Source organism: Anguilla rostrata, chromosome 2 (genome assembly GCF_018555375.3).
Source record: "Anguilla rostrata isolate EN2019 chromosome 2, ASM1855537v3, whole genome shotgun sequence".
In the NCBI taxonomy this organism is placed as follows: domain Eukaryota; kingdom Metazoa; phylum Chordata; class Actinopteri; order Anguilliformes; family Anguillidae; genus Anguilla; species Anguilla rostrata.
Window position 1 is genome coordinate 35,207,704 of NC_057934.1, and position 255,864 is coordinate 35,463,567.

The 255,864-nt window shown below is 43.0% G+C and overlaps 5 protein-coding genes across 16 annotated transcripts; all 5 read left to right on the plus strand.

Annotated features, from left to right (window-relative positions):
* Nucleotides 1–1,540: 1,540 nt before the first annotated feature.
* cavin1a (caveolae associated protein 1a) lies at nucleotides 1,541–26,380 on the plus strand. Its single transcript, XM_064321806.1, has 2 exons — nucleotides 1,541–2,327; nucleotides 21,735–26,380. The coding sequence occupies exons 1-2, from the start codon at nucleotides 1,860–1,862 to the stop codon at nucleotides 22,512–22,514; spliced, it is 1,248 nt and encodes a 415-aa protein (XP_064177876.1). The 5' UTR covers nucleotides 1,541–1,859; the 3' UTR covers nucleotides 22,515–26,380.
* Nucleotides 26,381–30,028: 3,648 nt separating this feature from the next.
* On the plus strand, nucleotides 30,029–59,372 carry stat3 (signal transducer and activator of transcription 3 (acute-phase response factor)). 9 transcript variants are annotated; one of them, XM_064321810.1, is made up of 24 exons: nucleotides 30,029–30,340; nucleotides 36,511–36,660; nucleotides 39,891–40,134; nucleotides 40,640–40,732; nucleotides 41,028–41,109; nucleotides 41,305–41,402; nucleotides 41,833–41,984; nucleotides 43,141–43,299; nucleotides 46,297–46,389; nucleotides 46,554–46,613; nucleotides 46,828–46,851; nucleotides 46,977–47,070; nucleotides 47,624–47,671; nucleotides 48,006–48,089; nucleotides 49,324–49,422; nucleotides 49,741–49,876; nucleotides 51,185–51,237; nucleotides 51,340–51,434; nucleotides 53,295–53,434; nucleotides 53,941–54,153; nucleotides 54,344–54,389; nucleotides 54,951–55,004; nucleotides 56,668–56,768; nucleotides 57,700–59,372. In XM_064321810.1, the coding sequence occupies exons 2-24, from the start codon at nucleotides 36,533–36,535 to the stop codon at nucleotides 57,753–57,755; spliced, it is 2,352 nt and encodes a 783-aa protein (XP_064177880.1). In that variant the 5' UTR covers nucleotides 30,029–30,340; nucleotides 36,511–36,532; the 3' UTR covers nucleotides 57,756–59,372. The 9 variants fall into 9 exon arrangements, with proteins under 9 accessions (XP_064177880.1, XP_064177881.1, XP_064177882.1 ...); XM_064321811.1 differs by having other exon boundaries at nucleotides 54,347–54,389; XM_064321812.1 differs by having other exon boundaries at nucleotides 53,941–54,150.
* A 4,392-nt stretch (nucleotides 59,373–63,764) lies between these two features.
* Nucleotides 63,765–138,647, plus strand: stat5a (signal transducer and activator of transcription 5a). 2 transcript variants are annotated; one of them, XM_064321808.1, is made up of 20 exons: nucleotides 63,765–63,919; nucleotides 110,729–110,791; nucleotides 115,234–115,371; nucleotides 116,982–117,138; nucleotides 117,850–117,939; nucleotides 118,471–118,645; nucleotides 119,754–119,884; nucleotides 120,439–120,590; nucleotides 120,848–121,003; nucleotides 124,591–124,770; nucleotides 126,412–126,499; nucleotides 127,365–127,487; nucleotides 127,785–127,877; nucleotides 128,320–128,526; nucleotides 130,401–130,495; nucleotides 131,053–131,195; nucleotides 132,758–132,913; nucleotides 133,191–133,242; nucleotides 136,071–136,178; nucleotides 136,311–138,647. In XM_064321808.1, exons 3-20 carry the CDS (start codon nucleotides 115,244–115,246, stop codon nucleotides 136,432–136,434), a joined length of 2,358 nt encoding a protein of 785 aa, XP_064177878.1. In that variant the 5' UTR covers nucleotides 63,765–63,919; nucleotides 110,729–110,791; nucleotides 115,234–115,243; the 3' UTR covers nucleotides 136,435–138,647. The 2 variants fall into 2 exon arrangements, with proteins under 2 accessions (XP_064177878.1, XP_064177879.1); XM_064321809.1 differs by lacking the exon at nucleotides 110,729–110,791 and having other exon boundaries at nucleotides 63,766–63,919.
* A 1,235-nt stretch (nucleotides 138,648–139,882) lies between these two features.
* Nucleotides 139,883–150,185, plus strand: ghdc (GH3 domain containing). 3 transcript variants are annotated; one of them, XM_064321821.1, is made up of 10 exons: nucleotides 139,883–140,038; nucleotides 141,163–141,462; nucleotides 141,929–142,125; nucleotides 142,867–143,181; nucleotides 143,558–143,855; nucleotides 144,964–145,153; nucleotides 146,248–146,319; nucleotides 146,444–146,577; nucleotides 147,298–147,386; nucleotides 149,038–150,185. In XM_064321821.1, exons 2-10 carry the CDS (start codon nucleotides 141,222–141,224, stop codon nucleotides 149,257–149,259), a joined length of 1,758 nt encoding a protein of 585 aa, XP_064177891.1. In that variant the 5' UTR covers nucleotides 139,883–140,038; nucleotides 141,163–141,221; the 3' UTR covers nucleotides 149,260–150,185. The 3 variants fall into 3 exon arrangements, with proteins under 3 accessions (XP_064177891.1, XP_064177890.1, XP_064177892.1); XM_064321820.1 differs by having other exon boundaries at nucleotides 139,891–140,383; XM_064321822.1 differs by having other exon boundaries at nucleotides 139,892–140,026.
* Nucleotides 150,186–160,423: 10,238 nt separating this feature from the next.
* On the plus strand, nucleotides 160,424–241,490 carry plcl5 (phospholipase C like 5). The gene is made up of 7 exons (XM_064321807.1): nucleotides 160,424–160,618; nucleotides 160,947–161,281; nucleotides 212,532–215,018; nucleotides 220,091–220,294; nucleotides 223,255–223,330; nucleotides 235,377–235,486; nucleotides 239,529–241,490. The coding sequence occupies exons 2-7, from the start codon at nucleotides 160,961–160,963 to the stop codon at nucleotides 239,718–239,720; spliced, it is 3,390 nt and encodes a 1,129-aa protein (XP_064177877.1). The 5' UTR covers nucleotides 160,424–160,618; nucleotides 160,947–160,960; the 3' UTR covers nucleotides 239,721–241,490.
* The last annotated feature ends 14,374 nt before the right edge of the window (nucleotides 241,491–255,864 follow it).

Consider the following 255,864-nt stretch of genomic DNA (forward strand, 5'->3'; position numbering starts at 1 on the left):
GCTTCTTTCTCAGTTTTTTTTTTTTGAGAGATCCAAAGATGTCACAATAGGCATTTCTGTGGAGGTGTCATAAATTTAAAGGCCTGAAGGACTGAGGTGAAACCATTTGCAGGGAAGTGGGCAACAGTCGAGAATTTCTCACCGACATTGTAATTAACTGTAGGTATATTTAGTATCAGGCTATACATGAAAGGCGAAAGTGAACAACATACCAAAACACTGAACTGGTGTGTGAGCTGCCTTGCAGTTATGAGGCTCTGGTCACTTAAAGCCACGTTTTTGCAGGGTTTTATTTGTCAGGCTTGGATTAGAAAATGTTCCCTCTGCTGGAGGCATGAGGGATAGCAGAAAATAAATTCTCCAGGCTTATTTACACAGCCTGTAACTAAGGCTATTTACAGTGAGCGCCACAATATTTATGCCTTGAAATGGGCGGACTATGTATAAAAAGTGCTGTAATTTCTACATGGTGAAACCAAAAATGTATAAACATACCCTTTAATAAAAGCTAAGAATCTGCACTTCAGCCACATGTTGATTACAAATCTAGAAGAGAGGAGTACCACAAGCCAAATCAAGAAAAAAAAGTCTTTGTCCCAAACATTATGGAGCACGCTGCACATGGCATTACAGATTTCTGTTTGAGACAAATGCACTGGGGAGCTGAGGCCAACATTTGACCTCAGTGTTGTCTTTGTCTCGATGCTGTAGTACAGTTTGTTCAGACAACAATGGAAAAAGTGGGTACAATATTCATCAAAAACTGTCTGACAGCAGTTTTTGATAAATATATATTTTGTGTGATTTTTGTAGATTTAGAGAACTCGTTGCTCACTATGAGTTGTATTCCAGTTATTTGTAGGCTGACCTGTGTGTGAGTATATATGTCAGGGTGGGTCACCCAGGATAAGTCTTTATTAATCTGTGCTTGTTGACCAGATGCCAGGATGCCTCTGAAAATAATCCTTTCCTTTGTTCTTGCAAAACAATGGAGTGGGGGGGGGTGTTACTGGACAACATCCAAACAATTCAGCTCTACCTAGTCTCTCTTTCTATCCTTCTCTCTCTTCCTCCCTCTCTCCCTCTATGTGATTTGCCCATCCCAGTACTTTGATGAAACCATTTTTTTTTTTAGTCACAGTCAAAATCAGTTCTGTCTTTGCCACATCTACATTAGCATTTCAGTTAACCACTGGCCAGTGTTATAACAGAAACAGTTAACTTCCCTGCAACCTCTCCCTTGCTTTAATTTAAAATGTCCTGAAAGGATGGGGGGGGGGGAAACTTTGGAAAAAATGATTGGAGCTCTGGCTTTACATTCCTCTCCTAGCTGTGCCTGTGCTTGCATGTGAAGACCGCTCCACAGCTCTACTCTAACTATTCCAACCATTCTGCTGAGGGGGCTGGCCCTCCAGGACCAGCCAGGGAGGTGGCTAGGGCCAGGGCCTTTTATACTGGTGGGCGGACACAACCTCAGGCTGGGAGGGGAAAGGGAGGAGCAGTGTGAAGGGGTGTGGAAAGGAAGAGCAGCAGGCTAGTTTGACTGGACGGTTTCACGGGGAGCTGTGGCATTTGAGTCCAGGCGTGCAGTCTATTGCTGTCAGAGGTGTCCACTCCTGTCCGCTGGCCAGCTACCCAGGGCTGAAGAAGAAAGAGAAGGAGAGTGCAAGAGAAGGAGAGAAAGAAGAGGGGAGAAAAATAAAGAAGGCTCGAAGGGAGAAAAGAGAGGGAATTGGGTGAGAAGGCAGAGAAAAAGTTCTTTGAGGGAAAAAACAGAAGTTGGATTTGGACCTCGTGTGCCCTTAAGTGCTGTCTTGTGTGATTATTATTTCCCAATTTTCAACAAGCCATTGACAGCCATGGAAGATTCAAGCTTGCAGATGGAGCCGGTGGCCTTGGCCGAGGTGTCAGACAACGAGGAGGTGGCGCTAGCACCGTCGGACGATGAAGACGAGGCGACAGGGGCGGGAGAGGAGAAGGAGGAGAAGAGCGACGGGCAGGTGAACGGGGTGATGGTGCTGGCCCTGCTGGACAAGATCATCGGCGCCGTGGACCAAATCCGGCAGACCCAGACCGGGTTGGAGACGAGGCAGCAGGACATGGAGCGCTCGGTGACGGGCATCCAGAGCGAGCTGACCAAGCTCTCCAAGAGCCACACCACCACCTCCAACTCCGTCAACAAGATGCTGGAGAAGGTGCGCAAGGTCAGCGTCAACGTCAAGACGGTCCGCACCAACTTGGAGAAGCAGGCTGGCCAGATCAAGAAGCTGGAGAGCAACGAGAACGAGCTTCTCAAGAGGCGTAACTTCAAAGTCATGATATACCAGGTCAGGAGAATGGCTGTTTGGGTGGGGTGCGGGGTTTAAGGTGTGGCTTGTGGGAGGTGGGCGGGGGCTGGCGGGGGGGTTCAATGTGACTGCCATTTCACTATGGTCTATTGAATTTTTTTTCCTGCATTTGGCATTGTGAATCAGTTTTTAGAGGGCTTCAGATAGGGACATCTTGGTTCCTCTGTTCTGTGCTCTGCAGTGTCCTGTGCAGTCTGTAGTGATGGAATGTCACTCCACACTTGAGTTACTCTGCGTTGCTGATGTGGACAGCAGGACTGACACATGTATCCATGTGGCAGCGTCTGACGCCCCTCACAGCTCCCACTGGGATAGAGCTCTGCACAGTGTACACATCGTCAAGCGTCTCAGTTGATTTGTTTAAACTCTCCATTGTTCATTTGCATGTCAAAGAACAAGCTCTTATGTGTTTGATGGTGAAGCTGAAATTGCAGGTGTTCATTGATAATGAGGCATTTCTTATGTGAAAATGTTGTGTGTAAATAGCTATCAGTGGTTTATACGGGTGTGTGGATGTGGCAGGGTTCAGTCTGGCAGAGGAAATCAGGGACCACTGAGTCCTGCCACAGTAGATTAATAGAGAAACCAGTATCCCTGGCCATTCACATCAGTGCTGTGTAAAACCAATGGTTTAAATAAGGCACAGCTCAATAACTGATCATGAAGCCGTGATGACAACCATATGATATATACTATCACTATGCCATCAGTAATGAAGCCAGAAACAAATTATTTCAGTGACGGTAGACATGCTCACAAGATTGGGCAAGGAACGGACAATTCCTAGGGGTCCAATCCCTCAAACAGCTTGCCGTTAATGTTCATAATGAAGCTCATGCTCACTGACACCCATTCTAAGAAATCCTAATTTTCAGTTCAAATTATGATTTAAATCAAATGATTTGATTTATTTTATATCATGGATAATGGTGTTGATTCCAAGGCTTTGGAGTAATTTCTTCTTTAATGAATTCCATAACTCACATGATCTGTCTCTCTTTAAGGCTGACATTTTTTGAGTGTTCTGTCTGCCTGCATTTGACGCTGTTAAACTTCATTGGCTCGGATCTATTATGGAAGAGGGGCGTCATATTTAGGGTGTGTGAGCTGCTCATTGTGGTGAATGAATTGAAAGCTAACGCCAGATCTCTGTACATGTGGCTCAGTGAATGCCATAAGGAATCCATTTGTGAGTCAGTCTTGGAAAATGGTGGAAAATACCATGAGAATGGCAGATTGCTTCTTTAAAAGTGGGTTCAGGTGGGGTTGGCGGTGGCACAGAGAGCAGGAGGGGGGAAAGAAACGGCAGACGTTTGGTTTGAAAAGACGCTCTGTAGTTATGGCTCCAGAGCCTGTGCTTTTTTTAGCACTGCATGCTGTAATGTCTAATAGCTTGCAGCTTGTGCGGTGGTGGGAGACATTCAGAGTTTCCACCCTGGCTCACAGGAAAGTTTTCTGCAGTCCTCCAACATCCATCCATGCCTGCAGCCAGGACAGGCATGGGGCGGCGGGAGGGGGGCTGTGCAGGCGGTCCAGCCACTGTCTTCCAGAAGCTCCACACTCACACTCAGGCTCATCTCCACTCTAATGCCCTCCGAGATAAGCTGGCAGCCCATGGCTGTTCATGCCTAGCAGATGAAACCTTTGAAAGGGGAAGAAAGAATGCAGTGTTCTTCTGAGTTTCCTTAAATAATTTTTCTCTCACTTAACTTCAAAGTCAATAAAAACAGTTCAGCCCGGCTGAATATATCGACAGCACAGTTCTTTTCTGATTCTCTGGCGTTCTGTTTTCCTACTGAGAGTTTGGCAGGACACTGAATTTCTGCTGGTGTGTTCTGGGACCAACATGCTTATGCAAGCTCATATGCATGGCTTCTCTGGAACGTCAATAAGGGCTCATAGATTACACCGGGGCATTTCACAGAAATCCAACCCGAACCAAGCTTTTCTCAATGCTATCCCTGAATTACCAAGGGCAAGCAAGATTTCGCCTTTTCTTTTGTGCGCCATCTTCATTACTACAGAGGAGCTATGCCATGGTGTGTCTATGGTGTGCACTTTCCCGGGAATCCAAGGCCGAATTCTAACAAAATCGCTGCCGGCGAGCGAGGAGTTCCATTTACATTGTGCGGATTGTGTAACTGCCGTTCTGTGAGCTGCTTCAGTTAATCATGCCTCATGCAGCGCTGCTACATGATGAGTGGATGTTTTAAGTAGCTCGGAGGCTTTTCAGAGCTCCTGCCTCCATGTAACCCAACCACAGAGCCTTAATCCTAATCAAAAAAGGGAACAGCCCTCGGAGGGCTGTCACGGCACGCAGAGAAGGGCTGACATTCTTTGCTCAGATGAGCTTATTTATTTATGAAATGTGTGGCGCTGCTACGCTGGTTAGATCTTTATGAAAATTCATTTAGGTGTATCTTTAGACTTTTTGTCATGTACACGTTGGCCTGCTCAGCGCCTCTCTAATGCGGCATGGGTGTTGATTCCCACCCGACACATTCATGCAGCACGTGAACCAAGTGAAAGTTGCAGTTTCAGCCTGGTAAACCAAACTGCCACCTCCACTCTGCAGGGCCCACAGACCCATTCTATTTTTGTCCCATGCCCGCATGGTGTCAGGTTAAATTACACTGGAGGAGTGAGTGTGGATCACAGTGGCTCAGAGTCAGGTTTCGATTGTCCGTGTGGTGAGATAGGGTGGGGCAGAGCAGGGCGGGGCAGGGCGGGGCAGGGATGGACGTGGTTCACTCTGTCTGCAACTGCGGGGATGACCCTGTCTGTGACATGGGTCGGGGGAAGAAGTGAAGAGCCAATTGGGGTGAAGCATGACAGCCAGGGAGTTGGGGTTAGGGTTGCTCTGCATGTGCCAGCATTTTCCACAGGCGTCTACGCTATGCTGTTTACGACATAATGCTCCAGAACAGCAACCCGCTTCCAACTCGCAAATTCACAGAAGGGAACGTTTTGCAACTGAACACGCAGAGCAAAGATGGCTCCACGCAGCGACTCAGCGAGACACCCAAATGCAGGCAAACCCCCCCCCCCCCTCTCCCGGAGCAGCTGGATTGCCCTCCCCAGAGGAGATCAAAAGCGTGACTCACAAAGGAGAACCGTGGCCGTCTCTGTGGCATGCCTTCTTGGTTGAGACCAAAAGAATGAGTCACAGCGGAGAGCTGCATTGTGTTTCCATGTCGTCCCGTCCCTCAGCACGTACTGTATGGACCGTTCAGCTGGGGGGGGGGAGTTGCTTTTCAGTAGGCCGTGGTCACAGCTGGTGGGCTTTGTAATAGAGCAAGCACAGCCTGTTTGTCTTCGCCCGCAAGTGGCTGTTGACCTGACGTTCACCGCTCCCTGTCCTCCGGAGCCCCAGGCCGCAACAGGTGTGGTCCATCCCCCTTTCCCCTCTCCTCCTCTGGGGAAAGTAAAAATGAAAGCCTCCCTCGTGCTGGGCTCCTCCTCAGTCAAAGGTCACGTGCATTTTCCGCTGCTGAAACGGGAGCGGCTGTGCCCTCCCCTTCCCATGTCAGTCTCAGAAGTGGCAGATTTTCCCAGCTGGCATGACATCGGAGCGAGCCGCGCCCTCCGGCTGGGGCCACCGGTCTGCTCGGTCACGGCCGCCGGCCCGGGCCTCGACTCTGACCTAGGTGGCACGCGCCCATGGCCGTACCCACGGCACCCGCCTGAGCCTTTGCTCGCAGTCACTCATCTCCCAGTCCAGTCGCTCAGGAATGTCCGCGTGCTGCGGGGAGCTCGTTTGGGGAAAGCAGAGACCGTCCTCCTTGCACAGAGCGCCCCGGGGAAGCGGGCGTTTTTGATAAACGGCTGTGCCAAGTTAGCGGGCTGATTCATCCCCTTGGCATCTCCGCCCTGCACTCCCACCCCTGTCCAAATCTCAGCCTCATTCCCCTTTGGTCCCCCCCCCTGCACTTGGACCAGGCACTGGACAGCAATGTCTAAACAGGTTAAACATTTCATCATTGCACGTCAGCATGGTTGCCAAGGGGCTTAGGAAAGCAAGGGGCCCAGGGTAATTACTTTCACCTTATCGCTTTACTTACTAAAATAAATTACCAGAATCGCATTAACTCCATGAGTTTCCATGATAGATTCTTAGCCATAACTATAATTTCAGAAGCATCTACATGCAGCTGGGGCTTGCAACAATCTCCAAATAAGGGCATTGTAAGAATGTTGCTCTTTAAGGGAGGGGCATGTACTCTGGTGCCATTTTCTTCACTAAAATATGTGGGCATAAGATCCCCTTCCTAAATAACTGGTAGTCTTATTCTTGCACGTCATTCATCACTGCCAGATGTGATTGTTTTAGTGTTCTTCATCATATCCAGTATTTTCTTTCTGCAAGACCATATAGGGCAGGAGTTGCTGAAACTCTTTTTTTTCACTCAAAAATCCTTTTTATAGCCGATTTGCGTAACCCCCATTACTCAAGTTACTCAAGTGGACATGTCGGGGTTTCTCTCCTGGCAAGCATGTGAAATCAGCTCAAGGGCCTCACACCACATATCCAGGGAGGGCTTGTCAGAGAAATGGGAAGAAAAAAAAACAACTGGGCTTGCACCAAAGAGGGGAAAAGGGAACATGAACTCTAAAAATAGGAAGTCCCAAATACTTGCTTGATTTTGCAACGGAAAAGCTCTGGGAGTCATTTTTTCCTGATTGGTTCCTCTCATTTGATGAGGCCCTCTCCCAAAATCAGTGAGTGTTTTCAGCTTACAGTCACTCAGTAATGTGTTGCTGTGTGGTGACCATGTTTGGAGCCAGTCGCCATAACAAGCACTGTCTTCTTGCGTCAAGCGTAGCAGTAACATATCCTATCTTATTTTGATGGTGATCTGCGACTTTTCAAGTTAAACTGAGCAATGTTCTTCAATATTTGCTTTCTCGTTTTTGGTAAGTCAGAAAAGTTCAATACACACAGTGACACAATGTGCAGTTCTGTCTGGCAAACACAGCACACATCAAAACATTGTATCTGTGAATTGTGTATTCAACATGGCAAATTTGCTTAGTGAAATTATACATTTCCTATGGGAATATTTTTATTGACCTTTTTAGCACTCGCAGAAGCTGATTCTACTTTATTTCAACTCAAAACACATCAGAGTAGAATCAGGCAGCAAATCTGTCCAACCATCACAGTCACCTCAGTATGTGTGTGTGTGTGTGTGTGTGTGTGCATGTGTGTGTTTGCACGTGTATATATATATTTATACTGCTATGTGTGCGTGTGCGCGCACGTGTGTGTATCTATCTCTTTGCAGAGCCATAAATAATTCTGTGTCCTCGCTGCAAAAGGGTTTTTTTTCACTCCCTCCTGTCAGTCCCTGCCAGAGGTCCCCACGGGAGGGAAAAACAGAACATCGACTCCAGAACAGTGAGGACCTAGTCGTGTCTCACAAGGGGGCCACTTTCGGAGATAAAGGGAGGGATGAAATGATATCCTGTAAGCCTTTCCATCGTGCACAGGGATCTGAAGGTACCTACTAATAGCTTTTATTACAAGCTGGAAGTTATGAGATCACTGCTCTCCACAGTGTTTCTTATTACATACTTCAGGTTGGTTCTGGCAGGGTGAATTTCCGCCGGTTGTTGTGCAGACAGGGCTCTGTAAATTGTGTGTTGAGGCACGTCTTCTCAGGCCTTCCTTGAAAAACAGCACCCGCTCCTCGTGCCGTTTTGCACGCTCGCACATTATAGCCCTCCGTGCCCGTTAGCTGATCCTTCTCATCTCTCCCTGCTGTCGTGTGCTGCAAGTGCACCAGCCCACCTTGTTTTCTTCTCCTCGGGCTTGCAGAGTCAATGGCCACAAGCAGAGAGAGGACGGCGTGATTTATAAAGGCCAAGATAAACCCAAGTGTGCTGTGCCTTATGATGCTGTCAGCCAGGCTTGCCATTGGGGGAACAACAGGCATGCATTCACATTCCACTGAAAGAACGTGCAAACACAGGCTTTCTCTCTCTCTCAGTTTCTCTGTGTTTCACTGTGGGCACCCACAGTCAGGGGGCCACGCCCAACCTGTGCATAAGGTCCTAAAAACTAGAACTGTCCACTGGTTGTAAATAGTGGGTCTGACGTGAAGTCTAGGGTGGCTGCTGTATTCCATAGCAGCCAGAGGGGCTGAATTTAAACATCCAATTGTAGCTTGACTTGCAACAAGACTTCGCATGTGCAGGGTGTATGTTTGCGTCTATAAAACAAATTGCAGTTCCAGGTATCTGCAGAGCCAGTGGCATTTTAACTGGGTCTGCCACAGGAACTTGATGTACTTGGTATGGTTTAATGAGTTCTAACTTGCTTGTGTGATGCAGACAGAGGAAGCAGGTTTCAGACATGATAAATTCATCTGTACAGAATGCAATTTATACACAGTCGCACAGATGTTCAATCAAAATACTACCTGGTGAGTGGGTAGGTTCAGTCAGATCACAAGCGATGAATATGGATGAAACCCACTCCAACCTATCAAGCGGATGAAAAACCTGCAGCTGAGCCAGCGATTGGAGACCATATGTGGCATGACTGTGAAAATAATTAAGAAGAATTATTAATGTTTGTTTGATGGGAAAGTGGATATTAATAGACGGTGATGATGTGTTGCGAATGCGGTGTCAGGGAAGAAGGATCGCCAATATGAAATAACATGTGGGTGGTCAATGGGTGCTTCTGATTAAAAATTCTCAACAAAATACTGGGGGGTGGGGGGGGGGGGGGCTGGCATGCTACCTTCTTACCCAGGTGTAAGCGATCTAGGAGCTGCTGTTGGCCAGCTTTGCTGTACACCCTGACATGCCAGGGATGAGGTGTACTTTGAAAAAGGAGAATGGAGGAGTGTTTTGAGCATGAAGCACATCCCCAGGTCTAAAGACCGTACAAAAACAGAGAACAATAGAGGCACAGTGCCTCAATATTTCCATTCAGACATCGCCTGGGGCCACAGAGAAAAGGTGCCTGTTACACAACAGGAACGTCGGTCAAACACAAAACTGTATAAACAAAGATAGATGGCTTTGATACGTTCAGTCCTTCCAGCAGCTATTATTTAGTGTTTTGTGGAAGACTGTAAATCATTTTGGAGCACAGTGATGTTCAGTATCATTTTCAGATGGATGAATTAATCAGTGCATAAAATATTATTTTTTAACCATCCGCCAATATCGAATTATTTAGAACTGCTGGAATGTGAAGTCTCATCATCTCTACTAACGTGGACTTTTTGAACAGCTGGAATTCCCTCGGTGTCCAGTAAACTGGTGAATGAAAAGCCACTGAGCGGAGTTATAGAAAAGGCTATCCCAGCATAGTCTGAGGCTATAAATCTGCATGCAAAAGCTACAGAACTCCCTCTTATTTTTGGAAAGAGCACAACCACAATGCCATAGCAACTAGGAATGCATTCCAAACAAACATGTAAACTATCGGTCCTGACTGTACATCCTGTACTCGGTATGCTAAGAGTAAACTTTTTGCTTAATGCTTTTTTATTACAACTCCCACATAACCAACATCAGTGGGACCAGATTACAGCGGATTCATAATCAAGGTCAAACAAACCTGTAAAAATTGAAATAAGCATGGCAGCTAATGTAATTTTAAAATGTGAATATGCAAAAATGAATTCATTCAACAATTTTGAAAATACTTTTTTTATGACCAAAATATTAGATTTCACTAGTTTCAATAGTATGAAATATCAATTTTCAATATAAATAATTCCATAACATGAACACTGGACAGCAACAAATACATTTTTTTAAAGATTAAGAATGAAGTGTTAAATTCATCTAAAGCAATTTCTCAGAATGCATTTAATAAGCAACAGATTGTAGGTTGTCATGTTATAGTTATAGTATATGGGGAGAATTAGTGTTAAGAACTCAGGCACATTGGGATGCAGCTGCAGTCAGATTGTCAAGCTGGGGTGTGGAGAAGTTGTGCAGAAGTTTATACCTCACATTGATAGATTGAAACTGTATGGAGTTTTTCATAAATCAGTCTCTCATTTCAACCAGCTGTGTCTAACTGGCATGGCTGGGCATAATCCTAATTGTCTTACAAGGTATGCATTATACCTGGGAAGAAATGCGGGTAAGTGTATACATTTATTTAGTGACATCATTTTCAGAAATGCATCCATCTCCCGTCTACAAAAACAAGCAAGTTTTCACAGTGACAAGCTCTGTCTTGTAGCACCAGACAGAGTGAACTATAAACCAGATTAAACTTGGAATGATGTGTTGAAATAGAGATGAACCCGCAGTCTGGGTGGGTCGTCCATTTGCCGCAATCTGTTAAGAGTCCCGTCTCCCTGTGGCAGCAGCAGCTCGGGTCGAGGCGAAGTATCTCTCTGACATCATCATGTTGTCCCCAGAGCCTGGCATGGGGTTCGAAGGCGAAGGTCGAATGAGGTGTCCAAACAACAGGGCCGTGGGTTGTGGGAGAGGGGGAAGCACTCCCCTGAGGTGGCCCCGGCATCCCGTAACTTAAAACAGCGCTTTCTCCCAGACCCATGATTACAGGGAAAAAAAGAGCAGCTGGCCCCATGGAGTCATTAGCACGCCCCTCTCAAAGTATTTCCCATGCTTCTTGCTCGGGAGCTCCAGTTCTGCACTCCGTGTACTGTGTTTGTCCCCTCACCCCACTGTAGCTGAGAGACGCCATTTTTTCAGGGAGGGGCTGAGCATGGCATTCTGTGGGTACCAAGCTCAGAGCCTATACATTTCTATCCGGTTCTGGTCTGTTGACAAAGCGCCAGGGTGTGTTTAATAGCCAAGCTCAGTGCTAGAACACATGAAGGTTTCTCATTTTGCTCTCGCTCAATTCTGCTCTTTTCCGCACATGGCACAGCTGAGTCCACTTTGTTTGGCCTTTCCTCCTGTGTCATGTGGATGCCACCCTTTGCTTGTGGACTGTGTCCACACAGAAGCACCAGCCTGGCTTTGAGAGGGCCATTATTTTACAAACGTTTTGTCTGAAACGAAATGGAGGTCAGGCTAGGAGAACGACGAAAATAAAAGTTAAACACAATAGTGCTTGTTTACGTTTCCATGCCTCGCTCTCTGCCAGTATCAAATGATAAGTCATGAGGATTCCCTGTGTAATTTTTAGTGGAAAACCCCCCCTTTTCAGGCTCCAGCATGGATATTGTGTAACCACAGGGTGGGGCCTTGCAGAGGAACAGGGAGACAGTGTTCTCGGGGATTCCTCAGTACGCAGACAGCTGTGAATGAGCTCCACACATGAGACTAATGAGGAGGTTTGCTGAAGCTCAGTGGAAATCTTCCATGGCGTGTTTCAGGGGAACCCCAGGCTCTGTTCCCTCACCACGTCAAACACTACCACCTTATGTCCTACGCCAGTCTGACGTTGTGGGTGTCCCGTGATGCACTGCTTAGCTTAGCAACCGGAAATTTCCATGGATAACCCACTGAAATCTGTGGACACCAAAATCTACAAGCTCAAAAGTGTTCTAGGGTTCCATAAAAACAAATTTATTGTGTGAGTGCTTTTGAAGAGTCACACATGAAAGAAATTTTTCTCCTCACATTTTGTAACCATAAAGAAAAATATGACAAGTTTCCACCATAGGTCAAAAGAGTTTATATTAAATCTCCAGTGCCACCATTGCTAGCAGCCACTAACCATTAATTGCATAATTGCAATATTCACATTGAAAGCTTGTAATAACAACAATAATCCTAATGATGTAATGAATACCAGTTGGATATTTGCATGGGTGACAGAGAAACATCACATGTCCATTGAAAATGCTTGGCAAAGTTTTGCTGACCGCACAGTGCACAGGCCAGCTGAAAGCAGCTGCTAGCCCCTGGTCTGAGCGGCCAAATTCCTAAAGAATACAATGACAGGGACCCAACAATGTCCCGCCACACTGGGTAAATGTTCTTAGTGAATGGGTCTGTCCTGCACAGTAAAATGTTCAGGGATGATTGAACTCTTATGGAGTCCAATAGGGACCATATGTACACTGTAAGAGTTGATTTAACACTAACCATTTCACTGTGCGCTCTAAGTGAGCTCCAAGTTACTCATCACAATGTCCCACCACACTGGGTGAATGTCCTTAGTGAATGGATCTGTCCTGCACAGTGACATGTTCTGGGTTGAGTCCAATAGGGACCATATGTACACTGTAAGTGTTGATTTAACACTAACCATTTCACTGTGCACTCTAAGTGAGCTCCAAGTTACTCATCACGGCTGAATACTTTCTAACTGGGCAGCAGAGGGGTGAAACACAGCCAGTGTCCTGTGGCCAGTCCCACTCTCAGATGACCAAGCTTTCTCCATTGTTTTTGGCTCACCAGCAGCACCAGCTTTGGATAGAATTGGCTGTTGTATAGTCCACACAGTGGCGCAGTAGTCAACACAATAGTACCAGTTCTCTGTACACTCTTGCTTTGGTGTTTTGGTGTTTTGGCTCTGGGCCTCAGTTAGAGCAAAACATGTTAGCTCACATGACATAAGTCACATTACCTACGCTCTGACGAAGGAGTTTATTTCCGAATCGCGGGGTTCAATAAATATTTTTAAAAGGGCGTTGCTGTCTGAACACTCATTTGTTCTAAAGAAGTCACATTAGACTGGAGTGTGTCATCAAAAACAGCACTCTTTTATGATGGCCAGGTGTTATAGCCACACGAAAAAAATCCTGGCTTGCAAGACTACTACTGACCAGTACCTTAATTCCTGCAATTAAGTTGTAGCTACAATATCCTCACCCACTAATTTGGGAGAGGATGTTGTAATTAGAATAACTGGGAAGCATGTATCATGATGTCTGTCAGTTCATGCAACCATATTCTCATTTGACGGGCTCCTGTTGGAGCCCGTTTCTGAAACTTTCTTACTTTCTATCCTACTGTTGTTGCAAGTCTGTGAACCAGTATGTTGTTATCATTATATAGAAGAAGGCATTTTAGATTAATTACTGGTAGTTCAAATTGTTAAAGCTACTCAGTAAAGTGTTGAATCTACAGTGATTGAATGCATTTGATCCCTTATGAATGTATATAAACACTATTAAAGTTGGATTAACAGTCTGACCTTTTCACTGTGCCAAAGCTGACCAGATGGGCTTGATTACAATATGTCATGGGACACAAGTTACTGTCCCAAGATGTGCTTAGTGTAACAAATTGTTTGGGCAAAAGGAGGCATTATATGACTGTTACTTAGTTTCTCAAAAAATATTGGAAGGAGTGTCTATTATAAAGTAATGTGGGATTCTGAAAGATTTTGATTGGGAAAGAGAGAGTTGCTTCAGTTGGTTGGCTTAGGAGTGGGAGTGCACGATGAGGGAGGGGGGATCTAGTTTGTCTTAGCAACAGTGTACTCGTTTAGAATAATCCACTGCCAATGTCTGTGTGGAGGAATGAGACCAAAAAGCAACCAAAGCCACAATTTCTTGATTAAAAAGGCTCCATAAAAAGCAAAGCACTGCAGTACTGGATTTAGAGTGGTTGTGGTGGATACTTTTTCTCTTACTCATCTAGCCTTGAGAAGGCTGAACTGGCAACCACACTCTACTCTCTTAACAATTTCATTTTTACCCTGCCTTTTTCAAATACAGTGAAATATATAGACCTGTTTATTTGGAGTAAAGCTTGTTGGGATTTGTCCTGAGTAACTGGAACTATAAACTATCAACATGCTTGCATTAAATCATTGGTTTATCTGGAAATGTTTTTTTTATTGTAGATAATGTTTGACTTAGCCATCCAATAATTCACATCTTAATAACTACCATCTTAATAATATGCTGTTACACTCTTACCTATCATTGTATACATTAATACTAACTATACTAGACTGAGTATAGTTATAATTAAGTATAGTACAGTGTATAGCAGTCTATTTCAGATTTTTGTGTAATATAATACATGAGTATTCATTATTATGATGTAATAACGTGGCTGTGTTTGATTCTTTAAACACTATCGGCATTTTCCTTCATATATTCCCTTATTTGGTGCTTTCCAGTGGTGTCTCAGTGGTGTGCTGTTCTGACAGAAACTGGCTGGCCTCAGTACTGTACACACACACAGATACACATAGTGAGGGGCTGTGTTCAGATACAGTAACCATGCACTGTAAACACCACACAAGTCGCCAGTTCGTTCTGCGAGCCGTGGTTCCAAACTCAAGCTCCTCTCTCTGTGACAGAGGTAGGAGTGAAAGAGAGAGGAACCCGAAAACAGGCACATGGCAGCCATCTCCCAACACCAAAACCCACCTTTTCCACTGGCACAGCGGAGAAACCCTGCAGATTCCTCTCATTTGGTCATCTGTCATTGTCTGTTAATCTGTTAACATGGCACGGATAGGTGACAGTTCTGTGGCATCGTTTCCTCCCAGTGGTAATGCGATCAGCAGGGCAGTGAGGATACAGGCTCTCAGGATGAGCGGGGTGTATCCTGTGCTGATTGCAGCTCCCGTTTCTTTATTTGCCTTCCCTCTGTCTGCCCCAGAGTGCGCTGCACGGCGGCGGAGTTTCCACCGGCCAGCCAGGCGCTTTCCCTCCTCACGCTTGTATTTGTCATTTACATAATGGTCTTTTGAGCGCAGATTAAAAACACGGCGAGTGGGCAGACGTGTCTCCCGAGCAAACAATAGCGGCGGACCTGGGGGTTTCCGCATGGCAGCTGGAGAAGCGGCAGCAGGATTCGATATCAGTGATTTACACAACTGGCTGTTCTGTTTTTTCACTCGGGGCGCTGATGAAGAACATGCTCTGTAGGTTTTGGCCCCCTTTTCTTGAGGAAAATGTTCACACCGTTACAGAGCAGTAATTTATAACATTGTTAATGGGTTGAGCAAACTTGGCTTTCATTGTTTTAAACAGTTCGTTTTATTCCGGGTGATAAATTTTGCCTGGTGCGCCATGTTTGACACAGTTAAGGACCGGAAGGGGTCATTCCAGATATGCTGCAGAGAGGGGCTGCGCTGGTTAGAAGTGGCATGCTTCGGAGGTCAGTAGCCATGCCTCCCTGTAACCCTCACCAATATGATGACATCGAGGAGGAAATTGAGGCTACTCCTGGAAGTGGTGGCCAATGAACATATGACATGTGGCAGTGATGTGGAATCATTCAACAGACTCCCTTTGGCTTAGATAGATCACCCACCATAAACCTTTCTCTCTCCCTGTGTGTGATGAGTGTGCTGGCTCAAAATTGTGGAGTGTGCAAATGACTGAAAATCTGCTTGAGTCGATGAATGGAAGGCAAAGGCTGTATAAATGCACTCCATTGTTGTGCGAGTAGATCGGAGCTCAGTTTCAGGACTGTCCTTCTCATCTGATGTACTATTCATTCATGGGACGTAGTGCGTGGGAAACTGCCGTCATGTGCGTGGGAACTTGCCGCCAGACGAGCTGAATTCTCCCGTGTGAGAAACAAGAGGAGGCGGCAGTGCTAACATGGCTGCTGCCCTTGCCTCATTCCGCCTGGTGCTTTTTTAATACCTTAGTTGTTACCAAGGGCAACCACGAGCTGTGTGTACAGTATCTGTTGCCGAAGGGGAGAGCGGAATGTGATGGTGGAAGGTGGCCAGGGAAGTGTGGATGGAATTTGGACTGGAGGAGGGAAGGCGGACCCGAAATAAACAGACACTGTGACCCCCACAGGCCCGAACGACACAAAGCACCAGATAAGGAAAGGCAGCCCTTTTTTACTGTGACTTCCACAGGGCTGCAGAATGCCTGGAGGCAGAACAAGCCTCTGCTTCTTGAAAGGGATGATTTAGCTCCTGGAGAGGAATGATTTAATGCTCCGCATTCATTTATGCTACCATGTATGCTCAAGTTGCAAAACAGTAGACTCACAGCAAGAACCTCTATTCATGTTTTGGTGTGGTGCTATACACAGTGCGGTCCAAAGTATCTGGACAGCGACACAATTTTTGTCGTTTTGGCTCTGTACTCCAGAACATTGGATTTGAAATGAAACTATGAATATGAGATTAACTGTCAGCTGTCAGCCGCTCTTAAACCGCAGTAATTTGCATGTGTTTACATCCATATCAACTTGTGTAGGAATTACAGCCCTTTTTATACATAGTCTCAGTAATACATTATGTGGATATTGTATTTGTTTATATTAAGCGGTACTGTAGTGCTCCAAAATGTAATAAAATTATAACAAACTTCGAACGTACAGCAGTACAGCCAGCTTTGCAGAGTGGTGTAACAGAACTTATCATAAAAATATTTATGTTGCCTGTTTGGAACCCTGAAGTGGAAATCTGTTAGTACAAATGTACATGGTTTAAGGAAGGGTATTTTAGTTCAAGTCTTGTCTATGGTTCAGAGCTAGTGTGACACTAGGAGGCGTGACACTCTGTTTGACTCCATGCAAGCTGTTGAAACTGACCTTCATCACAGCTGTATCAAAGGATTTCCCTCTTTACAAGTACCTGCACTGTAGCCACTCGACTACAGAAAGAGCGGAAGTTGGATTTGTTGTCCACCGGGGCATTTCCTGTCTCTGGCTGCCTGGCTTCCCTTCTCCGAGACCTTCCCTGCCTACAGCGCTAATATCTTTGTCGTCCACTCAGGAGTTCCCTTTCCGGCCCACCCTTCGCCTCCACAAACAATGACTGCAACAGTAGCGAGGGGGGAAAGGATCCCAGCCGGTTAAGCAGCGGTGAACATGCCGAACATGTAATATCCTGCGGGATTCCATTCCGTGCCCGGTCTTTTCCATTTTCCTGCCTCTGCAGCCATTTGAGTTATATAACTGCAGCACTCTTCTCACTCAGGCCCAAAGCAACTGTGTAGAGTAATGTTTAGATAAATTCTGTCATAGCATTTCAGGCTGGGACCCCAGGTGGAACTTTGCTGTGGCACCCAAGGGCTAGGAAACAGCAATAAATATGCGCTAAACTGCCTCAGTAAATATTTATCTATAGAAATGCATAGTGAATAATGACTTCTGCTGAAGAAATATTTTTTTAAAAGTACTCTTTAACTGAAGTGGGCTGGATGGAGTTGTATAAAGCTAGATTGATATCCGCCAACACAACCCCCCCCCCCCCCCCCTCTGTAAAACCTCTGATTTCTTCCTGTGAGAGATTTTGTGAGTCATTGAGATGATCACTGATTTTTGGTCTTCGATATCAATCCTACTTCATCAAAATAAATGCTCATCTCCCTTGTGTCCCCGGTCAATATAATAATATTACAATATATTACAATATAATGTTAAAAATTCTCCAAGATCAGTATTCATTGTAATTTGCGAGGACAGTGAAGACAGTGTAATCATAAACAGTCAGTCATAGGGCTCACCCCATTCCAGCGCCTCTCCCAGTTAGCGCTATCTCCTACTAGCGCTACCCCTGTTGTGCTTGCTCCCTACCTTCAAGTTGATAGAGAATAGGTCCCATGCTGCACATTTATTATCAGATGAAAAAGAATAACAGAGTTCTCCTTCCCGCACTGCGGGAGTTCTGTGCTGCGTGACCAGCTCAGTGCATGAGTGATGTTTGGGCAGCTGCAGTATGAGGAAATTGTTTGAGCTGGATTTGTGTGAAAAGCCCAGTCAGATCTCTCAAGGCAGAGTTTACACAACCCCCTGCCCCCACCTTTGATAACACACACAGAACACACACATACGTGTAAAAGCGTGCACACAGAAACACACACACACACACACAAGCATACACACTCTTTCGCACCTACGTGCAAACACGCACCCGCATAATCACACTCACACTGATATACATGCATATGTACACGTACACACACACACATATGCACACACATACATGCACAGGCTCATATGCACACCAATGCGCACACACTGTGGAGGGTCATTTGGTTCTTCTCTCCTTCCCTGTGAACTTGCTTTTTTTCAATTTATTCTCAAAGGAGTGGAAACAGATTGTTTTCAACGATTAAAGGTGCTACCTTTGTAAAAATGACAATGGAAAACAGCTAGCCAATTCAACGCGTACCCCGGACTCGTATCCCCATTTGCTGCCTTTTTTGGTTTAATTATGCATTTGGGTGTTCCTGTTTTCTTGGGGAACAATGCATAATATGGGCTTGGGACTCGGGGAGGGGGGGGGGTGGATACGGAGGAACGGTGACTCAGTGTCTCAGGATGGTGGAAAAAATGTGTCGTTTCCACAAACAAGCAAGCGCATTGTGTACAGCCGCCCTCGGCAGGCACGGGACAGAACGGGGCTTCCACTCCTGGAATGCACGGAACGGGGGACGGGGCCGCGGGAGGAAAGGGCGGGGCCCGGGATACGATAACAAAACGCAAGTTTTCCGTGCGGCGCTCCCGTGGAGTCCGATAAGAATTGGCAGGGAGCGCACTACCTGCACGACCAGCCAGCTGAGAGATGCAAGGTGTGGGTTTCCTCGTGTCAGCCCCGGGGCATTCACGGAGTTCCTGCCCAGGGCGAGCGCCTGTCAGTCAAAGGGTCCATGGGCTTCCCCGCTCCTGCACGCCGGGCAGAGGGCAGGGGGGATGAAGTGCATGATGGGCGTTGTTATCAGGAGCAGAAACGCTGAACAATGGAGCCATTAAGGCAGTATAAATAGAGGCCTTTGATTGTTTTTGGCAAACCAGAGGAGACCTGGGATCCATTAAGGAGCCTGGACGGTAAAAGTTAGCTAATTTCTTGGCAAGGGGAGGTGGGAGGGTGGAAAAAGTAACGACCTGAGAGGAGGAAGGAGGGGGATGGAGAAATGGAGGGACAGGGCCATGGAAGGTTGGGCTGACCCAAGAGAAGAGGCAAGCTGTCCAAGGGCATAGCGTGGGCATCAGGATGCTTTGGGTGGCCTAGGCACACTTTGGAGATGAGATGAGTTGACAGCATTACATTCAAATTTACAGACATTTTTCCTACGTATGGGCGAGGTCTACTGATAGCACTGGGTTAAACTGGGGGATTGACAAGCCTTTTCACTTGGGAAAGGAAGAACTGAACAGGTTTTATTAATGTGTTTTTCATTCAGATATTTTTGGGTGTGTGCACCACATTATATCAAATTTGCATCCCAAAAAATTATTTTCTGTCACTTGAGAAAAGAGCAATGCATGTAAATGCCTCACTATGGAAGTAAAGATAATGTATTAGGTCTGGTGCTGATCTCAGTAATCCACCCAGTTAAATTCAGTACGTAAATGACACAATCAAAAACAATTAATGACATTAACACCAGTAATGATGCCCTGCTGGGAGCTGCTAAGTGGCTTACTGGGTTAAGGCACCACACTGTGGTCTCCATGGAACTGAGGCTGCCAGTGCTGACTGTGGCCAGTAGCTCCATAGTGTGGCGTGCAATTGGTAATTGTGTCGCCCAGGGCGTGGGAGGATTTATTCAGTTTCGGGTTCACATTTCATTGCTTTCTAGCGACCCCTGCTGGTCGATCATAGCTATAATCTGCAGTTTGAAAAGAAGCAGGCTGGCAACACTACGTTTCGGAGCAGAACACCGGCTGTCCACACTGTCCCAAGTGGGGTGCGAGCATGAACGTGGCTGCAATTTCCGGCACTTAGAAATTCCAAATTAGGTTGGGATTTGGACATGCTCCAGGTTGGGTGCTCCAGGTTTTTTTTTTTTAAATAAATAAATGCAAAAAAATTATTCCCAGCTGATGAGAATGGGAATGAATAGTATTCTGTGAGAAAATGTTGCATGTTCTTTGTGAGAGAGACTATGCAGTCTTCTGGTGTTTATAACACTGGAGCCTTGCAAAGCTGATAATAATTATGGATCCCTTGTTGTCACTGGAAAACTTGTGTATATATCAGTTTTAACTACTGATGGTGCACGAACACACCGAATTGCCTGCAAAGTAGTCTATTTGTGCCATAAATTCAGTTCTTGGATCAAAATGCACATTTACCGCCTTTTATATGAATTATATAGCATATCAGAATTCCAAATGAGCAATGAGATAACTTTTAAAATAACTGTATTTGTCCATGATGAAAGCGAAAATGGAAACAGCAATGATCAGCTTTATCTATGTGCTGCGCAACAATAGCTGACTAGCTGAAACATAAGATGGCCAGACATGGTTCATGGTACTGCAGCTTATACACACTCAATCATATTTTCAATTGATCATAAAACACATTTTTTTATCTGTTACTAATTTGACCCTCTTCTGAAGACACACAGTGATGATCCATCCCATCCCAGACTGCCTAATGCTGATTTCAGGGCCTTTCATGATAATTTTACAAGACATCAATCTCGCACACACACATGCACACACACATATACACACACACACACACACGTACAAATCAATGGCACTTTATTACACATTAATGCTAGCTCAGTGAGCAAAAGCCAGATGTATAGAGGCAGAAATCTAAGCTGAGACAATGACATAAATAGACGAGGTCAACTCCGATTGCTCAGGTTTACCCAGATGTAGACTGGCTCTGCCTTGTTGGCTAGAAAACTTTCATTTTTAAACCAAATGTAACCACAAAAACATTCCCAGGGAGCTGTCTGTCATTCTTTCATGCTGTCGAACCCATGTGAGATAGAGCTTCCTAGTCCAACAGGTCCAAGGCTCCAGCACAATAGTACATTCAAGTCAGCATAACAGTATTGACTTTTGTACGCTAATGCTGTGTTTGTTTTGCAAAAAAGTTCTTGTTCTTGCATTGTATGCTCTATCAGTTCATTCATCATAATGACACTTTGGGCAGGTTTAGAAAGAGAAATGTCAACTGCACCATATATGTTTGATCCAAACCACAATGAAGATTGTGTCCACTAATTAATAATGCAGATAAATAGTTCAATGCATATTGTGATGTAGCAGATAAATCCTTCAGATATGGTTTTGTATGCATGAAAGTTATCTTGATTCTGAAAACAATTCTTGTGTAAGGAACATTGTTTTCAACTGCAAATACTGTAGACATACAGTTATTTATTGTAATAATTTCAATAAACAAAATGGATTATCTTCCCTTTCAAGACAGTCCTTGAGTGTAATTGTGTGGAAGTGTCCACAAGAGGGCGCCTTCCACTGACGATATGCATGACATTCTTTACAAGTGTAGCAAGGTCTAAATAAAGGAAAGCCAGAAGGAGAACTCCTTCTTCCATGTAAATTATTAATCATAGTCCTCAGCATATGAATATTTTTTTTTCTTTTGGCAAGGTATTCATTTCCATGAGTATTTTCTAATAATGAAATTATTCTGAAATAACACATACACATAGTACACACACACACAAATACCTCTGGTATTTACTAAAGACCTCAGAAATTGTTGCTGGGCTTGATAATGAATAGTAGATCAACTTTAATTTAACTTGATCATAACGGCATCTGTTTTTCTCTCTTTTGTGTCTATAGGACGAAGTGAAGCTTCCCTCAAAGGTGTCTGTGTCCAAGTCCATGAAGGTCTCAGAGGCTGTGGAGGGTGAGGGGGAACCGGAGCTGAAGGAGGAGGATGAGGAGGATACAGAGAAGGCCAACATTAACCTCTCCTCTGATGAGGAGGTGGACATCGAGGAGACCATCGAGCCATCGAGGGCCGAGCGCATTGAACACTTCAAACGCAGCAGCATGCAGCGAGTGGACAACATCAAGAAGGCCTTTTCCAAGGAGAAGATGGAAAAGACCAAACAGAAGACCAAAGAGAACCTGGAAAAGACCCGACAAAAGACCAAGGAGAACCTAGAGAAGACGCGGCAGAAGACCAAGGAGAATCTGGAGAAGACCAAGCTGAAGACTAAAGAGAACCTGGAGAAGACCCGGCTAAACATTGAGAAGAAAATGGGCAAGCTGGGCACCCGCATGTCTGTCAACCCAGAACGCAGAGAAAAGCTCAAGTCCTCCAGGGACAAGGTGAAAAAGTCCTTCACCCCTGACCACACCGTCTACGCCCGCTCCAAGACAGCCGTCTACAAAGTGCCACCCTTCACCTTCCACGTGAAGAAGATCCGGGATGGGGAGGTGGAGGTGCAGGGCACAGAAATGGTGGAGGTGGCTGGGGAGGAGGAGGTAGAGGAGGCCGGGGAGTCAGCAGAGATGCTGACGGAGGACAGCCCAGAGATGCAGGCCTTGCTGGAGATGGCCGAGGACTCTGAGCTGGTGCTGGTCGAGCAGGACCACGACAGAGACAGCGACTAGTGCAGCCCGGGAGGGGTTAGAGGTGCGGGGGAGGGGGCATGTGCATGGGTAAGATAGGAGGGATGTCACGCAACATCATAAATACGAACAAAGGACAGATTCAGGTTGGGGCGAGGCTTCTTTTCACAGTCAGTAGAGTGAAAACTCTTTTTCTCCATTTATGTTGTAACAGTCTATGAATATGAATCCTAAGTTCAGTTCAAACTGAGTCCCACAGAGGATCAAAGAAAAATACACTCCCAAATTATTATTCTCTCTGTTGATTTTATCTCTTCTTTTAAGCTTCTTTTTTCAAAGACATTAAACACTCTTATGGTTTATTGCAGGGATACTCAAATCTGGCCCTTGAGGCCAGTAGTACCGCTCGTTTTCTTTTCTACCCAATAGTTAATTGATGGCAAGAGATTTAACTCACCTGGTGTCCCAGTTTTAGAGGGGAAGAATGAAAACCAGCAGTACAAATGGCCTCAAGGGCCAGATTTGAGTATCCCTGGTTAATTGTTTTTATACATCAGTCTTTCTTTTTCCTTTTTGGGATCAGATTACCCCGGTTGTGAAGGTATCATATTTTTTTTTTTTTTTTTTTGGCAATTACATAATTATGTGAGGGCTATATCTCTAAGCATGACATAACTTCAAAATGCTTGAAGTAAACCTCTGACTGGGAGTCTTAATTGCATATAGAATCCCAGCCAGCTAAATGAAAATGAATAAATACGAGCAGAGAATTTGGAACATATGCAGTTGGAAACATAAAGACACAATGGATGATATAGATGACAGATATATTTTCTCTTCATAAAAAACAAAAAGATCCAGCATAACTACAAATTGAATTTTTAAGCCAGAATCCAATGTGATCCAACCTTGGTGCCACTCTGTACACACAAAAAAGCAATTTGTGCTGGTTTTGGTTTTGTTCAGTTTCAGAGAAACTGATTTATAAGGGATCACAAGAATGACTTCACAATCTTCGAGATTTCAAAAGTTCAAATGTACATTACATACATATAAGCTTCCAGAAAGATAATCAATGGTCATATGTATGTCTATGCAGTGTTTCTCACTAAAAAAATAACAACTAAACAAATGAATGTACACTTTTAAAAAATGAAGGATCAATGACAAAGCTAATGAACCAATCACAGCGATGCATTCCCAATGGTGTGCATTAACTGAATGCTGGACATGCTATAAAGTGTAATCAGACTGATACCACAACTGTTTAGAATAATAACCATGAGACATTTTGGGAATTGAAATCTCCTGGAAAGATTCTTTCTTTAATGTTAAAACATTTGTGAGTCATAAATGGCAGTTTGAGAAAGAATATCAGTCTGAATTTACGAAAAACACAAAGTTATTGAGGCTGTTGTCAGTTAATATCTTTTTTCTTAAGACATTGCTAAGATTTATTGAAAAAGACAGAAATTAGATTTGTGATTTCTCACTTGTTTTGTTGTAAATATATGCATGCGTCTGCACAGTTTCAAAGCCTCATCTGTTTCACAGTTTAGAAGATCTGAACGTACACACACACGCTTATACGTGCACACGCACGCAATCCCAAACACACACACATGCGCACACACACACAGACACACACAGTTCACATTATATATAATGTTTCCACTTTTCTACTGCCAGAAGTGAATTCTTCCAGATCAGTTGGTTACTGTGTACTTTTGATATCTTAAGGGCATGACAATAGAAGGTCTCACGAATGGTCATCTTTATAAAAACAGCATGATGGTTATGACTCAATACCTCTGCTTTCAGCCTTGGCTTTTCTGGTGTAATTGCATATTGGAAAGACGTTTATAATACCGTATGTATAGGGCGACCGTTAAACACATTATTTGATGTTCAACACACAATGCCACAGAGAAGAATATAATGATTGTGCAGTCTAATATTGTGCGTTTGAGTTGCGGGAAACTGCCAAAGATTACGTCATGGCATCACTCGATATGAAAAAGGTGTTTCTTGGCCTGTCAAACAAGGTGTGTTGGTTCGTTGAAGCAGGTTTGGGCTGTGCAGAGCAGCTCCATTTACATCACACAGGAGGCACGTTGGAGCTGTATAGAATGAATCATTGCATTTATATAGCACTTTTCTGAACGCTCAAAGTGCTTTACAGTAATGAGTGGGAACTCACCTCAGCCACAACCAATGTGTAGCTCCCACCTGGGTGATGCACAGCAGCCATTTTGCGCCAGAACACTCACCACACATTAGTTAATGTGGAGAGGGAGAGAACATTTTTGGCCAATTAAATCAGGGGATGATTAGGTGGCAAGTTTGAGAGTACCAGGTTGGGAATTTAGCCAGGACACTGGGGAAACCCCCTACTTTTTGCGAAAAGACTCATGGGGTCTTTAATGACCGCAGTGCGTCAGGACCTTGGTTTAATGTCTGATTGGAAAGAAGGCATCTCCAACAGCACAGTGTCCCCCAAACAAGGGCTTCCAGAAGAAGGACAGTCACAAACAAATAGTGTGAAGCTTATATACAGCATGAGGACCATTTCACTCAGCTCACATTTTACAGAGAGAAAGAGTGGACGATCCAGCTCCCCTCCCAAGCTGTGGTCAGTGCCAAAGAGGAAGTTGGTCATGCAAGTTTCACACCTTGTGGGAAAAACAACAAATACATGGTGAGAGGAATGAGGGTTATCTAAGTTTCTCCCTAACTCCCATGTTAGCCCTAGATAAGTTGTTGGGTAGAAAGATACGTTTATGGGGTGTGATCCAGTTAAAGTGATGTAATATTGTCAGCAAGGCAGAGAGACTGAAGATCTAAAGGGATTGCTGCAGATTCTGGAGGAAGCAGAGAGGGCTTGTGAGGGCAGAAGTATATCGATGCCTCCAAAAAGCAAAGAGGCAAAGGCTTTGCGTATTACTGAAGTTACCGCAAATAAAATGCTATCACAATAGAACGGCAAATCACTTTGTTGCATTTTTTTATCGTTTAAATTTTTAGGCATACACTTGTATGTGTACTTGTGAATCACTGCTATATATAGCAATGCAGCATCAATTCACTTTAATAACAGCAAAAGCTTTTTTCACTGCTTTTACAGTAGAACAATAGTAGCAACGTAGAGTTTTACAGTACACAATCTGCTCAAGATTGATGTAAATATGTAAAGATTAATATGTTCCTTGTCTATCCACCATTCATGGAAGACCTGGCAACATGAAACCATAATATGTGACTGAATCTTCAACCTGAATAAACCTCCATATTTACAGACACATAGAGAACACTCCAGGTAAGTGGAAATGTAAGCTTTATTTTATTTTTTAGTGAACTTCCCCTTTAAAGCTTGACCAATCCAACAAATATAGGGGTGCATCTCTGAGGATGAAAACTTTATTGACTTTTTTTTTGAGCCTGGTTGTATTATCTCAAAAAACAACCATCTTTGTTATAATAGCCTTATTTGAGTTAATATTGACATAGTAACTGCACATAATCTGGTTTATGATGCCTCCCTTCAGCTGTACATGGTAAGAGAAGGGTTCTTGCTGTGATTGGGACATAGCTCATTCCCTTTGTCCTGTCTGTTCAATGCTGTTGATTTCACAACAGTGGGCTATTCCATTTTTGTTTGTGCACATTTCTTTATATAAACTATCTGCAGCCACAACAAACAAAAAGGAAATGTCATATATTTGTGATTCATAGAGCCCTTTGGGGAAATACAGAGGGTGTACAAAATCCATCCACACTGACCACATATTTTAAGTGTTATGTGCTTATACTGTATGTAATGTAGCCCAAACAATGCCATTTGCTTTCTGTATCATATAATGCCACATTGCCTAACCACTAATATCTCAATAAAAGCAACCTGATTCACATTCAGCCTTTCGGCCTATCTCTATAAATCATCTTCTGTGACATTTTAAGATGACAGGAATTTTCGTGTTGTTGGATGTGACAGAGGGGAAAACATGACATCGGCAGATACTCCACGAGCCATATGTCTGTAACACGAGTTGTCATATTTGCAGAGCCAATATTTAAATATGCAACCATTTACAGGACAGTAGGCTTTAAAATTTTAGCAGAAGTTAAAGTTCTTGTAAATGTACAGTAGTTAGACAACACAGATAGGGGTTTGAATATAAAAGATTCAAAGATTGAAGCGATAGACAAAATGAGTCTTTTAAGGAATCGTTAACCTGCAATCAATTAATTTTAAATTCTCCCTACAGTACACATTGATTTTATCCTTATACTGCCTTTGCAACTACTGTGGAAGATTTCACACCTCTTTCTAAACTGTTCTATGTATCAATGAAATAAACACAGACTCTCAACCGCAAATTACATGGGGGACAATAGACCTCTTTTTTGTCTCTTCTGTTATTCTGTTATGTTGTAAAGCCTTCATCGGCCAATTAAAGGAGTTTACATCACAGTTACCTCACCTCACCTGGGTCTGAATTGGTTGTTGATTTTTATGTGAAAACAAAAACCAGCAGGCCCAGTGGCTCTCCAGGACCACAGTTTTGAGACATATGCATTTGTAGATAGATGAGGGTGTAAACACCGTATGATGTCTTACTCAGTGGAAGCTCCTGAACTTGGAAAAGAGGAGGCTCTAATCATGAATTTAAAGGGCTAGATGACGTTCTGGCTCTTCTATTAATCGAATCAAGCCTACGAACTATAAGGTCGCTACCGTTAACCTCATCTCCCCAATTTACTTGCTGTCTGGCTATTTACTTGCTGCCTGGCTATTGATAATTTTGCTAATGTAGCAATGAGCTGTACTTATCTTGTGTAAATATAACTAACGTTAGCTGGCGAGTATAACGTTTCTTAATTCTTAACTCCAGATGTTATAACGTTACTGCGCGCAAAAAAACCAATCGATAATGTTATGCGCTAACGTAGGTTATCCTATAACGTTAGGGTCCTATATTGTAGGCTGTAAGTGATGGGCTCATGCATATACGGCTCAATATTTCTAATGCTGTTATTGCTGTATTCGTCATCTATTATTACGGTCGTATGATAACTAGCTGACAACTGACGTTACGTGGAGTGAGCGCTGATCCTGGTCAGTGGGAGTGAGCGGCCGGGCTGTCAATCAAAAGTGAATGCATAAATAATTAGGACAGAACTGACACGCCTAGCCAGTCTTCAGTCTGCTATACTAATTCAGGTTTTACATCAAAGCAGATTTTTTATCTTTTCAAAGTCTAATGAGTAGAAAAAATACATATATATTGTAATTTAGTAACTAAGGGAACAATTTAAATATAAGAAAAGGGACGCTGCACAGGGACTTTAAAATAATCACCGGTCTCAACTGGTTGTTATTTAGTTGTTTGATGAACAAGGATGGCAATGAATTTGAATAATCCATGGCCATTGGCATTTTCTTAAATGTGCCAAATGTGGCAGTGTTTTCATTTAGGACAGAGCTCAGTTGAATAAAATTTGTTGTATCAGTAATACTAACATACATTGAAATTAAAAGGTTTAAAATACAAAGTTAATTTTTACGAGCCAGCCACATTTTTATTTAATTTAACCTTTATCTAACATTGAGATAAAACTACCTTTTGCAAAGGGTGCCTGACATAAAACACAATGTTACAAAGTCAAACAAGACAGTAGACAAGCAAGCTACAAACTTCAAATGGGTAAAGAGACCGCAGTGTAACAGTAATTAAAAAGTAGAGCAGAGGTTAACAACAAGAGCATATTTCAGACACAGCTCTAACAATTACATGTTTTAAGTTAGCAATTGAAAGTAATTTCTCAAATTTCTTGAGGGACTTTAAAGAGTATCACATCACTAGAGCGGAGGTGATGGCTATGTGTATTTCTAATTAGTAGACAGCTGAGGTATGAAGGAAGTAAACCAATTATTGTTTTGTAAATGTTTTGTAATATATACCAGATGTAATGAGGTCATCTCAGACAATTTATATAGCAGACAATGATGGGTTAATGATTTAGCACCTGAAATGAAGCACAAATAACTATGGTAAACTGTGTCCAAGGCATGTAAAGTACAGGAGGAAGCGTGCATGTAAAGTATGTCTCCACAGTCTAAAATGGGTAATAATAATAATAATTTAAAAAGTAGCGAAAATGAGTTTCCTCTTGATTTAACTTAAATATTATTCCTGAAATAGAAACCTAACTTTGTCCTCAGTTTTTAAAATAATTTACCTGTATGAAATTTAAAACCAAGATTATCATCAAGCCAGGTATTTATAGCAAGATACTCTTTCATTGCACTTGTCATCTAAAGTGGTGATTTTCATTTCATCTATGGATAAGAATGAGACATTGCACCAGGTAATGAACAAACTCAAAAATCTATGCTTTCATTTATTTGAATCCATGAGTATCCTTTTTTCCCTCCCATTTTGGAATGACCAGTCATGAACATTTGCTTTACACAGAATTCAGCAGACCACAGACAAGTATGCACTATGACCCAAAGCACATGCCGTCTGCATAGTGTCCTTGTTAGAAACAAACAACTAAAAGGTACATTTGCTGGCAAATTTTACTTACAATAAGGAATAGACTGTGGCTATATTGAGTAGAATGCATATTTTTGAGGCTGACATATGTATTGATGCCAAGTGATGTAGTTCATCTGCCTGTCTAACAACCTGCAAACAGCCTTTGTTTTACTTTGACATGGTGGAAAATGTTCAGTGCCCTGCTAGCAACTCTAAGAGCATTAAAGCCTTTGCCATTCACTTCATTGATCTGTTGGTATGAAAATGAATGCAGTAAAATTCTGAGTCTTAATGTAAGTATATATTTTGGGAAAGCAATATTGTAATAATTGTAAAGCCTTCACTTAGAAAAATTTCTACACATCTGTCATAAAACAAGTAAAAATAATCTTGAAAACATGTCTTAAAATTTGATCATATACGAAAGTAATGAGAAAAAGAAAAGACTTTCTGTATGTATAAGAGTATTTTAAGCAGTATTTAGGTTACCTATTTATCACATTATCACACATCAAGCTAAGTGATACATTAAACTACACTGAAATGACCAGCTCCAAAGTTCACTACCTCTGTGGTGTTTTCAGGAAAGCGCTCATGGGCTATGATATGCGCTCTACTGTTTTTCAAATTGGGGGAATTTCAAGAGCTTTCGAAGTCCAACTTTAAAGCTCAACGTTATCTATTCAGTTGAATGGACCTCGATCTGCTCGTCCGTATTTTGCTTATTATTCCTGGAAATCGGTGCGTTCGGACGCAGTCAAGAACATCGCCACAGTTTACATTTCTCTTATTAAAAACTGCTGGTGACGTAATCTCTGCCGGTAATTCAGATGACTTCCAGCCTTGCTATTCTAAAAGAAAATACCCCTCCCTCTGTATAATCGCATTATCAAGGGCAGATTTCATTTTAAGAAGAGGGAGTAGTATTTTCTCGGAACAGCGACGGGGGCGTAATCAGTAAACAGTGCACAAGACACACCTCTTTTTCTCTCAAACCATACCTTTCTGGTTTGTTTCAATCACCGATTGGCTTACCTCTCAAGTAATGAGTAATGATTTATTTATTAGACAGGGTCCGTTCTGTAAAACCATTGCGTTGTCGAGCTGTCTATGATTTTTTCAGTATTCGTTCGGTTGTTCCGTGTGCTTGCGACAGTGAGGGTGTCGTAAAGTCATATTTTTCGAAGAGGTTCTAGATGTAGGCCTATTAATTGACAGAAGTTATATAGTCTCATTTAATCAGACCGTATATTCACGTCTCCTGGTTTTGGAGGTACTGTAGAATAAGAGCTACCGTTCATCAGACGGGAATTTCAAGAGAGAACGGTAAGTTTATTTCTGGCAATTAGTTTGTAGTTTGCTAGCTACAGTCTGACAATGTAGGCTAGTTACTATTGCGAAATGTGTTTAATGGGGATTGTAGTTGTTGTTTAATGTTGTTACATTAAATTAACACCTTGCTAATGTGATTAGTTTAATCTCACATGCTGCCAAATACTAGATTGTTTGTGTCAAGTAAAGATGTAGCCTAACATATGCTAGCTGGCTATATTGCAACGATACTTTCCTAACAGTTTATCTTTTGCTAGCTCTTGTACTGCTTTAGTTGTTACCGACTTGATACCTATTTGCAAAGCCAAAACAATCTATTTCCACTATACTGTCATATTGTGAATGGATGAGAGCTGTCATAGCGATGCACTTAGTTTACATATGAAATAATACCTCACTGGGAATATCGTCTAATGTTGTGATCAGTTATAATAGAATTTCAGTTGAATATTTTGAAGACCAAGAAAAAAACGTTTACCTATACACTGGAGAAATTGTCTCTACTGCGACTCACGTGAAAGATGATAATGACTCGAGGAGAACGGAATTTCTGATAGTACTCTTAAAACTATAGGCTGTACTCATCTCGAAAGGCCAGCTCTGTGGAAAATGACTGGCTCTGAAATGTTCAAAATGCGGGAGGCAACCTAACTCTCTTTTTGAATTTCTCTTTGAAGTGGGATGTCTGGTTTGTACCAACAGATAGGTAACAGCTCTGAGACTTAGGCCAGTACCTGTGTTGATTTCTGAGTATATGCACGTGTGTGGTCTAGGGAAATTCCTGCTTCCGAATCAGTGATACCGTAGCTTACAAACATCATGTTGACTTTTCAAAGATCATGAGAGACCGATAACAGTGTCATTAATTTATATATAAAACTGTAATACGAAGGGTACTATGCATTATCTGGAACCGTAAGCCTTGTGAAGCTGAGCTGCCGTGAGTTGTAGAGTTTGTAATGCACATTTCAGTTCATTTTCATTGACTAGAACAGAATTAGTTCTCCACTGATTCACGGTCAATAGTTTTAGACTTAACTCTACTCCTTTGTGCACAGTCATTTCATCCTGCAACATTGCTTCATCTGTTGATATGGAGCGAGCCCCATGGAAATCCTTGCTGTACTTCCGAGAATATTTATTTTTATTTTATTTATTTATTTAGTTTATTTAAGAAGGGACAGTGCATATTAACCAACAACAAATGTAAATATGCCAGATTTAGCCAAAAGGCTCATTTTCATCTGTAGTCCCTGGCCAAAGTGTTATAAAAAGGCTTCCTTAAAAGATAAAGGTAAACAGTAAAACATACAGAGCAAAGAAAAAGAAAAAAAAACACACAGTTATTTAAAAAAGGTGGTCAACACAAGCAACAACAGATGTTAGAGGGTTAGAGGGTACACAGACATACTGACATGACACAGAAGCATAGGACATGTAACATTTCAGTGCTGACAGGTTTGTATTTTAATCATCCATAGTTTTAAGTGATGTCTAAAAGACCTGAAGGTATTGAGTTCTTTGAGGTTAGTTGGAATTGAGTTCCACTCTCCTAACCCTCTAACTGACCAGGCAGGCTTTTCCTCATTGGCATAATGCAGTCCGCTCTAGTAACCTCTCTCGTGATGCGAGATGTACCCGTTCGATGGCTAACGAATGCTTTGAGTGGAGGTGGAGCCAAGATTGTGCTCTTATCTTTACAGTTTGTGGACATTAAGTTTACAGTATTTACAGAGTGTAGACATTTGGTAAATCCACGTTTCTCTTGTCTTCTTACATTGTAGTTTCAAACGTATGTTGTGGGTGTCCTCTGGCCTTGTGTTTGATGTGGAGGCAGTCCGCCTATGCGCTACTTTTGTCGTCTTGTCAGTGCTTAAAACTGAAACCAACTTGTCTCTCACATAAACTGCAGTATTTTTCAGATGCGTCACCAAAATGAAACGATGTATTATTTATGCAAATGGATAGTAAATGTTTTATTTGGCAGGTGACAAAGACCACTAAAATATAATGCCAGCGGCTTGCATTATAAGGAAATCACTGACATAACTTTATTTCTGGCTTACGCCACTTTCTCTACCCATATCTTGTTTTGTTTAATCACATTTCGTGAGATGTAGCTCATATCTAAGGCAGCTTAGAAGTATGCAGTATTAGACCAGCTATGGGCTGATGGGCTGATGGCATTATCGTCACCCAGCATAAGTATTGGCAAAGTGTAATTCTGAGAATCTGCTTGAACTGAAATTGAGATTTGTGTGAACTTGTGTGCATGTGTGTATCATGCAGACATTTATGATGTGTACGAGGATGCTGGAGGATGCTTGTTTATCCAATGGAGGCAATTAGTTACAACGTACACAGAAAATATACTGAAAAGTATTTGCCTAACATGATTCTGTTCTCAAAATTCTTCCATTTCTAAAAGATAAACAAAGCATGCAGGGTAAGCTTGAAGTGACTGAACTTCTGGTTGCTTTTGATCTTTTGCAGTTTGATCTTTTGCTGAACGTGCGTATCCTGAACAATTATAAAAATATCTTCAGCATGACTAAAGCAGGAAGGATTATTTATTTTTTTGTATTCATTGTTACCCTACCTGAATGGCCAGGTATGCTTCTTTGAGGAAGTAGGTTAAGGCAAAGGGTGGGTCCTGATCACTGCAGGCTGGCAGCTGTCATGCTGTATAAAAGGCAAGCAGTCTGTGTCTTAACTATATACAGTATTTTCAAAACATACAGTTGCCTAATGTTTGTTTTTTTCACATTGCGTGAAGAATGACATATAGACACATCACTGCCCTCCTGCTATAGTTTAAGAGACAATGAAGGCCTATTCCATGGCCACCATACAGACCCATTCTAAAAAAATGAGTTCCTTGTTTTCAAAGTATTGTGTATCATGTTATTGGAAATGGAGGTGTGATATGGGTGTATTGTTGCATAGTGAATTAGTCCTAAGTACATCAGATGATAAAGAGTGCATAGTCAATACTCTTTGATGTATTCAGGTCATCCAGGAAGAAGGAAGTTTTAAGAATATAGCTGGTGACTTGATTGTTCTCATTCTTGACATATTCCCGTAGGTCAAAACTTCCTGTTAGACTAGAATGGCATGGAATATAGGAACCACCATTATGAGAAGATCACACAGTCAGAAATTGATTGCTAATCTTCGGTACAGCTTTGGGTGTTTCATGGAATATGTCTTGAATATTGATCCAGAAGACGGTGTACCAGGGGTTAGAAGTGTTATCACAAAAAGAGAAGCTTTAATTTGTTCCCTTTGTTAACATCGCATAAGCATAAACTGTAAGCATTTGAGCTCCCAAGTGCTCATTCCCTACTCATGCCTTCTTTGTAATAGAGGATAAAATACAAGCAGATGATATCTGACCATTCTTAATATGGCATGCTATGTGTCTCTAGAATTTGTATTTTGCATTACATTTTTTTTTTACATTTTTCAACACCAATGTGCATATGGTTTGAAACACCGTAGACCCATGACATTGCTTCAGGATTATCCCTGGTGCGCCCGAGGACTGCACGGGTGCTAGGTTAGCAAGACAGATGTGGAGGCAACTATCCATTCAGTTTACAAGATGGGGTTTTATTGTGATCTCTTACTGTAACTGAACAGGAATGGGAAAAAAAACCGAGAGGGTAGACACTGAGCTAGCTCGCTTGCTCATTAACCTCTGAAGAAGATGCTTGTCACATTGACACTTTGGTCTGGCTCTTCTATTAAATTAAATTTTTACATGAAACTATGTTTTGAGCACTCCAGTTTTTACTCAGCTAGTCTCACTCTGGAGAACTTGCCTGGTCATGGAAATTTGTTATTGATCACAGACCTAGTTGGTGGTTTTAAACGCCTTCTCCCTGCCTAACCCCTTCAGTAGCTGAGCTGATTCACATGGGCTTTCCTGTCCTCTGTGTTTTTCTCTGTTTATGATTCATAACACCAGAGACTAGTCTGACTGGAAGAATAAGAGTGGGTGATTGGGCAAATGTCCACTTTTAGCTAATGTTACTGTTCCTAACAGCTCCAAACCCAAAAGAGGAAATGGCTTCACCCTGCGATGACACTTGGCAGAATCTGTGCACTTCCAACAGAGAGAATTCAGGATGTACTAAATCTGCAATCCACCTAACAAGGGTTGCCATAATATTACTGTTTCCTACCCGAATGTGCTATTGTCTTTACCATTGATTTTAGCTCGAGCCATCTGTATTGCAAATTCATTGTTTTTTGGGTGATAGCTAGTTATGTTAGTGGTGAGCAATTTAGTGTTTACAGAGAACATGTTTCTACTGGCAAATGCATGAACTGGACATGAGTACACAAAACTATTTATGCCAAAAATATGGTAGATAGCCAGTTATGCACTCCTGGCCACAGTTGCTGTTGGCATGGACTGGAATTGATATTGGCTGTATGGTTTGCCCCTGAACTTTGGTAAAGCTCCTCCGCTGGGTAGATGCTCATGGGTTGCTATTCTTCTAAAGCAAGATTCCAGACCAGAGCACAGCTTACAGTTTTCAGTATTCTCAACCCTACTGAAAAATACATTGCCCAGGACTAAATATTTAATGGCTAACTTTCTCAGGCAAATGTCTGTGAAGAACATCAGACTAAACCTATTGCTCTTAACCTGGAGCTGTGCTGTTGTGTAGGGAAATATTTGTCCATTCATAGAGTCTCTTTGAGGGCCTTAGCAGGCATGTTATGTTGTATTCCTCATTTTCTGGTATTCAGGGCAGGTCAGGTGTTCTTACTCTCAATTTCTTTGCATGAAAGTTTTCTTCCCCTCACACCTTCAGGATATGAAGGATCCAAAGCTATCACCACATCTGTGTTAGCCGTGCATAAACACATTCTGTCACCACATGTTCTGATGGGGCCGTAGAGCACATAGGCTGCCAGAAGGTGATAAGTCTTGCCTTCTTGTCATGGACATCAGACACAGAACCCCTTTTCTGGACTGAAACACTGAAGATGAGGCCTGGATGCCTGGTACTGTTTGAGTAATGAAAACAGTGCTAGCAAGACCAGAGCTTTGTGAGTGTATCTGTCAGTCATAAAATCTGCACTATGTTTTCGTTCATATTTCCAAAGCCTTTGACATGCAGTATAATTCAAAATAGCTGTAGGGTGTAATGCATATTGTAGTGCAGATATCTTGATGGCAAATAACATATTTTGGAGGGAGAAATCAGCTAACCAGTAGCATCCATCCATCGATCCACTTTATGACTCACTGACTGCTCTATCCAGTAGCACACACATTTAATGTGTTATCTTTTGTTAAGGTGGATTTATCAAACCTTTTCCTTCATTTGATGCTTATAGTCGGGCACATCTCAGATCTCAATGTTGCATAAACACACTTGTGGACTCTTGCTTGCCATGTCATTGAGAAACCTTATACAATGGGTTGGCCATCTCCTTACAAAGTCCTGTGAAGTCACACTTCTGTATCCATGTCTTGATTGAGCTTTTGTTTTAATTAAAGAGGACGTTCCTGTGCTACATGGTAGACTGGGTGGGGTATCATTTATCTGTCAATGCTGGCTCACACTGTTGGTCTTGCCCATTCACAATGTGTACACTGGACATAGTGCTCAGAATATGGTGTGTGGGTTGAGTCTGCACAGTCTCTCTCTCTCTCTCTCTCTCTCAGTGCTTCAGTGCTTCTTTAAACTTCTTTAGAACTGTCTTCTATTATAAATGTTTTGGATCTTCTAATAAAATAGTGTTGTTTCATGTGTCTTTTCTTATACAAAGAATTTGATCAAAAGTTAGTTTATCACCCTTTTGACTAACTCTTGTGTTGTAGTTCTTCCTCTTGCAAGTGTTTTGCATTTATATATACTGTAAGTTAGGAAAATGGGGCATAGGATATATCCATATTTGAGTAGTTAGCTAGTATCACAACAACAATATGAACATACGGATTCTCCCTAATGTATAAATATATTCCAACCAATAAATATAATTATACTGTCATTTTTCAACCTTCATTTTTTTTGCTGAGATGGGACAGTCCAAAACAACAGTTTCCCAAACATTTTTTGGCCCGTCCCATCTCTGCAGTGTCCCCCATGCATTGTAAGTACTGTTTTTCTGAGACCTCCGTGTCTTCCTGTGTTTCTGTACAGGGTTCAGAAGGTGCCAGTCAGGATGGCCCAGTGGAATCAGTTGCAGCAGCTGGACACCAGGTACCTTGAGCAGCTGTACCACCTGTACAGCGACAGCTTCCCCATGGAGTTGCGGCAGTTCCTTGCCCCCTGGATTGAGAGCCAAGACTGGTAGGTACAGTGAAAGGTCTGGGTTCATATCGTGCTGCCGCTATAGATATTCTACTTACTAGCAAGTCACCTTAGTATGTGCTTCACTGAAAAAGTTGGATAGCTGAACTGAGGAAAGGTCTACACTCTTCTATCTCTGTGTATGTGCGCATAGGGCCCGATAATAATTTTGGTAATTTCAGGGCATTTTCAGTCTGCTCCATCTTGGAGTTTGTCCTTTTCACGGTGCATTTTGTGAAAACACAATCGCCCTCTGTTCTGAACCCTGAAATCTGGACTGAACTGGGGCTAAAGTCCAGGTTGTTTTGGCTCAGTTTGCAATCGTGCCCTGGATACAACCAGTATGAACAACTGAGTCCAGGAAAAAAAATTCCGAAATGAGGGATTTGTTCATTGTTTTGTTGAAACTTCACATGCAATTCATGTGGATTACCTATTCTCTGCTTCGTGTTACTTAAAGGCGTCAGAGATACTGCATGTGTATTCTCATTTGAGATATGCACCTGTGTAACTCGGTAATAGGTGGTTCATCTTCAGTTTCACTGCGTATGAGCTGGCCACGAACAGCTGTTACTTACGTGGGCAGGGTACGTATTTCAAAAACTTCCAATTTAAAGGGGAATTTCGCTTTACAACACTTCTGCTTCTCATGACTGATATTGTCCTTCTAATGAATGTGTCGCCCTTCATTTCGATTAGTTAATTCATTATGTTAATATTTTACGCTGTTTTGTTGTTTTCCTTGTAGGAAGTAGACCCAGGCAGTTTAGTGTCGAACTGAGGATGCATATCATTGCGCGACATCTGATGTGGGCGTACCTGCAGACAATAACATTAGGTTGGTCATAGAAATAGTGCTGTATGACTACTAGCTAACGAAACCAAAAATGTCTGAGGACAAAGGAGATTTTGTTTTTGATCATGGGATTGTTGTGCCCTATCGATTCGAGCCGGAATACACAGAAGAAGAGCTTTTATTTTATTTATTTCACCTTTATTTCACCAGGCAAGTCATTAAGAACAAATTCTTATTTACAATGGCGGCCTGACAAGAAAAAAAAGCCACTTAAGGGAAGGGGAGGTGGGCTAGAAGATAAAAGCACAAAATACATCAATAATAACAAACTAAACATAGGCACATGAAAACACAGGCAGGCAAGCAACAGTCAACAAACGAGAGCTGGCTAATTTGCAGGCTGATCGTGCAAATCACAATGACATAAGACCATGAAATGTAAAACATTATATGATACATTAGATGTATATCTTCAAAGAGTCATTTTAATACAAATAAATAAATAATTTAAAGCTAAATGAAAAAGATGAGTCTTTAGCTGGTGCATAAAAGTATCCAATGAATTTGCCCCACTAACAGCCCTGGGGTGTTCCACAGCCTGGGGGTATAATTTAAGAAGGTGGATGCCCCAATCTTTTTCTTCGTGCTGTGGTATCGAGAGGCCAACAAGCCAGCATCAGATGACTGCACAGAGGGCTCGTGCAGGATCATAAGGAGCCATGGAATCTGTGATAAACGTTGGGCCTGAGCCATTGAGTGCTTTGTAGACATGCAGGAGGAATCTATCCTGGATGCCACTGGGAGCCTGTGTAGGGAAGCTAAAACTGGAGTGATATGCTCCCATTGCTTTGCTTTGCTGAGAAGACCAGCAGCGCCATTCTGTATGAGCCGTTAACTATTAATAGATCTTTTGGGCAGCCCAGAAAAAATGGCATTGCGTTAGATACATTTTAAGTTTTTCACCATCACGCCTCCTGAAAAAGATTGTACCTCAGCAATGTGTTTGAGATGACAGAAAGCTGTCTTTGTCACCTTATTTATGGAATAAGTCTGGACCAAGTAAAAGAATTTCAGTATTTCAGTTACTCCCCACTCCCAATTATTGATGGCAGATATGCCAGAAAATAAAGAACTTTGTGTATTTGTGTCATTCAACAGAGAGATATAATTGTGTGTCATTAGCGTAGCTATGGAAATAAACAATTTACTCTCTGATGACCCCACCTAGCGAAAGCATGTAAATGGACAGCTTACATGTGAAAAAACAAAGGGTATATTGTACCTATCTGACACAGGTTAACAAATTTCCTCCCAGTAATATATGAACAAAACCAATTTAGAATATAATCTTAGCAGCCAGCCCAGTTCTCTAGATGATCAATGAGGCTATTGTGGTCAATTGTATCAATTGCTGCACTGATTCTGTATCTAAAAAGAATGTTTGCATCACTACTAAGTCTTAGATGATTGACTGTTTTGGTCTGAGCAGACTCTGTGATATGGTTGGCTCTGGGAACTGACTGAAATTCCTCTAGGGTATTGTTTTTATTCAGAAAGTTGCTGATTTGGTTAAAAACTTCTTTCTCTTACATATAAAAGGCAGATTTGATATGCATCTGAAGTTACTCAGTACCACACTGTTTCAGTTAGATTTCTTTAGTAGAGGCTTCACGACTGCAGTTTTGAAAGCCTCAGGGACAATTCCTGTCTCGGGGGATGTATTTATTATTTTGAAGACAGACCTGGAGATATTATTAATAATATTCTAAAGAAATGTAACACAGATTCTGCTATATATTGTAGTAAATAATGTCTTATCTGCAAAGTTAGGATCACTGTCTACGTTTAGAATATGTTACTCACTCTACTGTTTGGCCAATTTGTTCTGCTCTTGTGAAGCTTTCTTTCAATCAAGCTTGACTTCAATGGACATTGTTACATATTCCACAATGTACATTTTATCTCTATCTTTTCTTATTCAGTATTTTAATGAAGATTTTGTTTCTGGGAAGTTCATGTTATAGGCCAATATTATGTTTGTCATGAAATCAAAGACTGAAAGTTGTTTGTGTAAAAGAATTTAAGTTTTTCCAGTTCTGTGTTATCCCCAACTTCAAATTGTTATACCAACCTTCTCATTCATGCAACTCAGGTACCTTTGGATAGAGAAGTGGTTCTCAGACTCAGTCCTGGGGGACCCCTGTGTATGCTGGTTTTCATTCCAACCTCAACAGCAATCCCAGAATTTTAACAAGCATACACGGGGGTCCCCCAGGACTGAATTTGAGATCCACTGGGATAGAGAGTGCTGTACATAACAACTTAGAATTTAACAGGAATTTTGAAGACCACTTGGTTCTTTCACTTCCACTTGCAAAAGAGAAGTTCAAAAACTTCATGCCATCACTGTAATGTCTTTTCCCCCTATGTTCAGGGCCTACGCAGCTAACCAAGAGTCCCATGCCACGCTGGTGTTCCACAACCTCCTGGGGGAGATCGACCAGCAGTACAGCCGCTTCCTGCAGGAGAACAACGTGCTGTACCAGCACAACCTGCGGCGCATCAAGCAGCACCTGCAGAGCAAGTACCTGGAGAAGCCCATGGAGATCGCCCGCATTGTGGCCCGCTGCCTGTGGGAGGAGCAGAGGCTGCTGCAGTCGGCCACCTCCACCTCGCAGGTACTGGGCCTAGCTTTCAGTTCATTGTAATCGTTTGGTTATGTCAGTTTAAATCAGGCTGGTCCCAGCAATACTCCCAGTGCAGAAATTGGTTATTCAAATGACAGATAAAGCCACTGGTTGACCTTGAAGCTGGCTGAGTTACCCAAACAATGAGAGAAGCCCCCCCATTTTATCCAAGACAGAGCTTTTTTTCAGACCGTATGCAGTGCCATTGCTCAAGAAGGGATACTTTTCTCGATGTAGCTAGGCCAGAAGCTCAGCAGCGTACAAAAAGTTTAGTCTCTAAGCTGCCTGTTAGCTTTCTGCAGTGCACAGAATGCCATTTCGTCATACTAATTTCGCCACGCTAATTTCATTCATGTGTTGCGAAATTCACTTATGAAACGACCCTGTCGACAGCACATTAAAGCACACACATGAAAAAGAGCGCATTCAGTGTTAGGGAACGTCTCTAAATTTACATCCTTAAGACTAGCTATAATCCTCCATTCCCCCCCTGCAGGACGGGCAGGTGACCCACCCATCAGGGGCAGTGGTGACAGAGAAGCAGCAGATGCTGGAGCACAACCTGCAGGACGTGAGGAAGAGAGTGCAGGTGAGGATTCCCTGGGTGTGAGGGCTGACCCGCCTGCACTTGCGTCTGAGCGCGCTCGCCTCAGGCTCATTTACCCGTGTGTCTTTCCACAGCAGTGGCACAGGCACTCACATTTCCAAGGTGGGCGAGCTTCCTCTTTGTAGCTGTCAAGGGCCTTGGTGGTTTTTAGTGCTGATAGATACACTCTGTTCTGGCATTAGCTGAATGTATTTCTGTACCTTTTGGACTGTTGGCTGTCCTGTCATATCTGCTGTTGACAGGAAACACACTGTGCTGTTTCTGTCACTCTCCTCAGGACATGGAACAGAAGATGAAAATGCTAGAGAACCTACAGGATGACTTTGACTTCAACTACAAGACTCTGAAAAGCCAAGGAGGTAAGGTCATACTGTAGGCCATTCAAGACATCCTAATACTCCTACTGTATACCCTCATTATAAATTGCATAACTGTCTCATTGCTGTAATGAGATGAATGAGACTCTCTCAGCGACGGTTGGCCTCTATGCTTGCTGAGCGCATTTAGAGAGCAGATACTTGCATCCACAAAGTGAATCTGTTCCTATTATGCAGAGGTGCCGCAGGAACTGAACGGGAACAACCAGGCAGCCACCAGGCAGAAGATGGCCCAGCTAGAACAGATGCTCACTGCCCTGGACCAGCTCAGAAGGGTAGGTCATTCGCAAATACTACTAATTTCACATAAAGCTTTAGTGTACCTTTTTTCCTCAGATCTGTAAAAGAATGTATACTTGTATTTATATTTGTTATATATCATTTTCATTCTACTTCATTGTCCACCATTCCCTTTTTTTTGCAATGTTCTGCATAAAGCATCATTATTTAGGGAAGATTTGTACATCAGAAATGTCTTTTTATCAGCACCGCTTGTTTAAGTTCAAGCCCTTCCCATTGTGAACAAAGGAACACATAGGGTCCTGCTATCTTCTTTTGCTCCTTTGATACCTGCTGTTACTTTGCTTGCAAGACTCTGATCTTCCAGCATGTGCAGCTGAACTAATAGAAGTTCCCCCATCTGTAAAAATATGTGGAGTATGGAAACCCAGATGCAAACAGGCACTGACTGCGCTCTCTCGGCAGCAAATTGTGACAGAGATGGCGGGACTGCTGTCGGCCATGGAGTTTGTGCAGAAGAACCTGACTGAGGAGGAGCTGGCCGATTGGAAAAGGAGGCAGCAGATAGCCTGCATCGGAGGAACACCCAACACCTGCTTGGACCGTCTGGAGACCTGGTACTGTACGATCACCTTTCCCCTAAATCAGAATTCTCATTTTTGATGTAGCTAATAAGTCGCTCTGTGTAAACCAAGGCAGAATGTGATGTATGCACATTCACTCACAGGTGGAAAACTGTTGTTTCTTTATTATGTATGAACACAAGATTATTTGACACACAGGGTTTTTTTCAAATAACTGTTGTTTGTTCAGACATTTAAGAAACAGTGGCTTGCAAAAGCATTCAGACATTTTTTCACAATTTATTTCCTCAGTGCCTTATAAAATGACATTTTTAAAGAGGAACTAATATTTCTGATCTACTCCAGCTACTTCGCAATGTCACTTCACAGTACTGGCCTGCCAGTGTATGCATCAGATATAATGCTTTTGCATGGCAATTAAATTTTCGTCTCATCTCAGCATATACAATGAGCTCCATAATGTTTGGGACAAAGACATATATTTTCTCGATTTTACTCTACTCCACTATTTTAGACTTGTATGATAATTCACATATGGTTAAAGAGCAGATTCTCAGCTTTTATTTAAGGGTATTATACAGTTAGGTTCCACCATGTAGAAATTAGAGCACTTTGTATACATAAGGTTTGGGACATATTAATGTTACGCAGTTGAAATTTGTCATGTTTAGTACTTTGTTGCATATCCTTTGCATGCAATGACTGCTTTAAGTTTGTAACCCATAGACATCACCTGATGCTATGTTTCTTCTCTGGTGGTGCTCTGCCAGGCCTGCACAGCCAATTAGATGCCTCTGTACACTTCAGAATTCATTCTGCAGCTGCTATCAGCACTTACATCATCACAGAACACACATGAGGCAAAATCTGTGGCAGCCATACATGTTTCACCACCATGTTTCACAGATGAGGTGGGGTGCTTTGGACCTTGGGCAGTTCCCTTTGGCCTCCACACTTTGCTCTTGAAATCACTCTGATACAAGTCTCATCTGTCCACAAGAGCTTTTTCCAGAGCATATACGGTGCACATGTATGCATCGTATATTGTAAGAGTCATTGCAAGAATCATAGTTAATTACTGTTATATCCAGTGCACTTCATTATGACCCTGTTTCTAACAGCCAGATAGCAATAGCTTTGTTCGCCTGTGCTTTGGTTGGACTAAAGCCCTGACCTTGTCCCCTCCCAGGATAACATCCTTGGCAGAGTCCCAGCTGCAAATCCGGCAGCAGATAAAGAAGCTGGAGGAGCTGCAGCAGAAAGTGTCCTACAAGGGGGACCCCATCATCCAGCACCGGCCCGCCCTGGAGGAAAAGATCGTCGACATCTTCAGGAACCTCATGAAGAGGTGGGCGTCCCACTCGCCTCCCCATCCACATGCAGTGTATAACCACCCACCCATTACCAGATCGTTATCCACTTCCCTATTATGCTGAAACACTGTCAGTTCCAGTTCTTTGTTTTGGCCACTTGAATCTAGACGACACCGGGTTCCCGGAACTTCTGAGAATCTCTCGGGTTTGCACGTACATGCAGAGATGCTTGCAAATGATAAGTTCTCCCGGAAGTAAAAAATAGAAAAATGAACCTCAATCTGTTTCTGAAATCATGCTAGAAATGATATGTGTATGCGCACGTTTTTGGAAACAAGCCATCAACATTTTTCCCCACTCGTCCTTTCATGTGACTTGCATGGACATAACCCAATAAATTTTATTTTTATAAATCGCGTTTTACGCCAAGGTGTCCCAAAGTACTGAATATTTTAAAGAATACGAAGCCTGTACATGAAGATTTCTTGAAAGCACAATCAAAGACAAGTGCCTTTATTTGGCCATGGACAAACCAGCTATTGTGTCTTGCAAACTTGTCTTGCAAGCTTATAATGTCAACCTAATTGGGATGGCAGGTTTGCCACGCAGGGCCACATTTATCATACCTATACAGCACTGAGAGTTCGGCACTTTTCAAAGTTTCCTACAAAAATAACCACAATGACCACATACTCTCAGCCCTTTTTCTCATTAATTTCTGTTTCTTCTGACATCATGTCAACAGACAGAATTCACAAGCAACTTCACTAGAAGTGAAGAAAATAAAGCCCCAAACTTAGGGGATTTTGCATTTTTTCCTTCTTCTACTTTCTTCTCCTGCTGATTACATCATTACAAATGCTCCAGGCCCACAACGTATACATTTCCCCATTGGACATTTAGCTACGTCAGCCAAACATCGAATAGACTTGGCCCTGTGTTTTTTCATCTTACCGTCTGAAGACAATGCGGTCATTCAAACTTCAAACTACTGATGAATACTTATACTCCAGCCAGGATATGTTTATACTTGGTTGTAAAGTTTTACATTTTACAAAATGTACAGTACAAGTTCTTGTATATTTGCAACTTAAAATAAATAGTGATTGTAAAATAAATACTGTTCATACATTCATATATGCATACATGCCGATAAAAATGAAAAATATTGAGGCCTATTAAATTAATATTGAATCTTACAATCCAGACATAGGTTGCCATTTTTGTATGTGGAAAACATGTTTTTCTTCAGTTACCCATACAGTCCCCTCCAAAAGTATTGGAACAGCAAGGTCAATTCCTTTGTTTTTGCTATACACTGAAGACAATTGATTTTGAGGTCAAAAGATGTACATGAGATGACAGATCCGAATTTCAGCTTTTATTTCCTGGTATTTTTATCTAGATTTGATTTAGAACATATCACCTTTTGTATCAGACAACCCAATTTTTAGGTGAGCAAAAGTATTGGAACATGTGACTGACAGGTGTTTCTTGTTGCCCAGATGTGTCCTGTTAGATTGATTGGTTAAACAATAAATAGTTCTGAATGTCTACTCTTGGTTTTAGCCTTGGGTTTTGCCTGTGAAAACTGCATTTGTGTTATAAAAGATAAACTAACATGAAGACCAGAGAGCTGTCTTTGGGAGAAAAGCAAGCTTAGAAAAGAGGGGAAATCGATCAGAGCCATTGCACAAGCATTGGGGATAGCTTGTACGACAACCTGGAATGTCCTGAAAAAGAAAGAAACCGCTGGCGTACTGAGCAACAGATATCGAACAGGTCGACCAAGGAAAACAACAGCAGTTGATGACAGAAACATTGTGAAAGCTGTGAAGAAAAACCTCAAAACATCAGTCAGTGACATCACAAACAATCTCCACAGGACAGGGGTGAAGGTAGAAGAAGACTTAGAGAGCAGCAATATAGAGGCTATACCACAAGATGCAAACCACTCATCAGTAGCAAGAATCGGAAGACGAGATTACAATTTGCAAAGAAGTACAGAGATGAGCCACAAAAGTTCTGGAACAAAGTTTTATGGACTGATGAGACCAAGATTAACCTCTACCAAAGTGATGGAAAGGCCAATGTGTGGAGAAAGAAGGGATCTGCTCATGATCCAAAACATATAAGCTCATCTGTGAAGCACGGTGGAGGAAGTGTCATGGCTTGGGCTTGCATGGCTGCTTCTGGAGTGGGCTCACTAATCTTTATTGATGATGTAACTCATGATGGTAGCAGCAGGATGAATTCAGAAGTCTACAAAAACATTCTGTCTGCCAACTTACGGAGAAATGCGTCCAAACTAATTTGGAGGAACTTCATCATGCAGCAAGACAATGACCCAAAACACACTGCCAACACAACAAAGGATTTCATTAGGGAGAAAAAGTGGAAGGTTTTAGACTGGCCAAGTCAATCACCAGGCCTTAACCCAATTGAGCATGCATTTCACCTCCTGAAGAGGAGATTGAAGGGAAAAAACCCCCGAAACAAACAACAACTGAAAGAGGCTGCAGTAAAAGCCTGGAAAAGCATCACAAAAGAAGAATGCAACAGTTTGGTGATGTCAATGGGTCGCAGGCTTGATGCAGTTATTGCAAGCAAGAGATATGCTATCAAATATTAAGTGTTATTTGCTTTCATTTACTTAAATACTCTCTGTTCCAATACTTCTGCTCACCTAAAAATTGGGTGGTCTGATACCAAAGGTGCTATGTGCTAAGTAGTTTAACACATCTAGGTGTAAATACCAGGAAATAAAAGCTGAAATTCTGAACTCTTGTCTCATGTTCATCTTTTTATCTCAACCCCAAATGTATTCAGTGTATTGCAAAAACAAAGGAATTGGCCTTGCTGTTCCAATACTTTTGGAGCGGACTGTATACTGTATCTTGGATCGCAACTATTCTTTGCAGTAACCAAGCTTTTTGTGTTTATACATTGTTAAAAGGTGTTCATTGACCATACAGTACGTTTAGCGTGATGTGTATCAGTGTGTTACATGGCCCGTGTATTTGGCATTGCAGTGCCTTCGTGGTGGAGCGCCAGCCCTGTATGCCCATGCACCCAGACAGGCCTCTGGTCATCAAGACTGGCGTGCAGTTCACCAACAAAGTCAGGTGAGCAAGTCACACCACCGCAGGACATTTAACCTGTCTGGACCTTCATTGGTCAGACAGCAGAAGGCATTAGTGCGTGAATGGTTGCAGTTTTGTGGATTTTTTCTATAGGGTCATATATTGATTTTGTTCTGAACTGGATTCTTTGTTTCTCTTGTTTTCAGGTTACTAGTAAAATTTCCAGAACTGAATTACCAGCTGAAAATCAAAGTGTGCATTGACAAGTGAGTTTCAAATGTGTTTATTTTTAAGTCACTTTCAAAGGACCAGGAAGTTCTGTATGAAAGAGCTGAAAGCTTTCATTGCTCAGACTCATGTCCCCTTTGAGCATTATCTGAGCACAGTCTGTAAGAACTGACAGACTAAGGAACAGAAGCCTGTTTGTTCTGCCTTGAAATCATGAGCCTGTCAACTAATTGGACGTAATTGTTTTTGCAGAGAATCGGGGGATTCGCTGCGGGGGTAAGTGAGTTCCCTGTCCTGGATCCTGACTGAGGATTTGGTTTGGATGTGATAAATCCTGACAAAGGTGAAAGAAGGTTTTCTTGATTTTTTTAAATTCCTTTTTAATACCATTGATGTTCTAGGTCCCGCAAATTTAACATCCTGGGAACCAACACCAAGGTGATGAACATGGAGGAGTCTAACAATGGCAGTTTGTCTGCAGAGTTCAAACACTTGGTGAGTGCTAATAACAGGCCTCTGTGGTCAGTACTGCTGTTAGTGCTGTGGATGCCACAGCATTACTAACAGCAGGCCTCTGTGGTCAGTACTGCTGTTAGTATTGTTGATGCAACACTTGCTAAAAACAGGCCTCTGTGGTCAGTACTGTTGTAAGTGTTGATTCTACAGCTCTTCTAATAACAGGCCTCTGTGGTCAGTACTGCTGTAAGTGTTGTTGATGCTACAGCTCTGGTAATAATGGGCCTCTGTGGTCAGTACTGCTGTGGTTTCTGTGGTCAGTACTGTGGTAAGTGTTGTTGATGCTACAGCTCTGGTAATAATGGGCCTCTGTGGTCAGTACTGCTGTAAGTGTTGTTGTTGCTACAGTGCTGCTAATAACAGGTTTCTGTGGTCAGTACTGTGGTAAGTGTTGTTGATGCTACAGCTCTGGTAATAATGGGCCTCTGTGGTCAGTACTGCTGTAAGTGTTGATGCCACCGCTCTGCTAATAACAGGCCTCTGTGGTCAGTACTGCTGTTATTTTTGCTGATGGTCTATTTGTCCACTGCAGACCCTGAGGGAGCAGAGGTGTGGGAGTGGAGGCAGGACCAACAGTGACGTGAGTATTTACTGTAAAAATACAAGTTTACAAGTCCAGCGTGCAGGTTCTGTCATTAGTATCTTTAATGCAGTTTGTTCATATTGTGTTTAAAATATAAATATTGAGTCTTTGATTCTAGGGTAGTACAACTGCTATTGTACCCTTGGGCAAGGTACACAAATATGGAAAAATGTTAAAGAGTCACTTTGGAAAGGAGCGTCTGCTAAATCCCTGTGATGTTGTGCCAGTCTCTTTTAATTCTTACCGGCTGTCAGTCAAGAAGCCGGATTTGTGAATAATGTGAATTGGTGTGACCACTGGCTCTGACCCCTGACTCTCTCCCGATTCCTAGGCCTCGCTGATTGTGACAGAAGAGCTCCACCTCATCACCTTTGAGACAGAGGTCTACCACCAAGGCCTGAAGATCGACCTGGAGGTACGCCAGAGGCAGGCTCTACCAGTTTCTAAAAGTGGAACAGTTCACCGAGCACTTGAATACCTCTGTCAAAACACTCCAGATGATGAGTTTGTTTTCAACATAGCATTGAACGTGCTGTTACTCAATGCGCCACCTGAATAGCAATTACCCCAAGCGTATGCAGTCCCACATTCAGGCAACAGTGAGGGGATTTCACGGCCACATTCAAATTTGCATGCAGTTGAGTGTTATTAGAGAATTAGAGGCACACAGGTTGTTTTAAGAGGCCATTTTCTCATTATGGGTTCCTCCAGAGATGTCCTAATGCCACTCGAGGGTGTTCTTTTCTCTGATCAACTGCACTAATCCACATTAGTTTGTCCTCCTCACCTCTGGCATGTTCCTTCAGTGCCGTCGGGAATCAACTTCCCTCTGGCGTGGGAGGGATTAAATGAATTAAGAGGTGTGAAATTAAATGTGCTCGGCGAAACATTGCTCTTTTCCTTATCAACACAGCTGCATGGAAATCCAATCAATTATCGCACAAAGGAAAATGAGCCCATCAATTACACTCTTTGCTGATTCTTTATCACCATCAAATTCCTTAACTAAATATTGCTGTTATTTCTTATCATATAACAGCGATGTTTCTGAGGGCTAAGCTTTGGTCTTTTCTTTAAAGATATATTATTCCAGAGTTTGAGTCCCTACCATTACAAAATTTTCCTCATATATATTCTGTGGAGCACATGCTTTCTGCAAATTTAGAATGGCCAAATTTCGTCTCACCACCGCCATTAATTCTGGAGAGTGCAGACGAGACACGCATGTCCCCCCAGGCACGTGTAGCCTGCTGGCTCTTCTTTTTTTACGCTGTCGTTAACCAGCTGAGCTGCCCTTTAGGCTGGCACAGGTAGAATGAGTGCTGCTATCCAGAGGAGTTGTGTAATGAGCCAGGAATACCCTGCCACTTGAATCTCTCTCTCCCTCCTCGAGTGGCTCCATGGCCAATACACGCACAGCTTTGGGGTGCTGCCCACCAGGCAACAACACAGTCAGGATTCCCAATTGTGTGGAGTCCTTTAGCAGATCATGCCAGGCCCTCTCCCCCCCCCACCCATATTTGAAATATGGCTGCCATCTATTTGTGTTCTGTGTACATGTATTTTCTGTCACTGCATTGAGTGTCCTTGTTTGGAGATTGACAGCACAAGAGTAAGGATTGGCAGTGAATGTGTATTCCCTTCTCTAGGCACACTCCCTCCCTGTGGTTGTGATCTCCAACATTTGTCAGATGCCAAATGCCTGGGCCTCTATCCTGTGGTACAACATGCTCACCAACCATCCCAAGGTAACATACCGCCCCCTGGTGGCTATCTTCAAATAGTAATGTTGAATTTCCCTTCTAATGTGCTGTGTAATGTGGATAGTGAATCATAAAATGTTTGAATATGAATTACATCCGGTCATAATTTATCAGAACATGATGTTTTCTTCCATAGAGCAAAGGTGTTTCAATTAAAGGTGTTATATATTGTATAGCTGTTACAAGAAGTGCATAGTGGGTAATGTTAATGGTCTCTAACAGGTTTCTAGTGGAAATTTAATGAAATGGTTGGCGCTGAACATTTGGTGTTCAATTCTACCCCCCCCCCCCCCCTTCAATTAGAACATCAACTTTTTCACTAAGCCACCAGTGGCTACTTGGGACCAGGTGGCTGAGGTTCTGACCTGGCAGTTCTCCTCCACCACCAAGAGAGGCCTGACCCTGGAACAGCTGACTACTCTGGCCGAGAAGCTGCTGGGTGAGGAGGGATGGCGCCTCTGCGTTCACCCCACAATCTGCGACTGTGCTCCTACACTGTGACTGCGACTGTGCTCCTACACTGTGACTGCGGTTGTGCTCCTACACTGTGACTGCGACTGTGCTCCTACACTGACTGCGACTGTGCTCCTACACTGTGACTGCGACTGTGCTCTTATATTGTGACTGCGATTGTGCTCCTACACTGTGACTGCGGTTGTGCTCCTACACTGTGACTGCAACTGTGCTCTTATACTGTGACTGCGACTGTGCTCCTACACTGTGACTGCGGTTGTGCTCCTACACTATGACTGCAACTGTGCACTTATACTGTGACTGCGACTGTGCTCCTACACTGTGAACTGTGACTGTGCTCCTACACTCTCACTGTGACTGTGCTCTTATACTGTGACTGTGACTGTGCTCCTACACTGTGACTGCGGTTGTGCTCCTACACTATGACTGCAACTGTGCACTTATACTGTGACTGCGACTGTGCTCCTACACTGTGAACTGTGACTGTGCTCCTACACTCTCACTGTGACTGTGCTCCTACACTGTGACTGCGACTGTGCTCCTACGCTGTGACTGCGATTGTGCTCCTACACTCTCACTGTGACTGTGGTCCTACACTGTGAACTGTGACTGTGCTCCTACACTGTGACTGCGACTGCGCTCTTATACTGTGACTGCGACTGTGCTCCTACACTGCGACTGTGCTCGTGCACTGTTGACTGTGCTCGTGCACTGTTGACTGTGCTCCTACGCTGTGACTGCGATTGTGCTCCTACACTCTCACTGTGACTGTGGTCCTACACTGTGAACTGTGACTGTGCTCCTACACTGTGACTGCGACTGTGCTCCTACACTGTGACTGTGCTCCAATACTGTGACTGCGATTGTGCTCGTGCACTGTGACTGTGCTCCTACACTGTGACTGCGACTGTGCTCCTACACTGTGACTGCGACTGTGCTCCTACACTCTCTCTGTGACTGTGCTCCTACACTGTGAACTGTGAGTGTGCTCCTACACTGTGACTGCGACTGTACTCTTACACTGTGACTGCGACTGTGCAGCTACACTGTGACTGTGCTCCCACACTGTGACTGCGACTCTGCTCTTACACTGTGAACTGTGACTGTGCTGCTACACTGTGACTGCAGCTGTGTTCTTATACTGTAACTGCCACTCTCCCTTGTTCACTTATAGAGTGGAGCCACAAATTGCATGTCACCTATTTGTGGCTCCACTCTCACTGTACAACACAAAGACTCATTTTTTAATTCCCTGTTGCTAACATCTCCACAGGTCCATGTGTGAACTACTCTGGATGCCAAATCACTTGGGCCAAGTTCTGCAAAGTATGTGTTTGTAACGATCATAGCAATCTGCATTATTATTCTGGACTTCATATTTCCTCTAGATGTTAACATACTGTGCGATTTCTCTTATCGCCAATCCAGGAAAACATGGCTGGAAAAGGCTTCTCTTTCTGGGTGTGGCTAGACAACATCATTGACCTGGTGAAGAAGTATATCCTGGCACTCTGGAACGAAGGGTGAGTAGTTGGCAAATACTAGCACTAGATCAAAAAGAGGTCTGCCTGAATCAGAATTTTGCATTTTAACAAACAAATGCAGGTCATGTGGCCCACAGCACAGCTTAAGTGTCTAACGGGTCAAAGGTGAGTCAAAGCTTTGACCTTGCACTGGCCATTCAGGAATTTTTTCACGTTCATGTTATGGCACTGTCGTAGTGCATGGGCGGGGCACGTGGTCTGGTATTCAATGCAGATCATGCAAGTGCTGGGTACAGTGTCTCTTTCACTCACTAGCAACCCAAGCTGGTCCATCAAGTGCCTGCAGTTCCATCTGTTGAGCTGCAAGTGTAGTATCTTCCTCTGACTCTGTGTCTGTGTGAACCCATCTTGCGAATTGGTATGTGATAAGATGTGATTTCGCATGGTTTGGAGGAGAGCATAGGCTTGTCTGTGCTCTCCCAAATTGGCAGAAGAGGTTGCAACAATGAGCTCTGATATATATAGTTTGGAATTCTAAAATGGGGAGATTGTGTCTGTTTAAATCAGGTTGCATTTTTTTAGCATTAAAATCAAGTAGGCTGTCCAATTCAGTGACCTTGAAATGTTGATATATAATTTAATATTTGTTTCCGTCTACTACTGCAGTGATACTGCAGCATAAAAATGCTCTTTTTTCCTTAGTTATCTTCATATGAACAAACCAGAAAGTACTGTGTGTAGCTTCATCTACTGAAAGAAAATATTTTTGCAGCTAATAGATGCCAACTACCGCAGCTGGAAAAATGTACCATGTGTAACAAATTAGCTGTCCATATACAGGAAATAAAATTAATTCAATCTCTTCTTCTGGTCATTAATAAATTATCTTCTTGGCAGGAGTAAAATAAACCAATTTAAAAAACCATGCAAGTTGCCACAATGGAATCCAGATACTAATCACTCCAAAATAACGAACTAACTGCATTTGCGATTGCGTCGGCTTTCTGTGCCATTAAATAGGGCCCGTAATGTACAGTAAAAGCAATTTCAATTGAAAATGAAAGGAGTAATTCCTTGAATTCTGAGAATGATCGTTTATGATCTAAAGGTTGTGTGCTGTAGATGCGAGGGGGTTAATGCATTTAGATTATACGACTTTACTTTCAGCATCATCAAGAAATGCTTTAAGTATTTCCCGACTTAGGATATTGCTCGCCAATCTTATTTGTGCATGCATTAGCCTGGAGCGTCTCAAATGTCTTACTCTCCGACAGGCATTTTTTGCTCGCTTTTAAAAAATAGACTCATCCCATTATAGGCGACAGTGTCTACGACCCCCAGTATCCCCTCAAAATGGTTTCCGCTCCTCACAATCGCCTTGCTTGATGAGTTATTCCTTCCGGCAGTTTATACGCTGCCAGAGTAGGAATCCATTAGAAGTCTCACAGACAACATCACACAGCTTCCACAAAATTGAAAGTTTTTTTGTGCGCACGCGATAAGTAAAAGAAATGGCGAAGCGTACAACTACATTTACATTAACCAATTAGCTAGCATTGACTATTAGGCTACATTTTGGCAGGTTTATGCTTGCATATTTTGGCTCCTCTATAACCAGCTTCAACGTGCTTTGGTTGCCTCATAAGAATCCAGCTGTTAAAATTGCCCAAAGAACATGTGGGCCATGAACACGAGTCATTGTGTATACATGGCATATGCAAATTTCATGTGCGTAATTGTGAATTTGTGAATCTACTGCTCGTAATTTGCTAATTGTATTACGGTCTGTGTGAAACTCTGTGTAAGAAGTGGAAGCCAGTTGGGGAAATAGAGATTTATTGTGCTCTGGAGGCTGTCTGAGAGGCGGAATGACGTGGTGTGTTAATGTGTGTCGGGCAGGTACATCACGGGCTTCATCAGTAAGGAGAGGGAAAGGGCCATCCTCAGCACCAAGCCGCCCGGGACCTTCCTGCTGCGCTTCAGCGAGAGCAGCAAGGAGGGGGGCATCACCTTCACCTGGGTGGAGAAGGACATCAGCGGTGAGAGCAGCCGAGGCCCACGAGGGCCGCTCGCGGTTGTTTTCCCCCAAAGCAGCGGCCATTAGAACGGGAATGTTCTCGCTGAAGAAGGGCTGGTGGCTTGTGTACCTTGCGGGGGAAAGCCCGTTCGTGATGATACTCTAAAAGAATTAAGTAGCGTGTACTTCTTTTCACGAATTGAATTTTAGTTGAAGCCCTGCTTGGGCATGGTTCTGTGAATCCAGGTATTTTCAAATCTAGCGCACATACAGTAGGTTTGCATCTGTCACAGCGTTGGTTTTGGTAACTTCTTTCCAACCACACCCACCTCATGCCTTTCTTTCTTTTACTCCTTGTTTTTCCTCACACTTTATCTCCTTTCCAACATCTCTCCATCTCTTCCCTTTCTCCCATTCTCCTCTCCCTATTCACTCTTCTTCCTCTCCTTCTTTCACACCTATCCTCCTCTCTGTCGTGTCTCCTCTTCTCCTTCCCTCCATCACTCTTCGTCTCCCCGCTCTCTCCAGGTAAGACCCAGATCCAGTCGGTGGAGCCCTACACCAAACAGCAACTCAGCAGCATGTCATTCGCTGAGATTATCATGGGTTACAAGATCATGGATGCCACCAACATCCTGGTCTCGCCTCTGGGCTGCCTCTTCCCGGATATCCCCAAGGAAGAGGCCTTTGGGAAGTACTGCCGAAGCGAAGCCATCGAGCCTGACTTCACTGACCTAGGTAGTTGTTGATTTTCCTCCCTGCCAGAGGTGGTTACTCAAGGAGAGGCAGTCTGTTCATTTTATCTGCAAAGTATCAGCAAATACAGTTACACCCTCAATGCTCTACAGTACATCAGCCACATGTTAATGTTAATTGTAATTCTTCATTTTGATGACGCTTTCAAGGTGACAATTAGTCTTATTGTGTTTAGTAGGTACTGCACCATACTTGAAGACAAGGTTCATCTGCGTTACGTCGTAAGTATTTTTGTACAATTTTATTTTCAGCTATTTTATGTAGTGAAACATATTCCTCTGTACAAATTGTTCTGTACAAGCCTGGGAATTAGACACAGATTACAGTATCTAGTATTTTTTAATCACTGCCATGGTCTTCAACACATTACTGTTATAAGCTCCTGTTTTTTCACATGGGAGATGAGGGAAAACCTCTGGCTATTTAGCTGCATCTTGCATATGTTGCTTAAGTCAGGTTATATAAAAATAACACCTGTTTCAGTTTGGGGCTGAGGGCTTTTTGGGCAACATATAAGCGAAGTTAAGCCATGCCTGTTCCTGAAGATGAAAATTCCAAAAAGTCCAAAATAAATGTCTCCATTTTTCACGCCTGTAAACAAATAAACAAATTGCACCTAGTTTGAATTTCACCTCTGTGCAGTCATTAGCCTCTGCCGATAAAGGTGACGGGTAATGACGGGGCTACCCATTTCACAGGAGAGTAGAAAGAGAGAACTGCTAAAATGAGGAAGTGCATGTGTGTGGAGTCCTGCGGAGTGAGAAACTGGCCTTTCTCCTTAGGTTTCCCCCCTTGTTCTCGGACTTGCCGGAGCTGCTGGTGAATGGATTTCCAGGGTAGGACAGTGCAGGGCTGGGGCATGGAGAGTGGCGTGCTTGCCTGTCGGTGGGGTGGCGGACAATGGTTCTGAAACACACCATTGTTGTTCCTTTAATATTTCATTGGTTTAACGTTGGTTAATGATTTCAGAGACAGATGTAGTACAGTAGTCGGCAAAATAGGGGACATTCAAAGGATCCTTTTGATAAATAATATATTTATAGATTTCATTTCACACTTTATTCATGTGTTTATTCAATGTTAATTACTACTGTAGTATATTATACTTAGAAAAATAGTTTCTGTAATGTTTAAGTTGGAGCCCATACGCACTAAACTGACATATAGTTTAAACCCTTAGAATGTCATCTCCATCCAGTCTGATTTCAGACTATCCATTGTACTCAAGCTTGTTTTCATACCCAGTTTATAACAGTGTGTACTGGTGATTGTAGTGGTACCACTGTTCAGCATCTGGAAACCACCATTTTAAAACATGTGCTGTGTTCCATAGAACAACTGCTGGTGGAATTGCAACACTCCTAAGCTGTCTTGTTCTGTTGTCCTTGTGAATGATAACAGACATAGCAACTGGAGTATGTGATAAACAGTATACAGTGTAACGTGTAAGAGTGCAACAACTTATAGGAACATCTCTGGGGACAATACAGGCAGATAAACATGAGGCGCAGTCTTACGAAATTTGGAAAACCCAGAACTTGTAAAATAGAGACAACACTGGTGAACTGGAAAGGGAAGTGACTGCATTCTCAAATGTCATGCTGAGCCATGACTGCTTTGCATTTTGCATGTTTCAGTTTGGTTCTTTATGCATAAGCTATGATAAAATTGTTCAGCTGTACTTCGGGGCATAGGCAAGCTTTGTGGCTTAATACAAGTTTAAAGGTTAGTCATCTGGACTTTTTCCATACAGAGACCCCTGCTTTTTGTCACCAAATTTAGCCCTTAACCACTGTTCCTGTGCTTTTCTAGTCCATTAACTTGAGTCTTATTATTAAAGAGGATCCGTGGTTAAAATCAATGGTTGGACCAGAAACCTTTGTGTGGAGTAAGGGTTGGGTGGTCAGATATCAGACCAAGAGAGTGACTGACCGAAAGCTATGCAGAGCGTGCTAAATGGCCCAGTGTTTGCAAGCTGTATAGGAAGAGCAAGTGCTGTGTTTTTTCTGGCAGACATGGAGTGACTTTATACATAGCTATACAGATTGTGTATATGTCAACATTTGAAACAAACGGGATTTGCGCCAGTTTTCCTTCAGATCTCCCGTGGACACTAGGGAAGCACAGTTTCAGGCGTGAAAGAGAGGGGTCGTACTTCTTTGTGCTTTATTTACATTTTTCATGTATTATCTGTGACGTCTTCCTTTTGATTTGGATGATCAGCAGTCTGGATTTTTGCATGCAATTTATTTTCAGCAAGCCTACAGGAAAGACCCAAAACTTTGTTATCTTACAGAAGACAAAGCATGATATCAACATACTAGTTTGGATATCACTGAAAATGCCATATCTCTGGGCATCGCATTGCCTTTTTTTGGCAGTACAGTGTTTTGCAGAAGCAAAGGTTTGTGTTGAAGTTGATCACGTTGTTGTGAAAGCAGGTCTTGCCATAAATGGTGAGTGCCCGTATGTCTCATGGCTGCTCTCTGCCTTTTCCAGCACCAACTCTGGCAACACCAGCGACCCGTTCCCCCTGGAGTCTCACATACTGGACTCTCTGTTTAACAATGACAGGGCAGACGCCAGCCCCGGCCAGTTGGGTAAGACTGCTCTTTTCTAACCCTGATTAGAAAAGTTTAAACACAAAATGTGGGCAAGAGCAAGGTCCAGGGCAAGGTTTATGCGCAGCACGTGTTTAGTTAAAAGTGTATAGTTCAAAGTACTTCTATGCTCAATTGCTTTATTTTCAAAGTCTAAAATTATTGCGGTGGCATAGTCGGTTGTCAAATATAGATTCTTTTTACATTTTGTTGTGCAATATTATACATAGCACTCTTAAGAATTCCTAACAAAATTTGTAACAAAAAGACTGCTTGGCCAGTCTGATTGGTGTGTTCCCAAAAGCTTCCCAGCATTGCATAACTTTTTTTTTCTTTTTTTCCTTTAAGGACAACTGAAATAATTTTGTTTGCTCTTCACCTGCAGTCATTTCCATGAATGAATTGTACTCCTAGGTTGTTAAGTGTCCTCTTGAGGACTGGCAACCTTTTCATTTGATGACAACACAGTTATTCAAAGGGGTTTATCAGGAGTTCTTGTGTGACCAGATGCTCTTTGTGTAGTGGTGCGCCCTGTGGCCCAGAATTATAATTCTGAATATGCCCCTGTGGGCTGTGATGCGTGGTCCCACGGGCAAGCGCGCAATTGGCCGTCGCATCACCAGGGAGCCGCCCCTGGTCAGTCTGCATCAGCGGTGTGAGACCCGTGGTCCTGCGGCCTTTGGGCCACGCAGCTCAGTTGGCAGACTGCTGGGCGACAAGAGGTGGCAGCGTGCGACAAACGTGCCAAAGGGAGGGCAGGCTTGTCTGCCTCTTCCTGTGTAAGAAACTGCCAACTTCATTCTATAAAAGTGTCCATTTCAGTTCAAAGGCCCTAATCTTTACAGAAAGGGGCACCCAGCAGATGTTTGTTCCTTCCACGACTGACTTTATATCTCATTCCCTGTGTGCCTTTGGGTTTTTCTCTTCTCAGAATCCCTCACTTCGAAAATGGACTACAGTTCATCCGACATGGCGTCACCCAACTGAAGAGTCTTGGGCCCAGGAGGGAAAGACCAGCATATGTATCCCTCTGCCCTTCACATCATACTTTGCGGTGTCGTCTGAGATGGTACTTTTCATCCCACCACTCACCAGATCCCAAACGGAAGCCCGGGGACAATGGAAGACCACCGCTACATCAAAGGAACCGCCGCGTTAACTTCTCTGACAAATACTGACAGTCTGGAACCTGATCACTTATTGTTGACAGTGGCTAATTTCTCTGATCACACGCTGTATTTACCCGCTGTCCTTAACGCTCGAGTCAGTGAAAAGAAAACCTATCAAAGAATCAAGCATAGTCTCATCAAGGAAATGTGTTGGCCTTCGTTCCATTGAATGTTTTGTCTCTGCTGTGTTTGTTCTGTGGTATTTTACTTTATTCTGTGTCTTTCTTTTCCCAGGCACTTTGTTTATAATGGTGTAATGTTTGCCACTGAATACAACATGCAGTCATGTATAGATTCAGTAAATGAGGGATCTTTGCTTTTCATGGTCATGGGTGTTCTCACCGTGAAGCCATGACGAGTGGTCAGCTTAGTCCGGTTTGTGATGGTTGAGTAACTGATTTGCAAGCATAATGTTTACACAAATACCAGCTGAAAATAATGAAGTGGAAATATAATTTTTGCTTACTGCAGTAGATTGATCGTGTATATATATATATATGTATATATATATATATATATATATATATAATAGTCCAATGTAGTATATTCTTTTTTTAATGATTGAATAATTGAACGAACATTGTGACTGCGATGTGTTCCACAGTAAAAACTTTGCTTTGCTACGGGTCATTTACACTCGTACATTGGTGATTTAAAGTGTAAGTCCATGTGTGTCTATTGATTGTGTTCCTGTTTAAAAATGGTTCTAAAAGTAGAGCAAGTCATAGAAAGTCTGTTTCTAGTTAATTATCATTCTGTATTGCAAGATATTAAAAGTGATGCCTACAGTGAAATTCTATCACGGTAATGTAGCTTATGTTATTGCTTTTAAAAATAGATCACACATATTTTCTGACTGACCAAGTGATCATTTGATCTATGACAAATGGGATTGTATTGGTGACTATGTTACCTGCTGTTTAATCTTCTCTGATCATTCAGTTCAAGTTTCTGATGGATCCCTGGACTTCATCCATTAAATCTCTGTTGAAGCTTGCATAAGGAGTACTGGCAAAACTGGCACACAGATGCTTTTGTTAATTATCAAGCCAGACACGACCTAGAGTCACAACATGCTTACCCCAGGCTTGTGGTAAACCATGCACATGATGAGACCTCAAAGTAAGCTAATGTAATGAGGGGTACTATTATGTGTGTGGTTATCAGGGACTAGTTTTTTTTCCTCAAACTTGCCATAGGAAGTCTGAGTCCAGGCATTCACTTCCAAGTCTTGTATTTCTTTACTGGGGAGGGCTATGTTTTACGCTTTTTCTGTAAATGGAATTTAGATTTTGAGTTTTTCTGTAAATTATGCTCAAACTAATGGCTTATTAATTTTTATAAAATGTATGACACATCTTAAATGTTCTGGTCTGCTCTGAACTGGTGGGTACACGGTTTTAATGAGTAAGAATAAATGGATGTGTTAAAATGACTTGGTTGGGATTCATTAATGAAGTGTGACAATTCTGTAAATTCTGTAAGTGTACAAGCTTTGTTTGATGTTGCTAATCCATATATGGTACAGTATGTTTATTTTGTTAATATTGATGGTAGTGCACCAGTTCATCACTTGGTTGAATCCTCCTAAAATGAAAGTGTAGCTATCTTGCATTTACGGATATTTAAACTGCAAAGGTCATTCCATGACTCTCCATATATAGTGACGGAAATACTTCTTTAAGCTAACTTTATTGGCCTTGGCTCAGATCATGTGTGTTCACCCAGTGTGGATGTCACGGTAGACTTGATTTAATCATTTGCATTAAGAAGAATATTGTATTCGCTCCAGGGTGGTCAGCAAAGTTAAAAGGTCAGATCTGGGTACCCAAACTTGGAGACTTGCCAGGGAACTGTTAAAGTAATAGGTTCTTATGGTTACTTTTATGTCCTCCTCTGGATAAGGAAAATGACTTAAACATGGTCTTGAAGTGGCATGTTGTCTCATGAAGCTTATGTTTGACTGAAAAAACCACTGCAGATATGTTGTGTTGACAAGCAGTCAGAAAATTGAAGTAATGTTTTTATTTTGCATCTAAAATCCCACCAATTTGATTCATTTGAAGTTGCTATTAAAATTAACAGCAGTAAGGTTTGTCAAAGGAAGGTTTGTATGTTTTGTGTAATAATGTTGTAAATTCTGCTTTGAGGGAAATGAAGAAGGAAAAAGTTCACTTTTGATGAATGTGAGCAGCCATATCACAGCCCTACTAGTAACTGTCCTTGCATGCTTTGCATGCTCACAAACAAATAAGCTGTGCATGGTGAAGATGAGCTGCCTAATGTACTGCCATTAGTTTTCCAAGGCCTCAGACTTGGACATGCAAAGTTTCAGTGTGCTATCCATCCCTAGCTGTGTGTATCAGCTTTCATTAAATTGACATCCACGTTCTGCAGAGAACAGGTAATCTTTCCAACAGCTTAAAAGCCAGTCTCCACCACTTTACATTACTCATGAGAAATTATCGTTTGCACCATCATGATGTAGTCATTGTTCTGAGCTTAATAACAGTTATTTTTATGTGCCTGTGCTCCTCATGTGAAGTCAATGGGAGATTTGCATGCTTGAAGTGATTCACCTTTAAGACTTGCTTGTGTGTAGAAAGGTCAGCAGGGACAGAGGCAGCCCGAATCACCTTGGCAACCACACACACTTTGCCTCTCTACCATTTCTCCCTAGTGGAGTTGTTTTGTTCTTTCTGGCTGCCTCAAGCTCTCTGATTTGATTGGTCCATTAAATTTAGTTGTTGGCTTTCTGTTCCTCTCCTACTGCCTCATTATGTCTTCTCAGAGACAGCTAAATCCATTCCCATTTTTTCCACATGATAACAGTAGGTATGGAAATATATGTACACATAGATCAACATTTACATGTTCAAAGGTTTTCTGCAATAGTTGTGCAGTTGTTTTGTTTAAGTTTGTTTCCACGTGAATCCGACTGAGTTGTGTTGGATCACTATGTGAGCAAAGCTTCTCTGTAATTATCCTAAATTGCAACAGAATTCCACTACCTCTGTAGCACCTGAGATCGGATTCTCCGATCCTGGTCTTGAAGAACTGCAGGAACTGATCCTTTTTGTTTTCATCTTAAGGTTAACAACCAGGTGAGTTAACAGTTTGATCATCTGCTTTAGTTGATAAATTAAATATGTGTGAGTGACAATAAAAATCAGAAAGCCCTGCAGCCTTCCAGTACTAGGGTTGGGATGTCCTTATCTAAGATACTTGACCATAAAGCCTACCTGTATTACTTTATGACTGAGTATAGCCGAGATCCCTGCTTTCCAAACGTGTCAGTTTGCCAGTTGACCATCAGGTGTCGCCATTTTCTATTTTGAAACAGTTGTTTCATTAAACATGATGTATTTACTTCATGTGTTTGAGCAAATGCCCTTTTTACTGTAGCTTTCGTCGTGCTGCTGGATATTTAGGCTACTGAAGTAATTTAGGTCAGGGAGCATATTAAAGAGTTGTATGGGCTTATCTTTTGGTTATAAGCATGCAAGTATCCAGTTTTTTAATGACAGGACGACTCTGCTAGCCTTTTAATTAACATCACATCTACTGATATGGAGAAAATGTGGCAGATCTGAGGTTTGAGTTATTAGAGGGGAAAGGCTGAGTATATTCCACTATACATACGTATTAAGTTATCTTAGGCTCATGGAACGACTAACACACATTTTGCATTTCAAAAGCAGTGATGGAAAGTCCAGGGGTCAGAAAGTATTATTAATTACATTTATGTAGCACTTTTCCAAATGCTCGAAGTGCTTTACAGTGAAGGGGAACTCACCTCACCCACCACCAATGTGTAGCACCCACCTGGGTGATGCACGGCAGCCAATTTGCACCAGAACGCTCACCACACAGTAAATTATTACACAAAGTAAAAGTCCTGCCATATGTTTCTTCCATCCATGAACTCAGCCAGTTGATTTCACTAATTAGTTATACCTCCTGGCTGAAGACCTGTACCTAATTAGCAAATCCAGGTGATTGGAACAAAATACTGGGGAGGATTTTTACTTTCTGAACTTGGATTTTCCACCTTTTGTCAAATGGGAGAAAAAACAATCTTAACATTCTGTAGCTTCCCCTCATCATTCATTCATTCAGCTTTTTTATTTTAGACTCATCTAAAAAGGTCTATAGCAGGAAAAAAGAAAAAGAAAACAAACAATGACAGGCAGGTTACAAGAAATGACAAGGCTTCATTTACATGTAAATTCACTTTAAGTTTCTGCATACAGCCTTTCGTATAAGTACACCACTGGTGAGCAGTATACAGGGGCACACAGAAAGCTCTCAACAATGAGGTGTTGACATTAACTGTCCACATAATTACGTGAAATTTACATATCAGCATGTTAGCCTGTTCATATAATCAGCGATAATGTCTATAGATACTGTATCTCTTTCATCTGTTAAATTGTCTGTGATACAATTAGCCTACCAAGGTATTTTAATCAGTATTTCCTGAATTTCCCTTAAGTGCTATTTTTGGCATTATACTGTATTTGATGTCAAAATCTTCACTGCACTGGGAACATAATAACTGTTAGAAATAAGCACTATAACATCACAAAACAACAAAATCGTCTGCATACATGAGCTGGTTATGAAGATAACAGATGGACGTTATAGAATTTAGTCCTCTATATTATTTTCCTTCAGGGCAAAAATACCATGTTTTCTTTTATAACCAAATTGATTGTCAGTGGTAAGAATGTACAATTCAAGCCTGTCCAGCAAGATATCTCTCCAATATTTTAGAAAGAATGCTGGCTAGGGCAATATCGGTCTATAATTTCCCAATCTATTTATTTTACCAGCCTTGTCTTTAAGGACAGGCACAAGTGATACGGATATAAGAATCTGGTAGGATATCGTGAACTAGAAAACCAATAATACAAAAAACAAGAAGTGGAAGAAGTTTTGACTAGCATGATTTAGATGTCCTGTAGTAATTTGATCCATTCCACATACCTTGTTGTGTTCAAGCCTCATTTCTAGTTAGGCTATAACAGGCCTATTGTTAGATAGTCAAACAAATTTATAAGGAGCAACATCTACCCTAGGCTATGACAGTGACAGTTCACTGGAAAAATAAGTCGTTTTTGGACATCCCTGCTTTTCCTCCCACAAATAGCAGGTCACAGAATTGCAGTGTGGTCGGAAAAAGTAACGCAGGACAAACGCCAAAGCCTGGGAGAAATACTGTAGAAAGCGTATGCCCTGCCTTAGTCATTTGCATGCGAGCTGCTTTTGATGAATGGCGTTGTGTTCTCAGCCATCCCTGCTTATAATTCCAACAAAACATGCAGCGAGGCGAATCGTTTGATAACTAAATCAGAAAAGTAAAGACTGCGGAAAGTGCATTTTGGGCAAACCCCCTATACAATGCTTTACATTTAAGTGTATTTGGGACAATTACATACGAATGGATTTGGGATTAAGAATTGACTCGCGCTCACATAAAGTTAATGATAACAGGTAGGCTAATACTGATTTTTACTCAATAATAATAATAATAATATTAATAGAAAATCTATGTTACTCAGTTGCTATGGTGAACTACTGCCTGTTCAACTTGTGGCTAACTATGGGGCACAGAAGGGCATTCTCTTCACAGAAACCCCTGTAAAAGTAAATTATTTGAAATTAACTAACTTAATTTAAAAAAAGACAGTGCTAGTCAGCTAGAAAAAAAAAACGAACGAGCTTGATTTAAGTCGCTCCGACTGAACTTGCTATCTAAGCAGATAAAATGAATTCAAACTGAAACGCATCTGTCACACGTTAAGAGCCGGAAGTGGGCGGCTGGATGGAGCTAGCTAGATTGCGAGAGACCGAAAGAACGAGAGAAAACTGCGTATCTGACAGGGACGTGGAGAGCTACTCTCTCTGCGTTGCATGCACGGTGTGGATATTTCCTGTACTTTCATGTTAAAAGAAAACTAAATTTTACGTTCTGACGAGGTAAGTAAAGTATGAATTGTTCACTTTGGACACACTGTGCTCTTACTGTCCTGTTTATATCGATTTTTTTTTGTAAACAAACTATGACTCGGGCTCCACGACACCGTTCAGCAGTTACTGTGAGCTCCAGTGCACACAGAACGAGAGCAGTTGTTTACATTTTGTTGGTTTAATGAAGTTTAAAGTCACTTTTAAGAATATTGTTGAATTTTTGTTTTACGGTATGTTATTGCTATATGTGGTATTTCCTGCATAAAGGGGGATTTGGGTCAAACAGGCTGTGAACGTCACAAGCAGTAGGCTAGTGTAGTGAGTGTTATTTTACCTGCTTGCTAGCTAGCTAACGAACAGCTAGCCAGCAAGCTCGCTAACGTTAGCTAACGAAACATTACCTTCTCTTTTTGCGCTGTCAAGTGAGAACGGATTCGACAGATGTTTATAAGTATTTGAATTCTGAAGTGATTTCGTTGAGTCGATTGTAGCTTGCGCCAATATATTTTATTTCATTTAACATTTGTTTACTGTAGTTTAATCATAACAATAATACAAACTTTCATATGAAATAGCTAACTACTGTCGACACGGTGCTGGAAATAATTGCCAATGCTAAGTTTCTAGCTAGCTAACCACATTATTATGCAGTTTACAAGATACAATAAATAAAATTTAACATTAAGTCAACTAAAGCCAGCAAAAGTTGAGATTCCGCTTGTTTTTTCACGCTGTGAGTTGGAATTGTTTTTATTTATTTAACGTAATTTATTTTCCTCGAAATGTCAGGAAAATGAACCTTTTTTCACAGTAAGATAGCTAGCTAGCTACTCGCAGGAGTCGCCAGGATTAGAGAAAATAAATTCTGCAGTCAGTTTCAACCTCCACAACTTCTGGTAACTGACTTACTGCTGACACATGTTTACATCATTAGTCATGTACACGTGTGACGTTTGACAGGAGCACATAGTAGATTGTGTTTGGGACCGCTACTTAATTAACGTTAGCTGGTTTAAAATTAATGCCGCATTCCGGCGACTGGTTTAAGAAATAATTTCTAGTTCTGTAAATGTTTCAGGTTTTCTTGGCTATTTGAAATGGATGGTGTCGCTCTGGTTGAAATTGTTACTTGTGCTTTAAAATTGCCCACGTTTCATCCATTTTCATCCAAACGAATTTGAGTTTTGGTGTGTAGAAGAGGGAACACAGTGCTTTTTAACAAGGAACTTGGTGCTATATTTGCATATGCAAAAGGAGCGCTATATATGTCACACAGTATTTCAGTATAATATTAAATTACTGTTGAAAATTTCGTGTTGAATTGCTTATTCAGCGAGTCTAGTTGATATGAATGTGTTCTGTAGCAACCAGATTTTACACTGCAAGCATTTATTGGTTTATTCATTAGTGATGCGTTGCCATATATTGCACATCGGTATTTGCAACAGGGAGAGGACTGCAGGAACCAGAGTAGAGCAATTCTCACAACTGAGATGCCATTGAGATACCAGAAAACAGCTTGTAATTTTTGTTATGCTTGTGGTTGTAAATTATTTTATTTTCTTTCATGTATGCAATTGTCTTTGTCTGGCCGTTCCTAGATCAGTTTGGTATTTGCAAAGTAAATACAATTTGTGTTTAGGCTTATGCATTGTTTTCAGTGTTCTGCAGTGATCAGCTAGATTATGAGTTTTAGCTGTTCTGCAATTTAGGAATCTGTGATGCTGCTTGCAACGCCTTATAATACTAGGTATGATGAATATACACGTAGGCACTGTGGTCTGAGCCAAAGCAATGTGCATATACCATTCAGGTGCTGCCATATTTCGACAAAAGATGAATCCATCAATATAAATAGTACTGTTTTAAGTACATTGCTGACATAACAGAACTGTTTTCCTGTTGTAAAGGGAAAAGTTGAGTGTGCTTTAATTAAAATGGTTCATATTTTTACTGAGAAAATGGCCTTCAATTGCATGAGTAATGACCAACTGACAGGTTAATCAATATACAGTTTGTCTCCATGTTGACTGTACATTTTCCAAGGTAAATAGAAAATCACAGACATCCAGATAAAACTGTCTGTGTTTTCTCACTGAATACAAAGAATTTTTCTCCAAGCTGGGCTTCTTTCTCTCCAAGCAGGCTTACTGTGCTAAGGCTGAATAATTCCTTACCTGAATAGCAGGAATTTAAACCAAATATAAGGAAATATATTTGCCTATCAGATTTTAAATATTAAAAGAAATGCTTCAAAAGAGTTACGTTTGAGTTTGTCAGAAAGCAGTCAGTATAGCCTTCCTATGGAGGCATAAAGCCTTCTCGACAGTATCAGAAACAGCATGTACATACTTAAGTACACTTTTGGCAGTATCATTACTAAAAGCTTCATATTGCTTTCATTGGGCTATGTCATAATGCGTATTACATCTAGAAGAGCTAATACAACTTTAGCAACCTTTGGTTACTGATTGAATCCTGGATTAAACATAAGTGTGATTATAAACAATTAGCTTGGTCTCGATAGAGATCTCTTTGATTCCTAAGGTGATTGCACTCCATCTCCCAACTATTGTATCTGTTTTAGTTATGTCATCCTGCCTCCTTATGCAGGGTGAAATGGAGAGATTAGAGGGGGGTCGGTCCTCTTTGATGTGCATGTATCCAATCATGGAAAGGCTAAGTACTGAAAACGGACCCCAGTTCAGAGTGCTGCACTGATGCAGAAATTGATGTAAAAGGCCCCTCACCACCCACAGTGGGAATTAACAGAGGTCACAGATTAGTTTGATCTTACACAGAAGGCCCTTCCTGGAGCCTCTTTGCATCCTCTCCATTTTGAGAGGGGAAAACATATCTTACTAAAATCATTTAAAGGCCCATGTGGAATTTACAGTGTTGACATGGCTTTCTACTGCTTTGACTTGTTTCCTCTCCAACTGATTGCTTGCAACAGAAATGTGCAGAGTTCAGTGGTCAAGAACACAACTGTATTACACAAAACAAATTAACAAGTGGGAATACACAAAGTCAAATCTCAAAACGAATGAGCAACTGTGAAAACATAATGACGCATGCTGTGTTGGACAGTGCAATGCAGCTTGCAAGTGCAATGACTTTACCGGAGCCAGGTTCACTTCCTATGACCCAGAGTGGCATCGTAGGCATCCAATCAGCAATGACAATGCTTGTACCTGCCTTTTCCGGTTTCACTTTTGCTGTTGTGTTTTGTGAAACGTCCTTGTGTTTCTGGTTCTGTCAGTTTGCCTTTTGAAATGTTGTGCTTTCGGAGTTGTCAGCTTGTTTTGTGAAACATTGTTTTTTTCCCTGTTTTATTCATTTGTTTTATGAACTGGCATTGTGTTTTCAGACTTCATTTGTTCTGAGATTTTTTGTGTTTCCTAATTTGTTAATTTTTTGTGTGTAATGCAGTTGTGTTTTGTACTTCTCGGGCACTGTAGTAGAGGGCCCGAGTTATGCTCATCATGTTGTATTGTCCCCTTGAGTCATTTCTCCCCTCAAGTCCCACAATCATCATTGGGTGACTTAATTTTTATCACTGAGATTAACAATTAAAATTGTGAACCTTGCTGCTCTTGCTTAACTTCAACAAAATCTTAACTCTAATGTTATCTCCTAATCTCTTTCAAAATCTGTGTTTTACACTAATTTGCTTTTGTTCTGATAAAAATAACAATTTTCATTCATAATTGTATTATGATAATTGTAACTAGTCGGATGAAATAGCGGGATTTGCAGGATGAAGTAAGATACAAATAAAGTTTAGGTATTTTTATCAAAACAGTTTTTTGCCACACGGGCTCATTTTAAAAATACCTTGGAGCAATTTCTGTTTTAATTTAGGCCTACTCATGTTGAGCAAGCTAGCTAATCTTGTTTTCAACTTTTCGTTCAAATTAAGCACTTTCTCGCAATGCTACGAATGGCTGTGTAAATATTATGATCAGTAAACGACACAAATGTCAGACCCTGAAGGAAGATTGGCTCAAATAAATAATTATTTATTTAATTATTATTTTGTTATTGTTCAAGTAATTAGTAATTATTTTGTTGTGGTTCAAGACTGGGTCATTGCCCATCGTAATCCTTAAAAAAAGACCTCGGAATATCTGCGTCAGTAGAATCCATTGTATTCTTTCCCCTGCATTTTGGCTTTTTTGTCTGTGTAAAAATGCAGAATTCTGCATTAAATGGTGTTGATGTTGTAATGGCTCTAATGGTGTTTCCTAACTCTAATGTTGTTCCTCAAATTGTTTTATGGAAAGAACCTGCTTTGCATATTATTGTCATTTTCTTTGGCAATGTGTTGTCTGATGTCAACAGACAGCCCCTCTCATGCATGAACGATGAAAGGGCACTTGGTTTGTGACTTCTGCTGTTGGAAAGTTTTTTACAATGCCCATGTATGCCTTCAAACCATGCAGCTGTCCTGAAAAAATGAAGCTCTTTATTTTTTGGTCGAAATATTAACATTTCTTAAGCCTTGCTTTGTATTGCCATCATTTATTGTAGGTTTGTTGTGGTGATATTTCTCAGTTCTGTTCACATTATCATTCTTCCATCCATCCTGCAAAATCAAATAGCGGTCTTCTTTTTTGCTGTTGTTTCCATCGCAGTACTACCTTTTGCAAAGCTCCATTTGAGTTTTTTTTTTTTGCTTTGCAGAAAGTTTATTGAGAAAGAGAGAAGTCATGCAGAAAAACTGATTGAGTAGCCTAATAGAAACTGCTTTTCTCTTCTCTGTGACAGTTAATGTTGCCAAAGAGTTCCTACAACTTTGGAATAATTTGTACTTTTGCTGCTGCGCAGAAGAGAGAACTATGAACATGTGGCTATGAGGCAGCTGGTTTGCATCGACACAGTGCCAGCTGGAATGGTTTGGATATCTCTACATATTGTGTCAACAGTGGGAGTGGGGGAAGAAGGGGATTGTGGGTGATTACTCCGGTGGGCGCTGACACCGTGAAAGACCATGTTTGAAGTGTTGGATTTCAGAGCTTGAGAGGCTGAAAATATAAAATCCCATTCAAGCCTTCTCACCTTGTATTTATTATCCTCAGGAGCGGTCCTTGTAATTGGACAGTTCCGGAGCGCACATGACACGTTCAGTTCTCTTGGAAGCCCACAAGTCCCATTCTGGGACACACTGGGGTACACTGGGTTTTTGCAAGAGGGGGATCGTTGGGAGACCGTTTAGGCTATGTGAACAGTTTTTGCATTGATTGAATTGATTTCTGACTTTTGCAAGCTCTGGCTGGAATGCAAAGCCTAGATGTGTCTGTCCTTCTCAGAAACAAGTCTTCTCAGAGACACCCTGCTTCTGTGGATTGCTTCATTAGTTTTCTTTCGCAACTAATTTTCTGGTTGAAAAGGGACATTAGGGGTGGTTATTTTCAATCTTTTCGCAGATTGAGTGATTGCTGAATGTGCTCGATTCCAAATCGGTTTCTAGCACTGGGAAGAATCTATTTTAAGAACGCATCTTGGCCAGATGGCACCACTCTTACAGAATATGCATAAACGCATAACAAAGCACGAGTGTGAGATATGATAGAAAGAATTTTATTCTCAACTCACAAATATACAAGGGCTTTGCTGAATACTCGATCCTGATTGGTTGGAACGTGTGCATTATTTTTCCATATATGCCCGGCTATGAAGTAGTGCTGGCAAAAGTTAAATCACCATTCTAAATTAATGCGTATAAACGCCTTGATAAATAAAGTTGAAATTTGTTAGAACAAGCGAGCCAACAGTTACCAAATCGTACTTACAACAGCATCAGCTTGATGTCGATGAATGACTGTATGGAGAGTAGCTAGTATAGTTATTGCTTGACTACATTTATAGTTGAGCTTCTTTTGCTATTCTTTTGAATGTAATTCAGTAGTTGGCTAGCTAGCTGTCCATGATGAGAAACATGCTGTGAGACCATTCTGACTTAAAACCAAACTGGAATTTTTATATTAGGTAAGCCGGTTGAGATGGGGGTACTCATGAAAGTTGCATTTGTGGCTAAGTGGTATGGGACAGGGTGTGGGACATTTGCTGGAATACTTAAGTTATGTTTCTATTGCAATGCAGTCCATATTTTGAAATGCGTGTTTTCATTACAATTGAAGGAGATAGTGAATTCACCTTTGGCAATTTCCCAATTTCCCTCAGTGCATTCAAACTGCATAATGCTCAGCCCCTCGGACGTTGTCCCGCAGTGGTTTACCAGCAAAAAGCATAATTGCAATCAAACAATCAAAACGTGTTTCAAAATATATATTTGCCTTGTTTTGTTCATAGTAGATGAAGAAATCTCTATTTTAATGCATTTCTTCTTTTTTTAGTTAAATTCAAAAATTGAACCAAGTTACAACACATGGTTGTACACGCATAGCCTTTATGAGAAAAAAAAAAAAGTTTGAGTAGGCACGTACAGTGTCCGACGAGCGAGTAATCGATGGATCCATTACTGGTACCCACTCCTAGTATCCATCCTGCCCCGTGTGGCTCATGCAGACTGCCAATAGAAGGCCTGCGGTTGCCTGAAGGAGGTCCTGTTTTTTAGGATTAATGTTGCAATTCGCAGATCTGCAACAACCTTTGCAGGAATCTCTGGGCGAGCTGCCAGTGCTGGCTGATTGTTATTCCCAGGGCCTGGTCCTTTTTTCACTATGTCTTAATTCAATTGTGAATCAAGGTTCAGGGACATGATGCAGTGCTGACAGGGCCCAGGATGTCTCTCTGAGCCCAGGACAAAAAGAGCCCCTTCGGGGCTGCTGGGCGGCTCATTTGGTTAAGGCGCCCCGTTATAATGTAGGGACGAGCCCCACGGTGTCAGATCGAATCTGGAACGTGCCAGTGCTGACTGCGGCCAGTAACTCCATAGGGCAACGTGCATTTGGCAGTTGCATTGCCCAGGGTATGGGATGGTTCAGTTGGTAGGAGTCTGCATATCATTGCTCTCTAGCACACTGTTTGTCAGTCAGGTACCTGCGGACTGCACATTGAAGTTGCATATAAAAGGTCTTCCTCTGACTCTTCTCTGTGTGAGCTTAGCTGTAGTCTGTGATGTGGAAAGAAGCAGCTGGTTCCACCGTGCGGAGAACAGTGGATGGAGGAGAACACTCTCCCAAATGGCCAGTGGGGTTCTCGCATGAACGCGGCTGTGGTTGCAGATAATCGGACATTCCAAATTGAGGTTGTAATTATTCATGCTCGGCCCGATTAGGTGCCAAATTAAACAAAAAAAAGAGCCCCTTCAGCTAATGACTCGGAAGTGTTCAGCAGTGAGCCCAGGCCTGCGGTTGCCTTCTGCTGTGTTTGTGCTTCTCTTTTCCATTTTTATTCATTGTTCTGTTTTTTTGACCCTGTTCTTACAAGCTTTCATTTGACAACTGTACCTGAATCAGCAATATTAAAACCAAACCCATGAGAATTTAGTGCATTAAAATACAGTACATACAATACTGTAGTTTATTAGTCTTGTGCAAACCACATGATTCCATTCAGATTTTCCGTGTGCTTATTCCTAGATGAATTATATTACTTTGCCGTATAATTATATTATATTACCGTATTGTATTTGAGAGTATGTTAGCCACCTGTGCTACCAATTGTATGTACTGCCATCCTAGGCATGACGTGAAGGGAAAAAAAAAGTCTTGTGTCACTTTCCACTTGTCACATCCACTTCAAAACCTTTTATACCCAATGAAAACACCCTAGGGAATTCATTGTGCAATATTGATCCTGTAGTTGTAGGCTAATTATAAACTTCAGCTGGTTCAGACATTCTGCTTTTACTTTATTGAGAATGGTGCATTTGATGGAAATGTTAAAAGTGTGTGTGCCTAGCCTAAAATTTTATAATTTGGCTGCTGAATGGCTCGTCTTCTCATAAAGTTCTAGTGTACGCATGGACCCCATGGTCAGCATATTTCAGAGCATTCTGTTGTGTTTCTGTTGCATGAAAAACGAAAGTTTAAGTTGCTTTTGATTTTGGAGGGGTGGTTGTGCTGCCGATCATACACACATTGATTTCTGAGAGGTTTATGAAAAAAAACATCTTAAAATTATAAACAAAAGGTTTATTCAGCTACTTATATTTACACTAATTCACAAATGTCTGTGCAACTTCAAAAAGTTGTCAGAAATTTAGTACAAAGATGATTATGTACAGTATACCTGTAATGATTTTTTTCTACAATGTGCGGTTTATGGAAACTCTAGGTGAATTCCTTCAAGACAAAAACATTTCAGCAAATGAAACTGAAAGGAAATATTTATGAAAATAGCGTTAGTTTTATGTTGTTGAAAGTAAACTAATTAATAAACATTACAGGTACAGTTTTCTGTTTGCTGTCAACTCCCATCACTTTCTCTCCTCTTTTGGAATGATAAAATCTCCTTTAAAATGGAAGAAAGTTCTGGAGGTATTTGATCAGGGACTGATCCTGTGCGGTTTTACAAATGATTACTTTCACATTGAGATTGAGCTGCAGACAGAGAAAAGACAGATGCTTCCAGACATCCGTGGGTTATCAACCTATTGGCAGTAAAATAGAGTGGGGCGGGTCCAAGTAGTGGGAAAAATACAAACTATTTATCTCTCAATTGTAGCATCACGCATGCACATTTTAGGTCGTCTGAACTCTGGAATTATGGCCTGCAATTTCTCTGTTGTTGCAGTTCGTTACAGGGCTTGAATTACACATCAGCCATACAGCCGTTGCCCTTGATGCCCTGCGTTTTGGGCTTAATGCCCTTTTAAAAATAACTACCTGCTTGGCCATTTGCGCATTGCCTTTTAATCTCTATGGCCATGGTTCCCTTTGGAGGGGAAAAAAAAAAACATTGCCAGTCCCCGCTCATGGAAGTAATTCTCTGGAGCGTTTATTCGCTGCATACTGAAGTGGTGCCATTTGGCAGCATTTTCCTATAGTATTACCGCCACCCAGACTCCTGCCTTGTGTACTTGTGCAATAGTGCACCACAATCTGGGAATATTGCATAACTAGCCAGCATTGAAATTTCTGAGAATACATTTATATTGATGATTTGTGCCTTAAATTATATTGTTATTGTTCAATTCCAAAACAATTTTCATCAGCTATTGATGAGTTTGGTTTAACAATTATTTTTTTCTGTAAATGTGACCCCCATATCCGACTACACAATGCTTAGGCCTAATGCTTTAAGTAAGACATTCACCCAGAATATGCAACCAGGAAGGTTTGAGAAGTGCATATTTTGTCATGTAATATACAGGTACGCCACCTATTCGACCTTCTATTTTGTTGTGGCTGGCCAGCCTTTAACCCTTAAAGGCAGTTTACAGGTCCCTTCATTTATGGTTTAAATCATCCATGTCGTTCGGGCATTGCCCGACCTCCTCTGCAATCTTGACCCATGTTACCGAGATGGTCCATGCTTAAAGGGATACTTCACTTTGTAACACAAGTAATTGTGTGGAGCTTACCCCATTGTATTTGCATAGCGTGAATACTAGCAACATCTGATGTCCCTGTTGACTGTTAATGGTAGTGCTGTTCCTTCCGGTTATCTGGTTCCAAGTTCCCGCCCATTCATTTTCGTGACCTCGCCAAAATTAATTAACAAACTAACTACAGAGCCTAATAGGTTGATAAATGAGAGTACTAACATCAAACAGTCCCAGGTTTTTTGAATATCTGATGTATTTTCAACATTGTATTGCCTTATAAAAGAAAAAGATGATTGAGTAATAGTTTTGTTATTTTAACCAAGCAATGTATCCATGAGCACAATAACATATTCACATGGGCGCGAATACAGTGTGGTAAGCTGCACATAGGCCTAATTACTTGTGTTATACAAAAGTAAATTATCCCTTTAAGGTACACAAGCCATATCGAATGGAGTGGTGCTTGCCTCTTGCTGCACAAGAACCTCTGGCTCTTCGCTGAAATAACCTCTGCCATATATCTTTGAACCAGTATCTACTGTTGCAGGTACTAAAGCAAAGGAAATTTGTTAGACCATTATTATCAACTGTGCAATTATTGGATTCAAATATCATGGATTGGCACATAATTGCAGCTCATCTGACAATAATCTGTTGCCCATTTCATCCATTTCTGCATTTGGAATGTAAAGTGGAAAGAGATAAACACCTTCTCCGAGGTAGCTGGCAGCTGCATTGTTAAAGGGGCAATTTGCTTCTCGTTCAGTACACAAACCTTCTGTGCTGAGAAGCAGAAGAATGTACTCTCATCTCGCTGTTCAAACAGACACAGAATATGGGCTGTAAATCAGTACATGAACTTCATAGAAAAAGTCATATTTATTTATGGTTTTGACTGATGCATGTTCATTGGACCTGAAGTTGCACAATTCACGTAGCAAATGCGCCATAAGGGTAGCATGTGAATATGCTACTCCCGCATACAGAATTGAAAAGGGCCTAGCTCACAGTCTAGAAAGCATGGTTGAATATTCAAAAGTCATCAGGCAAAATCATAGTAAACATATTACACGTATGCAATATGGATCACCATATAGCATCAAAAACGATTAACCCTGGCGAACACAGTCCAAGTCAACATTGTTCCCCGGTGTATAATTCTTCATCTTATGTTGTTTTGGATTCAGTATAGGCTTCCCTCATTTTACAAAGAGGTGAATAGCCTACATTGCTGTGTACGATGTGAAATTTATTTACATAAATAAATTTACATAAATTTACATTACATGTCTGAAATGAATAGCACAGTATTTACAGTATAATTCTGTAATGGGTGTGTGTGCAATCCATTGTTACTGTGCATTAAATAGGCAAATCAAGGAAAGCTGTGGTTGTCTTGTCATTCTCAGAATGTTGGCTATACCCTACTGAATAAATATATCGCCCACATGCATAAAAACAGACTGAGCATCTATCAGGCCAATTGAAGTTATTTTTGTATAAACACACAATGAATTGGTGTATTTAAAAAGATTTATTAAACTTTTTTGTTGAAGCCTACCTGTTCCGTATTTATTGTCAGATAAATATTACGCTTCTAATTTAAGTTTGAAATGCAGATGAAATTGGACAAAACAGAAAATTTAATTGCCTGCATTTTCTTCAGTAATCCATCTCAGTGTGTTCTCAGTGGCTTTTGTCTGCTCTGTTATGCGATAGCTAGCCTATATCCTTCACTAATAAGATTCGCCTTGACCGTCTCTGAGGGACTTTCCATAGAAAGGCAAGGGGAGATCACATGTAACACAATTAAGTGCAGAGTTGTCACTGGGCCTGTGTTTTGTGTTCATTGAAGAAATTCTGGCAGTAGCTCAGTAGCTGGCCGACATTACAATAGAGAACAGAGTTTGAATGACGAGGCAGAAGCCAGCTTGCAGCAGTTTAAAGAAGTTGCGGCCAGGACACTAACTGTGTACCGCACTCCACTGTCACCATGCAGACTTCACTTCTGTAGGAAAAAGAAAACATCCACCTCTGTTTTTTGTGGCAGGCTAATCTTTGCACAGGAAGTGCCTCGCCAACCTCAAATTGGAGATAAGGGGTCATAACGGTAAGAGCAGGCCACTGCCCAGGGTAGAGGAAGCTGGATAAACAGTTAGGCAATAATGTTATAGTATTATCAACACAAACTTCCAATCATGATGTGTAGCTATGTATCGATAATATACTGTACTTGCTTTTCAGAGTTTTCTTTTAGGAGCAAGAGCAAAAATGCCCCCATATCTTGTAAAAGACTTAGAGCTTGAGGCCTGCACCTCTCTGGATTGTTATCTGCGCCTTCTCTTGGAGCTAGGCATCGCAGCTTCCAGTGTCTGCACTGTACACAGTACAGTGTTCTTACTGTGACTCAGTCCAGCCAATTGTGAGCATGACTTTGCCACTGAGTTTCCTGTCACTGAGTTTTCATAACTTGTATTCAACAGTAAGAATTTCTGTCTGTTCAGAAATGGTAGACTCCAATATCTCATGAGCATTTGTTACTAGTTACTGTATCTCCTGCTGACTCCTCTAGTTTTTGTGTCACTCCGTTGCCCCTCACTCTCCTTGTGAATTTTCGCTGCACACATTTTCACTCAGTCCCTTAGACCTGCATTGGCATTGCTGTCTGGCGTCGGCTATTAGGTCAGCCTGGGTGCTGAGGATCAGAAACCATAATATGGGCACTCGTGTGTTTCACACTCAGGCTTAGCCAGTTAGGCCTGTTTAGCTCCTATAAACAGCTTGCCCTTTAGCCGTACGTGCAGGCACAGTCTGTTCTGCCAGAGGCTGGAGGTGAGCGCCGTCCAGCTAAATCTCTTTCCTGTGTACTGTGGTCTAGTTCCCTCAATACCTTCTCTGTGTCTCCCCTGTACCGCGGAAACAAGTGGCTAGAGAATACACTGCTATAGCAGAGCCGTTCGATAACGATGTTGTTGTCGAGGACCACTGTCCTGTAACGTCGAACCGATTGGAAGACAAAGAGATCCAAATCTGATAAGAAGACAACTTAATGGGGATCAAGTACAGAGCCTATATAGGAACTGTCAAGGCTGGGAGGGGCCGGACGGTGAAGCACTTGGAGGGACTGGGGAGCAGCCTGTACTGCGAGTGGCTCTACTCAGGCTGAGAGCAAAAAAGCTTGCTGCCCATTGAACTCAGTGAAGAAAACCAAGCTGCTTTGACAGCCAACCTCATCGGTCATTTCATTATGGCTGGGTAGCAATTTGTGAAACAATGATTTATTATTTTTTGGTCCAGAAGTTTTGGGAAAATAGAAACTTTTAATACCTTTTTATAATTGATATCCCATAGAGCCCTGTCTTCAATATGCTGTTTATGTCTGTACACCAGTGCCTCTGTTGCTCTGAGGTCAGTACTGGTCAAGTGACCCTAGCGGCCTCAGTGAAGATGATTTATTCTGGTACATAATGAATTGCATTTTATCATCAAACTCGAGGAGAATTGTTTGTGAAATAGGTCATTATATCTATTTTGCCTCCTATGTATATTTGCTTGTTTGTTGGCTAAGAACATAGGTAGACATGGCACATCAATGCTAGCTTTTAAAGTTTGCCAGTTGTGCAATAGCTAGCTTAGTCTTACTTTATGCAATGCCTACCTCAGCACCATAGCCATATCGTATCATAAACAAGAAGATATTACAGGGCACAACATTATCGGCAGGCCTGTTGTTGTTTGCTTTCAATATTTAACATGTACTCTACCTCAGATTTCAAATGGCATCCAACTGAGCTGTAATTCAAAGGCAAAAATAAGGAACATTTAAATCAAATGTAATTGATTTTCCTTGCACAAATACGATACAGTGTGCAATAAATATTTGTCTGTGCCATCTGTTGACTCATCTGTAGGCACAGACATGCCGTCAGCTTGACCAGCTCCTTTATCTTTCCTTTACGTGGGTCTGCAACCTGCACACACACACACTTCATCCAAAGTTGCTTCGCAGAGGGAACAGCCTTACATGCATATTTAAAAATGTGTGTAATTTAGGGTTGTCAGCTTTTTCAAGTCAAATGTTTGCACTCAAAAATGCGTCTGTGAAATCTCAGATCTGTCTGCTGTTCAATTCTGCTTTTTCACTGAAGGAAGTTTCTCCCTTGTTGATTTCAATTAATATTTTTTTTCCTGTATGGATTAACTACAAACTGTGCAGAATAATTGCATGGTCACTGTGCAGTGTACCAGGAGGGCACTGTTGCACCCGGTCGCACAAATCTTTTTTTTTCTGTTTAGCATCTGTTCATTTTGCATTCCTTCTTTTCCCCCTGTAGCCTATATTTTGTCAACTAATTGCCTTTATGAGGGTCACATTTGATCATTGACAGGTTGTGGCAGTACAAGCAGTTTAAAGGTCAAGCTCCATCATCCAAGTCAGCATGCAGCCCTACATTCAGCCGAGGGTAGTGATGTCTGCATTGTTTTACTCAGCCGTTTACATATAATAGGCTAAACATTGTCTGTGACTAAAGTTTGACCCTACTGTTGCCTAAAAGGTGATTTGTTTTGTCCAAGCGGCCAAAACCAGACTTCGTTTTTGAAGCTCATTTCCTGGTGTTGTAGTTCCTGGTTGCTCACTAGCGCCACTACGAATGGCTCCAGTATAGGTGTTTTCATATCCGGTTTCCATGTAAGTCTACGGTACAAATGCGATCAAAATACAAAGTCAATAATTTTTTCTCACAAGAACAAATAGTCATAATAGGTGTATTTTATTGGTCTTATGACTGTCCATGGGTCGATTTCATGATTTATTGCGTCATTTGGGCACAGTGCCAATATTTGTTCTGAACCAATGAGGTACAGCTTGCGTCATTTCCGGATTACTGCGGAGGACTACGCTACAGTAGTGGCTACAGTCTATGGTAACTGGGGTGGGCGGTGGCGCCTCTTGGCCTTGACATTGCGGCTCCGGCCACGGCCCGCCTGTGCGAAGTCTGAAAATGCAGGCATCCCATTTCGTGGTGATTTCATTATGGCATGTGCTATTTACAGCTGCACTAGACGACCATAAAATAATCCTCCTCTTAAGTTTTTCGGTACCCGAGTCATTTTTACTATTTCCTTTAGCCTACTTAACCAAATAATTACTTGGCAGAAAGCGTAATCAGCTTGCTATATTTGGTAGTCCAGTAGTAGCCTATGCTAAAACAGTTCGCAACTTCGGCTACCAAGCGATTTGACTAGCTAGCTAACCTTAACCGGCAAACATTCTGTCAGACGTGTTTGGCGGCTTGTCAGTCGTGTACATTCCGTAAATGTCTACCTGGGCCATGCTTCACGCATGTGACAAAGCTACTATAATCCCGATTTTGGGATAAACACTTTTTCAGGTTCACGAAGCGAATTAAGAGTCTCAAGGTTCATTTGCTGAATATACAACGCACGATGAAATCACACACACAGAATTTAACGAAATTAACCATCTTGGCATTTAGAAAGGAACATGTTTTTAGCATTTAAGAGACCGACAAGCTAGGCATTTAAGACAGTGGTTCTCTGAATCGGTTCTGGGGGCTCCTTGCGTATATTGGCTTTTCTCCATTGGTTTTGATGATTTACAAGAAAAAAATAATAGCCTAATAATAATTACAAATTCAACAAAGGCTGCATTATTTTTGTCTTCATGCACCAGGTGGAAAACTTGCTGTACAAAGTGCGTTGTCATATTTACACGCCTGCAGATCAGTTATTAAAATACTTGGTAGATTTGTTAATCACCGCTGAGTGTTAATTTTTATTCGGTAGAAAGTGATTTGCGAACGATCGGTCAGCTAGCGTCACCCAGCAAGTGAACACCACAAACGGCGATGGACTAGCTAGTAGCAGTTACTGGCTCATTAACTGACTGTGGCGAAAACCTAGGACGATAACTTGCTCGGTTAACAGCAGGTCTACCAGACAGTTATACGAAAATTAGCCTAGTCAAATCACCAGTAGCCTACACATCTCTGATTGATTGACCATCAGTGTAGTCGATGTTCTTCCCCTGTGGTTCATATTGCTAATACGTGAGCTAACCACGGATAGCCTCCCTAGCTCACTGGCAAGCTGATATGCTAGCTAAGCATATTCGTTTTGCTGAGAAACATAAATTGAAGATAACGGAACATAGCCTAGTTGTATTTTTAATGTCATACATATAACGTGATTACATGACACAGTACAGTCACGGATGGAAATTAAACTCCGTAAACATCTGATAATATATTTTAAAAGATAACGGCAGACGGTCAGCTAGCCTCGTTCAGGTTGATGGGCTTTTCCGCACCGGACTGTCAATCAAATTGTAAAAATCACAAGACCGCTTAACTCTATGGTTTTGGCTCCAAATCGAGAAAATGGCCGCGCCCGCCATTGAGCTTCAAAACGTGTTTTAGAGACCCACGGAGAGTCAATGGGTGACGTCACAGTAGCTTTGTCCATATTTTTTACAGTCTCTGGTTTTGTCTATGAAGATGTAATGACCATTTACATATTGTTTAACTGTACAAAAAACATCTCTTGAACAAATTGCCTTACTTGGCAAATGAATTGGCAGTTGCTGTTTGGATTGTTTTAATGACCTTGGATGTCATACTGAATTCTTGTTGGCTTACGGTGATAATAAGATCTTTCTTACAGGTCATTTACTAAAATAAAGAATAATTTAAACTCATTTTATAATCGCCGTTGTATAGGCTAAGTGAAGTAGACATGAGAAATAAATTGGCTGCACCTGCGTTCAGTCTCACAAGGCAATATGGTGAGTGTTTCATCTTTAAAAATCTGCAAATCAAATTCAAATATTTTATTTGAAAATGTCTTCAGTGGGGAAAAAAAGTTTTGCCTGATTCACATTAGCCACAGTTCTAATGGAGTGCACTGAAAAGGTTGGTGCCTTAAACAATTTAAAAAAAAATTGTTTTATTTTTTGTGTTTAGGACTATATATTTTTTTAAAACAAATTGGCAGCTGTATAAAAGGGCTGATTTAATCAAAATCCTCTTTGCCTTTGTCGTTAATGGCACAGATATCCTTTTAAATAAAAAAATTTAAAAAACCTATTACTTGACAATCTCAAAGCTGTTCTTTGGCTTCCAAATATGTCAAAGTACAGTGCATGTGTATCTATAATTATTCCTGTTACTTTAATATTCCTCCTTCTTCCATTGTGTGCTACTTCTTCTCATGGTGAAACCCCTGATCTGACCTAGCATGAACCCTTCAGTCAGCTGTCCTTGCCTTGAACCTTTTAGCCCTATAGCTGCACAACACTAATCCAAGTTGTTATGAAACAAGCAAAGTTGCGCTAACAACACTATGCACTACAGTATATCTTGCATCAAAATCACTGTACTGTACTGAACTGAATCAAAATATAATTCATTTTGCACTACAGTTAGCAATTGCATCTTTTGACTAATTAAATAATGTTTCCATGGCCCACATTTTTGACACATCTTTGTCGTACATTTGTGAAGACTGCTCTTTGAGAGCAGCTTGTTTTGAAGCGACACATATGATAACAGACTGTTAGTGGTCATAGCTGCCTGATTCCCTGCATCAGGGGCAGTTGATTAGGCTACTTTACAACCCCTCTGACACCAATTTATTGTCCTCTTGTCACATAGCTTCCCCTTCAGGAATTTCCTGCATTCCAAGTTTAATTCAGAATGTGGAAGCAAGAACTGACTGAAAAACCCACATCTATCAACACCTTGGTACCAAACAACTTTATTTTCTACAGGTCATTCAGGCTCACCAATTAAAAACCAAAATGGCTTTTCCCATTTTTGCATTTTTTGATAAGAAAAAAATAAACAAATTGTTGTCATTGAACTAATTATGAGTAATACACTATGCAGTGCTTTTAATGAGGCCTGCCTGCGTACCACTTTCACTACAGAATACAGTGTATGCTATTGAATAGGCTGATGTGTTCTTTTTATTAAAAGACCGTGTTAGCGGCTACAAGTGTTGTCAGAAATGCAAAAAAAAAAGACTAAAGTGCTTCATTTGTTTATTACAATGTTAAGCATTAATAAGCAGAATAATAAGAAATATTTTTTGTCACCTTTGCAGTAGCAGCTCAGCCAGCCTGTAATATAAATGTCTGTGATCCCTCTGCTCCTGTGCAGATTTCTCAGTCTCTGAATCTGTGTTTGTATAATTTAGTTTTTTGCCATTATGGCCTTAATACATAATGCAAATCACGTCTTAATAATTGTTTCAGCTTGTCTTAATAAAACCTCTCTGATATATGCAACTCATTAATTGGGCCTATTTTGAGTCATTCGTTTTATAGGCTATATCATAGATTTTAAGCTTATCAGATAGGCTAATCATTTATCGATTAATGGGCACCAACCACAATTGCACGAAATTTGCTTCCCTAGCATATACAGTTGCAAGAAAAAGTTTGTGAACCCTTTGGAATGACTTGGATTTCTGCATTAATTACTCATAAAGGTAGTCTGATCTTGATCTAAGTCACATTAATAGACAAACACAATCTGCGAAAAATAATGAATAAATAACCGTTTTTTCTTGTCAGTACTGAATGCATCATTTAAACATTCACAGTCTAAGTTGGAAAACGTATGTGAATCTCTAGGCTAATGACTTCTCTAAAAGCTAATTGGAGTCAGGTGTTCCAATCAATGAGATGAGATTGGAGGTGTGAGTTGGAGATGCCCGGCCCTATAAAGAAGGCACACAAAGTTTGGTTACTGACAGAGTCTGCGCTTCTCAAGAAACATCTGTTCATGTGAACCATGCCCTGATCAGATCAATTTTCAGAAGGCCTAGAAGAAGAACTGTGGGGATGCATAAAGCTGGAAAAGGCTACAAAAGTATTTCTAAAGGCCTGGGTGTTCATCAATCCACGATAAGACAAGTTGTTTACAGATAGAGGAAATACTGTACTGTTGCTACTAGGGTTTGGCAATATGGAAAAAAAAATCTTGATATTTTAAAGCTCTTTGGTATTATCTCGATGTTAATGTATTCTCTGAAATAGCTTAACAGAGTGATTTTCAATCAGAATCATATACTTAATGTAAACAGCCTATATTTAGTGCTATCCGATGCGCACAACTTGCACATAACCTCTTTTAGGAGCTGACTCAATAAAACAATAACAGTGCTCAGACATATAGTGGCATGATAGATTGTTGCCACTGGAACTAAATGCCCTCCGAGGGAGAAGGACAAGCTGACAGGGCTCGTTCAAAAACCAGAGTTAACCTTGAAACTGCTTTACCTTGATGGTGACAGAAAAACAGAGATATAAAAATGGATATAAAATATAAAATGGAGGTGAGTGGGCGGGGTTGAGAACAGAGGACACTTTGATTCTAAAAACAGGACCACAAAAAAGCTAAAAATGCTGTTGTAAATAAGGTATCCTCAGGAGAAATAGTTCTGTTCATTAAAGAGATTATTTAAAACCGTTATAAAAATTCAAGCAGTATGTGCAGTGTTAACAATAATACAGATTAACACGACTTGAAAAGTGGAACTAATGTTCAAAAAGCAGCTCAAAAAGAATCGTAGGGTAACGGCAAAGGACCTGCAGAAATCTCTTGAACTTGCTAAAGTCTCTGTTCATGTGTCCACTATACGAAAAACACTAAACAAGAATGGTAGTCCTGGGAGAACACCACAGGAAACTACTGCTCTCCCAAAAACATTGCTCCACGTCTCAAGTTTGCAAAAGTTTATGTTCCACAACTTTTCTGGGATAATGTTCTATGGATGGATGAGACAAAAGTTTTTTTGCAGAAATGCACAATGTTTTGTTTGGAGGGGAAAAGCACTGCTTACCAACTCCAGAACCTCATCCCAACTGTGAAGCATGGTGGAGGGAGCATCATGGTTTGGGTCTGCTTTGCTGCCTCAGGCTCTGAACAGCTTGCAGTCATTCAGGGAACAAAGAATTAAACATTGCATCAAGAAATATTACAGGAGAATGTCAGGGTAGTGGTTCATCACCTGAAGTTTAATATAAGTTCGGTGATGCCACAAAACAATGATTCAAAACACATGAGTAAATCAACAACAGAATGATTTAAACAGAAGAAAATGCAAAAAAATGTTCTGGAATGGCCAAGTCAGAATCCAGACCTTAACCCAAATGAGATGTTGAGGCATGACCTGAAGAGGGCTTTTAATGCAAGAAATCTAAGAAATATTAAGGAACTGAAGCAGTTTTGTGAAGGAGAATGGTCTAAAATTCCTCCTAGCTATTGTGCAAGTCTGATCGGCAGCTATTGGAAACATTTGGTGGAGGCAATTGCTACTAAGATGTCTTGCCAGTTACTCGATACAAGGGTTCACATACTTTTTTCCTGCCTGAACTGTGAATGTTTAGACCGTGTGTTCAATAAAGACATTAATAGTTCAATTGATTGTGTGCTATTCGTTTAAGCAGAATGTGTTTGTCTATCATTGTGACTTAAATAAAGACCAGACTACATTTAATGAGTAATTAATACAGAAATCCAGGTAATTCCAAATGGTTCACAACTTTTTTCTTGCAGCTATATATAAAAAGTATATATGTCTATATTGCGCTTTGTGTTTGCTTATTAGATTCCATATAATTTTGTTCAGTTGGTTTCATTATTCATTATTGTACTTTAACAACACTTGGCCTTTTTTTTCCATTTTAACGACCAACCTTACACTGATATAATTATTACTTTAGACAGAAACTGTTTACCACTCGTTTTTATTTGGCTTGAGACTCTATTGTTTGCACCGGACTGTCGACGAGGCTCTCCTCTTTTGCCCAGATAAGATGCTGATCTTACAGTTTGAGAAAGCTCCAGTGCAGAGAAAGGGGACAAGCCGCTACTGCTGCATTTCCAGCCTACTGTCACAGACCTGTAGGTTCTAGTAGCAATTAAGAGTGTATTCAAGTAGGACAGCTGCTTTGTTAATGGAGTGTTGGATTTGGCAAAGTGAGTAGTTCTACAGTCATGCAGTCTCAGACAAATGGGCTGCCATTGCCGGGGTCACGCACCAAACGCTACACTTTCCAGGATCTAAGGTTCTACAGCCCAGGTCCACATTTTTACAAACCCCTGTGCTTTTCACTGTCCTCTCCTCTCCTCCTCTGGTGTGTTTATGATGTTAATATCATCCTGTCGGTACAACAGAACCTCAATGCAAGCACCATTTATGCGGCAGGAAATGCACACATATGCCATTTAAAGAAAACTGTATAGTGAATCCTCAAGTGCTCTCAAAGCACTCACAGTGCATTAAGCAATTATTAGTCAATGGTGTGTGGTGACTTATGCATGGTGAAATTGTTAAAGTGAGCCCAGAATCTTTCCTAATGGCAATGCATAAAATCGTTTCATCTCTCCCGGCATCAGTCATGAATATCGTTTGCGAGCTCATCGCATCGCCTCGGGACAATGCCGAAGCCCCCCCCCCCCCCCCCACGCCCCACCCCGCTGTACTGCAAGGCTAAACCTGGGGATCAGATGGGAGATTGCCAAGCAGAGGGCAGCCAAGCGTCCCGCCGTGTTCAGTCAGGGGCTTATGGATCCAATTACTCCCTCAACACCCCTGTCCATTTCACTGAAGCGGCTTACTCAGCACGGCTCGGCACAGACCCCTGTGGAACCTCGTATGAAAGCTGGGCTTCGTATGAAATGTACAAATAAAGGAACGCCCTCATTAGAATTCATGTGAGGAGTTGCCTTGCTGTCTTGGGCTGTGGTGTAAGAATGTGCAGTGAGGTGCCCTGCGTTGGCATGGTCATGGGTTTGTTCTCCCTGTCTTACAGGATGGGAGTTGCTACCATCCTTGCTTTTTGCATTGTAATTATTGCATATGCTGCAATGCAGTGTTGACAAGACAGCATCTCGTAGTATATTTTACTTCAAATAAATTCAAGTAATTTTATGTTGTGTAAAGTAATAAAATACAATCTCTTGGTAACCAACTCTGTTTGCCAGAAGTGCCATGGATCATTAAAGCTTTGGCTCTCAGATGCTCATTAGAATTGAAGCTCCTCATAATTGTAAGCTTATCGAGTGTTTTTCTGGGCTCTTCTGACATTGACACTATTTCTGCTTTAACACAGTTAGTGTTGGCAGTGTTGCTCATCTGTTTTGGGAAGTTTTATGAAAGTCTGTGAGAACTGAACTTCACATAAAATGTGGGAGAATGTTCCATGTGACAATGGAGGGTCTTTAATAAAGCCTGTAAACATGGCATTAAATCACATTGAGTGCAGTCATCATGAAATCATCTCAACTGACCTTTGGCAGTGACCAAGTGTTTGGATCAGGTTGAAGTTATTTTCGTCGCTTGGATGGAAATGAGAGAATATGTTTCGTAAGAATTGAGGTGGGCTAGGCTAGTTACTTATGGGACTCTGCTCACTTAAAAACCTGAAAACAGTTGTTTGCGGCGCACGTTGCACACTGTAATACTGTAATCTGTGTTTGTCGGCTGTAACTTAGTACCTCAAATGTATGATCTTGTGCACTACCCTGTGTAAAAGTCTCACAAGTGTGCCATCGTACAGAATAGGAACAGAGCATGGAAGTGTAAAATAGATTAGGAGGGAGGGAATGGGCAGAAAAAGGGAATGGATGGGGAGGGGAAAAAACAAGTTGGTGTTCTGAACTTTCAGCATGATATTTTGAGAATCACACATTATTTTGTCAAATATTATGGAGTCCCCAGGTAGCTTGCTAGCACAATGTAGATGCTGACTTCATGAACTGTTCAGTTTGTGAGAGATTAACTTGATGCCTATGAAGGCCGCTGTCTACTTGAGCAATGAGGGTGCCTTCGAAATGGAACGCAGACACTATCAGCCCTTCCTTTATTGAAACCCTATTACAAAACTAGATGAGGGCCGTGTAGTGGTACTAAAGAATACACTGTGGTGAAGTCATTTAAATGAGATGTAGGCCTATCGTTCGGAAAGCCAGCATAGAAGAAATATTCCAAATGGATCGTCACTGGTGTACTCATTGGTTATTAACTTAAACTAAGTTTCATAGCTAACCTGTATGATGAGAGCAGCTTTTTTCTTTTTTTTCCTTTTTTTTAATAGAAAGGCTATAGAAATAGAAGTTATGGCAGCAGTATTCACATTAATATGGTGAAGTCCTGCTTCATGGTCAAAGGACACACAACAACACCTCTTACTGTGCATCTAGGTCTTTCATCTCATATAATTATTTTTCTCAATTGAGGGCACATGAATGCTTTTAAGCCAAATGGATGAAAGTAATGAGTCCAAAACCACCAATTCATGTGAATCTTTCTCTCTTTTTCTCCAAAATGGCATTCAATTCAGGCTTAAAAGCCTGGCAGTAGGAAGAGGCCACCCTTTGCAAGCAGATTAGTGCTTTTTTAGCAGATGACAGATTTGTGTCCACTCCCACATGGACTGCTTTACCTTTTTTTCCAAAGCGATGGTTTGCCCCTTGTTTTCAGTTCTAATGTAGGTTAAGCGTTAAGCTCCCTCATAGCTGATTAATTTAGAAAATAACATCCCCCCCTCCCCCACCCCCCCTCCACAGACCTAACTGCACAACATGCCTTGTTGTCATCTCTTGGTTTTGTTTTTGAAATCATCTCTGTTGACGTGGTGCCAGCTCTTCACTGCTGCCAAGCGAAAAGACGGCTACATGTAAGAGTTTAAGAGTCTATGCTCTGTGGCTGCTGGACTGGTAGGATCACAATCCACGTTCTTGCTTTCTTAGTGCTCCAGTCAGGAAATAATGGTTGTCATCTAGGAATAGTTTCACGGGATGCAGGTACGTCCCGGTGCTTAGCTGAATTAATATCTCTGCAGATGCCTTTTTTCCACTGCCTTACCTTGATGTTCACTTTCCTTTGTTGAACAATGGTGTCCTGACTGTTTCCCCTGCCTTTGCCTTTCTCTTTTGCCCTCTCATCCCATCCAGTTTCCACCCATATTGCTCATTCCCATTGCACACAACTTTTTCTGTTTCATGCTCTTCTCCCTTTCTCCTCTCTTTCTCTTTTCCCCGTCTCTTTCTCTTCTCTGTGTCTCTATCTCTTTCTCCTCTCTCACTCTCACCTGTCTCTCCCTTTTCTTTCTCTCTCTTTCCCTCTTTTTTCCCCCTCTCGCTCCCTCTCTCTCTCGGCAGAGTTTGTGTCAGGTCACAGAGGGCCTCTCGAGTGCGGCTTCCTCTGGGGTGGGGCGGAGTCTTTCACCCCGGCCCCTTGCAGCCTGTAAAGCTTGTGGGAATGCATTTTTCTTCAGAAGAGTGTGATTTGGAAGCAGGGGTATGGGGCGGGAGAGTGAGTCACCTCAAAGCGGGTCAAGCTGCCTGAGCTCTTCCAGCACTCATTCCATACATACAGCTTTGGAAAGGGTGACTGCAATGCCCTCTCACTTCCTCTGTGTTTTTCTTCCTGTATTCTCAGCCTTTCTGTTCACACCTCAGGGCTTTTGGTGCGTTCAGCCACAGAGTTATCTTAGGGTTTTTTGCATCCTCTTTTTTTCCCATTTACAGTCCGTACCGCACAAGTGCAATACAAATACCCATCCACAAATGCACTTGCGTACATAACAACCTTCTGGTGGCTCTGCACTAGAGTTTTGTCTTGGTGCTTTGTTTACATATTTTGCTGTAGAGTACCTGTTATGCAGTTGAGAGCAAAGTCTGGATGTCGATCCCAGACACAAACAGAAAATGGCAATATGTTACAATAGTTTGCTCTGCTGAAATGATCTGATTGCTTGTGTACTGTTGTTACCTTGTCCAAGAGGAGAAACAACCTTGTTTAAGTAAAGTGATATCCATATTGAAAGTTTTGCACTGGTAGGCCTGTGGTAACAATTTTGGTATTTTAGTGATCAGCATGCCTAGTGACCTGACTTTGGCTCCTGATTACCATGACCCAGGTGTGATTCGATACCAGCATTGTATAGCCCCCGGGTTATCTTTTAAATCCAAGTGTCAACCCATTTATTTGATTAGCAATGGATATTTTAAGTTGGGAACAAGCATCTAAAACCAATAAACGGCGAGGAGTTCAAACAACTTTGGCCTGGATGTCAATGTGGTATGGAATTTCCTTTCAGCTTGCTTTCGTGTTCATTTTAAACCTGGATTCTGCATTCTGTTGACAGAGAACTAAAATAACTGGAAGCGTAACTCAAAAAAACATTTTTTTCCAAATAATGGCTGTATCCAGAAGATACACACAAGTGGGTCTTGCTTTATCCCTCTACTTTTGTTCTGTTTGTTGTTTGAGCTGCTGTGCCAGATGGCCCCTGGGATATCCGCAGACACACAGGCTGAGAGGGATTTAGACTGATTGACACACACAGACACCAGCTCAATGAGGTCAGACCACTGTTCTCAGGCAAGGCGGACTTCTACAGTTAAGTCGGTTGAGTCAAATGGAGCCTTCAGGCTCTGTAGAAGATTTGTGAACCTTGATGTGCTTTCTGCCCTGTGTACATTCAAGTAAGCCAAACTTTAGGTTTAGAGGGTTCAACTTTTACCTGCAACATTGCTTCCCAAATCTATATATCGTTTGGGTATTTTTCCTGTCTAGTTACGAGACACCTCCTGGACAACTTATTATGGAGCGGGATTTAGCAGAATCAAATGGTTTAATTTGCTGACATACTGTAGGTCAAGATTAAATACACATTTTAGCTGCTTGTCATTTTTAATCTGTACATGAACCCAGATGTCTCAGACAGACCTCTTCATAAGACCCTGATACAATAGTTGTTTGTAAGATTTTTTCCCCCTCCACATGTAGCCTAACTGTTCACTTCCAGTGATTGCCTCAACATGCATCTAGTGTTACATGGCTAAACTGGAATCTCGTTCGGTGCAGCCTGTAATTGTGTGCGGGGGTCTGCAATCATCTCTGTGGCATCATTATTTAAGTACTGTACATCCGTCAACATCATGGCTGACTACTTTGTGGCTCAAAGCTTTGACTTTGTGACTCAAACGTCTAAAGGCAGAGAGAGGTACCTGCCTCCCAGGCTATCAGAGACAAGTGGGCTAGTTCAGTTTTGAAATGGAAATCTTTGGCTCTGTGTTTTTTTTGGCTCATTGTAATGACACTGTGTATAATCTCGGTGCCACACATTTGCGTCCAAAATGGCGTGGACTGTCAAGTGACGTGAATATCGCCCATCGCACATGAGTGACAATGACACAAAGACCTAGATGGGTTTTTTTTTTTAAACTCGCTTATTAATTATTAATGTTAATTGAATGATTTTCACAAGAAAGTGACAAAGATTGATGTGCCATAATGCAATGCGGGTGAGCTGGACAGTACTAGCATGTGGCATTTGAGCAGAGTATTTGTCATGGTCCTTCAAATACATTTTCAGTGAGCTCATCCATTTTGTTTTTTAAATAGCCACAGCTTCCCCTTCCCCTGGCTTGAGGCTCTTTCAGTAGCCTGAATTGATCTTTAATATTTCATGTCTGATTATACTTGCTCATTAAACTGTTGCAGTGCTTTTTATACACCAGCTCATAAAATATGGAGTTTTGCCTTATCAGCATCCTCAGATTAGTCAGATTTGTTTTGTAAGTTTATAGCTGTAAATTATTTCTGGGCTTAGTTGACTGGTTTAATAGTGGCAGAATAAAAGTTTTGTGGTTGCTTTAGTTGTTTTATGTTGAGTAAACCAGTAAGTACACAGCAGAATGACTGTGTATGAAATACACAGTATGATTTTATTAAATTCATCTTCTGCAATAAACTCCACTCAACTGCAGTATGTAGACCAGAATTCAGAAATATCATTTTCTTCTGTTTAGTGAATGTGGAGTCTCTGCTGGCCTCTGCATTCCTCTTAGCAGTTATTAGAGGGGCTAGCAACCAGATAGGCCTAAATTTGTCCTGAGCAAGAAAATACGCAAAAAACAGTTAGCTACATTTATGTTAATCTTTTACCATTATCAACACCACATATTACGATGACAGCAATGGCGAACAGTCGGTGATCAGATTCATATGTCATATGGATTGTTAAGGCATTACTCTGATTCGAAAACATGGATGGGCCTCATGGTCCAGGGTCAAATAGCGACCGTGCCTGTGGCAGTGGCAGCGGTAACCCCCCACAGGGCGATGCCTAATTGGTGGTTACGGTGCCCTGAGTGAGGGAGGGTTCAATCAGCAGGGATCCATATCTCATTGGTCTATAGCTACTGCCGGTCGATAGGACCACCCATCTAGCTGCATGTGATGTGTCTTCTTCCAACTCATCTCTGTGCAAGCCCGACCTGCCAGCTGCGACAAACACCCAGCCTTAGTTCTAACCTATAAATTGGATGTTTTGTTAACGATTAATGTTAAGGAAAACGATTAAATAAATTCCTTAAATGTTTCATCCCTAATCATGCCCGTTCTGTTAGGTCTATGCCTAAATTGGTGTTATTGTTTGTTTTTTTAGACTAGCATTTTAGTTCTATGTAGGCCTCTCAGCAGTACTATAAGCTATTGGCTAGTGTAGGCATTATTTTGATTTGTTTCTTTTGCCCAGCCCAGTCGTTGCATTCTCTTGCCAGTCTTTCATTGCAAGTCTTGCCAGTCTTTCATATTGCTAATGTGAGGATAGGATATAGCCTAGGTGTATCCAGGATTTATTTACCTGTATGCTGTCACTAACTTTTAAATATGGGTATCAGTCATCTTAATTAGGTAACTGAATTCATCAGCTAAGGTGAAATTGGGGAGGAAAAGGGTTCAAAGTTCAAAAGGGAGGAAATCCTCATTGAAATGCTGTGCAGCACAGACTGTAGGCTACTGTGTTGTAGATTAATAGGAACAACTGGGCTTCCAGTGAATGTCGATGGATAAAAGGCAGAATAAGTTCTACCTACAAGGCATTTAAAAAACAATGATTTAGGATTAATCTATGTAGGCTATTATGCATTAACAAATTATAAAAAGTAAAAATGACTGCATTTCTCATGCTGAGAAATAATTAGTTATACTCATTTACATCTACTCCAGACCGTAGTGGGACACTATTAGCCTAGTAGTTAGCAGTGTCCCCTTTAAAGGTTCTGGAAACTGAAATCTGTGAATTCTTTGTTGATGTAATACCATTGTAATGCCAAGAAATTATTCTTGAAATTACTTTTGAAAAAAAAAAAAACAATAGGCTACTTACCAAAAAAATGACTAAACGTACCAGAAAAATTCTTCTGAGGATGTCAAAATCTGAAATATCAAAAAAGTTTCTTTGGAACGTCTTCTGTGGTCACAGGAACATCTCACCCATGTGCATTCCTAATTCCATATCAGCAAATCTGATTGGTTTAAAATAAAATCTGGCATAAATGTATCAAGTAGCTTCATTTGAAGAAACATTAGAAAACACATTTGAAAGTGGGCTTATATGGTACGTGGGCTAAATATGGAAAAATCCTTCATCACGCTCAAAAACTGTCTGGTCCAATCTAAAACAAGCTGAAACTGCAGTAATATGATAATGTATATGACCTTACTTGAAAGCTGGCATGACTTGCTTTTTCTGTCATGTGAGTAAGTTTTCTGTATCCAGCTATTCTAGTAGAGTAAGGCACTTGCCCACAAGCCTCAAACTTCTCTTTGTACCTTAAAGTTGAATTTCCTTAGTAAACATCCAGTGTTTCAGTTCAGCTCACTGAAACTGGCCATTTTCCCACTGATTATTTGGCAGTCAGCCTGCCTAGTTTGTTGCGTCTACCATTCATTGATAGCCAACTACGAGAAATGAGACTCAGTTCTGCATTCCTCCCTATATGGTCACCAGAATTGCTTGTCCAATTGCTTTACAGTATAATCTTCATTGGACAGGGAGTGCAAGGAGTTATTGTGCAAGGAGGTGGGTGCATGGAGAGGACGCGGGACATGGGCGATTTCTGCATTGAGGTTTGCCTTCACCATTTAACTGATTGTTTGTGAAGGGCTGGACAGTGGTGCAGCCTGTTTGCGTTCAGGATCAGCAAAGGTTTCTGTTAGTTTCAGCGGTTTTGGCTGGACATGCCCTGACCCTCAGATTCCACTGCTGGATTCATGATCCCAGCAGCCACATCCAAGGTTTGTTCTTTGGGACGATATTGTGCAAGAGCTCTCAGAGTTCACTTTGTTCAGCTCTGGACACAAGCCGCATCCAGAGCGGTCGCCGTGCATTTATAGTTGGAGCTGACCAATGGTCGCCCTTTTTACTTTCCAAATCGACCTCCCTCACACCTTTCACCTCACTGCTTTAAATAGCTTGGCTTCTCCCCATGAGCTTGCAAAACTTCTCCTGACCACTGAGTTGTTGTGCCTGCAGCAGTGACTTTATTGTGCGCGTCAGTAAATTTCTGTCAGTTAGTATTTGCCAAATTCTTTTGAATACTAGACATTTGTATTTTAAGATTTAGCTGAATACAGCTCCTTACAATCCAACATAGTAGTTTTACTCCTTCACAAAAAGTACAGCGTTTTTACAAGGACGTTTAATAAGCAGGAACATAGCCCTCAGGTTTTGAAGCAGGGGTTTGACTGGCTAGTGCTTCTGCGCTTTGTGCCCTTGTTTGTTTCCCAAGGCTATAGGCCAGAAATATGCTGGACGGAAGTCAGGGTATTTACAGGAACGTCTGAAACAGGATGGAGGAAGTTGAGCAACCTCTTACCGGAGCTGTTGGCCGCGAGGAGGCCTGCGAAGTGTTGCGCGAGTCACGCACAGACTGGGACCCGGGGTGGCGTTTTTTGCGGCGTGGGTCACGTTGTGGAGAAACCGACACTGCTGTTAGGGCTCAGGGTTTTGATCCGAGTCGAGAAAAGTGCCTCGGATGCCCCCCCCCCCATCCCCCGAAGATACGGCCAATTACAGCGTGACAAGCCAAAGAATACGGTGCTCTGCTTGTCTAAATGCAGAGACTCCCTGTCCCTGCTGGGGCACTGCGAATGCCATCAGTCTGTTTCCATACTCGAAAAGGGACAGCTTCTATGTGCTTTTCAGCGGAGGTCCCTTATTGTGAATTCCTAATATCCACTATATCTTTAAATAAAATTAAATAAATAAGGAGTCTCTTTGCACTGCTTTTTGTTCTGAATAACCAGAGCCAGTTGTGCCAGGATGAACTGTCTTCGACTCAACTGAAGGTCTGCGTTATTTACCATCTGAAATGTCTGTTTTAGACTCGATTTTTAGCTTCCCACTCTCATTTTCACATCGCATATGCTTCATTTGTGGGTACATCCTCTCTGATATTACCGGCTCATTTTCGTGATCAGTTCGGTCCATGTTAATTCTGATAATTTTGCATTGCTCATCTGTCTGCCTGTAGATGGGTTGTAGTAGCCTACTTGTTGCATGAAAATGCAAAAAAGGGAATTAGTGTGACTAAGGTTTAAAATGTTGACTGCTATGGTAAATTTTGTAAAACAATTCACCTTAAGATGGTCTGTCATGTCCTGGTCAACCAGTTTGCTAGTAAATCCAGTATGGGTGTGTGGAAGTGCAACTATTCTGGGGTTTCACCGTTTCCTTTTTTTTTTAACCTGTGCTACATTCAGAGACAGTTTTTCATCTGTGCGTCTCATGTTATTGCATCATCACCATCTCTGCAGTGGTTCCTTTTGGAAAGCTGGCTGACTTTATTTCATCACATAGAATCATGATAATAGCATGATATAGCATCACAAACATTATCTTCTATATTCTGAAGTACTCTTCAGGTTACCCATTCACAGCAATGGCTATCAGATGCATTCTCTGCAGTTCCTCTGTTTGTGTGCTGTCCAATGTGTTCTATGATGTTTGTGCTCCTCTTTTGGACAATAAGGGTTAATGTAGCCTATCTGCTGCTCTGGTCATTATGCGGACAGCAATCGCGCCAAACCTGCATGTTCTGTGTTGCATCTGTGATCTTAGCAAACTGCACCGTGGCTATGACATTAGAAATGGAACGGAACCCAGCGTCAGTGATAATTGGCAGGGCAGCCTAAGCCATAGTCCTGCGGCGCCGCAGTGGAGCTCAGCGGTTTCTCCGTTCTGAGACGGGTCTGCTTTATGTCCGTTCACTGCCCCCTTTTCAGGCCAGCGCTAATGGAAGGCCAGAGCTAGCAGCCCTCAGCGCTTGGCTCTCACAGGCCTTAAAACCAGAGAGCAGCTCCTCACTACAGATAGCCACGGCCTTGGTTTCTCAGAAGCCTAAGTGCTCCGGTATGGGACCCCTTTGTGATTAAATGCCTTCGCTTTGAAGGTGGTAAGGGCCAAACCTTGCTATCACATAAAAGTTAGAGCGTGTTTGGCTGTGCTCATAGACGCTGTCAGTCATTTGGAACTTGAGTCCAGCCATACTCCTCTAGTTTACTGAGGACACTAACTGAAGCAACTAAAGTCCTGAGGTCAGATATATATGGCGAATAGAATGCTTCTCCTCACCAAAATCATGAACACACAAACCCCATCGTCATGGAAATGTAGAATCTTGACATGTAGGATAACAGCAATAGCGTTGTGTGTGTTTGTGTGTGTGTATGGTGCATGCATGTGCGTGCGTGCGTGCGCATGTAATTTCATATATGCTCATAGACCTCTGAGTATCATGTCCCCGCAAGTCGATTGAGTCAACACCCTCTCTTTTACACCTTTTCTTGTGTCCTTTATCGATGTTCCTTTCTGCTTGTACAGCCTGCTTGTGAAAGGACAGGGTGCATTGAAAGTATTTTTCTGTCCAGTGCTGTTGTTGTCTTTGAACATCCTGCTCTTCACCAACAACAGTTGTATGTATAAAGACACAAATAGTACAATTCCCACAACAGCAGGGAGGGAAATTGCTTTCACTGAATACCCGTTGAACTTCAAGAATATTGGGATTCACAGCAATAGCAGTGTGACAGTAATGACAGTCTGATGCTTTTATCCATTAGGCTACTGCTGAGTAGCATCGAAATGGGTAGCCTTTTGCAGCTTACAAATGGTCATCAAATAGCAAATGGCCTTACTGCACTCTCCCTGGCAACGTTGGGTTTCAGCTTTGGCAGGCAGGGGGGGCAGATTCAATCTAACCATATTGAAGTAGGTTGTTACTATAAAAAAGTAGAGTGTTCTATACATGCAGCATACATTCAGCTGAGACTAAGCACAAATAGGCTACTTGTAATTTATACACTTTTGTTCATTTTCTTCCATGAAAATCTTTTAGCCTATATAGCTGAGTGTTGTATTCTCTAAACAGTTATTTAAACGGTAAGATCTTTGATGTCTAATATCATGCACCCTACAGTAATGGCTTATATTTTCATACTATATAGAGTAAAATGGTGTTCCCAGAAAATAAATATGCCTTTATGGATAATGCATTGGAACCTATTAGCTATTTTAGTAGTGCGGTTCCTAATTAGTGAGCTGGGTTTGTATCTTTGAGGTTGTATGTTTGGTTCCCAAGTGGGACACTGCTGTTTTGTACCCCTGAGGAAGGTTCTTGACCTGAATTGCTCAAATGTCTTTTATATTCATATCGTTTTCTCAAAGTTCTGTTTCTGTTAACTTGATACCCCTTCCTTACTTGACTGTGCAGTGCAGTCTTTGCTGATTCGCTTCAAGTTTCACGTTCTCATCGCAGTCTGCCATAGCGCAGACGAATACCCCTTCTTCTGGAAAATTCTAATGGAAAATAGTCTGGAACATGAGTAAAAGAAACATCCTTTAGAATGTCTGGGTATCACATTGAATCAGCTCAATCTTTCACAGGCATGGATCTAATTAAGCTGGCTTAGTTGTCAAACCCTAGTTCCATTTAAAGGCTGTTAACCATGTTAACCATGTTCAGTCATATCTTCAATGCACTGAAGTGGTCTCTGTTTTTGTGCAGATTTGCCAAATCTGTTCTCTTTTGGCTGTATTTCTTTTTCTAAAATGTGTTTGGGACGTTTCTGGGCTTTTCTGTGTGGAGACGGAAGGTTGTGGATACAGAGCCTGGGGTGGGATTGGGTTTGCAAATAGCTACTGCAATGGCAGAGGTGAAGCAGCACAAGTACAGCAAAGCATAATGACAATCCAACAGGGCTCATTCAAAAAACAGAATTTGGAATTGCTATTCCTCAATGGCGACAGTTGAAGTTTACCAAGGGGATGAAAAGCGATGCAGAGTTGGCATGTTTTCTTTTGAAACTGCAAGTTACATTCTCACTACCTATCCAGCTAGCTACATTCAGTAGCAACTGTAGATGGCCAAAGTCATATGCTCTGGGTGAGTGGGCGGAGTTGAAGACAGAGGACGAGACTTCTTGGGTTGTAAACACAGGACAACAGCAAGGCAAAAAAAAATCCTGCATAGCATACCTTTAAACTACGCTTTTGTCAGTTTTAGCAACATTTCAAGTTTGAATTCATTACACGTATTAGAGGCAAAAATATGATATGGTAGGACTCCAGAGCAGGGCTAGGTATACACTACGGCATGCTGTATTGTACATTGGGAATGCTTTGAAAGAACGGAAATAGAAGTGGTTTATTCATGGCTACCTCACCAAATATACTAGGCCCTATGTTTTATGATGGACTGGAATGTTCACTTTGCTGCACTCGATGTGATTGGATAATGTCTTGTAAACATCACACAGTCAGCTTGACCTTACTTTACTTTCCTTGCTAGTTGAGCTGGAATATGTACCAGCAGGACCATTCTTGTTTTATGTGAATGTGTCATCCTCAAACTGTCTCTGAAGTTACTTGGCTTGGAAGACAGTTTGATTATAGCATAAGAACATACTTAAGGACTTACTTGCAGAATAGTCAGAGACATTATCTGGTCTGTGGATCGAAGGTGACAGAATGCAAGGCTGAATTTCTAAAATGTTTGAGTCATACGCAATACCTGAAACTTAAAACACAGGCCATAGCTACTACTGAAAATTTCCCCCCTGAAAAACACAATTGTTTTACCAACCGCTTTTCATACTTGACAGTTTCAGTAGGTGGGTGGGAGGTAGGGGGGCTCATTAAATGTCATTATTGTTTGCTACACGGGGATTAGCGTTATTGGTTCCTTAGGCCTACACCATAATGAACATGGAAAAAGATGTGCAGGAAAAAAAAGTTCAGAAACCACTAGATGTTTGTTGTGCAGTGAGTCCACAGTTCAGGTGTTGGACTGCACAGTGGAAAGAAATGGGGGTTGGCGTCATGCTCTGAGTAGGAGAGGACATTCCTGTTTCTGTTTTTCCTAAATAACAAGCAGTGTTGAACAGATGAGATGGACCTACAGATACAACTAAAAGTGGGGAAATTTAAAATGATTTTGTCTTCTCCCACTGTATTATCTGTGTCTTGTTGTGGACCAGCAGGTCAGAAAATGATCATGTTACAGAGTCACTGACAAGTGCTATGGACTTGTATTGATGCCCCCAGCCCTCAGTCCCACCCCCTAACCCTTTCAAGCGGGGTCCATGGAGAGAGACATTGCATCCAACCTTAAGGATCACGAGGGTGCCCATCTCACAAAGGGACCCTTTGTCCTGTCGGTCTTTTTCAATTGTGCCATATCGTGCACTGAGTTGATGGCTGGAAGTTACACTGTCCAATTCTGCTTGTTATATTTTCTGGGGCGTGTTTCCTCTCGCAAACCTCTCTCTGCTCCTCCTCTGACTTCTCCATACATAGGAGGACCAGGGTCCAGGGAATCTTGTTATAGTTTCTTTAAGACCTTCAAAAGCAGTTTTCCATTTGGCCTGTCGGGGGTTTTCTTTGTTTGAGCGATAATGGCCTGTTATCGCCCATTTTTTTTCATGGAATGACATTTTTATTGTCATTAGCAGAGCACCTCTTTGGTAAACTCAGGAAAGATCTGCGCCCATTATCCAAACTGTATGTCTGGTTGCAGTTTTGTTTATGCAACACATACAAATGCATAATTTCATTAGGAAAGACTAGCAGTTAACTCTTTGAACCTCTTCACTTCAGACACAGAAACACTGACCTGTTCAGTACAGACCTGCATTCACGTTTGTGAGAGGTTTTGTTCGCCTTGTTGAATGCACTCGGTACTCTTTTGGAATTGCAAGCTAGAGTGTTGAAAAAGAACAAACTGAAAGAGCTTTTGGCACCAAGTGTGGGGCGTCGTGTTCAAGTGATGGACATGAATGGTTGTCCACCAATAGCCAGCATTGTGCAGCAGGGAAAATGGCCCAATGACCTGCCGTGACTGCAACCTTGGGACCAAGGTTCCAGAGTGGCACATTTGCCTGGCAATGCTTTGTTTGAGAAAGAAACTTTACTTTTTATGGCAAAGCGGCATTGAACCGCTCAAATAGTGATGGGCATTTGAACAAAACTTTTACACTTTGCAGTGTTGGGGTATTAAACTTTAAAAATTTTTTTAAAAATGGATAGGCTATCACTTCATTTTAGTAAAACAATGAAAGATAAAATATTTGAATTTTTTCAGTGTTGTATGCTTAAAGTGCTAGAAATTAATTGTCATTGAGTTGTCTATATTTTCTTAATGAAGTATGGTATTTCCCAATTCTTGAATGGTGCTTTCAGTTCTTTCACCTTGAATCGTACAATAGGCCTACTTGCAGAAAACGAAATAAATAATTCCGACTATTGAATAATCAGGAAGGATATATGTGGCGACGCCACTAGCCAAACCAGTGCTTATCATTAAGCGGCCTGCTGCAGACATAGAAGAGTTCTGACATTTCATTTCAAAATAAATTGGCAAATGGTGTCGACTGTCGCTTAGGCTACACTAAACTGCCAGCCTGTCTGAAAAGAACACAGCCGAAGAACAAAGAATGACACTGATATTCCAGGCCACTTTATGTTTTACTCATTTTCCGGATTGACAGGAGCCCTTCAGCCTGCTTTTGAGGACAGTCGCTTGCCACGTCTTTGCTGTCATTGAATGTGATTCTCAGGTTGTTTCAATATTTTTAGTGTTTAATATTCTGTTAAAAAGAATCCCTCCATCAATTCCTATCAATAGTGCAGCCTATGAGGCATGTCCTCCACAGGATGCGTAGCTAGCCGCCCGCTGCTTCTTTTTAGAGCCCGACCGATGCCACATTTTTTGGTCCGATGCCGATCCCGATTTTGGAGAGTCCTAGCCCACCGATTACCGATGTTTAGACCGATATTTTGTCAAAAAATGCAACATTTTCAAATCAATTTGAAAAACTTATATTTTATCAAAGTTTCTATATTTGAGAACATTTAACTTAGGCTATAAGCAAACAAATAAATAAAAATAAACACACAACGAACTTTTTGATAGATAAAAAAATGTAAAAGATTAATGTAAATTAAATATATATATTAACACCATCTTCAAGTGGTGTGAATTCAAAATAACTCCACACATTACTCCTTTCTTTTCCAGCCATCTATAAAAAAAATAATTTAAAAAAATCAGTTTTCCAGTTTCAAACATGTATTTTTATGAATATTATTATTATTGTTGTTGTTGTTATTATTAATTTGTTATTATTATTTCTTAGCATCTATTCTCAGTAAATTAATTATATTTTCTTATATTATTCCTAATACATGATCTCAAAGAGTAAGACTATCTAGCGAGCTTCCCTGTCCATAAGAATTCGGCGGTGAAAAAACTACAATGCGCTCTGAAGCGTGACTAGATGACACACACCCACTTGCAATAACGCATTAGCTGTTGACATAGCCTCATTATTTCTTATTATTTAGTCTCAGTAAGTTAAATGAATTATATTTTCTTATTTTATTCCTACTACATGATCCCAAAGAGTAATACTTTATCTAGCGAAGCTAATGAGTGAATCAAGTGTAACGTTAGATGAAACTAAATTGACTGGATGAAATACGTAACGTGAGGCTTGTCCATAAGAATTTGGTGGTGAAAAAAAACTACGCGCTTTCGTGCAGGTTACCCGCGCTAACTGTTGGTTGATTCACTTCTCCAACAGCAATCCTTCTCTCATGTTATCACGACAACGCAAGATAACATGGCTTAAAATGATGCACGTTAGAAGTGTTTTATCTACGTTTTTACTGTCTGGTTAGCTTGCTACGATGACGCGTGACTAGATGACACACTCGCTTCCAATAACGCGTTGGCTATTGACACAGCATCATATAGTAGCTAATATCATTATCTCAGATTTAAAAAAAACAAATGTGTGATGCATTCGACCACCATTTTATTTTGGCTGGTTATTTATTTGAGAATACAGCGATGTCCTCTGGAAATGTAGATCCTACGCTGCTTATGTGCTCACTGCCACTTCATAAAGGCTTGCCAGCCAGCTAGCTTGCCAAAGTGAACCAAATATGTTAGCTAGCTCGCTCGCTTGATAATGAGGATTGATAAACATAGTGGTCGTATAAACGCATTTAATTAAAAACTTTAATTAAATATACATACCTTTATTGCGGCAATCAAATCTGTGCAGACAAGTCTTGCAGTGGAGAATATTGGATGAGGCACGAGTGACAAACGTCTAATTACAGAAGTAGTGCGTCAGCTGCTGCAGTTCACACTTGTATTAGAGCTCCCTCTACTGGATAATTCTAGCAAACCAATTACAACTTTCGAACAGACAAGTACAGATAAATAATCATTGATTCTTTTGTTTATTATACTTATTTAAAAATCGGGACACATCGGCTGCATAACTGCCGATCCCGATGTCGTCAAGAAAGTCAAATAATGGCCGATATATCGGCCAAACCGATATATCGGTCGGGCTCTACTTCTTTTTACTCCTGCAGACCGCCGCGCAGTCCGCCAGCAGACCCGGGCCCCGCCGCCGGCTCGGGCCGACCGCACACGCTCCGTTCGCCCGGAGGAGCTGCTCACGGGGGGCTGTGGGGCGTCCGAAACGCTCCCTCCCCGGGCGACGCCGCAGACGGCTGGCTCCTCTCCGGGGCACGGCCGCGCGCTTCTGCTGACTTGTGCTGGTGGCCTTTGAAGCCCGCGTGCCGCCGGAAGATGCTTCTCGTGCCGCATATAAATAGCCAGGGCGAGTTTCGCGGCGTCCATGTCTGTGACATTACGATAACGTTCCAGCGTAATTTGTTACATGTATGTGCAAAGAACTCCTTTTAGACTGTATCTTTTAGACCAGCCCCCCCCCCCCACCCACGACTCCTTCTTCCCAAACCCCCACCTTGTCTCTGACTCATTGTGCCTCCCCTCCACAGTGTGGGAACCGGGAGGTTGCCCTCTGCACAACAGGCTTGGTCAGTGTTTTTCATTCTTACTCTTGACGTGTGTCACACGGTATTAGCACCCAGTTCGTTTCTGTGTCTCCGTTCTATTTATGGGTCCTGTCTGCATGTGACGCCGTCCACCCCTGTCTGCTGTTGAAAAGGGCGGGGTGGGGGGGGGGGGGGGGGTTTCTTCTGCGCGGAGTCTCCTGCAGATGTTCCACAGGGCCGCCACGTCAGCCATGTCCAGGGCACGGCCGGCTAATGCGGCACGGGCGCTCGCTCGACACCGCGCCGTACACTGAGCTCTGCTTCGGGCTTCTGGTCCCCAGACATCCAAAATGGGGTCACGGACCTCACCTGCATGCCAGTAGGAAAGGCCTAACGGATTCACATAAGAGTTGGGTTTCTTTTGGCATGCTGCGATGTGCCGGGAAGGCCAAGTGCTTTAAATTGACCGCGGCGCATCACCGATGGCGAATTGCGTAGCTTTATTACGCGTGGTGTACGCACCGCAGGTTTGCGCCTCAGGGTACAGCGGCAGCCCCGTCACGGGTGACTGCAGGTGTCTCTTGCTCTGCGGCGCCCCGCCCTCTACGTTCCAAACCATGGGTTGTGGGGGGGGGGGGGGGGGATGTAGGTGAAGCGACTAACCTTTCGCACAGCCAAAGTTATTCATAGCCCTCGACGGGGGAGGTGGGGTTACCCCCCGAGCCGCGAGGCACCTCGCGCAAAGGGCAATCGCGTAACCGTACGCCTGGCACCCTCCGCCTTTTGCTCTCAGGGTGCCACTGTAAAGGCCTGAACTCTGGGCTCTTTATTAATAGTAAACAATGGCTTTGATTCTATCCTTCCTGTCCCCGCCTCTCCCCTCCCCCCTACCAGCTTGTTTATGGTTTTGTGCCACGGTGCTAATGCGGTGAGAATTCTTATCCAAAACACTACAGTAGCTGCAGACGGTACGCTGAGCTGTTTTATCACATAATTGGTAAAAAAACAATTTTTTTTTTTTTTTTTTGGGTGTAGGGGGTTGGGTGCTTTAATCACAGTCCGTTTTGTTCAAGCTGCAGTTGTTGGAATGCGGATTATGTTTATAGCTCATGTCACATTTTCACTTAAGTTCCTGCACGTAGATGTTTCATTTTGTCTGGTAAAAGTAATGTTTGACAAAACGCTGCAATTAATTTTTTCGAAAGTTTTAGCGAATGTCACATCAGGATGAACGGTATGCCGGCCCGGTCTGCTGTTTTGTCCGAGGCTGTCTGAAGAATGCTGGTCTTCATTTGCATTAGGCCTACTACTTTATTTATTGAGTTGGAGAACCGTCATAGAATTTAATGTCCATTCTGTGATGCCTCCGTTGGTCACACAGGCATGTCCCATGCCCCACCACCACGTATTATTTGCTGATAAAAGCAATGGAGGATGCTGGGGTATAATCCAACAGATGGTCCCAGTGACTCAGCCATTTACTCTCATGAGTTCACCTGGGCCGCGTCAGATTTTATGATTACTTTGAGTCTGTCGGCCGATGAAGGGCCCGGGGACGGACTCAGAGACGGCGGCGAGCGGCGTACGCGTACCGTAGCGCCCAAGGCAACGCGCGGCGCTGCACCCAGAAACGGCACCGCTGAGATTACTGTTAAAGCAGAGAGGGCCCTCGCCCTCCCTCGCAAGCTCAAAAGCAGAGACCTAAATGAGTCATCGACATGCGTGCCGCCTCTTCTGGCAAAGACGGGCAGCCCGTTGCAACACTGCAGGGCTCGGCGCTGCTCCCATTTTACGAGCGTTTGCTCCTGAAAATGTGCGCGCTTTAACTGGAAAAATAATTTAGGAGCCCGTCCGCTAATTGAGATGCATTAGCGCGCTCGTCAACTTTTCAACTTCGGAGCGCGTGTGGTCCTTGGGGAAAGGACCACAGCCCTGCTGCCGGCCGCGGCCGAGCCGTCGACTGCGGTTCAGAGTTTAGTCGTTTGAGCAGAGGCTGCTACCCGAAACAGCCTGCAGAGCTGCACTGCGCGCGGTGCGCCGGCCGCGCGGCTGGAAGCCCTGCTCGGGTGGGGGCAGGGCCGCTCGGCTTTGGCGCGGCTTTGAACTGAACTCCTGCCGTTCTCAGCAGTGCGCGCGTAGCTGCCAGGCCTGTTCTGTTGCACAACTCTACAGCTGTCGGTTGCCAAGAGGTGGGGGGGCGTGGGGGGGGGGGAGTGTACGGGGATGAACTCGGTTGCCAACTTGCCGTAGTAACTTTTCTAGAATAGGTAATGAAGTTCTTCTTCCCATAACTTTATGGGTGGGCAAAGGGGGGGGGGGGGGGAGGCTGCATATTGAATGGGGAAGGTGGGCTGAGCAGCCTGTTCTTTTTATTTCACGTGTCCTAATGAGTAAATAAAGAGCTCAAAATCTCGCCTTGCTTCAAGCTGTGTACGTAGAATTGTGACGGGCAGCCCCTGAGGGAGGGGACCACGGTGCGGCCCTGTTGCGCTCGCTGGTCTAATGCCTGCCGTAGGCGTGCTGGCAGAAACTGCACGACGTTGTCTGGAGGAAAAGATGGCAGCGGGGGCTGCTTCACTGTGAATCATTGGACCGGTTGCAACATTCGCTCTAATGAACCACATCTGGCTGTGAGTAACTCTGTGTTTACCCTCTTTGTGGATGCAGCAGGAACAACTGACCTGTTTTTTTTGACATCAGTGCGATTACGGCACTGATGTTTCTGTTGTTCAGTGCTGTTCAGTGACTGCTGTGAGGAATCCTTCATCCGGTATGGATGCAAGGGAGATTTCGAAGCACATCTATACTATTTCTTTAAAGGAGATGGACATGGCAGAAATGCTCCAGTATCAGGTGTGTTTGTAAGGTATTGTTTAACTTGTTTGAGTGGTCATTTGTACAGAACCCCTGATACTGTCCATCTTGACTAAAACCTCCTGTTTCTGTTTTCTTTGGGTTCAGCCAGTCAGAACTGGTAGGAGCTGTAAAAAACGGAAAGGCTGTTCATTAACGATTTGATGCTAAAAGCAAACCGCTAGTTCTTTTTACGCAGTAACGGCGATTTAAGGATATTTCATCTGAAAAGCATGACTCCTGAATCTTGACTCCTATTCAAGACTGGAATTTTTCAGTCATGAATCAAAGAGATGTGAGGCAATATCCCAGCATTGTGCAGGTTTGGTTCCACCTCTCTCCTCAGCCTTGGCGCTAGCCTGGGAAGCAAATGTTCCAGATGTTTCCGTGGCACGTGTCTTATTTGTAAGACCAGTTATCTGTTGACCAGGTCCTGGACAGCCACAGAATCTGCCGGTTTTCATTGTTGCTCTGCACCTAATCAATAAAGCGGTTGATTGCGCATTTAACTCTCCTCACCTGGTCACTTGGGACTGAATTGGGTGCTGACTTCAAGGTGAAAACAAAAACCAGCAGACCTTATGGCTCACCAGGGCCGGAGACTCCTACCGTAGACCAACACCCCGGACGCTTCTGTGAAACTTGGGGTTTTTCTCTGAACACGCCCTGATATTTCGTTGGCGATTTTGTCTTGAGAGGTGTTTCCTTTCGAGGAGGGAAATAATTGTTTTTCTTGTCTCTTTCTTTTCAGTTTGGTACCAGCTGCAACCGCATTTACTTCTGGTTCTGACTCATTGGGACTTTTTTCCTACCCTGCCTGTTTTTTTTTTGTTCTAAACTGTGTCTGAGCTGGCCATAGTGCCTATCCTTTAGGCGTCAGTGCCCCCCTTGCCATGTGATGGGGTTCCGAGTTTAAAGCGATACAGGCAGTGACCCTCTCACCCATTTTTGTTGTGTGATTCCAAGTGTCTCGAGAGTTGAAGTGCTCTGTGGTGGCTGGGGAAACAACATCAGCACCTCTTCCAATCATTGACTTTGTGACGTTAAAGTGAGATGAAGTGGCTGGGCTTTCCCCATATGATTTGTTTGTCTTTTCATTTAGAAAGTTTCCATGTGTTGCCAATGCACTGACCTCAATCTCTTGCTCTGCAAATTCTGTATAAATACTTTGCCTGTTGGTCGGTGCTTTTTTTTTTTTTTGATAAGACAACCAATCAGCAGCTAGTCCTTGAAGCTTCCATATGATTGACAAAAGCGTATTAGCTACGTGCTCACATGGAAGCAGTAGAACATTGCTGCTGATTGGCTGTCTTATCAACATCCAATGGATATCATTGGTGATTTATTTTATTTTTTTTCCGGAGGGAGGAAGGAGAGGCGGTGATTGTTATTGCGCTCCAAAAAAAAACGTGATCATTACCGAAAGTGCGCATCGCCCAGCCTGAGACTGACGGGCCCCGGATCCAAACGAGTTTGGCGAGTTTGTCTCCGTGATCGCTGCATTTGCCAAACCGTGTTAGCGGAGGGGAAAAAAAAAAAAAAAGAAAAAGATTCTTGCTTTGAACTGTCAGGCAGGGCAAAGTGTTGAATGAGTCCCAGCCTTTGACCACCCGAGATGGACGGCACGTACTGCAGGGGTTCTGCTCGCCAACGGCCGGAAGCCCGCCACCCACTGTGTACAGGCCCTGAATGAGCACGGCAGGGGTGGCAGCAACAGCCTGAGCTAAAATAACACAGAGGACTGCCCCACGGACAGGCCGTGCCCTCGCAGCTATTTGTGGTTCCCCCAGCTGTGGAGGCCGACAGTCGGCCATGTCAAGGCGGTCCTGCCCTCACACCCACCTCTTCAGTTCTCTAGCTCTTAAGCAGTTTTTTTTTTTTTTTTTTTTTTTTTTGGCGCTCTTTCAGACTTTCTTCCTTTTTAAAAGGTCATCATCTTCAATTACTGTAAACTTTCCCTGCTGGTAGAAATGGCCCGTATTTCTGTGAAATGTCGGTCTGTCAGTCTCCCTGCCTTCACGTTTTTGCTGCTTTTCTTTGTATTTGTGTATTTATTTACATTCTTCTCGGTAGGTCTTCGCTGGGGCACCATAGGAAGCAGTGCGTCTTTGATGTTGTATTTCCCCTGCCCCTGAGCTGTGCGTGGTTGTTCTGTAGGCTACTCCCGTTCTGTGAATTGCACGGTTGCGTCTCTCAGGTTCTCGCTTCCATTCGGTTACCTACGCCTTGGTCTGAGGGATTTCCCATCAAAGTTCCGTTTTTGCTTTAGTCTCACTCCCACGGTCTCTCGCCACCCTGTTTGTCCTGTGCTGCACCTCACTTTCAGCCATCGCTTCAGCTCCTGTCTCTCCTGTGTGAAACTGTTTATTTTGGGTAAAAAGTCGGGGGACCAAATTTTTATTTTCTAAGAAATCCCCTTTACAGTTCAATGTATGCCTAATTCACAATATTGTCTCACAAAAACACTATTTCTGAGGCTACTATGTATTGAAATACTAAATTATGAATAATGTGTTGGCCTAAACACTCCTACTGTGAGTGTGACCTTTACGCTACAAATGTTCTGTCACCAAAGAACTTCAGAAATGTTGGGGCTTTTTTGCTAAGGCGTGCAGTCACGTATTTTTCACGAACTTTATATGCCAGGGATGAATTATTTTTAATCAACTACTCTCTCATGCATGTGCCTGTGTCTCTCTGTTTTTAGGCCCAAGGCAGGGCCTCCAGGAGATGCATCTGGGTTAGCCTGCATGAGAAACAAGAAGGCCGGCGTAGCATTGTCCGGCCTCCAGACCGCATTAAATGGAATCGCATGTGGCAATTCCTGGCATATCCTACCCGTGTGTGTCAGCTGAGATACGGGAGTACAGCATGAGATCACTTCCTGTGTTATCGGCCAGTCTCAGCCCCTCTTTTTCCTGTAGACGTGTGCCGGTGAAAATGAAAGAAAACGAGTTCTGAATATAGACAGAAAGGAAGTGGCATCTGTGTGAAAAGAAAAGAAAGCGAGAGCTATAATAGTCTGTCTCTCAAATCCGCCATGCTCGTGTCAGGACTAGCATTGATACAGTCCTACAAATTGCTGCTGCTTAGAACAGGCATTTGCTTTTAGTATCAAATCGTTAAAAAAAAAATCAACCTCTCGTGTATACCTCATTGCAGTTCTGTCTGGATGGCCTCGTAGAGCAAACCAAAACAAGGTTCTAAAAAAAGTGACTTAAAACAGTTTTTATGGTTTATTCAGGATTTCTGTTCTAAAAATAGCAGTATAAATTCTGTGTTTAAAATAGGCATGTATAACAGGTTAGCCACTGACAAATTAAAAACTGGTTTTGCAGAATAACTGAACAGAAGGAGCACACCGTCAAGGAAATTCTACCTTTTAATGTAATGAAACAACATGTGAAATCATACCCCAAAAATTTGCAAACAAAGTGCTAACGCCAAGCTGAATTCTTCGAAGTTGGTTTCCGTAAGTGAGGTATGTTTATCAGTGATGAAAGGGTCACTAATCATGAAGCGTGCAATCTGTCGCTGATCGATTCCGGCCTGGAATTACGCACAACGTGTCATTTCTGTTGCACAGCATGAATATTGGTATGATTCATAACCCCCACCCCCCTGTAGTTTCTGCATCCTGAAGGCAAAATGAGGCCCTGGCAATTTTGCATCACTCATTCATCCTGGTGAGGTCAATGAAGTACACAAAATACGTGCACGCACATGTCTTGTAGCTATTACGTCCTGTGGTGCAGAGGTAAAACATGTAGCTTAAAAAGCATAAATTATAGCAATGGAATGACGACCGAATGCTGTTTTTAAGTTTGGTGGGTTTAAAAAAGCAAGCGTTGGAGCAATGCATTTTCCTCGGTACTTGATGTTATTTTTCCTTGGTGTTGTATTAGCCTGTGTTGTACAACATGTGATGTCAGAAGCTGCAAAAAATTAAAAAAATTAATTAAAAACTGGTTGCTCGCACTGTATGATCTAGTAAGATGTATTTTAATTTGAATTTAACACATATTAGAAATCCTGAGGATATTTTCCTTATGGACGTTCTCTCCTGCAAAATAATTTTGTGACGGTTGGTGCAGAATTTGCTGCAGACCGTGATACCTGGGTGTTAGTGCGCTGCACCCCTTCTGTTCCCTGTGCTCACGTTTTTCTCAACAGTGCGTCTGGTCAAGGTGCCATTTAGGGTGACTGCCCTGAAGATGTAGCAGTGCTTATTCAGTCAATCCAGACTAAATTTAAAAATGATTTAGAGCTTTACAGTTAGCTGTGTGAAATATACTTTTGGCCCAGGTGTCTGCCCACATTCTGTTTAAATATTCTTGGCTTTGTACCTTAGTAAATTCCAAACTGTTTGCGTAAGCCCCGAGTTTCGTGTCAATTGCAGTTTTTGCCATTGTGCCACTGATGTCCTTATAAAGATAACATAAGCCACTTTCAGTCCCAGGAACTACTTTTCAAGGAACTAAAGTCCCGCGAAGATTAGGCAAATTAGCCCACTGACGTATGAAAAAGCGACGTTGTCATCGGTCCATCTGTCCTATGATTTCTTCTGTAACCCCATACTACCACCGAAGTAGCCTACATTATTTTCTAATAACCGGGACAGCCCGGAGGGGTTTATTCCACTTATATACAAAGGGTTACCAACAATGACTATATATGGTTACTTTTGTATTTATTTATTTTTATCGATTTCATCACCTGGAATTGAAATATTCTTCTGCAGCCGTTTGGGCATATTTTACCGTTGTCAAGCAAAACTGTCGTTGGTAGTTGAACTTGGACCGTTGTTATGCAACAAATAGGATATAACATGCCAATAGTCAGATTGTAACTGTTTTATATATCCTCTCAAACACATTCATTATGTTTTTATGCGAACATTCACTTTCATGTCTTGACATCCGAGGCGACAGAATGCATTCACATTTCCAATATAACTGGCAACAACAGCAGAAAACATGCACACGTTGTAAACAATTTGCTGTTTGATTACTTTCTCATCGTCAATTCCATATAGGCTAATCGCAAAATGAATAGAACGAAAACTCGGACTTGCGTGAAAATTTAAATTAGCAGTGGTACAGCCACCGTTTGCTTTCCTTCAAAGTTACTGCTAGCCGAGCAGCGAAGTGTGCCCTCCAGATGCGAACCATGCACCATAAATTAGTCCATAGTCTTCCTGGTCTTTTTGTGGAATTTAAGAATGGCAGAGTAAAATTACGGCAGTCTGAAAAAGCTAAAGGGACGATTACTAGAATTAACCTGTTATTTTACCCTGACAAAAAGTGCGGAAGGTGATTTCCAGTTTGCTTTTACTGTATCACCAATGTGAATTACACAGAACTACCGCATACCTCACATAACTGTATCAAACATTTTGAGTCAATTACAACGGGCTAACAAAGAAAATCTGGAAGAAAATATTCAGCAACCGAATTAATCCGTTTGAATGTTTTGGTACGTAATATGCTGTCCCAGCACGAATGCTTAGCATTTTATTAAACGAATACTAAAGCAAGAAAAGAACAGAAGAGCACACGTTATAATTCCAAGACGTTGGCAGGTTATAACCAAAACTAGGCTACTGCGCCGCATAACATACAAGTTTGATTTGAAGTTATTATGAAAAGAAATCGGTTTGCGGTTGCAGATTTTTAAACATGGCGATTGAAATAAAACACTGCAAGTAGTCGACCAATCAGAAATTTTCAGCGCTTGCGCCCCACCCCAAAGGTTCCGGTACTTTTGGAAAGTACTACCCCCCGAGCAGGGACGTTTTTGGGGGTAAAATAAAGCCCCCAGAACTAAATTTAGACCCTAGTTCCTGCGGTGGAAACGCACTGAGTTCCTCAAAAGGTTCCTAGTTCCGGGCTAAAGTTCCTGCGGCGGAAACGCGGCTATACCTAAATAATTAACTGCAGAAGCCCCACATCAATCCTTTTGTGGTACAGCTTCCTATTCCTCTTTGGTTGCATAAGGTCTCCAAAAAACCTCTTCTTGAGTAGTCTGCCTTGCATCCAGTTTCAAAACTGATGAAAAGCTCCTGTGATATTGCTCTAACTTTGATGATGAGTAGGCCTATATTTTGTAGTCATGTCAAGTCAGGCTAATGGTAGTCTATATTTGGAGTCAAAACCAGGCAAATGATATCATGTTTATTTAGATTCTTTGTTGGAATATAGGCTATTGGTCATTTTGCTGTGGTCCCCCTAGAAACTTATTAGCTTAAGTCTTCTTGGGTATCTCCAATAGTTATAAACCCTTCTTTTATTGTCTCTCTCTCCTCCAGGTTTGTGGCTTTCCTCTCCAGAATATCGTGCTTGTACATGGTAACAGAGAGCTGAAGACTGAGGTACGCTGTACAATTCTGTGTATTCCATTTAGGGCGTATGACATTATATTACCGTGCATTTCATTAATTCGGAGCGGCTTACATTGAAAGAGAACACAAGGCCCTTCCATTTATATGAGTTATGTGTGCAGCCGTGCCAGACCAGGCTCATAACATTCCCAGACCAGTCAATGTAAGTGCAGCTTCAATAAAGCACTAAATCTAAGCTAATTTAAGCTAGCCGTAAAACACATCACAGATTTATACAGCCAGCAAACTTATAAAACCATAAAGCTAACCGTTGAAATCCTAACATTATTACCCAAGGCAAAAAAAAGCAGTCATTCTGTGGTTTTCGTTGCCGTTTTAGCTATTAAGGCTGGATCTCCAGTGGGCTGGAGCATGTGGAAGTGCCCAGGGGCTTTGCGTTTGCTCTGTAGAGTGATGTAAAGACTGCGTTGTGCGAGTGTTGGCGGACCGAGGGGTTCTCCCTGCTGTCAGAGCGCTGCGGTTAATCCCCTGAGGCCCAACAGTTCCCATGGGAGAGCACGCTCGGGCAAGCTAAAGGAGAAGGGTGCCAATGAACTTGCAGCCTGAGGCGGCAGCCGCTGCAGACGTCACTTAAGTTCAGAGCAGTGGGACTGACACTTTCACTCACGATCGCACGGGAAACATCCCCCGCTCCAGGACGGGTCGAGGCAAAGACAGACTGAGATAGCGAAGGGGGGGGGGGGCGGCGGTGGGGATGGGGGAGCAAAGGGGTGAGGGTTAAGGTTAGGCACCGGTACGTCATTGCATGTGCACTGTGCCCTTCTCAGCAGCTGACCTCTCAACCGTTGGCTGCTCACCACTAAAGAAGGGAGCCGTGGACATCCATCTGGCAGTCCTCTCCTCCAGCTCCAGAGCTGGACTTCACGACGTCACGTTTCTCCCTTTTCATTTTGCCTTGCCTGGAAGTGAAGCTTAATGTGTAACAAAAGGCAAACATTTTTTAAGTGTTTGGGGACAGCAGGAGCCGCTGGATCTGCGGGGGGTGCGAGTGATGAGGAACTGTACGCCAACGGGCACGAGTCTATCAGCTGACTATTCTAAAGTACATTTTTAACGCCTGGCAGCGTGCAGGTGGGCACCCTTTTGGACTGTGTGAGGCCGGTTTCTTCACTTTCCCAGAGTTCCTCTATCTGAATGGGACCGACTGTTCTGAAGAGCTCAGAAGAGAGCAGGCCAGCCAGTGCAAGCATTTTCTTCCCATTTCTGACTCCTCCTTTGGGACATTTGTCTAGTGTGGTTTTTCTTGCAGCGTCACATCATTGCACAAGCAGATGCTAAATTGGACAGCCAACTCAAGGCAACGGTTAAAGGCACGTGAACTGGTCAGCTGTGCAGAACAGGAATAGTCCTCCGAGTTTGTCGTAGAGGCTGTTCTCTTAAAAGCCCATGCAAGGCTGAATGTCGTGAATAGCCTAAGCGTAAGCTAGAAACACTACAGCACAATATTGCTAAATGAATTGTGCAATGCACATGTCTACCCCTTCTATATGAAACAAATTATAATACACAAATTGTTTAGAACACTAAGTTCTAAGTTGCTTGCGTCTATTCGGAATTCCATGTCGTACTTTTAAGTGTCAGGTGGTGACCGCTCTAGTTGTTTTAATGTCTATGGTTGCACCATTTCTCTCTCTCATTCGTAGTATCAGTGCTGTTTGTGCCAAATTGTAAGCTTGTCCAGGCAGCGTGAAGCACTGAGGAAGTTAATAAGTTAACCAGACACTACATTCGGCTCTTTCACTTCCCCTGTGAAAGCTACTGCTGGGACAGAAAAGGGATGAAAGAGGAGTTGAAGCGAGGGCCTCGTGGGAGAGCCTCGTAGCGAAAGACACATAATGGTCTCCTTTGTTTCAACCGCACGGCGGTTGTTTCTTCCTTTTCTCATTCGATCCTCCTCTCTGGCCCCAAGTGAACTCCAGAGGATGTCTTATGATTCCTCCTGTCTCTTGGGTTTTTCAGAAAGGCAAACTTGTGTTTCCGTGCCATGTGTGTTCTTTCAAGCCGACTTTGGCCATTGGGGCCAAACAGCGTGGTCGGTGATTAAGTTTTGGTACCCTAGACGCACGGCAAAGGATTTGTTACAACTTATTTTAAATACTATTAACATAGTTATGGCTCTGGTCAATAGGATATGCTGAAAATATTTGTGCATGAGGAATGTTTTATTAGTAAGAGGCTTTGTCCTTTGTCATTTAGAGCTGAATTGTAATGTTAGAAGTCAGTACTCTCTCTTCATTTGGTTGCACGCGTGATTTTATTGTTGTTCATTTCACCTCATTTCACCCTGTGCTCTTTTGCTTTGTGTGAGCACGGCGACTTTGGCGAGACTCGCACGTAGACCTCTCCTGCCTCTCAGTGTGATTCGAACTGGTAGACGCCAAGGAGCATGAGCATTTGATTTGCCGCTTCTCGTGACACATCCTACCAGCGGCCTAGTTCAGGGCTTATAAATTGGCGACTTGTAAAAACTCTGTAAAACAACGAGGGTTACTTGTGCTATAAGGTGAGTTGTGAAAGTGGAATTTATCACATTATTGAAGTTTTAAAAAAAATATTATTTGAGATTTACTTTGTGTTTCCGATTGGCCCGGACAGTTTTTATGTGTGGCGATGGATTTTTTAGATACCTGAGAGAATTTAGAATGACTAGCTGGTTTGGGGCAGTTGCAGGCTCATGTTTGAAAGCTTAATGCAGAAAGAACAACATCAAAAAAACACGCTAACTGCAGTCACATTCTTTCATGTTTATTTGTCTCTCTGTTTCCCCACCCCTGCACTCTAGGCATCTGTGCATATGGCCTCTCCTGAGCACCAGATTAGTTCAACAAAGTGATGGAATCTTCTCAGAGTATCTGCACTCTGCTGTAAAGGTCCAAGGAAACTGATATCTGTGAATTTTTTGCTGATGTGTTGTTTTAACACTTTCTTGCATTTACAAACGGCCAAGAAATATTTTCAAAAGATTCCTGCGAAAAAGAAAGTATAAAAGCTTGTGCCAAATTTTCTTGCTTTCCCTCTAGACCAAACGGCCGGTTTTTAGTGGGCGGGGTTAACTGGGTGTAAGTTACGCAACAAAAACATTGAGCCCGGTGAAATCTTTTCTACATGTAATATGTAAATGATGCTCTTGCCATTTTTTTGCCATTTAGTATTTGCAGTGTCCATTTTCGCTTGGATCACAGAAACACGGTGGATTGGTAGGAAGACCTACCGTTAGCTAGCAACCAATAAATAGCTTTCAAGCGTAGACATGTGAAATCAACGACTTTCTCTACTCGGGTGTCCGGAGATTGAGACTGCTGTAGAGTCTAATGTTAGTGTACGGTAGCGCAGTGTTACAACGCTATTACACACAGAATGATAATCAGGTTTAACTGTACAATGGTAAAGCCTAGTTCATGTTGCTTTCTTTCTTTTGTCTGGTAGCGTAAGGTTGTTGTAAGGTTTACTGCTCTAACCGGCTCTAACCAAGCTAGCGATGGGGAATGGTTTGCATATGACGTGTCTTACAGATATGAATGCTAATGAGCGCAGGATACACGCCCACCCTGTCCTTGTCTGCTGAACAGGTTGCTGTAATCTAATAGTCTTTATTACAATTTAATGGCTATCATGGGGTTAAACTTGACTCGAAACTATTATTAAGAAGACAATGAATTGTCGCTTCTGGGGAGTATAACTTGAATCCATTTGCCTGGACCTGTTCTGCACAAGCGTATGCCTCATTTTTTTTATTTTTTTTATAAAGGAGAGCAAACAGTCTCCTCCTCCTTTTTTGTTATTTTTTTTTTTTGCTTTATTCAGATAGAAAGCATGGACAGTAAGGGGTAGAAAAGTGATCACAGCTCAGAGCGTACGGTGGCACAGGATCAAATCCTATTTTGTTCACATTTGGCAGATTAAAGAATAAACGAGAAGATCATTTGCAGTGAACATGCATACCAGTGTATCAAATATACATTCCCAATGTGAGAACACTATGCATGACCGCCATTTCATCAGAAATAGACTGCCATTTCTCTCTCTCTCTCTCCCTCCCCCTCCCACTCCGTCTCCCTCCTTCTCTCTCCCTCTCTGTCTCTTTATGACGGTGCTGATTTTGTGCACTATAAGGCTATGAACACCCTAAAGGATTTTAAACCTGTTTAAATGGGTGGCAAATGAATGGGGCTCTGTAATGGGTGGCAAATGAATATTTGTGAATGCTTTTTGCTGACTCCCGGTAGTGTTTTTTTAATTCATTTTTTTTTTTAAATGTACCTTCTTTAGCTTATGTTTTGTCTGGTTCCGTTAGATATTTACATTTTTGATTGCTTGGGTTTCTACAGTGTGTCGCCCCAACACTAGTTAACTGTCCGTAAAGGGGTTTGTTAAAAGGCGCGTCTCTCTTTTATCTCTCTCCTTGCCTTCAGGGTGCTGAAGATGGCAGTTTGGATCCAGGCCCAGCAGCTCCAGGGGGATGCGCTGCACCAGATGCAGTCCCTCTACGGCCAGCACTTCCCCATCGAGGTGCGCCACTACCTGTCCCAGTGGATCGAGGGCCAGCTGTGGTGCGTCCGTCCGTCCGTCCGTCCGTCTGTCCTCACGGCCCTCTCTCGGCGCCGCTCCCGAAACCCTCCGCGGCCCCCGCCCCTCTCCCTCTCCCTCTCCCTCTCCCTCCCTCCTCACATGGCCTGTGCTCTCGGGCTAGCGCTGCATTTCTCCGGCGGGCATGTCTGGCTCCTCGCCCGGCTCGTTCTCTCCGTGTGGACTCGAGCGTGTAGAACGTGAACAACGCACCAGACGTCCATCCAAATATCTGCCCAATGGGACAGTGTCACAACGGGGAGTTTAACTATGACGGCAGCTGCTTGGGTAACTTTATATTGTGCAATGTGGATGGATGTGTATATATTTTGTTTTGGTTTATGATTTGAGCATTTCTATAGAATCCGTTAATCGTGATTAAGGTATATGAGTAGACTGTCAAGCTGTCTATAATTCCTGCCGTATTAAAAGATTAAAGATACTGGTAGTCTGCTGGAAGTCTACTCCCCATCCACATTTTCAGGGCAATTTTATTGATTAGTATTGCTCAATATTTAATAAGGTTTAATACATATTTTACTGTATTTAATCATGTTTTGGCTACCAATCCCCACATTCCCAATGCAGGAAATTTTATATTGGTTAGCTGGTTAGCTTAAAGCATGAGATATGAAATGTATTTAAAATTCATTCTGATTCCTTTGCTTGCTACCCAGCTGCCATATTATTGTTTGAGCAGCCATTTCCAAACATCCTTTAAATTCAAATTTTCCCAAACTTGCATGAACCTGGTAGTTTAATTCTCCTATAGCATTCATTTGCTGCAGTCAGTTTACATGTTTTGTAAAGGAATGTGTAAGGCCCAAACATTTCTTATTTTCACTTTAATGATTTTCGTTGAGTGCATGTGATGATTTTGAGAATTCAGGCCGGCTGGCTGCAGGAGTCAGCTTATAGCACCAGGCCAGTGTAGCAGAGGCAGCAGCGACACGTCTTTCTGGCATGCTGGTTTCCTGCGTTTTTGGAGCGGTTGCACCTCTTTGGCTACGGCGTGGCTGTCAGGTTTGCCAGGTCACTCCCGGGAACCCAGAACGTTTGCGCAAGTTGTGGCTGACTTGTGCACAGCGATTCCGGTCACAGATTAGGGCAAGGTTCTGTGAAAACCTTGGCACGCTCCTCAGTGGAATGAAATCGGAAAGGGCCGAGCTGTGAGCCATTCGGTCACTATGTGACCAAAGGCCTTTCCTGGAATTCCAAACAGGCTAACACTGAGTCAGGCCCATCTTTTCAGTAACTTCATCTGCTCAGAGCGAATTTACCGTTACCGCTTTGAAGCCATTACGGCTGCAAACCACAGGAGTCGCCTTTTCCTGTTTCCATTTGGATCCATGCCTGTGAATTTCCTAGCCCTTTGGGCTCTCCGTGTGACCAGGCGACCGTTCAGGGCACTCAGAGTTTATCGCCACAGAGCACGAGAACACCCCTGGCCTGTGTCGTTCCGCCAGCTTAATGGTTTATCTTCAGGGTGAACGGTCCTTGACCTTGTTCTGTCATTAGCTTCGGCTCACGTGAGAGAGGCTTTTGAGGGTTTTTTCTAAAAAAAATTTTTTTTTTTTTTTTTAATGCGCTCCAGGGACTCGATCGACTTGGAGAACCCGCAGGAGGAGTTCAAGGCCAAGCGAATGCTGGACAGTCTGATCCAGGAGCTGCAGAACAAGGCCGAGCACCAGATGGGGGAGGACGGCTTCTTGCTGAGAATCAAACTGGGCCACTACGCCACTCAGCTAAAGGTGAGCTGCCCGTGTGGGCCGTCACGCCGCTAATGAGAGGTGCATCATGGGTTCAGCCGCTCCGAGAGAGGAAAAGCTCAGGTATCAGAGGTCGGGACAGGAGAGGGCCCTGATGTACCAATGCAGGAAGAGGCCTTGGGTGCTGGTATTTCCGAACAGTTTTCCAGTGACCTTCTACTCACGGTCATCTCTGATTCCTAACACGAATAAAAGGAAGCAGAGATGAAAAACTCTCCTCGAACTAGGCCCACGAGACATCTCGGACTCCCTCTGTGTACCTTCTGTCCGACTGTCCGAATCCCAGCCCTCGTGTGAATTTCACTGTATCGAGCGTGCCCGAGGGCGGCGGCGGCGGCGGCGGCTGGCTCCCGGGTGGCGCGAGCGGTGAAAGACGCGCTCTCGAGCCACGGTGCCAGCGCGCGCCGCACCTTCGGCACGGGGGAACCCGACGCCCGGCGCGGACGGACGGACAGACGCGCACCGCGCGAGTCCAAGGCTGCGTCCTGAGGGCTGTCCGCACCCGGCACGTCTGCTGAAAGAAGTCGTGCTGTTTTGCGCAGACTGGACGAATGTAATTTGATTACGTTTGAGCACTGCGGGCAGACCGTTCCAGCCGGGACAAAGACGCTGTTGTGTGCGTGGCCCGCTGGCGTGCCGGGGCCCCGCGTGGCTGTTTTGCTTTGCAAATGCTTTGCCGTTTCCGTCTCGCAGAGCACGTATGACCGATGTCCGCTGGAGTTGGTGCGGTGTATCAAACACATCCTCTACACCGAGCAGAGGCTGGTGCGGGAGGCCACAAATGTGAGTGAAGAGCCCGTTAAAAATAAGATTGTGCAAAGACTCGTGGCTTTCTGGGCCATTCAGTGTTTCACCAATAGCTGGATAGAATTTTGTTTTTTTAAATTTATTTCGCCTTTATTTCACCAGGCAAGTCATTAAGAACAAATTCTTATTTACAATGGCGGCCTGGCAAGCGACAAAAGCCACTTAAGGGAAGGGGAGGTGGGCTAGAAGACAAAAACATGTTAAAAGCACAAAATACAGGAGCCACCAGCAGGTGCTAATACATTTTTTTTGTTTGAGATGTGGTATTTTGATTATACACACACATTGCAGACAGGCACACAGATGCGCTCACACACACACACACACAACACATACACAAGCGTGCGCACACACATATGGCATTTAATGATGATGACCAATTCACTGACAGTCGTCATAGGCGAGTCAGAAGGAAAGGTTAATTCTCGTGGTTTGCGAATGTGTGATGTGAGAGCACGTGGGCTCAGAAAGTTCACACGCAGTACCTGTGCTCTGATTGGCTTGCAGTCAAACTCCCCAGGGGGCGGGATGCTGGACAGCATGTCTCAGAAGTACCAGCAGATCAACCAGGCGTTCGAGGAGCTGCGCGTGATGACGCAGGACACGGAGAACGACCTGCGCAAGCTGCAGCACAACCAGGAGTACTTCATCATCCAGTACCAGGAGAGCCTGCGCATTCAGGGTCAGCTCCCATCATGCCTTTCTGCAAACGCCTCTTCTCTGTCCTCCAGAGGCGTACCGAGCTCCCCACTACAGACAGGACAGCCGAGTCACTGTGCATCCTCTGCAGCTGACTGAGAATACACACTTATACTGAGTATTTATTGTGGATTTAATACCTTTACCTATGGTGCAGCAAATTCTATACCATAAAACCCTTCTACTTAAACGTCTACATTCACAATATTCAACTTGCACCTACTGTAAGGCAGCTGAAGGTAAAGCTCTGTTCTATCTTCAAATCAGCATCAGGCACCTCCCCCCCCACCCCCCCCCCCTCCTCCTCCGCGTACCTGCATGTCCTGGTCACGTCTCCCGTCTGTAATGGCCCCCTGGTGGTGGAGTGCGCTTCCCACCGCAGTCAGGACAGCTCATATTCTGACGCAGGCTGAAGACTCAGATTCTTCAGATTGTGCCATGGCTGCCCTAGATAACCTTTCTTTTTCTCTCTCTTTCATTGGATTGAATAATGTTAAACTTATAGCTGTTCGAAGATTGGTTGTCTAGTGGTACTTTGTTTAGTTACTGTACAAATTGTTGTTTATTGGGTTAATATGACACTTATTCATTTTTATTGGGTCACTTTGCTATCTTGGTGACACTGCATTTTTGTATTTGTGAGAGTTACACTGATGATCTCCACTTCTATACATTGCTCTATGTCTACTATGTGATGTATTAACGTAATGTAATATACAGGCTACTTAACTTTATGTTGTAGGTTTATGCCTTCATTACTAAAGTGGGCTGTGACACTGATTGCTTGGCACCAGCAGTGATCATGGTCTTAACCTTTACAGTATGTGTGCGCATATTGAAGTCACTCTGGATTAGAGATTCTGTTATATGCATAAACTTGAATGTAACTTCGACTGTGTGGCTCAGCAAGAGTGAAATCAATGCAAGTACGTACGGCTCAGGATGCACGTTACTCGTGTGCGCTCGTGTGCACGCGTGGTCCGGTTAGCCCAAGGCCTGCGGTGCGCCTGTTGGAAGCATCCGGCAGGTGGGACGAAGCGAAAAGTGGCTGACTCCTCTCCCCGCCCCCGCTCCCCTCCCCTCCCGTCCAGCCCAGCTGAGCAGCCTGTCCACCCTGCCCCCGGCCGACCGCCTGCTGAGGGAGCCCGCCCTGCAGAGCAAGAGGGCCACCGTGGAGGCCTGGCTCACCCGGGAGGCCAACACACTACAGAAATACAGACTGGTACGCCCCCTCCCCAGTGCACCCACTGCCAGAATTCAGCCCCCCACCACCCCCCGCCACCTCGCCTGTTAGAGTGGAGCGCCCAAATTCTCACCGCCCGTCTAAAATTCGGCCTGCATTAGTGAGGCGGTTTAAACTCATACTTCACACATTCATCAAAAGTCTTTGGAAAAAATATGCAAAACTCTTATCTCCCTCATAAAGGCATTTTTTTCCTTCTTTTGAGGAAATATCGGTTAAAATATTCTTCATTAAAAGGCATACGCAACATTTTATGGTATCGCGGAGGAATGGTTGAGCTTCAGCTTGAGTTGGAGCATTTGTAGATGCGCTGTCAGTGAAAAGCTATGCGAGGAATGCTTGGCTGACAGGTGACACAATCTTCGTGGGCTTGTCCTCATGTAACGTGTGTGTGCTTGTGTGTGTGTGTGTGTCTGTTTATGTGTGCGTGTGTGTATGTGTGTGTGCGTGTGCGTGTGTGTGTGTGCCTGTGTGTGTTTGTGTGTCTGCGTGCATTTGTGTGTGTGTGTGTGTGTGTGTGTGTGTGTATTCAGGACCTGGCAGAGAAACACCAGAAGACCCTGCAGCTGCTCCGGAAGCAGCAGACCATCATCCTGGATGACGAGCTGATCCAGTGGAAGAGACGGCAACAGCTGGCGGGCAACGGGGGTCCACCAGAGGGGGGGCTGGACGTCCTGCAGTCCTGGTGAGTCCACACCAAAGAGAACCACCACGATCGGTCCCGCGGTATCGTGTGACACCCCTGCAGTACTTCAGATGGGATTCTGGTCCAACCGCGGCGGTAAGCTCCCCCTGAGTCGTATCTGCAAATTGCAGAGGATCCTACGAGGGGGACCCCTTGTTGATGAGGATGGCGACGAGGACGAGGTAGAGGAGGAAGGCACTCAAGACGGGTCCCCGTCCTTCTGCGCGTCTCTCATTTGAGCGTCCTTCCGCCTCCAGGTGTGAAAAGCTGGCGGAGATGATCTGGCAGAACCGGCAGCAGATCCGGAGAGCCGAGCACCTCAGGCAGCAGCTGCCCATCCCCGGCCCCATCGAGGAGCTCCTGACCGAGCTCAACAGCACCATCACAGACATCATCTCCGCGCTGGTCACCAGGTCCGTGCCCACGCGCGCGCTTCCGAGAGGGGGGGGGGCGGCCTGCGTCAGCGTGCAGATTTCCACGCTCCGCCCTTGGCGACGCGCATAGCCGTCCAATCTCTGCGCAGAAGCGATTTCCTGCTGCGGCCCACGCCGCCAGCGCAGTTTTGAGAAAGGCCGCGCTGTAGGAACTGGTATTTGCTAGCAGATGCCAAATAGTTTAGGGCAGGGCTGCCCTTCCCCGTTTCAGGAGATCTGCTGTCCTGTAGGTTCTCACTCCCACTCAAATTGGGCACACCTGATTCTGCTAATGAGCCGCTCAGTGAGATCTTTAGCAGTTAAATGAGGCGTGCCTGGTTAGGGATGGACTGATAACCTACCCTGATTTAGGGCTTCAGGCCTTAGGGCATTGAGCATGAGCTATAGGCAGGTGAATTCCAGGTGACTTCACAGTCTTTTTCACGACAGTTAATTATGGAATAGAGAAAACATAGTCATTGTGCTATATTTTATACGACTGTAATACTATTCAAACTTTCAAAATTCTTTTGAAAATGTTGGCGTTCATGCATTCGTAAGCATGTAACCGTCCTGTTATTTAGTCATTGGGGAGTTTTTTTTTTATTTTTTATTTTTTTACATCTCTTGTGCTGTAGTACTGCCAAGCTTTTCTTTTTTTTTTTTTTACTGTACGCATCTGTCTTGGAGGCTTTCCTGGTGTGTGAGTGCGTTGGCTGTCGCCATTTTAATGTACTTCCATATGGTGAGGATGGAGGGAAATTAAAAAACAAAAAAAAAATTAGATACAGTGTTTGACTCATGTAAATCTGTACTGTCCTCGTACAGGGCATCATTTATGTGGTGGTGTCGAGTATATCTTATTGCTCTGGTGTATCTTATTGCTCCACCTCAGAGGTGTTTCAGAGGTGTGTGTTTGTGTGTGTGCATGGTGTGTGTGTGTGTATCCTCCAATAACCAGGCAACAGCTTAGGATTTTAGAATTTACAATAAATGACAATTTAGGAGGAACCTAGCAATACTTTTAATTTGAGTTTGTTTAATCAGTAGAGTGCACGTATTACAATATAGAGACAACGCAATCTGTAACCCAAAACATTTATTTACAAATGATTAAGAAAAGACAAAGATGAAATAGTTAATAGAAACGATAATATGTGTTCCACTCAGATATAATAGTTATCTAATTGTCTCAGGTCTCTCAGAATTTCAAGTTATTGCACTCAGTCTGCCTGGTTGTTGCTGCTGAGAGGGAGGCGTAGGGTGCAAGGGCAAGTGGTTGCCATGGCAATGTTTGTATCGGTCGCTGCCTCCTGAGTGGAGCATGAGAGAATGGGAGGAGCCTCCCGCTGCACGTTCTCTGAAGATGCTCTATACAGAATTGCAGCAGCGCACTAGTACATTTTGCCACTGAAAAATGCTTCCCTGCGGTTTGTGCTCATTGTTTGAAATCGGTGAAGTCTATTTTTGAGACAAAAGCCACGTTAACCTTCATCTCCTAATCTTAGTCGGAACCACAGAGCGTAAGCACATTTGCATGTTTTGTAGAGCACAAGCCAGTCTAACTAGGTCAGGGGTGCACAACTCCAGTTTTGGAGGGCTGGTCTGTGTGCTGGTTTTTGTTCCAACCAATTACTTTAGTTTCAGTTTTCTGACTGCTCTTTAAACCATGCCGGTTCACTCCTGTGCTTTAGCACAGTAAAATCTTTAGTGTATGCTTGCAATCTGCAGTTGCTGCTGGTGCTTAAAAAAAATGTCAGGTCAAGATATGATCTTATCTGCTCAGGTTCAAGAAAATGCCTTTAAACTCATTGGATGGTGCTTTATCCTACAGCACGTCAATGATCCCGAACATACTGCTGAAGTAACAAAGGAGTTTTCAAGGCCAAAAACTGAAAGGTTCTTGCCAGGGTGCAGTACAGGGCTATCAGAGCATCACTAGAGAAAATACTCAGCACCTGGTGATGTCTATTTTGGACAGACTTCAAGCAGACATTGCCTGTAAAGAACGTGCCATGTGGCAAAGTACTAAATATGACTGTCATTACATAACATTAACTGACATTGTGGTGCTCTGAAATGGGGGCTGTGTAAAAAGTGGTGCAATTTCTACATGGTGAAACCAGAGTGTATGAAAATACCTTTAAATAAAAGGTGAGGATGTACACTTTAACCACATGTGGACTTCTTGATCGCACATCTAACATTGTTGAGTACAGAACCAAATCAAGAAGAAAAAAACAAGGTCTTTGTCCTTAACATTATGGTGCTGATACTCACTTTGTGTACCATTACATTCATACTACAATAAGGACAAAGGACAAAACAATTAAACCGCAAATATACTGCAGTTGAAAGTCTTTAAGGAGTCCATTCATCAGTTTGTAAAGTGCAAACAAAAATGTTGAGCAACACAGAATACTTTTGTTTGTTTTCTTAGGATACTCAATATCTGCCATGTAGCATGTTAATTTTTATTTTAGAGGTACTGGCCATGCCATATTTGGGGAGGTTCCTGTAGCCACTACCCTTCCCCAGTCTCAGTCTACTGAGGGAAACATCTACTGTACACAAGTCAACCCTGTCATATCTGCACAACTCTCCAGTACAGTGTATCTACACAACCTTCTGCTTTTTCCAAAAGTACAAAACCCTCCTCTCTCTGCATATCTACACAACACTAATCTCTTTGTGCCATAAACCATCCCGTCGTCACAGGGAAAATATTAAAGTTAAGTTTTATTCCTTTATTACTTTCCTCTTCCATTGACAGTTTTGTTTTTCAAAAGGAAATAAAAACTGTGGACCCGCACTTGTTAAAACGTAAAGCATACAATATAATCTGTGAAACATGCCAATATCTACTATATTGTCTAAGATTTACTGTAGGTTTTCTAAATGACCCCCATTTTATTGAATCTAATCAATAATTATTGACTGTAATGGGTTGAATGGGTTTTTCCCCTCCTGTGTAGCTCAACGTCTTGTTTGGAGACATTTTGTATTTTTTTTTCTTTCTTTTGAGGCATTTAGTTCCTGCATGTGCTTTGTGTGCTGCAGTATGTGGCAGGGAAAAGAAGAAGTACAGATTATTTTAACGAGCTGTAAAAAGCGAGAACATCTGTGATAACTCTTTCTCAATCTATTTTTTTATTTGTCTTGCTCATCATTGTTTGATAATCTCAGTACTATGATGTTTGTGTGTCAGATTTTGGATACAAGTAATATTTGTTTCATGGTTATTTTTTATGGTTGGAATTTTATTTTTTTTACCGACAAACTCAATACTTCTTCATTCTAACCAAGGTCAGCGTGTTTTCCCGACAATTACATCATTCTTTTATTATAATGCATGTTGATTCATTTTCCCTTATAGAGTTATATTGCATTACATTCACTTAGCACACGCTGTTATCCAGAGTGACTTACGAAACTGCAGATTGTTAGTCTCGGGAACACAAAATTTGATATGTTCAAGACGGCACAGAAGGACCATTTAATCTATGTACATATGTACACACTCTGGATACTGTGGATACAGGGTCCCATTTGAAGAAGCTGATCCTCTGATGTCACTGTCCCCCCAGCACCTTCATCATCGAAAAGCAGCCCCCGCAGGTCCTGAAGACGCAGACAAAATTCGCCGCCACCGTGCGGCTCCTGGTAGGGGGAAAGCTGAACGTCCACATGAACCCTCCTCAGGTGAAGGCCACCATCATCAGCGAGCAGCAGGCCAAGGCCCTCTTAAAGAACGAGAACACCAGGAAGTAGGTCTAGCCCCCACCGCTCCGCTCTAGTTTGTTAAGCAACGTGACTTCCATGGAACGATTTTTATGTCATTATTGTTCATCATAATGGGATATTAAGGAGGGTTACATTGCATTACATTCATTACATTTATTTGGCAGATGCTTTTGTCCAAAGCGACGTACAATAAGTGCATACCAAAGATCATTGGAACTACTACAAAACACAGGTCCAGAGTGTTGGATAAATATTGGCAAACTGGGTAGGAGGGTCACATGGTGCAGAAATGAATGTACGTGGTCACATTTGTAAGCTAGATGAGGACAAACTGTATGTGCACAGGTGGTGACTAATGGAAGCCCAGACATCGGCATAGGGCTGAGCAGTGTGATGGTAGTGTCAATTATCGGCGATGGAAACTGGATATTATGTTACTTTGCTAAGTTCATTTCCACATGCAGGCACTGCACCTTGAAAGATTATAGTCCTACATGGCGGAGAGCCAAAAAAGCATTCCTTTTCAAACTTGGCCTATATCAAGCGTGTTAGGCATGGCCAAAAATGCAAGAGGGACGCTTTTTGCAAAAAAACAGACGAGAAGGCCTCCATTTGTCTTTCTCTCTAACTCATTCCTTGGTATTTAGGTGCTCTGAGACTTGTGCAACATCGCCTATTCCTGTAGTTATTTAAAAGGTCTTTTCCTTTTGTTTAATCTCTTCGCTAATATAACTAATTAGGGTTAAATGACCGTTGCATACATGACATTTGGTAGTGCAACCGATAACACCTCCAACATTGTGCGGGAATGGACAATGGGCCTAATAGGCTTCGTAAATAATGTAAAAATAGTAGGCAATTTATTGTAATACCTATAGCCTGCTGATAATAAATGCACACCATAGACTTTGTTGCATGACTATGCTATGACAGCCTAAAAGACTAGAAGAATATGAAAACAAAAGGGTCATCCAATAAAAAGTATTTTACGATTTGTAAGATTATCCACTCAAGTCTCTACACTAGCACATCAACCATGCCAGTTGCCTGGGTAGTTTTGGCCACTTATCATTAGGACAATGCAGGTTACATGCATGTAGCTCATCACCAGTGACCGGCATAGTACTCAATTACAGAATAGCAGCCGGGACTGGGTGATCAGGAACTATTCCAAACAAGGAGACTTGATTAAAAATGCGGTAGACTTTCCTGGCTAGGGACCTGGAACATCAGACGCCCTATTGACGGTTGATTTAGGGAGTCCAGACACTGATCAAATCGCATTATCTCTGTTTCACGCCTCAGAAAACACTGCATGAAAAAAGGTATTTAAGGACATTCAGTCCTGAGAGCAAGGTTCAAACTAACTCTGCTGAATCCAGAATCCATTACAGTATTTCTGACAACTGCTGTTCTTTTAAATAAACCATCAGTTTTCATCGAGTTCGAGAGACCTTCCTTTTTCTTCGTACAAGTATCATTGTATATTATATCACGATTTTTACGGGACAGCATCGTGACGTGACATTGGTGGAGAACATTACAGCACAAGTGAATTCTGGTTCCAGACAGACGATGCATTAAACATCCAGTGATGACAAATGAAGGCAGATGCTTTTTGTCTGGGCTACTGCCCAGCTAACAGACTTTGCCCTCTGCTTCAGTGACAGCAGTGGCGAGATCCTCAACAACAACTGTGTAATGGAGTACCACCAGACCACTGGGACACTCAGCGCCCACTTCAGGAACATGGTGAGTGGCGAGGACGCCCGGATCGTACCCATGTGGTATCTATTGAAGATCAAAGGCCTCGCGCTACATGCGCTATTTTTATGTGCTTCGTGGGTAAAACAGTTGGGTTTAGGCAGCACACTGTGGTGCCTGGGTGAGCCTCACGGCCTCGGGTCAAATCCGGACTGTGCCTATACCAACTGTTGGCCGGGAGCTCCATGGGGCGACTCGCAGTTGGCGCCTGCATGGGAGGGATTGGCCGCATAGCGATCTTTGCTCTCAAACAACCCCCCTGCTGGCTGAAAAGGGCGCTCGTAAGGCTGCATGTCAACACAGCATATGCGAGCGTAGCTGTGGTCTCCGATGCCAAATGAAGTATATGTTGGACGCCACATGTTTCAGAGGTGAACCACAGATGTCTCAGTTCTCCCAAATGGACAGTTGGTTTGCGGACAGTTGGACAATCCAGATTGGGGTGGAAATTGGGTACATACAGCCCTGGGTAACATATAATATGTCATATTTAGCACATTTATCCTAATATACCAGGGGTAGCCAACCCTGGTCCTGGAGTGCCAGAGATGGTCCTGGTTTTTGACGCATTCAAAGCTATAACTACATAACTGGATTCATTTTAATTAATCAGGTTCAATGAAAGCAGGTGACAATGTGCTTGAAGCACTTTCACCATTCAGAATATGCAGGCGCAGGCTATTCATCGTCCGTCAAACTGCTGTGATCAAACTCAGGTGGATCTAAATGCGGAAGTGTCACTGGCACTCCAGGACCAGGGCACTATACAGTAGAGTGACGGGGGAAAATACACCGTCCCTCCCCTTCCAGGTTTACAGATATTCCATTGCTGTCGTCCTTGTCTTTCCTGCAGTCTTTGAAGCGGATCAAGCGCTCGGATAGGCGCGGGGCGGAGTCGGTCACGGAGGAGAAGTTCACCATTCTGTTCGAGTCGCAGTTCAGCGTGGGGGGCAATGAGCTAGTATTTCAAGTGAAGGTACGTACCGTGAGAGAGGATCTGACAAAGACTTTTCGTTTTTAGGCAGATAACTCTGTGTGTGAGTGAGTGAGTGAGTGAGTGAATGTATCAATAGAGTAATTTCATCGGTTAGAGAAGTGATGTATCCTGTTACGCCTGTGAGGTAAAAGTTATCCAAAGCATCACTGCCAGCCAGACTGGAAGTTCCTGTGTTGCATGCTCCTCAGTGCTGTGGTGTGTGATACATGCCCAAATTCAGCCTCTATTTTCTCACATCTGAAAGTATTTCCTGTCTTTGCCTCACTCCTCACTTAGACATTATCACTTCCTGTGGTTGTGATTGTCCACGGTAGCCAAGACAACAACGCCACTGCAACGGTACTTTGGGATAATGCTTTTGCTGAGCCGGTGAGTGTTGTTTGTTTCTTTGCATGTCATTACATCAGTTTCTCAATACAGAAGAGCGCAATGCACTTCCCTTACTGACTGCAGCCTTACCCTCCCGCGTGAATTTCTGCTTTTACTGCAGTTGTAGGCCAACAGTTAGCGCCAATTAAGCACTACTTAGATTTGCCTTGAGATCTTCAGATAATCCAAAGTCTTATATGCAAGACAAACCCCACTGATACTGTATTTATATGAAGACCCCTGTCACAAAGAGTGCTTAAATGTTAGCATGAACGCGGCAACAAGGTGACAGCCACTCTGACGTAAAACTGAAGAGGATCTCCAGTGCAGATGAGTGCCGTAGGGGTGTAGGTGTACGGATAGACTGCTTCATGAGCGCACGAGGGTCGTGGGTAAGTTCACATCCGGGGCGTGACCCCAGACCTGCCCCCTGCTCCCTCAGGGTCGGGTTCCCTTCATCGTGCCGGATAAGGTGCTGTGGCCCCAGCTGTGCGAGGCGCTCAACATGAAGTACAAGGCCGAGGTGCAGAGCAACCGGGGGCTGTCGGAGGAGAACCTGGTCTTCCTGGCTCAGAAGGCCTTCAGCAGCTCCAGCATCAACCCGGAGGACTACCGCAACATGACCATGTCCTGGTCTCAGTTCAACAGGGTGAGTGTCCGCAGCCGCAGAGGACGAACGCTGCGCGGGCGCGGTCGTCGCGGGAACGCCCGGTGCCCTTTTTTAAGGCCCCCAAAGAAACCGACCGCGCCGCCGTCCTGAACTCCCTGTTTCGGTTGGGTTCCGCGGTAGGCTGGTGCCTCCAGCACCGCGCTGACGCTGACGCACGGTGACGTCCTGACGCTGACGCACGGTGAAGCGCTGAAGCGCTGATGTCTCATGATGTCTCATGTCCCTTTCACACAGAAGGAGCAAGCGTGCAGCTGTGACTGGCCTTTTGTTGTTACAAATGGAAAGAACGGAAGGCAAATGGAAGGCAAATCACAGCTGCACGCTTGAACTCCCGCTGTTTTGCTCGATCATGCAGCTGTAATGACCAATCATTGCCCAATCGAGAGGCCTAAAATAGCGCAACAGTATGATAGACTGTCTTTTTGAAAATTCTAGTTTAAATGCAGATTCTTGTAATGATATCTATTTTTGAGTTTAATTAAAAATGCTATACTGATTTCCTGAGATTGGCTGGTGCAACCATGCGCTCGTAACCTGTCAGAAGTAGCTTCCTGTGTGACAGTAGAGAGCCCACCTCCTCATGAGTGACAATAATTTATCATTGCTGGGAGCGGAAAGCTTTTTGTGCTTATGCATGTTCTGTCTGACAGACCCATCAGATGCTGTACTAAAGTGCGGTCTCAGACAGTGCTGTCTCAGACACCGTGCTACCTCAGACAAAGTGCTGTCTCAGACATCATGCTGTCTCAGACACAGTTGTCTCAGACACAGTGCTGTCTCAGACACTGTGCTGTCTTAGACACAGTGATGTCTCAGACACAGTGCTGTCTCAGACACACTGTACTGCAGTGCAGTCTCAGACGACTACTGTACTAGTACTCCTGCACAGTGAACTTCCCCTTTAAGCTGTTACCCATTTCCTCCACAAGAAAGACCAGTCATAATTTTTCTGTTTGTCCAGCCCTGCCCCCAGTGATTCCAATTCCAGGTCACCCTTAACTGATCTCTAATGGCAGCGAGCACATGGGTAGCTTGCCTTCAATTAGGGGCATTTGTTCAATTAAGGGCCCTACGGTCGCTGAAATTTAACGGATGTTGCTGTCCTCGTTCCACACGGTTTCTTAAGCACTGAAATGCAAGCTGCACTGAATGGAACAAAATGTCCTCGTATCCTGATGGAGAATTATGGGATGGCTCTGTACACAAAATACAGAATTGCTTTGTCTTGAATACCTCCGTTTCTCCCGTCTGTCTACTCAAGTATGATTTTCCACTGCCGGATCCTCTGATGCAGTATACGTTGAACCGACCATTAAACAAAATGAATATCCGTATTGAAGCACTGCCTGTGATTTACTTCTCTGCAGTGAAACTAGGCATCTTTCATCACTCACAAGTGTTTATTTATGGTTGGGGTGCTGAGCTTGTATCCAAAAGGATGCAGATTCAATTCCACGGTTCCCTTGAGGAAGGTACTTAACCTGAATTGCTTCTGTATATCCAGCTGTACAAGTGGTTCATACTGTGAAAAAAAAAGCAAAACCTGTGTAAGTCTCTGTGGATAAGAGCAGCTGCTAAATGCCTGTAATGTACCGTAAATGTAACTTTATGTTCTCAAATTTAATATTCTGTTATGTACATACAGTACAACGAAGCTGTTCCTGGTTGCCATGGTTTCGGTTCGAAAATAAAGCACTGTTTTCGTTCCCTTGAGAAAGAATGTGTAAAGCCCTTATGTCGTTTGCAAGAAAAGCGCATTTGCTAAGAAAATTGATATGTAATATCAAATACATTATGCAATGAAAGGCGTGTTGTGAACTGCTAGAATCTTTATCCCAACTTTCGATCCACAGGAAAGCCTACCTGGTCGGAACTTCACGTTTTGGCAGTGGTTTGACGGAGTCATGGAGCTCATGAAGAAGCACCTTAAACCACACTGGAATGATGGGTAGGAGAACACTGTCATCTGCCCTGTGTTCCAGAGGAAATGAAAGATCATTTGTGATTACCGCCTTACTGTCAAGACTAGGTCATTGTACACCTTTATCTTCAACTGTGAAGAAATTTCAGGGCTTTGAAAATGTCTCATTGCAAGAAAGGTCAATGTAAAAATAGGAATAGAGAGAGAAAGGAAATGGCATATTTCTTTCTGAGCGGTAATTGAAATGGGAAAAAAAAATGATGGCACTGTCTCATGCGCGTGTCAGTTGTTTTTTTCTTTAGTTGTTCGATGAATTCCGGTTTGATGTTGATGGTACTCTCCTTCCACAGCGACAGCATGATCATCACAAAATGGGTTCTGATGACGAGGGATAAAAATGAATTAATGACGAGTTGAATTAACATTACATCAGGTGCGACCTGGACGCACAAAGATCTAATTAGGCCGAGTAAACGAGGCTGTATCTGTGCTGTGCGTCTATTTACGTCTGTCTTTTTGCTTCTGTCTGTGTCTGCTTCTTCTGTCTCCTGTCTGTCTGTCTGTATGTGTCTGTGATGTGGCAGGGCAATCTTGGGCTTTGTGAACAAGCAGCAGGCCCAGGACATGCTGATGTCCAAACCCAACGGGACCTTCCTGTTGCGCTTCAGTGACTCTGAGATCGGGGGCATCACCATAGCCTGGGTGGCCGAGAACCCAAACAAACCAGGTATTGTCTGCCGACTGAGGGTTGCGTCCGCTGTGATTGGCTGGTTGCGGTGGCTTTACTTGGGGCTGACTTGCATAGTTGGTTATTTTTGTGTGTTCCTATCCCTAAGTGCTGTCTCTGCTCATCAAGCCTGTTGCTCCTAACTAGCAAGAACATGCAGTTCTTGGTGATTTATTAGCATTCCTTACAGTACCTTCCAAACCCAGGGTACACTGGACCATTGGTATTTTTCTACAAGAGACTGAAAAAACACTCCAGAGGGCAGTGAACAGTTTTTTGCTCTCAACTTTACAATGAGTGCAAAAAAACAATGATTTTTCTTTTTCGATATAAATAAGAAATGAAACTTTTCAAAACTAAATGGCGAATTAAAACTACTGTTCTGTTTTTCTAACGTGTGGGTGTTCAGACTCAGTCTGGGTAAAGTTTACGCATCTTTACTGCATTTAGCACCAGCATTGGAAGAGTGTGCTTGCGCCAGGGTTTTTGTTGAAAAGGGGTTTATAACACATTGATTTCCGAATTAAGCTTATGCTGACTCCTCAACAAGAGTGTTTTCTTTCTTCACTCAGTAAAATGCGTGGAGGAGTTGCCCTACTGGCTGGGTTGTATAAACTACAGCATAAATATAAACATTTCTATTGCAGGGAAACTGCGGCAAAACAAAAATGTAATCAAATAATGTGTTAAATATACATTAAGTTTTATATACAAAATGATATAATAAAAAGTGTAATCAATTATGTAATTTAACATTTTCATTAGCAAAATATAGCCATATGAGTCAGTTATATTACATTTATTTTACATTTATATTATTGCTGCTTCTACATGTAGAGTCCAGAAAGATGGCTCTGGTCTGTTTTCACTCTGCTAAGGCATGGCACAGTTTTTTTCATCTCCTTTTTTTACAATGTGGAGCCCCAGATGCATCACCCCACCTCTCTGAACTGCATATTATACATTTCTTCATTTGTTCTTCCTGCTGGCGGACAGTTTAATACCTCAGACTGTAGACCATTTGATTATTTGCTGTGGCAGATGCCACATTGCATTTGCTATGATCCACTCTACCCTTTACCCGTCCATTTGGCCCCCTCAGTAGCTGGGTTCCTCCTGAGATTTCTTCCCTTCAGGGAGATTTTTCTTCAGAAGGCAAAGCTCACGATTTACGAGTCAGTCTTCATCTCCACTCTCACCTATTGGTCACATGCAGTGGGTAGTGACTGGAAGAGTGAGATTGCAGATACAAGCGGCCGAAATGGGGCTTCTCCGTAGGGAGGCGGGGCTTGTTCTCCTTGATAGAGTGAGGAGCTCAGCTGTCTGGGAGGACCTCACAGTAGAGGCACTGCTCCTCCACATCGAGAGAAGACAGTTGAGGTGGTTCAGGCATCTAATAAAGATGCTCCCTGGGCGCCTCCCTTTGGAGGTCTTTTGGGCATTGTTTGGTGGCCAAAAGTAACCAGGGAATTCCATCCAAATGGAATTGGCAACCCATTCCTGAGTAGCAGGTCAGATGCTTGGTGGCTGACAGTGCTGTGTCTGTTTTCCCGCTGACCCAGGAGAGAGGATGGTGTGGAACCTCATGCCCTACACAACCAAAGACTTCTCTATTCGCTCCCTGGCCGACCGCATCAGCGACCTCAACCATCTTCTGTTCCTCTACCCCGACCGGCCCAAGGACGAGGTCTTCTCCAAATATTACACCCCTCCTCTCTGTATGTACCGCTCCTCGTGCCACCCCGTTGTTGCTTTGTCTCAATATACTACCACAACCAATGTTCAGTGACTGGGGATCTAAAGTGGTAGCTCCTCTGTTGATTTCTCCTGTGCACATTGCCAGATTGGTAAGCTAATTCCAGGGAACAAGAGCTTGTGGGTGCTGGTTTTGGAAGGCTGGACGGATGGCATTGTGGGATGCTTACCCTTCTCTCTGCTCTCCTCTCACCTGTCCCACCCCCCACCCCCCCCCCCGCCCACCTCTCTCCCCTCCAGCGAAAGCAGTGGACGGCTACGTCAAACCGCAGATTAAACAAGTTGTGCCTGAGTAAGTCCCGCCGCTGGTCTCCGTGCATGTCGGGGGGCATCGTCCTCCCCGCTCCTCCGTCCCCCTGCTGGTAAGGGGCCGGGGCCCGTCGAACGCGAGACGCCGGAACCGCTTTATCCGCGCGGCGCGGAGGCCGCGGATAACAGGAAAGGGCTGATTATCGCTAATTGCGCCCTTCAAATTCTCAATTCAGCTCCGGAGTGAGCCGGAGAGGCGCTAATGCAGAGGAGGGGGGGGGAGGGGGGGAGGGGAATGGATGAGAGCCATTAATAGCACTTTGCTCTACAATGGAAAGATTGCCTGACCCGTCACACTTGCAGCGTCTTCTACTGTCTTTCGCTCCGGGGGTTGATTCATTAGCAGGACGTCTTTTGCCTCTTATTTAACTGGCGGCTCAGCATGCCGCGGGCTCCTTTCGGCGGTGCTGCCTTCTGAAGCCCCCTTCCCCGCTCGCTCTCCCCTCCCCGACGCGGGGCATTAATTCCTCTCGGGCCCTCTCGGCCACGACGCCTCCGAATTAATGGCCGAGGGCATCGCGGCCGGCAGGCCCCCTCGTTAATTGCCAATTAAGCGCGAGCTCCCTGTCCTCGCATTAATACCGTGGCGGTTAGCGCATTAGCCCGAGCGGAACGCACGGAAAATGTCGCCCCTTCTCCGGCGCAGCAGGGAGCTGTTGCTAAGGAGCGCTCGTCTCTGCTCCCTCTCACCGCGCTCGTGACGGCAGCAGTACGAGACGCTGTGTCTATGTCACACAGCAGAACACAAATCCATGAGTGAGGCAAAGCCCTCTAATGTCTTTATGAGGAGTAAAGACATATTTGCCTCTTAGAGGCTTGGAGGTTGTTATTTTGTAAAATAATGTTATAACCTCCCAGAACTAAAATACGTCAATTTAATGTGGTACCAACAATATCACATTAGTGCTGTTCTTCAGTGGCGACTGGTGAGTTGAGAACAGACAGGGCTGAAAACTTCATTGGTCTCAACCTTTTTTCAGTCATTTTCCGTGATTAACAAGTGGGCCAATGATCGGAATAATCAGTTGGCAGATAAACACACAGCCCCTTTCTTCACATAATGTTTGGGGGGTTAAACGATAAATTCAATGTAGAAAAATCTGTTTTAATCAGTCAGAACATGTAACGACAAAAGATTAAACCACTCCGTTAGCTGCTTATGTAGGGCTTCCTTTTTTAACACAAGCCTGAAAATGACATACCCAAAATAGAATGGTTACTATTTTTGAACCCTTTTGACTACAGGCATAATTTTGGTCTCTTCTGAAAGGTAACCCTTGGGAGTTTGGTGGGAGTTCCGGTCTCGCTCTAAATATTACTGAAATAAAGTAACCAAAGCTCAACAGTGGGAGTTTTTTTCTCACCCACTTTTTTTGAGTGGATACAAATGCTTGTGAGTGTGCCTGGTAGGCTTAGAAACACAGTGGAGCCACAATGCTGGACAAATCCTGGTTCAAATTTGATGACAGAATTCTGCATTGATTTTCTTTCTAAGCTATGTGTTAACAGGTTTCCAAAAAGGCCATTTGGAGACTCCAAAAGGACACTTGGTTGTTAAATGATATTATGGGTGTTTAAATGTGTAAAGTAGTATATATTGCATACTGTATACTTGTGTAGGAAGTGTGCAGAAATGAGCTGCCTTTTCCCCTGCCCGTCAGCCTCTCCCTCCCCCTCCCCCTCCCTCTAACTGCGCTCCCCTTGCAGCACCTCTTGCAGCAGCAGGTCTGGAAATTTGTAGAAAATAACTACATTAGCTAGTTTACTAATCCATTGATTGAGGTCCATTGATTGAAGTTTTTGTCAAATACCCCACCCCATCAACATGTCTAACACATCCCACAGTTTCTCATGCCAAATTTATTATTTAAAATCAGGCGTACTCCTTATTTTTAAGCATACTCAATAATAGAAATATTTTGACTCACCGATATAAAATTGGAACATGTCCTCTGCTGTGGAGTTGTTTTTACTGTCATCCTCAGAAATATTCACTCACATTGATTGTTTTACAAGGCCTCCAAAGGCATTTTTATTGTAAAACAATCACCTTTTTAGGCATAAACTCTCAAAAACTTTTTGCTGGTGCATGACGTTCATAGCGTGCATACTGAAAAAAAGGTTTGTTTACGCAGGAGAAAGAATGCGTGTTCTTTTATGCAAGCCTGACAACCTATACACTGTTACAAACAATTTCATTGGCTATAATCTTCTCAGTTGTCATTATAGTGGCTTGCCATTGGCTGGCTGTGTACTTGGCAGTAGTTATTGTGTCAATTTTGAGTCGTTGCTTGCACACAGCGGGTACCATTGGCTATACTGAGGGACTGCTTAGCCAGTACTGGTCAGAGAACAATTGTAGGTGGGCTCATCTTGTTCCAGAGAGTCTATACAAACCAGAGATAGTAACATTTCCTGTGTACAGAGTACTCCCAGTCCTCACAGTGTGTATCATTGGACAACAATAATAATTCTTCTGGAGAATTGCTAAGTAAACAATAGGCATTCTATCAATGTTTCTCCGTTTCTTGTGATTCATGTCGGATTTCCAGAACGCATAGAAGGTGAGGACCCCCCAAACCTGTTTTGCCTCCCAAACATAAAAATTGAGTATTTTGTATTGTTAATCAAGGAAAACAGGCCAATAATTGTTTGAAGAGGAAGTTTTCCACCACATCAGTTTTCAGCTCATCAGCGACCAAGAAAATTTTATTTTTTTTATCTTGAATGTGTCTTCAGAGGACAATGCAATTTTAAGTGCAGTACAGTACATTGCGATTAATAAGGATATGTCTATACTTACACATGCAGGTTCACCACAGCCAGTCCAGACCCATCCGGAGGAAACCCCACCTACATGGATCATGCGGCCTCCCCATCTGTCAGTCACCCTCACAACTATGGCATTTACCCTCCCATGTGAGTACTGTGACATCAGCAAATACACCTGAGCATATGTGAATTGGACCTGGAGTTTGACACTTTGTCTGTGGTTTGTGCGCAAGCTTAAGTAGATTGTTTATATGTAACGGCTGTGTTGCATTCTGGTAGGAGTGATTCAATGCTGGATGGAGATGGAGAATTTGACCTGGAAGACACCATGGACGTAGCCAGACACGTGGAGGAACTGCTACGTCGGCCAATGGAAACCCAGTGGAGTGGTCAACAATCGTGACCCTTGACCTCTGACCCCTGACCCTATACCGCACCAAAAGAAAGCACCCTTTAATTTTCTGATGTTTTGATTCCATTGTTGTTTTTATTTCTGTTTATGTTAAATAACCACAATGTGAAATGTTAATAATGGTTGTTAATCTGAGTATTTTTTGTTGTTTGTTTCTCTTATAGCATGCTCATCAAGTGGCAAAAGGACTTTGTCCTAGATTCTGTCCCCTCTGTACCCGTTAAAGAGATAACAACAGGGAAAAAATTACAGTAATTGAACTACACTGCTAAAATAACATTAAACATATTTCCCTGGTCAAATTTTCTATCTCTGTTTCACATAATAATAATAATTATTATGATTATTATTATTATTATCAAAAGCACACATTGTGATGGGGAAAACAACAACAAGAAAATACTATACTAAAAGAAAAAAAATCCAGGTCAACATTTTTAAATTAATGGTTCAGAAGCTGTATCAAAATTACATTAAACTGCCTAAAACGTTGTTATAGATTTCATCATTATTATTGTTATGATGATGTGATGTAATTGAGGCTGTTTTTGTTTTGTTTTGTTTTTTTGAACAATTATTTCCAAGTGCTTGGTACTTGGTGGTGAGTTTTGTGTTGCAAATAAAGTCCTGTATTTGTTCCAAGGTGCCCGTGCCTGCCGTGGAGACAGACTCATGTGACTAGGGGTGCGGCCCCTTCCGTGAGTGGGAGGCCACCGGCCAATCGGAGCGCTGGTGCAAGACCCCTCTATCGCTTCTCGTCTCATCCCAGTAGTACACTAAAAAAAAAAAAAAGCACTTGCGTAACCGCGTCTAGATTAAGTGTTCCTCTGTATCCTCGGCCTTTACCGCGTTGTATCTTGTAGCTACGTCCTTCACCATCTCCTCTGCTGGTGTTTGTGCCCCTCCTCGATCGTCAGTGTTAACACAGACGTGTTGTGTTTGAATGGTTGTCAAATGTGCATGTGAAGGCTCGTGACGGACCCAGAGTTACGCAGTGGCTCCACTGTCCTGTGCACACTCCCCATACCGATGTGCACCTCCAACTCCAGCGATTCCCCTACGCGGCTGTGAGAGCAGACATTAGACACAGGTGAAGTTTAACGAGGAGTACAACATATGAAGGCAGTGGTGTAACGCCTCCTGTCTTGCATACTGTACAATATCTCCATCCTTTATATGGCTGCCTGAGCTTTCAAAAATGCAGAGATGTCCCTTTTGACTATATTAGCCAAATGTTCTACCATCAGTGTTTACAATGTCTAAAGCAGTGACTACATTTTCAAACATTTCTTCTGTTGCTGACCTGTAAGTTGTTTTTTTTCCCCTTTGTCTTTGAAGTGATGGTGAAATCAATGCTTTGCAATTATGGTCTGTGTTTGGACTTGGACTTATCTCTGTGTCGAGTCATACTGAGCATGTGCAGCTGGAACCCTTTGTTGCCCCAACAACAGTGCAAAGTGTAAAATACCTTCCTCCTATCATCAAAGACAATTGCCCATTTCAATGATTCCAAATCCTCCCACCCCTTGCTGTGGATCACAATCACGTAAAAGCCATAAGGTCTCAGGACAGGATAACTGTAACAGGTGGATGTATCAAAAAATAGAGAAGAAAAAAAATATGTATATGAAGTTATTTTCTCTAAAATAATGCTATTTTAATAATATGTAAATCTATTGCAAGATAACTATATGAGGGGGAAATGGCTAACAACACAACCATGGATTTTCATCAAAAGAAATAAAAACAGCTGGATAGTCAATGTGGAATCAGTAGCAGAATAAAGATTTGGTGCTTTTGTTTGTTTGACCGACATCATGGGTTTTAAAGTTTTTTTTTTTTTTTTTTTCATGTAAAGGTTTTTTGCTGATTGAAAGAGGGTCAAGTGACACATGAGAAGTTAGGAAATGTCTTTTAATTTTTACATTTATTGTTATTTTAAATTCTGATCGTTCTCTTGTTTCACCTAGCCTATGTGTAATCTCAAAGATCTTGTCGATGGAGTGTAGTCTGTCTCATGTTTGTTCTTCATTTGTGTTTGGTTTTAGTACCTGGATGTAAGTTGAGAGGAAACAATTGGAAATAAAGTTTTATAAATAATTTTAACATTAAAAAAGAGATTATACTTTAAATTAAATGTTGATAAGGGTCACGGTATTAGTTGAATTGCTATGAAAAAGAATTAAAGTACTGAATATTCTTGATGTGCAGACCAGTTGCATGTTATGCACATAGAAGATGTCTGAAAATCATTCTCTGTGTTTGTTCAAAGTAGCAATGCATGTTTCCTGTTCCATTTTCTACAGTGACATACTGATAGTAAAACAAAATTGCCACAACTATGTTGTTTATCAACATCAGCTCAGTGGTTGGCAATATTTTGAAAGCCAGACATGACTACTTCTTATTGTGTGCCTCTCTATACAGTTGACCACAAGAACCAAAATTGCATTACCTTTTTACATTACCATCTGAATGTTGAATTATCTTTAAGCTCCTATTGTAGCAGGGTGAATAATTATTCTTATTATCATTGTTTATCATTTATCTGTTCAAGGCAAAAACATATATATGTATATATAAGTTGAGACGACGTAAAAAAAAAAAAAAAAGAGCAGAAAGACTGCCTGGCTGTGCAATGCATGTCTCTTTCTTGTTATTATTGAGTTTGGGGCTGAAATCTGTCCACAATTAGACTCCTAAGGTTTTCATTTCCTTTGGGGGTTTGCCTAAGCCAAAAAGAGGAAAAACAAGACATTAATCTTTTCTGTTTGCTTGGTTGACGCTGGGAGCAATCTGGAAGCTCACTCCTGCCATCCTCTGGCAGAAGTAGGCCTATGTTTGTGTTCTGTTTTCACTTTCTAGTTATTCTTTTTTTTTTCTTTAAAGACATTAGTAATTTAAAATATGCATTAACAATATTAATAGCTACAGTAACTGCAGACAGTAATAAGAGCCACTTGGTGGATTGTTTAATTGTTGGATGACACTGCTGAAAGCACAGAACATGAGAGGTTATTATTAAATGGATGTTAAGAAGCTGCATAAATACAGTACTGGCTCAGATGGAGGGTAGGAAAAAGCAAAATCAGACTTTATGAATAGCTTTTGGCTGCAGCAAAAATGAATCCATCATAATTGTTTATAATGTATTTCAACGAGATTTAAATAAAAAGATGCGACACAACACCAGTCATACAAATAGCAATGGAACTGCTGTGATAAAGTTTCCAGTTACCATGCATACAATTAATGTGATCTAGCGAACTGTAGGCGAACAGTGGCCAGCGTTTCCTTCCATTCTAAAGTTTCACTCTCATTTACATCTAGCTAGGCCTACTTTTATCCTTCACGTTATTAGTGCCTTGCAAGAAAGGGAAGTCGGGGTTTTGCCGGTAACGTCACACAATGAAGTGACATCATCGTAATTTGATACGGTCAAAGTTCAGTTGTGTCATTGGAATCTGTCAACGTTGGCCAGCTAAGGAAGTAGGCTACTGATAAACAACAGTTAGCGGATGTTACCTAGCTAAATAGCTACAGCGAACGGTTCAACTATGAAGTGGATCTACAAATACCCCTGGTATTTTACAAAGTAAACGACATTTTACGCCACGATTTGCAGGCCGTTAAAATACCTTAGCTAACTGTAGCTATAGTTTAGCTTAGTTCGCAAGCCATGTCCTACTATTTTTTTTATTTGTGGCTAGCTAGAGTAGTCTAATATTACGTGTTCCAGTCACTGGAAACTAAGGAGAGTATCATAAATACTTTCCCGTGGAAGTATCATAAGTACTTTCCCCGTAATATCTTGGAAATACTACAGATAACTGGCTCGCTGCAATGGCAACAGTACAGCATCGCATTAAACGGACCAGTTATGCATTTTTTATGTTAACGTTACTGGTTATCATCTTAATTGTGTTTGGACGTAATTACGGTATGTGAAACTTCTCAAACGCGTTATCTAGTTGATTATGGTTTACTACTTTAATTGTACCAGCTATGCTGAAATGACAGTATTCTGAAAATACACGCATCAGCACCAGTTACTAAGAAAATGGAATATTAGCCAACTAGATCAGGAAATAAAGCTTGTACATAGTTCAATCAGAGGATAGCGTTAGCTATGCTAAATTCAACTGGCTGGTTAAATTAACTAGACGTATACAGAACGTTGCTGTGGATGTAATTTCGTTAGAATTGAGCAAATATCGGCTACTAGACTAGTAACGTTGCTTTCTAATGGGTGTTGATTCGCTACTCGCTACACCACAGCAAGGCTTCCTTACCTCGGTCCTGATGCTGTCAAACAATGTTATAATTTGGCAGTTTACAGTTTGTTTATTTTACCATAAGGCTGCATTTTCGGAAATATATATGCATGCCTCGGAGAAAGAATGGCACTGCATTCACACCCCGATGTTTTCTCATCAGTCAGATCAGTTTTCAGGCTGAAGTTACTGGTTCAGTTTTCCATAATTTTCTTTGGCCTATATGACAAATAAAGTACAAAATCCGTGGAGCCCTAAATCTAAATGTTGAAAATATTTCTGCCTCAGCACTGCATAAACTGCAAAAACATAAGGCATGTCGCCTTAGTTTAAAAATCTATGACTGTATAGAAAGACCGAATGTATATGTATGTATGCGTTTTTTGATGAAGCAACTGTGAGCTTGAGCGCCTTCATGTGGGCGTGTCTGTTGTCTCCTTTGAAGGACTTCTCGGAGTGCCCTCTTCTGTCTCGGTCGTTATCGGAGTTTTTTCTTTTGGTGGCATGGCGCTTCTGTGGAGTGCCATCGGCTGGAGGGTGAAAGTGGATAATAGATCGTTGGGCAGCCTTCTCACTCAATACGTGGCCATCAAAGTGGTGGGCTGGCTGGGGAAACGGCAGAGGGAACGTCTGGAAGCAGACACGCGTGACATCAGGAAAGCACAGGAGGAGACACTACTCAAGCGCCTGCGCAAAAACGCAAACACCTACTATGGACGTCTGTACGAATTCAGTTCAATCAAAGGTAATATCAGGCCTAACCAACACATGTGTGTTAAACATGACACCGTTTGCGGAAAATATGTGTGCAAGTAATATTTTTCAGAGTGACAGTTGACTTTGAAGTGACGCCACTGGCAATTAGGTTGGCCAACGCTGCGTTCTACGAATTGAACTTGGTTGTCGACGTGAAGTGTACACTGGGCTTACACAAACTATTGTTGCATGATATTCCAGTGAAACATCTATTTTTCATTGCATAACCCTAAATAATTGGAAACTAAGCTTACATGGAATGGAATACCCCATATTGGCTGTATGTGACTTACTGTACGATGAATGGATTCCATAATAACTCGCACTGTCCTCTGGAGATTTGAAAATGACAGAAATGAATGTTCAGATGATGGAATGCCTTTACAAATAAAGGCATTAAGTCAAAAAAAATAAATAAGTGATTAAGTAAATAATCATAAAAACTTGTTTTTTAGACTGTGTGACTTTTTGCCAGCTTCACCCGTTGACTGGGTATGAGCACTACTGTGACCTGGTCAAGCGTGTGGCTGCAGGGGAGGAGGGAGTGCTGATAGCTGAGAAACCCCTCATCCTGGCCATGACTTCTGGCACATCTGGAGCCAGCAGCATGCTACTCAGCACGAAGGACACCAACACAGAATTCTTCTTACAGGTCAGTGTCAGAACTCTTGGGGCTCAGGATAGCATTTCGCATTCAGCCTTCTCCCTCAGGTGACATGCATTCTTTAATTTATCTAATGGTTCTGCTGCACCATAATAGTTAAGACAATGCTATTGGTCTATTCTGGTAGCCTACTTCTGAGTCTGTCAGTTTCTCAGTGTAGATGGCTCTTCGCTGATAGACCTATATTCACAAACACTGTTGCTACTATTTATCTATTTATACAGTACATTGTCGTTTAATTATGACTTTTTCTCAGTAACTTGAAATACTTTGAAATGATTAAAATGAGATATTTTTGGCATTACCTGAGTGCAGCTGTGTTCAGTGCACTATGTTCAGAAGCTTAGAAGTACTTACTCCTGAATTTCTTGCAATATGCAACTTTGGAGCTACTAAGTAGTTACTCTGCCCAGTATTCATCCTTTGCCCACCTTCTCTAGTAGTATTGTGACAGATTTTGAAGGATTCTTATACTAAATGAAAGAGACTCAGATACAGCTACTGCTTCGCCTTCTATAAATAAGTCTCAGCTGTAATCTCAGCAAGTTACAGATCAGACATGGGTGAGTTCAGCTGTGAGGCAGAGCCCTGCAGTTTTGCCCTGCAGCTTAACACGGACCCCGCATTCGTGTAGAGGCAGTTCGGCGTAAAAGATAGCGGGACGGTCGAGAAAGAAATACAGTGAGATGCACATATCCTCCATCTGCTTTGGCCTGTTTATCCGTCCAGGGTGTCGCTGTGTGCCTGGATGCCATGAGGAAGGCCTTTCCTGCCAGCGACAGCCTACAGCGCACCGTCAAGTTCTTCTACGCGCCCACGTTTCGCCAGTCGGAGGCGGGCATCCCCATCGGACCCAACTCCTCCACCCCCGCCTCCTCCCGCCACATGCTCGCCCTGTACACCACCCCCGCACCCGCCTTCCAGGTGCCCAGCGAGCCGGACGCCCTCTACCTGCACCTGCTCTTCGCCCTCAAGGACCCGAGCGTGGGCACCCTGGAGTCCAACTTCGCCTCCACTGTCTTTTATGCCTTCAGGTTCTTGCAGGTACGGCAAGAGCGGTACTGCCGTCCGCTCAAATTCAAGCTGTGTATCGCTCTGATTTTGTAGACGAGAATTTGGTAGTTTTGGAGCCTTTCGTGGATATTTCCATTTTTAACTGGCATTCACCAAAATTGACATGTAGTGGCATTTACTTGGCCAGAAAGCCACTGGAGATCCAGTCATATGAGGTCATTTTCAACTCATTCCTAAAATGTGTGATGCCGTTGAAAGCTTTGTGGGTTAACCGGCTCCGTGTTTTGCCCGTGCAGACAGAGAAGCAGTAATTGGTGATTGGGAATGATGCGTTTGGAAGGGGGTGCTTGCGCGTGAAGGCCCGCGCAGCGCTAACTATGCTCCTCCGTCTGTGCCATACCTTCAGGAGCGGTGGTCGGAGCTGGTGGAGGACGTGGAGCTGGGCCGGGTCAGCCCCCGGCTGGCCCTGGAGGACGGGGTGCGGCGCGGCCTGGACCGTCTGCTGAAGCCGGACACGGGGCGGGCGGGCAGGCTGAAGGCCGAGTTCGAGCGGGGCTTCGAGGGCATCGCGCTCCGCCTGTGGCCCCAGCTCAACCTGGTGCTGGCCGTGGACTCCGGCTCCAACCAGATCTACGGAGAGCTACTGAGGCAGCACTACTGCCGGGGCGTCCCCTTCTACTCCCCCTTCTACGCCGCCACTGAAGGTCTGACCACCGCCGCCTGAGCCGCCAGCACGCAGGGAGAACTGCCCAGTTTCAGTCTGACCAGAATGTCGAATGCACAGACATGCCATAGAGTTTATCTGTCAGTGGTAACCAACCCTGTTCCTGGAGATCTACCAGCTAGAGATCCTGTTGAACAGGTGTTTCCAATTAGGGTTGAAATGAAAGCCTATAGGATGGTAGATCTCCAGGAACAGGGTTGGTTACCACAGTGTGTTTCATGACTTAGTCTTTAGCCTAAGCCCACTTCCTGTGTCAATCCAGACTAGCTTCTTGTGAAATGTTAACATTAGATCTGTAGTTCAGAAACAGATAGGCCTTTTCCCAAACCTCTAGAAAATGGATACTGAAATCTGGCCCACAAATCCAAATCCGGCTCTGGTTTTCTTTTCTCCCAGGCAATTAACTGAATGGTTAGTGCTACTGATTTGCCAGACTGTCTTCACACCTAACCTCCAGGTACTGGGGAGTTGAAAACTACTGTAGCTGCTTTTGGCTCTCAAGGACCATGATTTTAGTAACAGAGTATACATGATGCTTATACTTGGTCATAGCTAAGGCACTACAGTAATGTACTGCGGAGAAAAATATGGGTACGTAGGGGGACATGTGTGCTTCATCTATCATGGCTGAGATTAGAATGAAGTGCCCCATGAATGTATGTGTTTGTGTGCACGCATGCCTCTGCGTAAACACAGTTGTGGTGCATGCATCGTCACAGGCCACCTGAGTGGCTTTCTTGGGGCCCTCCAGCAGGAGGACACAGGGAGCATCATGTGAACAGTCCACTTAGTCCAGAGGGTTTGGCAGATGGTAAGCCAATGCAGATGTTCCCTGTCTGGACGGAAGCTCCTGGGGGTGGGGATGGCATTTACCTGGCAGGATACCTACTAGCCAGGAGCCCTCGTTCCTGTCATAGCTGGCAATACTATTCTCATATCATTGCCAGTCTGAAGTGCCCCATGGACAGGTGTGGCCTGTAACGCAGACCATCCACACCACACAGTGTGTGTGGGTGCTTGCATGCATGAGTGCAGGTGCATGCCTGCGGGCATACAGTATGTGGTTAAGGGTGTGGATGTTTGTGCAGGCCTCATTGGGGTGAACCTGTGGCCAGAGAAGGAGCAGCGACAGTACCTGCTCTGTCCACGCTCCATGTTCTGCGAGTTCCTGCCCGAGGCCAGCCTGGACGAGGAGCAGCCGCCCACCCTGCTGATGGACCAGGTCCAGCAGGGGCTCTCCTACGAGCTGGTGGTCACCAACGCATCTGGGCTCTTCAGGTTCGGCCACCTAACGACTGCCTGGGAAGGCTGGGAGTCGTGTCTGTATACTGTGCATGTAACTGCTCCTGTATTATGTATTAATGCTACAGGGAGCCTATTATTTTCTGTGCTGTTAAAACCATTTACTAATTTTGCCTGTTGGATATGTGTGTCTGGCCCTTGTTCCGACTCGGGTCTTCACAGCTTAATTTGAGCTGATGATTGGATAGGAGCATGAATCTCCTGCTGTTGGTGTCAATCAACATATACCAGATGGAATATTCATAACAGTTCCATTTTTCTCTCAGAATGACATTAATAAATGCACACCTGCATGCTTTCACAAAGCAAAATGTGTTATTAATTGCATAATGCAAATGTTCAGCTGAGGGTTCTCTAAAAATAATCACATTAATACATTTTATGAGCTCAAAGAATTGTCTTAAAATTATATATATTATATAATTATATTTACCTAAAGACATTATAAACTGTGAACCCACATTGACTGATAACTTCAGTTTATCCAAGTATTTTCCAATGTTGGTGTTGTCTTTTTGTTTGACAGTAAGTGGTGCCATTAATATTTTTGTGGGGTGATTTGTGCTTTTTGTTAACCTGTCAGAACACCGTATCTGCCTATTCCATACTGGACAAGCATTGTAGGCTAGTGATCATTTATGCCCTGCAGAGGCCATTTGCTTTCAGACTCTCTGCTCCTGAACATTAGCTCCTAGCATTAGATGTGCATTTTGGTACAGATCTTAGTATCTAAAAGCTTTATGAATGACTTATTGACTGGTGTATGTTTGATTCAGGACACTTCAGTGTGGTTTTTGGTTTTTAATCACTGTAATCTGAGTACACATGCAGATCAGTATTTGAAGAAGCATTTTGGGTTAATTTCTTGTGGTGGCCACTAGATGTCAGAAGAGTTTACGTGATCTTCAGCCCGTTTCACCTTGCTGTAAACAGATTTTCTCTGACTAATAACTCTGAGTAATGAATGTAATAACACTGGGTTATATACGAACCCTATATGATGCGAGTATTTTCGTGTGGAGAGGGAGAGAAATCCAGTATGAATCTGCTGTTACTATTTGTCTACCTAGGTATCGCATAGGAGATGTGGTGAAAGTGGTTGGATTCCACAATCAATGCCCAGTGGTGGAATTCCAGTACAGGTACAGCCCTTATATATTGTCTGTGGCTCAAACACCATCAGTATTTAAAAGCTTATGGCAGATGTAGGCCCGTGCAGCATGAGGTGTCTGGACCTCCGTGTCTGTGTGTGTGATCTGTCAACAGGCGTGGACAAATGCTGAATGTTCGAGGGGAGAAAGTGTCTGAGGCCATGTTTCTAGCAGCCCTGAAAAGAGCCGTCACTCAGTGGCCAGGGGCGAAGCTAGTGGACTATTGCTGTGCAGAAAGTGGAATTTTGGGTAAGGTATAATTCGTTGACTGCTGTGGTATTACAAAAGGGGTCGTTCATAAAAAAAGGGGCTATTCATGCTGCAGGTTGTGACACATTTGAACAGAAGCATGCAGACTCTGTCGGAAACCTCAACGAAATTAGCAATGTGGTTACAAGCTGTGTGAAGTCTTCCTGTACAAGTAGTTTCAAGATTTGCAAAGCAGTTTTGCAGAAAAGCAACATCAAGTTGACTTATCTTGCCACCCAGGCCTTATTTTAATTAGCAGTTGAAGCATTTTCGTATTTACACAACATTATATGGTTAGCAGTTATCACAGACAGCGTTTAAACTTTCAGAAAATTTAAATGTCTCTTAAAATGTTGTTTTTACTCTGTCAGTGGATGCAGTCGTGTTTTGTTTGGAATTGATCTGAAAAACCTGATTGCCTGTTGTTTTCGTAGACTTGTTTCATTTAGACTTTTGAGATTGCTTGCAGCGCAAGAACATGCTGGCAGTTGAGACGCGGCTCAATTTGGCCTTCGGTTGTAGAATTAGTTGTAAATTCTCAAAGTATAAAGCACTCAAAGGCGGTAGCATTCGAGAATATTACAGGAAACAGATTTAACTGCCAACTGTGGATGTCACACAACTTTTGTCCACTTTTTTCCTATTCTGGCACCAGATTAGGTGTTTTTTTGCACATGTCTACCATAGAGTGGCTCTGATTTGATGACTCTTGTGTTGAAGGCGAGTCCTCTGGTGGCTCTGACCCCCACTATCAAGTGTTCCTGGAACTGAAGGGGGTTCGAAACCTGACTGAGGAGCAGCGATACAAGGTGAGGACATCGTCCTGGGAACGTTGCACCTAGCGCCTTCAGTGCTCAGGTCCCAAAAGGCAGAAAGGCACTGGTGCCGTGCTCAGGTTTGGGCCAGGGGTGCAGTTTGATTGGGGGAGGGGGGGGTTAAAAAACAGACTGTTTCACTTCCCCCTCTGACTCGGTCGTGTGACCAAGCACAGGAACTACGGGTCTGTATTTTAACAGGCAACGCCCTTGACGCCACCCTTCAGTTGTGGGGCAGGAGACCGTCACTGTTTCCGAAAATAAGCCCGGGCTGACTCATGCTTTTCAGCGCATTCCACAACCTCTCCTCCTCCACTGGTCATTCATGCTTCTTTGTGTGGAGAAAGTTGAAAATCTGATTGTCTTCGAATATCATACTCGTTTGAAAGGAATGGTCACTTGGTTTTTCAGCAATAGTATATCTGAAAATTCGAGCCATATAAAAAATATCCATGGGTATTTAAAGCCAGAACCTCAGAATTTTTTTGAAGGGAAAAATACACAGAATCTGAAGGTGCATTAGGGGAAATAATACATAATGGAGCTCAAAGGAAGTGTGGATGGCCTTGGACTTTGACTGCTATTGCTCTGCCAGCCTCCTCTGTCCTTATGGCAGTGTGTGACTCAGGCGTAATGACAAAGTAATCATGTATCGGTGTCCTCACTTAGTACAGCTGTGGGGGGAGGGGGTTGGTCATGTGACCAGTGTCTTGAGCGATAAGCTCCCCCAGTGGAACCTCCTGGCGAGGTGTTACAGGGGTAATGAGTGTCGCCTGGTAACCGGAGGTATGAGTGACTGCCACCCTGGGATTGGCCCAGAGAGGAAGATCTCACAGCAGTGCACAACTGTAGTGCACTTCCTGCCACAGGAAATCACACAAACTGCAAATGAGGTTGGCTGCCTTGATTTAAGACTGAAAGTTGGGATGAATCACACGATGGCTTTATCTCTGGCTGACTTCCTTCATTACCATGGTTTCCTTTATAAAGATAAGAAACCTAATTATATGCAATATATTTCAACACGTGGCATATAATGCTCATAAACAGCTATTTGAAATTTGAAACACTGGTTTCTGCATGTATTACAGAATGACTTGTTTTATTAGGTATGTTATGAATATGTCCTGCTATATATGTAGACAATTGCATATCTGAAGTTGGAAAATGTTATGCCACTTTTCTCATTGGCATCCAGATGATTTTTGAGCTTCTACCTTCTACCTGTTAATCCCGTGGTAATTTGCAAAAGCTTTGTCTGCAGAGAGCAGCATATGACACATGCAGTCATGTTACGCTGTAGTTCAGGGTATAGTGAAAACTAAATGTACCGTAGTTGCTGTATATTGACTCTGCTTGTTTGGAGTTGGAACTGATATCCTCCCGTGTCACAGGACAGGCTGTGTTTTGCACATTAAAGGGAGACAGACGGGCAGAAAGGCAGGGAGGCTTTTAAAAGCTGGATTGTGTAAATTATTTCTGAGGATGCATTATGCATGAATCAGGGGGCTGCCTCTCCGAATCTCTGGCTCTCCCCACTTCTCTGTTTCCTCACTCCCTCACTCCCTTCCCCTCTCCCCTTTCTTTTCTCTCTCTCTCTCTCTCTCTCTCTCTCTCTCTCCCTCTCCCTCTCTCTCTCTTTCAGTTGGACCACTGTCTCCAAGAAGACTCGGCCATCTATAAATCTTTCAGGTTCAAAGGGAGCATCGGGCCAATGAGGGTACAGCTGGTGGGGGGCGGGGCCTTCCAGGAGCTGCGCGGACTCATGCTGGCCTCCTCCCAAGCTTCGCCCAACACCTTCAAAATGCACCGCGTGCTGCGCAGGAAGGAGTACGCCGATTTCCTGCAGGGAAAGATCATCTCCTAGGAGCTCTCTGAAGCTCTTTGTGGGAACCGGCCCCAGTCGGACCCCTGCCTATAGCGAGCTTGGCAGCGACAAGAGAGACTCCGAACCCGACCGCGGGTTTCATGCCAAGCCTCCGCGGGGGGCCTCTTTTGAAGGTCCCAGCCACCTTTAATCAACTTGTTAAGGTTGCCTTTTGATTTAAACGGTGTTTTTATTGCGCAGGTTTCTTCTTTTTTTAAAAGAGCAATGGTTGTCATCCATTCGTACCCACACGGTGGGAATCTTCAGCCTACTCTACGCCAAGGTTCGCTTCATCATTCTCCATCGCCAGAGACTACATGCTGGGCACGGTTGGAGCGGTTACTATGGGGACAACAGTATTTGTGGTTTTTTGCCTTGAAGAGACGCAACACGCAGTGAAATCACTCAAGAAAATACATCGAAAGTTGAAAGATAACGGAATGTGGCGGCTACAGGGAACTGTATTAAACTTTGCAGTTAAAAAACATTTAAAGCTATTAAGTATGTTTCCCAGGAGACCTGAGGTCTTTACAGGTTAGAGTTTACTGAAATCAGGGGAAGGGGGAGGGAGAGATGTCAGACAAGCTGAACACAAGTTACAGCATGCCCCCACGCCTGGGGGTGCGTTGTTAAGAGCAGGACACTGGAAGCCCAGGAGAATTTGAGAGGGTTGTGCCCCTGAATCAGGATGGGGGCAGGGCTCAGTCGTCTTAAGGTCATAGTTCGCTTAATGAGATTGCAATAGCCATTGGCCATGCTCCATCATCGGATTCCAATATTAATTGCATCTAATTTTGACTTTGCCTGCCTTGCATTCAGTTTCTGTTTCTTTTTGTGCCAAGCCAAACTTTATTATGAAATTTCCAAACGCAGCGATCATTAATGACGTGTACAGATCAATAAAATCACAGCTCATGATGATAGTATGCCTTGTGTTCATCAAGATTGATCTCTGCTCTTACACTTCTCAGCTGATTGGCTGATAGTTCCCTGTGTGCACCAATCACAGAACAACATCACACCGAATAGATTTTGTTGTGGATTTTTATTTTTATCTTTTTGCTGACACAGAGCAGTATTTGCTGAGGTGGGAAGTGCGCTCGTTGCTGACGTAAAAGTGGGGTTCCGCTTGGCAGTCTTTTCCAGAAATTTTAGTTCTTCGGCCACAAATTGTGACATCCCTTCTAGAGGACTTACTGCCACATCTCTGAACCGTCCAGCAGCATGGAAGTCATGAGGGAAGTGGCTTAAATTAGAGCTGACAGCTGATTTTGTGCAAATGAGTGCAAAGTGGAAACAATAATGGACTCCCCTTTAATCAAGGTCTGGCGTCATGAATCTGGCAACTACAGTAATTATCCGGTAGCTGCCAAGACGTGAGCGTGAGGTCTGGCAAGGACCTGAGGGCTTCCTTGCCAGATTGCTTCCACCCCCCACCCCCCGGGGTTTTACACCAGCTTACTGGCCTTGCCTGCCCAGATGATTGGCATCAGCTGCCGGGTGACCTAAGCTGTCCTTTGGCAGATATGTGCTTGCAGATTTGTTCTCCTCGGGAGGTCGACCCCGTGGGGCACAGGCATGGTCCTATCACCAAAGTGACTCAAGTTAATTAAAGTTTTATGTTTCTGGATTATGATGCTTAGAACTGCAGTGTTTTTACAACATAAAAAAACAGTCTTTTAAATGGGTGACACTCATTATTTTTTAAACTAACATGCCGCTAACCAGCTGCCCTAATTATTAATACAGGCTGCTGTGTGTCCAGTCTTGTTAATGCACTGTTTTAGTGCATGCTGGTATGGAATCTGGACTGTGCCAGTGCTGGCTGGGGCTGGCTAACCTTGCAGGGTAGCGCATAACTGACTGTAGCATCACCCAGGAAACAGATGGTTTTCAGTTGGTGGGACCTTTTTTTTCTCTCTGTGTAGCAGCCACCCCCCTGCAGTCGAGCCCACGGCTGAAGTATCCTCCTCTGACTCTGTGTCTGTGCCAGATTAACTGGTGGACCGTACGGTGAAAAGAGACGGTAGCTGAGCATCACATTTGGAGAGCAAGCTATTCCAAACTGACAGTGATGTGCACAAGCATAAAAATTGGGTGTTCCAAATTCGGAGAAAATATGGCTACAAAATTTGAAATGTACTGTATATATGTATATTGTTCTTCTGCTGTGTTTATGCTACAGTAGGTATCATTTACAACCAGGTATTCTCCTCAACGCTACACTTATTAAATTGAATACAATAATCTACCCATGAATTCCATGGTCTGGAAAGTCTTAAGTGGAAAGGATGCTTTAAGTAAAATGGAGTAGTAAAATTTGTGTTGTGACAGAATAACTGCCAGTTAAGTAAACTGTAAAATCGATTGCCCTTAGAAGATTAATCAGATGCCAACAGCAAAGCCTCTCAACTAGGGAATGTAAATGGCAATTTCTGAAATGTGTGCTAATTTCAATATGAATGAATTGATAGATATAGCTGATAAGCCTATGTGCGAATGCTATGGTATTTCTGTCCCTGGGAGCTTATTCAAAACTATTTTCATGCACAGCTTCACCTCCGCTTTCTTCGCTACCATAAACAGCTGTGTCCTTAAATGGCTTCCGTTAACGCTGGAAGAATGATAATTTGACTGCTATGTCCCATCCCGCTGCAAGTGAGCCTGCTTCCTTTTTTAGACTGTGCTTGTCAGGTTTAAAGCTTTATATCAGTAAGTGGATATGTTTCCACATTTGAAATTTCTGCAAAATTGAAGCAGGGAGACAAGATTTCTGTCCCTTTTCGGCAAGCCGCTTTTTAATAATCCCCTCCCCCTCATTTACATTCATGCTGAAACACACAAGGTCTCCAATTTGTTTTTTTTACAAAGAAAAGGCTGTTAAAGGAAAATTGGAGTTTTAATGAAAATTACATATTTTCTCCTGCAAGGACAGGCTGGCCTCATTCTCTGCAGCTGAAACATAAAAAGAAAATGGTAGTCAGGACAAAGGGCAGACACAGATAAAAACAGGTACAGCATAAACAAAATTGTCCAGTTCTTCATAACATGCTTGTGCCTCCTGTCAGGATGGCTGGCTCTTGTTCCGTTCCTTATGCTGTCAGACTACACGAAATCTTTGTTTGCAGGTGGGCTTGTCAGCAATAAATCCCCCACAGCAATTCCCAGACCTCATGCTGTTCACAAGTCAGCACAGCTGTGGAGATCAGGGTTGCGTCTCCTGGGCCTGTATCAATCCCCCAGTTTGTTATGCTGCAAGATCACAAGGTCGGGATATTCCCTCATCTCTGGGGTATCTAGGGCTATAAGGCAGCGGCATCGCTTCAGTCGTCATTCTCGGTTCAGGTTAAATGCTTTGCTTAAGTGTCCCAGCTGAGACTCATACCCTCAGACATTGAGTTATGAGCCCTGTTGCCTAACCACGATACTGCTCTTCGAACCTGACTCTGAGACCTTAAATTTCAGCCTCTGTTTGGAAAATTCTTGTCAGTTCATGTTCTGGCGATGTAAAACCAGCCAGTTTTACTTTGTACGAATGGCCTACTGTTACCGGCCTTGTATACAGAAACAGAGTAAACGTTAATGTCTCTGCTACAGGTTCCTTAGAAAAGATTTGTTACACAAACACAGTTCTCTACTCTTTTCGGTGTCCAAATCTTCATCCATGACACCAGCATAGAGGAATGTTGCTGGAGGCCAAATCTGATCACACATTTGCTGAAGTATGTAGATATCTCTATCACTATTGAAGTTGATACTAGTGCTGTTTTCAGCATCACTTTTATGTCACAGTACTTTATCTAGGCCTTGGATCAGAGTTGGGGAAGCAAGGTCATATCTGGACTTCTGGATTTCATGCCAATTTCTCCTCATGTAAATGTACTCAGTCTACTCATTTGAACAACATGACATTTCAGCTGTATATATTGTGAGTGACAGCTGAAAATTCCATCTCAATATCAAATGCTTTACTCATAGTTCTAATGCATGAGTTCCCAACCCTGGTCCTGAGGCCCCACTGTATGCTGGTTTCATTCTGGTTTCAATGGCCCTAATCACAAGTGGCGTCTTCCTGACTGCCTGCTGCCTCTCTGCTTCCCCCCTGCGGGTGCCTGCTGCCTGCTGAAGACCCCTAAACAGACCATCTCAACAAACTGAAGTGACTTCTGAAGGGATGAGCAGCTGGTTAGAGACAGGGCTGCTGTACTTGTGCACTCACTCACACACACACACACACACAAGCGTTCTTCAGCTGTTTCTTCCTGTGGGCCAGATTCTTTTTATTCTATTAAGATGGTACATGCAGGCTGCGCATTTATAAAACAAATACATCCATGAAATGTTTCCTATATGTAGATTAAGTAGATGCCTTCTATGATAGACAAATTGATTGATAGACATAGTCTTTATGCTTTTAAAAGACGCTCTATTCCAGAGTAATTTACAGAAGTGCACACAAAATGATCAAGGCAATGATCAGATGTTGAATCATCAGTGTCCAACCAACATTAAGTCAGTGCACAGACCTATAACCTATAGTACAACATGGAGATTTAGGATGTAGCCAATTGGATTGGGGATGTGGTGTATGTTGCAGCATAGGTAAGGCTAGTAAACCCATGTCTCCCAGGGCTAGGGGCTTGTAAACTATGTTCACTGTTGAAGTTATTCTCTAACCGGGTCTCCTTGTCATCCTGTCTTCCTCATGAATTTCTTTGAGGACTAGGGTGAGGCTGCACCCCTACACATGCACCATCAAGGCAAACTTTGAGTTTGAGATCCTGTCCACCAGAATGTGTCTTAGATGAGCTGTCCCAAACTCAATCTCTCCTGTGAGTCTGGTTGAACGCAATGCCTGTTTCCTGTTTTCAATTATTTGGGAATTTCCACCAGCCACAAAGAGAGCTGGAGAAGTGGTGGGTGGACCTAAATAAAGTTGTTGCTGTGCGAAGTAAAACAGTGGCCTGTGAGTCAGGCCTTGTGGGTCAGTCAGTCAGTTCAGGAAACTGTAAAATCCTCACAGAAAAACAGTAACAGGATTTAATTATTGAGTTGAATTGCAGTCCATTTCTGAATGGAATTGGCTTCATCCCCAGTTCTGCCTATGAGTGTTAATTTCAGCATCTGAGTGGTTCCTTCTCTAAAACTGTTTGGCAAAGATGTGTAAAACAGTTATATATCTGTGTTTCCATGGACTTTGTTCTAGGGGCCTCCATACAGGAGAGTTTGGCTCACTACTATAAGGTAAGTGTCCACCTGGAGCACCACCACTGGCAGTTATTCAACATTAACAGAGTCCATCTGTCTGTGAGCTTGGTGTTGAATGCATTACCATACTTTGCAGTGTGTAAGGTCAGTGCTGAATGTGTTACTGTGCTTTGTTTTCACAGGTCTGTGAGATGTAATGTCAGTACCAGTGGTGCTCTGGGCAGTTGGCCTCTGTTCAGCAGACGTTATAGTCTGTAAGTATGGCCTCCTCCCCCATCTTTCAGTCTTCCTCTCTTTCAGTATTGTTTATTGTTTGTTTATCGTTTATTTTGGATCCCCATTAGCTGTCGCCGGAACGACTGTTAGTCTTCCTGGGGTCGACATAAAATATCTGGCTTGGGACCTGAGGATAACTTTTTTTCAGGTATACCATGAATCTTCCATTAGATGCAGAGTCTCTAACAAAAGCCTTTTTCTTTATAGCGAAAATGTATCACCCTAGTAACAGCAATTCTGTTCTACAATGTCCCACGGCAGCACAGCTAGCGTATGGTAACTTGGATACAGAAAAGCAAAGATATATTATTGATATGTCCATATTTTACAACATACATACTGCACATACATTTCCAGTTCCCAGTCTTATCATATTGATCATCCAATTTAAAATGCTATCTTGAATGACTGGAAACCTGTAGTTTCAGAGAGAGAAACTGTAATGGCTAGTTGCTAAGCAGGTTGTCACTGCCGACTTGGTCTCTGTCACTGGCATTGTCTCCTGAAATATACTTAATGGAGGGAAAAATGGGAAGACAAAGAAGAATAATGTGGTAGTGAGACAGTAGAGCAATAGTAGGCTAAGTCTGCTCAACCCTGGGACTGCCCCTTTAATTTCTTTTAATAGTCCTTCATCAAAGCCCATGCTCATAACTTATGTGGATCCACACATGACCTTTCAAATTGTAAGTCTACTAAATGAATGTAATGTAAGGCACGTTCAAACACACACACACACACACACCCCTAATGATGAAATGAATTTATACAGCTCTATCCTCGATCTGATCAGGAGACATTTTCAGTGTATGATAAACCCCTACTGCAACCGCAATAAGCAGAGCCAAGCTGAACATCCATTTGTATAATTCTGCAGGCCATTACATCAGCGAGAGTACTGGCTGCAATGCAAACTGGCTTTGATGATGAAAGAGTGAAGCAGATGGGAAAGAAGCCGGCCAGAGAGCAAGCTCTGCCTTTCTGCTGTTTTATGAGTATGTATAAGGTAAGCTGCTGCTGTTCTGTGAATACAGGTAAGAGCTTGCCTGTGGCAGTTGCATCACAAGCAGTTCCGTGTTAGGGTTTTGCAGGCTGATGTGTGTTAGGGGTGCTGGTGGATAGATCTGAAACCACAACAACCACTCAGATCTCTCCAAGACAGTGGGACAGCCATATGTTTGTAGTGGGTTATTGTTTCAAATGTATTTTACTGTATGAGCAGTGCTTGAAGTGTGCCGTCAATCATTGGCACGTGGTACTGGCACTTAATTTGCTCTTTGTAGTACGTCGTAGTACGTCTCTTGCGTATCAGCACTTATTTTAAGCTCCCGGTACTCTCCCTTTTTTCTGCCCCGGTCCAACCATATTCTCTTCCCAGCAAAAGACAGTTGTAGTCAGTGGTAGCATCAGCTCTTGAAGTGTGCTGGAACAGACCGGTATGCCGTATCAGAACCACGTTTTTGTCAAGTACCGGCACTTATTTTTTTCCACTTCAAGCACTGGCAATGAGCATTGTAGAGGAAAAAACATTTCATGTAATATGAACAAACTGTTTAAACCACATGTAAGCTGTATAATATTTGTGTTCATGTGAATTTGATTTTAATCTGTGTTTTCATAAAAGTTTTATGCACATACTGATATTTAAGAAAATTAGCACCGATTTAACTGAGACTTCTCATTCAGCTCATTCACACACATACGACTCAATATAATAGTTTCTATCCATGTACTTTAACATACATTTGCACACACTTGGAAAGAAAGCTAGAAACTTGTAAGGAAAACAAGAAAAAAAATTAAAGGACAAATTTTACTGGGCTTGATTATATTTGAACTCTTAAAATTGAAAGGAGAGAATATGAGTAGTAAAATAATGTAATGAACCTGGAAGTAAAGTTTCAAGTTTAAAAGTTTTAAAGTTCCAAACAAGTTTGTAAATGTATTTATCTACCTATGATCTAGTTAGCTATACAAGCCCTAGCTAGCTATCCGAGGTTCAGATAAAGTCACAATCATACATTGACATCCCCTAATTTACTTGCAAGAAGCTCATTAGTAAAGCTTATTCGCTTTAGCAAACTGTTTTATGTTGTTTGTTGCATATAAATGATACAACAAATTCAGCCTACATCCCATGGTTTTGCTGGTGTCACACCCATTGGAGACTTCTGTGTCATCTTGTCACTATACGGATAAGGATATAAATTACTGGACATGTGTTTCAGATTTAAGGAAATACAATTACATGTTCATTTAATGTATCCTCTAAATCAAAGAAATCACATTCATGTGGTAAACTGGGGTTCAATTACATCAATACAATTCTCTTATACTTTAACTTCAGTCAATTAAATCCTTTTTCATATTAATTATTTGAATGAATTCAATTCCTCTCAGTTCAAATTTGAGTAAATTCACCAAACACTGGTCTGAACACTGTATTATCCACAGTAATTATTGCAACTTAATCCTTTTTATTTCATTCCTCTTCATTCTGTGACATTTATAAATCCATGCAATTTTTTTCATCATAAGTAATGTTTTATGGGAACAATAAATATTCCATACTACTGTGTATTATCAACAATGAAGTTAAGTTTGCCATTTTTACAAGTCTACTGCTATATCTGTAAATAAGAAAGTTCATATAATTAAAGTAAACAGATCATTACGATAGTCCAAGTGAGATGACAAAAAGCATGAATTATTTTCCCAGTGTGCTGAAAAGACAGGATACCTATGATCTTAGTGATGTTGGAGGAGTTTCTTGGTATGCAAGAGAAGATTCAAGCAATAATAAAAAATAACACCTATTATTGGGCCCAAGAACCAGAACTTCAATTTTGTCTTCATTTGGCTTAAGGACGTAGTAAGACATCCTGTCCTTAATGGCTAAAAAGAGTCAGTTAGATTAACCATGCTAAGATTATTGTGTTTGACAGCCAGGTACAGCTGTGTGTCATCAGCATAAAAATGAAAAGATATTAAAATGTTGTATTAAATTAACCAGAGGCAGGGTAAATATGTGAAGGGAAAATAAAATATGGCCAAGAATGGAGCCTTGAGGCACCTCCACATGAAAGAGCAGCAGTTGAGGACATCTTTTCACCAACAAACACTGAATATTTTCGGTCAGATAAATAAGACGAAAACCAATTATAAGCAGTCCCTGATATGTCAACCAACTGCCTAAGCCTACAGTATTAATCAGGATGTCATAATCGATTGTATCAAAGGCAGTCCTGAGATCCAGCAGTTCCAGAATAGAGACCTCACTAGCATGCATTAGAATGTCATTTAGTACTCTCAGCAGTGCAGTTTCTGTGTTATGTCACTGACAAAAACCTGACTGACACCTTTTAAAAATGCAGTTGGCCTCCAATATGTCTAGTAGCTGATATGAGACCACTTTGACAGAAACTTAGAAATAAATGCCAATTTGGAGGTTGGTGTACAATTACTAGAGATTCCTGGATCAAGGGCAGGTTTTTTTAAAGAAGAAGTTATATACTGGCTAACTTAGTCGGGAACACAGCCCAAAGTGAAGGATTCAGTCACAATAGCGAATAGACAGTGAAACCTCCTTGAGAATATTGGCAGGCATAGCATCACAAGGGCTGGAAGATGATCATAAGTGAAAACAGTCTTTAAAGGAATTAACAGTCTGTTAAGTCCTTTAAAGAAATAGGTGTGAACTCAGTCAGAGCATCAGTATTACAACTAGGTGGGGATAAGTCCATACCAGCAGGAGGAAATGTAACCTTGGCTCTGATATCCCTTATCTTTTCAACAAAAAAGGTTAGAAATTGTTCACGGTCAATGGAAGAAAAAGGAGTAACAGATGGAGCACCGTTGACAAGGCAATCAGTAGTAAAACATTTGGTTATGCTTAGGGCACTAATTAAACTATTTAAATAAGCAGGTTTTGCATACATAATTTCTGAATTATAAGAAAACAACCAATCTTTCATGAGCAGGAACTGAACCTGAAGTTTGGACCATGTCCATCTACGCTCAGCCCTCCGACATTTTATTTTAAAAAGTAGCATTCCTTCATTCAGCCAAGAGTAAGGATTAGGCCGTGTGTTAAAAGTAGCAAAAATTATCCAACGCGGTTGAACATACGTTATTAAAACACCAAACCAAGTCACTGACTTGACTAGATGAGTCATTGTTACACTCAGGCCATTAAAAACAGTAGAATTCGCAGCTGAATCAGCATTAAAATATGAGATCTTACGGTGCGATTAAGGTTAAGAACATCAGCGTGGAACACAGTATCAAGGAAAATACATTTGTGGTCAGAAACAAAGATGTCTTCCAAAGACCGAGAGCTAGACTCAGTCCAAAAGTAAAAACCAATTCTAAGTGTGGCCACGATTATGTGTGGGACTAGAAACAGCTTGCCTAAAATTAAAAGAGTGCCTTGTTTAAGTAAAAACTCGGAAGCAAAAGCTTCGGAAACATCATCGACGTGGATAATCACCGACCATTAAAACTTTATCATAGTCGAGCACAACAGATGACAGATGATTCTATTGAAAAACAACCCAACCATGTGTTTTAGAAGGACAATAAATAACAGGACATATAACCAGTTTGTCACAAATTTGAATGCCATCACTTCAAAGCTAGAAAACGCATCAAAGGTGACAGAGACAGCAATTAAAATTATTTAAAATTAACACAACAGTGAGACTTCTCCCCCGACCACTCAGTCGTGGGGGCTTAAAAGTTGCCTTTTACAACAAATTATACACAATTTTACGTACTTTTCAATGACACTACGGCAATCTGGGATGGACTAATTCAATTCAGATTCAAAATGTATACATGCCACCACAATTTCAGAGCCAAAGATGGTAATTTTTCCTATTCCAATTCTCCAGTAGGCTAATTCTTACAGGGTTACAAAACGTCTAGATCCCAATTCAAAATGGTTCAAATTCCATTCTTGTTATTACAATATATGACAGGTTCCCACAATATATGGAATTCCATGCCACACCGTTTCTTTTTTCGTTTCAAGGTTACACAAATTCATTTTCTCGATTAGCCTGACGTAGCTTATTATTATTGCCAGAGCCAGTATAACGCCTGTGCAATTCGCAACGCAACGCTTTTTAACACCAATTTAGCAGCCGCCAGAGAGCGCTTAATCACAATTGGGTTTTCTCTTCCGGCGACGTCGACTTGCAGTTCGCATTTAAATCAAGCTGCTGCCGTCTTGAGCAGGGAACACTGGATTTTTCTCATGACCTATTCTTTTTTCACACCTTCAATATTTCTAAAGTTGACCTGAGTCAAACGCACAGCTTTAAAAAAAAGTTTTTAAATAAGACCATTAAAAAAATGTATCCAATACAACCAAAACATTGATTTAAAAATCTAGATATCTTAACACATTAACCCAGTAACCTTTTAGTGATAAGAATGTTTACATGAAGGAAAACACCTGGTTTCTTGATTATGTTGCGAGAACATACACACTTTCATATCAGACCAATGAAAGACTGACGGGACTTCATACAGCAATCACTTGGAAGTCTCTTGTTGACCTTTGACGCATCTGATAAGATTTGCCATATGATATTATATATGACATAAGACATATGTTAGCAATAAAACGTTGCGTACTTTAATTAGAATCAAAATTCAGAGAGAGAGAGGGAGAGGGAGAGGGAGAGAGAGAGAGAGATACGCGTTGTAAATAGCCGCATCCCGAGGAAGCACGTGTGTAAGCAAGGAAGTGCCCCCGCTTGTTCTCGCTCGTTCACAAACCAGCATTCAAGCGCAGCCTAAAGAAGGAAACCGACAGCAACGTTGTGTAGCCTAGACTGAGACTACTGCGTCTGAAAACAAAAAGTAGCAGGTACTGTTCAGTTCGTTATTAGGAGCTATTCGTTATCGCCATGGAGTCGCTGCAGAATATCTTTTAAGAACATCAGAAACACTTTCTAACTCAAGAGCACAAAAGAGCACCATCTGCTTAATTTCATGTCCAGAGCCGGCAAGAGTTGGAGGGGGGCTGCTTTTCCCATACTGCTTGCCCTGTGCGTTTGAACGAGACGTGCACTGCTCCTGTATCAATGTACCTTTTGCGTACGGCCGGGATATTTTTTTGATTTTTAATGTTTAACCAAATGAAATTCTAGAAGACAACAATTGCAGCAGTCTGCGTGATGATTTTTGTGTTTTAGTTGGTGATGTTGGGATGATGGCGGAGGAGGTACAGGCTACCGAAGCACGAACGGGACCTTTGCTCAATCCAACGGCTGCGGTACCGGTCGGGACAGAGATAGTGGGGTTAAACAACAATGACGCCGTGTTTCTTTCGTCGAGTACTCGGGCATTTCTGGACGTTGCTGCTGCTGCGGCGGCCGTAGGTACCGCGCACCCCGCCGTAGGAGCCGAGGCGGTGTGCACGAATGGAAGACACAAAGAACACGGCAGTCCCAGGGCTGGCAGCAGAAGCCGGGATAATTCCAATGAGAGGAATCCGGGAGGCTTGATCACACCTTGCAGCATCATGAAGGTTAGTTTGTTTCACTTTTACTTTATCATGAGGTAATGTCATTAATTAGCTAATATCAGAGACTGACACAAACTTGCGTCAAAACGTGTACCGTGGTAATTGACATTGGTAGGCTATATCTAACTATATTCATAAACCGATTAAGAAACTATTTACATAGGAAATTATTAGCAAGTTATTTGCTACTACAAATTTTAATGCTCTAGCATTTTGGGCGCATAATTAGCTAGATACTCAGATTGCATTAATAACAAATTTGAGTCACATAGAGCTATTCACGAAGTTTCCCTACTGTTTGTTGAGATGCGTTAGCATACTCTGACAATAGGCTAATCACAGAATGAACGAGACGTATGCAGGGGAAATATCCAATTCAAAGCTGCTTTTGGGAGCATAGTGATTTCTTAACAGAATACTGATTTTAATGTGTGAAGACTGTGGTACATTTTATTTAGGCCCGGGGCTAATACCGTCTCGTCATGACTGATACAATAGATGGATCACATTTAATAATAATAATAACAATAATAATAATAATAATAACAATAATAAAATAATAATAATTATTATTATTATTATGATTTTCTGTAATTGCACTAAATGTGGTTTTGAAGGATATATTCAGTGCAGTTTTCGTACAACCATCATGCATTTAAAAAAAGGGAGAACTTCGCTTATAAATTGTGCCCTGAGGCAAATAAATATTTTTTGGTTTCCCATGCATGCAGTTTTACATATTCTGAAAGACTAGTTTGCTCTGCTAATGGCCTACGTGCGTGTAATGTAGTTAGGCTTAAAATGTCTGTAGCAGTCTACGGAGAACACGAAGCGATTTAAAATTTGAATTTGGCTGTCAAACTGGAAGAGGAATTCCAATGGGAGGTGACTTATCAGTCACATTTTGTGACAGGTGTGACACGTTTTTAAATGTGTGCAAGCGAAGTAATGTTTTTTTTTTTTTTTAAATACAAAAAAATCTATATGTATGCAAATTCTTGCAATAAATGCATAAAATGCATGCTTTCTAGTTTTATGTGGTAATTTATCACAAAAATATTATTCAGTATTCTTTTTATGCTAACTGTTGTGTGCTTGAAGTGACAGGCTTTCCTGTCGATACCTATTCCTGGCTATACCTAAACCAAACATCATGTGGTTTATCACAGTTAAGCACTTGTGTGGTCTCTCTAGGTGTCAAATTTTGATCCATGGCATGACTGTAAAGTTCCTGTGGCTGAAAGTAGAATACACAAGCTGTGCTGTCTTGTGGACACTGCATGTGTGTGGATGAGCCAGTGATGGCAGAGAAATATCCCTTGTGTTTATATCAACATGGTATGCAAGAGATGGGATTGGTGCAGCACATAAATCTAAATTAAATCGAAATTGGATTGTAAATCCAAGATAATCATTCAAGTCAAGTGTGAACCTGTCTGAAAATGCAAAATCACTTGCACTAGCTCCAGTAATGATTGTGACGGCCATGAAGGTTCATTTAAATGTTGTGCAATTTTCTAAAAAGTCTGTTTGTCTGATCATATTTCTCATGGTTTATGCATGTTTTTCTTCACTTTTTCCCTCGGTTAACCCATGTTATTCTTCACCACTGATCTCTGAGCTGTGTTTTTGTTCTGAACCCCCTGTGCAAAACCAGCCTTCACCTGCAGTGTTCTGCCACAAACTTTCAGCTGGTTGCTGCTTTACCTGCAAGCGGTCACTGCAGCAGCAGTATCCCTTTCAATAATGTAGGAATTGGGCTATTTTCCGCTTTAGATGCTAGCAGGGCCTTCAGTGCTGTTGTGAAAGATGGATTTCACACAGTGCAGCCATGCCCGTTGCGTGGAATGGGGGTGTAGGGGTGCCGGTTGGTTGGCAGAAGCCGCAATATTATACATGCAGTGTTGGGGGTGGGGGGCACTGGATATCTGGGTCAATTATTTAGTTTAATGGTCAGCACCAGCCCTGTGCTCCAGCCATGGGAGCCTCGGAGTTTGGCAATTAAGTGCGATTAGGGCAATCTGCGCACATTTCCACAGCTTGTTATTTGAAGACAGGAAAAGCTGTTGGGTTCCAGCATGGCTGCGCTCGCATGCAGAGCTTGCAAGAAGTTCCCACAATCAGTGTGCTGTGTGAGGGGTTAGAGCCCATCTCCAAAAGTAGCCCCAGCGTGTTTTCATTCCAGTGCCGTTATGTAATAAGGCTTCAAGGCGACTGTTGCTCCCTGTGTTCCTGTTGGTGAGATGTTGCACACGGCCAGTTAGAAGAAGTGACAGGCCTTCTCAGCCAGTTATGCAATGCCCAGATGAGTGAAGAATAGCACTTAAAACCTGTTTTCTGTTCTGGTTTTCAGTCCACATTTCTTGGATTTCTGAAGACTCGAGTGAAAAGCAGGTTTTTTTTTGTTCATTTTTAAAAAACCTGTGTTGTGAAGATTAGCGTCCCTAATTAAGCTAAAGTGTGCTAAAGTGCGCTGAAACTTTCTATTCCACCCATGTCTAACCAACGTGATAATTCAACAATTGCATTACAAGTATTACACAAGAGTTATAGTTATGTAATATGCGTACACATGATTGTTTCATGCATGTATGAAGCATGTATACATACTGTTCTGTATGTTGTACTTCTTGAAGAAGCAAAAAAAAAAAAACCTGTCAAGGACAGCTATTGTAATGAGAATGATGATTGTGTGAAAGATTTCTCCTGCTCCAGTCCTTTTGACTCATGAGAGCAGTGTCAATAAAGCCAACCACCTCGGGCAGTGTCCTTAAACAGCGATATTGTGTTTTATCCTCAAACAGATATGCATGCACAGGGAGTGAAAGTAACAGAAGATCATGTTGCACAAGACATGGGTGCTTCTGAGCTCAAATTCAGTCAGAAAGAAGCTCGACTGCACACTCGCTGACCCCTTTTATGAGGTGTCCTCATGCCAAAACCACGTATCTTTGCCCATAAAAAGATGTGACGGCCATATAGGCCAGTTGAATTTTTTGCGCTTGATTTGCCTGCGTGCACAGTGCCAGTGGACCCACCATAATGAGCTAGGTATAAAATAACAAGGAAGCCGAAAGAGTATACAATGTGAAAATAAATGAGCTGTGTCCTTATGCTATTTCTTCCATTGTGTTGGCTTCTTTCATTTAGAGGGCTGTTCTGTTGCCTGAAATATGTTTGTAACTGAAAAAAATCAGAGGAAATCCCTTTTGTTTTAGCCCGACCGTTAAGCAGCGAGAGAACCTATTGTTCACGGAATGTTGGCCTTGCAGTCAGTGGGGGACAGCTCTCTGGCAGACCAGCTGCTCCCGCGGATCCTGGCTTGAGATTCTGTCTTGAGAACGAGATTAGCCTATCAGCCAGCGTGATAGTGTCAAAGGGTCAGTTCACGGCAATGAATACCACACACCCGCTGACGGACGCACCCAGGACAGCCCCACGGAGCCGTGGGACTGGCAACACTGAGAACAGTAGCACACCGGGTTTGGTCAAGGTTATTACCCGCCCTTTCCAGTCTTACCTGTGTGCTTAAAAATGAGCCAATCAGAAACCCTGTTGGTTAGAAGTGGGATTCAATAGTTGAGGTGGTCTGTCTGTACAGGGAATCCCTGTATCATAAGGGTTTGAGTTAACTCTCCATGCCGCCATCGTGTTCTGCTGGGCGCCCTGTCGTTTCTGTTCATTTTTATTTTTTTTGGTCAACTCAATTAGGAGGGAAAGAACGCGGCGAGACGCCGAGGACGCAGATTGATGTGCGTGACGACAGATGTTTGTGGCAGAGACGCATCGGGTCTCCCTTGATGTTGCCCTGAGCGCGGCCATCTGTGAAATGCAAACCGCGCGCAAGGGGAACGCGCGCATTTCCGAAGCCCCCCCCCCCCCCCCGCGCCCCTGAGAGTAAACAGCGGGCTGGTGAAAGACGAGCGTCTCGCTCTTCATTCAGATTAAGGTCACTGTGCCGGTCGAGGGTGCGCTTTCAGCGCTGACCCTGCATATTTCAGGACCCGAGGAGCAGAACGAGCCGCCTCGTCTGAGCGCAACTGTATCGTTAGCGCCCGTTTCCCCTTTGGATGGTGCGACGTCTGTGAATTCACGGAGCGGCTGTTAAACTGTGCTCTGTCGATAATGCATCTCCTGCGTATCAGGTGAAATGATCTGAACATGCTTTTATCATGTGCTGAAAGAGTGCTCATAACCAACACTCTCTTTGCTTTTGTTCGGTCTTTGGTCGAAATTAATGAATGGTTCACACAGATGTGGAGTGTCTATGTGGAGTGACGCCTAACTGTAGTACCTTTACATGGTAATGATGACGATATTGGTGAGAAGTGTGGCACAATCCATAGGTTCTGCTGCAGACTCTTCAGCCTTATACGACCCCCTATCTGATCCCCTAATCAGGGCTCCTTCTCAGCTGAGATCCCTTCTCTATCTGTTACCCTCTCTGCTTTCTTCCTGTCTGAATAAAGCAAAAAATATGACAGCACAGTGGACTGTCCATTGCCTTAAAAAAGGAAATAAATGGAAATTACTGCTGATGTTGGTGTTGTCATTGACAGTGATGGGGATGCTTAATAAACAAGGACAGCTTTTGTTCTGACTTCATGCTCCACAGATCTGTGGTCATTTGTGTGCTCCGTAGCAATGGCTATTTTTTATTAAATGTGTCTGAATTGCCACACTCAAACTGTCCATGAGTTAAAAAAATGAACCAAGAGATCTTCTTTTCAACTAGGAAAATTGTTTTTGATCTTCTTTTCAACTAGGAAAAAGCGTGAGTTGTGTAAACCAGAACAGATTCAGCAAGTGGGTCAGTTTTACTTGAATGATGGTCTGAGCAGGGTAATTAACAGGAGATAACGTGTAAAGATGAAAGAAAGCACAGTGTGTTCCCCATATATAGATCTGGCCAGCCATTTTACAAAGGCCCTGTGTGTCCCAATGTCCTTTACAGAGTGTGTCTGAATGGCTTTTTTCTCCATGTATTCGATCACTTTGTCCATCTTATGTATATCATGGTCCAATAACTTTCACCATTTAGCTGTAGTCTGCAAGCAGTGAAAATGTTCCAGGAGTGCACTTCAGCTTTCTGTAAAAGAAAAAAGAGCAGATGTCTTCATTGTTGATTCTCTTTACTTAAGCTCTGTGTGTGTTTTATCAATTATCTCACTCAGTTGTGTCCAAGCGGCGCTTGTTGTGAGTATAGGTTTGTTAGGTGACTAGAGGCCACCCCTCCTGTGGCCTGCACCACTGTTAATCACCACTGGCATGGCAGTGTTCATCTCAGGAGTACTTCCTCTGTGACCTCCCATAAACCGTGTGTGGCTTTGAAAGTAGGCTGACCGCTGCAAGTGTTTCCATTAAACAAGAAGCAGCAAGAGATGATCAAAATTAAAAACTCATGAGAAGCATCTAATTTTCTTTGTTTTGTCCACTGTAGAAAACTTGCAAGGATGGATTCTAGCACTTTGTATGCCCCCTGTAGATGGATGAGCTGCTATGAGAAGCAGTCAGCCTCCCATCAGTTTGATTCTGTTTTATTGAGCTGTTTTGGAGCCTACTTTTAACTTGCATGTTGTTGTATTTTGAGGTTTTGCCAAGTCTTGTGATGGTGCTTTTTTGTGGCACAGCAGAAGAAAAAGCAACAGCTCAGCTCTTATAATGAAACCTCCCAGACAGGATATGAAAGTAGTCTTTATTTTCATGTCTCTTCATAAAAACACATTAGCGATAAGGCTTTTTTTTTAAACGTAGCTCAGTTCTAGCTCAGTTCAACGTTGTTTATCACACTGATACCTATTAATAGACTTGCAATAGCCTGGATTTAGGCTAGTGCAAGTCACTTAATGCCACCTTGCCTGGGAATGCTAAAATACATTGTCTCTAACAACCTGCAGTGTTCTTGCTTAAACTGTTTTGCAGCAATAGAATGAAAATATTAGTCACGAAACAGAAGAGGATATTGAGTCAGCAGAGTTGTTGTTTTGAACGGACATTATCTGAGCTAATTACCTTTCTGATTGGTTCATTTTATGTGTTATCATTCCTTGCTAGGTCAGAGAATCTGTCACTGAGGACTGAACTGGGGTGTCTTCAATCAGCACACACACCTGTGAACGATTATCTTGTCGGCCCCTTGAGTGAAACGGAGTCTGCGTCTGTGGTGCATTTTGAGAGGGAAAGGACACGTAAACACAGACTGTTAGGTGTTCACTGATGTGGATGCTGATGTTGCTGGGTCTCTGTTAGAGAGCATTATTTCTGTACATGCGTACATTGTAAGGTCCCCTTCTTATGGGATGTTTTCCATTCCTGAGTTAGGCTAGTTGTGGGCTGCAGAGGACCTCCCGGGGCTTCCTGGAGGACAGGTTTTGCTGTGGGACTCTCTGCTTTTCGGCTTAGATATGACTCCATAGCTCACCTTAAGAAACCTGTTGGGGACAAGCTTTGTGTGTGAAGGAAAAAAATCAGGCACTTAGAAATAATCAGTCTGATAGAAATGGCAGTGGACAAGCACTGTGGTGATTTATTCCTTTCCAGGCCTTAAAAACGGGTATATTTCAAAAATATTTCTACAGAACTGGGTCTAATTATAGATTTTTCTGTGATCATGTAGCCAGCGTGTATGAGTTAAACATGAAAAGGGAAACGGGTAATGTATCAGGGCTTTTTTTGTCACAGCAGTCACAGCATCTTTACCGCTGAATTTGAACAGGGTTTCTCAGAACACGACACTTCATTGACAGTAAGCACTTTTGTGAAACATAACAAGTCAGGAAAAGAATTTGTGAATGACTGCTGATTGAAGAGCAGGGGATTATTACTCATAGCAGGGTAATAAAATATTGGCTCCTGGTCCCATGTTCATTCAGAGAGAGCAAGCCATAACCATGCACTCTCAGAATAGAGTTCTTCAAGGTGTGCGCACACAATTTCTACTCAGTAGCAATAACTTAAAACACATAATCCAATATAGGCTTGTTTATCGTTTGAGAAAAATGAATGGACAAAATTTTATTGCTTGTAAGTGTGATGTTCAGACTTGGAGTCTGTTGCAATACACAAAAAATAATTTAATTTATGGTAATTGCATTACCGTGGTGTTTATTTAATGTCTCATATTCTGATGAAAGCAAAATCATGTGCAAGCTGTTTTTTGACAAATGGTTTTATGCTTTGATGAATGATATTTTTAACGTTTCTATTTCATTCCATTTCCATATGCATCTGTCTAACAGTTCAACCCTTGTTATTGCGAAACATAGCTGTTAGTCAGACTGAATTGGGGCGACATAGCTCAGGAGGTAAGACGATTGTCTGCATGGAGGGTTGCGTTCAAGCCGCCTGGGCATTCGAGGTCCTTGAGCAAGCACCTAACCTACCTAATGTGGCGAATGAGAGGCATCATGTAAAGCGCTTTGGATAAAGCGCTTATATCGTCTTTACTTTACCTCTTGAATAGGTGCAGACTGGGGGAAAAGAAAACTTTAAGCCTCTGCACTGTGCATGTAAATCAATCCATACTTGTCCTACCTACACAATCCTACATTGCGAATGATGCCAGATGTGGCATTGCCCTAAGCGCAACAAGTGAACAGACAACCAGGCAAAGACGCGGTTTTACTCGCGGTGATATACGGTAGGGCCTGCCGGAGTGGCTCTCCTGCAGCGGCTTGGAACAGAGCCGGATGCCCACGTTGGTCGCCGGTTCGCGGCGAACGCCAACGAACACCGCCGCCCGCAGGCCCTAAGAATAGCCGCAATTAAGTGCGTTAAGGAGAACCCGAAGGGCTGGCTGAAGGACGGGATGCCAGGATGGCCGGGCTTTCATGGGCGTTAGTGATTTGTGCCGAGTGGAGGTATTGAATGGAGGCTGGAGGGATGGGGGGCAAGGTAAGGTAGTAGCGGGTTCAGTAGATCTTTCACAAAGGATCCATTTTGAGATCAGCTATAAACTGTAGCACAATAGACTAAGCGATGTATAGAGCAGAGTGCCTGGGATATCTCTTTACACGCGGGCGCGGATGCCCCATAGGGCAAGTGTCCGATTACCGTTGATACTACTTCTGAATTCCTGCCCAGCCAGGGATGGAGGGCTCTCTCTCCAATGAAAGGTTATAGCACCATATATGTTTCACTTTGTGAAAACGAGAGATAAATGCATTTTGGGAACTGGATAAATTCCTTTTAGGTTTCCTTTTTTAGCAGCTCTGTATATTTACAGCATGCATCATACATCAGAATAAGGGGAGTAATTTCATTGGTATTTTGTGAAGCGTGATTTTGATTTGCTAGCACCATTTCAATTGAGCCTTCTCTCGGTGCTGGTCTCCTAATGCCTCTGTAAAAGATGAGGCTCTGTCTCAAGCGTCTGTAATGCGACACTGAAAACTCAATTCACCTGGGGCCCCTTGCAGTGCATTAAAAAAGGCCGCATTGTACAAGCAGAAAAAGTTTGGGAACAGATCATTTTCAGATGTTTTTCCACTGAGTACCTTTTTTCTCTGCCGTAGAATTTTAAATTGCAATGCAAACATTTCAGGTTACATATATGCATACGTGTACTGCTTCTCATCACAGGTTCACTTGTGGAACAAGCTATGAGTGTGTGCGTGCGTGCATGTGTGCTTGTGTGTGTGCGTGCATGTGTGCATGCGTGTGTAGGCACACACATAGCATGTTATATGCCAATAAATCTTGACAAGTAAGCTGTAGTTCTGCCAGAAGAATGGAATGGTTTTGGACCAGTGTAGCAGAATGTAATGCCTGAAGCATCGCAGCCATGTAATGGCTGTGTACAGATAGGACCCAAGCAGCGTCGACCTAGTTTGTATAAATATCGACTGTGTGGGTGAGAGATTGAGTGGAGGTGTGGAATATGTTCCGAGGGTGAAAAAAAGGTATGTCCTTTGGAGAATCACATTCGCGAGATGGAGCCATGTACGAAAGTGCCTGGGGTGATTAATTCAGGGGTTAATTTAAACAGGGTACCGTCTGAAATAATGCTGTCACTGCTTATGGTTGTTGAGTGCGCTGCTCATTTCAATTAGGCCTGTTCTACATACATTTTACATATGTATTTTGTTGTACATCTGTCTGTGTATTTAATGTTTTTGATGTATATAAATTATTTAACGTACTGTAAGTAAATGTATAGTATATCCTGTATATGGGCATGATGTGCCTCCTGTCTGCATCTCTCTGCTTGTAAGAGGGGTTACCTAGAGAAGGACCCTCTGGGGTGCCACAACCCTTCTGTTTCCTATAACATAATTAGGGCTGAGGAAATGAGTGGAAGTAGGCCACTCATGTTCCTGAGTGAAAAATTGGAGAGAGTGCCAGGGTCAGGCCATTATGGGTCCTCTGAATATGCCTCTCCAGCAATACCATTAAACACATGTAAAAAGCACATTTCTGTGTTCTGCCTTGTGGTCTTGTTCCAATGGAGTTCAGTAGTCTTCCACGCCTTCAATTGAGGTGCTTCATGTTTTAGTAATTGCTGTGCTCTGTGTGTGTGTGGTGGTGATGATGGTGGTTTGTTGGGGGGTGGTGGAGGATGGGGCTGTAGGCTATTCTCAGACTGGCCCAGTTAGTTCAACAAGCTAATGTTCACAGTTTTTACCATGTCATTATAATCAGGTTAAATCTTTTTTTTTTTTTTTTTGGAATCACTATTCCTAAAATTCCCTTTTGTGTTAAAATTATGCTTTATTCCACTGTTTATTCAGTGGAATACCCAGATCTTGGCATACGAAAAATAATTTTAACCCTGTACATCCAAATATATTTAATTTGCTGTTGAATAGAAATATAACAAAAAATATTAAACTTATAGGCATCACTTACATTTTGTAATTGACGAAAGTCAAGGGATTCTTGGTATGCTCACAAACAAGGAATTGCCTACAACGGCTGTGACTGATGTTGACTAGCTAGCTTCCTGATGCTCCCTTACCCCCAGCATTAGCCTAGCTTTAAACTGAGAAATACTTTCAGCCTGTTTCCATTTACTTTGCTTGAATCAAACAATGAATTTGCTGAATAATCAAGACCAATATGGAGCCTATAATGATTAAGAAATTATACGCACTGTGTTATAACTACAACATGAGATTGTTTAATTTGGATGACGATCTGATTAATTATTTATCCCACAAAGATTATACAACCGTAAAAGCAAAAGTTAATTTTTTTTTGGAAATTATTAGTTAGCAAACAAACTAGTGTCCCCACAAAAAAAGGTGGTGACCACTAGGTTTTTAACAAGACTAGGAAGCCTAGTACATGGCTGGACCTAACGCACGTAATCCATGGTCGGCACCAATGGTGTAACTTCATAACTTGGCTGACCAATGGTGTAACTTCATCACTCAGTCAGTCACAGACATTCTGTGGCAAAATGGACATACAAGGAAGTTCACATGTGATGCCATTTCAGCCAACAAAACATGTTTTTGGCTGGACCGCAACAGCAGGGCCAGCCCTACAAACCCTTCAAACATGTTCTGTTGGCTGAAATGGCATCACATGTGAACTTCCTTGTATGTCCATTTTGCCTGTGTATTCGAGCCTGCATATCAGCCGGAAAAAGAAGTAGTAAAAAACGCAAAATAAGTTTGGGGCTTGTGTGAAGTTGTATCTGAATTCTGTGTGCCAGAAGGTTCAGAGGATAATGTTCTTAAGAGCTGAGAGTGTGTGGTCATTTTCTGTTGGAAACCCTGAATAGTGCCAACGTCTCGGTGCTGTATCAGTATGGGGCATGCCCCACTAAGCCGTAACTTATGATGGCATACCTGCTATCTCTGTTGCATCATCGTTATATCTCTGAAATATCATTATCAGCATCAACCTTGGGTGGCGGCACCCAAGGCTAAAGCCTTCTGGGAAGATGAGCTGGGATTTCTTTCATCACTGGCATATTGGTGACCTTGACAGGCATATGCTTCATAACTGAATTATCCCATGTCTGTTCAGGTTCTTTTCCCTAATGAGATTGTAATTGTTTGGCTATGGAATCCCCATGTGGCTAACATGTGCAAAAAAAAAAAATCATTAAGCAGGTACACATGGTTGGCTAATGCTGAAGGTCATTGGACACTGCCATTGACACTCATCTGTATTGTCATTGACCCGAAAAACCTGAGCACATGTCCAATTGAAAAAGACCACGATCCACCAGAACATAGATTAATTCCATTGTTTAGCAGACATGGCCTCTCCAATCCAGTGTACTACTAGAGCAAGTGTAGCAATTCAGGATGACACTTCCGGAAGAGAGCTTCGCATTAGCTCTGGATAGTGGCAGCTCCTGTGTTAGAGCCTGCGTCGTACTCATGTGGCAGATATCTAAGCGTTCCTCCAGTCCAACTCAAAACAGAAAGGCTTCAACTCATCACTCTAAAATGACAGCATTGAGTTCTGATAAATAGTGCTGTGTTAATTAGCATTCAAATCTGAACGCTTTATTGAATTACTTGCAAGTAAACTTTAGATTTCCTGTTGTCCCAAATTATGTAAGCACTTGAAACAATTAGAATGTGGTTTTTGCACGATAAATATGAATGTCCCAAAAAACAGATGTACCATGAGCTCTTGTCTTGTGTAAGAGATTAAGATTTCTTCATATTAAGTTTTATTGACAGTCACAGGAGAAACGCTCTGTGGAAATATTTAATATCTGAATGTTGTATTACCATTGGATTTAGATTTTTAAAGATGTCACAATCAGTAGGGAATTAACAACTTAGCCAAAGGAGCGGCTCAATGCTGGCTAATCCAAAATAGAGATGTGTGGGACTGTTGGTTCTCAGAAGCAGAAAGTGTGCCTGCCTTTGTGTGTCTGTGTGTGTGCCTGCCTTTGTGTGTGTGTGTGTGTTAATTTGGAATTCCTCATTCCTATCTACCTCCTCCTGCACTTCATTTTCTAGTGTTAATTAATGTTGTTTTTCTGCTTTTCTCTATTCAATCCCGCAGTTGTTTATGTGACTTCCATAAGAGTTATTTCAATGTGACTCACTCGAATAAATGCCCTTCATGTGCCGCCTTTTGCCAGCGGGGAGCCTTGCATGAAATGCAGGGTCTCAGACTGGGGATTTGTCCAACGAATGTGTTAAGTGTGCTTGAGCCAGACAGAAGTGGCGCATTGGTTTGCATAACCATTGTTGTGCGTGTTTGTGCACGTGCGGGATGGGTCCCTGGAGGCCCAGTTCGATGGGAGCGATTTGGGCTGCGAAGTGCCACTCCGTCAGCCTCTTCAGGAAGAGAGCGTTCTCTCCCCCCAGTTGCCACCCCCGTGCCCATTCGCAAAGGTCAACACAACAGCCCAGGGGCCCCCACAGTTATTCCGATGAAGTGTCTATTGAATTTGTTTTATGAAATTATTAGATAAGCAAAAACAAACTTGCAGAAAATTGCACAGCAGAGGCAACCATCCTTCTTAGTCCTTCTGTAATTTCCAATGCTAAAAGTAGTTTTCACAGAAATAAGCAAGTTTTACCTGAACCTTTTCATTGTTGTTTCATGTCTCTTTATGTGTTATTAGTGCACTTACAATAAAACCAAATCCCTGAAATGCATTTTAAATCTACAGTAACTGCGTTGCCTGAAGCTGTTGGTAATGTGTTATGGCTGACTGGATTTAATCGTTTCATTTTCTAAATATGTGATTTCATGTCATTTCTCTTGGGTGTTGAATTAATGGCTGAGCCATCCACAATAATCCATGAATGACCCTTTCACTTCAGTGATAATCACAGTGATAAGATTTTATTCAGATTTTGTGAACCTCAAAATCAGAACAGACGGCTTCCAGTGCTCACTTCAATTGAGGATTAATATCTTCTGGTTGCAAAGCATGCTGGGTTGATGGTTGCACCTGCATATGTGACCCAAATAGCGATCAAGATACAGCCACTGGTTTGTCCCAAGACTTGCGTGTGATTACTGAGCGCGGCCCTGCGTCGTGTGGTGATGTCGCGGTGGTGGCCCTGCCCTGTGGTGATGTCGCGGGTCCAGAAATAGGGTGTGAAAGAGCTTCTGTGCCGCACAGTGCTGAAGGGGACGGTTACGCGAGCAGGCCCTGGGAGCCCTTCGTCTGCTCTGGCCTGTTTGCCATCACACTCTTCACTCCACCCCGTGGATGTTCATGTCTGGGCTTTTTAAGTGCTTACCTCGACTGGCTTCGCATCAGCGCAGGCCTCTAAGGATGACCTTCTCCGCCCGTCTCCCGTTAAAAGGTTTACTTTCGTCGAAAAAAGGGAGAAGCGCCAGCGAGGTGTTTAATGTCTCGCAGGGATCTGCCGCACCGCGGAACGTCTCCGAGCCAACGGAAGGGCCGCGCTGAACTCCGGAGAAAGGGAGGGAACGACAGAGGGAGGAGGGCGAGAGACTGAGGGACGGAGGGATTGTGGTCAATTGGATTTGAAGATAAGGGGGAGCAATTAAATTATGGCGCAAATGCAGCGCAATCGGATTACATAGCAGTTCATCAAATATTGATGGCATGCATGGCACCGTGGTTCAGACGGGGCTGATGGAAGCATTATTGGGCTTGTCCACCTAACTGTGTTATCAGGCTCCTCCTCTCTCCCTAACATGTGGACTGCCCAGAGTAAGAAATCTCCATGCCTTTACACCCTCTCCTTTTGTGCCTGTGAACAAGATCAGTATAAAAGCACTTTTCAGTCCTGTAACTTTGTTCTTTGTGCTTAGCTTTGACTAATAAATGAAAGAAAGTTTTACGTATGTATTCACACAGAAAGCATTTGCAAAAATATAATTGGAATTGGGTCACATTTTTTGCATCTAATAAATTGTAAATGGTAACTTGAGAGTGAGTCGTCACAGGTAAATTAGTCTGAGAAAGAGCACGAAAGAATCCTGAGTCATTAAATGAATGAGAAAGTATAAAAGATAATGGCACGATTTAATCAACATTTTCCTTTAACTTTAACATTGCAATGGGTTTATCCAAATTGCAGTAGGTTCATTCAGATGTAAAACAGGACTAAAAATTGGGTTCACAAGTGTAGCTTCAGTTGGGAATTCAAAATATTTGATACGACCATACCAACCCCCCTCTGGCGTAGCGCAGTTTCTCTTGCCCAGCTCCCCCGCAGAGCTGTTACAGGAGGAGATTTAGTGGAAAACTGAGGACAGCCTGCTGCTGTGGAGGTATATTTACTTGCGTTTGTATTTTGTCAGTTGATCTGGAAGCTTCTTTGTATTGCTGTTTGAATACGGACTTTATTTTTGATATATTAGCTTTAGCTTGTGCAGTGCTTTTTGCTGCGATTTTGAGCACCACTGAGACTTTTTACTCACCGTCTTGAGAAATAAACCGCATACTCATTCTTTGACCTGATTTAGTGAGTGATGTTATTTTCGGTAGCTTTTCATTTTATCCAGCTCCGCGTATTGTTTTATTGTCTTTCTCGAGCACAGCTCAGATATTTTCTCTTAATTTTAAAAGCAGAACGAGCTGGTTAGTAAAATAACGTGACAGCCTTAATCTTTTGAACGTGATACCCACCCATCTACAACTGGTCAGCCCCAGAAGGATAGTTAAACTAGACGTGATTCGACAGTAGCTTGATTGACGGGAAGAGGGCCCCGCGATGATGTAGAGTAGGCTACTGACTACTCAAGATGGTCGGGGGTTTGGTCAATTCGTCTTGTAGCCAATAGGGGCCCCCCAGTTGTCTATCAACGTCACCGTCGAATCTTACCTTTTTCAGTCAAATAATAAAAACAGTGTTTAATCTTTAAAAAAAAAAAAAAAAAATCTTAGTAGGATGGGGCCCTCTGGGTAGCTAACCCTCCCCCACACCCTGGGGGCCAGTGGGGGTGTCCACTACACCAGTGCGACCCCAAGGACCTCAGATCCTGGATCTCAGATGTGGGTTTAAAATTGCCAAAGGCGGTTTTGCTTGTGTCAGAGTTCAGAGCCGCACATTCAGCTTTCGCCATTGAAACCACTCGTCAGTTTTTACCACTTTAACACATGCACGTTTACAGATAAATCTGTATGACTGCCTGGCAATTTGATAAGAGAAGGTAGAGAAAATGCTTTTCATGTTATGCTTCATGTTTAATTTGTGTAATTATGCTTATGTGTGTTATCTGTATTTACTCTTTGTGCCAACGGAACACTTTGAATGAATTTATCCTCAATCTGGACGTATAGGTTCTACCAATATTTTCATGAGCGTAATTAAAATTGATGCATATCTTTCTTGCATTGATTGTGTTTACTACCTTTGCTTTGATGAATGTTGTGCTTGAACAGGAGGTCCTGCTATCAGGGAATGTACATTTTCCAGTGCTTGCTGAAGAAAAATGCTTTTTGAATCCTATCAGATTCAGGATTGGAAGATAAGGATGGATTCTGAAACTGGTCAAAATGTCTCTGCATCAGTAGGGAAACATAGTTCTCTGTAAAGATGCCATCAGGGTACATAACTGAGTAAAATTCTAAAACCAAAAACGTTAATGTATTAATTTAATATTTAATTAAGTCTTATAAAGAGAAATGTTTTTTGTGTGCATTACTGTGGTTTATATAGTACAGTGTACACTGTATGACCAAAATTATCTGGACACCCCTTGGGCTGGGGCTGTTTTTAATTGTTTGGGCTAGGCCCCTTAGTTCCAGCGAAGGGACATCTTTATGTTACAGCGTACAATCGCATTCTCGACGATTCTGTGCTTCCCCAACAGTTTAGGGAAGGCCATTTCCTGTTTCAGCATGACACTGCCCCCGGGCACACAGGAAAGTCCGTAGAGAAGTGCTTTTGTCGAAATCAGTGTGGAGGAACATGACTGGCCTGCACAGAGCCCTGACCTCAACCCCATTCAACACATTTGGGATCAATTGGAAAGCCAACTGCGACCCAGGCCTAATCGTCCAATTGGTGCCTGTTCCTCACTAATGCTCTTCTGGCTGAATGGAAGCAAATCCCTGCAGCAGTGCTCCAAATTCTTGTATAAAGCTTTCCCAGAAGAGTGGAGGTTGTTACAGCACGAAGGGTGGACCATCTTCATAGTAATCCTCATAATTTTGGATATGATGTTGGATGTCAGGTGTCCGCATACTTTTGGCCATATAGTAGGCCTATATGTGCTATATGAAGAACGATATGCAACAACTTGCAAATTAGCAGTATAAGTTGTGAGATTTTTTTATTTTATAGTCAAGGAATTGTGTTATGGGCTGTTTTTTCCTGATATTAAGGAGCTGCTTGCTTCATCCTAACAGTGGGGGGTAGTGCCGTGCGGGATAGACACCGAGCAGGCAACATGTCAGCTTTCCAGCTGCACAACCCGGCTGCCTGCAGTGCTTTATTTTGAGGGAGAAAGTAGCATCCATTTAGCAGCCCATCCATGGTGCTGTGGGCAGCGGACTGGTGTAATAAATAAATCGGACCAATGGTAATGCGCGCACCTGCGGCTTCTGGCACACAGACCCTTTCGGTTTCATAGGCTTAGATTTAGCCAGGGGTGAGGGGTGGACAGTGACTGTTAAATTGTCCTCACCAATAATTTGCTTTAATCTGGAAGTCTTTTTTATCTACACCACAAAGGGTTAACTGTTTCTGCATTCCCTTGTTGCTCCTCCCACCCTTGTCTAGCCCCCAAAAAAACTCTCAGAAACCCAGCTCATTTTATTGGCTTTGGCTTGGATCTGGTTTACCTTGAACTTGTTATCAATGAACAAATGGGATTGCTTTAGCAGTGCCGCTTGGAGTCTTTGAGTGACCATGTTTAAGTGCATGCTAATAACTGGATTTGAAGGTACAATGAACACACCAGTTTATGACTAAGCTCTTAAAGTAAGCATAGCCACGGATATGTGGGGCACTTGGATTTTACTGTCATTAATGTAGAGCTATTAGAATGTGTAAACATCCTAATCAGATTTCTCGGTGTGTGCTAGCACTGCACATGTCTGGGCAAGATTGTTGCTGCTGTGTGCCAACCTTGTTAATAGTTTGTATTATTAGTATCACCGATTAAGTGTACTGTAGAGCTGTCTTCTTTTTTAAAGACCTGAAGCAGTACGTTTTGCAAGATTGACGAAGGGGCAAATTCAAATGTCTATTACAGAAGTTTGACTGAAGTTTTGTGAAAAGTAGCAGGACAATGGAAAAATGGTACAGGACCCTGCAGAGAAAGGCATCGGCCTCCTCCTGCTGTTTGATCTTGTTAACCTGCAGTAGCATTAGGGGTGCATTTATTATTCATACACATGTAAACGGCTTAAACGCACTAGTGGATGTAAACGTGGTCATCGGTGAAGCCATGAACCATTGTTACATCGGTTGATAGGAGTATGAATTCATTTAATATTAATTAATTGTATATTATTTAGTTGTTGGATATATATATATATGTACGTTGTACATCTTGCTTGTGTGTGTTGGGGCAGCAGGCATATTGGTAGCCTGTAAAACAGTGGTCCACACACGTGTCCCCACCGATGTTAAACTCAAACCCATGCCCTTGAGTGAGATGCATCCACTCACAGAGAGAGTTGTAGGCAAACATCTGGTGGTTCCCCTGGGAGTCTGCAGGGCTTTATTTAGAGCACATTTTAGTTTTACATAAGTAAAGCTAAGACAAGGATGGAAAAAAAGTGTTAAAGGCAGTGTAAAAGCAAAGCAGCAGTGAATTATTTAGGGCAGGTGCATGTGAATCTGTGCACTACAGTGTACTGCGGACAAGTGAAGGAACAGCCTCTGAAGATTACCAGTTGATTCTCAGGTTAGTTTTTACAGCAGGATGGTAAAATGGTTCAGTGTAAGGTACACAGGGAAGAGAAGTTGTAAATAGAGACATATGGTTGTGGAAGGAGGCCGTAGCTTGACTGTATTATGCTAAGGCCAGCTTTGGGCTAGGTCTCTATGTGGGGGGGCAGACATGGCAAGAGGGGGGGCCCACATGCCAACCAGGAAGAGAAGGGATCCATTGTAACGCCGCTGTTCACTGTGGGTAAGAGGTCAAATCCGAAGACCTCCAGCTAGCGAAACATATGGCGACTAATGTGGGAAGCTTTGTTCTGTGTCACATTACATCTCTGTACATACGTCCAATGTCTGACATTCCGTGCTGCTCAGTGCCTTTCTGGGGGAAAGTGCCTCTCATTTCCATATCATCAAGGGCCGGCCTCAATCTGCACATCTGTATATAGTATGTATGTTTTTAATGCACATCCACAGCAAGGAACCCTGTTATTGGGAACTGAAGAATAAACAAATACGCTCCTCTTTCTGTCACTCACCGGCACAAACAAAACCTCTTTGAAAGAAGGAACCGGGAACTATCTCTGTAAGGATAAACTGGGAACTGTACGCCTTCATTTCCAGATCAGGGTTAGCGGTATACCTGTGGTGTCCCCTCCCCACAGTCCGATGGCCCCTCATGAACAAGCTTTCGGGGCACCTGCTCGGGGGGCGGCCCGAGTTCCCTCCTCGCTCTCTCTCTGCACCTCGTCCCTCCGGCCAGCTCCTCTCCTCTCCCAGGACCCTCGTTTCCACGCCGTTGCGTTTCTTTACCGCCGCCGTAAATGCCAAATTCGGAAAGACAATCGTCCGACGTGCGTCATGCCGCGAGAACAACTGCTTTCATCTACCGCCTCACGCGGTTCTCTCTTCCTTGAGATTGTTCCCCGGTGGCACGTATGTTTCTTTCTTGATCCGCCACCACGAACAAGCTAATGGAATGAATCACAATCCCCCTGTAGCAACCAGAACCTCACCTCCCCTTCTCATCCCTCTCTCTCCGTTTAATGAAGTGGCTACACGGCATTATCTGTTTATTTTTCTTTCTGCGGTGCCCCGTCCTGGAGTTCCCCGTTTGTTTATGAATGATTAATGTGACTCTGATGTGCAGGGCATGTCTAAATGAATCCTGCCCGCACAGGAGCACATTAGCGCTGGTCCTTCAGGCCTTTTCCATGAAAGTCAGAGCTCCTCTGGGTTCGCTATGTTTATGCCGCTTTGCGTTTTGAGATTCTTTTCCGCTGAAACTTCCAGCGATTCTGTGGAGATTGAGGACATGCTCCCACGATACCCCTCTCTCTTCCTCTCCTTCTCTTCTGTTCTCTAGCTCTCTGTCTTTCTGTCCATCCGGGTACAGATGTTACCTGAAGCAAAAGTCCTGACAGTACGTTATACATTTTAGGCATTTAACTGATGCTCTTATCCAGAGCAACTCACAGTTAGCGCAAACAGAGAAAGGGCCTTTTCACCATAGAAAATTCATGCTGTCCATCCTGCCTTAAAATCCAATCTAGTTGAGGCCCATTGTGGCTAAATGCCCCATATAATCAAATGTTATGTACATAGGGCCAACAATGGAAGCTGCTTTTTTGGGTTATCTCAGTCCTACTGCATCTTCTCATTGTCAAAAATTCCATTTGCAATGTATCTGCAAAACCTTTGCCATATAGTTCCCAATAGTGAACAACTTTAGTTTGTCAAAAAGAAGGACTAACCCCCTGTTACAACCATAATCTTGCCTCAGCCTTAATGCCTACCATTTTCTTAACCCTAACCATAATTCTAACCCTAGCCATCTTTCTAGCCTGAAGAGTGATCTCAAATAAGTGATTTTTCAATTATAGTGGATTAAGGAAAATCTAAATGCATCTTCAATTCAACAAAAGAAATGCAAAGAAACGTGTTTATTATGAAAAATATTTGGCTATTTCACTGAAGAAATATCCACATATATCACATTGTTAGGCCTAAGCAGAGAAAAACATATTTGCTGTCCAAGTCCAGGACTAACCTTTATGTTAACCAATTCCCAAGCTCCTAAACATTAATCTTGCCTCAACCCTAACGCTTACCATTTTCCTAACCCTAACCCTACCCCTAATTGTAAACCTAATCTTAATTTTAGCTCTAGGAGCGATCTCTAAAATGTTCAATTCAATGGATGAAGAACAATGTAAATATCGTTGATTACAGCTTTTATTTTGAATCTGTCGGATTAAACAGTTTTCTAGCCGGCAGCAAATTCCAAGCAGGAATAAAGAACCTGGTGGGGTTCTTGAGCCCTTAATGAATACAATCCAATGCAGGCCTACCCCTCGTGACGCCAGGCGATGCAAGGTGTGGCTCCGTGAACGAGTAGAATCCGAAACTGAAATTGAACCTAACGGCGCGCTGTTGATAAAACGTAATTGCCGGGCAGACAAACCTACAGGCGTCCAGAGCAATGCAATACCTTCCGGGCACGGATAATAAAGAGCGATTGTCGATGTACGCAGTGCCATCTGTCTGTACGGAGATCTGCTGTCTCTTTGGCTCTGAAGGCTTTCTTGCCGTGTTCATTTGTCATCTTGAAATACTGCCAGCAGTCCCACTTCGAGTGCGTTACAGAATGTCTTCATTTTAGATTTGGAATAATTAATGCTGCAATGGGCTATGTCCTAATCTCAAATGATTCTCTGCTCAAATTTCATCACCGCCTGCCTGGTTCAACATGCCTCCCTCAGTTTAATTTTTTGTTGGTCTTTTCTTAAACATGGCTCACCGAAATAATACTGTAATACCTTTTTTCTTTTCATACTTCTGTCCACCAGAACCACGCAGAAGTGTTTGCTGAAGGGTAATCGGTGTTTGGCCTTTTGAACATTTAACATATAAATTTGGCACTGGGGCTAAGATTTATCGCTTGCCAACGAGTCAATAAGTATGTGACAATTAAAATACAAATCTAGTGAATAAATTAAGTCCTTGGCCAATTAGTTCTCAATGATAGCTTTTCAGAAAACGTTGATATTGTACATATACACTCACCGGCCACTTTATTAGGTACACCTTGCTAGTACCAGGTTGTCTTCTCCTACTGTGGCCCATCTGCTTCAAGGTTTGACGTGTTGTGCATTCAGAGATGCTCTTCTGCATACCTCGGTTGCAATGAGTGGTTATTTGAGTTACTGTTGCCTTTCTATCAGCTCGAACCAGTCTGGCCATTCTCCTCTGACCTCTGCCATCAACAAGGCATTTTTGCCCAGAGAACTGCCACTCACTGGATATTTTCTCTTTTTCGGACCATTCTCTGTAAACCCTAGAGGTGGTTGTGTGTGAAAATCCCAGTAGATCAGCAATAGTTTCTGAAATACGCAAACCAGCCTGTCTGGTACCAACAACCATGCCACGTTCAAAGTCACTTAAATCACCTTTCTTCCTCATTCTGATGCTTGGTTTGAACTTCAGCAGATCGTCTTCACCATGTCTACAGGCTTAAATGAACTGAGTTGCTGCCACGTGATTGGCTGATTAGATATTTGCGTTAACGAGCAGTTGAACAGGTGTACCTAATAAAGTGGCCGGTGAGTGTATATGCCAATGTGTATACACTGCAATGGTGTGGTGGAACATTTTTGTTATGCTACTTTGATATTACTATATTTGGTACTACTCATTTTACTACTCATGGTGTGTCACATCTTCGTCATTCAAACAAGCTGTGTTTCTTCATATTTCTTCAGCACTCCACTTGTAAGCATCATTAATGCATTTTTTAATGTGCAGCCTGTGTGTATCTCGCAACATTAAGACTGGCTACTGGTGTTTTGGATTTGAAAAGAACAATGATATCATTATTTCCATCAAAGCAAATGTGATTCAGTATTGATTTACTGTCAGTGAAGTGGAAGTGATTGCTTTCATATTAACCATCTGAGACAGGCCTTGCAAAAATGTTTTGTGATCCGCAAAAGGGAGGATCCTAATAATATGTATCTAACATTCTTCAATTTAACAGCTGGTCTACTTGTACAAAGCCTACTTGGCTATTTAGCCTCCTACTTTTGTAAAGGTAGTAGTCTGCTGCTTGTACTAATCTGAAGCTGTGTTTCTGCCTCATTGTGTGTATGCCGTCTTAAAATGTTGAAGGCGATGATGATCATGAAACATTGTGGTCTGCTTTTTTCTTCATCAGAAAAGAATATGAGTTGTAATCTGCATGTTATTAATTGATTAATTAATAATACATGCGATTGCCATGCCATTCACCCATTGTAATTGACATTCCTTGTTTAAGTTGTTCTTGGTGATGCTCTCAGGCAATTATATTTTTTAATTGCTGAACATTTTCGCATTTGTTGCATAACCTGCACTTTATCACTTTAGGATTAAGCATCATTAGTTAGTAATCTGAGTATTGGGCAGTGGGTTGTGCTTATCCTTGACTGTTCAATACCCTGTTTTCTTATGTGTCCTACTGACTATTTATCAGCGAATCATAAGTTCACAGTTGACAGGAAGGTATCATTTAGATTTTGCCGATACCAGTGTTTTTGCGAAGGCAAAGAAATGGAACAATTAACTTTTTTATTTAATAATTTAAATGATAATTTATACCATTTAGTTTAAGGTTAGCTAGTTTGCTAACGGTATCTGCTGTCACTCATTGAGTCCATAGAATGAGTGTAATGTTAGCTAGCTTGCTAACGGTATCTGCTGTCACTCACTGAGTCCATAGAGTGAGTGCAATGTTAGCTAGTGCAGGCGCATGGTGGGGGCGATTGGGTTCGGTAGGTACCAGTCGTATGGGACCCGGTGCCAAACTGGTACAAATAAGTAATGACCAATAAATAATGACATTAATTACAAATAAATAATGTTTGCAGGGATAAAGCTATAAAGTTAAAAAAAATAAATAAATAATTTTTTGGCATTGATGATGAAAGCTTTGGATGGTTTTTCCACGCCCTTTTTGTATGCCCCTGTGAAATGTGTGGATAAGGTCAGTTTCTCTGGCGGTTGTCAGTGGGGCTGAGGGAGGTGAATGTAGGACACTGTGTGCTGCAGCGCAGTGAAAAACCCCTCTGTCCCCCGTCACTGCGGCTCTCTTGCCTCTGTGAGATTTTCCCCCGTCTTTCACCTCGCTCGTTTCTCCTTCAAGGGAGCGTTCCCTCGCAAATATTTAACGAGCTCCTACGAGAAATCTTGTTACGGGCGATTGCTGCTTTTTATTTTTTTCTCCTGCTGCTTTCCGTCTTCGCAGATTAGATTATGGGGCCGGCGTCCTCCTGCGCGGAGGTGCGTGTCTCCTTCGCTTGCCCTCCCGTTCCCCTTCACTCGCCCTCCCGTTCCCCTTGTCTCGCCCTCCCGTTCCCCCTGCCTCGCCGACCCGGCGATGAAGAGGTCGCACCGATGCTGCGTGCCGTACTGCGACGTTCCAGATTCACAGGGGCCTGCAGCTGCTTGGCCTGTCACAGGGGAAGGAGCGCTAGCTCGCGATATTGCATGTTGAGAAACGGCGGAGCTAACACTCCTGTCGGTTGTTATTGCGGTAAATCTACACTGAGAGAGAGGGACCTCTAACCTTTTGTCTGTACAGAGTTGCAAAGAACCAAATCTTTCCTACGAGCTTTTCTGATAAAACAGGAAACCCTGTACACCGCATTGATTTTGGGTTGCAGTTGCATGTCCTCAAGAAAGCTTTTTTTGCAACCGCTGCAACATTGAGGATCTAAATGATTTACCCTCTTGTCACGCTTGAAAACGGAGACTGAGGACACCAAAATGTCAGCAAATTTTATTATGTTTGGCTATTCCCATAGTTGTATTTACCCTCAGGTTAGAATATGTATTTTTGTCATATTTGTTTTGTGCCAATGTGCTATTCTAAAGGCAGAATTCATTATCTGCATACAAGCGAGCATATGGAAACCATTCTTCTGTCATTCAAACCACATAAACAAAATCACAGTGAGTGAGTGATAGTGCAGTATGCTTGTATGCGGTCTGTTTAGAGTGTTTATGCTCTTCCAGGGTGCTGCTGTCCCTAATAGTAGCTGCAACTGAACCCGTCTTAACATCACATTAACTGAATATGACAACTTGCGCATTGCTGGAATCGTATGGCTCTTCTGTAGTACCTGGAGGGATTCATTCCTCATTAAGTTAACTCACTTTACAACTTGGAGTGCTATTCCCCTGCCACAACAGAAGTTTGAATGCCAACCATTGTAATAACAGGTGTTTCCATTTTGGATAGGATAGATCACAGTTCACGCTGTCAAGCGCTAGATGTGTAGTCTCTCCAGCATTGTTGTTATAATGCTCTGTCTCACACCTGAATCTAGCTGTTCCTCATTTTCTATTTTTAAAATTCAGCAGTTTGACGCACTTTGGGAAATACCTGGGGATTACTGTGTGTGCATGGCTTGCCTGTGTGATAGTAATGTAGATACTACAGACCTTTTATATTAAATTTGCATGCGTTTTCTTCAGTCTCTTTCTCTTACTTACCTTCAGGTAGATGGACTTAATTTTTTTAATGAGTCTCTTTGGGGTTGGAGAGAAGCAATGACGGGAATCTTGCTGGGTGTGAAGGTGGGATGGATTCAGCCAGTTGGAAGACAGAAATTCTCCCTCTGAGCCAGTTCTGCCACTGAAGCATTGTCAGACTGCAGTACTGTTCGCTCCCCAAGGAAACCAGATAAATGAACGTGCACAGGCACTTGGAGGGATTCTAGGCCAGGCGATGCTCTGTCAGTTCCCCAAATTTCAGTTTTTTTTGTTTTCAATTTCGTACATTTCCTGAAGGTGCGAGGGGTGACAGCCCCAGTGTTTTAAAATGCGCTGCGCTGCAGGTTATGTGCGAGGTCTGAAATGAAGCGGTACATCAGCAATAAAAAAAACAATACAAATGTAAATTGCTGCGATGTAAATGCATTTAAAAATGTCAAGCAAAATGTCTGCAGGGGCTGAGGCACATTGGCCTAATGCTGCCTTCCTGTGTGAAATACAATCTCTGCCTCATAATTTTTCCATCGTTATCTCAGGGAACTGTTGCTTGGAACCAAATTGAATATGAGTGCGGGGTGTCATGTTGCTGTGGCATGCGCTGTAAGGACTGTCTTTCAGACTATGTTTAATATTCAGATGCTGTTCAGATCCTTGTATACATACAAACTGTAGATGACACAATACAAGAACAATGCAAATAAAGTGCGGTGCGTAAGTATTTGAACAGGACAGTTTTTGTTGTTTGGCTCCATACTCCGGCACATTGGATTTGAAATAAAACAAATGAATATGAGGTTAAAGTGCAGACTTCCAGCTTAAATTTGCTCAGCAGTAGCAAATGACATGGTAGACCATGGATGACCACTGTAGTGGGTACTTTCAATACCCCCCTTTTCAACTGACAAACTGACCAAAAACACTCTCCTGGAAGTAGGCATAGATGTGTCAAAGATTACCATAATGAGAAGACTACAGTAGCATAACCTCAGTGGGTTCACCACAAGATGCAAACCACGTGTTAGCCTAAATAGAATGGGCGGGTTCAAGTTTTCTAAAAAGAACATAATGTAGAGTTCTTAAACAGAGTCTTATGGACAGATGAATATTAACCTGTACCAAAGTGGTGGAAAGAGGAAAGTGTGGAGAAAGAAACAAACCGCTCATGATCAAAAGCACCCCTCCCCCAATCTGTGAAACATGTTGGAGGTTGTGTTATAGCTTGGGCATGTATGGCTGCTGCTGGAACTGGCTCACTTGTCTCACTTGTCTCATTTGATGATCTGACTGCTGACAGCAGTAGCATGATGAATTCTGTATAGTGTACAGAAACATCTTATATGCTCAGTTCCAACCAAATGTTTCAAAACACATTCATCTGCTCTTCACCTTGCAGCAGGACAGTGTCCCCAAAAGTACTGCTAAAGCTAGCAAGGAGCTTTTCAGTGCCAAAAAGTGGAATGTTCTTGGCTGGCCAGATCAATCACCCATCCTGAATCCAACCGAACATGCGTTTCATTTGCTGAAGGCAAGACTGATGGCCAAACACCCCAGAAACAAACGGACTTAAGATGGCTGTGGTACAAGCCTGGCAGAGCATCACCAGGGAAGTGATCTCTGTGGGTTTCAGACTTTGGCAGTCATCAAATGGGAAGGATTTGTAACCGGGTGCTAAATTTGGTGACATCATTTCTGGTAATGTTCATTTTTCCAATTTCATTTGCTCTCCTAAAATGGGGGGCTGTCTAAAAATGGTTGTAATTCTTACATGGATCACCCGATATGGATGTAAATACCCTCAGCTTAGCTGTCAGTCTGCATTTCAACCCCATATTCATCATTTCATTTCAGATCCAATACAGTGGAGTGCAGTGCCAAGACAGTGCCTCCAACAAACAAAAATTGTGTCACTGTCCAAATACTAACACACTGCACTGTACATAGATTTTCGATAGGAGAATTGTGATTTTATTTTGTGATCTAAATCTAGGATAAACCCCAAGGGGAATTATTCAGTCTCATGTCCATTGCTTTTGTTGTTTTCTTCTTAAAGGACCTATAATAAATCTTACCGTTGTATAACGAAATGCATACTATAGTATGTCATAGAAGACCATAGTCTTCCATAGTACTGTGTTAGCATGTTACACAGATGCACTAGGCTATATTGGCCAAATGGTGGAAATAATTTAGTAAATCAGGGACCTTGTGTATTGAAAGCAGATGCTTCCACACAGGTGTGGTTCCTGAGTTGTTTAACAAATCAACATCCCAGCATGCTCAAGGTCATGTACAAAAGTTGTGCCCAGGCCTGATTGCTTATTGACTATCATGGATACCTCAGTGACTTCAAAAGAGGGGCATTTGTTGGGACACTCTGGTCAGGAACTTCAGTGATTAAGACACCTCAAATATCAAATATCTTTCATGAAGTGTATAAGGTGATGTCAGTATATAACTGTAACCAAGTGTTCCCACAGTAAACAATTCGGTCGACCCGTTGCCGGAAGTCCATTCATTCTCTGTAAAACTGAGCGACGGCCAGTGATCCAAGAAACTGGGAAACTGAGCGACACAAGTTGCCAGAGAAATGTTACCCGCGGTTTATCATTTCAGGGCATCTCTTGTTTCGTGCTTCCTATTTCTCCCACCGATTTGACTCTATTTCATGAATAATTGTTCCACCCGGCTTCACTCATTGCTATGGTGGAGTTGATAAAAATGCAAAGGATATGCAGCAGACTACATGGCAAACATCTGGCTTGTGCTACCAAAAGCCACATGCTCTGTCAGTTCGCCAAACACAAACACTAAAGGACTAGCTATTGCTAGTGATCTGTCTCTCTCACTGGCTATATAACAATAGCTACTGTGAGAATGCTAGAGAGCTTGTGAGAGCTAGGTGGCTAACTAGTGATTGGGATATATAGAGAGATCGCTAGTTAGCTATCTAGTGAGAGATATAGAGATTGCTAACAAGTGTGTGAGAGAGAGAGATTGCCAATTACCTAGCTGGCTACCAAGAGAGAGCAAGAGATGTATCGCTAGCTAGCTAGCAAGCAAGCAGTAACAAATATTAATTATCAGCGTCACAACCTAACTATAGAAAGTAAATTATAGTCTATATGGCAAATATAGTATGTCTCTGATACATTGTGCAATTCCGTTATTTCTCTTCAAAATTTTGTAGCTGTATGGGACCACTAAGGGAAGCTCTTGCCCCTCCCTCAGCCTAGTACATTTGAGCGACCCATCAACTGAATTGCTCGCTGAGTGCATGTGGGGCATGGGAAAGGGCTTAACAAAGGGCTGCTGCTGCATGTTCCTGAATCATGTTGTCTGTCCATTAGTTTGAGGTGCAAGTTTAAAGCGGACTAGCGACTCTAAATCAATCGACAGAAAATCTAAATCTAGGGAGCGAGCAGGCAGCTTAATCAAGAAAGGTCAGTGTAGAACAATTTAATTGACCTAATGTTGTTTCCACATTTTTGGCCACTATTTACCACAGGAAATCAAAATGTACCAAAATGTAACATTTAACCATAGTACCATGTTCTGTAATATACCGTAGTGTACAGTACATTATTGTGGATATGAATGCAGTGTGCTCAAAAGTTTGCAGTGTGAAGAAAAGAAACTAAGTTAAATGAATTAGCACTTACTTATTGTGGATTTGACTCGCATATCACTAAGATTAGTGGCCCTCAACCTTTCAATAACAGGCACTGTGATGTAAATAATCTGAAAGAGATCTAAAAATTTTGTGCAGGAGCTAACCTGCCAGAAAATGATTTCATTCAGATTGGTTTGCAACTCTAAACTCTTCAAAGAAGAATTGTGAAGAAGCAGTTTTTATGAAATATGCTTCTTCACTATTTAATGGTATAATTTGGGTCATTCTGTGCATGTCTTTTAGATTCAGCCAAATCAGGCCAAATGAATAAAAGCAAAGAAAATGAAGAACTCATAGAGAGCAATGTTATTCCAGTCATTACAGCCTGGGTTAAAGGAGATGGTTATGTAATACTAAATGACAGGTTGAGGTCCCTCACAGTCCTTGTTTTTCAGAGGTTCTTTCTCTCTCCACCCATTACATCCTCTTCTCTGTCCTCATCCGAGAATTGGGTCTCCTTGTTTTGAATAATGAGCAGGCTCCAGAGCTGTTCCTCCCACACACGCGAGGTAGTCTTTCCATCATTTCTCCTAATGACTCCCCCCTGCCCCCCCCCCCTCCTCCTCCTCCCTCCTCCCTCAGTGGCTCGGTCTTGCTACATACAGATGTGACCAAAATGCCTACACATGCATGCATGCAGCAGTGCCCACTGTATCTAAGATAACAGGCGCGATAATCACCATTGTGACTGTTCTCGGTTTCGAACGTTAGCTCTTCTGAGTATCTAACTTAATGGAAAAGAGGTGGAAGTGATCAGAACAGTGCATTAGCGGAAACATTACAAATGTGGCTGTATTTATTCCTGATCAATACAGTCTAGGGAAATACTGCATTCAGCAGAATAACTGGATCACAGTAAATCAATAGTCAATAAACACAATCTCACAACTGTATTTGATCACAAGCAGACTAGCGTGCCCTCTGATGCTGGCATTGACTTTACAATCCATTGTTTTCTATCATAATGGGTACATTTAATATTTACCCTATTTATTGCATGAGTGGCATGTGGTGACCCAATTACACAATAATCCCATTCAGACCTAGATTCCTGGTAAACTTTCCCAAGCAGTGGTTGGAGAATACCCCAAAATAAGCCTGTACCAAGTGTGTACTTCTGTGAGGCAGCTACTAACATATGCAGTTTTGTTCTCTTCTCCTTGGTTGTAGTGCATTTTTGGCATTCCCTCCAACATGTCCTCTCAGGTGATGTCACCTTGTAAGTAGTCCTGACCTGAGAAGCCTGAATAAGTTCAGGAGTGAACGTGTGCCAGGCATTAACAATAGGCACCCCTCTGCTTGCCCTCGGATGCCGTGTTTCCCTGTATCATCGGGGTGGGCCAACTGGCGCGACCAGTGACGACAGACATGTGATCAAGCGTGGCACGAAGGGCATCGAACTCTGCATCAGCTGCCGATGAACTCTGTGAATGTCGAACTAGCAGAGTAACCCCCATGACTGTCATGTTGACTTATGATGGAAAACTGGGACGGCAAAAAAAAAGAAATGTCATAGGTTTGAAATTGTTCTGTCAATGGACGCAAAAGAACCGGCTGATTACTTGCGTTTTGGCTGGAGTTCATCTCTTCCTGGCCAAAAAAATTCTTCCTGACTAAAGCATCATGATGCCTCTGATGCGCACCTAATCCAATTCTCTGGTCGAATTTGATGCCTTGCACTCTGCACTCCTATTATGTGCTGCTTATCTCAATTTCCCTTTGAGCAAAACCTATAATGTGTAATATGTTACCGCAAATTCCTTCCTGCCATTTTAATGCCGCTATCTCAATTGTATTATTATCAACAATATCTTCCTTTAATAGAAAATGTCTGAGGTTTAATGCCCATATAAGGCAGTGAAAATTCTGTACGTGCGTTGAAATAATAATGCGAATAATCGTGACGCTGTCTTTGTGGAGATCAGAAGCGATACCTGGGCTGGCATGACGGTAGACCCATGAGCTGCTTTGCTCTGGCTGGTGCCAGGGAGAGCCTCCCCCTCACAAACACCGCGGAGGCGATCAAAGTTACGACTATTTATAGAGTGAGGGGGCTTCAGGGACACAGGCGTGCTGTCTAAGAGAAGTACTCTTTTCACAGGGATCTGCAGCACACCCTTTGCCACGGCTGAATTCAGTCTCAATAAGAGCAGCGCTTTTTACAGCAATATGTACATCTGTATTTTTAGAAGCAGCGATCAAACATAATGAAGCAAGCGAGCATGCTATAGCAGGCCTGGTGTTTTTACACAAGAACGCGGAGTTAGTGGAAGGGAAGCAATATTTTTTTTTGTTTGTTTGTGTGTTCCAGAATCTGACCTTTTTTTTGTTTGTGGAAGCACAGGCAATCACAGGTTGTGGGAATTGCGGCAGAATTACTAGGGCTGGATTGGTGGGTTACAGAACAGCTGATTGGCTTTGGGTGGACATTAATGAAGGTCTGCTTTTAGCCAAAGTCTGAAAGTTGCCTGGATGGTGCACTCCACTTGCCCTGCTGTGACAGGAAAGAATTTCAGTCTCTCAGTGAAACAAGCTGCCAAGACCCTGACCAAGAGCAGATAGAGAAAATACCTCCGGAATATTCTCCCCTTGGCATTCTCGGCTTTCCGTGTTTTATCAAACTGCAGCCATTATGTCCAGAGCAGAATATATTTTATAAAGGTGTTTGAAGGGGCTTTTCAGGAAAATGTTATGTTCACTTTGTGATCACTGCATCACAACTCCAACAACTGGTGATTGAAACCAGACTGTTTCCATTATTCCCTACACTCTCATCCCATTGGCTTTCAAACCTGGGTCCCAGTATACCTTCATGTCTCCTGAATTTCAGTGCATGCAGTTAAATGAGTAACTCAGGCTCCAAATGTGTTTTTTCTCCCCTTGTTACAATGTGAATGACACAGATGGAACCATACTTCTGTGTTTCTTTTGAGCATTCTCCGCTGTCAGGATTGACTTCTGACCATTCATGATCATCTGCACAGTGTGTGGTGTAATTACATGGACTTATGTGGCGCGCTCTGAATGTATAACAACATCCTTATAGTTCCCTCTGGATTAGAAAAACAAATAAAGAACTGAATGAACGTGGACCCACCACCACGTTCATTCAGTTCCAACTTTGGACTCTCTGACCAGGCTGTCATCGTCTACTCGTGTAGACATTGCTGGTGAACCCTTGCAGGACCGTTCTTCAGTTACTGTCGGGGCAGGGAAGCAGAGCTGTCAGTGGTAAGAGTGGCCTCGATAAGGACCTCCGCGAATGTTTTCCGATACCCGAAGGCGAACACAATCGGTTAGAGTGCAGATATGCATTGAAGTTTGAAGGATGCTAAGCTAAGTGATCTCGCGGAAAGGGCCCGAGGGCGCTCCACGCCTTTCTCTTTGACGGGTCCTTTGGGCGGGAGTTCTGAGAGCAGGTGACCGCGGTTTCGGCCGTGACCGCATCGCAACAGGAAACAGAACGACGCGCCGCCATGCCGGCCCGCACTAGTCCTGGGAGATGACAGGATCAGACTGGAAAAAGGCGGGACCTTCGATTCCGGTAAAGCAAAACAGTGAACGATGTCTTCACACCTGTTTACCTCAGCGGGTGATTAGAGCAGTGCCTAATAGGAGCTCCAGTGGAGCCAGAGGCACCATTGAAATCACCTACAATGCGCCTTGTTTTGCATTGCGGTATAAAGGCTTCTTTTCTTATGAATATTCTGTGTTAAGCGCTGGCTGTTCACGTAACTCTCTTGTGTTCATGCCCTACGCCACTATAATTGGAAGCCCTTCAGCGTGTATTCTTTATTCCGCTGTATTTGCCCATCTGGTAAAGGCTGTTCGGTATTATCCTTGTGATTTATTCCCCAAGCCAGAAGCCGGGGAGAGGCACTCGCACGCTGAAGGACTTAATGTCATTACCCTGATGATGAAGTAGCTTGTGTGTTGCTTACCGGCCTACCTCCCACCTCTCCTCTCCTCTCAGACTTACTGTGAATCACTCGCTTTCGCATGCCGTCCATTTACGTTTACCTGTCTGTCCTCGGTATACCTACCTACCATACCTGCGCCGTACCCCTATGACCGATATGTGCAAGATTCACTCGTCGGATGATCGGCGAGAACATAGCGAAGGAACATCAGGAGACAGGGACATTCATGGAACGAGTGTGTTTGATGATGCTTAGTGAACCGTGCTCCAAGTTTATATGACCTGTGTTCCTGTACATTTTATGTGTGTGTATGTGTGTGTGTGTGTGTGTGTGTGTGTCTGTGCGTGTGTGTGCACGTGTCTCATTTTCTTGACATACAGCTGCAGTCACGGATATGGCAGTAACTGAATTATACAGTACGCTGAGACGAACAGGGAGAAACCCAGTCGGCCCGGTGACGGTTGTGAAAGATTTATCCCGTAATGCATTTATTTATAATCGTCTGAATATTGCACACCGCCTGGAGATGTGGATTTCATGACCCGTAAGCACGCATTTCCGTTTTCCACCCCGCGCGCGGTTCAGCTTCTAACATTCCGCTGTGTAAATATTGCATGTTCCTACTAGCTTTGAGACTCGCAGCGAAGGCCTGAAAAACGTCACAGTGCTTACTTTACACTCATCACTGGCATTTATGAAATATTTGAGCCGTTTTTCATAATTACTTTTGGTAATTCTGTCCGCATAGAGGATGGTAGGTGTCAGGCCCGTACTAAAAATACTCCTAAAAGTGTACGTCACTGGGCTTTGTAGGTTTTCTGTTTGCGTACACTTTAACATATCACATCCGTGAGGCCCTGGGAGGGCGGGAAGCACTAAAGTGCCTTGTAAGTCAGCAGGGAAAAGGATGGATTTGGAATTTTTTTTTTTTTTTTTTTAGTCTCTTAAGGGTAAACATCAAAAATGAAAAAGCAAACAACTTACAGGATCCATGGGCTCATTCACATTCAAATCTAGACTGGTTCTTGGGAAACTGAGAGTCTCTCAATGTCCTGGTAGGCGTTGTTTTTCAAAAAGACAAATTTTCCAATTCAGAAACGTATTATCCCACCTCTACCGCTGCCAAGCAAAAGCTATGGCACTGTGTTTTGTGAATGAAAAAAAAATGCAATTTGCTTTTTCTTCAGCAGTATTATTTGGGGAGTGTCAGCAGAAATCTGTTATGTGAGGCATTGGAAAGATTCGTTTTTAAAAAACGAGGAAAAGAGCTGAGAGAATACTAAATTATCTTGGGGATGATGGGTGGACAGAGTGTGCCTAAGAGTGCCAGCCGTTGTGCAGTGTTCAGAAGTTTTCACACGTCCTTTTCACAGTTTCCATGGCGTGTGTGTGCATGGGGGAAGCTGCACGCCACTTGCAATTTGGCACTGTCTGACACTTCATTATATTCAAAATAATATGTTGATGTTTGTTGGTATATTGCTTCCTATATCCACTAATATCAAACTCCCTACTTCACATTTCCTGTGAAGCTCCATCCCCCGGGTTTCCTCGATCCCTCTCGCTGTCTTTTGTCCCTCCACCATTTTCTCTTTCTCTCTCTCTCTCTCCAATTCCAAAAATGTTTTATTGGTAGGAAATGCAGTATAGTAGTACAAATAATAATAATAATAATAATAATAATAATAATAATAATAATAATGGGAAAAAAGAGTGTAAATCATAATAAATAAATGAATTAAATAATAACAGTGATGTGGTCACTCAGTGTCCCTCGGGTTCTGGCAGGCTTGTTTGTATTTTGCCCACAAGTGTCCTCCTAACAGGATTTTCAGTTTTTTCTTTGTCAGGTGAGAGATGTTCTTGATATTTTGAGAATTAAAGAATTCTTATATCCAGATTTTTCGAATCCGAAAGCAATCAAGTCTGTTTTGTCTTTTGGGTGCATTATCCTAATATTCTAGGTAGGGGATTTGGGTTTGTTTAATAATTTGGTTTAGTCAGATTTTTTGCTGGTAAGTAGTCCTGGTATGAAGCTGGTCTGTTCTTTGTGTTAGTCATATTAATGGGTTAGCCAGCTTCAGTACCGGCTGAGAGGATTGTTTTCATAACTGAGCTCTTGGGCTTTCATTTCCTTAAACTGCAATGTGTGTTGAGGGCCTGATTTGAAGTGTATTCAGAATTTAAATGCCCTTTTTGCATATGAATCTCAGATAATGGTCTGATTCTGCCCTGCGTGCATCATTTGGTGTTTCCCTCTGTACTAGAATGTTTTTACATAATTCTACATACAGGGTCTCTATTGGATGCTTGTCCCATTTAGAATAATTCTAGTGTATTAAGAGAACCCCATACCTCACTTCCATACAGTGCAATGGGCTGGATAACACTGTCAAAGATTTTTAACCAATATGTTTAATGGTATGGAGTGGTCTTTGAGTTTTTACATTTATTGCATTCACTGCCTTGGTAAAGCTCCTCGATGCTGAGTTTGTCAGACCAAGGTAAGTGTAATTTAGGGTGTGTTCTACGGCAGTGGTGTCTTGAAAGACCTGGAACCTGTTTTCCTGACATCTGGCCTTTTTTTTTTTTGGAATATCAGTATCAGTTTTAGGTTTACTACTCTCTCTCTCTCTCTCTCTCTCTCTCTCCCCCTCCCTCCCTCCCTCACTGTCTCTCTCTCTCTTTCTGAGAGGGCTTTCACCCCTCCCTTCCCGCTTGCTCATTGTTCTGGTAATTTGGGAGATAAGAGGCGCGTGCCTCTCTGCTCCTGCTGCTGCAGAGGCCTGGAAATGCCACTGCGCCGATAGTGTGCCGGCACGCCGGACGCAAATTGGGGTGGCGTGCGCTATCAGCGACGGGGGGGTTTGGGGGGACAGCGGGGGGAGGGAGCGCGCAGGGAGCGACCTTCAGAAAGGCCGCTGGCACAAAGGGGCCGGGAGCAGGCGGAGATGAGCAGCTACACGGCGAGTGGCGAGCGCGGGGACGCACGCCCCGGGGCGTACCGCGACGCAGCGCACCTGCGGGGAGCGTGTTCACACGCACACGCGACAGCCCGGCTCTCACTGCTAACCGGCTACGCCTATTCAAATGCACTGTGCTGTGTTTTCTAAATAATGATTAATAAAGCTCTTTAATAATTGAAAGACCCAAAATGCAAAGCTGTGATTGGCTGCATTTGCATTTTGCAAAAGGATGAACCTAAGCGGCTCTTATTATATTTAGTGGGGGGGGGGGGGTGAGTTTGACATTATTTTTTTGACATTTTTGCCTCCATATACCATGTTTGCAGTAATCTCGATGCATTATGTATGTTCAGTCATTTGTTTTGGATCGTCTGCGCATGCCGCGTTTTCCGGCTGTTTTGTTGCGGACGTGGTCTTGAGAGCGCCGTTGCGCTTTTTTGTTTTTCTGGTTTGTTGTTTTGCCCTGCCGTAGCCCTGTGCCGCCCGCTGCGCTCCGCCATGGTAATTAGACCCCGCTCTGCTTGGCGGCGGGCCGCCTCGGGCTCGCCTGGCGCTCTTCTGGGGATTTCCGGTCATTATTAGATGGAAAGACTTAAATCACCTGAGAATGAGCTTTTCCACTCCCTAAGCACAGAGCCTGAGCACAATCCCCCCCCCTCCCTCCCTCTCTCTCACACCTCTCTGCAGGCAAACATCTATTCTGCCTGCTTTATCTGCATTGCAACACTGCCGAGGGACGGAAGAGACAGGTGCTTCGGAAATCTCCGTGGTTTACCGCCGCTGTGCGGAATAGGATCGTGGACCTTGGCACTGGCTTGAGCACACAGAGTCGCTCTCGGTGGAATTGTACACCGTGGCCTTGCTGTCTCATACGCGAAAAGGAAACATAAAGAGTTCTCTTTACATAACCTTACTGTATTATTTTCTCAGCAAATGCTCTTATCCGGTGTAATTTACTTGGCAGCTCGGATGTGGACCGTTTGTATACTGCTTTGAAGTGCCATGTTCAGAGACACAGCCGCACTGCCTTTTTCTGGGATTTGAACCTGCCACCACCGGCTGGAACAGCTCCCAGTTCCCTTGGCTGCGTATTGCCTGTCTTCTTTTTTTTTGTACTATAAATGCCTGGCTGTCTTGCAGCCGCAACCCCACTGCCGATTTGAGAGAGCGTACACATCCACGGTTGCCCTCTGACACACAAGGTGTCACCAGCTGCTCCTTTTTAGACTGCAGACCGCAGCTAAGCTTGCAGAGAGTGGAGCCAGAGGAGGACCTTTCACATGCAGTCTGCGGGCTCCCACTAGATAGTGATGAAACACGGGTCCTGAGCTGTCCCGAAAGTCGACATACGGAGCTAGCGGCCCCAGTTGGCGCTGGCACAGTCCGGATTCGATCGGACCGCGGGGCTCATCCTTGCACCTCAGCAGGATGCCTCAACCAAATGAGCCACCCTGCCCTCACACTGTTGCCTTTCTGTAGATATTCAGAAATCTTACTGCTATGCTGGCGCAAAGCTGATCAGGTAGACTTCAGACATGAGAAATGCTCTGAACTGTCCTATCTTTGCAGTCTGTGCACTTTGTTTTGAGCGGATAATTTCAAGAAGACACTGAGAACATCTGTCCAGGCTTCAGGAACACCTGGCTTTCGTTCCCTTCTAAGAAATCGCTGGATAATTCTGTTTTGCCTCCCAAAAAGTCCAACAGGTTGCTTCTGGTAAGGTTCTTCCTGGGAAGGAATGCTATTTGCATTCACAGAAACACAGCCACAGGGGATGGGACTTGCCCTGTCCCTGTTCTAACATGCATCTGAAATTCTATCTCACATTCTATTCTATTAGCACAGACATGGCACAGACATAAAGGCATTGGCTTGAATGTTAAGCTGAGCAGCTGGTTTTCCTGACTGGAAATGACTGGAAGTTTCAAATTGCCGTCCTCTGAGACGGCATAGCGAAAGTGAAGTGGCTGATGGGTGTTGCTGGCAGGAGAATCTAATCTACAGATGTACATTTAGAGGACGTCTGACGGAAGGCAAGACGAATGGTGAGGCTCGCATCTGCATAGAGGGAACCTCACTTTCTGAATTCCAAGGGCGAATCGTTTCTCATTGCTTGCCAGGACTCGCGCTGTAACTGCTGTCTGGTTAGTGTGCTCCTGGATTGTGATAAATCAATGTCCACTGGGTAGGGCATGCAGTGTCCTGTCAGCTGGGTGGGGGTGATCTCTGTCTTACATGACCCCCCTCCCGCTTTCCACTCGTCTTCCACTTGTTTCAATTTCAGTTCATTTTCCCTTTGTTTACCGTGCATCCACACAGCCATTTGATTGTGCAGCTTTAAAAACGTAGCCAGGGCACGAAGGTTGTTTATTTTTGTGGTGCGTTTGTGTGTAGATGCATGTACACAACACTCATAAATGGCATACCCTGAGTTTCCAGGCTTTCAGTAGTAAACTGAATCTGGTGGAGTGACGTAACTGTGGACATAGCAGGGATGAACCTGATGAATAAATGCATAGCTGTTTCAGCCTGTCCATGTTTTACCTTTGACATATTGGCAATACACCAGCAGGTGGTTTCCACTCTGTAATAAATCTGCTTCTAGTAAAACCTGGACTGGATCCAGCTGTGCAAATAAGAGTGTTATTCTATTATCCACTGTAATCTGATGCCATGTTCACATAGTAATGCTTGTGGTTGTCTTTGGATTCTAGTGTTAACAGCAAGGTTGAAGAGTTTTAAACTCATCTGTGAGTGGTCCATAAACCAGCTGTACATTTCAGTTTAAGTCAGTGCATCATATGGCACACTGTACATCATTGTAATGCAGTGCTGCTAGTCCTAGAAGGATGCAGCCGTCTGCTGGTTTTTATTTTCACTGTATAATCTCCTGCCTCTCCATGCCCTAGCAACCAGGTGAGGTGAGTTAAGTGAAACCAGCTGGCTCTCTGGCAGCAGGGCTTAGTTGCCCTGTTGTAATACACAGACCTACTCATGAATGCTACTAAAATCTCTTTATTTTTGTTTGCTTACTATAATTGTTCTTACTTCTGATATTGGACACAGATGATGGTATCGACACACCCAAGCACAGTAAAGACTTTTGACCCTGAGTAGTGCTCGCTCACTCTTAATCATGGGTGGGCAATTCTGGTCTTGGAGGGCCGGTGTGCAGGTTTCTTTCCACCAATTACCTCGGCTAAATTAGCTAATTAGCTGTATTCACCAACACTGGTTTGCTCGTAGAGTATATCACGATAAAACGTTTTGTTTTGGGACATAACAGCAATCCTCTGTTGTCATTCATGCATCATAAAGAAATGTAGCTAAAATGTCAGATGGCATAAATGTTTGGGCTGATTAGATAATTAAGTCCAGAAGTTAGCATGAAAACCAGAAACAGATATGGTCCTTGTTGCCCATCATCGGTCTAAACCTAAGAACAGGCAGGGTGACTCACCCTCAAGGAGTCTATAAACGGTAATATCAGTCTTATGTATGCAGCGAGAGGGAGCACTTGCTGTCTTGTGTGGGCCCAGAATCCCAGAGGAAAACCAGGGAACATAGTTGCCTTCTAGCAAGAAAGTGCAGTTTGATGTTCACATACAGGACCCTGCAGAATTTGCACATAGCGGTGTAATCGCCATTTCATTGCAATTCCTGCTACATGAGGCTGCACAGAAAACTTGTGTCCAGACGGGGGGAGAACAACAGGACAAATCCAGAAACACTTCTGATCAGAGCAATGACAGTGTAAAGTTCAGGCTAGTGTTTTCTGTACATTTCCAGCATCTGACCCAGAGGTGTGTGGGGTGTGGGAGATGAAGCCTGAATTCTGGGTATTGGATGCTAATGGACCAGGAAAGCCTCCACAGACAGTGGGGGGATGTGAGAAGAGGGCCCGTTGCTATGCCTGAGCCATTATTGCCTTCGGAGTGCCCTTGTGTAAATGTGCCTCCCGCGCATCTCTGCTCCAGTGCAGTTGTTTGTTGTGTTGGACTCAGTTGCAGCCCCAGCATCATACCCACAAGCTCTACCCTGTCTGAAATTTCAAAGTTTCAGCTTCAAAGGATGCCTTCTGTGCCTCAAGAGCTCTTGTTCACCTCATTTTCCCTGGGATGTCAGTTTGAGATGGGAACACATTTAACAGGGAAGAATCCGGAGGGAGTCCTTCAGTGTTTTTTTTTTTAGGTTGCAAGAATTTTGATTCTCTTTAATTGGTTTTAATTCAAATGTACCCTTGATTGTTCCGTGAGAAATGAAACCCCAGAGAAAGCGTTTGATTGGTCACGCCAAGCATTTCTGAAACAACCATGTAATGCCTGTTGACTTGCTGTGTGTTTGGTACGCTCACCTCAACACTTCCCTGGTGGTTCATTTTGAAAAACATATTGACCTTTAGATTTGTAAACGTTAAACTTTCGATCGCTTCCAGAGGTTAAAAGAGATTAAAGGTTTTGGTCACCCTACAGGCTAAATCTACAAAGATATCTTGCACTGTTCATTCATTCTGATTCCGACGTATATGGTGAGTGGAATTTCTGGGAAAAAAATAGAACTGTCAATATGTGTGGACTTCTGAACCTTGTATTTCAGGTCACCGTAGGTTTAGTTTATTTTTTGCTGAAAGTTCAACAAATCCACATGTTATTAAAAGTGTGTTTGGTACCCAGTTCTTAGGCATACCAGCTGCAAAAAGTGGGGGGAAAAAAAAAAAACACTTTTTTTTTTTTTTTTGCTTGTAGGCATGAGTTGGATCGGAAAACATGCAGTACCTGCCAAAACCAAGTGGTCTGGGTTGTATTTTTTGAGAAGGCCTGTTTCAACATTTCACAGTCCCTAGCACTAAAGTTTGCCTAGAACATGACCTGTAGGTGCTGCAAGCTCACAAGGGTAGTGAGGAACAGAAAGGTAAAATGCTTCTGAAACTTTGAAGAACAGTGAATCATAAAGCTGTTTCACTGTGCCTGGTTGCCCTCCAAAAACCAGGACTGCAGAATTGAATACAAAGCCAATACAATCCTCCTGTTAACGACAAAAAAGGGAACTTTTTTCACTGAGCTTACTCATCCAAATGCCCCCATTTGTTGTATAACGGCATTCATTTTGTTTGTGGCCAGCCAGTTGGAGGTCTCATGAAGTGCCCTCTGCAGGATAGGAGTAGGCGGAGCTAGGACGGGGATTTGAGAGGAGTAGCGTGCTGGAACGTCGGCGGAACTGACAGCTGTTTCACTGTGTGTGGCAGAGTTGTGCGCATTCACAGCAGGACCTGCCTCTATTTTTGGAACACAGATGCAGCTTGCCATTAATATACGCAGCTACTTCCTCCAAATCTGTTTGTGGCAGATTGCACCCAATGGTTGACACCTCTCACAGAGCGTGTGTGATTTGAGGTGAGGGGCCAGTGTTTGTTTTCTCGGTGAGGTGTGGGGCTGCTAATCTGTCTCTTAGGGAGGGCATGGGCCAGCCTCTATTCTCTTAGTGAGAAGAAATACTATGTCATTCTCTTAGTGAGGAGAGGGGCAGTGTTCGTTCTCTCAATGAGAAGAGGGGCAGTGTTCATTCTCTTAGTGAGAAGAGTGGCAGTGTTCATTCTCTTAGTGAGGAGAGGGACGGTGTTCATTCTCTTAGTAAAAGGAGGGGACAGTGTTCATTCTTTTAGTGAGGAGAGGAACAGTGTTCATTCCTTTAGTGAGGAGAGGAACAGTGTTCATTCTTTTAGTCTTAAGCCTCCATGGAATTTAACAAGAAATGCATCAGAGTCACACTTGTTCACGGTCAAGCAAACAAACAATCGGGAATTGCCACCCCGTGTGTGTTTGTGTACGTGGTAGAAAAGGAAACCGAAGGTGTGTGCTTTTGCCCCAGGGAGCGACAGGTTGGATTGGAGTGCCAGAAGTATTAGCCGTGTGGGCCCGCTCTGTTGATTGAAGATGTGCAGATGTGAGATTTAAACCTTCAAAGGCGCAGTGGATGATGAAAGCCGCGGCCTGCGCGTGTAATGTTAAAAGGCAGACGAGCCCTCGTGTTGCCCACTACGCCTCTTCTGTGATCCACGTCTGATTGGCATGCTCAAAGAGCTCGCTGGCAGTCATATGGCAGGAGCAGAGGACTATAAAAAGTCCTTTTTTCTCAAAAGATTTGGGTCCTATTTCACCTGGGTGCTGCTATACCACATACATTTTATCTGATGTCCATGTCTTAATCCTAAGAGTTGTTTTTTTAAATCATGAAACAGAAAAAGATTCAAAGGCATTTATTTGTGTCACTGTGTGGTTTTACCATAGTAGCATGAAATAAGTGTATGGAATTGCAGGAGATACTGAAAGAAAGTCACAGCCTCAACCATCAGAGACTGGGGATTAGGTTTATGTTAGGAAGCTACTTGATGTCAGAGAGACCTCTAAAAGCTCTTGATGCAGCATTTTGTATTTTCAGCCTTTACTGTTCCTGCAAAAGTGACAATCAGTGGAAAACTCTTAGGCAACCAAAATCCAGTTAGCAGAGGTCAAAGGGACTGACAGACATAGAGGAAACGTGCGCATTAGTGTGTGAAGCAAAATCACTCCCGCCCCCCTTCATGAGGTGAGGACCGTGTTGCGGCTTGCTGGTTTCCATCACTGTCAGCCCCCCCTGCCCCCACCCCCCAGGCTGGGCCCCAGCACACCACAGTGGGTGTGTGAAGTGCCTGGTCACTAAGGTGATTTTATTACTGAAGCTTTCATTTATTACTGAGCCCCTCTCCAGACAGAAGGCCGCAGGTAAAGCCTTTTGAAAGTGCCCTGGAGAGTCGGGAGGGAAGAGAGAAAATGAGAGAAAGAGAACGAGATGGAGAAAGAAGGAATGAGAGGACATTTGAGAAGAAAGTAGAAAAAGATCAGAGCGAATAAGAAGAGAAGAGAGCAAAAAAAAAAGTTCCAACGTAGCTTTGTTATTGCGTAGCTTTGTTATTTATTTGATGCTGTCTGGCTGAGTAGCTGCTGTTCTGCTCTCTCAAACTAATTATCACCCTGACTCTCCCCCATGCTGGGAGTTCCATAGCTCTTGTCTAGCCTGAAGAAGGCACCACCAGAATTCACTTTCTCTTCCTCTTCCTCTTTTCTGTCTGCAGCCTGTTGATCTGGGGCAGAACAGAGCTTCGGGTCTCATTCGGTCCTTAACAGGATGGTGGAGTCATGTGAAAAGGAAATCAAAACCAGACAAGTGCTGTGCCAATGTGAAACAACATAGATGTGAGCGTTGTAGTGAGCGGTGTTTCTGCAACAGAGAGCTGTGCTGGGAACACTTCAGAAAGGCAGTTAAGCTTCATTGCGCTGCATTTTAATTCCCTCCCTTCTTGTTTGACCTATCAGAGCAAACGCTGGTCTCTCATACTCGTGTTTCTAAGGGCCTGTCTGATGAATGGCTGTGTTCCCTTTCTTAGGGAGTAGCTAATTAAAAAAATCTTATTTTAAATGTTTTCCAGTGTTTTTCATTGGTACATCAAGTTAGCCACTGTTACAGCTTCTCGCTGGGGCTGGCTGTGGGCAGCTTCTGTTGCTCAGATTGTTCAGCTTTCACATGAAATGGTTATAGCGTTGATTGCCCTCCATGGATTTGTGTAATTGTGTTTTAAACAAGGACACGTGCCTTACTAACCTTCACTCTGTCTGTTAATGCTTCTGTTCTACAATTTAGAATTTAGTCATTTAGCAGATACTTTTAGTTAGAGTGACTTGCAGAAGTGCATTGACATGTTGAGAAAACTCTGCAAGAGCTAAATATAGGCAAAGTTACAATTATAATAGTGCCATCTTCAAGGTGCATTCATAAAGACCTGCAAGGTCAAAGAAGAGAAGTCTTCATTTTACATGAACTGGAAACATTTAGCTGTTGTCTGTAAATGTGAGCTTTTAGACATTGGTGGTTAATGATGATTCGAAGAAATTACTCAAAGAAGGTCATTCCACTGTGGGTGATCAGGGTAGGGAAGAGCCGGAGCCTCAAGCAGTGGCCATCGGGTGATTAAAGAGATGGGACTGGCAGTTGGTGGGATGATTCTGAACCAAGATGTCTGATAAGAGTGTGTGGGTGTCTGAAGTTAGGAAGGGGCACTACCGTATGCAGCTTTGAATGCCAGTGTCTGTAATTTGAATTGATAGCAGCCAGCCACTGGAAGCCAGTGACGGGTGTTGAAATGTGGCCTGCCGTGTGTGAATTTGGGCAGTAATCCAGCCAGCAGGGCATTACAATAGCTCAGACGACAGAGAACCAGGGCTCGTACAAGAAGCTGTGTAGTGTCGTGGGTGAGGAAGGGACGGGTTCTACTAATGTCGTGAAGGGAGAACCTTCAGGGCCAGGTGACAGTTTTGGTTTGTCACAAGAAGCTCTGCTGGCCATCCAGGTTTTTTGGAGGGCAACACTGCGGAGTACATCGACATCGATTAAAGCATCGCTCTGCGGGGAACTCTTTGTCCTTACTGTTTTAGGTAATAGAGTCTGTTGGTAGTACAGTACTGTTGCCTAGGATGTGCGGATAAATCTTGGCATATCTGTTTGTTATTACATTTCGGTTAAACAAACTGAACAAAACCCATGTTAGCAAGCGAAGTGAAATTGTATCCTGTATTTAAAATGTCCTAAACCATTAAGTCAATATCGAGTTGCGTACTGAGTCAAGTTTTTTTGTGTACTGTTGAAGCCCCAGTGTTTAGCCATCTGTCATGCAGGTTTATGCCATCTTCAGCTGGCTGAACTACACATAGAGTTCATGTTATCCCTTATAGAACAACAGTGATTTCTCTGCAGCTAGAATTCCCAAGGACAGTTTTTCACTCATGCTTGTGGAAGTCTATGGGGTTACCTTAGAAGGGGTTAAATGGGGTCTGCTGTGGCATTCATGAGTTTAATTTAGTGCCTAATTGCTTGAACTAGAGGGCACTGCAGCTCCTTTGGATCTGTAGTAACATCAAGTTTAATTAGCTATTTGATTAGAGTTGCATGTGCTTGCATCACAGAATATGTGCTTTAAAAGAAACCTCCACAATCAATATTTAGTCCCTCAAAATGTATTTGTATAGCAGATAGTAAAAAACTGATGAAGACAGGCCAAATTTAAGTTCATCTGCATTTGCCAAAGTGCTACTTTAGTCACGCTGGAAAGGTAGAAAGGAAGTGAAGCACTGAAAATCAGTAATATCAGAAAGTGTAGTAAATTCGCAAGAAAGCTATCTAGCACATTTACACCTCTCCAGTCAGAAATACCATGGTTTTTCATTATAAAAGGGTTATAAAAGAGGGTATTTTCTTGTGGCTTGGACATCTGGCCTACTTCAGTATCCTGCTCTCCAAATGGGGCAGAACAGGGAGAGGAAATACGTATTGATAGACAAATATTCTTCCATGGACAGGAAGTGGAGGCTACAAACAGGAAGTCTAACTTTGAGGCAACCAAACAATGCAGAAAAGGGCAAAGTAACTATAAATACTTCCAACAGGGGTGTTCTATAATATGCAACCATTGTGCTACACCTCACATGTGCACTCCACAGTCTGCTCTGGCATAGTCAGGATTAAATTCTGGACCAGGAGATACACTGCTGAACCGAGAAACAACGTATTTGCTGAATGCGCCACCGACAGCCCATTTCAATACTTTTTTGACTAAAACAAGCAAGTCAGCCCTTTGACAGGAAATCTGCACAATAAAATTTTTCATTTAATTATGTGTTTTTCTCGCTGCTGCTCATTCCACTGATTCTGTCACCTCAAGGATTTCCTGTCACAAATCCTGTTTGTCTGGCCTATGTGCTTCTTTGGTCTGATTTTAATATCATCACCGTGTTTACTGCCTTCCCCAGACAGCTCCCGTCGTGTCACTGCCGAAATTAAATGCACCGAAAAGGTGATCAACAAAGTGTTGCCTGGAACAATGGAACTGTCAGACTAGCAGTGCCCTTTTGTGCCCGTCAGCTTCCCTTTATTAAGCTACCTCTCATCCAATCAGGCATTTCTGCCGTCCCCCAGACGGCGGGACGAAACAGTTGCCGTAGCCACTTTTTTCCTGAGAGCACTGGCCTCCAGGAGACCCTTCGAGGGATGCGTAGTAAAGTTCAGACACATGGCCCTTATCGGTCAGCGCCACGATTCGATCTCCGGGACCCGTCGCCACGGCGACGCACGCGTGCCAGGGTCCAGATGGGCAAACCGCGTGCCCAGAATTTGCAAACAAAAAGCGAGAGATTGCCGAACACCTCCGCGGGCTTCACTTCAGCGCCCTCTGTTAGTGACGGGCGGTGAGGAATGCACCGGCTGTGAGCGGCTCAAACAGGATTAGGTCTGGAAGCCCCTGCCGGATAGTTTCCATTAGGAACAGCTTGCAGATTTTCCAGCCACTTAAAGCGACAGGCTCTGGTGGGGGACTGTAGCCGGAGGCAGCGCCGTGGCCGATGAAACTGCTCTGGGCCTCCGTGCTCCAATGCGACCCTTCAAGACTCCAGTTGCCTCTCCTTTGAGTATTGTGATGATGGTCAATTTTTGTTCACGTTTGCGGCAACACTGCACCTTCTGTGTCTACATAAGGTCACTGCCTGGGGGTGAAAAAGCACACTCCTTCTGCCTGACGCTCGATAAGATCAGACATGTCTTCAGACTCTATGCCAGAATTGTAAGGCTGGTACATCTTGCACCATTTACTGTCCTTAGTTATTATTGAAACATAAGATTCAGAAACTACTGGGCAGGGTGATATTTTGAATTGAGGTTACTGGTACTTGGATGCAGTGAAGTGACTTACAATTTGTGCGCAAAAACTTTAGGAGACACAGCTCAGCCACGGATGTAGCCTGTCGTAAAAGGTACTGTACTACTCAACAATGTGATGTTACTAGCATCCGCAACCGATAAACAACAGTGGTGGCCAAGCGTGTTTGCATAGAACGCACAGGCCATTTAGCGTTTCTTTCATTTTTAATATAACTTTTTTATCCATTTTAAGTCTGCCCTGAAGAGAGACCTGTTAAATTTTTCATTGTTCCCGCAGCTCTGAAACCTCATCTTTTTGGGTGACACCGTTTACTTTCCTCCTTCACCTGTGTGCCCATTCAGCACTGTGAGACTACACAGTGTCTGCACAGTGAGGCAGGCAGTCTTCCCCACAAATAAAAATGAATCCATTTTCAATGTTTGTGTTTATATATAGCCCTGTAGAGACGTCTTTGGACAGTTACTTGTGTAGTGCATAAATTACTTGGCCTTTGACTTTTGAACCCTTTTGTCTACTTTTCAAAGTTCAGTATGTAAACTGTGACAAACAATGCCCACCATTTTAAAAGGTCTTATTGCTTCACGGGCAGATATACGCAGTTCATAACATTCTGCATGACTGAATAAGACAGGAATGTTCTGGAATTTGATTTATGGCTTTGCAGCCTCTTGTTATGGTGCGGCTCTTTGCAAAAAAATATAAAATGGAATACTGTAAGTGTCAAAAAATTCACTTTCTGAACTGAATCCAGAAAAAAGCGATACAGATATCTTTGTCAGTAAGATAAAGTTATTAGGACTTAGTAGTGTCCCCAAGACAGATTTCTTCTCCTTCTGTTTTTGCTTTGTTTTATTCAAGTAGTCTGTGTTTCCAAACCTTTCCAAGTCATCATTAACAATGGAGAAGAATCAATAATTCATTTGCAGGCTCATTTATATTACCAGCTACTAGGGAAAGAGCATTATATCATTTTGTGTGTATTCAGAATATCAAGCACTTATGCATTGAGTCTGTATTTTTCATATTTTCAGGCAATGAAAACAGGTAGTCTCAGCTGTATTATGTTGTAACAGAAAGCTCAGTGTTGTGGTTTGTTTCCTTCTGAGCTGATGAAAAAACAAGTGAGTTCACTAATTGTGGAGAGCTTCACCTCTGACCTTAGATCTTTGGTGCGCCTACTAAAGGGCCCATTTGGAAAGAAGTCTGGAACCAATCTTCACCAAACTCTTGGCTCCTTTGACTTTCCCGCATAGTCTGAAACAATATGTCTTACAAGCAGGCACACCCACCCTTGTGGTCTAGATTTAAGTTTAAGTAAAGGACTGTCCCAGATGTGCCAGCTCTCTCCTTAAAAAGAACACAAAAGAAAAAAAAAATTCTGATTTTGACCATCGTCTGAAACACAGATATGTGCAAGTTAAGAGGGAGTGACCGAGAGTGAAGGAGATTCAAGAGATGCAGAGAGCTCTGTTATGCGATCTCACAATTATAGTGGGTGGCATCAACCATGTATATTTGCGGTGAAAGCAATGGTTTGGGAGTATGCAGAAAATAGACAGGCAGCGGTCTAAGTGTATTTCTCACTGTTTTGAAGCTCATCCCCCTGGTATATCCCTCCTGGGCTCAATGGTGGCAGTGCGTGGGGCCTACTGAAAAAAAAACAGCACCCATATGCATCTCTCAGGGTCACATGTGGCTTTAATGATGGAGGTTTTTCTTGGACTGAAGGGGTGTTCCCAGGCCTCACACAGCTGAGCTAACAGCATTAATACTGGAGATGATTCATGTTTTGCGACGCCCAAGTGGCTCTCCGGGTACTGCGGTGTACTGTAACTGTATGCAAATGCTCCGTACTTGTGAGAAAGATAATAAGGGCGATTAAATATTAATCGTGGCGGTTCGTATTCCGACGTTCCAGATCAGTTGGAATCCCATGCTGCCTTGGTGGTCCCTGCGTGCACATGCCGTGAGTTCTCGCTGCATTTGTTTCTGTTGCTTTTGGTCAACCAGGCTACTTTGGCCCAGTTTTTTTTATTTTTTTTATTCTTGTTACCATGACAGCATCCAAGTGAAATTCAAATGAAATTTGAATTGAAGTGAAATTCCAAATTGCCCCCCACCCCTGACACATAGCTAGCACATTGTAGTCATATGCATGCATGTGCATGGTCAAGATATTTGTGTAAATTATCAATAGAGCTGGTCAACCAGTTGTTCATGTTCATCCAGTTTACAATTACTTAACCCCAATGGATTTTCATATATTTGCTGAGATTAATGTGGAAGAGCATGTATTATAATAATGTGTTCTTATGTTCTTATTATAACTGAAGGTGCTCACTACAAATGCAGGCTGAGCCCTAAAGCCTAGGCATCACAGTTTGTAGGCTAATTGTGGCTTAGTTATTAGAGGAGTATGACTTTAGCATGGCAGAACACTGCTGGCTTTGTCCCCAGGCGATAGTGCGGGTTTAAATTTGTGAGGGATCCTAGGGTTTCCACAGCATTAGCTCCTCCCCACAGTACATCGTGTGCTCAACACGTTAACAGCTGCTGTCAGTGTGAAATGCACAATGATTATGATCAGTGCTAGCTTTTTTTCTGCAGTACCTTGTTGCCTGTAGTGTGGAATGTAATGCATTGCCTGTAGTCCCTCTGCCCATGCGGTGTACTTTCTCTCAAATAAAATGCCCAGTGTAATTGGATTTCACAATTATATGCCGCTTGTGAACTCTCGTAATGCAAGACACTTTAAATGACTGTTTTTGACATTTATAGAAACCAAAGATTCTGTAACTAAAGATGTGTTCATGAAGCAAAATTGAATGTTCTCTAAGCTTGGACAAGAAATGATGGAATAAGCAATTCATTCATTTTGTTAAACTGTTACATGAGTAATGAATATACTGGAGGAAAAACTTGAATAGCTGGATGGAAAAAAAAATCTATTCAGGTACAGTAGGTTGCCAGATTCTTACCTTTCACAGAAAAGAGTACTTTGACTGAGTGTCTGCTCAGAGAATATTAAATAATAAGAATGTAAATGTAAACATAAGGTACAGTGTAGAATGTCACAGTTCTTTTTACAAATAGTTTTATATCACCCTGTGTAATATCTTGTGTCGTTTACCAGGATTGGATACCAATTGGATTCTGTTTTTTTGTTTCATGGAATACTTTCATTGTGTACTTATTTTTTTGATGGGAGTGCACATCAGGTCACTTTTCCCACTCGAGCACAATTTCCTATTCATGAAATTCCGGTTTATGTAGATAATCAGGTTTATGTTCAAATCGTGTGATTTACTGTCGGAAACCTAGAGTAAAATTAAATTTGAAAGACAGATCATCTAAAAAATACACCATAAGTGAGGCAACCCGACTTGGACATTCAAGTAGCCTGTCGCAACATTTTTTACCTTGTCAATATCAATGAGGTATGTTTAGTATAAATCAAATACGCTGAGAATTCAGTAAAGGTATGACATTTTGTGTTTTTTTCACGGCTAAAATAATAAAAAATAAGTAGGTGATTTAACAATACCAATGAGTAGCATGGGTGCAGTTCTAATTTCCACTGGGCTGAATAACTTGGGGTCAACATATCTTTTCCTGAGGGCTGTTTGCTGCAGAGTTTGTGGGATATTGTGATGGAAAAAGATGACACTGCTCATGCTGTCATTGAAAATGGATATTTATTCACAGTGTGGATTATAAATTATTCAGATGTTATTCACCATAAAAAGTCACTCAAATCAGTGTGTGAGGCCTAAATGCTGAATCGGTGTTAGGTGAGTAAGTGCTGTTTAGAAATCTATAGACATATTCAGTGAGATCAGTTAACCTCATATTTTATTCATGATATTTCAAGCTCATATCCTGGGCAACACTGGGCAGCTTAAGGCACTGTTCTAATGCATGGATGGACCCCATGGCCTGGTATCCCATCCAGACCATACCTGTGATCCCAGGGTGGATATCAGTTGGCCAGGATGACAGCGCCTGATCAGGTGCCAGCAAGTTGGTCTGTTGAGCCACCTGTGAAGTGTCTTCCTCTGACTCATGCCTGTAGGAACCCAACTTGCAAACTGCAAAGTGATGAGAAGTGGCAGCTGGCTGCACATGCTTTCGAGGAGAGCTCATACTTGTCTGCAGTCTCCCGATGTCGACAGGAGGTTGCAGTGCAGCGGGACCATGAAAACGGGAAAAGCATTAAATGTACTACTAGCTTTGAAGCATTTTGTTTACAATAGATAATTCAAAGCTGTGACAATGTAAAATTAAGCTGCAACTTTTCTTGCAACAGTAGTTACCCAATTAATTCCAGTTTTTCTGTAAGATGTCTTTGTACTAGTGGTTCTGTAAAATGTGCTATGCAAATGAAACTGAATTAATCTTGGGAATTTAATTTTGATTTGGTCTTGGTTAATTGAGTGGTTTCATTTTAAAATGAACACTCTTAACACTGCTTTCCACCAAAAGTTCATGAAGTTAAATTCATGAAGCTTGTGTATAAACATTTTTTGAAAATGTAAGCTGAAGCTCAGAAAGTCGTTTTTTTTTTTTTTTTTTTTTAGAAAAGTACGCGCTACAGTACAACCTTCACTTTCGCATACATTCAGTGCAGTAAAAAAACATAAACAGTACTTCCTGTATGTATTTCCCCTTTTACGCAAACTTCTAGCCTTTTCACATCATCTGCGTACTGGGAACGCCCTGACTGCTCTGATCGTTTTATATGGCGTCTTCTGTAGGTCTGTGTCTCTCAGGGACTCTGGCGCAGGTTAGTGCCCGGCAGAGGGATCTGTCCAATGAAAGAAGGATGACGGTTAATGGCTTTGATCTTCCATTTGGAGAGGCCCCGCTGTGCTGCCTCACACTGGCTGCTCTGGCAGCGATCCTGTGGGTGTTCGCTCCTCTCAAGCAGAACCCCAGTTGCGTCTCGATGCCTATTTTAGAAGAGCTAGTGTGCCAAGAATCATAGTGGGGGTGGCATCTGGTGCCAGGGAAGTGCTCCTCACATCCATTAACACGGACAATCCTGGTGCACTTCTCATATGATCAGCAGCAGCAGTAATAGATCACATTGTTGTCCAGTTCCTAGTTTTGTCACGAACTAGCTTTCATTTATTATATTTTTCATTCTGTGTGGCATGTAAACCAAGTGCTCAGTTCTGTGAATATAATGATGAAGTCACAAACATAATTTTACTGTGCGGCAGTTTGACTGAAGGGGACGACCTTATTAAGCAGCCACTTGTATCCATCGAACATTAATTCTGCTTTTGTGCATGACATACAATGGAGATGTGTGTTCCATGTCTCTGTCTGAAGAGAGGTTTGCTTTGCAGTGAGACATTTATGAGCCGGGACAAGAGCTGCAGAACTAGTGCCCAGAAAGTTGTTTGCAGTGCGCTTCTGGACAGTGTAGGATTTGCATCAGAATTAGATAATTCGTTATAATCATCTTCATCTTCATGTTGTATTGTCCAGCTGCTCAGTGTGTATTCATGTATACAGTACATTTATGCCCATTTATGCCTGTGCTACTTTATATGTTTTTGCATATAGCTATGTTTCTTCTCTGGATATGCATTATGTGCCTACTCTGTAGAGATATGAATTCAGTGTGCATGGGCAGAATATGATCTGTAACAGTTTTCTGTCTCTCGTTGTCTCTGCAGGATGGCTCCAAGCAGAAACAGGTGCGGAAGAAAACGGTGTCGTTCAGCACCATGCCAAACGACCGCACGATTAACAGCACCGCAGCCTGCATGGCCTTCATGATGGAGGGCTGCGAGATGAAGAAGGTGCGCTCCAACTCGCGCATGTACAACCGCTACTTCCTGCTGGACTCAGACATGCGCTGGCTGCGCTGGGAGCCCTCGAAGAAGGACTCGGAGAAGGCCAAACTGGAGATCAAGAGCATCAAGGAGGTGCGGCTAGGAAAGAAGACCCCCGTGCTGCGTAGCAACGGCCTCTCTGACCAGTTTCCCGAGGAGTGTGCTTTCTCCATCATCTACGGGGACAACTACGAGTCCCTGGACCTGGTGGCCAGCACTGCTGACGTGGTCAACACATGGGTGATGGGCCTCCGATACCTGGTCTCTTATGGTAGGCATACAGTGGGTGTTGTTGAACCCAGCCAGCCCAGCTTAAGGAACTCTTGGATTGGTTCAGTGTTTGAGGTAGCTGATGTGCAGAAGGAGGGACACATCGACATCTCCATAGCCACCCAAATCATAAGGGGACTGAACCCTGGCAAGAAGGCATCACGAATAGAGCTGAAGTTCAAGGAGCTTCAGAAGACTAAAGATCAGTGCCGGGAGGAGATAACAATTGATACATTCACTGAAGCCTACTGTGAGCTGTGCACGCGCCCAGAAATCTTCTTTCTTTTAGTACAGTTCTCCAGCAATAAGGAGTACCTGGACTGCAAGGACCTGATGCTCTTTGTGGAAGTGGAGCAAGGGATGGAAGGGGTGACAGAAGAGATGTGCATGGACATTGTCCGTAAGTTTGAGCCATCCATGGAGGGCAAGGAACGGGGATATCTCTCCATTGATGGCTTTACGCACTACCTCCTCTCCGCCGAGTGTCACATCTTCGACCCTCAGCACAAACGAGTCTGCCAGGACATGACGCAGCCTCTCTCCCACTATTATATCAACTCTTCGCACAACGCGTCCCTCCTGGAGGACCACTTCTGGGGCTCTTCAGATATCAATGGCTACATTAGGGCCTTGAAGATGGGCTGCCGAAGCCTTGAGGTGGTGGTCTGGGATGGCCCAGACAACGAGCCCCACATCTACGTGGGGAGCTCCATTGCCTCTCAGGTGGCCTTCTGCAAGGTCCTGGATGTCATCAACCAGTATGCCTTTGAGAACTCTGAGTATCCTCTCATCCTCTGCCTGATAACTCACTGCTGTATTCTACAGCAGAAGGTCATGGCACAGCACCTGAAGAAGATCCTTGGGGACAAACTGTATGTGGACCTCCCTAACTCCGAAGAACATTACCTACCCTGCCCTGAGAAGCTGAAAGGAAAGATCCTTCTGAAAGGCAAGCGGTTGCCCTATAACTACCCTGATTCTGAAGGGGAGGTTACTGATGAAGATGAAGGCATGGAGATGTCGAGGAGGGTAGGGGCTGAAGAGAACGACCAGCTCAATGGGATCGGATCCAGGCGGCTGCGGCTGTGCAAAGAGCTCTCTGATCTGGTCACCCTCTGCAGGTCAGTGCAGTTCAGAGACTTTGAGACATCAAAGAGGTACCAGAGTTACTCTGAATTGTGCTCTTTCAATGAGGTTGATGCTAACAGATTTGCCAATGAATACCCAGAGGACTTTGTGTGTTACAACAAGAGGTTCCTGTCTAGGGTGTACCCCAGCCCCATGCGTATCGATGCCAGCAACATGAACCCTCAGGACTTTTGGAAGTGTGGATGTCAGATTGTAGCTATGAATTTCCAGACCCCTGGTCTGATGATGGACCTCAACTTGGGATGGTTCCGGCAGAATGGGAACTGTGGTTATGTTCTACGGCCTGCCATCATGAGGGAGGAAGTGTCGTACTTCAGTGCCAATGCTCGGGACTCCTTGCCGGGTGTTTCAGCCCAGCTACTGCACATTAAGCTTATTAGTGGGCAGAACTTGCCCAAGCCAAAGGGGTCAGCTGCCAAGGGGGACGTGGTGGAACCCTACATATATGTGGAAATCCATGGAATCCCTGCTGACTGCGCAGAGCAAAGGACTAAGACTGTATCCCAGAATGGGGATAACCCGATATTTGACGAGAGCTTTGAGTTCCAGATCAACCTCCCCGAGCTGGCGGTGCTGCGCTTCGTGGTACTGGATGACGACTACATCGGGGATGAGTTCATCGGCCAGTACACCATCCCCTTTGAGTGTCTACAGCCCGGATACCGCCATCTTCCCTTGCAGTCTTTAACCGGGGAGTTTCTGCCTAACACCACACTCTTTGTGCACATTGCCATCACCAACCGGCGGGGAGGGGGCAAGGGTCACAAGCGGGGACTTTCAGTGAGGAAGGGCAGAAAAGCCCGTGAGTACACCTCCACAAAGACTACTGGGATCAAGGTGATAGACGAGCTTTTCAGGGCCTCCACGCAACCCCTGAGAGAAGCTACCGACCTCAGAGAAAATGTGCAGGTACTGAACAAGCCGCATGTCATGTTTCAATAAATCATTGTGTCAGAGGAAAAAAGAAATGTGCAATGACTAAAGATCAAACCATAATTTATCGATTGGTGAATAATGATTTTAGGAATAGTCTTGCATGGTTCTTTCTCATACTGGCAGTACACTTTTTTTTTAAACCTGAAAAGTTTTAGGGAACACGAATACATACTCATAAATGAGTGGTGTTATTGGATAGGTACAATGGCAATAAAAATGAAAGCTGGAGAGGGGATTTGCGCTGTAATTATTGGCTAAGGGTGCAGTTAAAATGAGTTAACAGTAGAAGACCTGGGGGTCATCTTTGTAGGGCTCAAGCCATAATTTTCTGCTGACATTTTTCAAAGTCAGTAGCTTGAGATTGAGTTGTGTCACTAATTGCTGCATACTGTACTTTCATGTTGTTAAAGATAAGGCAATTAAGGGCTTTATGAAAGAAGTAATCATTAGAGCTCTGAGTTGCCAGGTTTTTCTCTCACAGGGATTTGAAAGAGTTCAATTCCCTCAGCCATCTTCAGTAGGGAGGGAACCATTGCTTGTTACCTTCTATTATTTCTCCTTATACTTGAATAATAAGCAATGGAACTACTTGTCATAATGTTGAGCCTTTAATGAAAGCCCTCTTCACTGGATGCTATATGTAGCAGTTCAGTAACCTAGAGGTACACAGTTTTATTTTTCTATTCATAATCAAAGATTTGGCTTTAGTGAACCATTTTTAAGAAATGATAAATCCCACCACCCGTCTTTGATGTTTTTTTTTATAGCTTTTGCAGCTGAATACAATGGCTCTTTCTCATATTTATTGAAATAAATTCATGTAATGAATGCATAATTAATATTTTGCCCCAGGCCAGAATCATATTAAAACAGAAGATGCTGAATAAATTAATGTTTTTATTTAATGTAATAATTTGCACCAGCCCAATAGCCTACAGTAGGTGCGCACAGCTGGTCCTTTCTTCATATTTGCTTGTTTGTTTGTTGCTGTTTGTTCATCATTCTACCAATCGTACACCACGAGAACTGCTAGTGCCATGAAGCCTGGGATTAGGCTATCATTGGACATGAGTCAATTATAGGCTGTTTCTGGATAAAGAAATGAGAATATCTTGACTACTTTTTACCGCCAAGAGTGATAAAGGGTTTCCTGTAGGATTTAGGGCTGAGGGATTCTGGAGGGCTTAGCAGTACTTATTTTCACTACAGCACATTGTAAGCGGCTCTAATGTCACTACACCAGCTACAGAAATAAGTAATGAGAGGATGTAGTGAAACATTCTTTGGCTTGAAGTCATCTATTTCTTGCCCTACAATTCTTATGATCTCTATCAGAACAACATGTATTTTTGCTTTTAAAGGGCTTAAAGTCTTCCACTTTGTCATGCTGTGATTAGCTTAATATACAGTATTAATTTTATAGTTTATATGACTTTCCTTTCCCTGGAATTCTGAACTGGAAGTCTTACCAATTAGCCTACTATTTGGATTGGTAATGATTGTTATTGCATTGGCCAACTTTTTTTCCTCAAATCTGTTAATTGCAAAAAGAAAACACATGTTTTTAATATCTGGTAGTAGACGGCAAGCTATATCCTACTTTTTTCAGAAATCACTATTTTCTAAACACAAAATTAAATTTACCATAGTGCCTCGTTCAATATAGTGCCAAATCTTATTTGTTTTGTTTGTTTGTTTATTTATTCCACATTTGTTTTGGCATGCAAATTCATTATATTGATAAAAAAGCACAGCAAGGCGATCTGTAATTAATACCATTGTTATTGAGTGGCTCTGTTTTATAACTGATTATGGATACCACAAATGGAAAAACAACTCCACACTCAGTCCCTTAGCAAGTGGTGCCTATAACCCATCTGTCATTAAACTGTGGCCTTCATTTAAAAAAAGCTCACAGCATTTATATCTTTACCATAGAAACTATATCTGGTATAAACTATGTGGTATGTGCTGTGTGTGCTAGGTTAAATGGTGGCACATGTTAACACTACAGGTGGTATATAACATCAGTGCTACAGTTCACCAAATTAAGCCTCTGCCATTGTCCAGTCTTCACAAGATTGCACCCCCAAATGGCAGATCATGCATCATTGCTTACTGTGATGTTTGAGTCACCATCTATGATAGCTTCGCTTTTTTTTTAGTTAAGAAAGCAGTTGGCAACGTAAGGAGCCAAAATAATGTTTCATTTTTATCTTACAGTAGGCCTACATCTTGAATCACTGATTGCTCAAACCAGTGGATTGAGACCAAGACATCAACCAGCATATAGCCTATACACAGCATTAATACATGGAACTTACAGTAAGCCTTTGCGTAGGCTTGTGCTAAATAACGTGGCAATAAATGATTCACTGGCGTGCTTGCCTCCAGCAGTAGTGCGCTTAATGTAAAAATCCATTGACATCAAGAGAAGAGTATATCGGCATGGTAAATCTGACCTTATTTCCGAACATTTGCTTTGAACTGGGTCGTTTGTCTTAGTCTTGAGAGCAAATATAGTCTAAACACTGAGGAGATACTATCTCGTGTAAGTCTTAATCTTGTCATTTACTGTTACTTCTAGGTTGGAAAGGCAAAAACATGAGTGTGACTAATTGTCATACTGTTATATGTTTGGTAAACAGGAAACTGTTATTATTGGCCTCTGCTGAATTATTAGTCTGCTTTAATAATAGGTAGCTCATGAGCTTGGACCTCAGTATTTGATCAGAGTTGCAAATCGTGAGATTACAACAGCCGGGGCTATCGGCTATCACTGACTGCAGATTTGTGAGCCCATTAACGTGCAAGGGTGCCCACGGCAACCGCCCCCCCAGCCCCGGCCTCTGCCACATAATCAAACGTTGATCTAATAAAGGAATAGAGTAAGTAAATGAATGAATGAAGTGAAGTGGAGGCCTGTGGGAAGAGGGAGGAGCGGGGGAGAAATTAGATTCTCATGGCAGGGCTTCTCTGCCAGTTCTCCCCGCTCCTCTCCCTAAGGCCACGGAGGAGGCCTCAGCAGGAGGCCCGGGGAGTGTCGGCACCTCTGGCCCTTGACTCCCTGCCTCTCGCCGCGAGGGGGGGGATCTGTCGAGGGCGCGTCCGGGGGGAGTGCCCAGGGGTCGTCCGCGGTGTCTCGGCTTTCAAAAAGCGGCTGTTGCCGGGGGAATGGAGAGGTGCGCTCAGAATGAAACACGCCTTTAGACCTCGAGTCTCCTCTGAGGTCTTGGCCGCTTCGAGAGCTGAAACTGCGGATTAGGGAACGAGAGCTCCTTGTTACAGCTCATTTCCACTTCACAAATGGCTTTCAGAACAATAAGTCTCTATTGCCAGCAGTTTTGTACTTTCCTTTTCTTAACACTGAGTTGTCTGCAGGTAGATTTTGGCTGAAAAACAAAAACACATTGATCTTTTGGGTAGAAAGAGAGAGTTTAGAGGGAGAGGGTCTGGATGGCAATTGATTAGGACTACATGGCTTATCATTCCCAAAATGTGAGAAATAGGCTGAGAAATAGGATGAGAGGGAGAGAGAGAACAGCCTGCCCCTGCTCCCTTGGTTAGCGTGTTAAGATAGCCCCTCCTACGTCTCTTTAATTGAAACTTTGGGAACGGGGGGGGGGGGGGGCACAACCACACAAACAGCTTAATTAAAAACACCTCTCTCTCTCTGAAGCGCGCGGTCTCCACGCAGCCCGGCGATTCCGCGGTTCCGCACGGACTCGCCGCGCCGCTGGCTCCGCCCCCCCCGCCTTCGTTCGCCCGTCGCGAACCTGAAAAACAAACCGAGCCGGGGTCAGGGAGAGAGCGCCAAGTTCCTCCGGCTTCTCCTGGGAGCTCGGAATCGGAGGCGCTGTTAGCCGCTCGTCTGCAGCACTGCACACAAATCCCTGTGTTCAGCCAGCCCCCCCCCCACTTCTTTTCCTACGAGGTCAGGGCCCAGGATAACGCCGTCTCCGCATAATAGGGCCTTTCTCCGGGGCCTGGGGGCTCCCAGTGTGTGATTGTCCCTTTCCCACGCTGTGTGGAGGGTTTCCCAAGCAGAGTCCAAAATGCCGTCTCTTTCTCCCTTTGCGTAGTTTTTTCTTTCTTTCTTTTTTTTTACCTCCGTCTTTTGGCGGAGGCAGTGGAAGGTGCCGTGCGTGTCGGATCTGAAAGGAAGTGCCCTGAATCGAGGCTCGGTTCCCCCCGCTGTGGGAACGGCAGAGCTGGGGGTGCTTTGGGGTGGTGGGCGGAGGGGGGGGAGTCGGGCTTTTACGATCCGGAAAAAAACGCTTTAATGGATCCCCCTTCTCTGTGAATGAGGCCGGCGACGCCGTTGGGCCCTTAACCCGTGATCGGAATCAGAACTCCGGTCTCGGGCACGAATCCAGCCATTCACGAAGAAGCCTCCTCAGTCGAATGTAATGCCTGTGTTTGTAATGCTCAGCATTTCGCTTGCTGATGAACTCCCTGGTCTCTCTTACTTGCAGAGACATGCCTGTTACCTCAGTGTTTGTGCTCAGAGGCCCAGAAGTTATTTTCCCCGTCATATCCCAAAGCAGAATTTAATATGCATGCGTTTGCGCACCTTGAAATGCGCATAGCCAGCGCGCAGCATTATTCATTCCGCTCTGCAGTCCGCCAGCTGAGCTGCGCAGACGATTTGCTGTGGGAGTACGCCTTTCACGCATCTGCTGCAGCCAGGTTGCAGGTGTCCAATGGTCCTGACTCCAGAATGTTCTGAAATAAATGCTCACATGCTGCAACCACGTATTTGCTGAATCAGTCTTTACAGAGCTCAGAGAAAATGTACCACATGGTTTGAATTATGAGGGAGCCAGGGAAGCTCGCCCCCCCCCAAAAAGAAAAGACCTGAGCCCCCCCGAGACCCCCCAAAAGCCTGATTGTAATTCCAACCCTGACTATAAGTTATAATAAGCAATTGGCCTGTGATGATAGTATCTCCAAAAACTTTAGTTCTTCAGCATCCAGTGAACACTAACTCTGATTCTTCGATTCATTGACCGAATCCTCCCGTGATCTTGCTTTTGTTTTCCCAGAATGCTTTGGTGTCCTTCAAGGAGCTGTGCGGGCTGACGCCGGCCGCCAACATGAAGCAGTGCATCCTGACGGTGTCCACCTGGCTGCTGAACAGCGAGCGGACCCTGCGGGTCACCGTCAACCTCAGCGAGGCCTACCCCACCATGGAGGCCCAGGGGCCCGTGCCCGAGCTGCTGCGCAAGGTCCTCACTGCCTACGACACGGTGCGCGCCCCACCCAACCCCCGCCCTCCCGCCGAATACCCAACACCTCCAGTCTTCCGCACTGCTCTCCCTCCCCCACGCACTGCCTCACACGTTACAAAATGAGTATTGTACCATATCGAACCTGGGTTTTGTAGTCGTTCCTATGACCATGATGTGCACTTTTGTACGTCGCTTTGGATAAAAGCGTCTGCTAAATAAATGTAATGTAATGTCTCAAAACTGATCTGAGGGGGTCACTGCTTATGCCCGTTTTTCATTCCAAAAAGCTGGACGCTTTGTACACCCACCCACTTCCCAAATTTATGTGAAAGCAGTGTGTGTCCTTGTAAGCTCATGGTTAAAATGACCAGGTAAAGAACCCTCTGATAGTTCTGTCAGTGAATGTCAAATGTAATAAAATTGAAAGCAGGAGCTTAAGCATAGACTGACGTGTCCTGTACTGTTCCCTCAGTGTGAGAGTGTTAAAATGTTTCTTTCTAAGCCCAGCGCTACACTTGTTTGGTTTTAAACTGAATGTTAAATTCAGTGTTTCTATAATGCAGTGGCACACCTTATGAGGTTGCATGTCGTGTGAATTGAGGAAATGTATGCGACCATGTATATCTCACAGCTGGAAAATCACTTTAAATGAGCATCTCATTAGGCACTTCAGCACAAAGGTGCTAGCGGTTTTGAAAAGTGTTTATGTACCTTGAGGCAACATGTGAGAGAAAGAGAGAGAGAAAGGACTACACTATGCAGAATAAAGTTGGCCCTTCTTTTCTGACCCAGTTGAAACAGGTCACAGAGTGCATTGAGCCCTTACCAAGCACCACTGAACATTAACTTTTGGCTCCACTTTTTCCACAGAGTGCACTGCTGCTAATGTGACAAGCTTATTACTGATGCCGAAACGTACAATTCACAAGACCTTCATAAAAAATATAGTTGAAGCAGAATGGAATTTGAGTCAGCTTGCTAGCTTTCAGTTCACAAGTGACAACTGAGTGAAAGCCAGCATGGCCTGGAGCTATTGTAGCCAGAGCTAGCCAACGCATGCGATTCCCGAGCCATAAAACCTAATGAGGGCAGACAGAAAAAGCACCAGTCCAGACTCTTGTTACTAGCATATGCTTTTGTAGTTCAACTCTGTTTAGTTTTATGTTCAGCAGACATGAGAGGATGTGTGGGAACCCGAACCCAGTATTGTACTTGCCAAGTTGAAAATCTCTGCCTCTGTGTGTTACGTCTGTAGTTGTTAGGAATCGTGTCCAATTAACCCGGGCCAAAATCACCCCATGACATTCTGTGACAGTCATGACTCATCTGACCTGCTTGCTGAGTGCTTTGGGGACGCGGCGTTTGCGTTATTAAAACTGAATAAGCCTCCAGTGCTGGCACAGAGGCCTCCACCAAACTAAGCTGGCAAATGAACAGGAAGGAGGACGCAGAAACATGGCTTCCACCTCCTCCCTGCCAAACAGAGGTGTTAATGTTTATTAATCATTTACGCCGCACCGTCGTGGGAACTTAATGGGGGATAGCTTCCCCATTTAGTTGAGAACTCGCTAGCAGAGAAATCAGAAGGACTAGATTAAAAGAGGAAATGGCCTCCCTGTGAGAGGAGATTGCTTGTGGGGGGGTCGGAGGGGCGGGGTGATCAAGCGCGAGGCTGGACGGACGCTGCAGCCCTCTTCCTTCTCACTTCCTGCCGGAATCACATCCTCAGTAGCTGATCATTTCTGCCTTTTCTTCTGCCAGGAATGAGCTCATCCTAACAGCCTGGCCCTCTGTGTGTGTGTGTGTGTGTGTGTGTGTGTGTGTGTGTGTGTGTGTGTGTGCGTATGTATGCGTGTGCGTGTGTGCATTCGTGCGTGTGTTTGTGTGTGCGTGCATGTATGTGTATGCATGTGTGCGTGCATGCATGTGTGTGTGTCTGTGGTGTGCGTGCATGTGTGTGTGTATGTGTGTGTGCAAACACGCGCCTACCTGTATGTGTGTTTGTATGTTCATGTTGCGTGCGTGTGTTTCTGTGCATGCGTGTGTTTGTGTCTGTGTGTACATGTTATATATGCGTATGTGTTTTTGTGGTAATGTGTACATGTATGTAATTACATAGCATGTTTAGGTATATATACAGTATGCACATGTGTGCATGCATGTCTGTGTACTTAAGTGAGTTTGTTTATGTTCTGTATGCGTGTGATGTGCGTCTGTGTTTATATGCGAGCAGGAGCATGTGCACTTGTGCAGAGGCTGTGGCTAAATTAAGGCCTTCTTGGTGCCCTATCAGATGAAAGTCACAGTCCCCTGTGTCCAGACCAGTGAAAAGATGGAAATGGAACCCAAGAGCGTTAGTAAATATAATGCGAAGCTTGGTTACAAGATTGATGTGTGTCTAGATAATTCAGAACATCCCATATGGGGGGAGTGTTTGATATGAGGCCCACTGCCTCCTTTACCCTTTCATCACAATGCAAAAAAAATACAAATTCAGCCGAGTGGAAACTATCTACCGCACAGATTTCTTTCATCTTGTCCGTGTGTGATGGTATTCTGCACAAAATTATAAAATAAAAAATCTTTCAAAGTTTATGAAGTGTTTGAAAGGCTTCAGAATAGCCCTCTGGTTCGCTCTGTATTTTGTTGTGGAAGGGACACCTGAAGGCCTGTTCACAGGAAGTGGCTGATTCAGGCTGATTCGGGCTGATTCCTGTTGATTCGGGTTGATTCTGGCTGATTCCTGGTGATTCGGGTTGATTCTGGCTGATTCATGGTGATTTCGGTGTTCTGGCTGATTGCTGATTCCGGATCGGTGATTCTGCTGATTCCTATCCTGGTGATTCGGGTTGATTCTGGCTGATTCTCTGATCTGGTGATCGTGATTCGGCTGACGCTGATTCTGATTGTTGATTCGGCTGATTCTGCCTATCGGCTGACTAGCTGTTTCCTCTGCCTCCTCCTTTCTCCTCGCACAGATGATCCAGACGAGCCGCACGCTGATCGAGTCTGCTGACGCCGTCTACGCAAAGCTCATGCAAGCGCAGCGAGCAGGTGAGCGCGTCGCCAACGATGCCCTGCCCAAACGCCTTCCTCAGCCCTCCACTCTGAGCCACTGTGATGACGAGCTGAAACTGCATTACACACCGTTACCACCCTGAAGGACACTATGAGCCTGATTCCGTAGGACCTTTAGCACGTGCAAAACCAATAACATGGCCACTGATTGGTCATAGTATTTGTTTTGCACCAGTCATTGGTTGTTTGGTTACTCGCGTGTGCTAAAAGGTTTTTCATTTGTTAAAGGTCTTAGTAAAACAGGTCCTATATTGCCACCATGGACACTGTTAGCATTACCTGCAATCCATGCTATTAAATTAAAATCTACCTAGAGAAAATATGGGAAAATCCACATAATGGAGCAACTGTACAGTAGTGGCCTCTAAGGATGAGAATGTGCTGTCTTAGCCATCCCATCATTGTTGTGTAAACGGCTGTGCAAATCGAGGGTGATGTTAGCATACGCTCGGCACTGTCCAGTGCGAGCGTGCTCTGCGCTGTAATTTTTCTGGGCTCAAAGTGTGGAAACACTCCAGCCGCATTGCTGATCTCAGGAAGTGGAGTCAAAAAGCCTTCATCAGAAGGCAGAGGCGTAATTATTCCTACAGAGAAAGCTCGCTGGGGGGGCGGTCAGGACTCTACTATATATGGCTTCTCCGCTTTGAGGCTATTTGAGCTTACCGACCTCCATGGACTTCACTCTCCGTGGTCTTCTGATGGCGGGAAACTGAGCCCTCGGCTTGCCGGCGCGGCTGTCCGGAGGTAATTGAGTTCGTGGGCAGCTGGGGAAGAAAAAAGCAGAAAAAAAAAGCAGAAAAAGAAAATGACTGTGAAGAAAAGCTGAGGAATGAATACCCGATCTGATAAGACGTGTGTGTGGAGACAAAGGCCGAGGGAGGCAGAAAGCATTAATGACATTAACTGCGACGATGAAAGATCCTTTATTAGCTTTTTGAAGGAAGCTGGACAAAAGCGTCCAGATCTCGCTGTGTAGCCGTAATTGAACTTAAAAGGACAAATTGTACAAAGTGCCTCCAGAGGAAGGGCAATGACTGTCTTCCTATTCACCACAGTGTTTGCAGCTCTAATTACTGAGCACACGCATCCTCCTTCTCCAATTGCTGTCATTTGCATTTCTGCAGGTGCTTGCAGTATCACAGCTCTGAATCACCACGAGGGAAGTGCTGATGTAGTGGAAGCTCATGTTTTAATATATATATATATTTATTGGTATTAATTACTCCTGTTGTTATTTTGGTAATTATTGAGTTTCGAGGTAAACATGGTCAGTCGGTCACATTAAGGAGCTCTCTCACAGAGTGACGTGAAGCAAAGAATGCGCACGGCACACTCACACAAACACACGTACATATCCATGAACACACACTCACAAAAACACACATACTTATCCATAAACGCACACAGATACACATACACACACACACACAGACACACACACACACACACACTGATACCAGTAATCATTCAGATGTGTGGTGTGGTGATCATGAGCACTCACAGCCTCTAGGTTTTCAGTCTGCGAGGCTGCGTTAGCATCTCTGACATGCGATGTTGTGATGATGCCCCTGGAGGGAGCGGCAGACGGTGCTGGCAGGTCCGCGCACGCCCTCGCTGACTGCCTGCGAGAGAGCGAGCAAGCGAGAAGGCCCCCGCTGAGCGAACGGCAGCCGGGCAAGCTCCGCCCATCCCCTCTACGGGCCCCGCCCCCTCGCCACGGCCCCAGTTTTGCCCCCTGTCCCACGGCTCTCGGAGAAACACCCGCCTGCTCACCCCCCGGCTGTTGGGTCGGAAGAGCGGCCGGGGAATGCGGAGACCGTGCAGCTGGCCGGTTTGCCGGAGTATCCAGTAGCTCGCCCGCCCGCGCTCCCTGCAGGAGCCAGCAGCTGTGCTGGTGTCAGCGGTGCGACGTCACGGTGGATTGAGTAACCAGGAGGCTTTGGAACGGGGAGCTGTGACAAACCGAGCAGCTGACATTCTGGGGCCTTCAAAACCCCTGAACGCCCTTTCTGTTTTACTTTCCTTCCAAGCGAAGACAATGTATTCCTGTGCCTTTGTGAGAGACTTGTCTTTGTGACGGATTAGATAATACCAGCCTTCCCTTTCATTGCGCAGCAATACTGAATGCTCATTGTAGTTTCAGGGATTAGAAAGTTTGGGTCCGAAAGGAAGGAGTACAAGAGCACAGACACAGGAAGCTGTTTTTTTCCCCCGTGTAGCTGCACTGCTAACACAGGGGCAGCGCTGCAAGTCCCAGAGGATATTTACACACGGGGATCCGGTGCAAGGCGAAGAGTAGAGCCTTTTAATAAAGCGAAAACAAGGCTGCTTTCACCAGCGAGGGCAAAGAGTGAGAAATGTTTTCATTAGCCTAGTTGAGGGATTAGCTTGCGCTGGATGTGAATGTGGATAGGATGCTTGTGTGCATTTGTCTGCGTTTCCTGGGCACCAGTCCAGTCCTGTGTAGGGTGACCCTCCATCAGTAACTGAAGGTTTAATGAAACGGACAGGAAGTCAGGCCTCTGGCTGACATCTGGCTTTCCAGGCGTTACAACGGCCTGATATTATCACCACATTTCCCAAAAGGTCGAGACACTGCCAACACAAGATTTCATGCATTAGGAAAATCTAAAATGATAATAAAAGCATTTCTAATATTTTCTGCTTGTTTGCCATCTTTGTTCTGTCTTAAAATATTTTTAAGACAGAACCAGATGGCAGCATTTTCGGGCATTGTCAGTACAGAAGACGACATGTGGTGTGAACTTGGGCCAGGTACATTATGTGAATTCACTATGTTCCCGTAGTATTACTGAAAGAACCCGGTTTCCTTGAATCCTTAGAGCAATTGTTGTTCTTTTTTTTGTTGAGAAAATGACTTCCTTACTTGGATAATTAACAAGAATTGATTGACGACTGCAGTCTTGTCTGCTTTTACAGGGTGGGTGTGAAAGAAGGGAGAGAGTAGCACTGTGAAGAGACAGCTGTGAAGAAAATGGGGTTTGTTTTGTTTGGACATAAAGTTCAAAGCCATCTATTTTATTTGGACACGGTGTCATAAACAATGCCATTTTTGTTGGACTTAGATTTTCCACAGCGGATAAAACCACAAATATTTTGGCGAAATCCTAGAGGAAGAGGCTATAAATGGTGTGTGATTCAAATTAAAGGGCTTGATTTATCATGGGACGAAGCTATTTCTGAATGCAGCGTAAGGCACTTCTGATATTCCAGACATGGTTCAGCTGGGTATCGCCACAGCAGCGAGTCTTCAATGATTCATCCCTATAAAACCATAACAAGCCGATAATAGACAGGAATAGCCAATCAGGGAGAAGCATATGAGAGATAAAGCGGTATTTGTTGCTTCACACTGATGTTGAGGATTATTGGAGCGTAAGCAGCCGCCACCTTCGATAGAAAGAGTGAGATGGTGGATTGTTATTCCTCTGCAGTGTGGCCGTCCAGTTTGGATGGGTATTTATTGTTAACCAGTGGTTAACGATGCCACTTAGCGTTACCATCTTTTAAACAACGGTGTATAAATTGTTTATTATTGCTGACAGACCTGGGACAAATAGGTATTTGTTTTGGATTCAAATACTTTTCTACGCTTTACTGATCTCGTCTGGGGTATTGGAACCAATGAAATACGTCTGGTCATATTGGCAGGCTCAGTTACACCAGGCAAGATCAATAGAGCACAGAAAAGTATTTGAATCCAAAACAAATACGTATTTGACCCAGACCTGATTACTGACAGTGACCAGATATCAACAGCATCACATTTGCTAAATTCAGGTGTTAGAACTTGACTAGTCCATTAGAGCGTGGTGAAACCGCAGAGACTCCAGTATGGAAAGGGCGTGTAATCCTGTCAGTACATGCCTCCTCACAGCCCGGTGACACTCCTCTGTTCAGCCCCCCTCGCCCACCCACTGTGAGTGGGTCATGACTGTGGAAGATATTGGAGGGGGGAAAAAAGATATTTGAAAAAATGAGAATGTCCGCCTGACTGAATCATATCATAGTGATGCATGCTTTTTTTGTCATTTATTTTATTTTTTTGTAAAACTTCCGGAACCCTCTGGGAAGGGTGAAGGGCATAATGTGTGGCTCTGCTGTTGGGTTTGTGTAGGCTGAAGCTCGTTGGGGAGGGGTTGGAGCAGGAAGAGCTGGATAATGGTGAGGGGACTCAGCTTCTGTCTCAAGCTGACTGACTGAGACGCAGGGTATGGGTGAGGGCGGGATAACCACGTGATGAGTCCCTCTGCCCATCACAACCTCACATCCAACCCCCCCCCCCCCCGGCCCCCCCACAACCCTGCTTTAATTAGAGCAGCCAATTTCTTCCCACTCCCAGCATCCTCTGCCCTACAGACCCTTCCTCAGACAGCTGCAGCATTGTCATTATAAATTATGATGCCTGCTTGTTGCCGGAGGTGCTTTTCATTTCAAAGAGAAGCTTCTGTGGTGAATAAAATCCCTGTCTGGTCAAGTCTGGTCGTGCAGGTGACTGAATTATGCTTTGAGGCAGCTGGTCATGTGGGTGACTGAATTATGCTTTGAGGCAGCTTGTCATGTGGGTGACTGAATTGCGCTCCAGGGCAGCTGGTCGTGCAGGTGACTGAATTGCTCTCCAGGGTAGCTGGTTGTGCAGGTGACTGAATTGCTCTCCAGGGTAGCTGGTTGTGCAGGTGAATGAATTGCTCTCCAGGGTAGCTGGTCGTGCAGGTGACTGAATTGCGCTCCAGGGCAGCTGGTTGTGCAGGTGACTGAATTGCGCTCCAGGGTAGCTGGTCATAAGTGTCTGTGCGCCTTTAAAAATGTTTTAAGTAAGTTGTCAATTTGCAGCCAGTATGCTGATTAGAAATAAATTGGCATGAAGAGAGAAAAGCTGAATTTTGTCATGAGTATTGCACCTCTGGCAACTGTGATTGGTCCATATCTTATGCAGTTTGACATTTAATTCAACCTTCAAAGCAGCACGCGATTGACAGTCGAGGGAATATTTGTTTCTGATATTTTTACCCATTTAAGCATTCATATTGGGCCACGGGAGAGAGTGGAAAGATTATGAATGCCTGAAATGATTAAAAAATGTAAGATTCCCAGGAATAAAAGATGAAAAGACTTCAAAGGAGGTTCTGTTGGTTCAATAGCACAAGTCAAATGCAAATCAGCATTTGTGGTGTAAATTTTACAATGCTGACAGTGGTGAGCAAATGGAAGACAGATAGCAAGACTGGGCTCTATCACAAACCGAGGGGAGATCAGGGTGTGCGTCCGTGGTTCAGCCAAGTAGCATTCTCTGTTGTCTCTGTGCATTCAAAGCAGGATGGGCTGGTGACAGGACAGCATCCCGCTGACCTCCGCTTTCGCTAACAAAGGCTTAACTGTGACTTCAGAATCAGAGCAGTGCACCATGGGAAAACAATACCACTGTGTGAGGTGGGAAACCTCATACAGTGCTGCAGTACTGCACCCTCCTAAAAAAACCACTCTACAGCTCTATGGTTTGGCATCAGATACCATCAGGTTCAGTATGACAAAGTACACGTATCACATCCTTACTAACTGGTGGTGGTCAGCGCAGTGAGTTCTCCTTTGAGTTACTGAAAAGTGTGGCAGGTGGGGTTCTGTCTCTGATTCAGTGGCAGTTGTGCTCCATGTCACTATAAGCAGAAAATAAAAAAGTCCCAGCTCTCATCCATGACATAAGGGCTTTCTATCTCCAGATGCCGTGTAACTCTAATCATTATCGCAACCTGTTTGTGGGCACCCGAGCTGGGGTTTCCTGCTAAATTTGCACTTGCAGAATGTTTAGTTAAAGCTAGTACTTTCATTTCCTTGTCTGTTACATCAGCTGACATGTCAGCGGTCCTTTGAGACAGCAGTGCTGGGATTGAGTGCACTTGCCCCTTTAAAATTTTTAAAGAAAAGGAGCAAATGGAAAAAAACTAACATTCTGCGCAGATGGAACAGGAGGGGAGGAGGGTCAAAGTACAGCAAACCTCCCAAAAAAAACCCCCACTGGTAGAGCTGCGGCACCCGCAGCAGCGAAACGTCTCCCATCTGCAGGAGCAACTGAAAGCAGAAGAGCCGTGAGGGTTGTAGCACCGTTGTAGTAACGTGAGGGTTGTAGCACCGTTGTAGTAACGTGAGGGTTGTAGCACCGTTGTAGTAACGTGAGGGTTGTAGCACCGTTGTAGTAACGTGAGGGTTGTAGCACCTTCTGCGTCGTCGTCCTTGCCCTTTTTCCTCGGAGGACAGGAGGGCGAGCAGGTGATTTTATCTACAAACTAAAGGTTGCGTTGCTGGAAAGCATCACAAATGGCCCGCTGTCGAGCGTGGGCGTATGTAAATTTCGGCGGGTGGTTTTTCTCCCTCTTTTTTTTGCTTCACGAGGCATCAGACATAAGACTTGTGTAAGCGCAGCCCTATAAAAAGAACTATCACGCTCGTGTGGGTGAAACTGTTACGTCAGCAGTGGTTTGATGGTTATTTATGGCTGCTTTTTTCCCCTCCTTTGTCTCCACCGTGCTCTGCTGTGCCTCGGTGAGCTTTAGAGTGAATTCCGTTACCAAGGAAATGTAAATGATCAAAGAATTTCTGCAGTGTGTAGAAAGAGTGAATTTTCTCTTAAACCTACATGATTGTGTGATAACTTGCTTCTAGGAAGCCATGTGACCTTCTGTTATGAACAGTGAGGGCTGGTGTGAAACATACCTCTCCATGGACTCAAATCAACTCAACTCAAACTCAAGTCATTTGTGAGGTGACCATTTTGACTATTTTGCTACCCTCTCGTGGAACTGCAGGGGATTAGTGCATCTCACAAGTCAATGCACTGGAGAGCAGGGCTGCGTTTTGGTAAGGAGTACAAAACCTAACAGCATTCAATGCAGTAAGAACAGCAGGAATTGAAATTGTTGTGTGTTGGTGATCTACATCAAGTTCTCCGTCCCTGTGCTATGTTGAAGAGAACCTTCATTTAGGTCCATGGTCAATGAGACAACAATGAATTTTCTTTTTGAAAATCAGAAATATTGAATACGGTCAAGAGACAGCATTGCACAAAATGCAGCATGATGATTTTGCAACATTCTGAAGCAAGGACCAAACTCTTCTGGCTTTTAATGTTTTCACTAAAAATAAAATCAAACCCATCAACAGTATGATTTTAAGGCCAAGAGCAAACTGCAGACTAGTACGCGTGTGCAATAGCTTGCTTCACCAGTCGGTATAGAGCTGCTTCACGTACATATAGTTCACAAAACTTAAGATATGCTAATGCTTCATCTAATGCTTGTATAATGCACTTATAAAAAAAAAATTTTATGCATGAGAATATACCCAGTAATTACTTAATTGCTTATAATTGTTTTAAAAATGGAAATATTACTGTACTACAAAAAACAATTATATAACAGAATCTGTGGCTGCAGTAGTAGCTTTTGGTGTCTGTTTTCAGAAATACTTTCCATTAAATTTTGAAACAGGTGCAGTAATACTTGCCTGTAGGAAGTGTTTACCTGGAACAGGGGTTCTCAGTGTTATCCAGAAAGGGCTGGTGTGGGTCCAGGATTTCATTCCAACCAAGAAGTTACCGACCTGATTCGACTAATCAACCATTAGAGTCTTTGTTAAGGATTAGTAGAATCAGGTGTGTTACTGCATGGTTGAAACAAAAGCCTGCACCCAAACCGGCCCTTTATGGGTAAGATTGAGGACCCCTGACCAAAAATATTGTATTTAGCATGCATAGAGCTCCTCATTAGCCGATCGGGAAACATTTTTCAAGCTGTTTTATAATTATCAATAATTTTCTTCAGTATCACTCTCATTAGTTAGGCTCTGTTGATCTTATGTTGCGGTTATATTGTAAACGATCTTTGGTGGATGCTGGCACAGACCTCAACTAATTCATAACATACATGTAATTGAACATTAATTTATTTTCTTTTAGCGGTAAACTAACAATAATGACATTTGTAAATGATTTTTCCATAGATGGGTTCACTCGGAAGATAGATACAATATTATGATGAATCAAAGCAAATACAAGGAACAGTAGGTGCCTAAGCTACATTTTGAGAAATGCAAGCTCTGACACCTACTGAACTAATAAAACGTAATGATTATTGGCTTTGATCCAGTTAGCATGTCACATCAAAGGCTCTTATATCATTACGTGATCTCTGGGGCAGAGGTGCAGAGCTCCTGTCCTGGAGGGCTGGTCTGCGTGTTGGCTTCTGTCCCAACCAATTACCTTAGTTTCAGTTTTCTGACGGCTCTAAAAACCATGCTGGTTCACTCTTGTGGTGGAGCACAGGAAAATGTTTAGGACACACTTGCAGTCTGCAGCTGTAGCTGGTGCTTATACAAATGTCAGAAAAAGATACGACTGCGATAATGAAATAATTAAGAGCAGAAGTCGAAACAGATCGGCCCTTGTCATGCACTCGTGTTTTTCACTTTAGTGGCAACAGATGCGAACTGCATCAACACTGAAATGAATATCACAGTACAGCATGACGTGACCAATGTATTGGGAAAACCCACACTGAGACCTCCCATATTACTTGGTTAAAAAAAAAAACCTCATGCTGGTACTGATATTTAGAGTGAATGATACGTCCACAGCAAGTAGATAGCCATCGTGAGGGAGGACAGAAGAAAATGGAGATATCAGTTGTTTTGCAGTTCATAAATAAGACAAAATGTTTGCCAGCCTGGTAACATGTCCATTTGACTCTTCTTTCTACCTGTAAATATTATGTTGTTACCTGACAGATTATTGTTATACAACTATAAATTACCATCTTTTGCAAAATATTATGATATGTAAATTGCAGGGTTTGATAACGAAACTGGTGGTTTTGCTGACTAGATAGCTGGCATAATATGCACATTTTTCATAAAAAAGAAAAAATGATCTTATGTTTTTTTAGTGTAGCATGATTGACGTCTGTCTAATAGTCATATATGAAATCATTACAGTCCTATCACTAAATAATTAACCTTTTTTTGTTAATATAGACTTCATGTGATCAGTTCATTTCTAGACATGAAAATGCTATCTTAGTCCTCAAGACAGGGCAAAAGCACTGGAATGTGAGATTAACCTTATGGCTAAAATATATTATACACATGATTTTCTGTTCATTATTATTTTGAACATTTGCTCATTAGATTATTTGCTACCTTTTCTATCTGACATTATTTATGATTGAAACAGAAAATATGAAGCTAGCCCACTTACTTGTCTGTGCTAGCTGGCTTTTGCTAGTTAGCAGCTAATTGGCAAAATTGATTGGCATATGAATAAACTTAATAACTACAGGCTAGCTACAGTGTAGCCTGCACAGCAACCAGTATCTAATCTCATACTGTATATATAGGATATTTTCTTCTTTATAAAAAATGTTAAATTAATGAATTGGTATGTACATTATTGGTATGCAGTTCTCACCATCGTAGGAATGCTATACCAGTTGATGTTGGCTCTCTTGGAGTGTGCTGCGTCTAATTGGCTTTTATTACTTTGGACTGCCGTTTCCAAATATCTTTTCTTTGGCTCAAATGCCATTGGTACTATGAGAGCAGATACTTTCTTTCACTGCCATTCTGACTGACTGAACATTACCGACAGCAATGTTTGAGGGTCTTTGGGTATCCTAAATTTGACGGTTTGTTTTTAAACAGTGATTCAGCCCAGACTAAGCCATTTAAATGGCAAACAGGACATACCTGTACAGTGACACCATCACAGGTGCTGAATTTCTCCCTTCTCTGTCATATACCAATTTATTTTTGGTTTGATATTTGTTTGAAAGTCCTATGCTGCACCTTTTACTGTGCCATTGGTGTTAGTCCACCTTGGCGCCGTAGTCTTGTCCCTCCACCGTATGTGCCGAGCTGAAATGAAATTTCGGGTGAACTGGCTGGCCGCAGTAATTGGAGTAGCATTAAAGGCCTGACTGAAGTGCTTCCCCGCGCTTGTCTGTGCGCTCTTATGTGGAGCATTAGAGAGCCGCAATTGCGAGGTGCAAAACATGTGCTGACGCAAGTGAGAAAAGCCCGGAGACTTGCTTAGCTTTTCAAGGCTCTGTGCAGCAGTCTGTGCTCGCGGATGCAAGTGTACAGCCAAGAGGGAAATGGAAGCGTTTCTCCTGCCATGCTGATCACAGTCGAGTTGAGACCTGCCAGCTCTACATAGACCTCTTCCCCTTTCAAACTGCTTTTCTCTGTACGGGTCCTAATACTGTAGCTTGCCTCTTTATGAGGCATTCTTTTACATGGCTCGAACTATTATAGCTGAATTAATTTGACAAGCACCAGAAAATATTCCAGGCCAGTGCTCTTTTATTCTTAACTGCAGAGACACTATTATATTTGAAACTGAATGTGACATATTACACTTTGGACTACACTTAAACAATAATGAAGATCACAAGATGACTTTCTGAGTCATAGAAGTACCTGTAGAATTGTGCAGAACTTTACAGATCTAATGCAGATCTAATGCCGCAGAAATGCTCTAATCCTTTTAAGGGGTGATGTGCTGTACATGAGTTAATTTGATCATGAAGGTAGCAATGCCTCCAAATACCTGTGCAAGCTGGACCTTAATAAATATGTAAGTTGCGTCCTGTGAGTGGTTTTGAGTTGTCCTTGGGCATTTAACACTCTCGGCCTGACAAAACACTGGCCTAATTAAGCTCACACTTTAGCTCCGTTTAAAAGGCTGAGATGGAGAAACGAGGTCAGACCAGTAAGAGGAATGATCTTGGACCTGCGCTGGGTTTTACACACCTGTATTTGTCCCCCAAAATAGCTCATGCAAGCTATTTATATACCCTGTCCAGTAACCGTGTTCCCAAAAGGAGGGTGTGAAAAAGATTGAAGTACATGCTATTATTGGCCAGCAATGTTGCTCTGCTTCTACTGGATCGGGATGTGCCAGACATGTACTGTTCTGTTGCACAGGACAAAGCTGCAGAGTTGGCTAATGTCCTTGTTCTCATTAGCTAGGGACCTGGGTAAGGACGGTCCATGGAAATGCTTTTATGCTCAGCATGTTTGGAAGATATGCACTACATAGCCAAACGTATGTAGGCACCTGACATTCAACATCTCATCCAAAATTATGGGCATTAATATGGAGTTGGTCCACCCTTTGCTGCTATAACAACCTCCACTCTTCTGGGAAGGCTTTATACTAAACGTTGGAGCACTGCTGCAGGGATTTGCTTCCATTCAGCCAGAAGAGCATTAGTGAGGTTAGACACAGATTGGCCGATTAGGCCTGGTTTGCAGTTGGCTTTGCAGTTGATCCCAAAGGTGTTGGAAGGGGTTGAAGTCTGGGCTCTGTGCAGGCCAGTCACGTTCTTCCACACCGTTCTCAACAACACCATTTCTGTGTGGACTTCGCTGTGTACCCAGGAGCATTGTCATGCTGAAACAGGAAAGGGCCTTCCCCAAACTGTTCCGGAACCACAGAATCGTCTAGAATGTGATTGTATGCTGGAGCATTAAGATTAGCCTGCACCGGAACTAAGGGTTCTAGCCCAAACCATGAAAAACAGCCCCAGACAGAGGGGTGTCCAGATACTTTTGGTCATATAGTGTACCTTTTTGGAGATGTGATTGGGAAATGTAATGGTATGGAAATCTTTTTGAAGAAGCAAAATTGAACAGAGCAGTTACTGGCTTTCAGCTTACCAATAGACTAAGGCTTTTGGCATTTCACACCAGGGTTTGTGGCACATTTTGAGAGACTGTAATATAAACTAAAATATTTGTATATTTTCTGATATTATCTCATCAGGTATCCTGATAACTGGAAAACAGCGACATTTGTTTACATTTTAAAATCTGGATGTTCCAGAACTGTGTTCTACAGTGAAGTTTCACTTCCTTTGAGTTATTATTTGTGCTGAAAGTACAGAGAACACAAGTACAGTCCTGTCTACTAGGCCCATAGGTAGCAGGTTCATAAGTGTGCTTTCTCGTTCAGGGTTGGACTTCCATGAAGATCTCCACAGGATCGGGGCAAAGGAGGGGCTGAAGGGCCGGAAGTTGCAGAAGGCCATGGAGAGCTATGCTTGGAACATCACTGTTCTGAAGGTAAATATTTGTCCGCTTCTCTTAATTAGCAAGCGTACTTTATTATTTTGCCTCATAGAAATTACATGCTTACAGGCTTTGATGATCATTACAAAATTCACTAGCGTTATGAATATACGGCCATTTTTTAATTGGGGAAACCATTCCCATTAAGCATCTTATCGGCCTCTGTGGAAAACAGCCTGGCATTTTAGATTATAAAGTTTATAACTAGGGCCCAGATGTTCCTCTGCAGTACTCATTTGAACTTTCCTTGACTGAAAAAAGACCAGGTACATTACGTTCATACAATTAATCCTACCAGTTCTGCTTTGAAGAAGCTACCCTTGCATTCTCTGAATTTGGCTGTCCCTTATTATCAGATTATTATTTTATCAGCTTCATTCAAACGCTTCACAGATCATTACCTGTCGTGATGTTCTCACTGATAACAGTGGAGAAACGCATCGGCTCGCCATGTAACAGCCTCCCACCAAAAAGAGTGAAAATAAATGACTCCTTTAGCACGAAATGGACTTGCTTTGAAAGTAATCAATAGGAACCGTTCCACTCGTGTATGGGGTGGTGGGGAACGCTGTCCGTTTGATTTGTTTTTCTGCTTTTCCGAGCCCTGTCAATTATACAGATTGTGTGATGTGGCACAGTGGTTCGCACTGACAACCACAATTGATTTTCTGTAATCGGATAAGAAATGAGGATTTTTGAGCCCGGGACGTCCAGTCTCGCACGGCACGATGCGCAGGTTTTTTTTCTTTTTTTTTTTTTTTTTTGAAAGAGGGTCTTGATGGCAAACTAGCGCTGATCCAGCACAGCGCGGTGCGGTGCGGTGAGCAGAGGTGACCGCTCGGCTCTGTGACGGGTTCTGTCATGACCTTGATGACAGACTGGACCTTGAACCTGAATACGAACCCCTGGGGGGAGGGGGGGAGGAGAGGGCCGAAAATAGCGGCAGCTCTTCGTTTCCCGTGCCGCGTTTTCGTGCGCGGCGGTTTTGATGATTCCGACTCGGCCGGCCCCCGCTCACTCCCACCTGCGTTCTCCCGGGGAGGATGCGTCAGCTCGGCTGGAAGGCGGCGAGCGTGGGCTGGCACCCACGAGAGCTGCGGGAGAGCAGGAGAGCGGAGAAAAAACGCTCTGCCGGAGAAGGGACGCGTGGGACAGCCATCTTTGGAGGGAAAAACAGAGAGATGCCAAGAGTGTGGAGGACCCAGAGATCTCTACAGAAGCTCCTCTTCAGAAATCCGTAAATCTGGCCTGCCCTTCGGCTGTCTGTAAGGGTAATGACCCCAGCTCTAGGCTTTGAGGCAGCGGTTAGCTCCCGGTGTGGAGCACGAATCTCGCCGGAGAGAGGTCTCTTAAGGGCGCGTCGTGCATGGCCATGTCTCAGGCAATCTTTCAGCACTTTGAAAGCACTCTAGGTTCAATAGGGCTCGCGTGGAACTGCGTTTCGGGAGGAGGCAAAGTGACACACAGCACTCAGTGCAGGGAAAATGCTACATCTGCTTCATGCTACAAACAGAGGTGCAAAAATCTATAGGAAGCCAAAAGAGATGCTGTCTGTTGTGGGCACAGCCCGCTTCATTGATTCATTGGATTGGAGTAGGGATGCAAATTTTGTGCAATTCTTTTAATTGATCAGCTGTACCCATTAATTTATTAATAATGATGAACTGATAAACTTAACTGATAAATCTATTATATGGCCTGTAAAAATATGCCTACCAATTAATTAGTTCTATATAGCAGAGACATGTCCCAACAATCATTAGAACAGGATTTTGCATTGTGCATTAAAGCCATAATGGCAAAAAACTAAAGTATACATAGATGGATACAGGGACTGAGAAATCTGAGCAGGAGAGAAGGACCACTGACATTTTTATGAACTGCCACTGGGATGGAGATAAAAGGTGTTGCGTATTAATGTTTACTTTGCAATAAACAAATGAACCACTTTAGTCATTTTTTTTGTCTTTCTGACAACACTTTGCAACTGCCATCTCTGTATTATAATAAAAAGAACACATCGATCTCTTCAATAGTGCAATTTGTATTCTAATGTTTTTCAAAACAGTAGCAAGTTCACAACTTGGTAAAGTAGGCCTCTTTATGCGAAGTAACAGAAAAGGTAACGCCTAAAATAGAATGAAGTGTTATGAGACCCCCAACAAAAAACCACTAATAGGCAATATTCCAGAAGGCTGTAACATATAGCTGTAACATGAACAACATAGCCTATAGGCATATGCCATTACCTACCTTAATACCTAAGCATTTTTGTCAAGGAAAATGTGTATGTCTGTGTGCTCTGGGATAATTCTGGTGCGCAGTCTGCTGAAGGTGAGACTGGCAGCTGAGAAGACGTGTGCAGACGGCACTGATGTTTCAGGAATGGACAAATAACGTTTCGCTAATGCTGCCATTCGAAGGAACCGTGACACTTTAAATTTCCACCCGTCAAGACGTGTGTCTAACAATGGAGAAACGTCTTTCTAATATAAAATTTAATCACCAGCATTTGGTTGAACTGGTAATGAAACGGTATATTGAAATTTAACTGTTTAATCAATAAAATGAATGCGTCAACATTCTTATTAACAATTAACAGTTAATCGATTAACGGTTAGCATCGCTAGATTGGAGTGATTGGATTCGCAAGGAAGGAGGGAACTTTCTTTGGGCCCGTCGACACGCTCCGTCTCCCATCGCGGGCGTCCAGTTGACTCTCATTCAGTCAGACGCCGAGCCCGCAGGTGTGCCTTACAGGCAGGAAATGAAGAAACTCTGCTGAGTCACTCCATGCTAAGCAGCCGTCTCACTCGGTTCCGTTTGACTACGCCCAGGCCCGTTCGCGGGCAGCTCATCGACGCCGGATCAAAGGGTCGATGTTTCCGGCTACTCCGGCTCTCCGATCCGCATCGCGTTTGGAAAAAAAAAAAAAAAAGCCCATAAAGCTGTGGCAATAATTGAGTTGTGGAGGCCTGAGCTGGGAAGGAATCCGGAGGCTCGGCGGGCTAGCTGAACGTGACCTGCCGTCCCCGTGTCCTGTCCCCGCGTTGGCAGGGAGCGGGTTTAATTTTGTGAGCAGAATTGGGCTCTGGCACGGCGCGTGGGGTTGTTGACAGGTTAAGGAGATACTTGGTGAGTCACGGCAGAAGCAATCCGGCGCATAACAAGCCTGTCGAGGACCGAAATTCACCGTATAACGAGAGAGCGAGCCACCCTGATAAACCCGGCAGGAAGAAGCCTGCAGACAGGCTCTGCGTTTCGTCGTTCTTTTGGTGTCGTTTAGTGGAATTTTGCAGCCCAGCTGTGGCACTTTATGGATTTGTGGGTCCTGAGCTGTAGTGGGCCAAGTGGAGAGGGTGTCCTTGGTATATCATGTGACTCACCAAAGCGACGATGGTTTTCTTCCTCAGCTGGCCCTGTCCCCACTGCCTATTCCGCCGGCTACATCTGTGCTGCTAATCGTATCCAGTCACACATCAGCACTCAGAAACCCCGGAACTTTCAGACCCACACAGAGCAGATAAACATTCCAGCGCCATTAACCCGCGATCGCTCCTTCCTTTTGGCTTCACTTCGTCTCTGGTGCAATCCAGAACTTATGTGTGGGACCACTTGCCAGCAGATCCCATAAAGTCGAAAATATTTTTCTCTAAGCGTTTTAGTTTTGTGCTTTTCCAACAATGTGTAAGACTGCCATCTTGTGGCTGGAATAATGCATTGCATGTCACACTATGGATGATTGAATCCATACTGAAGCTGCTGAAGTGTACACAGAGAAAATGTCAGTTTCCTCTAATTCTGATTTTCATTTCCTTGTTTTATGTGACAAATTTCCGGTGGTTATGTCTTCGAGTTTTCATGTGTTTTTTTTTTGTTTTTTTTTTGTTTTTTACTATTCATTAAAATCCTTCCTTGGTCAAGATTACTTCACACAATCGCCAGACTAATTACTGTTCGGGCCTCTCTCACTCATGACCAGGCGCTACGTCCGTGTCGGGCGTCCACAGCTGATGTTTGTGTGTGTGTCGCGCAGGGCCAGGCGGACCTCCTGAAGCACGCCAAGAACGAGGCACTGGACACGCTGCGGCAGATCCACTACGCCGCCCAGTCGTGCGGCCTCAGCAAGAACGGGGCCACCTCCTCCCCCCCCGAGCCCCTCCGCGGCCGTGCCGGGCTGGACCCCATCGCCGAGAGCGAGACGGGGAGCGACACCGGATCCTGCTGAAATCCCCCCGCCGGACTTTGAGCCAGAGAGCGGGGAAAGGGCTGGGGAGGAGGGGGGGGGGGCGTGGGGGGGGAGCAACGCAGGCCTCGGAGAGAAGGGGAATGTGGTACGCAAAGGAGGTAAGGGCAGAAAAGAGCAGGATAAAGGGAAAGAGAGAAGGGCAACATTTCAGGCAGAATTTCGAGCCTGAAGCAAGAGTTTTCGAGAGTTTTGCGCTGTAAAATGGAGACTGAACGGCTGTTTTGTTGCTCAACAGCGACCCCTGCTGGTGAATAAGGCATTTGCATTCTGCTTGCTCAAGCAGCAGATGAAGTGTTTTTCTCCAACTCAAGCAAGCTAACCTTGTAGAAAGAAGCAATGGCTTGACATGACGTATTGGAGCAGAGCACATTCCTGTCTCTGCTCACCCAAATTGATAGTGGAGGTTGCAGCAATGAGCCCAGCTGGTGAATATTACTGGCTATTCTAATTTGGGGAAAAAACAGGAGAAAGGTATAAAATGGAGGCATTTTATACCTTTGAGCGAGGCAGCTGTTCATTCCATCTCACTCTTTCAGGAGAAAGTGAGATGGAATTAAGAGCTTCCTCGCTCATAGATAGCCCTTTTCAGTGCTCCAGATGCCCCTCCCACCATCTTTGCCCCAGATACCTTACGGAAATAAGAATGCCATTGGCTGCCTGCAAGTTTGAGAATGTAACAGGAGGCTCCAAAGGATGTGGGAGAATAGCACACCTCCACCTTCCTCTGGTTGGCCTTTGCCCATCTCTCTCTCTCTCTGGGTCCACACCTACTGCTCTTGCTCTGGGTCAAATAAAGCGCACACGTTGGTCTGTGAGCACCCGATGCACAGAGGATTTGGCATTACAGACTGGAGGGTTGCCCTGGGACTGTGGGCTTTTCTCTACTGCTTTCTTCTCTTTCTCCTTCTCCTTCCGTTTTGAAAGCCCGGTTGTCTCCTGTGCCGACCTCGTGCTGTCCTCACACCCCTCGCGTCCTCGTCATCGCAGAACATAATTTTGGGAGGGACCGGGTGCTGGCAGGATGCACGTTTGCCTCCCAAGTGGGGGGCACCGCGAAAGCCTGGCATGCTTCGCTCACAGCTCACCTTTGAACCTGGAAGAAGAAGCGGCGGGCTCTGAATGCTTCATAACTCCCCTGTACCCCCTTCCAGTTACTCCCTTCTCAGAGAACCAAGCATCTGCAGCTTGCCCCCCTCCTCACATTTTTTGTTGTTGTAAGGTATTCCCCTGTGGGAGTTCAGCCCCCCTTCAGCACAGGCTCTGACACTGTCTGCTTCTGGACTGTGTGGAAATGCCTGCAGCCATTTTGGTTTTAACTGGAAAATCTGGTTTTCTTGGACGGGCGCCATCTTGGTAAACATCAAAGGAAGAGCCTTGAGGCCGAGATGTGGGAGAATCTTGCGGTCAGAACACAACTGACTGGACAGAACAGGAACAAAGGCCACCTAACATCAGAAAACCGTGCAAAACCGTTTCCGACACCAGACTTTCCCCAGAGACCATCCCCGACTATTACTCTTAACTGTTACTATTAGTGATGATATTCATATTGTTTTGTATTTGACCTGAGACCTGGTGATGGCTCTGTGGTGTGGAAAGCGTACGAGTCAGACATCGGAACTGTGTTAGCCATCTGAAGCTCAACGTCATGAATAAATTACCTGATGTCAACTTTTCTGCTCAGTGACTGTGAATATTGTACTGTACTACGTTCTGCAGACTGTGGCCAATTAAAACTGGCTTACTTGTCTTGTGGCCTCATTTCCATTTAATCATTTATTTTTCACACGGCCTTTATTCTCCCAGACGAGTGTCGTGAAGAAGTGCAGAAATCTGTGTCTTCCTTAGGATTTTCCTTTGTTTTTTTTAACTGAAGATCATTTCATTTTCCATAATATTGGCAATGGATATAAAATAGCGAAGCAGATATTAACTTTTATTTTGCACACAAAATCCACATGCTCTCTACTGTATCGACTTGCTCTATAAGTTAAAATATGCCCTTGTATGTCTGATTAATTTGGAGGTTTGAGCTTGTTCATTTTAGTGACCTCAAAACCAAAAGAGAGCAATAATTTTCCTTTTTTCCCTCAGGCTGAGTATGGAGTGGTACTAGAATGCTCTTGGCTCTGTCAGAGTTATGAGCAAGTTCACTACAGTAGAAGCAATACAACATTGTGTGTCCTGCTGCAGCCTGTTTTTTTTTTTGTTTTTTTTTTGCTTTACATCATCGGTCAACATTTTGTGAGGCAGCAACATAAATTAGTTTAGTCTAATGGCTGTACTAAGAATAATAAAACATTTTAAATTATCAGTTTACTGGAGGTAGATTGTTTAATGATCCTTGAATGAGACGTATATATGTACATTTTCTATATGTGACACATATTGTGATTGAATTGTTCAGAGACGACCATAATGACGCACAGTATCTTGGGCCTACTCTAAGTCCAGGAACACGCACAATATGGAATTGTTTAGTATTCAGGATTCTCTTTGCTTTGAGGTTCCTTCTAGATCACCCAACTGTGAGCACAACAACCAGGGTCTCAACCACAGCTAATTATTATCAGTGAGAATACACACTGAGAACATCAATAACTGTAATAACGGAAATTATATGAAGATGCCAGCAAATCATTTCTAAAAGTGAAATACAAAGGTCAGTTACTAAATATACAAGGCATAATGTGACAGACAGTGAGTCATGGTGCATCAAACCCTGTCATCTGCTCTTAACCCTGTTTAATATATTACCAACCCTTAGCCAAATTCTTCCCAGAATCCACCTGCATCTTTTTGAAAGGGAACTTAAAGAATAGACTATAGCAGGAAGAGCTAAATAATGAGCAGGCTGAAATAGTGTGCATAAAACCCATCCAGATAATAGAAAGGCACAGTGCAAAGATGGAACACTCTGTTCATCATAAATGCACGGTTTTTGTGTTACCCTCCCCCAAACCACCCACTGGGGAATGAAGGCTAATTTCTGAATATTTTTGTTCTAATGCAACAAGGTTTGTTTCTATAGGAGATAGTAAACCAATGGCATTCTGAAACACTGTAGAGCCAACAACGTAGCTTACCATGCTGATAAAGGTTCTGAGAATGTCTGAGACTGTTTACCTGTGCATTGGTGGTGCTATTTTTGACGCATCCCATTAATAGACGTGGTGAACAACAAGAGGCCGGTGTTAACGAGAAATATCTCGTCAGGTCTCAAAAGGTTAGCAATGAGAGGAGATGGCATTGTGTCTCACAGTATTGGTATTTTGTTCTGTCTGAAAGGGATACATCCTGTAGCTTCTCTAGTGCACATGCCTTCAATGAGACCATGGTTTCCTCTGGCAATTAGTGCCCTGTTAGCACCAGTCCTCACGCCTGGAGGTATGTCCTAACAAGGCTCAATTCAAGCCAGAACAATGACGGCGAAGGGCTGTGTGTGAAAGTCCCGCAGCAGTGAATTACTGCTGGGATACTGAAATGAAGACGCTCTACCCTCTTTGCTCACCAAATGAGCAGCGCTAATTAAGACTCATCATTACCGTTTCCAGGTAATGTGTATTGTTGTTTTTGACCCTTAGGTGTACCACAAAACACAGGGAAAAATCATGAGGTGAATAAATTAGAGCAATGAATGACACAACGCACCGACGATGTTGACTGTGTATATAAGGATCCGAAGCCTGTGATGTGAAAAGATTTGGCGGAGTTGACTGTGGAAGGAATATGAACTGTGTTTCTCCAACTCCAGCAATCAAGATGGGAAGTTCTGCTAAGGTAAGCTAATGTCTTAATGTTTTGGCGATTAGGCTTTATGGACTGTGCTATTGCTGTGAAGGTGTGAAACATTCTTAATCGCCAAAGAATTCCAAGTTCGCACTTGGTATTTTTTGCTATATAAAGGTATTGAATTTGCAAATATTTATAGACTCAAATATGGTGTTATTAGATGTTCCACAATTGTTAGTTACTGTACCTTCTGAGGCAAATGGAAGCTTTCATTTGCTTTCATTTGTAATTTGACTTAACAAAAGCATGGGAAAGGCCTATATGAGCTAGTAAAGAAGCTATTTGGCATTTAAAAATTCTGCTCTGTTAAATGACATCACACAGACCATGCTCTTACTTCGCAATGCATCAGAGATATCTATATTCTTTTATAAAGGAGGTTTTGCTCTTAAATATTTTTTGGATCCCCACTGTGGTGTAATTGAAAATTACATCCATCAAGGATGGCTTATTTCAGGACAGTTTCTTCCCCTGCCTTTCGAAGTTCTCACTTCATGGTAAGACGCGTGGTGCAGTCCACCGAGTGACCAACTCTCAAGCCATATATAAGTCCCCCCTATGAGCCGTAACGAGGGATCCCCATCAACCTATCAGTGTGGCACCTTCTCAGCTGTGATCCCTTCACTGTTAAACGCTCTGATTTCTCCTTATCTGAATAAACTAAAAAATATGAAAAGAAGGCGCTCTATCAACTCTTCTTTATTTAAAAAGTGCTCTGCCCTTGACCCAGCTTGAGGATGTTTTGAAATAGGCATTCATTATTGGTGAAAAGAAACCGAAAGCCAACATACTGTACATATGCCCACTCTGTGGGCTGGTCTCATTCATCTAATAGTGAAAACCTCATAGTTCTGTGCCTGCATCAACAACTCTCAATCTTTTGGAGATGGAATTGGCATAGAGATTGAAAGAAGATCATTTGGAGATGGAATTCACTATTTACGTGGCAGTATTTTGAAAGTGAATGCGATTAACTCACCAAATCCGCCACGTTTCAGATCAATTGTTCATCTATTCATTTTGATGCATCTTTTACAGAAACTTCCGGCATGTCTCTTCCTTGTTCTGCTGTTATACCTGTCGTGCGACGCGCAGGACATGCAGATCTGCTGCAAGCAGAAGATGTGCCCTTGCCGCCTCTATGACCTGCTGCGCGGCACGGGCAACCACGCTGCCGGCATCCTCACTCTTGGTAAGCGCAAGAGCGACGAGCAGCGCTTCCAGACCCGGCTCTACCAGCTCCTTCACTCCAAGAACCAGGCAGCGGGAATTCTCACCATGGGAAAAAGGGCGGAGCCAGACCGCAGCCCCTACACACCCTCGGAGGCCACTCGGTCTGCACCAACCCGCGCTCCTCTCCATTCTGATTCTAAACCCTGCAGCCCAGATGTAGCATTAGAGATCGAAACGAAGATCGTTAACGACGAATGTTGTGGACCGCTTTTAAAACTCTGTCTTACTAAAGGTGTACATCCAACACTTATGTATGGCCTCATACACAGAAATACAATAATAAAACATAATTTTTAAACCAAATTTGACAATGACATATTGTAAGAGGCACAATAAAATCACTGTCACACCAATTGCAAGTTTATGGGTAGCCTATATTTTATAAAATGCATTTTCATGCGTGAAGCTGTGGATTAGTGGATGCAATGATGGTGCTTTCAAATTGCAATTGGGGCACAGTGGTTGTGCTGTGCCCTTACCCTCTTGCACCTGTTAAAACAACTCTATGGGTAGGCTCTGGAATGTTCAAGAAAAATTCCATGTTGTTTGATTTGTTTGTAACTCTGGAAGAATATGGTACGCAAATAAATACATTTCAAAACATTATTGATAATGGTTGCCACTAATTAACTGCACTAATTAAATACACTATTTGTGTATTTGATTTTTTGGTTTAATGGTATTCTTCTGCACGGGCATTGTCCGTGTACGTTTTAAGAATTGCCAGCAGATGGCACTCGCATTTTTTAAATAGGCGCCGTTTACTGCAATGTTCCATAGTTGTTTAGGCCTATTTTAATTTAATTTTTATTTTTTTAAGCAAATGAAATATTTCGTTAGGTCACCGCTATGCATGGATCAGTTCCAATATGTCTGGAAAATATAAGAAGAGCATGTAGGCCTATTGAATTTATGGAGGCCGTATTTAATTTATGAATTACCGTATTCCTTTTCTGTTCCTTTCAAGTTGTGGGGCCCTGTAATGTGTTGATTTAGCCTGACGTACTTTCAACAATAAAACATTAGTGGTAAACTATTTTGCATTGTAACCGTTAGAACTGAACGGTTTTATATAAAATATATTATTTCAGTGAATACATTGATCGAGTTAAGATGTTGCTACAATACAAAGATCAATTTTCACGGCGGATTACCCGGACATTCTTTTTCAAATTTGGTAATAAATATTAGGCCTGCATTTATTACAATGAGTTCAAACGTACAAATAATTGACTTAGTTTTTTTATTGGGGTCTTCCCTTTGGCAGCAATATTTGAATGAACTACCTTCGTTAAGAACATTAAAAAGTTTGAATTTATTAGGGAACGTTAGCTGACATTACCTATCGTTCACCCTGTCCCAAATGTGTAGGTAATCCCTGCCTGCCTACCAGTGGCGGCTGGTGACTCAAAAAATTGGGGAGGACAGGAAGAAAACCAGCCCACGGCGTCATGTTATTTTACTCTAGTTGGCTACTTATCTCTACTTTCTTATGTTCAAGTTATGTTATGTTATTATGTTCAAATGTAGCAATAATCCAACTAGCAACCTAATGCAAACTTACTATACAACTAAGGTAAGTAATGCACCCGACGTTTATCCCCATCTTCCATAAGGAACAAATATACCCTCCACTGGCTGCCTGTTATAGCTCGCATCAAATTCAAAACATTGGTTCTAGCATACCAGGCAGTCAAGGGATCAGCCCCAGCATACCTTCACAAGATTTTCAAACCCTACATGCCAGCCAGATCCCTCCGTTCTGCTACCTCAGGACACCTAGCACCTCCCCCTCTTCGCACCTGCACTTCCAGAACACGTCTCCTGTCTGTTCTGGCCCCACGATGGTGGAATGACCTCCCTGTGGAGGTCAGAACAGCTGAGACTGTGACCCATTTCAAACGACGACTGAAGACCCACCTCTTCAGGCTGCACCTCTCCCCATCCCTCCCTTCCCCCCCTGTAAATGACTAAACTTAGGGGTGTAACTAGGCAGCTGTTTAATAGGTGACTTAGTTGATGCGCCAGTCTTAACGACTACTTGTATTTTTATTTATTTTTATTTTTCCATAGATTGCGTTGTTGCCGTTCTCGTTGTTAGTGTTAATCACTTTAACCACCAGGGTCCAAGTTGAACTATGCGGTTGTTCCCTGTACTTGGACCGGTACTTCTCTCTAGGGGTTTCGTCATACTTGTTCCTGGTTATGGTTATACACTTTGTTGTACGTCGCTCTGGATAAGAGCGTCTGCCAAATGCCTGTAATGTAATATCATATTATCATTTATGCAACGGCTTGGCCGAATACTCGATTCTGATTGGTCCAAGGGTGTTTCTCAGTGAAGGTTCATCTCGATCGACTTTTAACAGTTCTAAAATTAATGCGCTACAAAATCCAGCATTCTAAAGCAGTTTAAACAGCAACATTATTCTTTCGCTTTTGAATTGTTGATACATCCCCTCACCCTTTCAATGTCCAATTTCACAATTGATGGCAACGTTGAATCACATTTCTAGTTACTGTTGCTAGCTTTATTTACGGTTGTCAAAACCCGTTTCAGAGGGTATTTGAAAAACGTTCGCGACCCAAAAAACATTTAAAAAGTACCTAAGACAGTGCCAGGGAGATGAATTTGATTGACTTGTGGTTTCATGCAGTTTTATTAAATAATGTAATGACAAAAATGACCAAAATTGGTGCTAACTGTATGGTAGGCTATAAAACGAGAAGGAACTATTTTTTCTTGATAAAATCAATGTTTTGATAGAATTAACGACCAGAGGCTTTTGATTAACAACGGTGCAAATGAAACTAGCTACCAACCAGAGTTTTGCTTGACAACAATAAAATAATATGCCCAAACGCCGGCAGAAGAATATTTCACTTTCAGCTGATTAAATCGATAAAAATCAATACATATAAAAGTAACCATATATAGACTAGCCATTGTTGGTAGCCTAACCCGTTGTATAAGTGGAATAAACCCCTCCGGGCTGTCCCGTTATTGGAAAATAATGTAGCCTACTTCGGGGCTGGTTAAGCGACCCTACAATATTTTCCAATACGGGACAGCCCGTCGTGGTTTATTCCTTACATATCATATTACAACACAAAGAATGAATATAAAAAGGGGCCAGGTGAACGAGCGGGAAAGACACATCTAAACACTCCGGGCTCTGGATGGGAACCTCGTGTGTGCATAATGTGTCACTAGAATTAGCATTTTTGATCATGGTTATCTGTGGAGCTGGTCGTCCAGCAGTCTTGATCCTCACCTGCTGCTTAATCCAAACTGTGGAATGGCTGTGACAACAAATAATCCACAAGATGTTCTTCCCCATCCCACTCTCTGCGTCTGCGTCCATGCCTCTCTGTGACCCCCTCACTCACGCTGCCGTTAATTGCCTTGTTAGCAATAGCAGCACCACTCTCCTCAAAATCCATTCTCCCCGGCGTTGGCTCAGTCCTTCAGGGCTGCTACAACAAGCTAACTGTTGCGTTGCTAACGCAAGTAGCTAGCTACTGCTCGATAAAAAAAGGGAAACGTAAATCTGAAAAAAGGGAAATTTGGACAACCTCCTCTGCCTCTTTGGACCAGCATCCTCTGATTGAAAAGGCTTAAATAAAATGTAATTTTTTAGTCATGTGTTTTAAAAGTAGTTCGCAATTTCCACGTTATAATACAACAGTGGTAGAGAATTGAAGATGAAATTTGGAAATTATCATTGGACCAACGCGATGTCAATATTGTATTCTGGTTGTTTATTGGTTAGGGAGGACGTCCTCCCTTGGAGCATCGTTTAACGTGTTTTGGCCAATAACAGATTAGCATGAAAAAAAATGAAGTAAATTAAATTGATATAAGAGATCCCCACCCTAAGGAGGACAGCAGGAGCCCGTCCTCCTGTGCCCCCCCACCACCATTTCACACTGACTGTGTGAAGTTTCCCCTCTTGCCTGCCCTGCAGGTGTCGCTGTTGAAGCATTTTAATCAGAATTTCAATAATGAATTTTTTCCAAAGAAGAGATAAAAAATATTTTATAAATGATACTGAGATTTGGTAATGGTTTCTTTCAACCAATTACTCTTTCTATATTTTGATCTCCCTCTTGCCTCTCAAAAATAGAGGAGGAGCAACCTGCAGCTGCCTCTATGGACCAGCGTCCTTTTCTGCCTACCTACCTACCTGCCTACTGTACCTAAAAACACTCGTAACATAACGCAACAAGAATAGGCTCGCACTTTATCGTACGCTACATTTGCTGACTGTACAAGATTTTCGGTTCACTTAGAAATGTTAAGGTTTATTATAAGTTACCTACACGCAAGCAAATGAAATCGCGATATAAATGTCTTACCATGTGTTTCAGTATATTCTTATTCACCTGGGCTTAATAGGAACATGGTGGGATTTACTAGAAATGTGTTTCGTGGTTTAAAAAGCCCATCTGAGACGCCTTTTTTAAGTGAACGTTTATTTTCATGCAGCAGTTTTAAGTGGAATTAAAACTGCTGCATAAAAATAAATTGGGGGGGGGGGGGGATATTTCAGTGCTAGACATATAATGTTGTTGCAATAACTATAACGTACACCCCCAATATATTTACTTGCCACATGGTGGTGCTATATCTTATTATTAAGCTGTTTCTAACATACTGTTGCCACACAATTTTAAACTCTTCCAATATCACCCTCCTTAGTTACGAGGGGTAACTTTAAGTTACGACAGAAATTGTGGCTCCGTTTTAGCTCTTTGCAATTGACATATTTGCAATTTGCACTTGTGATTTCAACCACAATGGATATATCCACCTTTTTCTAGACGATTACAAAGTGACATAGTGACATCCTCTTGTGAAACACTGGATCAATTAACATCAAGGTTTATATACACAAAATATTAGTTCTAAACCCTACCACGTTTAGTCTGTCTCTAAAAGCGATTCTACTTACAGTATACACAATCAGTTTGATTATACAACATATAAATGAACCCCAGCAAACATTGATCATATCAGTGATATATATGTTTTAAATATATTGCTTCATAAATGAAATGTATCATGGTCACCACAGTCAATTTTTATGATACTATTAAGCATTTTATTTCAATTTAGCCTTTTTCCTTTTCTCATGAACCCCACTAGTCAAGACTGGGGCCTTCAGAACCATGGACAGCAACACAGTCTACAGAAATGCACAATCAATGATATCTGCCGTAGCCTAATACTCATTTGAGGTGTTGCTTGTATGCCTTTAGATTGGCAGACTTGTGTATGGAAAGCAAGCAGTTCTGTGTGTCGGACTGATTAAAACTGTGGAAGGACTTTCATCACGAGAATCTGAATTGAGGGTCCTCTATGTTGATTTTGGTCATTGTGGCCGTGCTGGCTGTGGTTGGAAGAGCTGGGTCACTTGAAGATGGCCATAGCATCACCCACAGAAGTAGGCTTTCACAGTAATTTTTTCCAGCCTCATTACACAAATAGCGGCTCCTCTAGTCAATCAGGCACCTGCAGTCTGATTGTACCAGCTGCACAGTGTTGTGTGAACCAGTGATGCACTAACAGTATGGCTCAGTTGGCGCACTGCCATAAAAAGTGATGGCAGTTGGCTACAGGCTTTTCAGAAGATGCACATGATGATGTGTACCATCTTGAACTGAGAAAGGACATTGCAGTGAAAGGTCAGGCCTACAGTTATCATTGGACATTTGAGTTAAGAAAATAATAAACATTTCAGCCATGTTTTAACAGCATAAAGCAGCATTGGACAGTGTACTAGTTTACTCTTTATTATCTTGCTCTTATCCTCATATTGTCTGTCATGGTGACCACACCCCTATGCCATGAAAGGGAATGCATGACGTTAAAAATTAGGCTTGGAACAGACTTGATAACAAGACCTTGAAAGTATACTTTACGTTAACTTATTAAATGAAAAAAAAAGAGATATATTTTTTGGAAAATAATATTAATTGTTTTCCCTTTATAATTGCTTTGCTGGCCATCAGTATTCTCACAATGACCCGGGAATCATATTTTCCTACTTTAAAATTGGAAATTTATAAAAGACAACTCTAATTGTAACAGCTCTTTTGCCATCTGCTCTGTGCAGCCGTTACAGGATCAGTTTGCCCAAACATCCCATCATAACCAGAACCACTATAGTAAACAAGGCCATGGTCACTGCTTTGAGGTAGGCTATTTTGAGTATGTCTATTTACTTAATCTCATCGTTAAAGGGATAGTTCACTTCAAGTTTTTATGAAATATTAATATTAGGTATGGCATAGAGAATATAGATTCACATGTGAACTATCACTGTGATTTGAACATAGGCCTATATTATACAGTACATGCATGCCAGTGGTGGCACAGAGGGGTTTTTCTTAGGAATTGCTTGCAACTATATCTTTTGGTGTCTTTTGATGATGAAAGAGGAGTGGAGCCTCATTTCTTTAAATGTTGTTTGATAGGCTGTGGCATCAGACGAGCCTGCAAAAAAACCAAAATCATGGAGGGAATGATTGTATTACCCCTGGGTGTAGTAACATCTTTTATAGCAACTAAGACCTCAACTTTCATTAACTTCCTACAATTCTTTGTTCGCATGCCTGTTTTAGGATTGTAATTGTGCACTTTGTGGTTTAGCTAGTCGCTAAGTATGTGTGAAAGAAGGTACTATCCAGTATGGAAGTGTGCAGAATGCGGGTTTGCATAATGTAGCACATCAGCTGTTGTGGAACCAGGCCTCTTATGTCATAAAGAGACACCAAAGACATTTTTTGGGCAAATTCAAATTGATTTTGCTTTGACCAAATTTTTTAACAGCTGCAATGTTTCAACTTGCCTACAATAATGTATTTTTAAAATCTGCTAAAACATTAAAGTTTCACATTAAAAAACTATTTATTGCTGTCAATCTTTTCAACATTGTATTGTCTACAGATTTGATGGCTGCACCAGCACAGCTAGTAATAGAGACAAAATGCACAAGTCATATGCTGGCTGGTAGCCTATTGTATTTAGGACAATTATAATTTAGACTACAGATATGCCCATGATAAAGGTAAATGTAAGTTTTACATAGGATGATTCAAATGCCATGGTTATGTTTTGACTTCATATGCTGTCGGGATCCAGCAAATGGACGATTATTTGCAGCATATTCAGGTTTTGCCAGCTCAAACCTTGAAAAGGCACAAAACCTTGAAAGTTTGAAAAGCTGTTCTTTTCACTCGAGTGAGCATGAACCCGTCACCAAAGCATCCATTTAAAACAATTCTATTTTAATAGAAAATAGAATTAAAACTGCATTTCAATGAAGTAAATGGACAATAATTGCCTGTTTTGTGCAGAAGAACAATGAACTCCACTACTGAACACCAAGGTCTTGTAGCAAACCAAATAATTATGTCCTACAATTAGAAGAAAGTTGAATGAGGATTCGTCTTGTAAAATAAAGTGAGAAACAAACATTAATAGTTGTGCCCATGAATAAATGATGTGGCCTTGTGAGGTATTGAAGGAGAATAGAGAGACAAAGTTATGCTCCTAAAATGACAAAGCAATATCTGTCTTTGCTGTGTATGTAATTATGCATTTCTACATACAATTCTGTTACAGACTCACCTTGAACCATGAAAAAAAGAAAACAAACCCAAATGTAAGCTTTTTGATTGGTTCACAAGTTTATAGATGCTTTTGTAATTTTTTTGCACTACATAAATGGTAATGCGTCAATTATCCACCATGCTTTTCATACTGAGATGGGGATACTAATATTGGCAAGGTTTCGCTATTTTGTGGAATCATGATGATTCAATTCTGATAAATGTATGGCATTCTCACCTACCAGTGGGGAAAATGTTGGCCTCTGTTTTCAAATTGTTCCCCACTCCACTTACTTTTTGTAATTTTATTGTGTGCAAGAATATTGCTTGAATAGTATAATTGATAGTACTTTTAGTGTAGACCAATCTTGCATAACCTTCTCATAAATGTGAGTTTAAGTGTACCAAATTAGGGTGGGTGGGTGCTTATAAAGGAAGTTAATCTTATCACGACAGCTAAGACACAAAGATAGCAAGCCGCCAGCTTGAAATTGACAAAACAACTTCCATTGCAGCTATTGATTATTTGATTCACTGAGTGAGAGCTACAGTAGAACATTGTTAAAATGATATGAATTCAAAGAGCATTATAAGGACATTTAAGATTTAGAACACTACATCACTTTGAGCAAAATGTATACACTTTACCCTCTAGCTTTAAGGGCCAAACATCTGAGTTGAGAAGATCGTAGCCTCAGCTCAGTCTCGTTCTTCACATGCAAAATCATGGTTCTATACAGTATGTGAATAACACATTGCTCATGTGTTATACTTGCAATGTTTTACTAATATTACTGCAATGTTGGCATCAAATGAACAAATAAATACATAAATGTTAGGTAGCAGATTCCCTACATGTGCAAGAAATGTGTAAATTAGATGGAGCATGTATTGTGTGATTCAATGTTAATTTACTTAATTGCAATGTTGTGATAATGAACCACACAAAGGGAGGTTGTAAACTCCATTGTCAACGTTATCTCAGAAGAAAAACTCTTTAAAAGAGAATCTTTTGAGAAATTATTTGTGATTAGGAACTGACAAGCCTTCTTAATTATTTATTTTTCAATTATGTGATGTGCTTCTACACTGTTCTGTGCTGAAACTGGGGTAGTATTTTTAGCCCTGCCCCATTTTTGATCAGGTTTGGCATTGTCTGTTCTATTTTCGCTCCTTTCTGTGATTAGACAAATGCTGATGGAAAGATGGGAACTAAATTTAACAAGGTGGGAAAACGAATTATTACCAAGTTCAACTGCTAACTTACAACCACGGAACAACTCTGGTTGCCACATAATTGACATTGATTGTGAAGGGGTGGGCTACGTTGTGAATTTTGGTATCATTATATGAAACACCTGTGTCTTCGTTTCTGAAATACACAAAGAAAATTGGGAAGCAAATGGTAAACAGTGGCATGTAGCAAAACAACCATATTCAAGCATGCATTCCCCCACCCCCCTTTCAGCCACTTACATATCTCCCTTCAGCCACCCCTTAACCAATCGCCCCCCGGTTACCATGGCACCATCCCCCCATAGGGGGTGGGTGGGGGAGGGGGGGGGGGTTGTCTGACCTGTCCTCACCATCTGTAGAGGGCATTAAGAAAACAACAATGATGTTGATTGGGCATCATTATGACAGTTAAAGAATTATGTAATTCATTTATTGACCAGTAGGCCAAGACCTCACTGTTGACTCCTCTACATCGCAGATTTGTAAAGGGGAAGTTTTATAAGATCAGTCTAAGGTAGCTCAGTGGAGAGTGTCGGGACTGCATTGTCAGAGGGGGGAAAATCTTATTATTGGCCATATAATCTCTTTCTCTTGGGACTTAAGGTCAAGGGAACAGGCACCATCTATGAGAGGAGTAATGGTGCAACTAGGAATATTTTCTCTGGTAAATTGCCTATTGCTAATTGCCACATCTGTTGGACTGTGTGGCTCTGTTCACTCTGATATTTCAACTGACTGTGTGTGTAGGTGGAAAATTGTCTCTTTTTCCTGATGTTTTGTTTTTGCTTACATAACTGCTATGGTCCAAGACAAAGGCTGCCACCAGATAATTTGGGGAATGTGTCACGTCAGTAATTTTTTTCATATTTATGAGACACTATCACAAGAACTGATACTCAGTCTTCAAGCTGGTCTTACCTTCAATATATTCGTGATTAATTTATCCAATCTCATTATTTAATCATTTGGTGACTTTTTTAAAGAAGTGGCATTTTTCTTTCTATAAAATAATTGAATATTTCTCCCATAAACACTATAATTCTCAATGCTTTTCATTCATAGCGATGACTAAAACCTGATTGCATTCACATGTATTGTTCATACTAGACTGAAAATGATATAAAATCTTTAATGTGTTGAAGAATTTCAGTTCAGAATTGAAAGATAAACTATGAGAGATTAATTATTTGATCACTGCGATAAGCCAGAGCAGGTGATATAAACTCATTTAACATCACGCTATTGAATAGCCAGCAACCGCTGTTGCCTAGTGATGTGTGGTCTGTATTTATCCAATCTGTAAGAGATGCAAGGCTATTCATGTTGCTCTCCCACTGTGCAGATCTGAGGCAATGAGAGAGCTCGGCCTGTGGAGGAGATCAGTCACTTCTCACCGTGGTTTCTTTGGTCGTGTGGCGGAATTGAGACAGGGGTCGAGCTAAAAGCCCAATTTGTGCAGCATAAGCTCAAGCCAACCGGAAGAACAAAGGTTTTAACAGAAGCGGGTTTTTTTTCCAGGAATTGGCATAACAAATACACAAATTGTCAGGTTGTTACCAAAGTAGCATAGACTGTGTCGCGGTTTGAAGGTTAGCGTGAAAACGGGTGAAAACCAGCTTCAAGATGCTGTCGTTATCTGTCTGTCTGACCGCGGATCTCACTGACTACGTTGATTTCAGCATTTTCACAAACTGCAGTCATGGTTAATGAGGCGTCTTACATACAAGGTGTTAGGGGTGATTTTCAGGTGAGTTACTGACTTGTATTTTTTTTTTTCAACCATTATTTTTGTGCTGTATAAGCACTAAATCCTCTGCCCATTTTAAGCAAATAACAGCACACTAGCACCACTCGACATTTTCTGAATGTCTGCACCCTTGGGCTGATCAAATTTAAAGCTTCCCCATGGAAATCGAGGCAGCAACGGAAGCCTCTGAGGTTAAATTGTAGGCAGCGCTGGATGAGGACATCGGCTTGGCAAACGGATAATAAGGAATGATAAGAGGCAGATCTTTCCCATGGTCTCTTGACCTCAGCATCGTTAATGCTGCTGGAGAGTGGTCACTGATTACATTCTAAAGGCTTCCAACATGCCCGTGGGATTAATCAACACACAGCTGTCCAGAAAATCTGCTTTATCAAGGCAGTTTTTATGGTAGAACTTGTGAATGATACTTCAGATTAAAGATCCACCATTGATACCGGATGAGGGTAGTGTGGATTTTTTTCATGGAAAGGGGAAAAT

Coding starts and splice junctions, on each gene's coding strand:
- plcl5 (XM_064321807.1), top strand. CDS start 160,961: ATGATGGCGGAGGAGGTACAGGCTACCGAAGCACGAACGGGACCTTTG. Junction 161,282..212,531: donor CACCTTGCAGCATCATGAAG/GTTAGTTTGTTT, acceptor TTGTCTCTGCAG/GATGGCTCCAAGCAGAAACA. Junction 223,331..235,376: donor CATGCAAGCGCAGCGAGCAG/GTGAGCGCGTCG, acceptor TTTCTCGTTCAG/GGTTGGACTTCCATGAAGAT.
- stat3 (XM_064321810.1), top strand. CDS start 36,533: ATGGCCCAGTGGAATCAGTTGCAGCAGCTGGACACCAGGTACCTTGAG. Junction 47,672..48,005: donor GAGGCAGGACCAACAGTGAC/GTGAGTATTTAC, acceptor CCCGATTCCTAG/GCCTCGCTGATTGTGACAGA. Junction 48,090..49,323: donor GCCTGAAGATCGACCTGGAG/GTACGCCAGAGG, acceptor TCCCTTCTCTAG/GCACACTCCCTCCCTGTGGT.
- ghdc (XM_064321820.1), top strand. CDS start 140,287: ATGGCAACAGTACAGCATCGCATTAAACGGACCAGTTATGCATTTTTT. Junction 142,126..142,866: donor ACACAGAATTCTTCTTACAG/GTCAGTGTCAGA, acceptor TTATCCGTCCAG/GGTGTCGCTGTGTGCCTGGA. Junction 143,182..143,557: donor ATGCCTTCAGGTTCTTGCAG/GTACGGCAAGAG, acceptor CCATACCTTCAG/GAGCGGTGGTCGGAGCTGGT.
- cavin1a (XM_064321806.1), top strand. CDS start 1,860: ATGGAAGATTCAAGCTTGCAGATGGAGCCGGTGGCCTTGGCCGAGGTG. Junction 2,328..21,734: donor TCAAAGTCATGATATACCAG/GTCAGGAGAATG, acceptor TTGTGTCTATAG/GACGAAGTGAAGCTTCCCTC.
- stat5a (XM_064321808.1), top strand. CDS start 115,244: ATGGCAGTTTGGATCCAGGCCCAGCAGCTCCAGGGGGATGCGCTGCAC. Junction 115,372..116,981: donor TGGATCGAGGGCCAGCTGTG/GTGCGTCCGTCC, acceptor AATGCGCTCCAG/GGACTCGATCGACTTGGAGA. Junction 132,914..133,190: donor ATATTACACCCCTCCTCTCT/GTATGTACCGCT, acceptor TCTCCCCTCCAG/CGAAAGCAGTGGACGGCTAC.